Below are 288,358 nucleotides of genomic sequence, written 5' to 3' on the forward strand. Positions count from 1 at the left end.
ACATTTTGTATTTGGCTGAAAACAGGGAAAATACAAAAGCACACGATGTTTTGTATTCTACACAGTTAATAATTATCAGGTTCTGACACACCTCTACATTCTATACCTACATCTATATCTATATCTATCTATCTATCTATCTATCTATCTATCTATCTATCTTTCTATCTTTCTATCACTTATCTATCTATGCGTGTATTCCCAATCAATTATCACAACTATCCTAGTGTCTTTTTCCTCAAACATGCAAATCTTGTTCCATAGCTCTTTTCATCTTAGTCTTTCAAGAAGAGTTCCTTAGTCCTTTATTTCACTTAAAGTTCAGGTTAAATATTACCTTCTCAAGAAATCTCTGACAAGTCAATTAGCTAAAGGCTCTTGTTATGCAGCAATTTTCTATTAAACCATATTTTTTAATGCTCTTTATAACAGTTACTGGCATAAGTTATTTTTATTGTTTTATTTATTTATTCAACTAGAGTGCAAAATATTTTTATCACCAAAATTTCAAGGCTTGGACCATTAATGAATTTAATTCTCCATTTCACTTACGTCATTCAACCAGCACTGGACTTCACAAAAGTAACACTGGAAACAGTTCAACAAATATTTAATGAATTAAAAATCATTTTTCTAGTCTTTCCACTTGTCTTAAAATACAATTTTTCCCAAAGAGGAAATCTGAAGGGTGATAATGCATGTTTAGAAAACAAAGATTTAATGGGGATTACCTGTCAGTGCTAGCTCAGTTACCTAAGCATTAACCTGATTAAAAGTTGAATAGTATAATAACACTCTTGGAAAACATTAGAGTTTAAAATGACAGAAACATCATAAAATATAAGAAAAGCATTTGCCAAATCAAAAATTTATAATAATTGAGAACTTAAGCACTATACACAAACTTACTCAAAAATGAATATTGAAATGATCATAGGCACATGAAGATGTAATAAAAATGCATATTAGTATGTTTTCTATAGGTGTGTTTTACACACATATATAATATGTGCCTAAAATAATGTTTTCTCTTTGCACATCTTATATTTTGTCATTTAGTAAGAAAAACAGAAAGTATTATAAAATTCAACTCTAAATAACTCAATAAGTGTTTTCAGGTTTTTGAAATATATTTTCCCACTAAATATAGAATAAAGTTATTATAGTTTATCTTTATTATAATTTTAATTAATATTTAGATATAAGATATTTATAATAAAGTTAAAGAGGCAGTGTTTTAATACTCTTGATTGTGGTTTTCTTATTGGTAAATATATATTAAATATTTAAGAAAGTATATTTCATTAACTTTCAAAAATGATATTAAATAAGGAATTATACTTTAACAATTTTAAGGGTTTAGATATCATAATATTGCCAACTAATTTGAGAAATGAAATTGTAAAGAGGACACTAAAATTAGGTGTGTCAAAAGTTTCATATTGTTCGGCTCTGAAATCCAAATTAGGAAACACTGGACAGACGCAGAATGCCATGATTGATGGTGGTCTTAATGACGCAAAGTATCTTAGACACAATGAGCATATTGTGATCTCCCTTTAGGCATGGTAACCTTTCATTGGATGTTCATATATTTAGCGTGACCAGTTAGAATCAAATGGCTGTGTACCCATTTAAATTACACTGGTACATTACATGTACCGAATCTCTATGTTTTACAATAAATAAGCTCCGGAGGGGTGTTTGAGAGTTCCATAGAAACTAGTATATGAGAATTGCAGAAATATTTAATTTTGAGTATGACAGACTGTAGAACATTTTGACAGTGTGGCATATTTTGGTGCTGGTATTTAGTATTTAGATAAGTAAACATGTGCTGTTTGATTTTGTGGAGTTTGATTTATACTCTGCTATTAATGCGATGAAAATATTTAAACCAAATGTTAATTTTATGAATAGATTATATTTGTCTAGAAACAATCAATATGCATTTAGTGACATAATACATAGGACTGCAAAATAATCAGGATATCATTTCTCAAAAATTATATATTTATGTAACTTTTGTATTATCATATATAGATTTATTTCTGAGTTAAAATATATATTCAGTTTACCATAAGTAGAATTTATCTCATGACTTAAAATCCATTTGGGAAAACTGTAATGAAGAAACTATATAAGAAATATTAATATATATATATAATTTTGAAATATTGTGTATAAAACGTATTATAAAACATACTATTAAATCACAACTATTGCAATATTTTTATAAACAGAAGTTTCTTAGAATAACTACCTTATGTAATAGTGTATTTCTTACAGATTTTTATGATTTTTTCTGGGTATTTCTGAGATATTTCATGATATAACATTTCTATTTTTGAGCTCCCTTAAAATTATATAAAGTACAAAACAAGCAGTAGCAAAAAAAATGTTAAGAGTGTGATTACCAGAAAATTCAATTGTACTTTCAAATCAATGAGAATGGCTGCCATATAGCTGTAAATTTCTAGGTGACTCAATGAATAATCCCTCTTTGCCTACCTGGAAGCCTTCTAGTGTTCTTGTTTCTGTGCTCATCCTTCCTGGATTTGCTCAGGAAGTGGAACTGTCTTTCTCCCTGGATTGCCCTTGAGTCTCAAGGATATGAGCTGTCTGAAAAACAAACAGGTAACAAAAAAGAAAAGTAACTAAAACCAAACAAATATTTTATTTTACCCTAGATGACCATCTTTTCTGTTTTTAGTCCTCACTGTCTTCAATGGTTTCTCCTTCCTTCTTAACACCTGGGAAGCTATACTGTCAAAAATTTATCTCTTTAATCTACCCTTTGTTTAAAGAAATAGAAGAAGGAAGAGGAAGAAAAGGAGGAGGAAAAGATGAAAAGAAGAAATGGACAAGAAAAAGAAAGCAAATTCAAAAAAGATCATATATATCACCACCAAGGAGAGAAACTGCTCATTGCTCTTCTCTTGTTAACCCATATTATTTCTCATCTGTTACTATGTTCATGGAGTGACCTTAGGGGCGCTTCTTATTTAACACTATAACAACTGAGGGGGCTTTAAAAAATACATCAACATAATAAAACACTAATGACTGGTTCCCCACGTAGAGATTCTGATTCAATTGGTCCAGAATGGATCTTGGGCATGAATATTTCTTAAGAGATTCCTAAGTGATTCTAATGTATGACCATAGTTAAGAACCATTGCTTAATTGGTGATACAAAATGTATTTATTGACTTCAGCCTGCCCAAACCTTACACTCTAATGTTTCCGTGCATAGTTCTCTACAAAAACTTTACTAGCGGACTCCGTAAAATATTCAGAAAAACAAACTATTTTTTCTCACTTCTTTCTAAAAAGAATGTTATTTTAAAGAATTTTAATTTTGCTTTACATTGTTTAATATATGATTATTTTAATAACAAAAGTTTAATGCAAAAACAATTACACCAGTATTCAATAAATTTAATGATATCTAAAACACCATGGTGATATGATATCCACTGTTATTTACTTAAAAATAAAACTTATAAGCAAGCTTAACTTTAGTTCTTTTCAATTGAACTTTACTAATGAGATATGCATTGATAGTAGTGGTATATTTAAATATCGAGTCTTTGAATGCACATTCTTATATATTTATATTACACCTATATAAATATTAAATATACATTACACAGAAATATACACAGAAAAATAATTTTCTGTGCTAAATTTTCATTGGTTGAGCTTATTATTAGTAAATATTTGACCCAAACTATACATGGCACTTTACAAATTTTAAATATATATTTTGTAAACAACAATATTTAGTTAGATATACAACTCTTAATGAGATTACTAGAGCTCCTTTAAAATTCATTTTGTGTTCATGAATCAATATTCTTATACTGCTACAATGTCATATTTTTTACTTTTCATAGATACAACTGCTGAAGAAAATTTTGTATAAATACTCAGAAATAAAAGAAATGTTTATAGCATTAAAATTCAATCTTTTTAACTCCTTATAAATTACATAACCCAATCATACATTTCTCCATCAGAATTAATTTGAATCATCTCTTACTTAAAAAAAATAATTTGTGTCTTCTGCGATTTTGTTTACAATGAATAATTAGAAGCTACCTGACGTGCACAAATAATTTTTGAACAGTGTTTAGAGTCATTCGCTTTCACAGCAGAGACATCAATTATTGCCAATTGTTCTTGTTGTTTTTATACTTCTGGGCTGTCAGGTTTGGAATGAGTAACTGGTATGTCTTTCTGCTGTGAAATGCCAGAAAAAGATTGCACACTAGAGTTACAAACAATGTCACAAAGGCAAAACAATAAAGGAACAATTTCAGGAAGGTAAATTTTAAGAAAAGGTACATAAATAATTGGAGTTTCTAGATAGTATTTGTTTTAAAATGGCAAACCTTTGTATCATTGGGAAATGTTCTTTTATAATACATGCAACCCAATTTTAAGATTGCTTCTTAATTATTTTCCCTTATACTATAGTTGTATATCAGGAATACATTAAGGAAATGTATTCAGTACGTAAATACTTTTTCTTCAGAAAAACATTATTTATGGTGTACAACTATAACATCCAACTAATTAATAAAATTTATTAATAGTTTTATAGTTATTTTCTTATTTTGGTGCATTCTTTTTTAATAATTTTAAATGATTTTTTAAAAGATTTTTATTTAATTTTAGAGAGGGGAAAGGAGAAAGTAAAAGTGAGATAGAAACATCAATATATGGTTGCCTCTCGCATGCCCCCTACTGGGGACCTGGCCCACAACCCAGGCATGTGCCCTAGACTGGGAATGGTTCACAGGCCTGCACTCAATCCACTGAGTCACACCATCCAGGGCTGTTTCAGTCAATTCTTTAATCAGCACCATTGGCATATTTTTTTCCAGAATTAGAATTTTATAATTGACTTCTCATTTTGTAAATCCTCTGTGCCTTTGCTTTCTGTATTTTCACAATTTTAGAATACTCTTCTGACTCAGACAGTCCTTTTCTTAATTTGTCCCTCTCTTACTAAACTGCCACTTATTTAATTATTCTTCAGGAGATCCACAATGACAGAGGAATTGGTGGAAGCTACACTAACCTCCTCCCAAGGACAAACTGGAATCACAATTAAATTATAGAGCAATCATCGTGAATAACCAATTGAAGACTACTTGAACAGAAGTCTTATAACGATATGATTAGTAAATAAATCTTCTTCATAACAGAAGATTTATGGAAGGAGCCACATTTAGGGTGGTGTAAGGGCAGAGGCAGGGAAAGGCTGGCTAGGCTCCCATGGGTGGCAGTGAGGTTCTGGAGGAATATCTCAGCTGTGGGGATATTCCTGAGAAGTAGGGGTCTAGTGGCAAGAAGGGCTTTCTAGCTCAAAGCCCCAGAGACAGGAAAAGATGCCCACATAACATCTGGCTGTGAAAATCACCAGGTTTCTGTCAGCCAGGGAGAAACTAGAGTTGGGTAGAGACACAGACACCCCTTTACAGGGCCAATGCACAAAACCTCTTTCACAGCCGCTCACCCTGGGCTTCATCAGGAGAAGGTGGGTGAAGACTAGAGTTGTGTTAAAAGAGTATGGTGTTTGCATCTTTGTAGAGAGGGCTGAAGGGACACCGCCAGGATCCCTGTACTGAGCCATTCTCCTATAATGCAGACACTGTCATTCTTGAGTGGATCGCTCCCCTCAGTGTGAAGCAAGAGCCCCCACCCTCTGAGCTCCCTCTCTCCCCACCCTGCAAAGCTGATACCCCACTGTTGTCGGTGACTGAGCTGTGTGCCTTTGGGGCTGAAACCATTCCCTCCATGATCCTATGAACCTAACTGGCCCATCCCCTTCATGGGAGAGCTGCTAGAAACACCCTCATGGCTTCTTTTTCAGTGACTGAGCCAAACAGGTGGCCAGCAGGCAGAGGCAGGTGGAGTTGGATCTTGGAGTACTGTGGGGCTTTTGCTGACCTGCCCCTGATCCCAGTGTGCGTAAAAGCTAGCCTTGGTGCTCAGCTTGGTCCCTCCTATGCATACCCAGGCCCAGTACAGGCTGCCACACACTATGGATTGCTTTTAGCTCCAAGCAGGTTTCCAAGAGCTAGTTATAGGCTGCATCTTACATTGGTCTGTAACAGAGTTCATCCCAAGAGGCCCAGAACCAACATACCCAATGGCCTGCTTTCACATCATCAGAGTAAGATCCGATAAACCACCAAATCCTGCTGAGGTAAATTATGCTTCACGTGGTCAGCACCTGCACAGCAGATTGCAGACTGTGGTTGGGGTTGAGCCGCAGTCAGGTAGCCTGAGGGTTGATCCCACACACAAATGGACCAATAGCACTCAAAATTCAACTACAACAGGAGGGTCCACATAACCCACATTCATAGAGCACCAGCTCAGGTGATCGAAAGGACTACACCACTAGACCCCACAGGACATCTATTACACAAGGCCAAACCACAAAGCCTGGGAGCCCTAGAAGACCTATCTAATACATAGACCCAAACCCAAAAATGCAGCCAAAATGGGGAGACAAAAAACAAGCTACAAATAAAATAGCAGGAGAAATCTCCATAGAAACAACTAAATGAAACAGAGGCAAGCAATTTATCAGATGTAGAGTTAAAAGTAATGGTTATAAGGATGTTCTACAGCATGAAAAATGACACAGAAACCTTAAAGAAAAGTCAGAAATGAAGAATACAATATATGAAATGAAGAATACACTGGAAGGAATAAAAAGGAGGTTGGATGGAGCAGAGGATCGAAACAGTGATTTGGAAGACAAGGTAAAAAAAAAAAACACCCATTCAGAGCAACACAAGAAAAATTAATTTAAAAATGAGGATAGTTTAAGGGACCTTTGAGACAACATGAAGCATAACAACATCCACATCGTGGAAGTATCAGAAGGAGAAAGGAAAGCACAAGATATCACTAACCTATTTGAGGAAATAATGACCAAACACTTTCCTCACCTGGTGAAGGAAAAAGTCACTTAAGTGCAGGAAGCACAAAAAGTCGTAAACAAGATGAACACAAAGAGGTCCACACCAAGACACATCATAATTAAAATGGCAAATGTTAATGACATGAGAGGATTTTAAAAGCAACAAGAGTTAAGACCTAAATGCCTTAGCGTAACTAGAATGGCTGGAGCCATTAACTACAGGCAGGAACCATCTGATGGTTTCTTCAATCATGTGTGGTGTCTGAGTTGTGATGAATTAAAGACTGAGCTCAGCTGGAATTATAACCAGAGTGGCTACACATGAGCTGCTCATGTATCCTTACGGCATGGGCTTCCTCATGCTAAGGAAGATTCAGACTAGTTGGACTTCTTACCTGGTGGCTCAAGGATCAAAGAGAACAAGACAGAACAAGACAGAATCTGCAAGGTCTTTTATGACTAAGTCTCAGACGTCACAAAGTATTACTTGAACACTATTGGGAATGACAGTTAGAAGCAAAGAGAGGGGACATTGACCCGACTTCTTGATAGGTGGAGTGTCAAAAACTTTTGTGCTATGTATTTAAAATAACTTTATGCCCCATATCTGAAGTGTTATCTAAACACAAAAAGGGAAACTTTAACATGCTACCTGCAGCGTATTTTAGAGTGCAAATTCAATAAAATTCTTCACTTCGGCCTTGGAAAACTGCAGCGCCACATGACTCTAAATGTGGAGGAAAATCACAAGAGTATCCATGGACCTCATATTGTAGTAAACCGATACTATATGCCATGTTCAACAACTTTGTCTATGCCTTATGTTAACATTAGCGAAACAGGCAAAGTCCACAAAGTAGCAATAATCATGAAGCTCATGAATGTTTCCTCCGAACTTTGGCTTTTCTCAGAAAGTAAGTAAATTAATAAAAAATTGGAAAGTATCAAAACTGAGAGAATCCTATTAGGCTGGATTATAGTAGTGAATATATATGAATATGTGCGTGTGTGTGTGTGTGTGTGTATTCTCCAAGTTTCTCCAAGTCTAATTTACATCAAAGGGATGCCTAAAATTGAATTTGTTAAATAAGAAATTATTAACAAAGTGTCAAATGAAGAATGTTGAAATAAGTTAGTTCAGAAATATTGGTTTTTGGGGTTCGTGTATGAAAATCATGGGTTATCCCATTACAATAGTGACTATACATAGGGTTGTAAAGAAATATGATAAGACCACAGCATATTCTCCCGCATGAGCCATATATTGCCTTATAAGGTTTCAATAATAAAATAAAAAGTTATGAAATAGCATTATTGTTTTCATTTTGTTGATTACAAAGTTCCTCTTCCTGCAGGGGATATTGGAAAAATTTATGGTTCCAACCTTTAGTTTAGAATTAATGTTATTGCTGAGCTTTGGGATTACAAATAGCTATCTATTCTCAACATAACAACAGACAACCTTTCCAAAGCCATTTATAACACTGCCTTTGCTAGGGGGAAAAGAAGTTTATTGTGTGAGAGCTCTTGACAAAGGGCAAATAATAATCTAATGAAGAAAGGTTATAAAATTAACAGAAGGGGAAAAACTTTACTTCTATTGATATGTTTTATCTACTTGGCAAAGTAAGTCAACATTTTTCAGCAAAGATCAGTTTTTAAATACTCCTGTAAAAATTACAGGTTAGCTATGCGATTTCATTTATAAAATTAAAAGCTATTTATATATTTTAAACAGCAATGAATGCCAATTTTTATGTTAATTCATGGAATTTAAAAATAAACTTTAATATTAAATATATATACTATTTTGCTTATGAAAACATTGTAATAATGCCAAAAAGGTAACTTTAAAGTTTTTAATGGTCTCAATTGAGATTTTGAAATTATGTACATGATATTAGGCTTTGGGATAAACCATTTTATTAAATTGTTCATCATGCTATGCAATTTCCTGATTAGTATGTATTTTTTACAAATAAACCTAAATAGTTCTAGCTTAAAATGTTTTATTTCTTTGTTTATTTTTAGAAAAATTTATACTTGATAAACTAATTGTTGTCCATATACAGGTAAAGTTTCTTCCCTGCAGCTGATTGCATATTTTGTAAAATTGGGAAAATTAATATACAGTGCATTGTATATTAATTTCATTAGGCACTCTTGGCTCAGTAGCGCACAAATAGTAATGCCTGGTTTCAAGGATTAGCTATGAGCTTCTCAGTGTGGAAACAATTAGCTCACTGATTGTGTGATCACTCAATATTCACTGTATAGAAAGGGGCCCCAGGGCTCTAAAGTTGGAGAATGAATGTCTTTTTCTATGGTTAATTTCATTTGTTCAGAGATGGCATAATTATGTGCTCTTTATGAGTCATCAACATAAATTTGGGTTTTGTTATTTTTAGTGAAAGGAGACATGCAAATAAAATGTTATTCACAACAGAGTGCAGGAATGAATGTATGGAAAATGTCTAGTGCTTATTATTGTTACTTTGTTGTTTTTCATTTTATGGAAAATTTTGTAACTGAAAAATATCCCAGTAAATGACAATATTTCAAGATATATTTTATGATTATAATATAGAGTAAATATAACAAAAATAGTTTTTCTCTTTATTATTTTTGGTAATAATTTTAAACATTTGATGAGTTCTTTCTGGTATCATTCACTGAAGATGCCAAGTAAAGTTTAGTACCAATGTTAATAGAACAGCCCATTTAGTACCAAAATGCGATGTGGCTTATGTTTTATGTTTTGTTTTTGTATATGCATATGCATATATAATGTAATATATATTTCATATGATATATATGTATATGTGTATATATACAGACACATATAAGTACTCTGTTAAATTTATATTTAAATTAGGTTATACAAAGTGTATTTGAATTGTGTTTATCCTTCAAGGTAAACTCATTATACAGTGTCTGGCACAAATAATGCCTCTTTTCTATTACAAAATATTTTATTAAAATAATAAGCCTGTAATTCTGTAACATAACAATATCACTCTCAAGCACACATATGACATTTAGGTGAAATGTTCAAATTGCTGTCCATTTTGTGTGAGACATTCACATACCCTACCAACCACACTCAAGCAAGCCTTACTTCTGCCAGTCCCTGTAAATTTCATATACTTTATGTATTTTATTTTCAAAAGTATTATCACCCAATTTGGATGAAAGTACTAATTTAAGGAATTTATAAACATTTTTAAAGTTTCCTTTAATTTAGATTGTCATTTTATTCACATAGTACCTAAGAAGCTGTCTTTCCATAACTGAGCAGTAACTTGCAGTACACTTATCTGAGGCAATTTAATAGAGGCTGCTTTAATAGATACATTATTCATCTCTTTAATTGCAGAGAATGAACACCAAATACAGGCTCCTACATTTTCATGACATAAAACAAATAATACCCAATGTATATTCATATTGCCTAGAACTATAAAATACAGTAACTATTAGAAAATCCTATCATTGAAATCTGTATTTACTCCTTCCCTTAAGGATCTTATATTTATCCATTTAGTAACTAAGCAGAGCACAGTAATCCCACATTTGTTTCTGGGGGTACTCTAAGCACCAGATATGGTTGGATTTTCTGATAACGAAATGTTTATACCCATGAGAAACTCACTCAGACAAAGAAGTTCACTATGAGGTCCCTCTTCTCTTCTCATTCCGAGGATTTCCACTTCTTGATCATTGACTGTAAAAACAATAAATAACAGTATTTTTAAATTTAAATATTTTTGTCCAAACTGAAGAAAATAGCATAGTTTATTCATGGATATCATGTTATTTTTCAATTTAGGTGATCACTTTTGCATTTGTTTTCTAATTTTGTAAATGCTGCAATACTCTTAAAAGAAAAATTAAACAGCATAAACATTTAAGAATGTAATCTGAGCAATACGTGTTCTGCTCTCACCTACGGTAATCATATTTTATGTTAACATAGATCATGTTCATTCCTGTTAAAATGAATAGGTTTTGGTTCTTCAGAAATTAACTTGCCTATTTTTCCTTTTTAGTCTCTGTTACTTCTCACATGTAATAAATTCCACAGTATCATCAATTGCTAATGAAATGGGGAAGAGCCTTGACCTATCTCCTCTTACTAATTTGGGACCTTAGTCAATCACTCAGGCTTTCTGTACTTAATTTCCTTAGCTCTGGCCTGAGGCCTGGCGTTTGCTTCAGGAGCAGAACCTCAAATGAGAATTTATTACAGGTGACTTATAAAAGAAGTACACCCGGGAGAATATTGTACATGAGTTAGATAACTAAAACAAGGAAGGGAAAGAAATCAAATAAGGATATATTTGGGGGCAGGGATCCACACTCAAAGTGATTACATAGCGAGCTCTGGAGTGTACATTGAACCTCAGAGTTAGTTTCACTTGAGGGAAAGAAAGCTTGGCTTTCTTATTCTGTCCACCTATCAGTCATGGGCTGTGGCACCAATGGGATATAAACTCCTAGTGCTGTAGCCAGAAGAGCTCCAGCAGCCCATGGGCATTCTTCTGAAGAAGACCTCAGACACAGGCCAGTAGAAGCCAAGCACTCGTAAGTTGGGAGATAGGCACGCAAAATAAAAACTGAGGCCTCGTGGGTGAAACATTATTTACTACAGCTGGAAAATAGCAGTATAGTGTAATCTAAATATTGTGGAATGCTTACTTTATTCCAAATACTAAGCAAAACATCACTTGTGAACAGAATTACTTTAGTTATGCTAATGATATTTATACCTAATAAGCAAAAATGTAGTGTGACTGCTTGATACGTATTCAGTTTTACACAAAAATAGTACTTCAGCAAAAGTGCTCTTAGGGCTGATACTTCTAGAATTAGAAAACAGTGGTCTTAAACTGACAAGTCTGACATCTAATGTCTTGTTCAGCAATAATTTCCTGAGGTCATCGGTCAGTCCTGAAGTTGAGCACTTTTCATTTAACTTACATGAATATTTGGTTCTTTCATTTTTATGTTTGTGGGGACAAATATATTTATTGCTCATCTCAAATTGATCCAAATTAGTTGGGACTACGACCAACATTGCATTGATTAAATAGTGCTTAAAGCAAGCCTAGTACATTTTTTAAAAACTTCACATATATTAATTCAATCCATCTTTACAATTACCTTCTTCTGGGTTCAGCAATCTGCACAAGGTCATATTACTTTGGAATAATAAGACTGGGATAAGTCAGTCTCCAAGAACATTTCTTTTCCTTAAACACAGCTCCTATGTCTCAGGGGCTTTCTTGGAGTCGCTGCTTTGACTTAAGTGTTAAAGACATAGAAAGAATAAAGTAGGTATAAACTAATCATACCCTTCCCATCATATTATTTATGCTTTTTGTTAAAGGATGTTTCATGTGGAAGTCAAATTTTTCATCTTGAGCAAAATGACTTAGTATCTTACCAACTAGCATATATGTCAGAGGTTTTCCCCTGTATGGGAAAATTGTAGGCACTTCTGTTTAGACATTGTTAAACATATCCTGAAGCACTCTACTTATATCATATTACTAATTAACTATGAAATTAAATTATTTCAAAAATTTCCTCCTAGAAAAAAATTGAAAATAAAAACTACTGTTCTATGTTTGTCTCATAGCATCTTCTCATGAATATTCTAAAAATGAGCCTCATCACTGTTGAAAAAATTTCACCTGCGTCTGCAAGTTTGTTATATATAACATTTTATATATATATATATATATATATAGAGAGAGAGAGAGAGAGAGAGCGAGAGATGTATACACACATACACACATATGTACACACACACATATTCAACTATAAAAAATATTTAAGGTTTTCATAACTGTTACTCATTGGTTTGCAATCTAGGGTAGTACTCCTCACCTCTCCAACAACAAATGCCTCTATCATTATGTTACTGAACCAAAGTTGGTTTCAGCTGTCTTCCACCCACCAAAAGACAAACTTGAGAGGCAGAGGCTGGTGAAAAAGGAAAGAGGTTTTTATCCAAATGCTGAATGATCTTGGAGAACAAGTAACTCCCCATCTCAGAGCCCATCTCCTCTGCAAAACCCAGACAAAGTTCCACTGTCCTTAGCAAGACCAAAGCAAAAGGCAGTGCCCAGAATTCCTGCTGTGTTTTAAAGTGGTGTGCTTTGGAGCCCAAGGCAGCTAAGTGATCATCTAGATCACTTAGCTTGTTCTCAGCTGCTGTCCAGCTCAGGGTCCCTGCTGAAGGCTGTGTGTGGTACCAGCACCAACATTGGCCATGTGGTTTCTAGGGCTGCATGGTCCTATATTTCCGGTCTGGAGAGTGCACAAAGGCAGTAGCAAATGCTCCACCAGCCCACGGGAGTGATGCAAAACTCAATGCCCTTGCCATGACCCTGGTGATTTGTGAAGGTATTATCTGGCTGCACATCACGCCCTCATTCCATTCCCAGTGGTCTGGACAGCCTTTCTATCAGTATCAATTACCCTTTGCTGGTCTTTAAAATACTGACTGCTTAGCCCTGGCTGACATAGTCCAGTGGGTTGAGTATAGGCCTGCCAACCAAAGGGTAGTCGGTTCAATTCCCAGTCAGGGCACATGCCTGGATTGTAGGCCAGGTCCCCAGTAGGGGGCATGCAACAGATAACCACACATTGATGTTTCTCTCCCTCTTTTTCTTCTTCCCTTCCTCTCTCTCTAAAAATAAATATCTTAAAAAATAAAATATTGACAATTAAATAAACAGAACATTAGTATTTTAATTAATACAAGATATCTACTCAATATTGTGGTTTAATTTCCTTATTCTTCTAAAATCCTACAGATGCTTCTAATATACATATAAGGTAGAGAAATTTACTGCTCTGGAAGGTGTTAAACAAAAGTCTTTGTGACTACAAGTTGTTCTGAAAGAAGGAGTTTATTGAGCATTCTTCTGGTTGGAGAAAAGACCAGGCCCTGGGGCATGCAATCTAAACTACCAGCAGCAGGACTAGATGGAGAAGACAAATATATGTGCTCTCTCATGCTTGATGGGCCTTTTCTACAATGAATAAAGATGTAAGTTATTTAGAAAGAGTTTACATTAGCTATAGATAAGGGGTGTGGGGAGGTTTGAATCTATGAAGTATGGAAGATTCTGGGATAGGTGAGTAGTCCCTAAGAAGAAATGTTTGTTACATCTAGATTGGTTGAGGAAATATAATTTAGCATAATGCAAAACAGCAACAGCAGCCACCTACAATAAGTGTTCAGAAATACATACTTCTTTTACATATATATGCTTTGCTTTTTCTTAGAGAAATTCTGGATACTAGGAGAAGGCCTAAGGATATTCTTAACTATTCATTACTTCCTTCATCTTCTGTTGAGTCGCATTGCATGGTTGGAACACTCTATCAATCTAAAAATGGGTGTATTTTTCCATGTTTCACTGAATACTTAATATTTGGGAGATAACACAACAGCATATGTAACACATTTTCTATCACATATTGAAATACATAAGTTAAACCTTTTTATAAATATGATTTTATAAAATGAATAGCATAAAGCTGTAATAAAATATAATATTTTTCATATTCCATTGTATGCAGCTGGCTAATGTCAGGACTATTTAGCACATAGATGAGTAGAAGAGAGAACTAGTAATTAGTAATATTTATTTTTTAAAGTATTTAGATGACATAAAATTTAAAGGGGATTAAATTTGAGAAACGTGTATTTAAGATATGAAATTAGCATTAAAAGTTGTGTTGGTTTTTCTTCAGAGATGAGTGTCTGAATACAGTTGATGTCTCTAAATCAGCAACTCCAAATGCAATTTGGTGGCTTCTAATTAAATTGAACTTTAATGGCCATAGTGTAATATAAGTGCTATGATTAATATAAAATCCAACGACTTAGGCCAAGACCAAATGGTAGGAAATAAGAAATATATAGTGAATAAATTATAAAACAATTTATTGAAATTGATGGTGCCCAGCAAGATAAAATAAACATGTGTCCATAATGTATTAATGAATCATTTACTATGTTAATTACTCAGTGTGAAGTTAAGCTTCCAGTGGCACTCATTATTCTAACAGAAGGGGACTATCTTTGTAGAAGTACAATGCTTAGAGCAGTAAGTTTAAATTTTGCAAATTTCTAGGGGAAAATTAACAAAAGCATTTTTTGTTGAATGTGATTAAATTGGATTCTTCCCACTCTGATGTTTTTATTCTTTATTCTTAATGACAATTATCAATTAAATCAGTCAAAACCCAAACTAATTACAGATTTTGTGAAAAAATATTTAAGGGAGCTCAATAAGAACATTCCAAGACAATACAAAGACACAAATTGAAGCCTTCAAAGTCACTTGAGATTCTCTCTCACGATGCCTTTTTCATATAATATGTTCTAAGAGCTAACATTTATGTGGTTTGTCTCAGACTGAGTATGTTTAAGTCATTAAAAAGAGAAACAAGACAAATGAAATGGCAACATTTGAAATTAAGCCTAAGCCTTAGGAAATACTATGATGCTGTAGACATATATGACCAATGCCTACTTGAGGTAGGATGGAGCCGTGCTTCATCATTTGTTAGTGATGAGCCTTTGTCCAAGTAAATATAATGATTTATTTTCCTATCAGAATTGTGAAATGCCAATGGAATTGTCAAGGATTAGAAAATAACATCATTTAAATACTTTTAACTTTTATCAACAGCTTTTGAAAGATTAATGTCTGGATAAAACAGACAATAAACCCACCCCCAGGAGTTCAGGGAATAAGGACGTGACTGAGCCACATCAGAGAGCTTGCAGAATCGGTGGTGGGCAAGAGGAACAAACTCTCACTTGAGTGTGAGGACTGAATCCCAGAACCAAACACAGAACTAGAAGAGATACAGCTTTTTCCACCAACTCTAGTCCGTGCTGTTTATGTAACAATAAGAAAATTGCTGTGATCACTGCGGTGTCCAGATATGTACCACTGTGCTTTCACCTAGGTTATCAAAATAGATCGCCAAGCCCCCACTTTGTCTCGAGATTTGTGTTCCCAATCAGAGTCTGAAGCACTTGGCTTTGACAGATGGGTCCTAAATTAGAGGTTCCATGTGTCAGTCCTCTGGTCGAAAGGAAAGCTGAGAAATGTATTGCTTTGTTTCCTTTTTGTTTTGACCGCATATAGTCATGATTGAAGTTATAATGCAAGAAACATAATAGTAATGTTTGGAATGATGGTGTTAACATATTTAGATTGCTATACATGGGGGCATCCACTCCCCTTGTAACTCTTTAAGGAGCAGAAGTTAACATACAATTTAACATATATTCCATTCTTAAATGATCCTGAGCAACAAAAACAAAAATAACACGCTCTTTCTAAAGTGAATACAGATTGGGGCCAGGGCTATGGGGAGGCCTAAGGGAGGTGCCGAGGGCACAGAATGTAAGGGTGCAGTCATTCTGTAAGGCGGAGCCCACGTCTTACTAAGGTTTTCAAGTTGCAAATACATTATGTCTGGATAATGTTTTATTCTTCATTAGACAAATCATTGCCACTATCCTTTTGTCAATCATTGTCAATATCCTTTTAACTATGAAATACATTGCGGAACTCACCACAACTAAGGAACTCACCAACTAAGTTGGTTTTATAACTTCTTTCCTCCCCTATCCATCCCATGATTCTTTAATCTCAGCTTGCACTTCAATCATGGTGGCAAGAAAATCAATACATTTCTAGAATGAGAATATATTCCAATGAGGAACAATTACCATGCCCTCAGCAATGATAGGTGTCAGGTATTCTATTTTTTTTAAGATTTTATTTATTTATTTTGAGTGAGAAAGAGAGGGAGAGAAATATCAATGTGTGGCTGCCTCTTGAGCACCCCCTACTGGGGACCTGGCCCACAACCCAGGTATATGCCCTGACTGGGATTCAAACCTGCTATACTTTTGTTTGCAGGCCAGCACTCAATCCACTGAACCACACCAGCCAGGGCTCAGGTACTCTATAAAAAATCCGAATAGTTTATAAATTCTGGGAAAGTTTCCTCTTCAACCCTAGGTGTCAGATTGACTGTGGTGAAATAAAGCTTAGATAACCAAGTCCTTCCATAAACTTTGCATCTGACACTGACTTAACATTTTCACGAGCCCATTAGTCAAGCCAGAAAAAGCTAGGATAAATCTGACATTCTCTACATAGATCTGCTAGGAACTTTATAAGCTGGTACTTGGCATGCAACAAGCAACTACTATCAGAGAGCCTTGAAGGTAAGTTCTTTGCTTGCTACTTCTAACCCTACTGCCCAATCTGACAGGCATACTATCTTGCATCTGGTTGCTTAGTGCTTCTGTCTGGATTTTCCCCTACATTCGGGGATCCCATTTCAAAGGCAAAACCCCCCATTAACATCTCTAGCTTACTGAAGATAGTCAGTGCATAGCTTTTCTGGGTTTCTGTTTTCTTCACCGATATTGTTTACTGTAACTCGGTGAAAGAAAGCTCTCTGGTACCTCTCCAGAGAGGTAATTAAAAATACTGTATGGTTCGCACATGATATTTTTTTCTACCTATGTATCTCTCAGTACTGGATTATTTGTTTCTATCATCTCAATTTACTATAGAAGAAGCCAACACTGAGTGTCAGCTGCAGTCAAACAACTAACAAACTGTTAATTTGAATTTCCTTTGATACAATTTTTTTTTTAAATGTAGAGTTGAAATTTTCTTTTTTATGCTTTCCGTAGCAGTTGTAAGTTCAACCCACTTATTTCTTCTAATGAACTTCAGCATTAAAATCATAATTTGTAACAGCAAATCTTCATTCTATGAAATGAATTGCTTTGCCTGAAATATACACATTGGTATAGGTAATCCTTTATCTGTGAAAATTTAAAACAGGTGGAAATTTAAGAAATGTCTTAGCTGCCATGAATTTCGTCCTCCAATGCTAACTTGGGTACAAGTGCTTTAAAACTAACCAGATCCCAACTTTTCTGACATGTTTGTTTGAAACCAGTCCTGGCTAACTTGTTTACTTACCAACATAATTAGTTTCAGGTACTAAAATGCACGCTTGGTACTTGAAATAGGAAGACCTTTTCTAAAAGGGGGCTAAAAGTAACAAGAAGCGAACAAGGCTCACAGACCTTTTCAAGGACTAAAAAGAGCAGGTCCTGACCCTGTTCATAGTAGCAGAGTTCAGAACTCCATGGGAGATTACCCTGTGAATAAGTGAGCTATTTGCATTAGAATCCCTCTGTTGTAACCAAGGTTTGGCCAGTACCACTACCTTCTCTAATCTGGAATCGTACTTCTACTGCTACTCATGTGATTACCTTAGTCTATACTTTACCTTGCCTCCTTCTGTGATAAAATCTCATATTGATTATTAGAGTTTGTTAAAAAGACTTTATGTATCAGTAGATGAAAAATACTCTAACTCCCCTCAAAGAGCTATCAATACTTACATAATTGTGTACTTTCACAAGTATTATACCATACTTGTTTCCATTTATAAGTTAAATAAATATAACAAGTTCTATGTTCAAGAAAGGAAACCGATGTTGACTTGTTTTCCATAATATAGTTAACAAGCTTTACCAAATGTGGGCCCTAAAGGCATGGCACATGAAAGCATAGCACTGAGTAATTTCTATGAAATTTGAGGTCAATTATTGAGACTATGAATGTGTGTGACTATATAAATATGTATCTATATACTTATTTGCTTTTATTGTCTGGCATCATACTATGGCCACAGCTTCAGTCTTCTAAACTGAGAGAGAAAAAAGAAAAATAGTAGAGTTTGGAGATCTCTTCCACATTTCATTTCTTGTAAGTCTAGTGTTAAGTGAAAAATTTCTCCAAATAATATTGTTGGTTGTATACATGTGTTAAGGCTGCCATGATAAAATACCACAAACAGGGATTAAACAACAAAATTTATTTTTTCATAATTTTGGAGCCTCCTCGCTATGTGCTCCCGTGGTTTTATCTCTGTGCATGAAAATCCCTGCTATCACTGTTTTGGTTTTGCTTTTTGTTTGTTTGTTTGTTTTTGGTAAAAACACCATAGTGGATTAGAACCTCTCCCTTATTACTTCATTTAACCTTAATTACCTCTTTAGAGGCCTTGTCTCCGATTATAGATACAATCTGAGGTACTGGGGATTAGGACTTCTGCATATCAACTTTGAGAGGGGTATCATCTAGGGAAGCTAGAAATGAGTGGCATGATTTTAAACATTTCCCTTACAAATAGAAAATGGGTGATTCTTCTGAAAAGCTCTTACACATGTCCTGAACCAACCAGAAGGTGTTCTTTTAGACCATTCCCTTTCCCTCCTTTATGAGATATGGATATAGAGAAAATGACTGGAGCTCAGGGACCATCTCCTGTGCAAGAACAAGGTATTACATTGAGGTTGGAAATACAAGCTAAGGATGGGCAATAAATTGCTAAAGTCATTGCATACCAATTCCAGGTTGCCTATACTTGGATTTGTTTCACACAAAGGAAAAATAAATAAATGCATATAATTTTAAGCCAGAGATTTCCACATACCTGTTGTGGAAGCTGGATGCAATTTCTAAATGTGACATCTCTTAAAAAATGGACACACTGTATATTTAGAATGAAACTAGTGGCTGTGTTTTTAAAGTCTGTTTTTAATTTTTTCTTTCCTGTTTTTATTGAAAAGGGAAACTATCAGAGCATTTCTTATTTCCTTTTCTCTTCCCCTTCCATCTTAAACTTTAATTGTAATTCAATATATCCTGGTTCTTAATCATTTTTAATTCTTTCTATGTAAAAGAAGAAATAAAGAGAAATGTGTTTTTTTAATTTTATTTAAATAGCCAGTTAATTTATTGAAAATGTTGAATCTCGGGCTTTCAATGAAGTAAAGGATTTCCCTGGAGAAAAATGGTCTGATCAAAGAGATGACTCTTTGGCATTATCCAGGACAAATAAATTTTAATTATACAATTATTTACAATGTTTAGACCATATTTAGCTTATTCATTCTCTCTATCTCTATCTCTAACTCTCTCTCCCTCCCCCACTCCCTCAAACTCATCCAATTCTTAGAAGAGTTTCAATCTGGTTGTAACAGTGTATACCTGGAATGTAAAAGGATAGGGGCCTTCCTTATCTTTATTCAGAGATTTTTGAGGGCTACGTATAATCCATACAGAGTAGAGATGCCTCAAGTTTGTTGAAATAACTTATACATTTTATCAGGACTTCTTTTGTAGGATCAAAATGACTTATTCTCTATTTATTTATAAAAGTCAACCCTGATAAGAAGAGTCATTTTTTATCCAGAATGCAAATAAGTTTAGTCTGCATGCCATAAACTACCACAATGTCTTATTAATCCAAATGCATGCCACTGCTGGGTAAGCCATTTAAAACAGTTATAACCAAACAGATACTTTAGAAAAAGAAATTCCCCTCAACAGCTGGGCTGTATTACGGAGGGTCTTGTCCCCAGGTTCAGAGAAGAGGATGTCTAAGATAAAAGTACTCCAGTGAAAGTCATAGAAACTCAATATGCTCAGATTAATGAATATGTTGTTTGAATAGATTTAGAACCAGGAATGCAATTATTATGTTAGATAATTCCAAGTTATCAATAACACAGGAAACTTACACATTTTAACCAAGTAACAATAATATCAAAAAAGCAATGATTTTCAAGGTATATCATCTTAGGAATGAAAATTTTATATAAACATCCTCAGATATAATTAAAAGGCAAAGGTTATGCCTTTTAATCTGAGTGAAACTGCCTGTCTCTAAGTTACATGAAAAAAGCCACAGTCTTGAATATGAATATAAGAATATACAAAACAACCTTCTCTGAATTTTGATCGGCTGAAAGAAAAACAGAATCATCTGTGTTTACACTGCATATAAGGCATATGTACACATATGTGCAGTGCAAATAAACATATGCACTCATGAACATATGTGTATGTCCAGTTCCACACTTTGGTTACTTTTATATGAGACTTAATGTACATTATTATAATAGCAGTTATAAATCAGGACAAACATAAATATTTGATAATTATAATTGATGCATGCCATAAGACCATTACCCTTAAAAATATTTTTAAAAATCAAATCATTTTGTAGTTCTAGCTCAATTGTCATTATCCTTTTAAAGAGATATACTATAAACCAGGAACACGTAAGAACACCCCAGAAGACATAATCTTCAGATTTTTCTCAAGAACTCAAATACCAGTTCTTTAATTAAAATTAGATAAAAGAGTCTGGCCAGAATGTATCCAGCTATACAATATGAAAACCAGAGACAGTTATTGAAGAAGATACAAGATACAAGAAACATTGTACACAGGACAATGACACTTCAGTCCCCATTCAAAGTAGGCACCTTGGGACCTCACACGGTTCTCCCAATCCGTGTTCTCCCAATAGCCATCAAGCTGCCCAGTCATATTTTCCTGAATCTCATGGATGGTCTGAAATTTCTTCCCTTTCAAAGGTGATTTTAGTTTTGGGAAAAACCAGAAGTCACAGGGTGCCAAATCTGGGCTATAGGGGGTGCTGAGTCACCTTGATTTGATGTTTTGCCAAAAATCTCTGCATGAGATGTGATACATGAGAAGGCATGTTGTCTGATGAAGCTGCCAATCACCAGTTGCCCTTACCTTCAGCCTTCTGAATCATTCGAATAGTTTCTGGAAGACAATGTTCAAGCTTAACACAAAATTTGATTTCAGATTCCTTGTTCTACTCGCTCAGTCATTTTGAATGCGACAGCCACACAGTACATATGTTAACTCAACAACATCTACCACCCCCACTGACTGGTACAGTGAAGTTGTCATTGTTCATGCATGCACATTCCAGTCCAATCTCTTTGGCTGCCAGGTTACTTTGATGTCATGCAAATCATTCTCTTTATGTTAATAAGGGCTAGACATTTTCTGGAAAGACCTAATATGTCTTATAGTTATATCTCTTTCAGTTATTGTTCAACCTCTTTGAAAACTTTGCAGGATTTCAAAATATATTTTACCAATGAGAAGCAATAACAAGAACATTAGAGGAGAGAAGAAAAGGAAATGCCATTCTTGCTTATATAGATATGATAAACAAGTGCATGGGCAGAAATACGAATTTGCTAGTGACTTGTGGTTATCTATTGAAATTCCCCTACTAATTTTACAGGAATCTGAGAAAACCAATGGCTATTTCCAGGGATAATTGAAATATTTTGATCTTTACAAAACTATGGACAGAGTTCACTCACTTTTGTTCTTTTAGCTTTCCCTATGGTTTTGTAAGTGTTTTATTTCTAAATTTATTTATCAAGTTCTTTCCTGTTTGATTTAAGAATTTTGTTTCCTTGAATAGAGCAGGACATATTTTAAAAAACTGTAAATTCAAATTAAATATGTATAATATAACAAAGTTATACAATGTTATATTTATTTTCTTTTTTTATTGTTGTTTAATTACAGTTGTCTGCATTTTCTCCCCACCCCTCCACTCCACCCCAGCCAAACCCACCTCCTTCCCCCACCTTCACCTTCCCCCTTGGTTTTGTCCATGTGTCCTTTATAGTAGTTCCTGAAAACCCCTCTCCCGACTATCCCCTCCCCACTCCCCTCTGGCTATTGTTAGATTGTTCTTAACTTCAATGTGTCTGGTTATATTTTGTTTGCTTTTTTCTTTTGTTGATTATGTTCCAGTTAGAGGTGAGATCATATGGTATTTGTCCCTCACTGCCTGGCTTATTTCACTTAGCATAATGCTCTCCAGTTCCATCCATGCTGTTGCAAAGGGTATAAGCTCCTTCTCTCTCTCTGCTGTGTAGAATTCCACTGTGTAAATGTGCCATAGTTTTTTGATCCACTCATTTGCTGATGGGCACTGAGATCTGGACAGCTACGTGCAAAAAAATGAAACTCGATCACCAACTTACACCATACACAAAAATAAATTCAAGGTTGATAAAAGATTAAATATAAGTTGTAACACCATAAAAGTCCTAGAGGAAAACATTGGCAGGAAAATCTCAGACATTCCACGTAGCAACATCCTCACAGACACATCCCCTAAAGCAAGGGACATAAAGGAAAGAATAAACAAATGGGACCTCATCAAAATAAAAAGCTTCTGCATGGCTAAAGAAAACAGCATTAAAATGTTGTATTTTAATTTCTGGTTAGTCTTCCCAAGAATGTCATGTTTTATTTCACATCTCAAAGCCATATGCTCATAATTACTGTCTGAAAAAATATATATTTATTTATGTCATTGAACTAATATTAGTAATTATATATTTATATGATTTCAAAAACATGAAGTACTGCCATTTCTAGGCAATTAACATTAAGAAATTATCTTTTCTACCAATTCTATTTTCATTAATTCACAAATGGCCTTACTTAAAATTTTTTAATTTTTATTTTGTTTGTACCAATGTGCCAAATGAAGAAAATTTTGTCATTATTTCATTACTTTTACTGCATGATGCACTTTCAATTTCCATAGTCATTCCATATTCCTCCTCATACCAAACGCTGACAATATTTGCAGTAATATTAATAGTTTTTATTAAATTAATTATGATTTTTGAAAGACATGCATCCATCATATTTTCCACCTTAAACTCAAGGAAAACATTAAAATAAAAAAAAACTATATGTTAAAATAGGTGGTTCCACATTTATAATCATTAATATGCATTATTGTTTTTCTAAATCTATTCTAAATGTTTTAATTACTATTTAACACTGTTCAATTTTATGATTTAGAATTAGTATGCACTTGAAATTATTCACTTTGTATATCAAAGAGATTTAATAATGATTTAGAAGTAGGACATTCATGAAAAATAAAAGTGCATTCAGAGAAGTTCAATAATTTGGGACAGAGGAGTTTTTAATCATTCTGGTCTCTTAAATGACAGCTCAATGTTTTTCCCACACTATAATATGCCATTTTGTAACACACAAAATGTATGGATTAACATGAAAAATGATTTTTAGTCAATTATTTTTCTTTGAATATATTTATAAGGTCTCAGGTTAGTGCCAAAATGTTGGCTATTTAAGGAACTTACATATGTTCTCATTTTAAATTCCAAAGGAGTACATCATAAGTTTATGTGAACACTAAGTGTTGAGTTTTATCTATGAGAAGGGAAACATAAAAAAACCTAGAAAAAAACCTAGAAACATAAAAATACTAGAATTATCTTCTGAGGGGCAAGCCCCTTGCAGTATAGACTTCCCCTATGAGGTGAGTGTTCCAAGAAACCACCTGTATCAGTGTACCAGGTGGTGTCGTTGTGAGAGGTTTCATTGAATTTTTTTGAAGACTCTTTCAATGGTTTGCCCATTTCATGATGGGTGATTTATGAGCACACCTGTCCACACCACACTGAGTGTTCAGTAGCTTTTGACCAAAAGTGGCATGACCCGCATGCTTCATCCTACCTATTCACCGATCTCACCCTGAGTGACTTGTTTTTATATTTAATTGTATAAAAAAGTCCTCAAAGAAATACCTTTTGTCAGTATGGAAAAGGTGAAACAAAAAACAGCAGAAGCACTAAAAGGCATCAAAATCAATGAGTTCAAAAACTGTTTTGATCATCTGAAAAAACATCTTGATAAGTGTATTGCATCAAATGGAAAGTACTTTGAAGGTGACTGAAGTTTAAACATGTGAAAATAAAGTCACAATTTTTGATAAATAAATTCCATTTGGGGGGGTCCCCTCTCACATAGCTCACACTTACAATTAAACTTTATGATCAGGTGATAAAGTATTATTTGCAGATAATTATTACTATACTAATGAAACAATTTTCCTTGTGAAATGTTAAAAAATAGCATGCTCTTGTTGTCTATAAGTGTGAACTCCAATAAAAATCAGTCAAGCAAAAACTAAATCGTATTTTAATTGGAAATACTTTACCTGATTTCCTAGGGAAAAATTAAAACAATTAACACTTGTGCAGTGTGATCACTAAGGAATGCTCTGCAATTGCCACTTGAAAATATCGTCACTTGAAAATTTGTATATACAATAGAAAGTGTGATTAAAATGAGTTCATGTTAATGAAAGATGTTATATAATATAGTTGAAGATGATCCATTATGTATTCTCAAAATTTAGAAACTGAAGCAGAATTAAAAATCAGTTCAGATTACTTATTATCCAAGAGGGTTAGCATGTTTGGTTGCTGACAACTGAAATGAACATTGGTACTAAATGTAGACCGAAGCTTTGCCCTGATCCTGGCATTACAAAATTTGGGAATGAGTTTATAGTAACAATTATACACATTAACTATGATTTTGTTTTTACAATTGGTTGGAAATCTCTCTTTCTTTTGTATTTAAATGATACTATTTATTTACTTCTAGAAAGAGAGGAAGAGAAGAAGAAAAACTTCGTTGTGAGAGAAAAACATGGATTGGATGCTTCTTGCACACCCCCAGCCCAAGGGCCTGGCCTGCAACTCAGGCATGTGCCCTGTCTGGGAGCTGAACCAGTGGTATTTCATATTTCAGGACAACAACCAGCCTCTAGCTGTAGCAGCCAGGACTGGATATCTCCCTTTCATTGATTCCACTATTTATTGAGTACTATATAATTATATACCAGATATATTTTTAAGCACTGATAACACAGCAATAAACAAAACATAAAGTCTCTATTATTGTTGGCTTGTATTTGAAGACGATCCATTCTATAACTGCTATATTGAGTCGGTAACCCAACATGCTAACCCTCTTGGATAATAACTAATTTGAACTGCTTTTTAAGTTCTGCTTCAGTTTCTAAATTTTGAAAACAGAGAATCAAAATAAGTGACTGAAATTAAGCAAAACGATTAAGTCAATTACAAGAGATATCAGAATATGATTATAAGCATAAAGGAAAATAAAACAAAGAAGAGGAATGAGGGCTGCCACATTAAATAAGTTAGAGGATTCTTCAGAGTGGTAACATTTACCCAAAGATGTATTTTTATCATGAATAAAGCATGAGAAGATCCAGTGTAACTATCAGACAAAAGTCCCACAAAAACGGAAATCCTTGCGGCAGGACTATGCTTAGGATGTTCAAGGAACAGCCAAAGGCCAGTGTGACTGGAGCTGACGGAGATGGAGAAGCATAGAAGGTGTTGTCAGGGAGGTTTATGCGGGCAGTCTCTGATTTTTAATTATTAGAGTATCGTAAGCCTTCTACTCACTTACCTGGATTCCCTAAGAAATTTCACTTAATACATTGCCATTAAAAATCACAAAAATGCCACACAGGAAACATGTGTAACTCCAACCTTGAGGTCTCCTCCAACAATAGATAAAACATCAAACACAGAACACACAGAATCATGTTTGGAGTCTTTCCTGTTGCACTGACCAAGAAAAACAATGACTTTCCCACGGAAGTAAGAACCCCTCGCGTCCTGACTTTGGTTCCTAAATTCATCTCCACCAGAAGGAATTAAGTACCTTGGAGGAACAGGCAATTCTAGGGCTAGGACAAGAAAAATACAAAATGAAATTTCCATGGCTATAAAATTAAGATATGCTCAAGAATGATGGAAGTATTAAAAGAAAGGATCCAGCTTGAAGGGACTAGTCAAATCAGGCACATTTTGAGTATTCAAAAATAATGCCAGTCGAGTACTAGTGTCATATTCCAATAAATAAGGTAAATATGCACAGCCTGCATTTATAGAAAAGTAGAAAGGAAGAAGAAATAGAGAAAAATCAAAATAATTTATCTAATAGAATGCAAATTAATAAATGTAGAAAATTCTAAATTTTGAAATTTGGTAAAATTAGAAAAAATGATTCAAGTGAAAAATATTCATTGATGCACAAATAGCAGGTGGAAGAGAGAGGAAGGAGAGACTATAGATTTTCTAATTATCTTCCCAGGAAACTACTTAAATTAATTACAAAGAGAAAAAGGATAACTTTTCAGTGGAGAATGATGATAAATATCCCGTCAGCCTTCTTCATCAATACAGGAATAAACAGACATTATGTGTCCCCTGATGCAGTTCATTGAAAAATGAGAAATGTTATTTATTGTAATATTTCTGTCACATATGAATGACTTCAAATTAATTGTGACAAAACAGCAGGCAAATCTAGATGGAAGGTCATACTACAAAACATATTGCCTGTTATTCTAGAAAATGTTAACCATCAAAAACAAAGAAAAACTGAAAAAATTTTCAGATAAAAAGAGACTTAAATGAAAGGATAATTAAATGTGAAGAATTAGGCTCTGGCTTGTGTGGATAAGTGGATTGGGTGCTGGCCTGAAAACCAAAGGGTCACTGGTTCAATTCTTAGTCTAAGGCACATGCCTGGGTTGTGAGCCAGTACCCTATAGGGGGCGCACAAGAGGCAACCACACACTGATGTTTCTCTCCCTCTCTTTCTCCTTCCCTTCCCTTCTTTCTACAAATAAAGAAATAAAATCTGTTTTAAAAATTAGCCTCTATTGGACTCTGGGTCAGGGATCTATACTCATAAAAAATGTCATTAGAAACTTGGTGATGTTAGAATATGGATTATATCATAGTATCCTAAGCAATGTATTATAGATAATATCATAGTAGATAATAGTATTATAATATGTAATAGATAATAGTATTATATCAATATGATATTTTCTAGTTTTGAAGTTACTTTTGGGTTTGTGAATGAATTTGTCTTTGTCCTTAGAAATAGAAGCTGGGAAGTATTCAGGAAAAATGGGTCATGAAGTATCTAATTACTCTTTAATAATTCAGAAAAGGATGTGTGTTTCGTTTATGGGGTGTGTGTGATTTGTGTGGTGTGTGTATGTTTAAGAGAAAGAGAGAGATGCTGTGAAGGTTCCCAAATGTTAATAAAAGCTGATTCTGGGTAAAGAGTATATACATGTGTGGAAGGTGTTCAGCTGGTAATTCTAGATGAAAAATATATGAGAACATTTGTATTTGTCTTATCTCTTCTGTAGTTTAAAATCTCATGATAAAAAGTGTTTGCTTTTCATATAAACAAGGATTCGAAACATAAAGGGACAGAATATATCCTCCCATCGTAAACAACAAATAAAACTACAAACATGTGTTACCCCTATTGCACAATGCACAAGATAATCCCTGAAGGAAGGGAAACAAATCAGGATATGTGAGCACTAATGTTGTTATTATTTATTTATTTGTTATTTTATTAACTTTATTGGGGTGACACTGGTTAATAGGATCATATAGGTTTCGCGTGTACACCTCACGTTGTTTTAACTTACTGTGTGGAAACAGACTGCGGGCTGCAGTTTCTGGAAGTAGGTTCCCTGGTATTGTTAGTGTTTGTGTACTTGTGGTTTTTCAGATCTAAGCTCAAATTTACCTCTTTGGTGACATCTTCCTTGAACTTTACTTCATGATCATGTGATGCCATTACATGGAGTTCATAGCACTTATGACCTAAAGTTATATTGTCTATTACTTGATTGCTTAATGTATGTATCCATCCAAAGGATTGCGATACTTAGGAGAGCATGCGCATTTATGAGGCAACATGTCTGATAATGTATCCACTTCCTCAATGCCTCAAATATTCTTGGCATAAAATAAATACTTAATAACTTTATTTGAATGGGAATGCAATTAATAGGTGTATCTGGTACAAAATGACTAATTTAAAGATAGAGATGTTATACAAAAGCACACTCTATATTAGCAGTTCTGAATGATTAATATTTATGAACTTATTTAATCCTCAGAACAGCCCAAGGAGTTAGGGGATAGTATCATTCTCATTTTGCATATAAAGAAACTAGAAAATAATGAGTAAATATGTTAGCCGATGTGATACTGTTAGTGTGGCAAAGCCAGTGTGGCTTGAATTATGGTTTGAATCTCAGGTTCTTAACTATGGTGTAGTAGTATTTACTATTATTTGTTATAAATGTACACTTTCAAATTATCAAGTGAAGATGAGTGTACAAAGAGGTGTAGAGACATAGTAAATAAAGAAAATTAAAGAAAACCCAGGAATAACAATACTATGACAAGACATCTTCAAATTCCAGGTCCATAATTGAAAACAATAAAAAAATGCTTTTATAATAATAAAAATATAACTTCAAATATTCAACAGACAACTATGTATCAAATGTCATAAAATAAAAATGAATAATTTACCAAAAACATGGTATTCATTCAGGAAAAGCAAGCTGAAATACAGGATATTTTTGTTTCAAGTTTAAAAAAATGCACACGAGTGCCTACAACTGCCAGATACTGTGCTGGGTTCTGACAATTCAGAGCGAAGTACTCTTTGGAGCTTTTCAACACTTAAGAAGGGATTAACTTCTCTACTTTCCAGCCTATTATTATAGGAATCTTAGATATTTTCTTTTAAATATGCTATTAGGCCCTGACTAGTGTGGTTCAGAGTGTTGGGTATCATCCCACAGAGCAAAAGGCCTTGCGTTTGACTCCCGGTCAAGGCACATACCCGGTACGTGTGGGCCTGGCACCAGGTCATGGTGTTCATGAGACGAAACCAATCAGTATTTCTCTCTCACATCGATGTTTCTCTCATGCTTCGATGTTTCCATCCCTCTTTTTCTCCTTCCCTTCCCCTCTCTGAAAATAAATAAAATCTTAAAAAAGTAAATATCTTTTTAAGAAAATAAATATTTTGAATGCCTCAGGACTTCTGCTCAGGATTGAATTGTTAAAGATTTATATACACATGTTTATATACACATTTTATATACACAAATGTGGGAACCACAGTAGGACCACAGTGATTTCTCTCCTTAAAAATACATTGGCAAAAGCCCACACTTTTCCTCTGGAACAGGCGTCTTGAGAATGGTGTTCCTTTGTGTATTTCTCTTAGTGGGAAGTGTTAGCCCATAAGACAGTCTTAGAGGGGAGGAAAAGAGCAGTATTTTTAATATTATTTTTCTACCCTCCATTCTAAATATCTTCAATATTTAAAAATACAAGAAGTTTTATCTATGCAATGAATGATTCCATCTCTATTTTGCCTTTAGTTAAGTTTTTTCATAGACAGAGAGCAGGCTGACAGCTCTGGGGGAAAATTAGAGACGGTGGAGAGATTGAGCAAAAAGGAAAAAGGACGCATGGACGTGGGCAACAGTGCGGTGACCGTGGGGAGGAGTGTGTATAAGGAGGATAAATGGTAGTGGTAAAAATACAATAAAACAATAAACAAAAAAGGAAAATGAAACATAAAAATAAAAATGAAGGCGTTTTTAATAGTCTGAGGATAAAGAACCATATTAAATTCTTGAGGCATTATTGCAGCAATTATGTGGAACTGTCTTAGAAAGCTTATTGCTTTATAATTAGACTGACTTGTCTTGTGCGACTTTTGATTACTAGTGTGGGTGAAGTGAAGCCCTTTAGTTGATAATGATTGGACCAGGTTGTATTAAAAGACCGAAATAGGTGACATGTTATAGGCTACAGGAACATTTTGTGAATTTCTAAACAGAACAAGGAAGAAGTTTCATCCTGCAACTTTTTATTTGAGCCATGGCATATTCTGATCCCTTTTTATAATCTATTTTTATTTTCAAATCAAAGGTAAAATAGAGGTCTCATTAAACAACAAACAAATGACTTTGTCTCAGTGCACCACATAGAGTCCTTCTCACATGATATCTAACAAAATTCTCTCAAAAACTCCCCAAAAGAATGTTCATATTGTCACATATTTTCAATGAGGAGAGAGTGGTTCATGTAGTATAGGCACAGTGCCACATTTAGTGCCAGAATTGATATTTAATTTCAAGTTGTTCCAATGCCAGGTCAATGGAGTTAATTTTAGTGTCATTATTCTTCCTACGGTTCAGGCAAAGTGTAAAAAGTGGAGTTTCTGCAGAACTCCAGAAAATAAAACTTTTATAATAGTAACACAAATAATGCCTAAGTATAAGAACATAGGTGGTTTAATTACCACCTGTTGCAAATTAGACAACATTCAGAGAACTTAGTCTAAGCAAGATAATTCATTACCCTAATTGCTATTGAAAGACTATGAATTTAACCACAGTAAGCATGTCACTTAGCTTATGCAAGGTGATTTCCTTGCAGTTAGTAACCTCATGAGACAAAGTTTCCAGAAATACCATCACAGATTTTAGTATGTTAAACCAAGGGTGACTTTTGCCTTTTGGCTTCAAGCTCTCAGCCAATGCTTTTGTTTGGATTTGACTTCTGAACCATCAATGATGCTCTTGACAGTGGAAGTTTCTTGGAAACCAAAGAGGTAATTCTTACAATGTGGTTAAAAATATATGGAATAAAATAATTTATGCAAATCCTTCCACCAAAGTGTAACCCTGTTTACCTACTGTATTAATTTAGTCAAAGGCTTAAAATGTTCTTGTTGGGATGGGCAACCTGGGCAGATAACTTCCATAATGAGAAAAAAAGCCTTCAGATGATGAAGAAAATATAACAAAAACCTAGCCCAGAATAACAACTTCGGTAATGCTAGCTTTGCTCAGCCTATATCCTCTAAATGCCAGAGAGTTGTAAGAAAATATTTTTCTAGATGCCAGTCTGATAATTGTCATAATGCAATTGAGGCAGAATTTTATACTAAAAGCGTAGAGGACAACACTCTAAAATATGTGATGCTGAATTTGAAACCGGGTAGTGATTGAGGAGGAGAAGCTACTGGAGGCCGGGAAGTGACTGCCTCGATTGCCTAGTTAGAAAAAGACATATGACACACTGAAGGAACTTGGAGACCTGCACATATTTAACAAACGTGGACCACTGGGATATAACACCTTGAGTCAAATATTAAAATTGTTGAGCCATTACCCCCAACTGTTTTTTGCTAACAGTATTTTTAACAATATTACAAGAAAGAGATGGGCTCAGAAAAGCAATGACCAATTTGCCACATTTAAGAAGAAATGGCACAAAATTTGCATACTTAGAAAGTGAAACTATTTCCCCAGACAAATGTATGGCCATTAAAATATAGTCTTAGATATCCTTTGTCCCACTATTAAAAAAATTACTTCAAGGTAAAGTACAATTTAAAGAATAGTAACCAGGTCTTTAAAAAATCTGTGAACAAAATAAGATGGCTTCCATACTTACAGCTGGGCAGACAGGCTGCTAAAAGATACAGGGTGTGGTCCTGAACAGTCTGTGGAGCTCAGAAAGCACTTTAATTACCCTTGAGGGAGGGGAAGCTCTTTAATGCAAATGATGCTCTAGAGCACAGGTGGCAAACAAAGGGATTCAGCTCTCCACCTTGTTTTATCCAGCCCAGTACCTTGTTTCTACCCGGCGGCAGCGCTAAGCTCCTTGTCCCTAGTTAAGAATTAGTTACATTTATATAGTCCTAAAATTATATGCAGCCCTTTGAAGGCAACTGCGAGGCTGATGTGGTCCCTGGTGGAAATGAGTTTGACACCCCTGCTCTAGAGGGTGACTTTCAGCCTCTAAGGATTGACTGGAAACAATTCCATGTAGAAAACTCATGTCATTTCAGAGACCAATATTAGCAGAAGTGCTGACAGTCTGCTCTAAAAGAGACTGAGCTTTCTTGTGATCTAAAAATATCTCTGGGATGCGGATTACAGCAGAGAATAGTCAACAATATCACCATACCTATGGATGGGGCCAACTGGATGCTTGAAGCATTAGGGAGAACCATTCTGTAAAGTACAGGATTTTCTTCTGGCCACTATGTTGCACATATGAAATGGCATTGGAACAGTATTAAATGTAGACTGTAAGTGACAACAAAATATATATCTGGGCATCCAACTTTCCACAAACAGCAATCAGGCTATTAGTTTGTCCGTTTGCTCCAAAGAAAGGTGTATTTTCGATGCTCAATAATTAAGCTGCCAATGAGGACGATAGAAAAAGAAGGGTAGAACAACAGTCTGGAGAGCTACACAAGCAAAAACTATGCCAGCATCTCCTATACCTACCACTATTTCCTTTTATTAATGGAATGATTTGCTGTGATTGTTCTGTGAAATTCTTGGTTAGTTGAATGTGTTTGTATGTGTGGGAGGTAGGTGGACAAGGTTGGAGGACTGGAGCCAAAATATTTGTCTTTTTCATGTATAGGTCTGTAAATAATGTGCACTCACATTCGGATTATCAAATGTAGATTGTAAAATCCTGGTATTTGATTTTGGATAGTGATTAGATGAGTCGCGTAAAATGAATTCTTAGATGAAAGAAAACACATATTTTGGTGGGAGAAAAGAGAGTGTTTTGAATAAGAGAGCAGAGTGTGGTAGATCAGATCATTCTTCAACGAATACTCGCTCTTTCAGTATCTCTCTAAAATTAGTGGGTATTTCCCAGCCCCTTTGATATTGGGCTTCGCCATGTGATATTAGTGGGCGCGAAATGGGCAGATTCTTGTGAACTTGAGTGGCCTCTACTGATGCATATTTCCCTTTCAGAATGGAAAAAATATGGGTGCTAGTTCAATGATCATCAGAGGAATATGAGCGTAATTAGGTCTCAATCCAAGCCCAGTACTGAGATCCCTACATAAGCTCACTCCCAGCACACCTGCATGTGCCTGAGGGACAATACTATTATTACAAAAATATATACAAAGTAGTTATTGTTGCATGTCCCTTAAATATACCAAGTTGGCTAACGTACCATAAATACGCCTATGTTATTCAGTCTCAGACTACGGACAGTGGGGAGGGTACATTAAAATTTAGAAACAACTCCAGCTCCTCTGTATTCCCCCAACATCAGTTCTTTATTAAGTGCCCCTCAAACACTTATGGATTCTCACATATCAGACATGTGCTCTCAACAACCTGCGGCCCAATCAAATGCTGAACTATTCTTCAAGCACAATTTCCTACTGGGTAAGTTTACTGCATTACTGTCGTTCTCAAGTCATTTGCAGGCCATGCTACGTCAATTGGTAGTCACAAATTCTTAACTGAAAAAACTGGGGCCCAGAGACTTTAAAACTGCAGGTGGCTGAAAAAAAAGTGCTGTGGGGAGGGCATCTCTGTTTGCCTCCATAATGCACACACTGAGGAGGACTGAAGCAGTTGTCTCTGGTGAAGCCCTTCCTGTTTTATAAAATATACTTGTACATTTAATGTTTGTTTTTGTTTTGCTTTTTTTTTAAATTTTGTGCTTTATAATAAATAAATAAATAAATAAATAAATAAATAAATAAATAAATGTTGTGTTTTATAAATGTCTTTCCTTTTCAAATACTCAGGCCAAATAGCAGAGACTTGAGTGGTAGAAAAATGTTGTCCCCTTTAAAAAACAGTTCTAAAATGAACCCTTCACTACAAAATCAGATTCATTGCCTGATTCTCTCTTTCCTTAACCTAATTTATTTCTGCAGGGCAGAAAGACTCCTAAAATTTTAAGAGTGTGATTGTGTGAACTCTGAAGGGTGATAGAATGTCCTTAATTTCAAAATTTTTATTAAAATGATAGAATCTACAGGTAGCTTAAAGTGAGGTGATAATAACACTATACTCAAATTGCAAACTACCACTAAATAATATTTGTAAAATTTAATATATGTAATTATTTATATTTGTATGTTAATATTTTTGTTACTTTATATGAAACTTCTTATATTTATTTGAGAATATTTAACTGTTTTTAGTTCTTCATACATATTTTAACTCTTTTATCCCCAACCATTTTTTGAGTAAATAGTAAATGTCCCTTGGCATATTTATTAGTATTCTCTGTTTTTGCACTCTTGCAAGGCCAAAGAAACATTAACTTACATTAAACACATGGACTGAATTGCACTTCATTTCTTTTACAAAGAATGAGCCATGTTTTCTAAACAGAATGTGATAATACTCTGTTTAAACAGAATGTGATGATAATAAGAATTTTTAAACAGAATGTGATATTAATAAGAATTTCATTCTCTCTGAATGATAGTAATTCCTAATATTTCACTTAACTTTTTCTTCATAAATAATTCATTGAAAACCTAGACCCAAACTTCTGCCCAAATTATCATGTATTTAAAATGTGCAAACTTTAGTTTAGTAAAAGTGTAGAAGTGTTAATTAAATATAATTAATATTTCATAAATAATTATTAATTTATAATCATCACAAGTATTTACTTGTTCTTATCTACATTAGAAAGCAACAAGCTTTCTGACATGTCCATGAATGGGCAAATGTAATGTTAACAATAATTTTTCTCACTACTCATTTAGTTACTGCAGAACACTTGTAAATGACCCGAATGACAAAGTCACATTTTTAAACCATCTGTGGTCTTTTATGAATGTTTAAACAAGTGAAAGAAATGCTGTGATTTAACTGCATCTCCCTCGATGCCTGATTTGAAAAGGGGAAAGTGAGTTTTCTAGGCAATTTTTTATTGCACATAGTGTCACTAGTTATTTAGTAGCAAAAAATAATTCTGCATTCCTCATTGTCATACAGTATGTTTTGTCATCATTTAGATTTATTTTTCAGCTCTTTTTATTGTGTTTATGTATGCATCCTATGAGATTTAGAGAATGTCCCCCCATTTGTAGCTCAGCTCTGTACGGCAACAGGTATTGACAAGGAGATAATGATAATGAAATCCTAGAGACATTCGTATGTGCTTATTCATCATTCTGTTCTGTTTCTAGGAATTCAGCTTTTTCAGATTCCACAGATAAGTGAGATAATACAGTATTTGCCTTTCTCTGGCTGATTTCACTTAGCAAAATGCCCTCGAGGTCCATGCCTGTCGTCACAAATAGAAGAATTTCCTTCTTTATATGGCTGAATAACATACCATTATATATGCAATAAAAAGCTATATATGAATAAGAACATGCATATTTTTCCATTTATCCATTAGTGGAATCTTAGGTTGTTTCCACGTCTTGGCTACTGTGAATATTGCTGCAATTAACCTGAGAGTGCAGACGTAACTTCAGGATCGCCATTTTCGTTCCTTAGGAGAAATCCCCCAAAGTGAGATTGCTGGATCATGTGGTAGTTCTATTTTGAATTTTTTGAGGAAATTCTGTACGATTTTCATAGTTCCTGTACCAATGCACATTTCCATCAACAGTGCACAAGGGTTACCTACACTTTACAGCCTCATCGGTATTTATTAGTTTTTTTCGTAATGTTTTTCCTAAAAGTTATGAAGTGATATCTCATTGTGGTTTTATTTGCACTTCTTAATTAGTAATGTTGAACTTATTTTTAATATTCCTGTTTGTCATATCTGTCTTATTGGGACAAATAATATATTCAGATTTTCTGCCCATTTTTAATAGGATTATTTGTTTTGGGAATGTAAGGAACTCATAAAACTCAATATCAAAAACTCATGTAATCTATCCATTATATACATATAATGGATATGTATATAATATGTGTGTGTGTGTTTGTATATATATATATTTTTTAATTTGCTCTTTTGTAGACCACATATAGTTGGGTCATGTATTTTATCTACTCTGACAATCTCTGTCTTTTAACTGGTGCATTTAAACCATCGACATCTAAAGTGAAAATTGATATTTTAGATTAGTATCTAACATATTTGTTACTGTTTTCCATTTGTTGCCTTCACACTTTGTTCCTATTTTTGTCTTTCATTTTTTTCTGCCTTTTGTAGTTTTAATTGAGCACTTTATATGATTTTGTTCTCTTTCCTTTTTAGTAAAAAACTTGACAAAATTGTTTTTTTACTTTTTTATGTGGTTGTCCTAGAGTTGGCAATATACATTTACAACTAATTCCAGCCCTTACATAACATCATTCCATTTCATTTGTAGTGTCAGTATCTTATTAAAAAAATCAAATAATTCTTATTCCTCCCCTCTATTCCTTCTATCATTGTTGTCATTCATGTTATTTATGTATGAGCATATATAAACATATGTACTTATATTCATATACATATAAATGCATGTGATTACATAATCAAATACATTGTTGGTTTATTGTTTTAAACAAACTGTTATTGGTTAGATCAATAAAGAATATTCCATAAAATTTTATGGAACCACGAAAAGCCCTAGATAGCCACAGCAATCTTGAGAAAGAAGAACGAAGTGGGAGAAATCACACTACCCAATATCAAACAATACTGCTAGGCCATAGTAACAAAACAGCATGGTACGGCATAAAAACAGACAAATGAACCAATGAACAGAATGGAAAGCCCAGAATTAAAGTACACCTTTATGGTCAATTAATATTTGACAAAGGAGGCAAAAATATACACTGGACTGAAGATAGTTTATTCAGTAAATGATGTTAGGAAAACTGGACAGATAGTGCAAACAATGAAACTAGAACACTTTCTTAGACTACGCAGAAGAATAAAGTCAAAATGGATTGAAGACTTAAGTGTTATACTCAAAACCATAAAAATCCTAGAAGAAAACATAGGCAGTAAAATCACAGACATATCTCATAGCAATATTTTTCTGATATATTGCCTCAGGCAAAAGAAACAATGGAAAATATAAACAAATGGAACTACATCAAACTAAAATGTTTGTGCACAGCGAAGGAAATTATCAACTAAATGAAAAGATAACCCACTGAATGAGAAAACATGCTTTTCTCAGAGACACAGTTTTATATAAATATAAAATTTTATTTGCATCATGTCATATATACATATACTACTTCGGGTACCTATGTTGTTAAGGGGAATGGGGTTAGGAAATGGGTATAAAAGAGAGAAAAACCAAAATGTGTATTACTGTATAAAACAGTATGTCTTGAACTGGGATAGTATGATGAAATCAGTTCTTTGAAAGTGATAATAAAATCCTCTAAACTTTTTTTGCATTAGAAACAACTCTTTTATTGAGAAAAGCATAAACAATTAGCCAGTAGGATATTTTATATACAGATGTAACAACCTGCAAGAGGTCAAGTTTAAGGAGACTGCTCTAGATCACTTTTATGGCCCTTTTCAGCTCTCCAAGTCCATTGCTGCATTTCTGGGGAGAGAACACTCAGCTGTGCACCTGACTGTCTCAGTAGAACACAGGGTAATAACTTGACCAACTTTTTATAAACAAAAAAGGACAAGCACTTCAGTAACAGGTGACAGATATACAATCAGTTAAGAATAGACAAAGGAAACAAACAAAAAGAAGCCATCAAATTTGAAAGAATAGAGGAGTTGCTAATGATACAGAGACATTCAGGACAATGAAGGCAAAAAAAAAAAAAAATCCCTATCTGTTGTACAAACAAGAAAGTACTATATAGTACTCGACGAGGCCTTAAATGTATTGATTTCTTAGTTTCTATAGGGAGACAGGGAGAGTGCTTTCTTTTGGGCTTCTCACACAGTTGGACCTAAGACAAGGACTTGGTTCCAAGTTTTTTATTTGAAAAGCAAATTCAGGAAGCAAGGTTGAGAGAATGGGAAAAAAGAAACAGATAAGGAGGAAAAGCTAATCTAAACCTCCATTTTCAAGGTAGTGTGGTTTATATAAGCTTCATACCTGTGAGGCATCTTGAGACACCTACACAATTGCTCAAGTCATCTGCTAACATATGGGAGTGCTGGGAGGAAAAAGAACATAGGACATCAAAATCAGCCACACAATGACAGCACAAAAGCTGCCATACTTGGGAAAACAGCCAGGTGTAGTCACTAAATTTAAAAATTTAATAAGACACAATGAGAAGTTCAGAAAGTAATATATACCCACATCTATATATCAACATCATGTATGTGTTCCATCAAGATGTCACTTCAAAGTGCAGAGATAGGTGTATTCTCTAAGCAGCACTCACCCCATAGTTAATCCTGGGAGGTATTAAGCTTACTCAGAAACGTAATTTCACTGTATGAACACTGTATGAGTTAATCACACTCAATTCTGACCTGCTGCTCAACTGGTAACACAGATTCACGTATATACTGGTTATGTCTTATGTAATCTAAGACATAGAAGAGTAAATATAAGAGAAAATATAAAATGGGCTTATATTTTATATATTTTAATATGATTTCCTTTTTTATCTTTCTTATTTAATCTTTTTATGCCCAAGTCAAGTGTACATACATAAAAATTGTTAAAATAAATAAACAGTAAATTTTATGGACATAAAAACTAGGTGTTCAGGGGCAGAAAAGTATTTTGTAGTTTATTTTGTGCTGTGAACTGTGTCAGCCCTAAAGATTAAATATTTTATATTTTAAGTAGTTATGTCTATACAGCCAAGAAAATATTGAAGATGGAGTAAATATATTTACTCAACAAGTTCACTAATAATAAAACTAATAAATAATTGATGCTGTAAACTGACTTTAAAAACTGCCCATATGCATGAGACAACGGGACAATGTGTGACTTGCTTATTTAGGAGCTAATTTAAACCCCAAGATTCCGTTTTTATTTATCCTATTAGAATATAATGATTTATATTTTCAGATAATTAGATAGTTTATGCATATACTTACAAATTCTTTTTGTAATTCTTTTTGTAGTGGTTCTATCAGATTTCTCTATCTGATTTTTGATACTTCAATATTTATATACATATTTTTTAATTTCTGTAATATTTTATTTATGAAAATGTGTATTAAAATATGAGCTTTGTATTTTTTAATATATTTATTGATTATGCTATTACAGTTGTCCCATTTCCCCCCTTCACTCCACTCCATCCTGCACACCCCCTCCATCCCACGTTCCCCCCCTATAGTTCATGTCCATGGGTCATACTTATAAGTTCTTTGGCTTCTACATTTCCTACACTTATTCTTACCCTCCCCCTGTCTATTTTCCACCTATCATTTATGCTATTTATTCTCTGTACCTTTCCCTGCTGTCTCCCCCTCCCACTCCCCTATTGATAACCCTCCATGTGATCCCCATTTCTGTCGTTCTGTTCCTGTTCTAGTTGTTTGCTTAGTTTGCTTTTGTTTTTGTTTTAGGTGTGGTTGTTAATAAGTGTGAGTTTGCTGTCATTTTTACTGTTCATATTTTTTATCTTCTTTTTCTTAGATAAGTCCCTTTAACATTTCATATAATAAGGGCCTGGTGATGATAAACTCCTTTAACTTGACCTTATCTGAGAAGCACTTTATCTTCTCTTCTATTCTAAATGATAGCTTTGCTGGATAGAGCAATCTTGGATGTAGGTCCTTGCCTTTCATGACTTCAAATACTTTTTGCCAGTCCTTTCTTGCCTGTAAGGTCTCTTTTGAGAAATCAGCTGAGTCTTATGGGAAGTCCTTTGTAGGTAACTGTGCCCTTTTCTCTTGCTGCTTCTAAGATTCTCTCCTTCTGTTTCATCTTGGGTAATGTAATTATGACGTGCCTTGGTGTGTTCCTCCTTGGGTCCAGCTTCTTTGGGACTCTCTGAGCTTCCTGGACTTCCTGGAAGTCTATTTCCTTTGCCAGATTGGGGAAGTTCTCCTTCATTATTTGTTCAAATAGGTTTTCCATTTTTTGTTCTTCCTCTTCTCCTTCTGCCACCCCTATAATTTGGATGTTGGAACGTTTCAAGATGTCCTGGAGGTTCCTAAGCCTCTCCTCATTTTTCTGAATTCTTGTTTCTTCATTCTTTTGTGGTTGGATGTTGCTTTCCTCCTTCTGGTCCACACAGTTGATTTGAGTCCCAGTTTTCTTCGCCTCACTATTGGTTCCCTGTACATTTTCCTTTGTTTCTCTCAGCATAGCCTTCATCTTTTCATCTACTTTGTGACTAAATTCAACCAATTCTGTGAGCTTCCTGATTACCAGTGTTCTGAACTGTGCATCTGATAGGTTGGCTATTTGTTGGCTGCTTAGTTGAATTATTTCTGGAGCTTTGAAGTGTTCTGTCATTTGGGCATTTTTTTTTTTTTTTTTTTTTTTTTTTGGTCTCAGCGGCCTCTGTTACTTAAAGGGGAGGAGCCTTAGGTGTTCCCCAGGGCGGGGTAACGCTGGTTGCTGCTAGTGGGGGAGGGGCCTAGAGGGAGAAATGGCACCCGCTCTGCTCTCCACCAGATTTTAGTCACTCCCTCCGCTACCTATAATCAAATTGGGCTCCTCCAGTGCTGGTTCCCGAGTGGGTGGGCTTGTGCACACTCTAGGCCCCTGTGGGTCTCTCCAACGACCTCTCCTGTGAGGCTGGGAGTTTCTCCTGCTGCCGCCCCAACCCCCATGGGTGTTCTTAATCAGAGGTTTGAGGCTGTATTTCCCCGAGCTGGAGCCCTGGGTTGCTCGGTCTGCTTCTCTCCCCGCCATTCATCCGGGTTTATCTGTGCACGCACCGCTCTACCTGCCCCATTCTCCGCCACTCTGAGTCCGGCCCTCTCAGTTTATCTGTGCGCTAATGTAGGGTTGCAGGGTCTGCTAGTGGTCAGACTGCCTGCCCCGTCTGTCCCACATTCCGCCAGTCTCGGTCCCGCCACAGCAACGCGAGTCTTCTCCGCCCGGCTGCCCGTCTCCGCCCCTCCTACCAGTCTGGATGAATGTTTATTTTTTATCTCCTTGGTGTTGGACTTCCTTGCCATTCAATTTTCTGTCAGTTCTGGTTGTGCGAGGAGGCGCAGTGTATCTACCTACGCCTCCATCTTGGTTCTCTCGAGCTTTGTATTCATAGCCATGTGTTTGTTGCATTCAGTGTTTAAAAAATTTAATAATCATATATTATCCATGGCTACCCATGATTATATAGTATAAATTAATTTAAAATAATATATGTAAAATATTGAGTTCTACAGCAATATCATATTGTTAAAGAAACAATTGGGTGGGGTGTTTGCTTTAGATACATAGAATGTAGTTGTGTATGAGTACATGTTTATATCTCATTTTTTTCCTGATGACATATTATGGATCTGCTAATTAGTTGACCATTTGTCACTTATATAACATTTTCTTTCAGTTCAATATTTACAATTGTAAGTTTAGTTATAATATGTGAGATTGAATTCCTTCTTTTCCCTGAGAGTATGCTATCTTCCTTGCTCAGTGCAGGTTTTAGTAAGTAGTGAGCAAGGACAGACCAAACATAAAAACTATCTAACCTTAGGAAAATATCGTTTCATTTTTCCCTCCTAAAGATGTCACTCTACATCTTGCAATCTTTTCCTAACCCAAATGAAAGAAACTCTTCCAAGAATTGATTTTTAAAACAATAGTAACAATAATAATAATAGAAATGTGAGGGAGCTGATATTGATTGTGTGGTCTCTGTATTGCTTGAGGTTAATTTCTGCTGCTGTTGCTTTCCTCTTTTGTGGCTGCTGTTTGTTATTCAGCCCTTTCTTTTCTTGAGTTTTCATTAAACTGAGTGAAGTCATTGGGGATATCGTTTTCCTCCCAATGTGGCAATGTAATCCATTAGCAAGACTGGAAGCACACACGAATATATATAATGCAAGACTGGAAGCACACACGAATATATATAATGCTAAATACAGACTGACATCAGCAGAGACTTCCCTGATGCAATAATTAGGTGCAGACACCCACTTGTTTAAGATATTGATATTCTTCTTCTCTTCCATGTCATTTGTTTAACAAGGCTCTCAATAAGTATAATACACAAACGTTTCTCCAGGTGAGTACCTGGTACTTCAATATGAAATCAACTTTTCACAGTTGACTTCAAGTAAAGCCTTGCATTTTTCTAGTTGGAAAGGTCTAAAAAAGTAAGTAATATTTCACCCAATCAAGTTCTGCAGTTTCAGTAACTGTGATTTCTTGGCTGAGTTACTATTTTCAGAAGGAGACAGGTGTTTGATTGCTTGTTAATTAACATAAAAATCCATTATATATTATTGTTAGTTCATGCTTAATCTTGTCAAGCAATCTGTTCATGTAAGATCCTTGTTTTAATACAAATAAATCATCCCAAATATGCTATTTTTATTCTTTCCTACTCTAATGATGCATGTTATTATAGCATAACTAATGCCCTTGATATCTATAATTTATTCATCTCTCTTGTTGTGGTATCATGAAGATAAATTATTTGCCACTGTTTAGAATATGTGTGACAAATACCAGTGTTGTTTTCACACTATTAATTCATTTTCTACTACATTCAATCTTTGTTTTTAAAGAAAGAAAAGGCATGATTCATATTGTGCTAAATGTTAATAACATGAAGATTTATTTCAAAATACAAGAAATATGGGAAAAGGTTGATTGATGGAAGCAACACATTTCTGAATAAATAAGGATAATATGGAAAAATAAGGAATAAATATTAAAAATGCATACATTTATAATATTGATATTTCCAATCCTTATAATCAATGAATACATATAAATTATCATGCATATAGTAGAGTTTTATTTCATAGAATTTAGGCCTTCAGAAATTTATTCATTTATTCCTTTATTCATTCAGGCATTGATGTACCTTGATACACCATATTTAAAACTGATACCAAGGGAAATACAAAGATCTTTAGCACAAGTTAAATATAATGGAAATCATGAGCTATTAAATTCTCTCATGCTCATTCTTAGTAGTAAAGAGAGACTCCAAGATCATATATTTAGGAAGCTTAGCATGTAGAATAACCTGAGATTGATAAAGACAGGTTCCCATAAATTTTTCTCCTTGTAAATATCATTCCAATCACCTTTTAAACTTTTTAATATTCAGATTTCTACCATTTTACTTGTATTCATTTGTGAGTGCATGTTTAGTTCTCCATAACTTTATTGTGTGTACACCACCAAAGACAAAATGGAGTCATCAGCATGAAGATCCCTCCTGCTGCTCTATTAGAACCACATCCACCTTCCTTTCTAAAATATTCTCTTCAACAATATATTTCAATTACATTCACTGGGGTGACATTGGTTAATAAAATTATATAGGTTCCAAGTGTACAATTCTATAATATGTCATGTGTATATTGTACTGTGTGCCCTCCACCCAGAGTCAAATCTTTTTCCATTCCTATACATTTGACCCCTATTAACCCTTTACTACTCCCCCATCCCCCTTCCTTCTGGTAACCACCATACTATTGTCTGTGTCTATGAGTTTTTGTTTTTCTTGTTTGTTCATGTGTTGCTTTCAGTTTTATATCCCACATATGAGTGAAATCATATGGTTCTTGACATTTTCTGTCTGACTTATATCACTTAGCATGATATTCTCAGGTCCATTCATGTTGTCACAATTGGTGGCATTTAATCTTTTTCTTATGGCTCATAGTATTCTGTTGCACAGTATCTTCTTTATCCAATCATCTATCAAATGCTACTTTGTTGTTTCCATGTACTCTTAGAAAAAATTAAGTAAGTGGTTGTGTGTAAATTCCTTTACACTTCCTTTGAATGAAAAAAATCTTCAATTTGTCTTCATACCTGAAAGACAGTTCCAGCAGGTACAAAACTTTCAGCAGTACAACATTTAAGAAATGTCTGGCCTCCATGGCTTCAGAGAAGAAATCTGTTGTCTCTCAATATGGAGTTCCCCTGTATGTAATGTGTCAATTCTCTCTGGTTTGTCTTACTGTTTCCCCTTAGTTTTAGTTAAGTATTAAGTCTTGGCATAAATGTCTTTAGTTTCACCTGTTTAAGGTTCTCTTAGCTTTTTGAATCTATAGATTTATATTTTTCTACAAATTTGGGGAGCTTTCTGGCATCCTTTCTTTGAATACTTTTTATGAACCATCCTCTTTCTTTCTGGGTCTTCAATGAAGCAAATATTGAATCTTTATTTTTTTACAGTCTCTGAAGCTATCTTTATTCTTTTAAAATCTTTTTTGTTTTTTGATTTTTTAAACGAAGTAAATTCTCTTGATCATTTTTATATTTTACTGAATATGTCCTCTGTCATCTCCATTCTACTCTGTTTTCTTTTCTTTTCTCTCTTTTTTTATTTTTTGAATTTACTGGCATGACATTGGCCAATAAAATTGTATAGATTTCAAGTGTACAATTATTTAATACCAAATCAGTATAGTATGTTGAATGTTCACCACCCCATCTGCTTCCATCTCCATTTATTCCCCTTGACCCCTACCTCCTTTCCCTCTGGTAATCACCACACTCGTCTGTATCTATGAGGGTTTTTGTGTGTGTGTCTTGATCCCTTCACCTATTTCACCCTTCCTTCCAACCTCCTTCCTCAGCTGTCAGTCTGTTCTCTATCTATAAGTCCTTTTCTATTTTGTGTACACATTTATTTTGTTCATTAGATTCCACATTTGAGTGAAATCATATAGTATTTGCCTCCCACTGACTGGTTTATTTCACTAAGCATAATGGTGTCCAGGTCCACCTGTGCTGTTGCAAAGGGTAAGATGTCCTTCTTTTTCACAGCTGAGTAGTTTTCTTTTGTATAAATATACCACAGCTTTTTTTTTTTTATCCACTCATCCACTGATAGACCTTTGGGATGCTTCCAAACTTTGGCTATTGTAAATAATGCTGCAGTGAACATAGAGGTGTATATATTCTTTTGAATTAGTGTTTTGAGTTTCTTTGGATATATTCCCAAAATTGGAATCAGTGGATCATACATATGATAAAGGGTTGATATCCTGAATTTATAAAGAACTTTACAACTCAACACCAAAAAAAGTTCATTTTTTTCAAAAATGATTAAAGAACCTGAAGAGACACTTCTCCAAAGAGGACATACAAATGGTCAATAGACATATGAAAAGATGCTCAATGCCATTAATCATCAGAGAAATGCAAATTAAAACCACAAGGAGAAATTACTTACTGCCTGTCAGAATGGCTGTCATCAATAAATCAGCAAAGAGCATGTGTTGGTGCAGCTGTGTACAAAAGGGAACCAGCATTTGCTTTTGGTGGGAATGCAGATTGGTTCTTTATTATAACTTTTATTCATTTATTGAAAGTTTATTTTGTAAGTTTTTTCTAAAGAATTTTTTTTAATTTCTTGCTGAAATATTTTTGATTTCTTTAAAATCTTTGTCATATAATTTCAATATCTGATTCACATCAGTATTGGCTTAAATTAGTTGTTATATATCATTGAACTAATGATTTTCCTTTGTTATTATTTTAATGGATTATTTCCATTTGTATTTGGGCATTTTGGTTATTACGGTAAAGGAATATAAGTTCTATTTAAATGTTAAATTTTAACTAGCAGTCATAATGTTTAGGTATAACATGCATATCTTGGCTTATTTTCTGCCTGTATTTTCAATAAAAATTTAACTTTCAGGTTTTGAAGTGATGTTTTGGGTTGCATGGTTTGCCTGGTCCCTTCAGACTCCCACTGTACCTTCCAGAGCTACCTGAAGGGATATAAGGTATTATTCCAGATTGGACCGACTGGAAGGGAAATGCATTATGTGGTTTGCAAGGTTGAATACCATTTATTAAGTCTGCCACTTATTGTAATGCAATTTTCCTTTATAATGCCTCTGGCCACCAGTTGCATCTTAGTAGGGGAAAGGAAACTCAGGCTTGTGAGGACAAGTAGAATGACTGAACTTAACATTTGTTGCAGTATAATTCTCCTTGGATGGGCTTCTAACCCACCCTCTGTCACTTGGTGGAAGACGATAGTCTCAGACTCAGCAGAAAATAAAAGCACTTCACCTGGGCCACTTATTGTAGCAGAGTTCCCTCTAAATCCCCTGTCAGGGCTGCCATCCTGTTAAATTTGAAGCCCAAAGTCCAATTCTTGTGGCCTATTATACTGAGCGGAGGGGAGCAAGACCACATGCCTTTTTAATTCTCCAGTTACATTGTCCCAAACCAGTTTACTTTTGTCTTTCTACTTTTCAGAGTTATTCTTTAACATGTATTCCATTATTCCTCTGATTTGTAGTAGTGCACAGCAGAGAGAAGCAAGGAAAATTGAGCCTATAACATTATATATGGATTACAGAAGTCATGGTCACTTCTGAAAGTATAACTCTCCAGAGCCTTCTCTTATAGATTCTGATTCACTATTCAATGGGGTCTGCTTTTGGAGAATTTGCTTTTGACAAATGCCAAAGGAAAAGGGAGAAATGATGAAGGTAGTAATAAAATATTACTTTAGATTATGATGTTTGCTACAGAAAGATATATACAATAATATTTTGAAAATATTAAATATACAACGTAGAATAGGTCAGTGTTTCAGTAAGTTATATAGTTGAGCAATTTATGCATTGGTTCTTGAAATGATTTACAAGGAATGTCAAGGCTATAGATTCCCTGTCTATTCAATTATAAAATAATATTTTACTTAATTATTATTGGTCAGTCACTATTCTGGACAATGGCAATACAACGGTTAACACAACAAAGACTTACTTAGAGGAAGTTTACATATCTCTGATTGTCATTCTCCCACAAACAGGGCAGCTTGAAATAACAGATTTATTCTCCCAGTGTTCTGGAGGCAAGAATGTTGAAATCAAGATGTCAGCAGACACATGCTGTCTGAGGTTTCTGGGTAATATCTATTCCATGACTCTCTCTTAGCTTCTGTATTGCCAGTTGTACTGGTGTTCCTGGTTTTGTGGATGCTTTGGCCCAATCTCCACCATGGTGTTCTCCCTGTGTCTTTTTGTCTCCCTTTCTTTACTTACAGAGATAGCGATCATGTTGCATTAGGGTTTATTTTAACGACCTCATCTTAACTTGATTACATATGCAAAGAAGCTTTTTACAATCAAGTTCTGATTCGCAATCACTAGAGGTTAGGGCTTCAATGTATCTTTTTGAGGGACACTATTCCACCTGTACAAAGAAATCTTACCTATAGAGGAACGTGGGTAGGAATTACAGTAGACTTCTCAGGAATAATGCAAGGAAAGAGAGAGTGGACTAGCATATTTAAAATATTGAAGAAAAAACCCTACCAATGCATAATTCCACATGTAGCCAATATGTCCATCAAAGAGTATTGTAAATAGTTTCTCAGGAAAACTAAAACTGAGGGACTTTATCACCACAGAGTGTCTTGTAGCTATTCAAGGAAAGATAGGGAGTTGGAGAAAGAATAATGAAGGTAAAATAAAATATTTTATTTTATTGTTATTAATCTAAAATGTTAATAATGTTTATATAACATAATAATAGTAGAATTGCATTGGGTGACTATAGTATATGTATAAGTGAAATGAATGGCAACAATGTCAAAGCACATGGGAGGAAGCAATTGGAGTTATTCTGTAATAAAATAGCTGCATGACACATGCAAAGGTATACTGTTATTTAAATGTGACCATAGAGACCTGTCTGCTGTGGCTCAGTAGACTGAGTTCCGGCCTGTGAACCAAAGGATCTCAGGTTCAATTCTCAGTTAGGGTGCATGCCTGGGTTGCAGAACAGGTCCCCAGTAGGGGATGTGTGAGAGGCAACCTCACATTGATGTTTCTTTCCCTATTTCTCCCTCCTTTCCCCTCTCTCTAAAAGTAAATAAATAAATAAAATCTTTAAAAAAATAAAAATAAGTGTGACCATAGATTAATTACAAATGTATATTGCAAATTCACTCTCAAAGAAGCACTAAAAATTATCAAGTGTATAATCAATATGCTAATAGAGAAGATAAAGTTGAATCCTGTGAAACCTTCAACTAAAACCAGAACATGCAAAGAAAAAGGCATGAGGGGAAATCGAGAACATACGAAATAAATACAAAATAATTACAAACATTGTACGAACTAATCCAAATATATAAATAATCATTTTAAATGTAAAAAAATTAAAAGCACAAATGAAAGAACAGAGATCATCTGTGTGGATTAAACAATAAATACACAAGACCCAATAGTATATTTTCTACAAGTATATACTTTAAGGACTCAAAAGTTTAAAATAAAGGAATAGATAAATATACAAATGATGTTGCAATGAACATAAAGGCACTTATGTTCTTTCCAATTAGTGTTTTGGGTTTCTTCAGATATATTCTCAGAAGTGGAATCACTGGATCAAAAGGCAGCTCCATTTTTAATTTTTTGAGCTATCTCCATACTGCTTTCCACCGTGGCTGCACCAGTCTGCATTCCCACCAACAGTGTAGAGGGTCCCCATTTTTCCACATCCTCACCGGCACTTGTTATTTGTTGATTTATTGATGATAGCCATTCTGACAGGTGTGACATGATACCTCATTGGAGGTTTAATTTGCATTTCTCTGATGATTAGTGACATTGAGCATCTTTTCATATGTTTATTAACCATTTGCATGTCCTCTTTGTGAAGTGCCTATTCAGGTCCTTTCCCCATTTTTAATTGGATTATTTGTTTTTATAAGTTCTTTATAATATTTTGATATTGACTTCTTATGAGATGTATTGGTGAATACGTTATCCCATCTCATAGGCTGTCTTTTATGTTTATAATTTCCTTTGCTGTGCAAAAACATTTTAGTTTGATGTAATCTCATTTGCTTATTTTTTTCTTTTGCTTCCCTTGCTTGAGGAGATGTATTATATAAAATATTGCTATGAGCAATGCCTTAGATTTTACTGTCTATATTTTCTTCTAGGATTTTTATGGGTTTAGCACTGATTTGAAAGAACAAAAGCATCCGTACATTCATTACAGCATTATTTACAATTGTCAAGATATGGAAGTAGCCCAAGTATCCATCAGTAGATGAGCGGATAAAACAACTATGGAACATTAACACAATGGAATACTTCTCAGCCATAAAAAGGAAGAAAGTTTTTACCCTTTGTGACAGCATGGATGGACCTGGAGAACATTATGCTAAGTGAAGTAAGCCAATCAGAGAAAGACAGATACCATATGACTTCACTCATATATGGGATCTAATGAACAAACTGAACTAACAAGCAAAATGGAGACAGACTCATAGATGGAGAGCAGGATGACGGCTATGGGGGTAGGGCAAGAGGGTGCAGGGATCTAGCATAAAGGAAAAATAACTCATGGCCTTGGAGGACAGTGTGTGATTGCAGAGGGAAGGGACATAAGGGGAATAAATGGTTTTTATCCCCCTTCAAAAAATACTATAAAGCTGATAATATCATTAAAGGCAAGTCTCTCATTTTCTGAGTTTTAAACTATTTTGTTAACAGTTTTAGTGAAATAGATACATCAACAGTATATCATGGATAATTTATATACCAGTTATTTTTAAATAGATGTGCAGATGTGTTTCTTGGTAATATTACATTTTCTGCTTTAGGGAGTGATGAACTCTCACTTGTAAAGCTGATGTGAGCAAACTCAACTATGATCTTCCTACGGTGGTTTTTTTGAAAATTAATGGGGCAGCTGCATATGAAATCAAAATCAATTTACTATTTTCTGTAGTGGGGTGAGAATGAATTATCCAATATAAAGTGTGGAATGTTATAAAGGCTGTGATTTCGTACCACTATTCTTATATTTTTATAATAAATAGCTCATGCATTTTTCTGGCAGTTTATGACATCAAAGGGACCCTTCTGTAAAATTACAGCAATAAATTCCACCTTACACTGGACAGATTTTTACTTCTTTGCTATCTGTCACCCTGCTTTCCAAATAATCAAGACATGACAAAATTGATTAAAGTTTTGTCTCTGCTTTGTGGAATACAATAACTGACTGACTTAGTTAAAAAGAGACAAGGTAAAGCAGAGCTAAGTTTAGACCAAGTTGCTATTATTTAACACTATGCCAACAAATGAGCAATATTCAGTAATCCAAAATAGTTGTCTTTATTATCATTGAATATTTAATTCCTTGTAGTCCAAGATAAAGTGGATATCTTTATCACTATGGGCATTTGGCAAAAGTTGTTAATCAGTTATCAAAAAATGCATTGTTTAGTACCATCTACTGTCTCATCTGTTTTACAGATGCATAGCTCCAAAGAGATTGTGTTTAGGTTGAACAAAGGGGTGGGCAAAAATACTGTTACAGTTGTGGGTGTGTGAAACAGTTTGTTCTTGTACTACTACCTATTAGTTATTGTGTTATTTTCCATATGAACTGTAAACTTACTTTTTCCCACACCTATATATAACAGATACTCCTAGATATATTTTTAAATGCTAAAGAAATTTTTTTTCAATGTCTTATCTAAAGAACTGAATTTTCAGGATTTTTGTCAGAACACAACAAACCGTTACCAATTTGTTTTTCAAATTGCTATCTTACCTATTTCTTTTAAGAACATTGCATCTATTCATTATTATGACTCATCCAATTAAGCTGAGTTTTTCTAAAACTCTACTAATACTGAAAATTAGATTTTCCTCCAAAGTTTAGTGCTTATAGTTCTGCATTTTTCCTATCTCATTTATCACCACCACTCTGAGATAATCCCCAAATGCACATTCCTACCTTTGCTCTCTTTTCTGTATAATTTATTACACCTAAATTTAGCTTAATATTTTCCTTGTTAAATTCTGATATTTCCAAAATATACATGTGGATAGGAACAACATTGTAACTTTAGAATCAGCTTTCTTTTGACTTTTCCAATTTTCATTTTTTTAATTTATTGTCATGTATCTTTGTACTTAGACCAATAAAGTAACAAAGCCTCATTCATTTTTCATGACTATTAATATTTGGTCACTAAATACTATTACTAAATGTTGGTCACTAATACTAGTGAAGACTTATCCTTTACCTGCCTCCTACCTGGTCTCTTTGCCTACAATTTTTTTGATTTCTGTGTTTTAATGATTACCACAATCATACCTATCTTTATACTGGTAACTTCGTTTCTTACTTTCTTGCTTCAAAAACTCAAATAAACAACTCAAAATTCTTATTTTTCTATTTAAATTTCTTGCTGTTAATACTATATTGTTTATTTTCTGCTGATTCCTCCATCTTTTAACTGAAATTAACAGGAATATGTAAATATAATATAAAATCGATCTATACATTTATAGTTTTATTTTTTTCTCTCCTCTCTTTTAACAATATTTATCAATCCTGTAAAAATTCCTTTCTCATCGCAACTGGTCACCACATACAGACACTGTTCATGTCCTACTTTCCTTTCCCTCTTAATATCTTAATGCCCTTTATTCACATTCTCTTGAAATTTTACTTGTTTTATATTGTAGAATTCACTACTAGGTAGATTTAATAGACATCCTCCTTTTATCCATCACCCAGCATAGTTTATTATTCTCGCTCTATCAATGTGCAATATATACCAGGCTTGTTTTTTCAATCATTGCTTTTTTTACCTGATACTGCTTTTAACCAACCCTCTATGGTGAGACACAGAACTGTAGTCCTGTTCATTTCTGCCATAAAGGGGAATTTTAAAAACAATTGAATAATGCATACACAAGTGAGAAAAGAGCTTACTATGCTATAAACATTGTTATTAAGGGGACTTATTTTACATTAGAACATTGCATTTTATTAATTGCATAATTTCCCCAGGATGAAAGTGTAGCCCACCCAGTTCTGAGATCTCTAAGTAATACCACCTGCATCCCCTGGATAAGTGCCACTTCGTACGTAATCCACAAATTTGGCCTACAAGCTCTCAGATTCTGAGGGCCCAGAATTTCCTCTATAATGGCCTTATCCAACACTTTCTCCCAAACATTTCTGAACAATCCATATCTTTGTTAAACGTGACTACTTTGTCTCTCAAATTTATCCAAGCATTCCCTCATAGCCTAAACCTCTTCTCTGCATGTTCCCTTCACCCTTTTTGTCTTTTATCTCACTTATGTAGACACTGCTTCCCCTTTGGCACTACCAAATATTGGCTCTTCACCCTTGACTCTCCCTACTACCATTTCTCCTACAGGTTGGGTATGGGCCCCTTTACTCACATTGCTACTTTCACAACACTTATTCAAGGCAAAAAGGTAAGGACTGAAGTTATAATTTGTCCAGAATTAGCATGTTAAAATGATATAAAAGTTAATTTTGCCTCTGCTGTTAATTAGTATTGTACAAAACTAGCATTGGAATTATCCAAATATCATCAAATGCTAACATGCCCATAGAAAGAAATCAAACATAAACACACAAATAAGCCAATATTTAAGACTGTCTATGAAAAAGCTTTGCAATGTCTATGCCTGCGCACATGTCAGCTGAATTGAGAAATTTCCATGCATTTTATTTGGCTCCTTCAATGCCTTCAAGAATTGTTACTGAAATTAATCATTAAATTTTGACCCACCCTGAGGCTTCAAAGGCATTGTCATGGAATTTAAAACTGTCTTTTTGAATGCGGCAGGCAGAAAACTTGGAAAGAAAAGAGCAGTGATCCCTTCCACCTAGAACGTGCTTTTTTTCCCGAGGAGCCGCAGTTGTGTGAATGCGGGTAGACTTTTTACACAGGGACGAGTTCTTCCAGCACTTTTACCTGCACTTTCTGAGACAGTCGGGCGCATCGGTCCTTTCAGCAGAACCTGCCTTAGGCACTTAACCTTTCGTGGCTCAGGCACCTCTAGACAAAAAAAAAAAATGGCCCAAATGAAAGAACAGATCAAAGCTCCAGAAAAAATACAACTAAGCGATGAAGAGATAGCCAACTTATCAGATGCACAGTTCAAAACACTGGTAATCAGGAAACTCACAGAATTGGTTGAATTTGATCGCAAATTAGATGAAAAAATGAAGGCTATGCTGAGAGAAATGAAGGAAAATGTACAGGGAACCAATAGTGATGCAAAGGAAACTGGGATTCGAATCAACGGTGTGGACCAGAAAGAAGAAAGAAACATTCAACCAGAAAAGAATGAAGAAACAAGAATTCAAAAAAATGAGAAGAGGCTTAGGAACCTTCAGGACATCTTTAAACATTCCAACATCCTCATCATAGGGGTACCAGAAGGAGAACAGGAAGAGCAACAAATTGAAAACTTATTTGAACAAATAGTGAAGGAGAACTTTCCCAATCTGGCAAAGGAAATAGACTTCCAGGAAGTCCAGGAAGCTCAAAGAGTTCCAAAGAAGCTGGACCCAAGGAGGAACACACCAAGGCACATCATAATTACATTACCCAAGATTGAACATAAGGAGAGAATCTTAAAAGCCACAAGAGACAAGGGGACAGTTACCTACAAAGGAGTTCCCATAGGACTGTCAGCTGCTTTCTTAAAAGAAACTTTGCAGGCAAGAAGGGGCAGGAAAGAAGTATTCCAAGTCATGAAAAGCAAGGACCTACATCCAAGATTGCTCTATCCAGCAAAACTTTCACTTAGAATGAAAGGGCAGATAAAGTGCTTCCCAGATAAGGTCAAGTTCAAGGAGTTCATCATCACCAAGCCCTTATTACATGAAATGTTGAAGGGATTTATCTAAGAAAAAGAAGATCAAAAATATGAACAGTAAAAATGACAGCAAACTCACAGTTATTAACAACCACACCTAAAACAAAAACAAAAGCAAACTAAGGAAACAACTAGAACAGGAAAGAATCACAGAAATGGAGATCACATGGAGGGTTATCAGCAGGGGAGTGGGAGGGGGAGTGAGGGGGAAAGGTAAAGAGAATAAGTATCATAAATGGTAGGTAGAAAATAGACAGGGGGAGGTTAAAAATAGTATAGGAAATGTAGAAGCCAAAGAACTTATCTGTATGACCCATGGACATGAACTAAAGGGGGGGAATGTGGGCAGAAGGGGGTGTGCAGGGTGGAGGGGAAGAGAGGGGGGAAAATGGGACAACTAATAGCATAATTAATAAAATATATTATCAAAAAAACTGTCTTTTTTATAATCTAAATATCCAAAGACCCTCACATTAACTAATTAAAAAATTTGTGGTTCTCTTGAAGGTTTTAGTAGCAGACAAGTTTGATAAAATGCAGAGAGGTCATTATAGAAATCGGCTTACAGTATTCCATTAAGAAATAACACCTGCTTTTGTTTAAATTCCAGTTTGCAAGAAAGTAAATTTAGTTTACTGAAAAACTAATCCTGTAGCATGTATTTGTATGAAGTACAATACATAAAATCAATTGTGGAAAATGTTGACTGAAATATGCATGTCTCTATAAACCTTTGTTTCTCAATTTGAAACAAATGTGTTCTTGATACAATGTTGATCACAAAACAGTATGTCATAATGATTTGATTTAAATTAGAAATTTATAGCTGCTATCCTCATTTTTATTTTGAAAAAATATTTTAAATTTAAATAAGTTGATTTTCTAAAGAAAATTGACTGGATTATGTGCTGCTTTAAAAATGGAGAGAAAAATGAAAAAAAAATAATAAAGAAACTTTCATTTCTGGATAGTTCCTGAATGAGAGTAACCATTTATATCTAAATAAAAGTAGGCAAATATAACAAAGCCCTTTGTTCAAACAAAGCCCTTCTTGTACTTCTCTGTGAAGAATCTGAGTTCTCAGAAAATAGACAAAATTATGTATAACTGACAATTTTAAGGATTAAATGAGACATCCTATTTGTGTGCCTTGGAACATATTTTAGTACTTTAAAATCCCCTTTGGCTTTGCACTCTGCTCTCCAAACCGGCTAGGGCTGTGGTTTTGCCTCTGCAACTCTGCTGGTGAGGCTCCTATGGTTTTATAGGAGAGTACAGTCCCCACCAGCTTTGAGCAGAACTCATCTGGTCTGCTGAAAGTCCAGCAATGGTTCCTTTTGAAACGAAGGAGGCAGCCCTGCTGATATCTCAATTGACTTTGTTGGGGAAGTGGAGGTCACTCTTTCCTTGTCGAGAGTAATAGAGTAAGTTTACAGCCAAACAGCATTATAGACCTGTCCAGTATAATCCAAATAGTCTGACAACCTTCCTTAATTCCTTTTGATTTCCTTTGCATTCAGTATGAACTGGCACTTTTCCTGCTGGGGTACTGATTAAGTCCATGGTTCACGCACTAGTCTTATCACACCATTGCTTAGCCACACTCCTAATGTCTCCTAAATATGTCTTCTCATTTTGTTGCAGTATAGATAGGCTGAGAATTTCCAAATTTAAGTTCTGGTTCATTTTTGTTTAATAATTCTGCCTTCTAACTACTTCTTTCTTCTCACATTTTATTATAAGCAGACAGGGGGACCCAAGCTGTTCCTGCAACACTTTTGTTTAGAAATATCTTGAGGTAAATATCCAGTTCCATGGCTCACAGATTCTACCTTCCTCAAAGCATTATAACTTGAACACAGCCAAGTTCTTTGCTACTTTATAATAGGCATCACTGGTTCTTCAGTTTTTAATAAAATGCTTGTCATTTTCACCTAAGACCTAAGAAGAATCCCCCTTAACATATGTAAGTCTACCGACATTCTGATCATGCTTATTTACTTGTCCTGTAGGCTGATGGAAGTATTCTCTAAAGCTCTCCTTTTTCCTTTGAGTCTTGGATCAGCTTTCAAATCCCTTCACAGCAATATTGGCTTTTTCTTGATTACACTTCACCACTCTTCCGGCCTCTACTCAATATTCAGTTCCAAAGATGCTTTCATATTTTGGGCTGTTTCTTACAGCAGCACCCCACTTCTTGGTACAAACTTCTGTCTCAGTTCAGGCTGTTAAAACAAATTATCATAAACTCACTTAAACAGCAAGCTTTATCTTTCATGGTTGTAGAGGCTAGGAAGTCCAAGATCAAGGTGCTGGTAGCTCTGGTATCTTGAGTCTGCATCCTGCTTGCAGACCAGCCCTCTAGCCTCTTTTTACATGGCCACTAATTCCATTAATGGGGGCTCTACTCTCATGTCCTACTTATCTCCTGAATGCACATCTCCATATACCACCAAATGGGTGATCAAATTTTAGCATATTATTTTGGGGGGACACAGACATTCAGCTTATAGCAACCCCCAAAGTGCAAACACATGTTTACAACACATACAAACCCATATGCTTTTGCTATGTTCCATCTGTTATTTTTTTCTGAAACCACATTAATGGAATGGAATTTCTACCTCACCTATCTGATGAAGTAGGAAACGTGCTTGATGAAACTAAGAGAAGGCTTTTACAGGTTCTGCTGCAAAATAGTGCAGATCAATTTTCTTTATTTCATTTGGCTAAAGTAAGTGACCGAAGAAAGTTACGCTTCCTTGAATAAGGTATAGAAATAGACTTCTCTCTCCATAAGGCATTGAAAGTTACCTGACAACAGGTGAGATGTAATCATTTTTCCCCAGGGAGAGCATGAAATGAATTACAAATATGTATATTGATTTTGGGGAGAATTAATGTTTTCTTTCTGATAACTGTTTTCCTTCCCAAAAGTCTGGTACTTATAAAAATTTGTTCAAATCTACTTTGTGTGTCTTTGGAGGTTTTCCCATTTATGCTGTAAAGAAAATAGTTACATATAATTTGTAGATAGTTTATTCTTTTCATTGTTCTATAAATTAGGACTTTTATTATGTTTTAAATATGAACCATTTTCAATTTTTCTTTTTTTACATGTTTTTAAAAATTTTATTGTTGTTCAAGTACAGTTGTTCTTATTTACTCTATAATTAACAAATATATTTTAAAGACCCCAATCTGGGAAGCATATAAAATGAGCTAAATAAATAAAAAAATGTTCCTGCCCTTAAAAAGCTTATAATGATATCAAAGATTAAACACATTTGGACAGTGACAATTTAAATAAAATTGAATATAGTAGGTGACAAATATACAAAATGGTTTGACTTTGAATGTAATAGATTTAGGCTTATGTTGGTTGCTCCACTGAACAATTAAATTGATTGAACTGAGTAGGTTAACGCTGTGTGGCTCCTTATTATTCCCTAAATATCTCTCCTGAACCAGAAAATTTCATTCAATAATGTAAAGATGCATGTGAAAAATTTTCTTTGTGCAGTGGTATATTACTTAAATAGAGGTTTAGACAAAATATTATAGATACAGATGAAGAGGTGATTAAATTTGATTGGCACAGTCACTGAAGTTTAAAGCAAAATGTTTTATTTTATTAAACAGATAAGCTTAGATTTGGATCATGTTAAATGATAGATGCAGTAAATCAATGGTGCTTTAGATTTCCAAAAATGAAACATAGTGTAATATTTGGGGAGTATAGGTGCCTGAACAAATTAGTTATTTTTTTAAAGATTTTATTTATTCATTTTTAGAGAGAAAGGACAGCGGGGGGTAGAAAGAGAGCAAGAGAAACATGAATGTGTGGTTCTCTCATGCACTCCCACACTGGGGACCTGGCCTGCAACCCAGGCATGTGCCCTGACTGGGGATTGGATCAGCAACCCTTGGGTTCGCAGGCCTGTGCTCAATCCACTGAGCCCCATTAGCCAGGGCTATTTTTTAAATATAAATGTATAGGCTTGATTAAAATATTGGAAGCCTTTAGAATTTGATTTTAGTTGACTACTTGAGAGCTAAAGAAACTGTAGACCTGCAGAAATATTCTGACAATACCTACTACAAGATGAATTATTAATATCAAACATTTTACCAACTATTTACATATATCAACTTATTTAATATTTAATTAACTTATGGAAAAAGGTTAATTAGCTCATGTTACAGCCCAGCAATCTGAGATGTAGAGCCTTTATGTAACTGGTCCATGGTCAAATGGCTGGATGCCAGGGCTTCGACTCTGATCGGCCTTTCTCCAGAGTAGAAGCACTAAATTCTACTTCAAGGTTCAGGAAAAAGAAACGTTTATGTGTATCCTGTGTTTAGATAGTTTGGAAGATGAAGGAACCGGGAGTTTAAAACCCTGTTAGGAAGAGATAATATTTAAGAACTTGTGTGATAATACCTGTATTAGGAATTTTCAGTTTGGTATTGGTTAATGCCTTAAATGTGAATAAATTTCTGTGTGATAAGCAATGTTAAGTACATATTTTAGAACTGTTTAAACAGATGCCAGAGACCATAAACTAGTGACATCTTGTTGTTAAGTTAGAAATCTATGTAAGGAAAAAAATGAAGATACGAATATTATGGAATTATACTCGTAAACAGCATGTTTTCAAGTGATTTTAATCTAATTACTGACATTTGGATAATAAACTAAAGGGTTTAAATTGTAAGAAATTATGTATTGCCATTTTTTTATGCTTGGTAAGTTCCAACAAGTGAAGCTTTTTATATGGAGTTGAAAGGCCGATATTATATAATTAAAATAAATCATACTTATTTTTCACTTGTTGTTTTCCATTCAGTAAGATTTTCAGGCAGAGAGTGACACTTAGTTTACATTTTTCTTATTTTTCTAAATTAAGGAGTAACAGAAAATTTTAATAAATCTTCTCTAAAATTGGTTACTTTGTATTTAAGCTTAATAAATATTATTTTAAAATATTTTAGTCTACTCTATAAAGTTATTTTATAATTTGATATTTACCTATTCTGATATAAATGACAGTATTTTATCTTTGTTTCCTTAATATTGTACACAAACTATATAACACAATGAAGATTTTACCATCACTGAACATGTTAGCTTTGCATGTTCTCCCAACACATGGTTTTCACTTGGTGCTAAGTTTGGGTACTTCTGTCATTAAGGCTTACCAATTGTATACTTCTTGCTTTAGCTTTAAAAACTTACTGAAATAGTAAGTTTTATGCTTTTATGTTGCCGTAAAATCTAATAGCAACACCTATTAGAGAAAAAAGTGTACAATAAAATGAGTGACTCAGTATTTTCTATTAATGTTTTATTGAAAAAGTTTTTGGCATGAAGAATACCAGATAAGGAAAAAAAATCTGTAAGGATGCATTACTAAGAAAGAAAGAAACAAACACCCTCCTTATCTCTACATAAATAATGGCCAAGCTGTTGTAACCTACTGTTCCTGATAAAAGAAGAGGTCACTCCTGTATATATTTTCTGACAGAATGAGGACGTTCATGTTGTCCTTATTAGTTGGACAATGTCCTGTGGCATTTTCTCCATTGATTCAACTTCCTGATGACAGCCTCATTTGCTGTTCATACTGACCTTTTTTCTTTCTGTTTTTATACCCCTCTCCTTTACAAAAAAGAAAAAATGACTTAAAGTGGTCAGTATCTTCCAAGCTCAAAAAAAAACGCATTTCTTTCAGGCTTACAATAAAAAATGAGATTATTCTCATTAATATTCCCACCTACATTTTACTTCTAAAAAATTGTTTTTCTAAAAAAAATTAACTACTGTAGAAATTAATTACCCATTTAGGTAAAACTTTAGTTTGTATAACAGTTAATTGAATTATAAATACATTTTATTTTTATTACATTTTGTATATAAATTACATTTTTGTATAAAATATCTGGTTTTAAATATTTAACTATATTTCTCCAATTTAATCTATAAATAGCAAATAAGGTTTTGAAGTGCATTTGTAAGAGAAAAATATATGAAAACAGTATTTGTATGTTGATAAGTTATATTTATATATGATAATTTGTACATACATATCTTCTAATTTCTATTTTCATCATATAAACTAATTATTGTGGGGGACAAAGGCAACTTGAATTTTATATTCACATAAAAAAGTACATGTATTGCTCTCACCAATATGAACACATGCTAGTATTTTTGAGTTATGATGGAATAGAACTTGTCTTCGTACTGAGATTATGTAATATCAATTTAGAACAAGGTGTCTTTCTGTGTAGTCTCTATAATTCTTAAAAATAGATGATATGGCTACATATTTACAAGGAGAACATAACATAGCACATTTTGCAAATTATGTTTCATAGTAAACTAATGGTATTGAATGTTTCATGTAAGCCATCACAAACTGTTTTTGTTTCTTGGTAAATTTGGAAAGTACTGTATTAAAAAGACTTATATGTAATTACATCCACCTGATAAACAGCAATATTTCATGTGCATTGTGATTCTTTCCTATTTCTAAAATTAAAAAAAGACATAAAAACATTTTTCTCAGGACCTATAACTACATATATTTTGGGGGGGAAATAATGATTTACTGGATCTTAAAACATTTTTAAATGATAGAGAATGACAAAATAAACTTAAATGGGAACTCAGATAATATAACTATGTTTAGTAATTACACAAATAATTAATTTCCAAAATAGAAATTACCTATTCTTGTTAAAAATGTTTGAAAACTATACAAAATTCCTAGTAGTAAGAAAACAAATTTTTAAAAAGTTGAATGCCAGTGTGTAACCAACAGATCCCTATTGCTACTGTCCTTTAACACCTGCGGAGTTTGCGACTAAGTGAAGGAAGGAACAAACAAGTCAGGGAAGGTAAATAAATAAATGCAAAATCAACAAGAAAGTCATCTAGAATTAACTTCCAAGCTCAGCGAATCACAAGTGCATCCACTTTGAAGAAGTTAATATGCTTTGCAGTGAACAGCACACAGTAAAGAGAAAAGAACCGAGGAGAAAGACAATCCAGTATATTGAACATACTCACCAATACTGAAGATTGTGAAAGTTTATTATCAAATACAAATATAATGTAGGAAACAGTTAGATAGAGAGCAGGATGACAGCTAAGGGTGGGGAGATTAGGGGGTGGACAGATGGAGCAAAAAGGAGAAAAGACTCATGGAACATGGATAGCAGTGCAATGACTGAGGAGGTGGGGGATGGAGGGTATAAACAGACTAAATGATACAATAAAATAAAAATGATAAATAGATAACTAAACTAAATAGAGAGTGCAGAAATAAGTTCTCACTTTTATAATTATATGAATTTTAAGCAAAGGCACAAAATGAATCCTAAAAAAACAAAACAAAACAAAACTGTGCTAGCATAATCAGATACCTGCAAAGAAAACAAAACAAAACATATGCATCCCTATGTTCATTACAGCATCATTTACAATAGTCCAGCAAAGGATGCAACCTAAGTGCCCATAATTAGATGAGTGGACAAAAACAAAGTGATACATACACACAGTGGAATACTACTCAGCCATCAAAGAGCATGAAAACTTACCTTTTGCAAGAGTATGGATGGAACTACAGGGTATCATGCTAAGTGAAATAAGTCAGAGAAAGACAAATCCAATATGGTTTCACTTATATGTGGAATCTAATGAACAAAATAAACAAACAAACAACATAGAAACAAACTCATAAATACAGAGAACAGACAGAGAGTTGACAAGAGGGAAGGGGGCTAGGGGACTGGGTGAAAACGATGAAAGAATTGAGAATTGCAAGTTGATATTTACAGAATAGTCACAGAAATATAAATTACAGCATAGGGAATATAGTCAATAATATCATTATAACTATGACTAGGGCCAGTTGCTTACTGGAAATACCAGGGAACCACTCTGTAAACTATAGGATTGTCTAACCACTAAGCTATACATCTGAAACTAATACAGAGTAATATTGAATGTAAAACTTAATTGGGAAATAACAAAAAAATAAAACAAAATTTTGACCTTATGCTATATACAGAAGATAATTTGAGGTTATTTTAACCATAAATTAGACAAAAAGCTCTTAAAATAAAAAATAACAAGATTTGAAATTATGTAAAGTTTTCCCAAGAAATTGCAGAATGAAAGAATCATAATCTTTTATTTTGAATGATAAATTAGAAGATCTCATCAAAATGAAAACCTTCAGGCTCAGGACACTAAACCATTTAAGTAAAATTAAAAGCTAGCCACATAGTGGAACAAAATTGTGTATAAAGCACTTAATCAACAGTAATAGTTATACTGATTTAAATTATATAGGTAGAATATCTACAAGTCAATAATATCAAAAGAAATAACCCAGTTAAATAACAAGCAGAATTTTAAGACAATTCATTAAGGAAGATATAAATTTCCAGTAACCATATGCAAAATTATTCAACTTGATTTGACATCAGACACTGTAAATTAAGTCCACAATGAAGTACTACCTTACACACACAAGAATTACTAAATTGAGGAAAATTTGAAGCAACTGGAAATTTCATAGCTTGTTAGTGGATGTGTAAAAATTAACACATCTATAGACAAATTTTAAACATTTCTTATAAAACTAAATATAATTTAAACATTTCTTATGAAACTTACCTTGCACCAAATAATTTCTAAGGTAGTTATCCAAAAAAGTAGCAAATATATTCTATAAGAGAATTTTACAAGAATTTTACACTTTATTTTAATAACCAAAAACTGGAAACAACTTTGGCATTCATTAATGGATTGGAAGTATGCATAAGTAGAAAACACAGAAAACTGATCAACTTGCAAAACCTGTGTTTATAGAATATTCTATAAACTCTGTCTTCAAAATATATACAGGACCCGGACAGTCATTTCTGCCTTTGTTTTCAGGACCTTGGTCCTAATCCCCATCATTTCCACCTGGATTCTTGCACTTGCCTCATAATTTCCTCCTTCTACTAAATCCAACTTCAACAGAGCAGAATAATCCCATTAAAACAAAAAATAAATCGCATCTTAACTCATCATTTCATGCAAATAAAAGCCAAAATCTTAGAAAATAGCCTAAGTCCATGTCTCTTCTCTGACTTCTGCTGTTACTCTCAGTTAGGTTTGATTATCTCACTCCAGCCAAGGGGTCATGCTTGCTGCTTCTCAAAATGGCCAGTGATACTCCAAATAAGGGAATTCCTCATGCTGTTTCTTCTGACTAGAGAGAATAGCTGACTGGCTCACTCCTTCACCTCATCGATGTCTATATGCAAAAATCGCCTTTCATTGAGGCCAACCTTAATCATTGTTATATAGTGTTTCAATACATCAACTCACCACACCAGCAAATGTTAATGATGCCTGCCATTACCTCTTTTTTTTCTCATGCGATTTGTCCTCTCTACATTTATTTATTCATTTATTTAGTTATTGTGTTAATCATTCCTTATCTGTCTTTATAGAATGCAAACTCATGGGGAGATGGAATTATTTTCCTATTTTCTTCATTTATATTCCCCAAGCATAGAGATCGAGACTCAGGATATGGAAGTTACCAATAAATATTTCTTTAATAACTTAGTGTAAATAGAATAACTTACACAATTCTTCCAATATGTCTACATATTAGCAAAATAAAAGCAACTACTACAGTTTAGCATTCTTTTTCAGCATACATACAAAGGATATCTAAATTGAAAGCAACCTGGATTATTGAAAAAAGTTCATAAATTTAAGTGATTGATATCAGTACATCATATATTCTAACCATAATGAAATACTAATATACATTAATAAAAAGAAATTTAAAACAAGACTGTTCATTCATAAACTTATAAACAATTGCAAATAACATGTGACTTAAAGAAAAAGTGCAAATTGTAAAATACTATAAGCTCTGCTATGGAGGAACTTTACAGTTCTCAGTAATTTACATCATGAATCAAAGAAGAAACAATAATCAAATTTTAAAATAACATGAGCTGTTTCATGGGGAACATTTATAGTCTTGAATGCTATGTACCAAAACTAAGAAAGACTAAAAATGTATTTTTAAATTTACTTGTTAGGAAGTTACAAAAAGAATGACAAAATTTTTGAAATGTGGCATATTTTATTTCCCAAAGCTGGTTGAAGTAACATGTGCTCCTTCAACAATGAGATTGACTCTCATCCCAACAAGTGGTGTGTTGTTCATTTTGTTCCCCTTGAAGCTCAGCAGAAAATTGTGACTAACCTTTTTAGTAGATGGTGGCAAAATGCTGATAGGTCAACTCTGAAACTTGGTTATGAAGAGAATAGACATTCCCCTTGACTTATTCTCTTACAAAAGTTTCCATGGGAAACATGAGCTTACATGGAAAAAGTCCAAATATTGTGACACCTTTATCCTGAAGAGACCAGGTATTATAGAAGCCATATATAATAAAGATGCTCAGGGAACTTCAGCTGTGCCAGCCCTGAGCTATTTCAGTTTCCCGAGCATCAACTATTAGACTTATCAGTGGCATAATGTTCTCTCTTGGCTTCAAAATGCAACAGAAGATACCAAGTGGAGTAGAGACAAAACTTTCCTGTTGCTCCCTGTCTTAATCTCTGACTCACAGAACCTGTGTGCATAATACATAGTTGTCAAATAGTTAAAACTAAAAACTGTGTTTGCCAAATTCTGCTTTCATGTATATTTCTTACTTGGAGTTGGTCAAAACAGGAAAATGAATAAGAATTGAAAGTGGGAAATAAAGAAGGCATTACTTTCCCAAGGTCTCAGAAGCCAGTCAGGTTGAAAGAGAGGCACTGAGGTATCCAGTGACTCAAGAATAGCCGTGGTCTCTGGAACGACTGGCCTCAGCAGCCAACAGCAGATGCAAATCAACTGTCAAGCTCATCAGTGAAGTTATTTCAAAAAACAGCAAATTCCACAGATTTCTCCACAGATTTTCATTTCATAGTTCACTTACATAGTCAGACATGCACAACTTCTAGAATATTCCTTAAAGTTTGCATTTGGTCAACTACATCAATGACAAAGCCTTGTGGTTGAGAGTGATTGTACCTTATCTTCCAATTCTTATCTTTGTGAATTTTACTTAGCTAATTCCTCTCATATTTATATAAATCCTCTTTCTATAGTAAGCTTTTTAATTCTATCACAGTTTTAGTAGTTCTACTGTCCTAATAAAACTTTACCTAAGACAACTATGAATTTATCACTTATTATGTTAAAATAGCTATAGCAAATATTAACCTTCAATTCTATATTAAAACTTTCAAGTTTATATTAGAAACTGCACCACTAGATATGAGATCGTGAATATAACATATCTGCAAAACAAATAACGTAAATTTAAGCTTCAGTGATTTTGATACATCTGGAGTGGGGTTGACAAACATTTTTTTGTAAAGGATCAGATAATGAATTCTTCCGTTTGTAGGGTTTTTTTTTTCATATTTTTTAACCCTCATTCGAGAATGCTCATTGACTTTTGAGAGAGGGGAAGGAAAGGAGAGAGAGAGAGGGAGAGAAATATTGATATGAAAGAGAAACATGGGCCAGTTGCCTCATTTACACATTTAGACTGGGTACCGAACCTATGACTTAGGCATGTACCCTGACCAGGAATCAAAACCACATTCTTTTATTTTATGAGACCATGTTCCAACCAATTGAGCCATAACAGCCAGGGCTTAGTTTGTAGTTCTTATTAAGTCTCTTTTGTAACCATTCAACTCTGCAGAAGTGATTGTTGCTATATTCCAATTAAACTTTATTTACACAGAAAATGTTAGTAGTCCAAAATTGGTCCATGGACCATAGGTTGTTGAACCATGGTTTACAGAATCATGTTGAAGCAATTAAAAAGAGAAGGACTTCAGAATTTATTCAACTTTGGAATCTACTCAATTTAAACTTACAAAACTGTTGTGTACAAAATCATTTTATTCCACTTTGATTATTCATTACTTCCTAATTTCTATCACACATGCACCTTCCTGGGAAATAACCTAGATCCTCCATTTCTGCTTTTCAGATACTCAGCCTATTTCCAATTAAAGTCTAATTTACATATAATTGACAAAGTGCATTGACTTACGCTCTCACAATCTCTTGTGCATCAACTCATTATATGTTCCAAATATTCTCCCATATTTGTTATGGAAATCTGGTAAACATGTGGGAACCCCCTATGGTGAAATGTCAAGGGAAACAGTGGTACATGAAATTCAAACTGATGGAACCTCACAGTACTGAACTTTAGCTTGTCAAACAAATGTGTGGATTTATTCCCTTTGCTCCATGCTAACAATGCACTGCTTAAGGAATAAAAAATAGAAAGAATAAATGGAACCAGTGTACAGAGAACCTGAATATTTTTTTTAATGTTTGCACATTGTGGATTTCACACCTTCTAGCAATGAAATCTTAGATTTATTTGGTTCCCCTTAGAAGAAAACAGGTTACTGTGACATTCCCAAAATATCTGTAATTGTGTCTGCAGGCAGCGTTAGGGCTGCTCCTTCATTAAGACCCTGCGTTCTGTAGATGCTGCTGTCTGTTTAAAAAGTCACAATAAATACTGCTCACAACCAGCCATTCCTTCCTCATACCATAACCAAACTGCTCAAAGTAGATCATTCATTGACTAAATCCACACACATTATTTATGCCACCCAACAATAAATATATTAATCTGTATTTTCTTTCTATTTTTCTAATAGGACTTAATTCTCTGACAGAATTACACCTCAAAAATTAAAAAATCCATGATGACAATACAAAAGAGTTAAATAATATTGAATATTTATATCACTATGCATTGACATTGAACAGTGCCTGGCTAGGAGAATTTGTTTTTCTCCTCCTTGAGACATGACACTATGAAAAATTTTAAAGCATTATCAGCCAACTGCAGCTGTTGATTATTTAATTGCAGTGAGCTTCAATTTTAGGTATTTAAAGTGAATGTCACCCACTTCCTAAGTAAATAATCATATTTTCATTTTTAAGTTTAATTCAGGTAGGTATTTTGAAATATGTGATTCACTGATATACGTGCATATATTTTAGCATCATTAAATCCCCAGAAATTATATGCACAATTGTGCATGTAATTTTTTTTCTGGTGGAAATAAAAGGTTAATAGACACCAGTAGATTGAAAAATGGAACCATAAGTAAAAGTGATCATTAGTAGAAAAATACATGTTATGAATTAAGATTGAAAATATAACCTTTTCTATTTTTCTTACTTCCAATAATAATGTGTTTTAACTTGATTTTGTATCTTAGACACTAAAATTATTTTATTTCTCTATGAAAAGCCTTTAAATTAACATTTAAAGACAATCTTAATAACACATGAAGAAAGGTATTGAATAAGATTTAAGAGAAATGAGTGTATAAACTTCTGCTAAAATCAATCAATAACATTATGTGACAAATGAATATATTGTAAACCATAATTTTTCACTATGCTTCCAATAATGACATGTGACCCTGTGATATAAGACAGCTATTTTTTTTAAGAAGTTCTTTTCAGGGTTGTCATATAATCAGGCTTTTCAAACTCCTTTGCCAAGGCAACGACTGTTTTTCACTACTTGCTATTTGTAAAAGCCCAAACAAGTTTTTGTTGGCTGTTTGATTGATTTTGTTGTTTGGACGGCTTTCTCCTTCAAAGTATTTTTAAAACACAAAATCAAGCCTTTAGAACATGTTCACTGAGCAAATAGATCTGGGCCAGGGTAGAAGCGAGATAATAAGGCATATTTCTAATTATCTTTATATAACATTCAAGTTAAAAATAAAATAAATCCAGTTTCAGGAAAATGAATGAAATGGAAAACACTGAACTTCCTATATATTTAGTTTTATCATTTGTGAAATCTCTTGTAGCTTAAAAATGCTATGATTTCAGTTTCAAGAAAGTCTGGTAAATGAAGCATAAAAATAATACTGCATTGATCAGGGTAATGGATTGAATGAAATGTAATGAGTATTGCTGATTCCCTCCCAACAGAATCAAGCTATTAAACACCAAAGGTCAATTATTCCCTTCAGCTACTCAGCTATTTTCTTTTCAGATACCAGGTAAATGAATTGGAGTAGAATCTGGGACAGTGTACTTCAATCAATAATGTTTCAAAAGGAACCCACTTGGTACAATGTCTCCTAATGAGGCAGACAACCCATTGTTACCTCCAGCTTATTGAGTTGACCTAACAACAGTACTTGTAAATACGATAATTGCAAGTACAATCCACTTTTCAGCACCATAGAGCAAGAGGAACTTAATTGTAGGGTTACTTGTGATTGACAATCTATTAATTAAGAAACAGAAAGTTGTACTCTAAAGAATGACACTTCAAATTCTAAGTAAATTACCTTGAATCTTTTTATACATGACAGAATCAGCCTGAGATATAAATATTTTTGACATAAGAAAGCATTGTTTTCAAGGCTTTTCTGTGGAGATAGCAAATCATTTCATTCAAACCAGGAGGATTTAGATGTGTGGCTCACCAGGTTCTCTTGGCAGAAGAATAGGAGTACATGGAAGTTAACATTCTGGGCTATAAAGATATTTATTATGATTCCCATTGAGGTGTAGACTCCAGGCATTCCATTTGGTTTTCTTAATTCTCTGTCAGCACTTGAACAGGTGATTTGTAGGTACCTGGTGATATGAATCCAGTAAATACTTTCTTAACGACTCAAAGGGTACACTTTCAGGCTGGATCAAGACCAAAAGAAAATTATATAAAGCACGAATAAATACAATATAATTATATAGAGACAGAAAATGTAAATTAAGGGGAAAGATCAAAGCTTACTGGACTAATGCCCTGCGTATTTATCAATTGTCAGATTTAAGTGGGGATGAGTGGATAAGTAACTAGTACAACTGAATGCTTGTTATGTGGCTGATGATGCTTTATAGATACGGAAGCTCAGGGCCCATCTGTGGTCAGCCACATATTCTCCTTCCTTGTATTGTCTTGGAGCATTTACTATATGACATTTGGCCAGTCCCAATGTCATATAGTAGTACATGCTCCCTGCAGGAGCGAACACGCTCTTTATCTGTCTCACAGCAGGGGTGAGTGCAGTCCATCACCCAGGGTCAGCTACTGGGAAGGGCTGACTGGCCGTGGGAGACCGCTGCACACTGCAGACACTGATTGTGTCGTACCTCACCTACTTTCTGTGAGTAAAGCATCGTTCCACCAGTGACTTGTGTGTTCATCCTTCCTTGGCCACTTCAAAACTGTAGAATACTGATGTCTGCGAGCTCCTTTACAGACATCAGGACACTGTCAGGATTTTTCCATCCCTCACAATGGGAATCCTCACTCAGCCTTGGTACATAGATTTCCCTGCTCCACAGAGTGTCTTATGTATGTTTGTTAGATATTGTTGCTTTCTTTATTTACCTCTATATCCTTAGATACCTTGTTTCTGATTGTCCTGTTCATTATTAAAAAACAGAATTTTAAAGTCTCCAAATATTATTGTAGCAGTGTCTATTTCTCCCTTCAATTATGTAAATTTTTGCCTCTTATATTTTGATACTTTTTTATTAGGAACATAAAGGTTTACAATTTTTATATCTTCTTGATGTCAACATTTTATTAATAAATTGTGTTTTAGTCTTTTGTAAATATTTTTAACTTAAAGTTTGTTTTGTCTTATATTATTAGCAAAGCCACTGAATGGAATATCTTTTTCCAACCTTTTACTTTAAGCTTACTTGTGTTTTAAGAACCAAACTGAGAGTTCTGGCCAAGATGGAGGCATAGATAGATATGCTTCACTTCCTGGCACAACCAAAAGAAGGAAAACAAACAATTTAAAAACAACCAGAACTGCCAGAAAATCCAACTGTATGGAAGTCCAACAACCAAGGAGTTAAAAAAAAAATTCATCCAGACCTGTAGGAGGAGTGGATATGGGCAGCGGACAGAGAGGGCACATAAAAAGGCAGTGGCTGTCTGCCCGGGGTGGGTGAGGCTGCAGCTGATCTACCCAAATATCCTACATTCGCTTACGGATAAGCCTGGAGGAAAAGCTGGGTAGCAAGACAGACCATGCAACAACCCAGAGTTCCAGCAAGGGAAATACCTGTGGTAGTTGTGGCAGCAGGAGGACTAACAGTCTCACAGGAAAGTCCACTAGAGAGGCCCACGGGATCATAAAACACACACAAGCCCACCCACCCAGGAATCAGCACCTGAAAGGGCACAATGAGCTTGTGGGAAGCAAGGGAAGTGAAGGAAATTGGGGTGAGAGCCTAATAAGATAGCAAGCATCATTGTTCCCTCTCTGATCCCTCCCCCACATACAGTGCCACAAACCTGCCCTGGCAAATGCCTAAGGCTTAGCCCCTTACAACAAAAACAGGTACTCCAAGACAAATAAATATGGCCCAAATGAAAGAACAGATCAAAATTCCAGAAAAAGAACTAAGGAACAAGGAGATAGCCAACCTATCAGATGCAGAGTTCAAAACACTGGTAATCAGGATGCTCAGAGAAATGATTCAGTATGGTCACAAAATAAAGGAAAAAATGAAGTCTATTCAAAGTGAAATAAAGAAAAATACAGGGAAGCAACAGTGAAGGGAAGGAAACCCTGACTCAAACCAACAATCTGGAAAAAAAAGAAGAAATAAACATCCAACCAGAACGGAATATAGAAACAAGAATTCAAAAACATGAAGAGAGGCTGAGGAACCTCTGAGACAACTTTAAATGTTCCAACATCTGAATCATAGGGGTGCCAGGAGGAGAAGAGGAAGACAAAAAATTGAAAAGTTATTTGAACAAATAATGAAGAAACACTTCCCTAACCATGTAGAAGTTGCCAGAAAAATAATTCATCTGAAGAGAAACTGATTTTACATTAGCAACTTTATATTCAACATTCCTAATTGATAGAAACCTAAAATTTAACTGTTAAACATGTCTCATGTATAGATTGGACCCCTAAATCATTGCTCATCATTGCTGAAACAAGAATGATTAAGGCTTTATTGGTGCCTTCAAAATGCATAAAATATACTGTCTATTAAGGTGGGAAGACAAATAAATGTAAAATAATAAATGGTATATAAACTGCTATAACAGAGAACATTTGAAGAAAATGCAGTATAATACTTATATTGGGGAGCCTAAAAATAACATCCACCAGATCCTGCCAAAGAGAAGACAAAAAGAATGGGTGAGGTTTTGGAAAGTTCTTTTAGAGAGGGTGTCAATTCAGTTTATCTTTAAAGATGATCTCATCGCTTTATGGTTTTGCCAACTTTGGTGTAAACACAGCTGCATGCACGCATGCGCTGACACACACGTGCACATACACTCAGTAGTGAAGATGAAGGCTGCCTGAAGTTGGATTAGACAAACGCCTTCCAGGAACATTTTGAATGGCAAATACTGGTCCCATGTAGCTCTGTTCAGTTGGTTCAGAGTCTGCTACTACCAGGAAGCAGAGCATTATTTTCACTTACATGTAAATTAACTTTAAATTCACATGCTAATTGAGCTGTAAGTGCTGAATAAATAATGTCAAATAATTAGAATCCGGGTCTTAACATTTAAAAGTATATGGACCCATTCATCACTAATTAATCACAGATGTGGAGAATCAGTTGGAAGGAGAAAACAGTCCTTTAAAACGAAATACATAAACTAGTAAAATAGCAAAAAGAATGATTTGCTTTCGATACAAATAAACAAAAAACCCTCCTGTTTCTCTGACTGGTGTGACTCAGTTGGCCGGGCATCATTATGCAAAGCGAAGGGTGGCCAGTTTGATCCCTGGTCGGGGTGTATACCCGAATTGTGGGTTTGGTCCTGGTTGGAGCGCTCTCTCATGTCAATGTTTCTTTCCCTTTTTTTCCTTCCTCCCTTCCTCTCTTTCAAGAAATAAATATATAAAATATTTTAATAATAAAATATTAAAAATTAGAAAAACTGTTTTGTGTCTTCTCTTTTGTTATCGGAAAGGATAATTATGTGATGCTTGAAAAATAATCCCTCTGGTAAAATTTCAGTCTATTAGTTAGTTTAGGCTGCTACCACAAAATGCCATAAATTGAGTGCCTTAGAAAGACAAAAATGCATTTCTTACATTCCTAGAGGGTGGGAGTCAGAGATCAGGGTGCTACCACGGTCAGGGCCTGGTGAATGCCTTCTTGTAGCCCCCTGATCCCTCCTTGTATTCCCACATGGTAGAGAATTATGAGAGAGCTCTCTGGATCGTCTTTGATGAGAGCACTATTTTCATTCTTGGTGGCTCCACCCCATGATCTAATCACTTCCTGAGGGCAACACTTCCTAATACCATCACAGTGGGAGTTAAGATTTCAACATATGGATTTTGTGGGTGTGGGGCACAAATATTTAGTGTGGATTATAATTATTAAAATTATGTATGTTTTGAAAATGTCCTGTTTATGTAAAATTTACTATATACCTAATATTAGAGATATTCTCGATTTTATAAGGATTTTACCTATAACATGAGTAATCTTTATTAATAAAATTTATTAGCAACTACATATTATTTTATGTCCTTTATATGAATCCCAAGTATTTTATGTGTGTGTAGATGTAAATATTTTTCAAATATGCTAACATCAACTTTTAAAAAATAAAAATGATTTTATCCAGAAATTACGAAGATAAAAAATCTTCTGGTGTTTCATGGTAAAATAACAATACTCCTTGAGTATGGACCTCTAAATCAGTTATAATTGCTAGCAGAAATATGTACCCAGTACACACACTAGTGCACACACTCATGAACACACAAGCATGCATTTAGAAACTTTCTCTTTCTGTATGTTGAAATCATAGTTAATTGTGGGCTTTATTTGTTAGTTTCCATGTGGAAGACAGATTACATTTCACAACCTACGGAGGATGTGTTTGGAAGTCCCTAGCTCAGGAAAGGTAATGGTGCTGTCATGGCCATTGCATATATGCTGCATGGCCTGAAGTCCCAAGACGGTGCTATGTATGTATATATGTACACACGTGTACACACATATATGTACACCTATGCATATGAATACACATGTATACATGTATATGCCTATGTTTGTATATATATGCATGACTAACATTTAATTTCAGTTATAAATTGTGTTGTAGAATTTAGCACTGTTTTTAATTTATGTCCTCTATTCACTGTAATAAAAGAATAGCACAAACTAAAATTCTGTAAATGTATTTCTCTGAATTTGATAATCAAATTCTTATATATGAATTAATATTTAAATAAGCTTACGTTCTCTCATAGTTCTGGGCTGGCAATTCTTTCTGAGACTGTAAGCAGGCATTAGAATTTTTAATCTCTAGCCTGTAAAAATTGCAAATTTATCAATTCTCACATTAAAAGTAAAAACTAAACTCAATATCAAGCACTTCACACATTTAAATGACAAACTTCAAACATAAAGCCTACTGTGTGGTCAATGAAGAGAAAAACAGTTTCATCAATTTTCTGTAGTTAAATTTTATCTCTGGACTCATCAATTTCATTCTGTACTTTGGACTTCATGTTATTATTTAGGGAAATATTTTCTGATCTTTTGAATAGCCAACAGAATTCTTTAGAAATTTACCTGTCTAAAATCACTTTTTATTCTATATGCTTCACAGATTCTTCTATTTCCTCAATTATTTAGTTTTAACCAATGGTTCTGCCTCGTCCTGTTAACATTTCTTCACATACAAAACAAGGGTTGCATTACAAATCCCCTCTGTGTTCCCTTTCATTTCTATTCGCAAAGTTAACAGAGATTAGGATTATAGTTTTATCTACACACTAGAAAATTAAAACCTGTTACCTTATTTTATTTGCATAGTTGTATATAGAATAAATTACTGTGCTCTCATTTAAGTAAGAAAAGTAAGCCTCATAGATATTACCACAGTAAACCCAGGTTTTGAAATGCTTAAAAGTAGGCCTTACCAGACATGGTTTTAGAGATTTTTAGTTATAAGAAAAATAGCATTTCCTACTAAAACATTTGTAAGTTTTTCATTAATACATACAAATTTCACTAACATATGCAAAAAAGCTAATGTTAACCACATAATGATATATGTCAATAAATGTATTATACTTTTTAAAATGTACAGAGCTGAAATTTGTGAAAGCCTAGAAAGCTTGTATGAAATGTCCACACATAATAAAATTTACATTTTTTAAAGAATGCATAGAGATTTTTCAAATAAGATCACTTGTGTTATAAAAGTCACAACAAATTTCAAAAATAAAATGCCAAAAAAGAACATACCCTAAACTATTGCTAATGCCAAAAGCAATAGTTTAGAGTATGCTTTCTGAACACATGTAATTATATACATTAAACCAAACATCTAGAAAACAGGCCCAAATTTTTAGAAAATAAAAGCTCATTTTAAATAATATGTGGATAAAACAATAAGTAAAAAAATGGAATATATTTTGCTTAAATGTAAAAGAATAATTAATGTTTGATATACAAAAACTTTAGGACATCAAAAGCTTTGGTTAGTAGAACATTTATTATAAAATTAAAAATGTTGAAAATCAATTATTTGAGCTCCATTCAGAGAAAGGGAAAAAAATGAAACAAACTGCAAATAAAACAAAAGCAATACAATAGAAAAAAAATATTGCAATTAATGGGGAAATAATTTGTGAAAACTCAATACTCTTTTGCATAAAAATCTAGCAAATTATGAATAGAAAGATTAATCCATAACCTGACAAGATATTTACACAAAAAAAATGGGAACATTTCTCTGAAATAAGAATGAGAAAGAATGCTCTCTCAATATCTATTATTTATAGTGATGATGTATAGGCATACACACACACACAAGGGGTGACCCCCCAAAACCAGACTTTATTCATAAAAATTGTATATTTATTCTTACATGTTTAAACTTCAGTCACCTTCAAAGCACTCTCTATCTGATGCAATACAACGATCGAGAATCTTTTCCACTGTGCAAAACAGGTTTTTGAACTCATCGATTATGAAGCCTTTTAGTGCTTCTGCCCTTTTTTTATGTTTTGCTTTACCACTGCCATACTGGCAAAACATTCCCCTCTGAGGACTTTTTCATTCCAGGACAGAAAAAAAAAAAGTCACTCAGGGAAACGTCGGGTGAACAGTGAGGGTGGAACACAGGGATCAGGCCGTTTTTGGCTAAAAACTGCTGAACACTCAGCATGGTGTGTACAGGCAGGTGAATCACTGGAATGGGCAAAGGCATTGAGAGTCTTCAAAAAAATTCGCTAGGTTGAAGAACGCAGCCACAAAATGGACAATATCAGATGTGCTCAGACTGGTGTGGTTCAGTGGGTTGGGCATTGTCCCACAAACCCAAAGTCACTGGTTTGATTCCCAGTCAGGGTACCTGCCTCGGTTGCAGTGTATGTATAATTATATGACAAATATCTAGTTTCATATAATGTAATTGTTACTAACTTATTGAAAATACTTATTAGTGTTTAGTATCTGAGAATTAGTATTTGGGTCTGAGCTCTCCTGCACAAAGTAAACATTAGAGCCAGGAAAACCCGTATGGAAACAGGCACAAGTGAAAAGAAACCTATGGATGTTTCTCTCCCTTTTTTTTTCCCCTCCCTGCCCCTCTCTCTGAAAATAAATAAAATCTTTGTAAAAAAGAAAACGCCACATGTTGGGAGAACTGACAGGCTTTCCTGTCTCAGAGTCTTATACCCATCAATTTTAGGTGTCTAAAATGTTCTACCTGCAATCCTTCACCTGGATTAATACTCTACAATTATCAGCTTGGAGAGGAAATGCATCATACCCACTGCCTCATCCTGGTTCCTCTATTGCTATTTACTCTGTCAGAGCTCACAGTTCATTCCCCGTTAGCATTGATCACAGTCTGAAATTACTTTGCCGCTCATTTATTTAGCAGTTATATTCTCATTTCAACGTCAAATGGAAAGTTCTTGAAAAAGAAAGCCTGTTCACCTTCGTGTGGGACAGCTCAGACCCAAAGTGTAATTTTCCGATACTAACCACTAATAAATATTTTCAATAAATGAGTAGAAATTATGTTATATAAAACTAAATATTCATCATATGATTCCAACATTGATTTTATTACATGTTGGTTTTGAAGCAATGAGAATTGGCAATTATCTGGATTTATAACAATATTCTTTAACACTATACATGCAAATATTATTATTATAGGTTACTTACCTCAAACCTTTTGTTTTAAAGCTAAGAAAATCCGTATTTAAACAGGTTAAACAAACTTAGCCAGTGTCAGGTATTTTAAAATAATAATTTCTAAATAACATTTTTAAATTCTATAAACTTTTTAAAGTTACTTTTTTTAGATTAAAAATATCCTTATTGGAATTATATATTATACTGTATCCTCTGTTGAATTAGCCAATTGTGATTAAAGTATAACAATTCCCTATACTTGGAGATAATGCCAGGAAGTGTGAGACACCTTTTTGGAAAAAACAATCTTGTGAATGGATAGAAAATAGAAGATCATTAACAGAAAATTAACAAATTGTAAGTAAGAATTTATCAAAGAAATAACATTGACATCCAGGCCAGTAAACCAATGGTATAGACAGAGCTTTATGCCTTGTGATTGGTGTGAACATTTCTTATATTTAATCTAAATACTAAAAATTGACAGGCACCATTCCTATAGCATTTCACTTTTCAGACAAATAGTATGAAAGTATGTCTTTTATATTCTCATGATAGGAATTCTGGGATGATTATAGATTTTACAATTATTTTTATTGAAGTTTAGTTGGCATACTATATGATATTTGTTTAGGGTGCGCAACATAATAATTCGGCATTTATATACCTTATAATGTGGTCCCCACCTAAGTCTTGTCGCAATCTCTCACTGTCAATTTATTGCAGTGTTATTGACTATATTCCCTGTGCTGTATGTTATGTTCCCGTGGCTTATTTATTTTGTAACTGAAGATTTGTTTCAATACTTCTTATTCCCCTTTGCTTGCATCACACCCGGTTCCCCTCTCTGCAATAATTAATGTGTTCTCTGCGTCTATGGGTCTGTTTCTGCTGTTTCAATTGTTTTGTTTTTTTCAACATTCCACATATAAGTGAAATCATGCAGTATTTTTGTCTTTCTCTAACTTATTTCACTTAGCATAATACCCTAGATTTGTATTTTCAAATACTTCTGAGCACTTGTTTCTCACATGTTTTAGTCAGCATTACCAAACTACAGTTAAAAAACAAAATCCCATTTTAGCACGGAAATTCTGCCTCTGGAAAGGCTTTTTGCATTTCCACAACCAAACATCCCATGGAGGAAGGCTAATTATAGGCTGCAGGATGCACCTGGGTGAAAATTAACTTTTAAGCAGCCTTTAAAATAAATGGTTTTTAATTATTATCATTATGTAAAAACTGTATAAATGCCTTTAATTGTACTTATAAACTAACATTTGCTATAATTGTCACAAGCGTAGGTTTGTGATATAATCTCTCCTCTAAGTCAGCTGGGTAACTGCTCCGCTAACTGCTGAACAGCCCGGCACCAAGAAATAGACAAGAGTCACACACAGTAACTCTGCTATTTACTCACCTTTTATTGAATACAGGTTCACTCGAAGTAGAACATCAACATACATTAACATCCTCCTCGTACTCTAACAGTCTAAGAAAAATATAACACACACACAGAGCAATCAATGGGGGTAATGAACCTGAGTCCCAGAGTCTGAGCCTGCAGGTCTGGGAGACAGCTCAGTGGGCAAGGGAGTTGTCAGTGTCTTGCAAGGAAGGATTTCTGGAGCAGGGTGGGCAGCAGGGCAGACGAAGTTCCCAGTGCAGCAGGGCAGAGCCTCCAGCAGCCAATGCCAAGGGAGATCAGTGTGGCACGGAGCAGCCCTCTGGTGTGTGGAGCTCAGCTGTCTCGGCAGTGGGCTGGACCCTGACTCAGTTACACCTTGAAAGTGGTGTATTCCACCCTTCTGGGTCTTTTCGATGAATGTCTTTAGACCCCTGATGCCAAGTGGGGAATTTGCCCAGGAGCCTATGGGTGGTACACAGCTGTTCTTCTTGACACCTCTGCTGGCAAGTGTGGAATTTCTCCAGGAGCCTATCTATGGGGGCCTACCCTGCAGACATGGCTATTCTGACCATGTGTGCAGATATGTTTTTTTAATTGTTATTCAATTACAATTGTCCCCATTTCCCCCCATTACTCTCCCCTGCCCTGCCCACCTCCCACCTCCCACATTCCATCCTCCCCTCACCCTAGCTGGCTTTTTCAATAGGTCCTTTATACATGTTTTTTGACTTAACCCTTTCCCTTCTCTCCCCTGTTATCTGCCCCTCCCTTCTGGTCACTGTCAGTTTGTTCTTTATTCCACTGTCTCTGGTTCTATTTTGCTTGCTTGTTTGTTTTGTTGATAAGTTCCACTTATCAGTGAGATCATATGGTATTTGTCTTTCACCACCTGGCTCATTTCGTTTAGCATAATACTCTCCAGTTCTGTGTGCAGATATCTTAGGTGTGTCTCCTCGCCAGCTGTGTCTGCTCTGACTTAGGTAGTTTCCCTCTTGAACCAAAGTGCCATGGCTGACTGACAGCCATTTTGGTTGATGAGTGACTCCACTTGGTTTTATATACTTTATGCCATCTTGATTGGACCAATGCCATTTTTATTGGTCCTTTTCTCCACAATAATCATGTCTAATATCTGGGAACAACCAAAAATACTTTCTTTTTTATTATTAAAATAAAACTAGAAGAAATCCTCATTATTGATTCACAGGTCATTTTATTTTACTTTATGAGCACGATTGTTATAATTGAAATACATCAACTGCTAAAATCTAACATGTATTCAACAGTAGTTACTTTAAATTTAAAACACCTTGAAATTATGTTTAATTATGGGGAGATTATAGATCAACATACAAAACATTCAACTATAATATCAAATTTTATGATTTGATTAGAGAAGATTGAACATGCACATTTTAAAAGTAAGAATATATTATTTGTTTAAATATTATTTGATGGTATCACATTTTCATTGTCTCCTTTAAGATGTATTTTTGCTTAAAATTGCAGTGTGTGTCTGCAAATGAGTCAGAGAATAACTTTTGTTTTCACAGAACTTTTGCTGAGAGACAAAATGCATGAAACGTCTATTTTTATTCAAACTTAGCCAAATGATTTTTAGAAAATACTTGAAAAGAAACCAAAAACACCTTTAAAAATAATAGTTTGAGGTAGAAAGGATGAAAGGGGTGGGGAGAGAGGCAGTATACTGTGATAATATAGGGTTGCATGGAAGCTGATTCAACTTTATATTTTTTCTCTTGTTTGTTCCCCCTTCTCTAGCTAGTTAATAAGACACATGTGAAGAAATGCGTGAGCGCTAAAGATGTGGTGCTTTACAAACACTGTTTGAAAATTGTTATTTGGGGATAGAAAAAGTATTGTCCTAGACAATTATTCAAAAAGTAGCTATTAGAGTAATAAGTACATTAAATAAACTGTAAGTCTTCATTTTAATATTATATGTCATCACGAATCCAGTAACAGTCAAAAAATTCTGATGTTAATTTATTGAATTGTGTATGCATAATTATGTTCACAAAATGTAAATAAATACATTATTGACAAACTCCAAATGGAAGGTGAGAAGCTATGGCTTGTCAGGGGTCATGATAATTACTCCATTGAGGAATTTAAAAGTAGAAGCTGAGGTTAGTGTTTATATTTTTACACTCCTGCTTTAAATTAGTTCCAGCCTTTGTTTGGAACGGTGTACGATCCTCTCCATCCTTGCTGCATCAGAGACCTTCTGGTCCTGCAAAGACGTGCATGGTTCCTAGTTTGGCATCAGTCAGGGTCCAGTCAAGAAAACAGAAAATACTCTTTGTTTTTAATTATCATTTTTACTAAGGCATATTTATCAAGGTAATTAATTACATAGGTCTGTTAGATGAATATGGTTTAATACATTAGAACTTTAGACTTTTGCATGCTTCCACGCTATTTTGCTTAATGGTTGTTAGGGAGAGAGTTTGTTCTTGTCTTCCCCTGTAATATTTTGATACTATATATTTGGGGATAATACTAATGTTTTAAATTGTAGTTTTTGTTATTTCTTGAATAATTAACTCCACATTTTAATAATAAACACCCACAGAATTCATATAGGCTTATCTTCACCAAGGATATTTTGTCAAATGCCTATATAATAAAAGCTTTAATGAAGATATTTTGTTATGTATATTTCTATATCTATAGTATATATTTGAGAATAGGAAAAGCTCTAGAAATGAACCATTCTGAAGAATCCCAATTTTAAAATGATGAAACTAAGAATATCTTTTAAATATTTAACTGGTATATTCATGATTTTTTCAATATCAGCCATTTCCTTGCCAAAATACATGTGAATATTCACATACACACACAAGGCTTGAGAAGATGTAGGAATTTGAAACTGTAAACATGAAGCAGAATTTTTTCACTCTATTTCTCAAAAAATCTCCAATGTTCTCTCTCTTCATCACCATGTACAACTAATTTGAAATGTATATATTTCAATATATATACTCACACATAAATATGATGTATATATACATATAAATATGTTATATATTGAAGTGACCTAGTAAATGCCTAGAGAATATTGTTATAATTTTAGAATTATAGCATACATTGTCTATACTATGAATAAATAAATAAGATACATAGCTATTTATCAGTATTTAACTATGTAATATAGGTAAAAATTTTCACAACAGAGTGACCTAATATAAGACATTAGATTCTTATCAATAACATTTTGAACAACAAAGGAGAAAGTAAATTACTATCAAAGTAGTATGTAAGATTCAAGTGATTTAAGTCTCACAACTTTTAAAACTATTTACTTTAGATTTCAGATATTTTGACTGTCTAAAGAAAATAGGATGAAGTATTTAATGAAGTGAAACTTATTTTTCAAGGGTCAATCCCTTGCAAATATATTGGATGTTATTTTTCATTACTTATGTCTATAATTTCTGTTTTTCATGTGCCTGAAGTTAATTACTCTAAATTTAGTTAGATTACTACTATTTTATAGTTTTACTTAGTAAAATACTGTTGTCTGTGAATTTCTGGAACATAATAGTCAGCCATACTTGACCAAGTCTGATTAGTGAGATTTTGTTTATTTTTTGTACATGAGGTAAGGTCATTTATTTTTCTTACAATAGGAATGGAATCATTGCTGATTTCCTATGCATATAAGAGTTGAATTTCTTCAGATATATCTTATGTTTCTTTTGGGCCCACAAGGACATCTGGATACTCATCAGAAGTGTAAAAATTCCAACTGGAAGAAAAAATAAATAGTTACTTTCTTCTTTCTTATTGCTGTGATGGATGTAGCAAGTTATATTAGGAAAAATGATCATATATTGCTCTTAAAATACTTCTCAAATGTTTTATAGTTTTTCATTTATTGTATTTATTCATATTCATTGCCTAGCTTATATATGTTCAATCATATTTATTTCATGGTTTAATAAACATAGAAAGTACATAGCAGAGATAAAAAATATCTATATATTTTATATCCTGTTGCCCCAAAGTACTTCCAAATAAGGAACTTTTAATCTCCGAATTTTTCAATAACAGCTGTCATATGCATGTAATAACCTCTTCACATATACACACAATTACTTATGATTGACCACACTTATTGCAATTTGAAATTTTGTACAATAGAACAAGAATGGGCACAAATGGCATAACTAATATTTCCTCTAATACATGCAGTTAGTTGAAATCTAGCTTCCTTGCACGCGTTAAAATGCCAGCACCCAAGGTCATACAACCATGCTCTCAGTCGTCCCTTCACAGACACTCACGGGCCCTGAGGAGCTCACACACGTCTGTGCACACACACAAAAGAGACTTTCAGCTTTAATGCATTATTACCACTACTTCCGTATAACTAAATTTTCTGGCTCCAATTAGGCCATGATACATAGAGATGCATAGTACATAATGTTCCATTATATTTTAAAACTACACAGAAATCCAAAATAAAAATAAAAATGAAAGCACAACATCCTTTTGCAAACATGACAAACTTTAGAACTGCGGCAGCATGTGCAGAAACCACTGCTAGAGATGCAGTGACTTCTGTTGCAAATAAATCCCGGTCTTACCTGGCAGCGTTTGTGTCATTACCGTGAAACTGATCCATGATCCAATCTGTGAGATTGAAACATAAGTTAACATGCATGTGTAAGCTAGTAATTTGTTCATGTGTAACTGTAAGTAGGTAATTCGAAACTTAAAACACAGTAGAAAAATTATAGGTAGAAATAAATTTCCCCTAAATTATTTAAGTGTTCAATATGATTAAATCATAAGCAACCTTATAAAATAGTCATAAGAAAATGGATATTGTTCAAAAACTTTTTTTAAAAATCCCAAAACATCTTCAGACATTTTATGAGAAGATTGTAAAATTTTGTTTAAATATAGATAAATATATGTTATAATTATTCTTTTTTCTAGGGAAAATTGCAGCTGAAATGTTCCAATTTTCTACACATATGATAAAAGCAATAGCAATTGATATCTGTCTATGCTATATCTACAGATAAAACACATATGTTATCATATAATAAATGTAAATACACAAACGCATGCATATATTATACCAAATAAAGTTTAAATGTTTACATACATAGCAGCATACCTCATAGGTATAGTTAGGACATGAAACCAGGAAAAACATCCATGTGAAGGGGTTATAATTTGGGCTTGGAAAACAGGCATTAGTTCCTTTTAGAAAAGAGTGTAAAATGTCAGTGTTGCTACATATTGCAAATGTGAACATAGATTTGTTATATGATTCTAAATTCCCAAGAACAGCTGTATACCACATGAAATGCCATCTTATATTTATAGAAACCTATTTCACAAATTACTCAGAAGAGAAGCACCTTTAGATGTTATGACCTTTTGACTCAAACAGAATAACTGTCACTTTCTGACCATGTCTCTAGCTATGCTGCTGTAAAATTACAGAAAACATCATGATAATCAATTCCTTAACAGTTTAAATAAAGTGATGTATAAAAGTTACTTTGAATATCTTAATAGTTGCAGTGGTATTGCATACTGAGATTAATAAATGCATTTTAACATTTGCATGCTTCTTTCTATTCTCATTTAGTGTCAAAGAAGACGATTTTGGCTGAGATTATTAAATACCTCAAACCTCCCTTTCTATTAGCAAAAATCCAATGGGAATTTTATAAGGATATCATTTATATGGAAAAAATTGTAAATATCTCTCATAAAACAATTACAGTAAATATACTTATATTTAATATTCAGAAATACCATATAAATTATTTCTGTTCAGCAATCAGAATTGTTATTCACAGCTCTCATTATCCTTAGCATATTTTCACTTGATTTTTGTTAGTTATTATTTGCCTTTCAATTTTTTTCAGGAAGCATTTTAGATAACAAATTTATAATGATTTCAAGTTGAGATTTGAGCTGTGACATTTGTAAAAGTAAATGTGAATTTTAACATCACTGTTTATTCTCTGTAAAGATTTAATCAGATGAGCACATAAGCTAATCTCTTTCATTATAATTCTAAAGTCATAGTGAAATGTCAGTATGTTTTCAAAATTATAACTATTGTTGAATATCAAAGTAAAAATACATTAGGTTCTATGCAGATTTCATTCGCTGCTCATTTTAAGATAAGGATAAACATGTATGCCATCTAGTATTACAGATTCTCTTGATAACATTTATATAAACAGCTTTGTATAGTGCCCAAATAACCATCAATAAAACATAATAGAGACAAATATTTATGTTATAGCATCTGAATTTCAGAGGTGGAAAATGCATACAAGCTAATCTGGTTGAAAGCCTCTACTTTATGACTGATCTGCTTCTGGAGGTGGTGCATGATCAGGGGTCCACAAATACAAACTTCTTTCCGATGTAGTTTGTAGGCTACAAAAACAATATGTATTGTGACACTCAAATGCATGTGTATACAGATATTGTCTTAAGTGTACATAGTTGCTGTTAATTGTAATTAGAGATGAGATTAGGTATTACTAATTCAGTTCATTCCAATTACATGTTCTCTCAACACGTACTTACTATTTATAATGAAGCTTCTATTAAATGAGAGTCTGAAGACTTTTTTCTTTTTTTACATTGCATTGCTTCACCACCTAAAATTTTCCATCCTAAATGGTTTATTCCACCATTTCAAGCATGCTGCCCACAAAGACCATTCAACTCTCGGCACCCCGATGAAGGTGATGTGGTTAAAGGGAACCGCCTCACTCAAGGTTTCACTCACTTTTTCATTTAGTCTTAATTCAAAATTTGATCAATATGGAAACTCGATGTCTCAATTCTGTACTGCATTGTTATTTTCATCCCAACTTTATAATTTTCCATAGGTGAAACTGAGACTCACATTGATACGGTATTTCTCTTAATTTCCTACCTGAACATGATTTATTTTTCGCATACCAAAAATAAAAACCACTCCCTAACACACTGCTTGACTGCTAATCTCTATCTCATTGTCTGCATCCCACGAAACAAAACCTATAGTAGTTGACACCAGGAGTGGCCCAAAAAGGAGATGCTAGAATGTTATGCTAGAGTTGAATGACGTAGGAGCCTGCAACAGGTACCCACCACATTATAGATGGTTGGTCCACTACAGATAACTGCTGGTTCAAGGTAGCTGTACAAATGTAAAATCATTTACCAGTGGTATTCTGGTGTGTTATACCGTTGGAAGGGAATGCTTTATTAGGTCCAATGAAATTAAGTGGGATTTACTATCGTTGTTCTTGACAAAGGTACCTAAAACTGAAACTGACAATTGACAATTAAAAGCCAACTGTGAAAACTAGAGGATCTCCTTGACACCATACAAAGAAGCTAATTTTCTGAAATGAGGGAAAGGTTGAGAAAGCTGAAGACTAGGTATCTGCAAGAATAGTCAATATCCAAGAATATACAACACAGATCTAAAGCGGGTCAACTAAGTCAAGCTTATCTTCACAAAAAATTGTAATATATAGATTTGTGTTAACTCCTTGAAACTAGGAAGTGGTCCACTCCTTCCTACTAAAAGTTAGCACACTTCTTGCCTAAAGGTAATAGAGAAGCTACCATGTTGCAAGAAAATTCCCTTAGGAACTTTTCCATGCTCCTACTAAACCCATGCTATAGCTTGGACTGTATCTCAATATACCCTACCTGAGATTGTTCTGGGCCTGATAAAGAAAAAAAAAAAGGATTATTTCCCAATGGAGTTGTAGGACCCAGTGAGCATGAACAAGCAAATTACAGGAGAATGTATATGTGACTGGATTTTGAGGGTGCTTAATAAGAAGGCAAAATATAAAATTGGATGAGGTTACATCTATTTTGTTGGAGTACCCTCATGGAATATAGGGTCCTGCTAAGATGGTCCAAACACACTAACGTGTGTTAAAAAAAGCTCTAGTCTCCACTATGGGAGGAAGAAATGTTATAATTCCTATGGTAGGCAAAGAAAGAAGGTATTAAATGGCTGAGAAATGTAAGGATATTAAGTAGATAGTTTATATAAAGCTGAAATCAGATGGACCCTTTCCATGGAAAGGACTTTTTTTTCCCCATGCTCTACATTCCCATATTTTTTCCTATTCCATGGAAGAACCTGAAATATATATCATTTTCCAAAACTATACAACACGTGTTAATGTAAGGACACCACAATCACTAAGATTAGAGTTAGCTTACTGTAGTGCCACTCTGATAGGAAGTGATGATATCTTTGAACTGAGAGGAGCGGCAGTGGATGGGTTAAAGGACCTTTCCACCTCTCCCAAATAAAGCCATTCTAGTTTCAGTGCCTTATTGTCATAAACTAGAATGATCGGTAAGTTCAGAAGAAGCTTGGTCAACAGAACATTGTGGCTGCTTAAAAATACACAATGTACCTGGAGGATAGATTGATGAATTTGTGACAGTATTATGTGTGACTTTAGACAAAGAAAGTTAATGAGAGATTATTAGTCAAGAAACTTGGGGCAGCTGGCTCAATATAAAATAAAAATAACTATTACTTTTCAGTTTTTAGACTTGACCCAGTTTTAAGACACTAAAATCATTGATGGACAGTGTGGGACCCCAGGAAGAGATACTCTACAGCATGAAAGGAGTATAGATGATGATTCTCACTAGAATAACTTCACTAAATGTCTATGGTCATTTGTTTGGGGAACTATACGCTAGTGAAAGTGGGATATCGCTACATTTCAAGGACTATTAGACACAGTGTGTCTTCTGGGTCCAAAGTGGTCATTTCCTCAGCTACAAAAGGAATATTTGGAGTATACACACTTTGTGACAACTTCTACATTGCTTTCTTGAACTTTGGAGCAAAGGCTGTTGCAGTGGGAAAAGCCAAGTGGAAACCTCTGAAATTGCACCCATTCTTCTGTGAATATAAGAAATATTGTACCCCAGGGCATATTAGTGCTCCCCTTAAGATAAGAGGTATGCTTGAGCAATGTTTTCCTTCTTTATCACCATTTAATTAACTTTTATAGGCCCCAACAAAAGCAAAATGAATTTTGGAGGATGACAGTGAAGTATCATGAATTTGGTCAAACATTACCCACCATTGCAATTGATCAGCAGATACAGAATCTTTGCTGGAACTGATTAACCCAAGTTCAGGTAGATGGATATAGCCCCAGAGTTGACTCTTTTTTTTTTCATTTTTATTAAAAGAGGGCCAGAATAGTTTAATTTGTATACAAAATTATAGACTTTCATTTTTTCTAGGACTGTGTTAATAGTCCTATCTCCTGTCAAAGCTCAAGGGGATCCAGACTGGTTGAACATTTCACTAAAAATCACACTCTTGCACTATATCAGCAACATTATGCTATACTACACATACCAGATGAATAAGAAGTGACTAGCATGTGGGGGGCCTTATCAGGATGTGTGGTTTACAGGAGGTGGGGGGAAGCTAATAAACCCTATAAAGTTCTAAGGGCCATTAGTAAAGGTTCTAAGACTACATTATTATGGGCATCTATGGGGAACTGTTCCAAGCATGGGGAATGTGGCCCAGCTACCACTTGGAAAAGCCAGTGGGGAGCGAGGTTGGGGGAGGGCAAGACCCACATCCACGGATAGGTTCTCCCGTGGGGAATCAGGCCCTCATTGTACCTAGGCCGCTTTGAGACTTGCTTTTTGCTAAAACTCCCTCACCCTGAATTGAGGCAGCAAACGTTTACTGCATATCTTTAAAGTAACTTCCTAAAATCTATGCTGAACCTTCCAAGGACCAGTGTAACCAGCTTAACCACTCTTCCCTTTACATTTGCAAATATCTTTCCTCTTTTATGTAATTAGCAACACCCTCTCCTTTGTTTTCTGTAAACTCCTAAAGTTCAGTAAATGAGAATCATCCTCAATGAAATGTGCCCAGAAAAGCAATAAAAGCCTGTCAAGGCAAGGGTCGGGGTGCTCTCCTCTTGAGAGAGTGCCCGCACCATCCCTTTTCCTCCACAGGACTCGGTAGTCCGTGTGTATTTGTCTATTGCTGCCACAACACAGGATCCTGCGGGCTGGGATCCGCACCAGGCGTCACTTCAAAAATCAGAGGAAATATACTGCAATTTACACTTCCCACCATGCAAGAAGCAAAATCATTTTTGGCCTCTTCCATTAGGGGGTATTGTATTAAATGCCAGGAAACTCTGCTCTGAACCATATACCATGTAGCACAAAAAGCTACAATAGTTTAGCAATGTTTAAGGCAGAAAATTGCAGCAGTCTTAAGTTTTAGTGCAAGGACTCCTGTACTTGGGTAGACTTGCTATATTAAACATCAATCGTGGGAAAAGATAATGTGTGAAACCCTGGTATTCTGGAGCAAGGCCATATCCTTTTTGGTGGAGAATTATAGTTATTTGAAAAAATAGTCCTGGGATGCTGCTGAGGCCTGGTAAAAATTCAGATACTACTCTAGGAACCCCAATCACCATGTGGTCCTGCATGCAACATAAGCTAAGTTCTGTTAGACATGCCAAGTCAGAGGTTGGGTGAGACCAGCAATAATGCATTGTAAGATAGAAATGGACTATTCAGAGTGAAACATACATAGGACAAATAGGGTACAAGCAAGCTGCATTGGCATGAATTCTAGACAACCATATTAACTACCAATGTTGAGCCAATGTGTCCCTTTTAAGTCACACATGGGGCCACTGTAGGTATACTTTAAACCCAGCTGAAAAAGGAGGAAGAGCCTGAGCTTAGTGCAAGAATGTGTTGACTGATATGTGGTATAAACCAAAGAAATGCATGGCAGCTACATATAGTCATAGTCAACTGTCACCTTAAAAGCCAATAGTGAGGAGGGTGGGATTTCCCCAATGGGCAGAGTTTCTGGAGTTGAAAGAGATGTATTCATAGCCTACAATATACACAGAATCATGTGTTATGTCAAATGAACAAACAAATCAGGAATGTCCATGAATATAAGTGTGGATATGAAGTGTGAAGATTTTTGTATCGCAAGTCAATGCCCAAGAAGAAGCATCTATAATAAAAGAGAAAATATACATCAGGTAGAAGCGATAAGTCAGTCAGGCAATATCAGCCAGTCTCTGTTACCGATTACTCCTGTGCTGGTACACGGGTGCCTGAGTGGAGTGTGGCCACAAGGATGAAAGCTGTGCTTGGGCTCCATGGCATGGGCACCGTCTTACCTGGGCAGATTTAGCTACTACTGCTTCCAAATGTTCAAACTGCTAGCAACAAAAACAACAGTAACACCATAGTAAGCCACCATTTCTCACAGAGAATATAAGTAGATTATTTACTGAACCTCATCTGTTGTAAGAAGGAGCACCAATTCATACTGCAGGAAAAGACACAGACTTTGTGATTGAGATGGGGGGGCGGTTCTGAGTCAGTCCTATTAGCTGAGAGCTTACACAGTATTTGAACAATTAACACATAGCCTTCATAGCATACTGTTAGTTTAAGCAATCCACTTTCAAAAAGGAGGTATAAGAATAGGCCCACAACATGAAAACTTCTAATGTGAAATCCAATATCATTAAGAAATTGCTAACCTGATGTTTAGCTAACCCACTGGATTTAATGGAATGTTCTGTTAAAGTCATTACTGAAGTGCTGTCTTAGAGGCAAGCTACACCTTTAAATCAATAATAAACCATAACTTTGAGTTGAATGGGGATCTTCCTGTGACCCATGACAAAACATTATCCATTTGTGAAGAAGGGTTCAAGTCTGAAGACCCTGGAACCACGAAAAAGTAATGTTATGCTATTGTTGAAAAAGTAATAGACACTCATCTTGAAGAGGAGGTACACCTGCTGTTATACAATAAGGTAAGGAGAGTATTTTTTGCAACTAGTACCTGGACATTCTTGGTACTCCCTTGGCCCATCAACAAGGACCACATCTACACCCTGATAAGAACATAGAGACAGGATTTCAGACACTTGAGATGAAGGTCTACATCACAGTAACAGATAATTCCTGAGAGGTTAAATGTGCCAAGTGAAGTGGAAGGGACTCTAGGAGTATATGGAGAAGGGAAATGGTGCAAATTAGCTGTTATACCAAGAACGTGTGGAGTGGTGAGGCTGTGTAATTTCCCACTAAAATGTCTCTTTTAATTTCCCACAAATAGAAAAGTCCACTGGCTGCTCCCCAAAAGTATACAGAGAAGTGAATCTGTGAAGTAGAGGAGGGGATTGTGAAGGATGCCATGATTTGCTGCCAAGATACCCATCATGAATGATGAATTTATTCCAAAATTGCTGAGGGTGCTGCTGTAAGAAAACTTTCAACTGTCTGAACCTCTGAGAGGTTGGCCTTAATTAAAGAGAGTTGCCTTATCCAACACCATTCACCCATCTCAGAGAGACCCAAATTCAATTTACCTTTCCTATGGTCATTCCAACTTCAGAAAATTCTAAAGGCTTTCCCTAGCATCAGATGTTATTACTGGTAGATAGTATGTCTGGAGTGCTGGGGAGTCTCCCCCATTGGCCAAGATGGCAGCAGAGGGAGGTTCTTATGCTGAACACACAGAAAGCTAGAAATATCAATCCATAGGGTGTGAGTACAAAAATCCAGCATGATAATTGGATAGAGAGAAAGCCCTCCCACCCCACTTTCAGCACCAGATTGGGAATGAGACTAGGGGAAAGGCAGACACATACACCAAAGAAGTCAAAATGGCACATGGGGAGGTGCTGGACCAAAGAGGCCTATCAGTTTAGCCTGGGGAAGAGAGGGATTGGTGGAGGTGGATGGACCCCAAAGTTCATGAAAATTTGGAAAGTTGATTGGTCATATTGAGAAAACACCTGTCTCTTCCCACACCCAAGCTAATATAAACATAGGGAAACAAAGGCACATGGACTCATATAACATTCATGCTTGTGACCTGAACATACATGGTACATTCTCCAGTTCTCTCCATGGGCCATGTGGCTGCTAAGGCCACATGGCTGATGAATTCCAGTGAGCGGTCTTTCTGTTTCTCTTGTCCACCTGGGGGTGAACTCACTGGTATATTCAGGCTCTCTCCTAGTGATAGGGGACTCAAGAGTTGGAAAATTTTAGTTTAAGTTAAATAGTTATAAGGCTAGTAAATAAAGCATATGTGAAAGCTTTTGCTTCAGAAACTACAGATAAGGCCCATTCTGGCTCCTGGGAGAGAGAGCCGACCTCCTGGAGCACTGCTGAAGACCACCAGCTGCGGACAAGTGGAGCCATCTGGGCCATTGTGTTCTAGGAAGAGACAGACAACCACCTGCCCCTGGGAAGAGCTAAATGCCTAGGGCAACGATACCGCAGTTTTTTAATCTAATTTTCCCTGAATTTCAAACCCCCTCACCACACTTTGTTCTCTGTTATAAAAGTGCTGACGTGGAAGGAAATGTAAAATGGTCCATTAAGGTATGAACCTGCCTTCTTCTCAGATTGCCAGCCATCTGAATAAAGCACCCATAAAGATTCAATCCCAGCCTCTGCTTATTGGGTTTGGTATGTGACAGGCAGCCTATACACTGGTGTCTTTTCTGAATTTCACTAGGTGTGTGAGATATTGTAGCCCTAGCAGCCATGTGGACCATGGTCACGCAGGCTCCTTACTCAAGCTCCAGGAGGGATTCTGAAATGAACAGCGGCCAGGAATAAGCTAAGCTACCTGGATCGGGACTATGATGGCTTAGCAGCTGCCTGTGGACTCCAAAGGACTCTACTTCAAACTGTAGCAGTAACTCTGCACACTGGCTTTTATCTTGGTTTGCAGTGCAGATGGGCTTTGAGATGGGAGTTCACCATTCTCCCAGATCACACAGCACCTGAAAAAATCTCTCTCTCTTTTTTTTTTGCACAAGCATCTGCCTCACAAGTTTGACTTTTGTGGTAACAAGAAGTTGAAAACCCAGTCATTTGTTTGGTTACAAAGTGACTGAAGCCCTGTTTGAGACAGCATCACAACAACATCTACCACTAGAAAAAAATATGTATTTCTTTTTTTTCATACATTTTAAAATGCTTTCTAAATCTTATCCTGTATCAATTTGGGTGTCCTAAGAACACATTTTGACACCTTGTTTAAACACGCAATATGAAATGGTTCCCCTACCATAATTTATGCCTAAAGCAAATCTGAGACAGATGTTACTACTACAAACTTCAATTAATATGTAAGTGGGGAAATAACAATCCAACAGCAGCAGATACTAATGTGGATCTGACAAGGTACTGATACTTGTATAAGGATTTTATGCAAGGGAAAATAATGTATTGAATGTGTAGATAACTAGAATTCATCAGCAGAAGATGAGGGCCTATTTTTAGAAAATATCTGAGACCAGATTCATCAAAACACTAGGTATGGAAATTCAAATGAAATGATCTGAAATAGTAGGACGGATGCTTTGCTTAGAAGGCACTGCTTTGAGGAGAGGAAACAGTAGTCTATGAATGCAGCTCAGGTGGGGCAGACAGTGTCTGGAGGTTTGCAGGGTAAGGAAAGAAGGACACAGTTCTAGGAATTAAGGAATTCAAAATACAAAAGAATATGTAGAGAATCAAAAGACACAATGAACCCTTCATTCCTTCCAGATGACACCTTATGCTTTACACACTTCACTTCAATCATCGTTTATAAAAACAATTGCTCTTTCTTCTCAAGGACAATCTATGTACTTAAAAATGAACATAATTTAATCAATATTCATTTAAAGTTCCTATGTGAATAAAATAGAATATGAGAAACTTCCTTCTCTTCCTGCTAAAAAATAACCTCACAAAGAGAAAATCAATAAAATTTTTAACAGAATACATATAACCAGAAGTATTTGCAGATATGAAAGAATATAACCATTAAGAAATCCCAAAACTCAAAATACATATGAACAAAAGAGCAAGGAAGGAAAAGGAGTGGATTGTGCAAAAAAAAAGTAGAAAAAGAAAAAAGCCATCTCAGTAATATTGAACACATTTAATTTTATCTAAGGATGGAATGTTCAATAGAATACAGGCCATTAAGTAAATGAACAAAATCAACCAAAAATAAGAATAAACTGAAGTTAAAAATAGAAAGTGATAAATACATAAGATAGTGAGGAAAATATAATATAACATACTCTTCACCCCATACTCCCACAGTCCAAAATGTAATGAAATGAATTTTAAATCTATGATCCAAAAAAACTTTCTAGAACTAAATTTTAAAAAATCCATAAAACAACCTACTAGATAATTACAACATGTCCCTGGAAAAATTGTGGTGGAATTTTCAATTCTAATATACACCCTACACAATTAATAAACTTTAGTAGTAAAGAAAAAGTTTTCTGGATTCTTCAGACAAAAAAAAAATGTCCATTAAGAAAGCAGAGAAGATTAGATTGGCATCTGATTTCTCCAGAGCAACATGGATACTGGATATGGTAAACACACATATACAAGGTATTTTCTCATGAATAATTTCAAAGTCATGTGTGATTTTTGAAACATAATGACTTAAATTTTTCTATTTAAATAATGACACCATATTCCAGGTAGATGGAGAAACTTAAGCAAGGTCATATTGCTGGAGGGTCGCAGTCAAGACTAAAACGTGTGATATTTATAAATTTCTCAATGTTAGCAATTCTATAGGAGTGTACTGTGCTTTGCTCCAACATAAAAAAATAGACCATCAGTTTTTCATGTGGGTTTCATCATATATATCGAAACAGAATTCAGTAGACCTTTTAATTTGAATCAGATAAAAATGACATTTAATATCTTATAAAATGTAGGCTTTAGTTTTATACACATTCAAACAAGCCGCAATAGCACTTTATACAAATAGAAATAACAAACCAAATTTGATTTGTCTGTAAATTTTTTCTGCCATGAAAGTAATTTTCAAATCATATGGGAGTTGCTTTCAATATTCACATACATAGTAACATAACTTATATTATTGATACTCAATAAAATTAAGTAGTTATTACAGTGTTATTGAATGTTGTAATATGAACCATGTTATTACATTACAATATTTTTCATGTATTTGCAAATATTCTAGTGTAATAAAATTTATTTGCAATGCTAGGTATTTCATTATATGTAACTGTTTCCTGCAAAGTGTGTCCTATGTTTCGTCAGCCCGCCAGAAATGTTTATAGCAAGAAAATGTTAGGAAATCCAGATAAACATTAAAACATACTTGCAGAGACAAATGCATCTTTGCATTCTCAGTTGCATTGATGACAACAAGAAGGGCAGGCTCTACCACTGCTTTCTGGAATGTACAATTAATGCACGTAGAGTGTAACTAAGGGTTTTGTGAATCCCTGTGTGTAACTGAACCTGAATAGGAGGATTGATGTACTCAAAATGTCTTTAAATAATATAGACTCTATTTTTTTTCAAATATCTTCAACTAATGACCAAATTCCACATGTTCTCCTAAGCATTGTTTGTATCAATCATTGTGCAAATTAGATCAAGACTGGGCACTAACCTAAGTAATCTGGATGTTCATCAATGGATCTCATACTGCCTCACTTTTTAATCATGTGTTTATTTTTTCACAATTTAAGGTGAGATTTTTGTTCAGGGTGTATGTAGGGGGAGAGGGTGGGTGTGTACACTCACCCATTTCTTTAGAGAAACCACTACATTTTATTATTGTTACTCTATAATGCTGCCCAAATTCTATTGCCACATTATTCTATTACAGCTGCCCAAATTTTACCTTTGTCCTCCTCTGTCCAGCCCACCACCCATTCCCAGTCAATCCCCACACCACTGTCCATGTCCATGGGTCATTGATACCCATTTAGAGCATAAATTTAGTTCAAATATTTGGAAAACTTAGGCATTAAGAGTATTGGGGCATATCATACATAGTTCCAACTATTGCTATTTGTCACTCAAAAATTATTTCCTTAATTAAGTATAGTTTTTGTACAATCTAATGTTGGTTATATTCATTTCATGTGTACAATATAGTGATTCAAAATTTTTATACCAAGGTCTGTACAGAAAAAGCCCAGCCACGGTTAATATAATGAGAATGGTTTGTGTGGTATCAATGTAACCCAGAAGCCAAGGAGAGTGGACTGGAATGAGCATGTGTGAACAATGATGACTTCACTGTACTAGTCAGTGGGGGCAGTAGACGCTGTTGAGTGAGCATGTGTACTGTGTGGCCATCACATTCAAAATGACTGAGTGAGTAAAACAATGAACCTGCATCATATTTTGTGTTAAGCTTGAACATTCCTTCTCAGAAACTATTCAGATTGTGCAATGAGTGCAACATAAATAAAAATATAGCACAAAGGCTCCAAAGACAGTTGAGATTTTATTGAAAGTGATTCATGTTCTGGAAGGCTTGCAACAAGTAGAGCACCTGATAATGTTGAATGTGTGTGGGCTGCCAATCAACGAAGATCAGTTACTCACAGTGTTAGAACTAGAAGCTGATCTGGGAATTCCAAAAATTAATGTGTCCAAGATTTTGATGCAGAATCTTGGGATGAAACATGTCATGGCAAAATTCATTCCACAATTCAGGAAAACACAATGGGGCAGCTGATGACGATTCCAAAAAAAGGATTTTGCAGAATTTTGAACAGTGGAAGAGACACTAGGAGAACCGTGTGAGGTCCCAAGTGCCTACTTTGAAGGGGATTAAGGTGTCATGTACAATATCTCTTGTGTCTTGTATCTTTTTCAATAAAGGTCTCTATTTTTCATATTGCATGGCTGGATACTTTCTGAAGAGGCCTGGAACATTACAAGGTTATCACCCTGCTAATTCTAGTAATTAACTGCTATCATGTAAACTTATCCCAGCATTATTGAATATATTCCCCTCTTCACTCATACCCCACCCCCTCCCTTCTGGTCACCATCCCTTGGTTGCTGTTTTTCTGAGTCTGTTTTTGTTTTGTTTAATTGTATTTTACATTCCACATATAAGCAAAACTATATAGTATTTGTATTTTTATTTAAGACTTTAAAAATAATTATTATCACAATTCAGCCTAAAGAAGATTAAAATAAAAGAGACTTACCTGAGTGATTGGGATGAGCCAAAACTACATTGATGAAATGATTTCCAGCTTCACAAATCTGCAAAATATTTTATTTTTTAGTGTGGTATACCTGTGCCTGTTAAAAATGTTTCTGGTAGATATGTAACAATCCATGTGATACACTAATCCCAAAGATTCAATAGATATGTTATTTCTCTAAATGTAAGGAGGGAAAATTTGCATCCTCACAATAAACGAAGTTGTTTGTGGGCATATATAGAACCAAAATAATGTCACATTGACTTAGAAATTCTGAAGATATTATTCACTCTGTTTGATAACTAGGTTCCAGTTGGTTGATGAATCAAGCCATGCCGATCATCTCTTTTGTATTTGTCATGGGGGTACATTTTTATGTCATGAAGGAACAAGTCACGATGCTGAACATAAACTTGATATAGTTGTGCATATTCTAAATTTATTAACACAGTAGGAACCTTTCTTCTGCGAGGCTGGTAGTTTGATTCTCAGCTGGTTTTAGCTCAGCTTGCACAACCCTTTTTGAGCCGCGCTGTCCCACACAGACACCGGCTGTGTATCTGTTTTCAGATGCTTTGCTCATGTACATCTGCTAGTTGTCCTTGTTAGTAGGCAATTATGACCCTCTAAGAAGCACAAGCCTTTCTAAAGTCTCCTGGGACTAATGTTCCAAAACTGAAACATACATCGTTGGAATGTAAGACCCTTTTCTCTGGCTGCCATACACATCTTAAACTATTTAACACAAAGTATATACTCAACATAGAAATATTGTGTTTTTAAAAATAGGTTGTGTTACCCAAAATTATGACTGTGTAGAGTCATTCAGTTTTCACTATAATATATTCTTTTTAATTCAGTGCCTTTGATGTTATTAATCTCTTAGCATATAACTGATTTTGTTCTTTTTTGTTTCAGCATTTTGGTATGCATTTATTCACATATAAAATTATTCCTAGATCTGTAGAAGATACTCCTACTTTCTCCTTATTAAATGCAAAGCTAAATTTTGAATTTTTAGACAATGATTTTATCCTGGAAATCATTTATGTATCAGTGCAGCGAAGATGGGGGCTTTGGTTGGATGGAGTTGTTGGAATGCAGCATCTTTCACTCATACTTTAAGTGATTTAGATATTTCAAATTTCATTTCTTCATCTAAACACTAATATAAATTCTTGTCTCATAGATATTAAATGATGACTAAAAAAAATCAAATACTGGTATAAACTGTTCAATAAAATTATGATGATAATTTTAGTTACCAATATCAACAATAGAAACTTTTTCAGGAAATTAGTCTACATTCAACTCACTTCTCTAAATTTCTGTCTCACAGATTGTCGACACTACACTTAATTGCCAAATTAATTATTATATGTTTGGTTCTCATATCTGTTGCTCATCTCTCAGTCCAGACACCTTGTCATACTTATTTTCATCACTCACAGTACCAGTCAAAAAATGTGATATGTGATTTAAAATATTTATTAATAAGAAATTAACATATCAGATATTTTGGACAAAATTACCTATTAGAAAATATGTTTTTCTTCTGGTAAAACACATTTACTTTAAGATTATCAATATTTTATGTTCACTCAACCATCAAAGTATTTTCTTCTTTCTACTTATCACAACAGAACTAAGTAATAAAACATGAATCTTCTACTTAAAGTATGAGCCATGAATAATATAGCATTTTTGTTTTGGTTAGTTCAATACTGTAGCCTTATACTAATGTCAAAATTTATATTAGGTGTTTTTCTCCCAGCCCAATCAGTAGGTAATAGTGATGAAATCCTTATCTATCTATTTATCTATCCATATTCTTGGTATGTGGAGAAAAAAAAAACACCAACTATAGTTATATGCCTAGAGATGCTTAGTTTATCAGCAACTAACTTAACAACTCCCTCTGATTTTCAAGAGCAATTGTGACTATTTGTAATTTTCATCTTAAGAATTACCTTTAAAATTCTGGGGAATAAGTGGGTCCAACACAGTCTGCAATACTAATTGACCGAGACTAGAAGTGGTTGATATAATTTCCTCTTGGTGTAGGGCTCAATACGATTAGAAAATTCAGTTACTGCTACAAACTCAATATACGGGTCCAACTCTGATTAAAATTCCAGGGGCACATTAAACGCGGAACAGTAATTCTTAGGATGATTTACACATTTCTCCTGAGTTGATTCTTAACTAAAGTTAGATGGATTCACTTGGCATACTATATGTTACCAAACAATTTAATAAATAAAGTTTGGAGGCATTTCCTATCATAAAGTTTGATTTTACATTATTTCAATTTTAAATTAATTTAAATAATAACATATATGGGTGCTATGTTTATAAAATATGTATAGCCCCTATGTAACAAAAATGGTAGATTATAGCTATTAAGTATACAGGAATGTAAGAAAAATACTAAGGAAACATGTCTGCATTTATTAAGACAGAAATAATATTAAAATATTATATACAAGAGCCATTTTTTCATTATAGTAGTAGAACACATTAATTTGAATTTGTTTTGCTCATGCACAAGTAAGCAATTTCTGACTATTTCATTTTTTACAAAAATATGTAATAAAAAAGTTTATATTTTATAAATACATCAAGGTCAGAAAAGCAACCCAGGGACATTGTCAGACCCGCCTTAGTTGTAAACAACAGGACGGTTTAGATTTTAAAGTCGCTACGAGTCTGTCGCCCAGCACTGTGAATGCACTTAGCCCTGCTGCACTGTGCACCGAGTGGACTCAATTTCGTGGTGCTCGGGATTGTTTTAACCACCATTAAAAATAATAAGGTTGCTAAGGAGGTGTTTTTAGTGATAAAAAACTTTAAAGTAATAATTAATGAAAATTTAAATAGTCTTTACATTCGGATGCATATGAGGGCTTAAAGAAAATAAAATACTATTCATTTTTGCTTATTTTACTTAATCTTTATTGAGTAATTTGACTACTTGTCACTTCACACTAGCATTCGTTTGAAAAATTACAAGGTGTTAAGGATTCAGTAGTCCATTCCGTATTCTTCAAAAGAATCATTATATGGATAAATATGAGATATGAAATTGTCAGCTAATATAATTGAAAAAATCACAATGTTTACACATGAATATCACCTTTTTCTTAAATGGTTTCATTTAGAAAGTAAACAAAAATACTTTTACTTTTTTCACGCCCCTCTGTTTCTGACATTTCAATTTTATTTTTAATCAGTACTACTAAGTATTTAACAAAATACAGTGCGGGGGTGTCAATTTAATAGTCCACAAAGGATGTGATTAAAATATGGAAGAGTTGTATCACCTATTACATTATGCTCTACATTTTTCTTCTGAAAATACCCACCATTAAATCTCAATGTCCCCAGACTGATAATGTGATTGGATCAGAATATATGGAATTTCATCATGAAAGCAGCTTTTTTTTTTTACTACCTCGTCGGTTGCATGCTGTTTTGGGGGCAAGAATACCAAATACCAATGATCAAATCTGATCAAACCAAGAGAGTAGAGGGAGGGTTACTGCAGAGATCCATTTTCACATAATTTATATATTATTATTCCTCCCAAAATTCATTAAGTTAAACTTTCTCTACTTTAAATACATGAAAGTGATGTTTTCATAGAACAAAATCCAAACAGCCTGATACATAACTTGTAGACATCAAGTAGTAGAATCTGTCATCTATCTTTGTAAAATCATTTGGGTTTCCACAGCAAAAACAAACCTCTATGATCTTACAATACACATGGGTGGGAAAAACTAAGTTTACAGTTGTATGTGACATAGTTTGTTCTTGTATTATTATTTATTAATTATTGTAATATTTATTATTATTAACCTACTTTGCTTACTTCTGTATTTACAGAAATGAAAATAATCTGCCTTATTTCTGCATATATCTGTTCCCCTCACAGTTTTATATGTATAACTATTAGTATTATTATTAATTATTGGCAAAGCTAATATCTTATCATTTTATCATTTGAGCAATGCGATAGTCTTTTTATTAATGTATTTAAAAATATAGAATCAGTAAGGAAGTGAGATGTGGGATGGGTGGAGGGGTGCAAGGGAGGAAAATGAGAGAACTGTAATAGCATAAAATAAAATATTTAACACTAATAATAAAAACTTAAAATGTAGAATCTGCTAAACTGTTTCTAACTCATAATCTGGTTTGTTCTGAATTCAGTCATTTTTTTATTTTCTCTATTTATGATAATATTAACAATAATTATGACTGTTATTTTATTTATTTTACTGAATCAAGTTTTCAATAATAATGAAAATAGTGACTAAATATATGATTACAGAAGTTTTCACCTATAAAATATGTCAACTTTTGATCTCCAAAAATTGGTTTCTATTTTAAAGGGTAAGTCATATTCCCATAGATTGAGACTATTTAATAATATAGGCCAATATTATACTATCTTAGCATTCATAAGTCTTAAAACTTATGATAATTTATATAACTATGTTAATAAAATTACAGAATGTTATTTTAACTCCTAATATCTACTAATGTATATGCATTTATATATCTTCCCATTTATATACAATTCTATTAAAATAATTAAGAAATAACATGCATTGTGTTTCAGAAGAAATGTCCTCAAATGTTAACTAACAGTTTAACAGAAAATATACATACTAACCAATAACGTTATTTTTCATTAAGACTTTACTTTTTAGATTAGGTTAAAGCTTGCAGTAAAATTGGGGGAAGGTACAGAGACTCCCAATATACCCGCTGCTACCATACACGCATAGCCTCCCATTACCAACATTGCCCACAAGGGTGATGCGCGTGTTCTGATTGATGTACCTACACTGACACATGACTAACACCCAAAGCCCATTGTATGCCTGTGGTTCACATTTGCTGTTGTAAATTCTAAGGGATAAATGTGTGATGAGTACCCACCATTATGGATGTACAGTACTTTCACTGCTCTAAAAATCCCCTTTGCTCTTCTCAGCCCTAATCCCTAGTCCCCTCTCCCCTGGCAATCACTGGTCATTTTTCTGAGTTTTCCATAATGTGATTTACTTGGAATCATGCAGTATGTAGCATTTTCCACAACGGTGTATTTTGCTTATTAATACATTTTAGGATTTTCCATGTCTTTTTAATTTTATTTTTGAATGACAGTTTATGTTCACTCTTTGCATTAGTTTCGGGTGTGCAGCACAGTGCTTAGACGATCATCCGCGTTTATCCCCTCAGTGTTTCCGGTTCCCACCTGGCACCATACATAGTTGTTACGGCATTACTGACTACCTTCCCTCGCTGCACGTTCATCCTCATCTTGTCCTGGCTTCATAGCCCATTACCTTTAACACTAAGTATTATTTACTTGTCCGACATACTACAATTTATTTATTCTTTCACCTACTGAGGACACCCTAGCTATTTCCAAGGTTTGACAATTTTATGAATAAAGTTTCTCTAAATATCCTGATGCAGGATTTTGTATAGACATAAGTTTTTAACTAATTTGACTAAATACCAAGGAACATGATTCCTGAATCACATGGTACGAGTATGTTTAGTTTTGCGAAACACTGTACCACGTCTTCCAAGTTCTGGCTGTACCATCTTGGTTGCACTCCCACTAGCGATGAGTGAGAGTTCTTAATCCTCCACATTTTCTCTAGCATTTGGAGTCAATGCCCTGGATTTGCCCATTCTAATAGATACGTCGTGGTATCTCCCTGTTTTAGTTTGCATCAATCTGATGACAGAAAATGCAGAACATATTTTGATATGTTCTTTTGTCCTGTGTATCTGTGTGATAAAGTCTTGACTCATTTTTTAATTCAGTTGTCTGTCATTTTATTGTTGAGTTCTTTGTATATTTTGTATAACAGTCCTTTATCACATGTGTCTTCTGCAAATGATTTGTCCTGTCTATGCTTGTGTTGTCCTTCTCTTGACCTCATCTTCCACAGTGCAACTATTAGTTTTGTATAGTTGTTCACATATATTTTATTGTTCTTAATTAAAATTTATCTCTCTTGTACCCACCTCCACCTCCCCTCCCCCACAATCACCACACTGTTGTTCTTGTCTGTGGGTCCTTTTCTTTTTTGCATGAACCTTCCACCCCAACCCCACCCCCAGAACTGGCAGCCTCTCTATCTGTCTCTCTTTTGCTTGTTAATGAAGTAGCTAATCAGTAATTTCTTTCGTGGATTGTGTCTTTGGATTTGCATATAAAAAGCCACTATCATACCTACATCTAGGTTTTCTCCTATGCTATCTTCTAAGACAGGGGTCCCCAACCACCAAACCGAGCACAGGTACCCGGCAAGCTTCCTGTTAAGGGACTGTGTGGCCAGGTTAGCTCCCCTGAGCTCTGCCGCCTGCCCCTTCCCCCTCAACTCCCCTCACCCATCAGTGGTAAAACCCTGACAGAAAGGTTGGAGACCGCTGCTCTAAGGGTTTTATAGTTCTGTATTTTACATTTAGATCTGAGATCTGTTCTGATACTTTTTATGAAGGGTGTAAGGTCTGTGTCTAGATTCTTCTTTTAAATGTGCATGTCTCGCGGTTCCAGTGCCATTTATTATGACTCTCTCTGCTCCATTTTATTTCCTTTGCTTTAAACAATATATTTTACTTTTGAAAATGAATAATTGTAGGACTTCAGGTAAAAGTTCAAATATTGTATTTATATTATTGCATAAAGTGAAAACTAAATGTTATTTTGAGTTTATTTGCTGCATGAAACTAATATTTTATTGTATAAACTTTGTCCTGTATTTTTGCTCTATAAACTCAAAGTATTTGATTATGGAATTGATTTAATGGTTAAAGTAGTTTATCTTCATTTTATATCTATCTACCTCATTACCACAATTCTGGGAATACCTGAATTTTATTTTTAATCTATAGAGCTTTCGTCTACGGCCATACCACCCTGAATGCGCCCGATCTCGTCTAATCTATAGAGCTTTCATGAACTACTATATAGCACAGGAATGTTCACATACAGTATAAGAACATAGTATAAGAATCATACCACACAATATTTTTTAAATTAAAAGTGATACTTTATGTATACTAACTCTATAGTTAATTATTTCTATAGTCAATTATTACTAAGACACATTTGTGATAATAATATGTCCATAAATTATTTTTACATTGGCTTTGACATCTATTCTAACAATAATCATTTCTATGGGTATAGTAGCTGCTGATTTTAGTTGAGATAATGAGTATATTTTAGGAGTAACTCAGTTTAGCTGAAAAAAAAACAGTTATAATTATAACCAATTACAATAAAATAATAAAATATACTATTATTTTATAACTAATTGTATAACTAATGCAATAAAATAAAAATATGTGCATTAGTTATACATCATTACTTTTTTAAAATTTGTTTTATAAATAAATTATATAAGAAACAGTGATTCCAACTTAATTTAGGTGTAAAACATAATTCCTTTAGATTTATTATTTATATAGCTCCCTCAGCAAATTTGGGAGGAAACTAGAAGGGCAGTGATGAGAAAGTAAATGTAGCCTTTCTATTGGTGTTTATCTGTTATAGTCAGAGGAACAGAAAAAAAGTCACAAACAAACTAACTTTACACAAAATGATCTAAAGAATTAAACTGAGAGCAATTAAGTTAGATTCTTGTTTCATTAAAAAAAGCCAACTATATTTGCATCTAGAATTAGTTAACAATTATGCCAAAGTGTTTTTTTGGATGTTCATATGTTATATTTCTAAAACTTTTTGCTCTTAGAGTTTTATAAATTGTAAATTTGAAGACAATAGGAAGAATTACTGAGTATATTTTTTCAAATTATACTATATTTAAAATAATTTTATTTATCCTTCATAAATAAGTAGAACATTTTGATTAAAAGACCTTATGACTTGATTATGGGAAGTTATTTAATTTACTTCATTTAATACCATCATGCCAACAAAAATAGATATTATCTGCCTAACAAGTACTCACATATAATATGTTTTGCATTTTAATAATATCATAATTAGACCATGACTATCAAGTAATATAAATAATACATACCAGAAAATTGATAGCAGATACTGTGACTTGCCTGTTTCCAAATGCTACAAAGGAGAAAAAGATATGCAAATGCTCATTTTTTGAATTGTCATATTATACACATAATTCAGGAAAGATTTTTTGTTAAATGTTAAATAAATTAGCATTTATTTGAAGAGCAAAGACAGAATAAAAATGGATGTAGTATAATTATTTTAGTTACAAAATGTGTAATTATAGAAGGGTTCATATAAGACATTCTTCCTCCTCAAATTTAACACAGTGTCTTGATGTCATCTCGCTTGTGGTGAGGAAGTTGAAATATACAAAAGTAATAAAAGATAAAATTATCTAAGAGGCTCACTGTCTGTATTAACAGTCCCATTTATTTCTTCTAGCTTCATGTGAGTGTGCATACATGCAACTTAGCATTAGGTTAGTTAAGAAGAAATTCTACGTACATGGTGGTGTGTACCGTGGGTGATTGATGTAGTAGGCAATCCAAGAAGTGAAACCCCAATAAAAGGCACAGCCCTGCAAATAACACAAAATAAGAGTTAGGAGAATGTATATATGCACCACACTGCAATAATTTTACATGAAAAATGGTATAAATTTTCTAAGTTGAATAAATTGAATGTTTATTCACCAAGTAAATTAGCATTTTAGCATTTTAAAAGTACCTATTTCATATCACTTAAGAAATGAAAAATAAGGAAAGAAATGCATTTCTTTGCTTAATCCTTATTAATATAAATGGGTATTCATATACATGATTAATGTAACCACGCATTTTGCAAAGAATGGTTTAGTCTATCCAATAATAAATAGGAATAAAGTAATAAGATAATAAATTATTTATAATCATTTCTTAACAGAAAGTGAGTATAAGAATAAATTTTTTAGCCATTAGCAGTAATGCATGTTCACCTGTCAGCAAGGGCAATAGGCTGATTTTAGAAGTCCCGAGCTATAATTCCTTCTGTCAAAAGAGAAGCTACTCCAAATGATTTCTGAGGGTTTGAAGAGTTCTACAATTTAGTGTTTCTTTACAAGGACAACAATGAAATGGCTACCTTGTTCAGATTTTTAGAAAATAGATACTTGCAAAAAAAGGAAGATTTTAGTAAAGGCATAATTGATATTTAAAATAAATTTTGAATTGGAAAATAAATTAAAATTTAATTGAATATTTGAATTGTGGCATGATAGCTAATGTATATTTTCACCTCAGTGTTTTTGAAAATTTGCTATTTTCATGATTGTGATGTACTGGTTAATAACTATTTCATTTAACATTTATTTGAAGAGCAAAGACATCATGAAAATGGACTATCATTATTTTTATCACACAAATGTGTATTTACAGAAGGGTTCATATGTGAGATTCTTCCTTCTCAAAAATCTGAATTCAGTGCTGTTTCCACACACACACACACACAAAAGGTTTCTCTGTACTGTTAATAGTTCAAGGCAACTCCAGGTTATAGCATTTCAAAACAGAATGTTTAAGATGCGCCAATAAATTGGATAGAAAAAGTCTTGGGGGAAATAAACATGACTGAGTTATTTTGCAAATGATTCGATACATAAAATATCTCAATAATAATTAAAATTACACAACAAATTAATCCCCACCTTTATCAAATTTTTCAAAGGTGTATGCCCTGCAGAAATTTTGTGGACAAATAAAGTTTCCAAAAGGTATCGGATATAGTGTAGACAATGGCAGAAGCAGGCCAAGCTGGAAAAAAAATAAAACAAATATTAAATCCCTTCCAAAAATCTGGTTTGCCTTATGCATTTCTTTTTTAGTTCACTATGATATTCTATATTAGGGAATATTATTTCCAGTAACTAAAACACACATTTTTAATACTTTTATTCTAGAAAATTTTAAAATGTATTTAATAATAAAAGTACTGTTACAACACTCTATAAATTTACTACTGATGACATTGGAAGTATAACACCCATCATATACTATATGCTCACACCTGCTCCAGTAACACATATGAATATAATAATTGCAAATGTGCTCATATCAAAATGAAGCAGATAATTTACTAGTTTAAAAATATCTAAAACTTACTAGAATGCAGTTGACATTTTATAATATTCAATATAACTTTTTCATTGTCTGGTTGTCCTTTAGCAAGTACCATTAATTAGAAGTTCGAATCTCATTTTCTATGCAGCCCGCGCCACTGGTGTTTTGTTTAGCTTTAGTCTTATGTTCGTTCGGTTTTGACAATCTAACACATTGCATTATTTCGTTTGTGGTCTTGTGTGTTGGTTTTTCTTGATGTTGTTGTAAGTATCACCTGTTCTTGTCATTTATATAATTACTATTTTAAAAGTAAATGCCAAATATGATTTAGGGAAATATATTGTATTTTTATACTTAAAAGTATTTCTATTAACATGTGTACCTATTTTATGAATAAAATATAAAATTTCAAAACTCTGGCTATTATCGAAGAAAAACAATATGGGCCAAAGATTGCACACTTGAACTAGTAAAAGTTGAGCATAAAAATAAGCATGCCACCCTGGTGTGTGGGTGGAGCAACATCCCATACACCAAAAGGTTGTGGGTTTGATCCCCAGTCAGGGTGTGTAGCTAGGTTTGAGTCCCGTGGGGGTACATACTGGAGAAAACTGATCTACATTTCTCTCTCTCATGTCTCTGTCTGTCTCTGTGTCTCTGTGTCTTGCTCCCCCTTTCTGTCTAAAATTGATGAGCATATCTTTGATGAGTATTAACACAAATCAGCATGCCAATCACTTTATGTAAAATGAAACATTGAGATTTTACTGGGGCATTATTATCACATATATGAATTAATTATTTCTGGTTTTAATAATAATGACTTTTCGAAAAAAACAAATAAACACAACAAACCTGGCCCAGCCATCTGGAAATTTATTATTATTCATTAATTCATGAATATATAATTGTCTACCTATGATGCAAGAGACATTTTATATGTGTCGCGTATACTTATGAACAATAGACAATGTCTGAATTATGGGAGAGAACAAGCAGTATGAATTTCTGGGAAGGAAGTTTTCTCCAGAGTGTCCAACCCAGGGCCCACGGGCCTCATGCAGCCTAGGATGGCTATGAATGTGGTCCATCACAAAATTGTAGAGTTACTCAAAACATTATGTGATTTTATTGTTTTCTGTTAGTATTTGTGTATTTAGTGTGTGGCCCACGACAACTCCTCTTCTTCCTGTGTGGCCCAGAGATGCCACAGTGCTGGACACCCGGGTAGACAGTAGGATGAACAGAGACAAAGGTCCTGACTCCGGAGGTTGCCTTAAGCATTCAAAAGACTGATGAGGAAATCGGTACCTCTCCTAACTGGCTGGTTCTTTTGTGTAACTATTTATACACGATAAACACCCGAGTAATAAAACTTTTCATTTTGTAAGAAAGTAAAAAAATAATTAAGTTATGCCCAGCAATGTAGCAGAGCCCTAAATGAGAAATTTGGGTTTAAGCTATGATACATGTAAATTAATTCATTTATTTACTTTATACTATACTATGAGAGCATAGAGACTAAAATAGCACATACTGTTCTGCTTTTACATTTAAATATATGCAACTTTGCACATTACTAGTAACTCGTTAAGTTTGATTTCATGTCAAATATTATCATTTCATTTAATTTTCATCGACTTCCCTTCAAACACCAACTCTTTCTCTGTCCTATGCTTAACTAATGGGTTATCCTTAAACAAGCTTGAGTTCAAATCTCCTTCCAGATATTTGAATATATAGTATTCTTTATTAAGTAAACTTCCAGATATGGGGGCTGTGAAAGAAGACATTGTCTCAACTTTATAGAGCTACAAGAGAAGCAGTGTATCAGGTTTCTGTTGAGGAAAATTATGAACACAATGTTCAGAGAAAGTTTGAAGATATAAGAGATTTTGCGAATAATGGACTTTGAATTGCAGGGGCACAGTGGAAGGATTCCAGGCACTGGGGAGGACTTGGGGAAGGCAACTAATAGAGGACAGCAGAGTTTATTGAGATGGAATGTAAGAGATGAGAGATAATCTAAAAATGTGGGTTTAATGAAGTGGGTGACCTACACAAGTGTAATGCATCTATACATATAAAAATCATCTTGCCCTTAAGGCAGATAATCAAACTATGAATGCTGTCTGCAGGAAAGGTTTCTCTGGCTACTTTTCCATCACTGATGATGCAGTTAGAAGCTGTAAGGAGGTGTGGTCTTAGCCACAGTGCAGCTAATTCATGATAATTTTGAGTACGCAGTCTCTATCTTAAAAAAATAAAACATTGATTGGATGAAAATTAGCTGTGGACCACTTTTCCCTGCAAATGGGGAGGGAGATCCTGCCTTAGCCCTGGTGTGTAAAGGCTTCTGGGAGAGCCCAAGAATTCTGTGGTGGTTGAGTCACATAGAGATCTGAACTGACCTGGAAAATACTTTTGACTCTGTGATTTGATTCAAAGCCCTTTTGGAGAATTAACATTGGAGTATGTGGTAAGTGGATATAACATTTGAAATCTGATCTTTTTAACCATGAGAAATGACATCCATCCTGAAATTAGGTTGCCTTAGAAGACTTGTCATTATTTTATAGAGCTCTATTAGACATTTAAATTTCAGAAGTAGTTTGCGTGTATCTGGTCTGGAATGATTTCATATAAACTTAACATATTTGTTACTTTGGAACCATGTTACACAAATACATAAATACAATTATCAGTGAGAAGTTAGAAAACATGCTGTGTTTGTGTTTAAGAATAGTAACCGCCTGTGAGCCAATTCCTTTGGGAGTACCACGGGAGGAAAAGTGTTCCTTTTTCACGCTGTGCTGCAAATCTGCTACATGTTATTTGTTTGGTCCAAAAACTGAATGCAGTTGAATTCTCCTTGTGAACTCTTCACCCCATAATCTTTCTAAATGAATAAGGCATTTTTTTTTTTGCACTTAAGAAAGACACGTTAATGTCTCAAAGGGCCTTCAACAGCCTGTTCTATATGACCTAACCATCATACTCAAGAGGCAGTCTCCCTGCGCCTCCTCGTGGCTCTGTCCTACCAGCTTTCTTTATGTTCCTATAGATAATTTCGAGAGGAAGAGTCCACTACCTTGCTACTTAAAATCTGACTCATCCTTCCAGAGAAGAAAGAAAAAAGTTCAAATGCAACTTTATTACAAAAGCTACCTCAGAACTCCCATCAAGGTCAGGTTTTTCTCTTTCATACTCTAAAAGTGCACAATGTTAAATAAAGTGTATGTAATTTGTTCATCTGCCTCACCATTCAAAACATTTGTATTGCATAGTCCTTGTAAATCAAGCCATGTGTTAAGCAGCGAAGGTAGACAAAACATCAAAGCAAAAGCATTATAAAATTTAACTCTATAGAGAGAAAGACAACTGGTTGTGAATATATAATTTTACAGAGAAATTGTATAAAAGAAAAACATTTTAGTAGCATATTTGTCGTGGGAGGAATAACAAGTACTACTCTGAGTAAGAAATATTGGGATTTTATGTGAAGTTTGAATGAAGATAAGGGAGAGGGAGGTAATGAGGATGGAGGAGGAGGGATGGCATGTGTAAAAGCCTGTTTGAAAGGGGGCATGGGAGATATAAGGGCAAGAGAGGAGGTCAGTGTGGCTTGAGTACAGACTTTAAGGGCAAGGAAAAGCTTGATTGAGATAACAATTCAGCAGACAAATCATTCTGTGTCTTCTAATATCCTTAATATCTAAATTCTGCTTCTCACTTAGAATGTTTTCATTTAATCAGGATCTTTTTTTAAATTGCTAACCCTATATTCCTACATTTCAGTGTAGTACCTTGAACGATTATTCTGTTTCTGTTTAACTTGGTATGGAAAGAGACAGAAAGAGAGAGAAGGAGAAGGAGGGAGAAGAGAGACAGAGAGAGAGAGAGAGGGAGATTAACTGATTCTTTCCACAATATACTAACTACCAGTTATATATTCTGCTTATTCTGCTTTTACAACTGGCCTAGGCTTTTTTTTTTCTGTCTTACTTCAAAGTAAATTTTTATTTTGGATTTTTACTTACTAAAGGAAATGTAAAATTTTTATTTCCCTATTTATTATTTAGGCAATTATTTCTTTCCTATGCAATGTTGTCTGTATTCTTAGAGAAATATGTATATTTTAAAATCTATACAGGCCTCTCAGCTTTATAATTTTAAACTTTTTTGATATTTCTAAATTTTCAGATTTCTCTTGATAATGATAGTTATTAATAAGTCCAATTGCCTCTATTTTAAGGTATACTTAATACTTCCTTGTTTATAAATTTGCAAGTTGCTGTGTATATATTATTCATGATTACCTAAAATTTATTTCCCTAAAATTGAATGCATTTAATTTAATTTAATTGATTATATAATCAATTGATTATACAAACTTTATCGACATAATTATCTCCATACTATTTTAATTCCTTAACTTAAATATACTTTATATATTACTTACTGTACTACTGGGTGACGTGATCTTCTAGAACTCTCTTTCATGTCATATATGTATGGAATCCTCAAATAAAAGAGGAAATATATTAACAGAGGTCCTGTGTATTCAGCCAAAAATACCTGAAATAAGAAGGTGATATAAATTAAAGTATATATTTTTAGGTGTTACTAAATCTTACTTATTATACCTGAAAATAAAGATTTAGATTGAACAATAAATTTTTATACATGTTCTTAAGGTTTATTTATGAATAAGGTTTACTTATTATACCTGAAAATAAAAAGGTAATTTAAGCATTAATTTTTATAGAGTTATTAAGGTTTAGGTATGACCGTAGGTATGTCTACAGACTTAGACTATTCTATGAATTGGAGCAAGGGACAGGTGAGCATGTTTTAAGAAAAACATTAGATTAGGTGCTTATACAAATAACAAGAAGTCTTCTTTGGAAATACTAACCAAAAGATAGTTGGACAATTATAAATAGTTTAAAATAAAAATAAAAGTTAAACTTAATATAATGATATCTTCATAAATAGTACAGGGAACTTTTATTAGGTTTTTTCTTGTTTTTGTTTTTTTTCATCTTTTTAAGTAATTAAAAAAATTATTGTTATTCAATTACAGTTGTATGCCTTTTCTCCCCATCCCTCCACCCCACCCCAGCCGAACCCCCCTCCACCCTCACCACCTCCACCCTCCCCCTCGATTTTGTCCATGTGTCCTTTATAGTAGTTCCTGTAATCCCCTCTCCTCACTGTCCCCTCCCCACTCCCCCCTGGCTATTGCTAGATTACTCAATGTCTCTGGTTATGTTTTGTTTGCTTTTTTCTTCTATTGATTATGTTCCAGTTAAAGGTGAGATCATATGGTATTTGTCCCTCACCGCCTGGCTTATTTCACTTAGCATAATGCTCTCCAGTTCCATCCATGCCATTGCAAAGGGTATAAGTTCCTTCTTTCTCTCTGCTGCATAGAACTCCATTGTGTTAATATACCATAGTTTTGGGATCCACTCATTTGCTGATGGGCAATTAGGTTGCTTCCAGCACTTGGCTGTTGTAAATTGTGCTGCTATGAACATTGGGGTGCATAGGATCTCTTGGATTGGTGTTTCAGGGTTCTTAGGGTATAATCTCAGCAGCGGAATTGCTGGGTCAAAGGGCAGTTCCATTTTTAGTTTTCTGAGGAAATTCCATACTGTTTTCCACAGTGGCCTCACCAGTCTACATTTCCACCAACAGTGCACTAGGGTTCCCTTTTCTCCGCATCCTCTCCAACATTTGTTTGTTGATTTGTTTGTGTTGGCCACTCTGACTGGTGTGAGATGGTACCTCATTGTGGTTCTAATTTGCTTTAAAAGAGTAGTGATTGACCTGGAGTATGAAGCCCAATAAGAGCCTGATAAGAACACAAAATCTTCCCTGGCTGGTGTATTTCAGTAGATTGAGTGCCAACCTGTGAACCAAAGGGTTGCCGGTTCAATTCCAAGTTAGGGCACATACCTGGGTTGCAGGCCAGGTCTCCAGTAGGGGGTGCCAAGAGGCAACCGCACATTGATGTTTCACTACCTCTCTTCCTCCTTCCTTTCCCCTCTCTCTAAAAATAAATAATTAAATCTTTATTTTTATTTTTTTTTAATTTTTAAAATTTTATTCAGTTATAATTGTCTGCATTTTCTTCCCATCCCTCCACCCCACCCCAGCCAATCCCACATTCTTCCCCCACCTACCCTCTCCCTTGGTTTTGTCCTTGTGTCCTTTATAGTAGCTCCTGTAGACCCCTCTCCCCACTATCCCTTCCCCACTCCCCTCTGGCTATTGTTACATTGTTCTTAATTTCAATGTCTCTGGTTATATTTTGTTTGCTTTTTTCTTTTGTTGATTATGTTCCAGTTAAAGGTGAGATCATAGTTAAATCTTTAAAAAGAAACAACACGGAATCTTTTTGAGGTGCCTGACAATGCAAGAAACAAACCATGTTTCTTGTTACCTTTAGAAGATAGAGGTGCAGATATATAATCTGCAGAATTTGGGTTAGGGCATAAAAGAGTTACACCCCAGAAGTAAGCAGAAATAAGTATATCTTTACAGGTACTGAATTTCAGCTTGAATTATTTCAATCACTGAATGGATTAAGATGATCTAGACCATGTAGTGCCATTAGTCTGTCTGTAGGATGATAAATTACCTTAAAACAAAGAAAACATTATTCTAAGCCTCATGTTATCATTAAGATTTTTCACAAATTTTCCTGCACTAGATCTGAAATATGCAGATATACAAGGAGAGTAGATATCATGACCAAAATGAAAAGAAACAACAGACATTCAAAAAAGGTGAATCAAAGGTTTACCAAACAGGATTATCAGACACAGACTTTAAAAACCTATCTTTTATATGTTCAAGGAAATGAAGGGTAAGGCTGAGAATTTTAGCAGATACTACAAAACTTTGAAACACACATTTGGATGTCTAATATGAACCACACAAGGTGATACAAATGGAGAATCAAAAGGTAAAGAGTGTATCTTAACTAATTTTTTCAAATTATATATATGTGTGTGTGTGTGTATACATATATACCTGTGTGTATACATATATACCTATGGTGTATACACATATATACCTATGGTGTATATACACACACACATATATATATCTCAATATATCTGTGACAAAACACTCTTACTTGAAGACACACACACACACACGCAACTATAGACTCAAGGAGACTCTGGATTATACTATAAACCCATATAGTGTAAATAGAAACATAAACATAACTGTGTGCAGCACAGTCAAGCTGTTGATAGTCGGACAAAAGAAAATTATAAAGTAAATCAGACACATTAATTTCAAAGGCATATAGTAGACTTTTCAAAAGAAACAGTAAAAGTCGAAATTAAAATAATAAACTTTTGCAAAGGCAAAAATAACTGCCAATGTGAGATTGTTTTTCTGCAAAAATAATCAAGAATAAAAGTTAAATAAATACATTTTACCATGAACAAGAATTGAGAGAATTAGTTAATGGCAGAACTACCAAAACAAGCAAACACTAAATAAAGTATTATTCAGGAAGAAGAATGATTTTACAAGATGTAAACTCACCATTACAAAGAAGAACTAAATTGCCATAAAAGGATGAATCTAAATAAATATTGGTCATGTAATATTGCTTAAATGTAAAATATAAAACTATTAAACTATTAGAAGGAGACATGGGAGAAAACTCTCAGATCCAGTGCTAAGCAACATCTTACATGTGACTAGGAAGGCAAGATTCTTAAGAGAAAACATTAAAAAATGAGACTGCATTAAAGCCGGAAACATAGTACCCAACAAAAAGAATGAAATTTTGTTGAGATGATGAGAAGATAAGTTAAGAACTAAGGAAAATATTTATAAACCACATAACAGATAGAGGATTTGTATTTAGAATATAAAAGGTACACTTAAAGCTCAAGTCTCCCAGATAAAGAAAAATATGTTCACTCAAATACCTATACACCGAGAGTTAATAGCTTTATTTGTAATCGCAAAATACCATAAACCACCCAAATGTCTGACAATGCGTAAATGATTAAACAAACTCTGCTAAATCCATACAACTTCAATGCTGTTCAGTGAAAAAGAGCTGAGTGTTGATACTTAAAATAACCAGGATGGAAAAATAAACCTAAAAAAACTGTTGATTCTGTTTACATAGCATATATTACATGACAAAAACACAGAGATGGAGATTGGAGGTTGCCCCAGGGATAACATGTTTTCTTTGTGGGGGGGAGGGAGTGGAACAATTCTGTGTCTGACTTTGGTAGTAGATACATTAATTTATGCAACAGATAAATTGCTGGAGTTATATGTACACACATGAATGCATGTACAATGATGAAAACTGTAAGACCTTTATTCTGGCCTAGTCTAGTTATTAGAATTTATATAGTGAAGATTATTATATTATTATATTATTATATTAACCTCTTCTCCTAAGCCTTTCAGTAAGTTCTATTTTTTCTTTTTTAAAAAATTATATTTTCTCAATATATCTGTGACAAAACACTCTTACTTGAAGAAAAATATTATTAAATGTTAATTTTGACCTTGCTAAATTAAAGAGATTACCTTAAAAAATATGATAATGCTTTTATTTTGAGAGTGCATGATAATTGCAAAAATACAAGAATGTTATACATGGTAAAATATTTTTTTTTATTAATTTGTAATTTAGTTTATGTAAAGTAAGTGTGATTGTGATGTAATGTGTGTATTTTAGCATTTAATAAGACTGGCGCATTTGGGGCAAAAGGGTGTGTGAGCCATAGGGTTGATTTAAAAATATCCAGCCTATTTCCAGAGTTCTCTTTGTTACCTAAATGACTTTTCTCTCAAATAAGCTATAATTTGCTAGTACAATTATCATATAATTCCACCTTAGCCCTTTTTTTTCTCCTCAGTGCTTATCCAAATGATGGAGCTGGAACTTCCAATGGACTCAGAGTTAATGCTGCTTATTCTCACACAACTTCTGTAGACAGGATTCCCTTCTCATTATAAATGCAGACAAAGACTTAATAGTTTAACTTTTGAAGATCAAAATCCACTTGTCTAAACTCTCTTTCAGCAAAGGTCTGTAAATATCACATGTACTGAACCCTTTACTTACACAATGTCTGCATCAACAGGTTGCTTTGTAAACATTACAATACATTTCATAAGGATTCAGAATATTTTAAACTTGGTTTTTAGTGCAACAAATTAGTATGCAAAGCTCAACAAACTTTGGAAAACGAAAGGAACTATTTAACCAAAAAGCTTATAAGCTTATCTATCTATGAGTCTATCTATCATCTATCCATCAATCTATCATCTAGCTATCATATGTGAAGACTGGATATGTTGAAGAAGAAATTTTTATAAATATAAAGAATGTGACACTTTTAATTAATGAATACAAACTTGAAATTCTCTTTTTGAGAAATAATAATGCATAAAATATCTTGTGTTTGTAAGAATATTAAAAAGTGATAGCTTAACTATAAAGGGAAAACTCAAAGCAGAATACATGATAATGTTGATTGCTAATGCTGGCAAAAGGGAAAGACATTTTGAATAGAAATTATTTAAAAAGATAATCACATCACGATTAACTAATAGAATTCAATCAGAAAAAAATTTTTTAAAGTCTAAATGATACAAATAAGTTTTATTTAAAAATACAATGATTGCATTATTCTTTGGGTATCAGAGTCAAATTATTTATTAGATTAAAACTTTCATTGGCTCTGTAGCTAAATATCACGTAGCATTTCTTCTTACTACTGAATGTATTCTATTACTCATGAAGAGTTCCATACTTGTGAACTGGCGTCAGATATTTTCTGTTTCTTAGTCCTCCATGCTTTTTTCTTTTTTAAAATTATTTTATTGTTGTTCAAGTACAGTTGTCTGCACTTACCCCCATGGCCCCCCACCCTAGCCATCCCCACCTCCCTCTCCTGATTCTACCCCCCACCTTGTTTTTATCCATGTGTCCTTTATAGGTGTTCCTGAGAACCCTTCCCCTCATTTAGTGACATTGGATTCAGCCACCATCACCTTAAAGCTCCTCCTCCAAGGAAAGCCAAAAGAGCACCCTCCTCCCAACGGAAATAATTCTGAGTACTTTACTCTTAATCTCAAAATGCGCTCCAACTGACTTAGAACATTTTTATTTAAAATTTTATCTTTTTTCTTTCCAACGTCAAAAGGATCTTCATTATCACCAGGCTCCTAGAATGAAAGCTGAGGAAATGTCATTGACAAGGCGTCGGGAGAGAACAAACTAAGCCATCAGTCATTGAATAGACTGATTTATACAATGAAACTTAACTTCCTTTTCTCAACTGTACCTTCTCCTGTTGCTCCAGTTCTGGAGTGGAAGTTTAGCTACTGATCACAGTAAAAATGGACAATTTAAAATACCATTCAAACTATAGGTTTTGCTATAAGTTATTTGACAGAAATATTTCACATCAGCAAGTACTACACATCAAACTATTGCATTTCAAATTAATACTTACCGTAGTCCAACTGACCTGCTGACCTAGGTCTGTAAAATAGAGTGTGACAATGGAGGAAGCTGCAACACTTTGAATGGTTATGTAGTCCTTCAAAAAAGGCCCACCTTAAATAATAAAGAATTATATTTTAATATAATTTGAAATCATAATGAGAAATTTTCATTAGGAACCAAAAAAGCTAAGCTGAAATTAACATAGAAATTACGATGTGTAATAAAATTTTTGAGATAAAATTAAATGCGATTATACCCATTTTAATAAATATATCTAGTAAATTTTCAAATGAACAGTGTTTACCCAATGCTACCTAAAGTAGACCACCAATAGCTACAATCCTATTATGTTCTCAGAAAATGTAATATTAGATAACGTCATAATCAAGTACAACACAAAGTATTTTTAAAAGTATAATTTTGGATGTCAGTAGATACATCAATACATCTCAACTCTTCCCTAAATAATTATATTAACAGGACACATTAGGAGGGGTAAAATGACTTCAATGCTTATTGCTAAGCACCAGGGGAGAGGCAGGGTTTACCTTAAAAAAAGGAAAAAAAAAAAAAAAAGCCCTGTGGATATTGTGTGGAAAATGGAGGAAAAGGAAGCAAAGAGATTATTTAAGAGTAATTTGTAATTTATCAAGAGATGATTGATGTTTGGATTAAGGTGGCAGTGGAGGAAATGTAAGAAAATTTGTTAGATACAGATGTATTTTGAACATACAGTAGGTTCAACTTAAGAAGATAGAATTCAGTGAGATAAAAATTGGTCTCAGATCTTTGGGCTCAGCACTTAGGGTCATTGCAACCTCATTAACCGACATGAAGACGACTGAAAAAGGAGCAGGACTTGTTGAAAATTAAGATTTCAGTTAGGACATGTGAAGTGTGTGATAAATATCAGACATTTACGTGGGAGCTGTGAAGTAGGAAGTTGGATAGAAATGCCTATGAATATAATTATTAAAATTTAAACCCATGGGGCTTGATGAGATTATTTATTTTGTATTCACTTTAAGCTGAAGACAATGGAAACAGAGACGGAGCTTTTCAGCACTCCAGGATTTTGAAGGAGCAGGGAAGAATACAGCAAAGACTATGGAGCAAAGAACCCAGCCACATTGTGTATTCAAGCTCATAAATGAGTGTTGTTGTAAGCTGCTAAGTTTGTGGTAATTGGCTGAATGAACATAGGAAGCTAATGCAGCATGGATGGAGGCAAAGACCAATATCCAGCCAGTGCTGTCATTGTGGCAATTGTGCATAACAACGTGAAATGTTAACAAGGACGCCAATTCTGATCGCTTTGTACATCTTGAACGTGTGTTAGAAACATATTTCCGACATGCACCCATTGACACCTTTGGGGAGGGGATTAGTTACTACTCTTCTATCACCCTCGTTAACTCCAAGGAACAGATCACCAGCTTTATACTTTAAAATGTCGTCCCATCAATATAACATTCATATAAAACAACCTGACAGAAATAAGACATAGCATTGATTATACCACTCTTAGACTTATACCATTAATTATATCACTCTTAGTCATCAGGGACACCTGTCTTGGGCTCCATGACTATATCTTTTTCCAAAAGGAGAGGATCATGTAGGGCCAGGGGAACATGTTTAATATGAGTTTATGCCATTACTTCCTATGCCATACATCAGCCATTAAAGGCTTGGGTTTTCTGCACAAATTAACTCAAACAGTGTACCTTCCTTGGGGATTTCCTGTCAAGAATGGGCCAGGTACTAAGGGGTATATCTCTAACCCTTGGTTGGGATTGGTCATGGCTGTTGTATAATGGGTATGGATAGAGGGAGGAGTAACAGTAGGAAAAGGGCCAACTCTACCCACACTTCACCTTTATATCATAGAAAATCAGTAATTCTAAGAATCAGAAATTCAACCCTATACTTTCAGGACATCATTGAGTCCTGATAATTAATCAGGTTGGAAGAAAGAACACATTTTAGTTGCCAGTTTGTATGAGAGATCTATTGCAATCATGGCTTCAATTCTTCACAATTCCTATATCCACACCACTTAAAATATGACTTTCAGTTCCTTCTAACATGAATTGGTGTCTATTTCCTCACCCCTTGAATATGGGTTAGCTAGAGACTTGTTTTAGTGAACAGAATGAGGGGCAAGGGATCAGCTGCCAGTTTCAAACCTGGGCCACAGGAATTCTTGAGTGCTTATACTCATTTGTGTATATCCCTAGTTCCACCATGAGAACAAGCTTATACTATTCCTCTGAAGCATGAGACCACTCAGAACAGAGAGGAGTGGTTGCAGTTCTGGCCATCCTAGAACAGTCAGTCCCCAACGATTCACCAACTGATTACAGCTACATGAGTAAGCCTAGCCAAGTAAGGCCAACTCCATCTAGCCCAGCTCATCAGAACCATTGAGCTAAAAAAATGTTTGTTGTTTTCCCATAAAAATAAATGCTTTAGATTATATTTATGTTTTAGTGAAGTCTTTTGTGTGAAGAAACTGTAAAAGACTAAATTCACATGATGTCATTTTTTGTAGTGCAATAATTCTGGCAAATATATTCTGGCAGTGAATATGTATAAATATTCAGGCCCTGAATTATTTTGCCCTTAAGTCTTTTTTAAAATATTAAAACTATGTTTATAGTAGTAACTATTATTATTAAAACATCTACCTTGTGCATATCATTATAGAGTTTTATAAACACAATCTTACAAAAAATAAGTTAGGTTCTTCTTTAATTCCACTTTACAAAAGAAGACCCTATAGATAGGTAAGTAGAGAGCCAGGTTTAAAAATTTAAGTTACCCCAAATAAACTCTTCTTTGCACAATAGCAGCTTATCTCACTTAGTTAATATTCTTTCTCTCTCTCTCTGCCTTTTTAATATGTCATCACATTCCTATCCAAGGACACTTGGCTATATTTTATTCAGATCACACACTAGTAGACTCAACAAGATAAATAAATGTGAAGGGAAAGTAAAACTTCACATTTACCAGAAAGGTGGAACTAACAGAAATTCCCCAGTCACTTATTGTGTCCTTCAATTTAAAATTACATTTGACATTGATGCCTCTGGCATTTTTTGAGTCTTCTTTATATAGGTCAGGTTCATAGAATAATACCACTATTTTATGTTTTTCATAATTCATGTGTCAAAAATCATTTATGTGTCTGGCACATAGTGGGTCCTGCAGAGACAAAATAAACAAGACAATGATTTGTCTCTTTTAAACTCTAGCCAAATGGGAATTCATCTTGAACATGTGAACTTGGAAAAATTTGAGACCATCAAGAATATGTGATATTAAGAATGTCATGGATTCCTTTGCTTTCAAGATAGATGTCTGAGACAAAATGGAATCTCTACGATAACAATGAGAGCAACTACAACATCTTAGGTACAAGGAAACCATCATTTGTTTATACTTGAATATGTTATCTGAAAAATGATAGCCTGAATATTTAAAAAGCACCAGACTTCCAGCCAAGATGGAAGTGTAGGTATACACTTAGCCTTCCCACACAACCAAAAGAAAGACAACAACAAATATAAAAACTAAAAACAACCAGAACTGTCAGAAAAATCAAACTACATGGAAATGTGAAAATCAAGGAGTTAAAGAAGAAACATTCATCCAGACCAGTAGGAGGGGCAGAGATGGGCAGTCGTGGCAGAGAGGACACACAGCAAGGTGGCAGCTGGAGGACCAGGAGGACAGAGTGGTCCCACATTCCCATGCGGATAAACCGGAACAACTGGGGAGTGAGACAAACCATGCATCCAGGGTTCCAGTGCAGGGATAGAAAGCCTCAAAACCTCTGGCTGTAAAAATCTGTGGGAATTGCAGCAGTGGGAGAAACTCACAGCCTAACAGGAGAGATCTTTGGAGATACCCACAGGGTCTTATATGTATAACCCATGGATATGAACTAAGGGTGGAGGAATGCTGATGGGAGGAGTTTGCAGGGCAGAGAGGAATAAAGGGGAGAAAACGGGACAACTTTAATCACATAATCAATAAAATATATTTTAAAATATTTTAAAAGCACCAGAGAAAGATGCACTTCACCATTGAATGGAGAAATTTAGAGATTGAAATTTCTTAATAGATGGCATCTTGTTGCTATTGTAGATTTTGAATAAGTATCCCTCCAAAATTTACACTCTACCCACACCTTTTATTTAACAATTCCAGTTTCAGAGTCATGCTGATCCAATGTCAATGGGAATGGTTCTTAGCAGGGCTCATTTTAAGTGTATCTATTTATAAATTTTCTGAATGAACTATATAGGTTTAAAACTTGAGGCTTAACAATGGATATAATAATTTTCTTTGTTATTCATTTATCTCTATTTCTCCTTACATCACTTATTCTGCATTCATATAGCAAAAACAGAAAAGGGAAAAGAAAGAGCTAACTTCTAGTTGTGAGAATATATTAAGAGACAAGGGTGAGGGAGTAAATCAGTAAAAGTTTTAGAGACAAAAATATATTCATTACATCTTACCCCCAATGTGACTGACAGTGAATGGCAAAAATCATCTCTTTGAGACTAAAATTCTTCATCCATAAAGATGGAGCACTGATTTGTTGGAAAGATCAAATGCAATAAATTGGTAGCATTTACTGGAGCACTTTCCATTCAATAAGTAATAAATATTAGCTATTGATGGCAGAAAGGGGATTCCAAATTAAATAGATATGTAAGTGAAAGTTGGTTCTTACCATGTTCTAGCTGCAGGCCAACCTGGGAAGGGTGCCACTTAGGACCTATTCAACAACAACAAATAACATTTAATTGTCAGCACAAATGTAAATAATTTTTACATTTAATGATTTTGAGAGAGAGAGAGAATTTATTGTCCCACTTATTTATTGTTTTTTTCTTGTATGTGCTATGACCTGGGAGTGAAAATGCAACCTTAATGCATCAGTATGAAGTTCTAACCAACAGTAGTTCTAACTACCCAGCTAAAACTAAACACATTTTAAGATCTAGAAGTTTTCACTGAATGACAGATTAGATCTTAGGAAGTGAAGAAAATAGTATCCAGTGTCGGAAATGGAGATAGTCGTTACCCTTCAGTGGTAGATAATTCTGAAAGAAAGCATGGTAGAAGCTTTAAGGGTGGTAAATTTTCTGCTTTTTGATTGGAGACTGGTTGTGTAAATGCATTCAATCTGTGGACATTTACTAAGGTATGTGACCTGTGTATAACTTACACACTTCATGCAAGTTAACAACTTCATTAAAACTAAAGTACTTTGATCTCATGTATAATGTATTTATTATTGGCATGTGAAAGTTGGCTATTTTCTCTATTAAGAGTAAGATACTCTATCAGAATAATATGTATTACTGACATCAACATTATGTGCATAATTATCATAGTAGAAACATCACTTTTGTATCTTCTACTTATACTACCATTAGGAATCAATGGATGACTGAAGAATTTTATCTGGACAGGAAAATCAAGACATCTTCATTACATGGTGCCATAACAAAAGTGTTGGTTCAGAATTAACAAACTATAATTCTTTTCTCTTACAATAAACACTTTGTTATTTTAAAGTCTCTATTGAAAATTTAATTTTTGACTATGAAGTCCAATTTTAAGCAAAGAAATGATAAACAATTATTTAAAAAGAGTATTGTCATAGGAATATTCTACAATTATTATGTTTTGAAAACATTACTTTTTAAAGTGTCAGTAGGAATGATGATAATCTGACATCACTGGACTATTGCAATCAATTATCTCTACATTTGTTTAAAAAAGACAACTTATGCATGCAAGTTCTAATAAAAAATAACTCATAAGTCAAAAGTTCTAATCACCAGTTAAAAGCTATTTGGGATTAAAAGAAACAAAAGTTAGTAATAGCATGGCAAATGAGGAAGGCATAAATATTTAACTTTGACATTTGATTTTTCTAATTAGAAAATATGCAGATAAACGCACACTATTTTTCTTGTTTTTTTCTATTTGCTAATGCAATTGTTATTTTTTTTTTTTATATAGCCATTTGTTGCTCTGGAATGTATGTTGACATTGTGTGTTGAAAAATATTTTTAAATAGCTACCTTATTACTCAGAGTGAAAATCTGCTTCCAAAGAAGATACATGCAAAGGAATGCAAAAGAGACTTCTACAGTTTTAAATGTTTCCAACCATGGGTATTGGAAAACGATATAAACTGTATAAGATCCATTTATACTTGACAAATATTCAATGAGTACCTGTGATTAATGTACATAAGTTGTCATTTTCTAACCATCCTAATGATATTCATATAAGACATCACTTTCAATAGTGCTTTATGGTGCCTTTAATGGTGGAAAATCAATGCAAAACTAACTCTATCATTCTAAACAAATATTTATGTCTGTGAACTACATAAGTGAATACTGGCAGAATTCACAAAAACAAAGACTCAGAGAACTTAGAAACTCTAAATACCTTCAGGAAAATCCATGTTTTCCCAAATCCTTCAACATGGATCAACTGCAAAACTACTTAAAAAATAGACGTGGCATTTACAGGTTGTGATGTTTGAACACTGAATGCTAGTGAGAGAGTTATCTGCCTGTGTAAGCCTTTCGATCAGTTCCAGTTATCTTTTATTACTTTGATTATCTTTTAAAAGAATAAAGCATACATTTTCTGAAATGATTTTTACTTATTGAAGTGAGGTAGAGTAGGCTAGAAAAATGGCAGAAAAAAAGAGACAATTTATAAATGATAAAGCACTCAGTTAAAAAAGGATTTTTAGCATGCAGGAAGAGTCTAGAAGATTATACTGCTGAGTATATTAAACTTAAACAGCTGACTCACAGCTGAATTATTATTATGTAGTAGATCTAATGTGTCAGCTAGTATTTTAAATTATCCAAGATGCTGAACTTGATTTGCATAACTTTAAACATAGGTTAGCCATACTTTTGATTTTTTCTTTGATAAGTGGAAAGGTTCATATTATTATGTAATAACATTCTAAATATGTGATGTCTTAATAATTCAAATGTATTTGTTTCAATAAGGTGATGTTTTTCAAACTGTTGTGAGCTGTTAGTAAGTTAAAAATGGAATCAATGTGTTATTTTCAGCATTTTATTAAATAAAATGAGGGAAAGGAAAGGAGTGGAATGGAATGGAAAGGAATGGAATAGAAAGAATAGAATAGAACAGAATAGAATAGAATAGAAAAAATAAAATATAAAAAACATACAGTACAAATCGATTGTCATATCACCGGATGCAACATATTGGAATAAATCTAGATATACAGGTTAAGTTTGTTTTTTGAACTTTTGTTTCAACAGTTTCAAGATTGTGTTTTTATATAAATAATATGAATTCCTTATTCTGTATCATAGTCTAAAAATTATGAGTTCCATGGATTTAAAAAATATATGTTTTAGCCCTGGCTGGTGTGACTCAGTGAATTGAGTGCCAGCCTGTGAACCAAAAGGTCCCCAGTTCAATTCCCAGTCAAGGTACACGCCTGGGTTGCAGGCCAGGTCCCCAGTAGGAGGAGCACAGGAGGCAACTGCACATTGATGTTCCTCTACCTCTCTTTCTCCTTCCCTTCCCTCTCTAAAAATAAATAAATAAAATCTTAAAAAATGTATTTTTTAAATTTCCTAAAACTACTTATTATAGATCTCTTACGTAAAAATCGGCATCAATGATTGAGTGAAATCCTGTAAGATAAAACAAATTTGAAGGGTTTAAATATTTTACTTTTTCAAAATAATCTTTTAAATTTGCAATGATTAAAGAAAATGGTAACAATATGTCATATTAGATTTAAGCAAACTAAATTATGTTATAAGCCATATTCATTCAAGTACATATGCCAGATACCTGCCCTTGTTTTCTTTTAATCTAAGAGCATTTTAATTCTTATCATTTGTGTTATGATTGAATTTTTTCTGCGTGATATTGGTCGATAGTATAAATTCTAATTTAAATTCACTACTTGTGTTTTCAGATATCTAATTTTACAAATGATAAAAGTTGGCAATGGACAAGTGAAATATTTTGTTCTTAATGGTAGCAACATTCTATCTTTGTATATATGGAAATATAGAGACTATAAATAATCAAAACATATAGACTAAAGCACAGAAAAATTAAGTCCTTTAGAGTGGTATATAGTTTGTAAGACTATTATTCATAGTTCTTGATTATTGATGGTATTAAATACTTAACTGAAATCTATGTGTCATATTATTACTGAGATAAGAGACATATAGAGGAAAAAATAGTGGAGAAATTTTCAGAAATAATTAGTATCTTTGGTGACCTAGAACCTCAATTCTTCACTTAAGACTCTAAGTAAAATTCACCCTCTAACTCCTACCCTTTCTTGATATCACCAGTCCTACTAAGAAGTTCTAAGAGCAGTGAAGTGCCACTTACATAATCACGAGGATATAAAGTAGAGCATAGTGAATATAGTCAGTGATATTGTAAAAACAATATATGGTGTCAGTTGGGTGTCAGATTTAATGGGGTGATCAATTTATAAGTGATATAAATTTCTAATCCTATGTTTTACACTTGAAAGTAATCAATATTGTATGTTATCTGTAATTGAAAAAATAAGCGAAAGACACTACTTAATTTATGTGATGGTACATTTATAGTGAACTGTGGAGAGAGAAAATGGTGACCAATATGTATTGTTTACATCCTGTGCTGCCTGTGGCTGGTGGGGTGAGATGGGATGAAAGGTAAATAGAAACACGTAGCTCTGAGAAGTGTGCGATGCAGAGCTGGCTCTGTTCAAGAGTTCAGGGAAAGGAAGAAAAACAATGTTACGCAAGTTTCTACATGGCTAAGTTCAATTCCTCAAGATTCCTGAAATTCATGTAGGAAAAATAACCAAAACGGAGTATCTTTTCGTGAAAATGTAAAATGAGGAAATTATCAGCTAGTAAACCCTTTCTTTCTATCAGCAGACGGACGCCTAACGGATCAACTCTGAGAAACACAGGCTGGTGACAGGGCTAAGAGGCAAGACACACTAAGCAATGGTGAGCAAAGAACTCTGTGTACATGTGAATAATTCTACATAAAGTAATAGAATATCCATATGCTTAATTATATAAAATAATAATAAAGATGATAATGATAATTTATATTCACATACAAAAATAAATAAGATACTGGACAACAGTAGTGTACAATAAGAAAGGTGTTGAGATTTAAAGCATTTTGAATACCTTATTTAATGGTTAATCTTAGATTTTGATAAAATAATTTTCATAAAGTTTTATTAATAACATTTCATAATTGTATGAAGCCAAACTTTTCTAAATAACTTCCAGTTATTTCTCTAGTTTTGTCAACTAAACATGTGTACAAACTTCCTCCTTTCCTGTCAGGTAAAAACTTGCTCCAACAGGAAGTTCTCATGTATATAAAACAAGACTAAGGGTCAGGAAGTGTTTACCAGGGAACGGAATGGTGAATAAGGAACAGGATGTGTGACAGATTGTCTGTGCACGTTGCACCATCATTTTAGTTACATTGTTTTATTAGCTAGCGCAGTACTGTTACCTGGTTTCCAAGCATTGAAAGCCTAAAAATCTGACAAAAGAGCAGGCGCATGAATTCAGTTTCCTTTTTCATAAGAAATAAACATCAAGTACTATTATACAAAATTCTGCTTTAATGTTCCAAAATACTCGCTGCTGATTTAGTATTGTTAAATCAGTTGTGTTATTTTTTAGAAACGATTCTTTTATTACTTTACTTCACTGGAACTAAATCAACCATTTTATTATCTGTAAACTGTTTCTTTGCAGTCTTATAAATGTTGCCTAGATAATTAAGTGATCAAGCTAAAAATGAATCAAGGATGCCAGTAAGATATGATATGTATGATAGTGTTTATGTATCTGAAAAATAAGAGAACTGTTTCCAAAGTCACACCCAACAACAACAACAAAAAGTATTAACACTCAAACCTGCACCAACCAACATGTATAATTTTGCTGACCTTGGAAAGAAAAAGCATCTGCCAGAACATTTACTGTTATGAAGTACTCAACCAAGAAAGACAAGGTGCTATAAAACTGTATGATCAACAACTGCAAAGCAGGGTTTCTGTTAAAAAAAAAAAGACATGGTTCTAAAACCAGAAAATTTTAAAGCTGCATGAACCGATAATCAAAATTACAAAATAAAAACTATGAAAGAAAGAGGCATAAAGTAACAAGCCAATTTCACAAATAGATTCAGTAAAATACAAGACACAAACAAGAATAACGTGGGACAAGTAGAGCATGCAGAGTACAGCCAAACTATCTCTGTATCCTCACTGGTTTAAGTCTTTAATCAGTTTGTTCAGTTAATTACCGTACCCACCATCCTAGGACTGATTACTGTGCCTACATTCCCAACCACATTAGACACTGTTAGCTGTCCAAGATTCCCAGAGCACCCATCCTCACCGTGGCACTTCTCCCAATTTGGCTTTGCATAGTTACTAATTAGACCTGACTGTCCCCCTCTCCATGTCTTAGGAGACTCCCTGATGTACCTTACAACACTCATAGTCTGTCATCAACACGACATTCTAAATCAATTATCTGAGTAATTTTGTTTTTGTTGCTGTTGCTGTTTTCTCCACCAGGATAAACACACATATACACATATAGTCTAAGGACATTATGAGGACCTTATGAAGGGGAACCTCGCAAACCTGGAGGGTGGGCTTCCCCCACTAGGTGAGTGTTCTAGGAACCATCTGTATCAGTGCACCAGCTGTCATTCCTGTGAGAGGCTGCATTCAGCTTCAGGGAATTTGTTTTGGAGACTCTTTCAACACCTTTGCCCATTTCATCATTGGTGATTTACGAGCGCACCTGCCCACTGCACTGAATGTTCAGCTGTTTTTGACCATAAATGGCATGACCCCCATGCCCCACCCTCACTATTCACCCTGATCTCTCCCTGAGGGACTTTTTTTTTGTTTCTCCAGATGAAAAGAGTTCTCAAAAGGAAACATTTTACTAATGTGGAGGAGGTGAAACACAAAACAGCAGAAGTACTAAAAGCCATCAAAATTGAGTTCAGAAACTCATAGAACAGTGAAAAAAGTCTTAATAGCTGTATTGCATCAAATGAAGGTACTTTGAAGGTGACTGAAGTTTAATCATGTAAGAATAAATAGAGTAGAGTAACGGGGCAGGGGGATTGGGACAAATATAACTGAAAAACAATAAAAAGAATAAATACTCAAATTTGTATAAATAAATCCCTGTTTTGGGGGGTCCCCTTTCATATGCCATAAGGAGCTTTAACTTGATGCTGGAAGTAGTAGGGAAGTAGGGATAGGATGCAGACCACATCAATATATGAGAAAAGGTATTAAACTGGAGACAAATATAGGTATCTAAATTTAAAGTTTCAACCATTTGAACTGTGGTTGTGAGATTGCAGAATACCAATGGTATATCTGACTATTTTGGTAATAGTCATTTGCTTAATAGTCAGTGACCTCTTCCAAATAATTTTATTGCAACACTCAATCTAAGAATTTTAATAAATATAATTATAATATGGCTATCTAATCACAGAGCTACACGGGCACATGTATATATGCACATACATAAATTGTTGTTCTTATAATTGAGATATTTTATTTGTTCTGGGATTATGTAAGTTTATATATAAACAAAATGCCTCCGGTGAAAATGGTTTTTCATTATCACAGTACTTTATTTTATTTTTTTATTTTATTTTATTTTTTTATTGTTACTCAGTTACAATTGTCTGCATTTTCTCCCCATCCCTCCACTCCACTCCAGCCAATCCCACCTCCCTCCCCCACCTCTACCCTCCCCTTTGATTTTGTCCTTGTGACCTTTATAGTAGGTCCTATAGACCCCTCTCCCCACTATCCCCTCCCCACTCCCCTCTGGCTATTGTTACAATGTTCTTAATTTCAATGTCTCTGGTTATATTTTGTTTGCTTTTTTCTTCTGTTGATTATGTTATCACAGTACTTTAAATGGAACCTTCACACTGTAAGACAATTCAGTATGCAGTACATAGCCCTATTTATTGTCCCAAGAATTACTTCATTTCAATTGTCACCAATTCTTATAATTTGGAAAAAAACTTGAATGTTTCAGAATGAATCTATTATTGCAGCTTTGTGTGTCAAATTCTAATGGGTTTCTTCAGAGGTGTCTGAAAGACGCAATTTGAGATGGCACATTGGCTGTTGAATATACAGTTGAAAGTTCTGGTAAGAAGGCAGTTTTGATTTCATTTATTTGTTAGTGATATTTTCTCTTTTTTAATTTTTATTGTATTTTTTCTGTTATTATTTAGCCCCTTTATACTCCATCCCTCACCACAATCACCACACTGTTACTCACATCCATGAGGACTTTCTCCTTTTTGATCCACCCCTCCACCTCTTACCTCTGTCCTATGTCTGACAGCCTACTCGCTATCTATGAGCCTGTCCCAATTTTGCTTGTTAGTCCAGTTTGTTCATTAGGTTCCACATATGAGTGAGATCATATGGTATTTGTCTTTCTCTTGCTGGTATTCTCTAAATAACTGAAATTATTGGGAACATGCACAAAAAGAAAAAAAATGTAGAATTAAAAAGGAAGCATGTTTAAGATAGAGTCTGAGAAGTAATAATATTTAAGAGGCAAAGAATCGCGAGAAGTCCTCAAAGGAGTCTGAGGATGAAAGTTCAGACAAGGCAAAGGAAGTTTGATACCTTAGAATCAAGTAGGCACAGAGGTACAATCAAACAAAAAGGAGCCAAACACAGAGAAAAGTAGTGCACATGTCAAGTGCAATCAACAGTTTAAGTTACAAATGATCAAAAATAATCCACTGCCTTAGCCGCCCTCCCACCAAAGAAATGCCAGTGACCTTTGAAAGATCTTGGCTTGCTGACAAATGTGTTTTGAGATGAGTGTTAAGTTATGAATAGGTGAAGGAATGATGACATTGTTATAAGTGGTTTGTATATGTTGGAAATTTTGTTTGGTAAAAAAATATAGGTGCATTTGAAATTATAGAATAAAGTGAGAAATAAACATTACCAGAACAGAGAAAGAGGTTTTCATAGTAAAGCATTTTATATTAACCAAGCAATAAGTGAGCAGTCTAGATACAGTACAAATGACAGTTTTAAGCCAGGTGACACTTCAGAAGAACGGTGGGATTCTAGAGGTTGTGCATAATCTCAGCAAGTTCTACAAAATGGGAGTTCTGAATTAAGAATGAGACAGTTAGAATAGAACATAGTCATGTGGCCTAGTCAGTTTCAACATTAGAATTAAATCATAACTAAGGCAAATCTCCTGGTTTGAATTAGATGGTAAAGATGTAAAATAGAGAGGAAGTAGAAGTACCAGAGAAATGGGGTAACGCTATTCAGCCTAGACAGGTCATTGTATACATACATGGAGATTTTTTTAAAAGCTCTGCTGAAATCTTAGATTTTTTTTCCACATTCCTTTAGTCCAAGTGTCCCCTGCACTTGTTTAAATCCCTATTTTTCAACTTGGTTTTGACAAGCCGTAATTTCTTTGTGCAAACTGTGTGAAAAAATGGGAATAACTAGAGGGATGATATACGCAGAATTGGGTATGAAAATCACTGAAGATATCCAGGAAAGACTTCAAGGTATAAGCAAGAATAATAATTTTAAGTGTTACAAATAAATGGATGGAGGTTAAAGAAAGACTGGGGGAGAATTTGCAGTTGAGGGCATTTCACCAATTTTTGGTAGCGAAAATGAGAAGAGGAGAAAGAGTTGAATGTAATGTTTTTGTGTAGGTTTGTTTATATGTGTATATATAAAATTTATAGTGTAATAGGTGTCTCTTTGGATGAAAATCATTGTTCTTTCTCTTTTGCCTTAACAGCTAAGGCTGTAAATGCATTTTCCTTGCCTGTCTCTTTTCTTACCAGCCCGATTACTGGTGTCACCAGGGTAATCTAAAAAAAGACTGATAACAAAGCAGAAATGAAAAGTGATGAACCTTAAAAGAACATAAGATAGTCATTTTATAAGACAAGAAAAATCATGGTAAAAAAGTTCCAAAATAACACTAAGAAAAATGTAAAGCTGACAGAAGTCAGAGAAATAGTAGGCAGACAAGAACTCAAGATCAGTGAGAAAATCTAGAGAACAAAGGCTAGAGATAAAAGACAGTAGGGAGCATTCTTCCCTCAGGAAACCAGTCTTCTGATAAGTTACTTTTTTTCTTACAAGATTAACAGTTCGTATTATAACTCCAGGGCCTGAAAAAACCAGCATCTGAAATGTCATAATAAAAATAAATAAATTGGCATCAGAAAATAGTCTATAGAAAGCTAGCAATTGTAGTTTTTAGTTATAAGTACTGCACATACATAGTAGTTATAACTACTGTACTGTACTATATATACATATATATACATATGTGATTATTATTGGTTGAATATATTTATAAATTTGAAAAAAGTATACAATGTTACATACTCTTAAATATGCTAAAGAGATAAAATATGAAGGCAATTAGCACATAACTTTCTTGTAACCATTGTACCTACCATCATATATTATTACTGTTAAAGTTTTTTAGTTTCATTTTATGATTTGGCAAATATATTAAATATAATATCCAATTTAATTATGTTTGAGATACTTCTCTATAATCTAATACAAGCAAAACATGTTTTTGTGTCTCCATTTTCTAAAATCTGAAGATCAATAACTTTTTTAAAATTAGTGCAACAAATGCAAAATTTCATGAATATTTTTTTCTCCAAGTGATGGATATATTTTCAAAGTAAAGGTACTTTTGGAAAAGTACAAAAAGAAAGTTTAAATTTATGCAACTGTTAAAGATTAAAAACTGCTTAGAAAAGTAAATTAATAGTTGTCAAGATATCCCTAAGAATTGATAAAATCAGCTATTAAAGCTAAACATATTATTGTCATATTCAATTTTCCAATTCTGAAACTGGACATTCTAGGATTTTCTAGAAACTAACTTCATTTGCCTACCTAGAAATAGGCTTGGGACCACATAAATACAAAAATTTTGGCTCTACAATTTTAAGATTCCATGTAATTGTTATGTATGTCTATATATATACAAGCTATCAAAAAGTAGTCATGGAATCACACAAGATGGTGATTGCATGTTGTTTCTACAAATACATTAGCCTGTTATTCATTTCCTCATTTCAGGACAAATATAGAAATAATGTATTTCTCATATTGTCATATCAATTTAAATAAAAACGTGTTTGCCCTTTTTTACTTTATAGTAAAAAAATTACTTTCAAATATTCTCTCAATTCTACACTCAAAATTTTCTGAAACCATTTTATTAGATAAAATTGATCTAAGCCTTTCCAAAGATGTCATTCATTACTACTTTAATGAGAACCATATTTATGCAACGGAAGGAATAGATCAAAAACATTTAGAATGTAAATAGAAAATAGTTGTGGAAATAATTATGGTAACATGGTTTACATACATTATGGGATAAGGCATGAATATGGGATTTTAATTTTTTTTAATAATTTATAATATATTGACAAAAATACATGTAGAATTTGATTGCTAAAAATAGAGAATTGATCCATGGCAGACCTTTCATTTTGATCTCTTATTTTCTTTTGTTCCTTTCTTCTTACTATGATCCCTTCCTGGTTCTCTTCTGCATATTCAAAACCTACCTGTCCTTGTGGTAAAATACCAGAACTCACCCTCTATAAGAATTCAAATCATCTTTTCATGTGTCTCTGGGCCCTCTGTATGTCCTCCTTGGAGAAGTGTCTATTCATCTCCTTTGCCCATTTCTTAATTAGGTTGTTTGTCTTCCTGAAGTGGAGTGGTGTGAGTTCTTTATATATTTTGGAGATCAGGCCCTTGTCTGAGGAATCATTGGCAAGTATGTTTTCCCATACAGTTGGTGTTCAGCATTACTAGCCATCAAAGAGATGAAAATTTAAACCACAATGAGATACCACCTCACACCAGTCAGAGTGGCCAACATAAACAAATCAACAAACAAGTGTTGGAGAGGATGCAGAGAAAAGGGAACCCTAGTACATTGTTGGTGGAATGCAGACTGGTACAGCCACTGTGGAAAACAGTATGGAGTTTCCTCAGAAAACTAAACATGGAACTGCCTTTTGACCCAGCAATTCTGATGCTGGGATTATACCCTAAGAACCCTGAAACACCAATCCAAAAGAACCTATGCACCCCAATGTTCATAGCAGCACAATTTACAATAGCCAAGTACTGGAAGCAACCTAAGTGCCCATCAGCAAATGAGTGGATCAAAAAACTATGGTACATTTACACAATGCAATTCTATGCAGCAGAGAGAAAGAAGGAGACAGCATGGATGGAACTGGAGAGTATTATGCTAAGTGAAATAAGCCAGGTGGTGAGGGACAAATACCATATGATCTCACCTTTAACTGGAACCTAATCAACAGAAGAAAAAAGCAAACAAAATATAACCAGAGACACTGAAGTTAAGAACAATCTAACAATAGTCAGAGGGAGTGGGGAGGGAACAGTGGGGAGAAGGGTTTTCAGGAACTTCTATAAAGGACACATGGATAAAACCAAGGGGGAGGGCGGAAGCAAGGGAGGGAGATGGGTTTGGATGGTGTTGGGGGGGAGTGGTGGGGAGAAAATACAGACAACTGTAATTGAACAACAATAAAATAATATTAAAAATGATTTTAATCAATGATACCTTGGACAAGGGTTTCATCTCCAAAATATATAAAGAACTCACTGGACCCCACACCAGGAAGACAAACAATCCAATTGAAAAATGGGCAAAGGACCTGAACCGACACTTCTCCACAGAGGACATCCAGATGGTCTCTCAGACACATGAAAAAATGCTCAGCATCACTGGCTATCAGAGATCTGATGCAAATTAAAATCACAATGAGACACCACTTCACATCAATCAGAATGGCCATCATAACCAAATCAACAAACAAAAAGTTCTAGGGAAGTTGCGGAGAAAAGGGAACCCTAGTCCACTGTTGGTGGAAATTCAGACTGGTATAGCCACTGTGGAAAACAGTATAGAATTTCCTTAAAACACTAAAAATGGAACTGCCTTCTGACTCAGTAATTTCACTGCTGGGATTATACTTTAAGAACCCTGAAACACCAATTTGAAAGAATCTGTTCACCCCAATGTTCATAGCAGCACAATTTACAGTAGCCAAGTGCTGGAAACAGGCCTAAATGGCATCAGTAAATGAATGGATCAAAAACCTGTGTTACATTACACAATGGAATACTAAGCAGCAGAAAGAAAGAAAGAAATCCTACCCTTCTTAACAGCATGAATGGAACCAGCATGAGTATTTTGTGCTAAGTGAAATAAGCCCGGCAGTGAAAGATAAATACCATATGATCTCATCTATAAGTGGAATGTAATCAATAAAACAAACAAGCAAGCAAAATAGAACCCGAAACATAGAAATAAAGAACAAATTGACAGTAACCAGAGGGGATGGGAGAGGGGGATAAAGGAGGAAAGAAGGGGAAAGAGCAAGTTAAGGAACATGTATAAAGGACCACAGTGGGGGACTGGAGGATTGAATGTATGAGGTAGGGGTGAGTAGAGCAGGGGTAGAGTAATGGGGGTGGATGGGGACAATTGTAATTGAACATCACAAAAGTCTGTAAAAAAATAATTCAAATCATATTTCAAATAATGCTGTTCCAGCAAGTGTATGCTTTCTATTCCTATTAAAAATTCTAAAATATTTCCTCCTACTTTTAGAAATTTTAGATACATTGACTATTTTGTTTACCTTCCTCATGAGGGTAATTTTTGAAGTCAGACAGGGATGCCTTCCACTTCCATTTAGTCATATGTCTAGCATAGTGTCATATGTACAGAAAGTATTCAGTAAATATTCTATATTTTCCTGAAAAAATAATGAAAATAATAAAAAACAACTCTTCCTATTTTATTCTAAGGTATTATTAAACAGGTTAATGTTCTAATTTGTGAACTTTAGGCATATTCTAAGGAAAGAAACATGATTCAACTAAAGAACTGAAAATTCTCCATAGCAAAACCTAAAGATTGTAGAATACCAAGAACAAAATCTGAAGTAAACCATGGACTTTGGGTAATAAGGATGTGTCAACGTAGATTACTGGCTTGTAAAGAAATGCACTACCCCGATGTGGAATGTTAATGGTGGAGGAGGCTGTGCACATGTGAGGGTAGAGGGTAAATCAAAATTCTGTGTATTTTCTGTAAGTTTTGCTATGAACCTTTAAAATCGTTCTAAAAATCATTTAAAAAATGTTCCCTAGCACTTACAGACATTTTCAGTGTTATGCGTAAACTTTGTTAAAATGTTGTGAAAATAAAAATCTAACTTATACTAACTTCATATCAATATTTCCAAATACATAATTATAGGAGATCCATTAATAGGATATATTTAGCTATTAATATAGTCAAATAATATAATCCAAATATGTTGTATAAAGTATTCCTGTGTGGAAGCAATTTGACAGGTATAAATACATGGAGTAAAAATTTTGCTTAATATTTTGCTTAAATGTAAAAAAACACTTCGTATTGAGTAATGTTTTTATATATAGGAAGTTTTCTGTTAGAATGAAAATTGTTCTGATATGAACTAGAAAACAGTTTTTTGAGAAAACAAAGGGATAATGAGGATTAAAGCATCAGTTAGAGAGTAAGATACAAGAATGTTCATGGTCCAGAGGTATTTACCATATTATTTCTGAGCTACATGTTAAAATACTCTGTTCACACATTCTTTCTCTCATAATATTGTACTTATTTTTACAGATAATTCTGAATCAATAAAAATAAGACTATAATGTAAATTCTAAAACAGATACAAAACTTACATGCTTTGTGAAATTTTTGTTTAACATCATGAATTGTAGATGTTTGTGTCACCTGTGAAAAAAGAAAATAGAGTTATAAGGAAAAGGTGTTTATCCATTTATTGTACATTTTTAATAAGAAAACATTTATTTTTATAACTTTATATTTTTATAAAGTTATATTTTAAAACTTTATATTTTTGGAATATAAAGTTATTACAAAATAGTGTGCTTATTTTGTTTAGCTTTTTAGTCATTTTTGCTTTAAAAACTTGACACAATACATCTATACACTTTCTCCAGTACTTTAATTTAAATATAACAATAACTGTGTTATTGTATGAGTTCATCCTAATCTATATCTCTAAATTAAAATTTTGCATTTTGTCTTCTATTAATATTCAATTTCTGGTTTTCACATAAGTGAAATTATCAATTAAAAATGAGTAAGTGAACAAGACAAATAGAAGATAAAGTGTATAGAACATAAGGCAAAAATAGATTTACAGTTGTCTGTAAGAAAAATAATGCAATTATTAATAAATAATAAGAATAAACTTTGTGTTTTGTGTACTCACAACTATAAACTTACTTTTCCCCCACCATTTATATAGCAGGGGAGCCTTGGGATATAAAATTATTTTATATGGACAAAAAGGGAAATATTCATTTAGAATATCACCAGGAAAATCTATCCAAGACTGCTTGCTAGTTAGTTACTAGAACTTCCATCCAAAGTTACTATTAGTTCACCAAAATCCATGTTAGATATATTGTCTGGGTTCTTTAAGTGCATAGTGTTTGACTATTTGAAATAGTAAAATAAATTGAATGAAAAAGTGTTTTTTCATTTAAATTGGAAAATTCATGAGGATAAATGTTCTATCAAAGTACCTCAAGCCATTACAACACTATTTTTTAAAGATTTCACTTATTTATTTTTAGAGAGAGGAGAAGGGATGGAGAAAGAGAGAAACAGATATGAGTAACATCGATTAGTTGCTTTTTGTAGGAACCCTGACTGGGAATTGAATAAATCTATGAAGAATACCCTGTCTGGAGCAATTTTAGTCAAATATAGAAAAAAAAATTAATGTTTTCCAGTGCCATCTAACCTGTGGCCCATGGGCCACACTCAGACTACTATTCTTGTGAATACATCCCAACACGAAATCATAAATTTATGTAAAGCATGATGAGATTTTTTTAGTGTTTATTTGTTGCAATGTATTCAATGTGTGGCCCAAGACAACTCTCCTTCTTCCAGTGTGGCACAGAGAGACCAAAAGCTTGGATACCCCTGTTAGACAATATTGCTCAATTAGGCACTTGGATGTGCTTAATCAACTTTTCCAGGCCTTTAGTTGTATTCAGAGTGCAACATGAGGAAAAGATGATAAGAGTATGTAAGATTTAGGATTGCTAACTTGATGTCTCAGTAGTTTTATCAGGCATATCTCAAGTAATTGCGCAGATGGGAGAAATACATATGAAATCCTGAAATTCTCACTAACATTCTTCTTGTCAGACAAAATTAATCTTAAAATGTTAAGTAGACAAGTAAATTATGTTTTTTAGTTGAAGCAAAAATTTACTTCTAAATTTTAAGTGATACTGGTTGAAGTATAAGTCATCATCATTACTTTGTCTAACATTTAAGTTGATGGATTAAGGAAAAATATTTCCACAATCTACATTGAGTAAATTTGCCCCATACAAAGTTCCTGCAATGTTTCACATATACGGAAATAAAATTTGTACTATTGTTACTTCTAAAACTTAGTCACTTTTCAGGAACTCCTTGAAATGAACAGAATGTCTTCAATACTGTTTATCCCATTTAGATAAAATTAGTTAGTAAGGAAAAACAAGAAAGACTTGAAGTTCATTTGACTAAGACATTGAAATATGCAATACAAAAATTTGTTAGTAAACTTTGTAAAGAACTCTGTCGACCAATGAAGACACAGACAGGACTAAAATACAAGATAAATTGAGTAGAAATAATTAGCTCTAGAGCTGTAAAAATACACCAAAAACACCAAATAGCCAGTGCAGAGCTTCTAACTGGCAAGAGCTCTTTCTTGCTTTGGGGACACAAGAAAGATAGCTAAACTAGCCTAGAGGATGATACTTTAATTTGGATTAATTCACAAAAGTGGGAAAGTACTTCTGAGAATTTCCATTACAATGTTTTACATTAGTAAATAGAATATGCAGTTGCCCATATTTTATTCAAAATAGAAGGGAGTTTTCTGGGTAATCAAATATTGTTTTATTAGTTTATTATCTTCAGATTATAACTAAAGTATAAAATAAGCCACCTGTATGAATAATTTTATAAATTCAGAATATGTATGGTATTTTACGGAATATCAAGAGTTTCTGCTATGAATAAAATGAACACACGGTGTGGATTTGGAAAAAATAATCAGTATTAATAGGATGCAAATATTTTTAGTTTAACTAGACTTTGTTTACTGTTTAAGAAATTAGAAAATTACATCATCTCAAGTGTGTTTATTTATATACCAAATAAATTTTTAAAATCAATTTTTGCTTTATTCATAATTATATATACAAAAGCACCATTTATTTTAAATGTCTGTATAACAACTTTTTAATACATATAGCAATAACATTTTGTTATTGTCTTTTCAATTCAAAAAGAAAATAGCATTAGTATATAAGTTTATGTTTACAAAATGTTCACCAGAAATGTTAAAAAATATATTAATCTAAATAATTTACTTTTATATAAATAATTTTATTCCCAATAAATTATTTGTAAATTTTATTTAAGGTTATAGCTCAGACATTAATGATTTTATAATAAATATACATATATATGAAATAATGACATATTTTAAATACTTTAAAAATGTATAATAGATATTAGCATTTGAAATTCTAACACAATTCAAAAGAGATATGTTTTATAAATTAGAAACTAATTCAGATTTTGAGAACATGAAATATGTCATCATAAATTTGCTTTGTGGAATATTTTTAGAATACATGTTTTATAACCTAAATTAGAACATTGTAGGGATGGATGACATCATAAAGGCCATAGAATTAAAAGCATATTTTTAAGAATAAAATAAATCCTAGTGGAGTTAACATTTATAAGTACTTCTCAGATTACATTTATTATGCTTTCCTATTGCAAGTTTGTGAAACCAAGAAAGCAATGCTTTTACTCAGAAAAATTCACGTGTTACATGGTATTACTGAAATAAGGAAGGCAGCCTAAGGCATATGAAATAGTTTCTGTATAAACACTAAAGGACCATTTTAAATAAAATAATATTGGCTCTATGGAATCTAAATGATAATCACAAAAATATGTTAAAAATATTAGTAATCAAATGACAGTCATTTTTCCCAAATAGTCACAGGTATTATAATATGAAAATTAACTGCAGGGTAAAGAAAATAATTAACAAATGACTGGGTCTGTTAGTCTACTACCATTGATTAATTAGTAAGCTTTGTGATCACAAAAAGTAACTAAATTTATGTGTGCATACTCTAAATTAATTTATAGTTAATTTGATGTAAAAGTGATATTTTCTTAAATGCAGAAATTTTACATCAGTAATATAGATCATTAAAATGTAAATGCAGATGAAACTAGAGGGAGAAAATATGTGGCAATCTAGTTTAAATTTTCTTAATTATAATCTGTAAAATATTTCAGGTTCATATTAACTGATATAATTGCCTAGTGATGCCCAGAATAAAAAGGTTTCTTAGAATCAAAAGGATTTATAAGTCTGTTGAAAAGTTATTGATTAAAATATAATTGGTTTCTACTTGTTGATTTACAGTGAAAATGACAGGGACATTTGTCAAAGTCACTTTGTCTTCAATTGTAAATGGGAAAGATAACATTTATACATACTTGCAATAATTATTGCTATAAACTATATTTTGAGTAAAGGTACAAACGCAGTGAAAATAACAATGAATGACAGTGATTATAGTGGGCTTGATATTAGTAGGACTTGGGGGGAATATTAAAATAATTTTATATCTATCAATCTGCTTTGTGTGTATGTATATATACTATTTATGAGAAATAAAAGTATATTTATACTCTATTCTATTCTAATCTATTATAACTATATTACTTTGATGATTGCAAAAACAGCCACAGTATTTTGCAAATCCTCCCATCAGGAGGTAGAATTTTTTTCCCCAGACTTTAAGTGTATCCTGGCCTCCGATGTGCCTTAATGAAAAACATATGTTAAAAGTGAGGCTGTGAAAGCGACAATTCTAAGACACGAGAGGCCATGTGTTTCTACTCTTTCTGATGACCCCCTTGATGAGCACCATGTAGAGAAGCCTGAGCTTCTTCCGGAATGACAACAGACACATGGCCCTGTTGCTGCTCTTCCCCCAGCTAACTCCCTGATGAGGGTAACTCAGCTGCTTGGCAACTGGCTGCAAGTACTTAAGTGAGTCCAGCAGAGAACTAAATCACACACAAACACAAACAGAATAATGAGATAAATAAATTGTCTTTGCTTTAAGCTATTAAGTTTTTGAGTAGTTTGTTCTCAAACAGTAAAGAACTATTAAGAATATTAATCATTTAGAGCAGCGATTACAGCCTTTTTCATCTCATGTCATCCATAAACTAATTAATAAATTCTGTGGCACATCAGAAAATATATCTTATGCTGATGTGACAAAGATATAGAATAATTTTGATTCATTCACACTGGATAATTATTGTTATGTTGGCTGTCATTATTATTTTTTGGACAATCTAAGGGAAAACAGGTCATGCTTTTGAATAAAGAGTCAAGTATTGCATGTTTTAAAAATTCTTGTGGTACACCAGTGTGTGTGGCACACCAGTTAAAAATCACTGATTTAAAGGGTAAAATAAAAAAAAATAAAACCTTTAATTTCAGTAAATGATGAACTGCATATAGAATAACAGTCCCAAAAGATGAAAAAGGAGCTGAAAATTCTTGTCACCCAGTGATGTAGTAGCCTAACATCATTGCACAACACATTACTCACGGATTTGTGGTGGTGCTGATGTGAACAAACCTACTGACAGAGAGTTGTACAGAGTATAGCATGTGAGTATGTCCAGTGCATCATACTTGAGGATAATAAGTGACTATGTTATCGGTATGCATATTTACTAGACTACACTTTTTATCATTTTCAGGTGTACATTTCCACATATTCAAATGTTTGCTGTAAAACAGTATGCCTTGTTATGCCAACAGCAGCTCACATCTCGTGTTTACCTAGTCTCCTGACTGCATGATTTTAGTCTATGCTTAATGTAATCTTCTGTTATCATGTACCATAATGTGTTATGTAGGCTGCTAGCCTAGTAGCAATACCATATAGCCTGGGCGGGTAGTACACTGTACCATCTAGGTTTGTTTAAGTGCACTCTGTGACGTTCACACAACAATGAACTCACTTAATGATGCATTTGTCAGTGGCTCATGACTGTAGCTCAATTATTTCATTGTACAAATTACAAACAAATTCAGGAGGGTGACTTTTACTTTTTTAATGTTTCCATGATATTTGTAAATCACCTGAAAGGTTAACTCTATTGTTTAATTAATTAGTTTACATTTTGTTCTGCTGATGATATTTTTAAAACATATGTTGATAACTTTAAAAAACACTCTAAAGATTCTAATTTTGTGTACAAAAATGGTATCACTGTAAACCATGTCATGCATTTAATTTTGTAATAACTATTTGTGACTCACAAATATTAGATATTTAACATTATTATTCAAGATACTTTATATTTCCTTTTGAAGAATGTGTGATGAATTAAACTGAATGTCAGGAAACACATGCACAAATATATTATGTATAAAATATTAAAGGGTGTAATTTATTCCCTTGGCGATTCAAGGAAATGTTTGTTCTCATGTATATCCTGGGAAATGAGTTAATATGGGTAACTAGTTTTCTCAAAAAGTAGGATTTCCCCCTACCTCCTTAAACATGAAATATTATTAATCCCTCTAATTTGAACACTCCTCTTCCTAAAATATATTTCTCATCATGCCAGAGAATAATTTAAATGGTTCTTAAAAACTGAAGCTTTGTAAAAAAACAGATTCTTTTGGCAAATATTTGTTGTATTTCTCCTCTATTCCTCAAATATTTGTTGTATTCCTCATCTCTACTTCTCTCATCTCTCAGAAGTGATGTTGGTTGATGTTGGACTTCCCTCTTTGGCTTGCTTTGGGAAATGGAATGTGAAAAAGAGGCAATGTCTCTATTTCCAGCTGTAGTCATTGGAAGGCATTGTGAGTTCTTACATATCCATCTGGGACCTGCCATGATGATATGTGTTCTGGAAGTTTCTTGCTCTTATTTCTTGAACTTGTCCCTGCACTTGTTTTTTACAAGCTCATTTTATCTTCATGCTTAGAAAGCAGGCATCTAGGATTGTTACAACTAAACAAATAAATTAATAGAAATTGAATGAAAAATTTGAGTTTTTGCATGTGCTAAGAGTGAATGAACTTTAGCACATAAATGTTGGGGTAAATATCTTTGTTACAGAGTCTTTACTTACTCTGGGAGATTTATAATGCTCATAATAGTTGTTGTTCTTCACTAGGTGGGCTACTCAGAGGGAATATTTTGTATCTTCCCCATGTTGAACTCTGGCTTGGTCATGTGACTTGATTTACCAGTGAAATGTGAGAGGAAGCAACATACTTAACATCCAAGCAGAAGCTTTAAGAGCTAGTGGGTTGTTTGCCAACCATTATGAACTGAATGTTATGTCCCTTCAAAATTTACATACTTAAACCCTCACCTACAATGTGATAGTTTAGGAGGAGGGCTCTCTGGGAAGTAATTAAGTCCTGAAGGTGGAGCCCTCACGATGGAATTAGTGTCCTTATAAAAAGACTCGGGAGAACTATTTAGCCCTCTAAATCAATGAGAAATGCCAGTGTGCAAACTTGTGAAGGATACTTGCCAGAATTCCACTATCCTGGCACCTGGATCTTATACTTCTAGCCTCCAGAACTTAGATAAATACATTTCTGTTTCTTCATAAGCTACCATTCTATGATAATATATTACAGTAGCCCAAACTTAGATACCACCTGTCTGTTTACTACACTTGGAAAGTAACTATGACAATACCAAGCAGTGTTCGATTTACTTGGTTCTACAATAGAGTTCAGAGTAAAGCCACAGATCATTCTCTGGGCATGTTATATGAATGATAATTAAACCTTCGTTATTGTAAATCATTGATTATTTGGGATCATCATTTAGTCTAGCTTCAAGGGCACTTTTATTAAATATTGTCTATATTCAAAATGTAGCAAGATTTTTAAAAATAACTTGATTAAATTTACTAATGTTAAAGGACCTCATATACTACACCCTTCATATATATAGATCTATTAAGATGATCGCTTGACCATTATAAACAACCTGATGAAGTATGTGATACCGATAGCCTTTAAAAGATTAAGAAATTGTGGTCATGAAATATAAGTATCTTCCTAAAATTACACAATTGATTAGTTAACAAATAAAGAAAAAAATTTTAGAAAGTGTTCAGTCTCCAGAGAAGCCTTGCTGCTCATAATGTCTAAGTATTGTGTCTTTGATCTTTACATAAATTGGATCACTGTTCATAATATAAAAATCAATCACTATCAAAAGGATCCAAGTTTACAACATATGATGTGGTAAATATGTATGAGAGCTTATTATTTCATTCAAAAATACAGTTGAGCACCAAATATGGACCAGTAGCTTTTCTGCATGTCATGCATATTGGAGTGGGACACACACAAACAGACCCATACTCTGTTTTAATGTAATAACCAGCACGCAGGTAGTGTTTTCCATGTACCAAGTACTCATGTAAGCAGTTAACTCATTGAATACTTCCAACAACCTGAAGAATCAGGTACTGTTATTTTCCCCGGTTGCCAGTGCAAAAACTGATGCACTTTGATATCATGAGGCCTGCACCTGTCACAGAGCCAGCAGGCACCAGAGCTGGGTTAAATTTAGGCAGTGTTGTGCCTGAATTCGCTTTCTAAAACACTATAGCACAGTGACACACGTTTAAACAATACTCTAGAAGAAATAAGAAACAAATTTAAATATCTATATAATATATCTGAGGGTGATAATTGCTAAAATAAACATATAAAGGAAGTAAGAGATAAGACATGATGCAAAGCTGCATGAATCTGACAGGAAGATAAGGGTATATGAGCAAAGGCCGAAGCTAATGATCAAATTATGCAGCTATTCTGAAGAATATCCTTCTAGACGGAGGAATTGTCTGGAGGAAAGGTCAGGGACTATCAGGGATCACCACACCTGGAGTGACTGAGAAATAGCAAGCAGGCCGGTGTGTTTGCAGTGGAGTACAGGCAGGTTAAAGATATGATTGGAGGGGTGCAGATGAAGGGGTAATATAAGGCCTTTTAGAATATGGGAGAGCAGATTGGATTTTCTGACTGAGGTGTGTACTTGGAGTGCTTCCATCAAAGGAAAGGCATTGCATTTTAGGTTTTAGAAGAATCAATTTGGCTTCTGTAAATTAAACGGATTCTAGATGACAGTTAAAATGACCTTTCAACAACCAAAGCGTTTCACCTGCAAGAATACATCCCGAATTGTATTTTACTTGGTGATATTGTGGCAGCTCTATGCTGTAACTACATCTGAAAGAACTATGGTGGATAAATTCTGTGTTCTTACACAGACCGTGTGTGTTCAGTGAAGACCCATCTATATCAGTCCATTTGTTAGAGGTGATGGTGACTCACAGTAGGATGGTAACAGTTCAGTGACGAGATATATTGTGTATAGAATAAAATTATTTATTGATTGATTGGATATAATATAAACTCTAAGAGATTCTAGAGAGAGAGTCAGCAGCTTGATAAACTGAAGTGAGACTTTTTCCATAGTTCATTAAATAATTACTTTTTCGGGTGAATTCTCTCTTGCAGCGAACACTTTGGTTATATTGCAATCATTTTCTGTGTCTTGGCCTCTTCAACTTCATAGATAAATAACCTTGAAGCTACAGCACGGACAAATCTAAAAAAAATGCTTATTCCACCATGTATACATTGTCTGTTATGGAGCGCACACATCATTTCTTCCTATTAGGGATGATTTGATTGCGTGAGTAAATAGAAGAGATATCATCAGGAAAGGGGAGATGGATATCTTTGTGTTCAGAGGCAAATAAAAATTCTGAGTACAGGTTATTTTTTATGATAGCACTGAATAGCCCCAAGAACAGTTGGCTTGAAAATTAGGTCCTTTAGGCAAACTGTGCCTACATACTTAAACTATGGCATACATGGACCTTTACATTTTTTCGTTACTGACAAAAGCCTAAGAAGACATTATGTCTATACAATTCCAGAAATATTTATTGAAAACTAAAAGCAATAGGTAAATTTATGAATCTATTTTTAATTATAAAAAATAATTGATTTTTCTTCACATTTTAAAATGAAGCAGATTGTATTTTAACAATCAGCAGCTTAGTGGTTGTTGTGGCTGCTCTGTTGATTATGTTCTTGCCATTTTAAGAGTTAAAATAATTTACATAAAATAGCTCTTAAGATAAAAGTAATTTCTCAGTAATTTTAGAGTAACAGCTTTCTGTAATTGCCTACCTATAAAAACAAGGAAGGTATCATCTGAGTAAAGGTCTCAGGATTCTGTATTGCATTCCTGATTTAATTAAGGTTGGATCATAACAAAATTTTATTAAATGAAGTTTGTGAGAAGCAGATGACACATCTGTGTTTAGTGGCATGGAGACCAGTGCTGACAAATAAAAGATACCATTAGACTGTCAGCAACTCATCAAATGTTTTGCTAGAATAAATTACTTATTACAATTCACTTTGGTTTAAAAAAGTCAAATAACCAATAATTGAAAAGGTAGAAACACCCAAACATAAAGCAATATTAAATGCTTATTTTGGAGGCAGTAAAAGTGTGGAATGAGAACACAAACGGCAAGAAGAAAGAAGGACAGGTAACAATTGATTCCCTCTTTTCATAAAATGATGTTAGAATCGTGAGTTTATGAGAAAGCAGAGACACAGCATTCCTTAAGAGTAAGATCAATTTTCAAATAAAATATCTGGTATCCACATGTAGTAGACAGTTCAAAATCTGCCTAAAAGAGAATTAACTTCTCATAGGAGAATAAACAAGTGTAATATCCAAGGGTTTTATGTAGCTACAGACTTGTGAACTCAGATTGCTCAGCTGAATCCCAGTAGATTAACGGGGATCAAAAATTATTTGATGACTGTCATTTTAAAAATCCACTAATAAAATATAGTATATTCTTGGTATTGACCTTGACAAGTTTGTACCTTAGAAAGTCTTAAATGCGAAGGGAATTCATCGTCACCTTCTTCCGTAAATCCTCCAGAGTTGTCTCTCTAGCAATGTGCCTTCCGTCAAAGCCCGAAAGAAGGCTGAGCGTGTAAGACAGTTAGAGGAGATAATTTCTACTTTAGAAGATTACTCTTAATCTTAGAAATATCCTAAAAAAACAAAAGACATATCCTCATGATGGTCCTTTAGTGTGCTGGGGCTATTTAGAACTAGAAGAGTTACTAGAGCCATTCTCAATATCTTCAGTAGAAAAGAAAATTATTCATCTGGGCTCAGCACCACTTTTTGCATCCCTATTTTATCCTCCATTATATTATTTTGTGGGGGCCTATTTGCATGTCATTATCAATCCCAATACTGTGAACATCTGAAGAGAAAGAATATACAGGGTGCAGCAAAGTAGGTTTATGCATGCCTTTATAAAATTATACAGTAATTAATAAAGATTAATAAAACAATAAACTCTGTGTTTTCTGTATTCACAGCTGTAACCCTGCTTTTGCTTGCCCTGTATTTGGTTTGCTTTGGTTTGGTTTCATCCTCATGTTCCCAGGGTCTAGTACAGTGCCCACCGACTGGAAAATTAGTATTCTTCAATGTAGTCATATATGAAGAAAAAACAACAGGGTAGAAGAAAAGGAGAGAGTGCGGGAATGAAGAAGGATTAGGCAGTGTTCTAGCATTAGGTCCCTGAAGATAGTTTTGTAGGTACTACTTAATCATAATCAATTGAAAGTGTTACAGGAGTAATAATAACGTCAAACAAGGATTGCCCTCTGAACCTTCGAGCTCCTGTGATGTAGTCATGCAAATAGCATGACTTTCATAGCAGACAGTGAGATGTAATAGAAATACATATTAATCTAAGATCACTCACACATACATATAGAGTAAAACTATTTTAAACTTAGATGCTGTCATTACACAAATTCTACCAAAAATATAAATTTGATTATGTCTATGCTTTTAGTAATCTAGACTTAAGACCTAGGGAGACACATTTGTGTCCAGAAACACATGGTGTGAGAGTATTAAAGGTCCTAATGTGCTATAAATATCAGCATCCACTCGCTGCAGTATTTCACCTTCAGACCTCTGGCCCTGGAGACTACATAATTTAGAATATAGAGTAATGGAATTTTAATTTCTTACTGTTATTTTCAATTATTGCTCATTTGACAAATCCTAATCGTATGAACAATAGTCACAGGGAAGTTGTCAGTAATAACTTTGAGTACTAAGGTCCAGGACAGGAATGAAAAAATTGTGTGTTAAGGACACACTAATATCCCAGCAACAAGTTAGGCGATTATTTTGATAGTTATTTATTTGGCTACACCAAAAGTACCAGTAAAGTGTTAATTTGGACAAGGTGCATGCCTAATATATAATGAGACTTTAATTTCCCAGAAATATATTATGTAAGCACAATCTTTATCTTTTATGTTTGAACTGTTAGATCACGAAGGAGCTACCAACTCCTTCGTTGTAAAGTTTTTGATAGGGAGTACAGCACGCATAGCTTCACGTTTTTTCAAGACTGGAGCGAAACTCCTCCATGCTATCGCTGCCTTGGCATCTGTTTTGTTTGACTCACAGCCTGCAATGACCTTAAACTGACATCAGCTCCTCGTGCAATCACACACCTTAGATAGTGGTCCTCAGAGTCGCAAGTAAATGTACATTCCAGATATGATTTTCCCAGTAGCTTTTGTGATCAACAGCCTCCCCCCCTCACCGGGCATTTTCTTTGTGTGCACCTTAGATAAGACCCATTGGGATTTACTAAAATCCTGCTCTTTTGATTTGAATTGATCAGTTCAGCTTTAGCCCAGGAACTCAAAAGCATTCCATCCGTGGACCTCAATAAAGGCAGGTGCCCGGCTCCTGCCATGAGGCCGTTTTAAAACAGATGCCATTCTCACTTTGCAGAAGAACAAATGGAGGCATTATTGTGCTAGGCAGCCCACCCAAGATAAATATTAAAAGTGACAATATCAGAAATTTCAAATTCTCAAAATTTTATGTAGTCTTCTCATGCTACAATTTCTCTGCTATTTTCTGGTAAAAAAAATTGGTATTTTTTAACATTAAGAGAATTGGAGAATAATTGAGTGCTTTATTTTATTTGTAAGAAGTCTTTTAAAAGCTTTTGAGATATTTGACAGAGTCATTTAAACAATAGAAGAAAGAGGGCTCTTGTGGTCAAGTTCCTCAGAGGAAAGATTAAAGAAAGAAAGAATGGGATGTTACTGGAAATGTTTAGCAACCTGAGTTCAGAGTTTTGCCATGCTCTCGAATCATGGCTTTATCACAAGATAAGCTTCTGACATTTTACAAAACAGAAGTGAGATGAGGATAGTTAACAAGTAGAAATAATTTATTGTTAGTTTCTTTTTAAAATTTTTAAAGATTTTATTTACTTATCTTTAGAGAGAGGGAAAGGGAGGGAGAAAGAGAGGAAGAGAAATATCAATGTGTGGTTGCTTCATACACGCCCCCTACTGTGGACCTGATCTTCACCCCAGGCATATGCCCTAGACTGGGAATCAAACCAGCGACCCTTTGATTCGCAGGCCAGTGCTCAATCCACTGAGCCACTCCAGCCAGGGCTATTGTTAATTTTTTAATGTTTACATTTCTGATATGTTATTGATGTTCCAATAAACACTTAAGAGTGGTATTTAATAATATAATTTAAATTCTCCATCTTATCATCCCTGGTTAGTCATACGATTTTAATCATTCATGGGAAATAACTAAAATAGTTATATATCTCCATCTCTACTCTCTTTTTTATGAAAAGCATCTTAGATTTTATAATCATAATGTGACTATATGTTAGTAAACTATGCACCAATAGTTTAATGTTATACATCATTGTTGGGAGCAAGACAGGAGCAATTTGGAAATTCAGTAGAATGGAATATTTATTTATCTATCTATCTATTTATCTTAAAGGATTTTATTTATTTATTTTTAGAGAGAGAGGAGGGAAAACAGAACGAGAGGGAGAGAAACATCAATGTGTGGTTGCCTCTCATGTTCCCTCAACTGGGGACTTAGCCCATAACACAGGCACAAGCCCTGACTGGGAACTGAACTGGTGACCCTTCGGTTCAAGGGCTGGCACTCAATCCACTGAGCCACAGCATCCAGGGCTAGAATGGAATATTTAAATGTCTTTTTCTATGAGTGTATTTACTTTTATTCCAATGATAATTTGATTTAGAAAATAGTATAAAGTATTTTCTAATATCATACTTGTCTACCTTAAAACTATTAGTGCTAAACATGAGTGCATTGTGAAATCCACATATCTCTTCAATAGGCTTTGAATATATTTAGTACATATTTAGCACACATGGTTTCTTTGTGCCAAGCACTTGTTTTAAATGTTGGAGATACAAGAATAATTATAGCCAAATCCCCGTTTTGTAAAGAAGGCATACAAAGAATAGGCCAAATAATACATAAAATGAAAAAGGAAATAAATGTTAGTAAAGAAATAAAACACAGAAGGGTAATAGAAAATATTGCCAGGTTTTACAGTTTTCAGAAGTAGTAAATAAAGTCCTTGAAAAAAAATGTCAATTAAGTCAAAATCCAAAGGAGGATGTTGGCGAATTTTTAGTGAATAATATCATCTGAACAACAGGCTGGTTCTGTTGCTGTGTGAGGAATTCATCAAAGGTACTAAACACAGAAACAGAGAAAAATCTTAGGGTTCTGGCAGGAGAGGTGATCAAAATTTTTCATTCTCTAGATATAAGTGAAGGCATCATTTGTGTTGTGAGATTAGATCTAGGGTTGCAATGCCTCTAAATGTTTTGTTTGAGCTATTTCAGGAATGTGATTCCCATCATTGACCTGAAAAATCTTGTGGAAAGTGTGTGTGTGTGTGTGTGTGTGTAAGAACAAGCATTCAGTTTTAGATGTACTAAACTTGACATGCCTAGTGAACATTTAAATAGATAAGATGATAGGTAGATAATAGGTAGATGTGTGCATAGATTCGTAGATAAATAGATTTACAATTTGGGGGGAGTGCAAATTGAAGTTACATATTTATGAGTCATCAATAGGCAGATGATATTTAAAACTATGGGACTCAATAAGGTAAATGACCTAAAATGGGGAGAAGTTCTGATGACCAAGTTGGTGACACTTCACACCTAGTAAGTTAGACAATGAAGCAGCAGCAAGAGAAAAGGGAGAAACCAACCAGGTAGGTTTAAAGAAAAATATGTGTAGTACTATTGTGGAACTTAGAGAGCAAAAGTGTTTCCAGAGGAATATACTTAACCATATACTTGCCAGAAAGAAGTGGCAAATGTTTTAATATACTGAGTAAGATAAAGTATGAGAATTGATCTTTGGATTTAGCAAGGTATTTACCACCACTTCTGATGACCTCAGTGTGTTCATCTTCTGGAAAAAAATGGAAGCAAATGTCTGAATGGAGTGTGTTTAGGATGAAATGAGAAGAAAATGTAGGCAGATGAAATGAATATGATAGAAGTAATGAGAGCAACGGGACAGATGCTGGAGAAGATATTAGAGGCAATAGAAACTCTTATTTGTTTGATGTGTGTATGTGTGTGTAGGAAAAACATGGTTTAATATATTATCATAAATCTCAGGAATTATCTCAATGGTTTTATCTCATGAATATCCTGAGTACTTACTTTATCCATGCTGAAGTTAATGGAGAAATGGAAGTTAATATAATACCTAGATGCAAACACAATTTCTACTAGAACTGAACATATATTATTAAGATTCACACATATGAATTGTACCATTAAAGGTATCTAAGTACTTATATCTAACCCAAGCATTTGCAACAAATCATGGCAATGGATAATTATTAAGGAGTCAAACTGAAATTCTGTGCCAGTATCACAAGTTTCATCACTCGTTTTTTCTTAGATTTTTTTAAACACATTAAATTTAACTATTTAAATTATATTTAAAACTACAAAAATATTTGTTTCTTATTCTGTTCCAGGCACTAGGCTAAGTCTGTTACATATCGTTTTCCTGTTCTTCACTATATGCTTACAAAATAGATTATATTAACCTACATTCTAAATAAGTGTTCTTGGGATCAGAAATTCAGTGAATTACCTGAGCCTTGTTAATATGATTGGTAACAGAGATTCAGTTCAGATATGATTAATTCCAAAGTACATGACCTTTAACTTTTTCAAATTTATTGGGCAGTACTTACTGGAAGATAAGGAGTAAGTCATAAGCAGCACTTCTTTTGTACACTGGGTAGAGCTAAATGCAATGAAAGCCACTTAACATGCCTTAATATAGTTATCAATTTGTCTAACAGAAATATAATCATGAATGGCAAACAAAATCAATCTTTCTCATGTTATAAATTTGAACTGTTAGGAGTCATGAAACAAGAAAAGAGTAAATTTTTTCTTTTTCTTTTAAATGTCTTGCCATCATTATGAGATAACTTACCAAATCACAAAAGTAAAACAAGATGAAACAAAATCCAGTTCTACTGACAAGTCAAAGATTTGGATGTAGAAAGTTGCAGCACATATGGTGTTGATTGTCCAAATTAAGCCGTTGAGGAATCCAAAGTCAATCCTCTATCTAGTCTACAGAGTTCCCCTAAAGGTTTGCTACTGGAAATGCAAATGCCAGTACTCTTACTACTCAAGTGCTAGATTTTTTAGAAAAATCCTTATTTCTTAGATTTCTGCATGCTTACTAATTTTGTGCAATTTAATTATTACTAGAATATAAATTGCCATGTCATGGCTTCAAATAAAATATTAATAATATGAAATATAAATGTTTGAGGAAAATAATTAGAAGCCCAGCTCATCCATTTCTCCTTATTTTAAGGTAAATTTTTGTCAATGATTAGCTACATATCAGAAAGGACACAATAACCAGTCTCACTTTAGGAACTTGACCTTTACATATCCTTGACCAACTGAATATCCATTCCATTGATTGCCTGGTTTCCCTTAATTTAAAAGTATTAGTTAAAATTTTTGAATTTTCAATGGTGAGATATTATAAACATCAGCAACTTCTGATGATTTTATTTGTTTTATTTATGTATAATACCAAAATATAAAAACTCTACTGAAATTTTAAAATACATTATACCATGTATGAAATTCATGTTAAAATTATTTATACAAAATACATACATATTTATTATTTAAATGTTCCATTGGTATTTAAAAAATATGATTTAGAGTTGCATAGAAATGATTTTAAATCTATTTTCTACCTATATCCTGTAGGAACCTATAAAAGTGCTGTATTTTTCATTTCCACCTGTAAATAAAAGTTAATATTACCTAAATAATAGACTGGTAATAATGTTATAATTACTAAATAAGAAAGTAAGAAAATAAGAAAATCTTCTTCTTGACAATTACAACAGAAAACAAATCCTTCTCTTTCTTTCTTATCTAGAAACAGGGCTAAAACATATTCAAACTGAATCAGGGATTCAGTGCTATTTTTAGAACAACAGCAAAAATCTTACATGTTAATAAAAATAAATGAAGATATATTCTATTTAAAACATCAACCTTTCTCATAATAAATTAAACTACTAGTGTCTTTTTAGTTTTAAAAGAGTAAAAGTATTTTGAAATATCATACTATGTATATCTACACATGATTATGTGAGCTCGGAAGTATGTATTTTTATCTTAGTGAAACATCTGTGATGTGAGCATATGTGCGTAATATTAAGCAATAAATTCTCTTTAGCCACTTGAACCCTGTGGTTTTAAAATAAGTAAACCTTTCAGAGAAAGTGATATTTTCATTTTGCAACATATAACTCAATCAATTCTAAATAATTTTAATGATAAGACTTCATCATATGTGTTACAAATAATTTTAGTAACTTCAGTAGATTTTGCTTATTATTTTCTAAAAATACTATTATAACCCCAGGAAAATTCTTAATGAATACTAAGTGCATGAAAACAACAACCTACCAACATTTTTTTTCATGTACAGTGAGAAGGTAAGCACTGAAAATTTTGCCTTCCAATAATAGTTAATGTTAGCAGGAAAACCAGAACCTAATAATTATTTGTTACCATCAAATTGATTGTGAAAGCTGCAGTTAATATCTCTTACTGAAACAATTTATGAAGTATCTATCCTGCTTATCAAAAAATAACACTAAAAAGTCAGCATTTAATCATAAGTCATAATCAAGATTTAATCAATAATCATAATCATTGGGGCAGATAAGAGAAATTTAAATAAATAAATAAACTCACCTTATCCACAATACATATCTGCTTTCTTGTTTGAGCATCAAGTATTTCAATCTCAAAGTGAGTTGTTTTTGATTGTTTAACTGCTGGAGTCGATTTTAGAGAACCTGCTGAAAGTACAAGTTGTGAAAAAGACTGAAAATTTCTCCTATCGTTCTTCTGTATAGACCGTGTACTTCCTTGGGAAAAAAATTCTTGTTTGCGTTCTGAAGCAAGAGACTTTTGTTTTTTGAACATTGTATGAACAACCAGGAGAATCTGTCATCTCAACAGAAGACACTTTGCAAGTGTGTTTCTTTCACACCAGTTAAATACTCCTGTGAAACCCAAAAGGTCAAGTGGCATGCCATTCCAATAGTTCAGTTTTATTTAGCAAGACTGAAAACAATGGCTGATTTTATTGCTATATATAACACCCCATTGTGAATTGCTGCAATGCAGAGGATCACTTTACCAGCATTCAAATTATTTCTTGCTTTCTCCTTTTATCTCTGCTTCTTAATATGACCAACTGGTATCTCAGATTCCAAAGCAAGAAAGGAAGAGACAGATTTTTCTCTTATCTTTGGATTCTGGATGCACTAATCTTCAAACACATATTACTATGCACTCATTCATATTTATAAGTATTTAAAATTAGCTTAGTGTCATCTCTTAGTTAAATTTACAAACACATAATACACTATTATGTAATAAATTGTTATAAATGTTGCCTAAGAAAGACTTTGGCAAGGTTTTAATATCGATTTGATATAAAATGTATAAATTCTTCACTCCATGCAGGGATCAGAAAGATGGCAAGTTGTCTCTGAGATTGGAATATGTACAGAGTAATTTTATAACTTAAGGAAAAGGAAGGAAGCTTTACTTTAATATTTGTACACATTTTGTATTACTGGAAACTCATTAAACTTATATGTAAAGTCAGTACTAAATATCATATGTACCACAATACTAAGTTATAAACAGTTAAATTGTCTCAGCATAAGCAGTGAAAAATAATAAACAACTCAGTACAACAGTATTGTGAAAACGACTCCAGTACATTGAGATCTGAAAATCTGGCGAAGAGACAACTGACAAAAATCCAAAATGTATTGTCACCTATTCAAGGGATATTATAGAAAATAATCTAGATGTTCTTTTCAATGCAAATTTCAAAAGACAAATGCCTAAAATTATAGAGGGTGAAACCTGTATATCCAGGCGAGGCTACTCTTTACTTTTATAATTAAATAAAATATGTATTATTTATTTTTAAATTTTATTACACATTATGCACTGGAAATTCACTTGCACATTGTTTAGTTGTCTTTTTCATACTCTAGCTCAACATTATACTCAATTTTCTTAAAGATTTTATGCATTTATTTTTAGGGGGAGGGAGAAAGAGAGAGAAACATTGACGTGCAAAAGAAACATTGATCAGCTGCCTCTCCCATGTCCCCAACCAGAGACCTGGCCCACAACCCAGGCGTGTGCCCCCACTGGGATCAAACCGGTGACCTTGCACTGTGCAGGATGATGCCCAACTCTCTGAGCCATGCCATTCAGGGCTACACTCAATGTTTAATACATTGTTAAAGATTTTATTGATTAATTTTTACAGAGAGGGGAGGGAAAGAGAGAGGGAGAGAAACATAAATGTGTGCTTGCCTTTTGCATGCCCCCAAGCAGGGACCTGGCCTGCTTGTACCCTGACTGGGAATCAAACTGGTGACCCTTTTGTTTTCAGGCCAGCACTCAATCCATTGAGCCTCACCAGCCATGGCAATATTAAATATTTTAATATATTTTTAATATTTAATAATTTTTAAATATTAAATATAAAAAACATAGGATATAGGGATGTGTGTGTTCAGGTATTTATATAGATTCACATTGTGCAATTTTATTACTGCAAATGTCCAGGACTCCAAATTTGGTATCATTCTTACCATCTCTCTTTCTCCCACACCTCGGATGTAATTTAGCAGAAATCTGGAACACAATCATCTCACCATCGCCACAGCTACCTTGGAAGCACCATTCTCACTTGTAATTGCTCTTTCAAACTTGTCTTCCTGCATCAGCATTGGCCCACCTATAGTGTGTTTTTTAACACAGCAGCTAGAGTGATCAATGTCTACATTAAAAAAAGATAATCCAGAGAAATACAAATTAAAATCACAATGAGATGCCTTCTCATACCTGTCAGAATGGCCATCATCAATAACTCAACAAACAACAAGTGCTGGCCAGGATGTGGAGAAAGGGGAACCCTTTTGATATTGTTGGGAATGCAGGTGGTGAAGCCACTGTGGAAAGCACTATGGAGACACCTCAAAAAAAAAATTAAAAATGGATCTGCCTTTTGACCCAGCAATCCCACTTCTGGGAATACATCCAAAAGAACCCAAAACACTAATTCGAAAGAACATAAGCACCCCTATGTTCATTGCAGCATTATTTACAATTGCCAAGATATGGAAGCAGCCCCAGTGTCCATCAGTAGATTACTGGATAAAAAATCAGTGGCACATTTACATAAGGGAATACAACTATGCCATTAAAAAGAAAAAAAAAACAAAAACTTTACACTTTAGACAGTATGGATGGACCTGGAGACTATTATGTTAAGTGAAATAAGCCAGAGAAAAGCAAATACCATATGATTATACTCACATTTGGAATCTAATGAACAAACTGAACTAATGAGGAAAATGGGGACAGACTCACAGATGGAGAGCAGGCTGACAGCTATTAGGGGGAGGTTAGAGGGTGGAAGCATTGAGCAAAAGGGAAAAAGGCTAACGGACAACAGTGCAGTGATCATGGGGGGAAGGGAGGGTATGAGGGGACTAAATGGTAATGGGAAAATATAATAAAAATTTTAAAAAGAAGATAATCTAATGATCTGCTCAACACACTGTGGGGGATTCCTATCTTATGTAAGGAAAAGCCAAGTTTCTCTGCAAAGGTCCACAAGGATCTGCTTCATCACTTAACCTGTTACAGTGCCTAGAATAGTGTCTAGCACATAGTAGGTGCACAGTAAACATGTACTAAATAAACAGATAATTCACAAATGTGCACTGAGGGTGTAGAAAGAATGATGTGATGGTAATTGGATGCCCAGGGTAAGTTACTATAACATTACAGTAACGTGACGTAACTACAACTGATATAATGTATTTTCACATACAGTTTCTATTTTAAAAGGGGAATTATCAAAAGGACACAGAAGCCAAACAAAGAGATCTCTCCTTATCAAAGCTGGGAATAGTTCAAGAAAGAAAATAAATATTGATGATAATAGATTATAATTCAAAGAAAAATATAAACTCAAAGAACTACAGTCCATACTGTTATTAATAAATAAATAAATAAATAAGGATGAAGAATGAAATCTTCTCAAACAAAAATTTCAAATTTATATATGTATTTATACATATTAGTTATTTCTTATGACTCATCTTTTGTCTGTAAACATTAGTAAATCTGCAGAATGACTTTATAATCACCCTAAAATTTGGTTATAACTATCACATGGGTCATCTTGTAAGTGATGCATATTAATATTTATTACTTAACTCTTGGTTGATACTATTTAATACATTTCTATAAATATTTATGTTTCCATATTATTTAACTCTATTCAAGTTTATACCCCCCAAATGTATTATGCTTATTAAGATTTTCATTATTAAATCTTATTGTTATACCTCTTGACTTCAAAATCACTGAGGCTGAAATAAGTCACTGAAAATTAAATTAAAACTTTAGAAGGATAAATGCTAATGAAAAAGAAAAATGTATAAGTATATGTATGGATATGTAAAATATTCACATACATCAAATGATGGATAGAAAAATTATTTCTTATAAAAAATTAACAAAAATTCTTATGTTATAAAATAATTTCCCTTCACTCCAATATGTATAGGTAGGAAATTTGTTTGTTTGGAAAGGGCTCATCCTTATAATTCACACTTGGTTCACTGCACATCTATTTCATCTATTTTTCACTGAACATATGTCAGTGTCTGAGACTTTCTCATTTTTTGTTCTTCCAATACTTTTACCCTACTCCTCTGCTTTGTGTCTATATATTCCTACTTTTTTTTACTCCTATAGTAAGGCCAACCATTCTTCCATCTAAGGCCAAAAACCAGTTGTACACTGAATCTCATTCCTTGCTGCCCACTGAAAACATTGTTCCGGCATTTAATCCCTTCCTTACTGTATTATAACTCAATTTTCTTAACTCAGTCATTAATATCAAATTATGGACATCATAATACCATTTATGTTAAAAACATGTCTTTATCCCATATCTATTTTTAGCTAGCTACTCCTTATTTCTTTGTTTTTAATACATAATTTATTGAAAATTTTATCCGAGACCCTTGTCCCATTTCCTTTACACATATTCCCTTTTGGCCTTCCCCATGTTTTGCCTTCCAAGTATATCTTCATAATTCATTAGATATTGGTATTTTATGTTATAATGAATAATTATTAATATTTTTCAACATACATAGCAAATGGACCCAGCACCATTTATTTAAGATCCCACTATTACACTATAATACCAGAGGTATATATATGAAGTTTTTTTATAAATGGTGACCTGCTTCTGTTAATTGGAGAATTGCCCGTTTCTGCCCCCTTACAACAGTATTTTTATTACCATACTGTATAAGTAGTCATAATATAAACTAGGACAAATCCTCCCCTTTGGATGTTCTGTAAGTGTATGTTTGTCACCCTTCTCTAACATTAATTTTCAGATTATATTATCGAGTTCTTTGAAAAATTCTGTAAGTTCTTATTGTGATTACAAATTGGAGAGAATAACATTTTAATAGTTTTAATAATTTTATAATAAAATTATTTTATTAATAATTGGATAAAATGCATATTTTAGCTTTCAGTGGCCCATTCATGTTGTGGATATAAAATTATCTAAATTAAAATATTAATAAATTCTGTATGTTAGAATTTCTTTGGGAAATATCAAAACTCTGCGATATAGTCTCTTGTCTCACAATGGGAAAAAGAAGAGAATTCTATCTAGTCTCACATCAAGTGTAGTTACAAGGGTTTCATAAAAAGCCAAAATGGAATTTGATATTTGCTGAATTCTCCTTACTGCACCAGGAAGAGTCGTGAGGACTTCAGGAGATTCCATAAAAGGCACGTTCATGACGACAGCTTCTAGAATGTGTTGGGACAAGGAAGGCTTAGGGCTGTTTCTCAGGATTAAAAGAGGAGGGTGTGGAGGGCAGCTATTCTTAAACCTTTCTCAATTAACTCTCTTGAGGAGGGATATCAGAGAATTAGGGGAGGAATTTTAAGTGGTCATCAGGTAAGAAAAAATACAGGTGAGGGACCCCTAGTGGAGGACAAAGTCTGAAACCTCACACAGCTTTCCGCCAGAAGTAGTCTGATTACCTTCTATGGGTGGTAAGTCCTGACAATGTTCGTGAAGGAGGACCTGACCAGGTCACTGCTCCAGCAGCGAAAGCATCATTAACCATGTTTAGCGAATTGGAGAACTTGTGAGGAAAAGAAGCATAATAGTGGGGAAAATTAGAGAGAAAGCCAATTATGCCCACTTCTAGTATCCAGAATGGAGCAGGCAAGAGCAGGAAGACTATACAAATTTCACTTGAAATGGAATTCAGAGTTTGCTCATTAGATTTCTTCAGAGAACCAGCATATGGTCTGCATGTGGGTATGTGTATATATGTGTATATGTATCTATCTATATCTATCATCTATCCACCTTCTCCTGTTTATCTACCTACCTACCTACCTACCTAACTATTGAGATAAAGAATGTTAGGAAATTGCCTCATATAATTGTAGTGCTGGCAAATCCAAAATACCAGCTAAGCCAGTAGGCTGGAGACCCCAGGAAGAGTTGCAATTTCTCTTCCTCAGAGAACTGTCATTTTTGTATTCAAGATTTCAACTGATTGAATGAGGCCCAACCATATACTCAAAGGTAGCTTGCTTTATGCAAAGTCTACAAATTTAAATGTTAATGTTATCTTAAAAATACCTCCGCAGAAGCATCTAGATTGGTGTTTGAGCAAGGATGAGAAGCATGGCCTAACAAAGTTAATCCATATAAAATAATCATTACATATGGCTAGCTGTTTTAATCATCATAGCAAATTTATTTTGAACTAAAAGTGAAGTGATTGGAGAATTTTACTGTATAGAGGTAAAAAGAAAAGTCTTGGGATTGATCTTAAATTTTATCAATGAAATTATAAAAGTTAGTCTTAAGTGCAAAGTCAATGGGGGGGATGGTTTTGTTTCAATAAAGCCTTAAATAACACGATATTAAGAATGGTAGCAGAAGGAAGGTTATCTTTCTCCCTTTCAATCTCTCTCTCTTTCTTAGCTTTCATGGATCCGAATTTAGGGAAGTGGATATTATATCTTTTCTTTAAGAAATATAATCTCACATTAATTTGCAATACAGGAAGGAAGTATATTAAAGTCCATTCAGTTGAGCCTAAAAAACAGTCAATTACAAGTCATGAATATCAATTTAACCATTATTTTTCCTATATTAATTCATACTGTGGCTAACTCCAAAGAATTACTTTGTACCTAACAACAAATAAACGTATATGTTTGAAAAACTCAGACAACCTCACTCTGAAACCCTCCCCATGCCACTACAGATGATCACTGTGCACTTCTTTCTGTCAATCTGCTTTAATGTGACTTTGGCATAGAGACTCTGACAAATTATCCTCTACAAAATAGTCAGACACACCCAAGCTTCCCTATTCACGGTGCCCAGATTCAGATAACTACATATCGCACCTGGTTTATTTGCTATCCTTTATCCCCACTGAATGTGAGACCAAGAACTTTTACCGTTTTGTGCAATGATGTAGCCCCTATGACAGGAACATTACCTAACACACAGTAGATGGTCAATAAATATTGTTAAAATAATGGACAGATGGATGGATAAATAGATGGATGAATAGAGAGCTGGATGGATGAGTAGATGAGAGTTGTGTTGTGATACTAGAAACTGTTAGTTTTATACTGCTCCACAGGCCCCAAAACAAGGAGTAAGTAAAACTTTTCATATCTCTTGTGCAATTTGAAATAGAGGATATTTTCCCAGTTACCGGTTAAGTCTTCAAGGATAAGACAAGATTCCAGATAAAAGTGTGAATTTATGAAGACAGATCTTAGCCTCACAGGCTTATAGGGACTGGGTCAGGACAAAAAATATTTTAAGACTAAGGGTAGCATGGAAATAGCAAAGGAAGCTGGGGGACCTGAAGTGCTCGGGGCATTGCATATAGGGGATCCCATTTGCCTACAAGATTTATCATAGAAAGAACAATTTTTCCAGGATACAGGGATGATTGGCAACTGACTTGACATTTTTTTCTTATAGTTAAATTTCAAAATTCTATTCAGAGGCCTAGTTTGTGGGGAGGTTTTTAATTGGCTTGATGAAGACCACAAAAATATATTTATAGGCTTACTCAATGTTAATTTGTTTTGTGAAATTCCAGAGATAGAAATTTGATATTGTTATTTAAGTTTTATCCCATAACCACTAATATCCATCATCCTCACCACTTGGCTTTTGATAGTTTGCTTAATAATATTACATTATACTATGGAATGATCTGGTAGTTTCCTATTTGTCCCATTTCTAAATTACAATGATTTCTGTACTAAATATTAGAATATTCATGCGTGTCTATTATTTTCATATAATATTTAAATTATTGTTACAATCAGACACAGAACCATCTCCAGATGTGAATGGGAAACATTTGTCAGTCTATCTCAAAATAAAGATAAAGAGTATGCAGGAGTTTAGAAGGCAATCGACCTGAAATACCTCTATTCTTACAAATATATTTTCCCACCAAAGGACACCCATAGGTGTTTTAGCAAACTGTTAGCTAGATTACTTCACCCGCACTCACACAAAGTTTATTACTTAGAAAATATTATTATTATTTTCACTGGATTTCTCAATATTATTAAATATATGAAATAATACCGTTCTCTCTACTTTCTAAATGGTATTTTCTCAATTATATTAAAACAAGGGATTTATAGACATATCACATACTGGTTTTCAGCACTCAAGCCATTCTTTAGGGATAATAAGACTGCTGCGTTAAAAATTGAACAAGATTTTTTCCAGAGTACTTTGATTGTATAGCAACAGAGATGGATGAAAACAATTTAATGAACAAAATCTGTACCATCAAATTTGTATAAAAATACTATCCTATATCAGACAAAACTTAAAATTGTGTGTAGGGAACAGGGAAGCTTATGATTCATTTCATTTCCATTGATTAATAGATTTCTCAGTTTTGCCAGCAGATAGCTGCAAAATTGCAATCTATATGAGTAATTAATTGGATGGTCTTGTCATTTTCCTTTCTAACAGGAATGAACAAATGACACCTAAAATTAGGTGGGATAAATAGGCTTCTTTCTTATCAACTTACTAAAATTTTTCCACTATTTTCTTTTCAATTAACATGTAAATGAGAATAGCCTCCCTATTGCTATAAAACAACAATTTTTTTTTAACAAAAGAAAAAGGGATTCAGTATGTTTCTAGTGTGCACAAGAAATATCATAATTTTTACAACTTAGAGAAAATAAAGGTGAGGTTATATATGCCGCAATTTTAATACAAAGATGTAAGAACTGATCAATACAATTGGCTTATGTTATATTCATTTTGAAATGTTAAAATACAGAAATATTCTGACTAATATCTTTCACCTAATAGACTCATCTAGAACATTGTGATAATATTTTTGTGAAATCTTTATTGATGAGGTGTTGTTAGAAAATTGCCATTAAAATATAAAATAACTAGTACCCAATTTATTTAATAAAGGACACTTCATAAAAATACTTGTTGATAGGCTCCATAGAAAATTAATTAGTTACTACCTAGTCATATCTAATAATCTTTTTCCATTAACGTATACACACACAGAGACACATATCACCAAATGACCAGAATACGTTCTGAGAAATGTATTGATACGTGGTTTTACCCTTGTGTGAGCATCACAGAATATACTTACACAAGCATAGATGGCATCGCCGACTACGCACCTAAGCTATGCGGTATAGCCTACTGTTCCTAGGCTACAAACATGTGCAGAATGTTTCTGTACTGAATACTGTAGACAATTGTCAGAGAATGGTAAGGATTTGTGTTTCTAAACATACACAGACATAGAAAAGGTACAGTAAAATGTAGTATACGGTATTTTATATGATTGCTAACACAATAGGCCTGTTTATACCAACATCACCAGAAACACGTGAGGTGCATTGTATTACAGTGGCTATAATGTCTTAGGAGATACGAAGTTTCAGCTCCATTATAATGTTATGGGACTGCCATTGTACATCTGTCTGTCGTTGGCCTAAATATCATTATGGGGTTCGTGACGTATATAGTTATATATATATAACTATATGTTATAATTTTCAGTATTCTAGTGTTACTTGGATAGACACAGTTGAAAATCCCTGCCAGATTAATGTGACTCTTTAAATTAAAAAATTAATTTTTTATCATTTTGAATTATTAACAGTAAAAATGGACTTATAATAAACATTTCCATTAATTACTTATGCTCAATAGACAAAACCAAAAACTGATAGTAATGATGTTCTTGAGAATGAATCAGACATACCTTTCTATTTTTAATATTTTCTAGGTCACATAGTATTTATATGGGATGCATAGAAATTATAAATGTGTTAAGGAACTGTAAAACAAATTTGGGCCATAATTATAAGAATGTAGGTGCCAAAAGATGAATATTTATTTGTGACCAAACTAATCACACGAGAACCTTTGGCCAAAGGATGAGAACCAATTATGGCTACAAATACAGTAGCAGATGTTCTGTGATCAGAACTCTAGTTTTAAAAATGAAACAGTGGGACTATGAATTTTTTAGTCTTGATTCATATTACCAAATAATAGACCCTAAATAAATGTATTTCAAAGCATGCATAAATGAGTGGATGAAAGCTTACTTACTTTTTTTCAACTATTAACATAAAATAAAGTTCCAAAATCATAAGAACAAGCTAACAATAGCCAGAGGGGACAGGGGAAAGGAGAGTGGGGAGAAAGGTTTTCAGGAACTACTATAAAGGACACACAGACAAAACCAAGGGGGAGGGTGGAAGCAGGGGATGGAGGTGGGTTTGGCTGGGGTGGGGTAGAGAGGTGGGGAGAAAATGCAGACAACAGTAATTGAGCAACAATAAAATAATTTTAAAAATAAAATAAAGTTCCAAAATCATTACACCTTACATCTATTATTTTTTTTCTGTTAATAGTTGTAAAACCAAATTAAATATGTATAGGATATATTTGTAAATTTGGAAAATAGATTTTATCCACAAACTATTTCTATTATTTGTTGAAAAAAGTTACATAGCACGCTGAAGTTGATATATGCAGCAAATTTACCAAAATAATTGTATTGCATTCCAGATGAGCTATGTAAAAATATAAAAAATAAATAAAATAACCTCGCATATTGGACAATCTCTGAGGGAGTTGTGAATGGGGGCTCTTGGGTTAATATTCTCCAGTATAAACATAATAAATAAGAGATCTAGCCACTACTTGACTTTGTGGTTAGTCAAGTAGTGGTTAGAGACTTCTCATTTAGACAAGCAAACGAGAAGAAAAATTCAGAAACAGAATTGAGGTTTTAGGAACTGAAGCAACACTTGGGCTGGCCCTTAAACTGTAAAAAATCGTAACTCTGTTTTCTCACCTTTTGATTTTGTAGCTTTGATTGATTTTGTGTGTGTATGTTTGATTTATACCCAATAGGTTTTATATGGTAGACAATAAGGGACATTATGGCTGGAAGGCTGGAAGTAGGATGGGTGGCAGTATAATAAATCATAGTAATAAAAAAAATAACTTAGATAAAGCTTCAGCCTCAAATTCAAGGAGTCCGAGGCCATAGGGCATGAGGAGGAAGACGGCATGAGCCAAGCAGACCTCCAGAACACCAAGGCCTGGGTTCAGGGCAAGGCTCTGTTATCAAGGAAACCCAAAATGTAAATCAGAAAAGTGAGACAAGCATCAATGTCTTGTTAAAATTATATACAAAATGGAAATAAGACTTGAAAATTCTCTGAGCAGACAAACCCTTTCAGCCACATAACCTTATTCTGTAAACATAAGTAAAACATAGATTGTTTTTATGAACACTCAGAGAATCAACACAACATAAACTGTTTCTCCAAACTGGCATGAGGTAACCACTTTTAAACAGTTCCCTATCCCTAGAAACACTCTGATGCTATAGCCATCATTGTAAAGAATAAACAACCTCTGTGTTTTCACCGTATAAACTGTCCTCTAATAATTTACCTGTGAGCCTCATTCTCTGGCTGGCTAGAGAACTCCTCCTTCAAGTAATGTTCTTATATGCATGGTAAATGCTTACTAAATCCTATCATATTGACCTTTTTTTTAATTTTGCTACTTATGGATTTTTACAGTATGGATTAGGACCATAATAGTGGACTTCAGCCCTATTACTTCCCTACCATCTCCATAGACACACTGGATACCAGGTCTGCCATAGAGAGGCTAATGCTACGTGCAAATCAAAACTCACCCAACAAAACCAGAAAGACAAGATCTCAACGCACTTCTTGCCTGATTAGAAATGTTTAAGGACATTGGAATGGTAGAACCAAGTGGAATTTTTTTGTGTTTCTAAACATCAAAAGGATATTCTATAAAATGCACTTTATTTCAGAATGAATCAGCAGCTAGAGTTACTAGTTAGTCCCCGTGGGATCTGTTATAGTTTGGAATTCCATTGATTTTTTTCCTCTTTTTCACTTAGAAATACTGTACCTTGAAGTATTTTTAATAGAACATTGTGAATTTGTGATTTATAAAGGAAGGAACAACACTACCTGCATCAACAATAACGTTACCGAAAACAGAATCAGCAAAGTGATGTGAAAATCCATTCTAAATAAGTAACTTTCATCTAAAAAGAAACATATCTTAGGGTTTTCCTTAATTGCCACAAACGTGTGCATTATTTATTTATTTTTACTATACTGCTTTCAAATCTATAGGAACACAAATGGGGAATGTTTCTAGAGCCTTAATTTATGTAACTTGCTCAGCAAGAAAATGTAAATTTGTTTTCATGGGTCTGTATCGGTTGTTCTTTTCATTACCTCCTGACATAATGGGAAGGAGTGATTACATTTTTGCCTTAATCTCTGTGTGATAGCGCTGTGAGAACGCCGGCACTGGGCGACAAAAGCAGTAACAGACAGCTGCCATGGGGTGCTCAAAACAGACCGGGGCGAGACTCCTACGTGAGTAGGCACTGCCAAAAGGACGCACTTGACACTTGGCGCCCTCGAATAGCAGCCTGTCAGTGCGTTCCCCGTTCTGAGATTCTGTTTGTGAGACCTTCTAATCAGACATCAGGTATACTTTATTCAGTTACACAGTGGCAATTATAACCCCTAACTCTAAGCTGGAAAAAAAGGAAATCAATCGGTGATGTTTACATATCTTCTCTCTTGTTGAAAGCTCTGGTCAAGCTGAGGATCTGAACACAAGCATATCTTCTCCTTTCTCCGCTGGGGTTTCTGCAGACAAAAATAATCAACAGATATTTTAAGGTACTATGGTCAAAATCACATAAAGAATTGAGAAGGCTGTGACCTTTTGAAATTAATTTAGAAAATAAATGTAAAACATTTTTAAATGTCTATTGATATTGTTAAAAGGATTCAAAACGATTCAGGAGAATCCACAGGTATACACACAAGCATGAAACACGTGCAAACACACACTCACACAAACATTTTCAGATAGATTTGTAGTAATGATATCATAAATATATAAGGGAAGAATAAACAGTAGGTAGAAAATAGGAATAAAATTGCAAAGCATTCTGAGAGTTAAGAGAAAAATGTAAAAACTCATTTTATTTTGCCTAATATTTTGCACCATTATTCTTAAACTACTGTTATGGATCCCAAAACCCAAAGAAACTGGGACATCATAAATTTTAAACACATTCTTATATCAGAATGTTACTTTACAAAGTTTCTTAGAATCAGTTTAATACAGTAAGTGAAATGCACACTTTTCCTGGACTGACATCACTGTAATTAGATCAACCACTTTCACATTCTATATATATGTAATGTAAAGTATATATATAATACATAAGGTATGTATATAATATATATTATACCTATATGTTACTATGAAAACTTACAGTATTTTTAATTAGACAAATAGTTCTGAAATTAAAAATTGTATAATAAAAATGAAATGAGTTTTTATATAGAATAGCAATTAAAACAGGTTTATCCTACTAGATAGATATGCATTTGATACAATGATTATAGGTATGTATATATGTTAAAAAGATTATAAGTGGGCACTATTGCAATAAGAATAAACAGTGAAAGGTAAAATAAAATAAAATCTATGGTCACAAAATAAAAAGTAGTTGTTATGAGAAACATATACACAAGGAACATACCATCAAAATTTGCTCTGACGATAAATCATTTAAAAATTATACTAAAGATGGATTCACCCTGAATTTCAGAAGACAGTGTAAGACGCTGACATAAAATTTCCTTTGCTGAATATTCCTTCCCAGTTTACTTTCCATGACTAGCTATAGTAACAAACATTTCTTGTCCTGTATTTTACTAATCATAATTTAGGTGCGCCATGAGATAATCCACACTCTTTTATATTATTTCCCTTTATACCTTCCTCTTTTTAGTAGTTTGCAAATGCTTTCTCACACGACTTTCTCTACCGTGTCTCTACGTCACCTCTGGGAGTGAAGCCAGGACCAACTAAGCAGAACTCTAGATAGCCCAGCCATCTGCTTCAGTCAGAGGAGCTCTGCATTTGTCTGCTTTATGTTCTCACTCAGAGAACATAGAGAAATTGACCTGCACGTAAAGATTTAAGTAGTATTCTTTAACAAGGCAGAAGACTGGGATTTGGACTATATTCATATTTATTGGCGATAGTCTATTTTTAACTTCACAGTAGTCAGAAATTTCACAAGACGTTGCATTTTCATACAGAATCAAGAAAGAAATCTTGTTTAATTAATAAATATGATGGAGGAAGAAAGAAAAATACTTTATTTAAAATTACAACCAAAAACCTTGTTTGTGTTCAATATGGCAAGAGCCTCCAATGCTATGCCTGCTTTACCATAAAGGATTATGGAAAAGCTGTGTAAATTTAATGTGCATTATCGCTGTTGGTACATTGTCATTTTAAATATAACTCCATGAATCCACATTCATCTTGATTTTATTGTGGTGACTATAATTTCTACCCTAAAATGCAAATATGACTTTTAAAATATTGGCAATTTATGCCTTTAAAAGAATGTCATGTAATTAGAGCTGCAATTCACCTGAATTGCAATAAAGGATGATACTTTGAAATTCAGTCCCATACTTTAATTGAAGAAGAGAAATCCAGAGAGCTTGTCTTTGTAATTTTGAGGGAGGAGACACATAATTAAATATTGCATTAATGCTAGTGTTGCCTCCCATAAAAGAATCAAATGTTTACTTTAAAAATAATTTTAGAGTGTATTGCATTTAAATCACCCATCTTGCAATTTAAATATGAGCAAGCACATTTCATGGAAAGATTATAAAAAGAGGGGATTTGAATTGAAAGTGAGTATTTGTTTCTTTGGTGACACATTTACAAGCATGGTTGGGAGTTCTGGACATATAAGTGCCTGCAGAGAGTATTATGCATTTATTGAAGGCTGATGTGTGTCAGCCACCATGCAAAATATATGCAATATTTTATTCAACTTTTGCTCCAACCACACAACACTCGTAAGAACTTGAGATTTTGAGAGGGATGAACACCAAATTAGTAAATAACAAAGTCTTTTAAATTCCCAACTCCAAGACCTTTTTGTAAAGGCATATGCCTTCAACTTATCAAATTCATTAAGACTTGCTATGGAGGTCCACATAACTCTATGCAAAGAACTGTATTGCAATATGATAACTGCCTGTAAGAGATAGAGTGCATTATTGGTTATAGAATACCAAGTTATAAAAATGAACTTTAACACATATTTATGTTTATGTTCTCCAACTTAAAAAATCTAACAAGATTAGCATCTCTAAAATACCCATATTTGTTACCGGTGCATATAATTTAACAATGGGAAATGTGTTCTTTCCAGGGAGACAAAATTTTTTATTCTATTCATTGATTTAAGCCTTGGCTCTAGAATGAAAGACCCATTGTGGAATTTGGCACATCAAGCTTCTCCTTGGAAACAGAGTATCTGCAGCAGGATGTACTATAAAATGTCTCTTTAATAGTCAATAAAACTGACAAGAGTCATCGCTTACTACCTGATAGCTACTAGGTTTTCAAATTATAGAATTCATTTGTCACACTCCACTTAGCATATCTATATCTTTCCAATAATAAATGCCATCTTCAAGCAGTTATTTTAATGAGTGAAAGATTAAATGCTAAAATAAGAGGTGATAGAAGGGAAACATGAAAGGCAATTATATCCTGTCTCTTAAGACAGAAATAGGAATCACCTGCAGGTTCCTATCTGTGTTCTCAAAGACTTTATTTAGGAAGGCATAAAAACCTTTAAAAAATAAGTAGCAATGCAGTCAATGCAGACATGGATTCAGGTGAATCTCTGGATAAGATTTTTGCTGTGTTAGTATTTATTATAATTAATCTTAAACAGCATGGAATGTCTGAGATTTTCCTGCCAATGTTTTCCTCTAGGGCTTTTATGGTGTTACAACTTATATTTAAGTCTTTTATCCACCTTGAATTTATTTTTGTGTATGGTGCAAGTTGGTGATCAAGTTTCACTTTTTTGCACATAGCTGTCCAGATCTCCCAATACCATTTGTTGAAGAGGCTATTTTTGCTCCATTTTATGCTCCTGCCTCCTTTGTCAAATATTAAATGACCGTAAAGACTTGGGTTTATTTCTGGGCTGTCTGTTCTGTTCCATTGGTCTATGTGCCTGTTTTAATGCCAGTACCAGGCTGTTTGGATTACAGTGGGATTATACCCTAAGAGCCCTGAAACACCAATCCAAAAGAACCCATGCACTCCAATGTTCATAGCAGCACAATTTACAATAGCCAAGTACTGGAAGCAACCTAAGTGCCCATCAGCAAATGAGTGGATCAAAAAACTATGGTACATTTACACAATGGAATTCTATGTAGCAGAGATAAAGTAGGAGGTTCTACCCTTTGCAACAGCATGGATGGAACCGGAAAGCATTATGCTAAGTTAAATAAGCCAGACGGTGAGGGACAAATACCATATGATCTCACCTTTAACTGGAACATAATCAACAAAAGAAAAAAGCAAACAAAATATAACCAGAGATATTGAAGTTAAGTACAATCTAACAATAGCCAGAAGGGAGCGGGGAGGGGACAGTGGGTAGAAGGGTTTTCCGGAACTACTATAAAGGACACATGGACAAAATCAAGGGGGAAGGTGGAAGCAGGGGAGGGAGATGGGTTCGGCTGGGATGGGGTGGAGGGATGGGGACAACTGTAACTGAATAATAATAAAAATTTTTTAAAAAAGAAAAAAATCTTAAACAGCATGTAAGGATCATTATGATTTACTGAAGCAACTGTTACATCTACATGAAAATGTAACTGTCATTCTTACATGCACATACTAAAACAAATGTGCCAAAATCTTTCAGTCATTTTAAGTATTATTACCCTTTGCTCTTTTATTCAATAGTAATTAAATTTTAATAGTATTAAGGTTGTGTACACTTTCTCAGAGCAATTTTGTCACTCACCAGATGTAAAGTGGGATAGAAATGAGTTAGAGTCCAGAACATAACAAAGTTCTGGAAATAATAGAAATGGTTAAGCACTAATAGTACAGTTTATTCTAAGTTCCTGGAGGGAACATTCTGAGTTGCCCTACTCTGACAAAATTGTCATCTAGTGATAAAAAAAATAAAACAGAACAATAAGGTATTAGCATAATCATTGGCATTGTGTTGGAACTCCTTATCATTTTGAGGCAATGAAACTGACCCAAATCAAAGATGAACAAGTTATCTAAAATAGGTCACTTCTCTGTGGAATAGAACATTTAGTAGTATCTTATCATTCTGTATTGCATTAAAAACATTTTAAGTTTATATTTTATATGAAAACATTCTCTTTGCAATAATCACATTCCTGTCATTGATTTTTTAATTGATTTTTTTAAAGTACCAGTTGTGTGCACATTCTTTCCACCAAATTCCAGCAGGCAGTGGTGGCTTTATGCTTAGAATTGCTCTATGACCTAGGATTTCAGATACTTTAAGGTCATGTTGAGTGTCTGAAAATCCTTTCACAAGATGTAAAGTCTTTTACTCCCAGGCAATTATCTAAGAACAAGTGTTTATTAACAATAAACATGGTTACTGATGTGTTTTTCAAGAACCTGGATTTTGTTAAGTCATCACAGGAAGATTGGCTCTCTAGACTCAGTCACAGCAAGAACACAAGAGAGTTAAAATGAGAGTTTAATGAACGAAAAGGACCAGCATTAGAATATTTGTTATATTTTTTTGAAAATGGATGAGTGACATATCAACTTGTCTGAGGGCCAGGTAAATGAGCAGAGCTGGAAGCTGAACACATTAAAAGAAGTTAGGCTGGCCCATACCAAAGGTAGACATTTGGAAATACATTAGTATTCGTATTGGTGTTATTGAACTTAGTCCCAATTATTCTTTTGACCTTATAGTATAATTACATCACTAGTCCATGATTCTAGTACAAATACTGAAAATAGGCAAAATTATTTTGCTTCTCTTAGCAATTACCACTATCACAACCTAACAAGAACATTTTTCCCACATTCTTTAGTTATCATTTGAAACCTGAAGTTTCAACTAGAGTAAAAATATGAGATTCTTTTTGGTTCATGAAACTTGTTTCTATTACTATGTTATTCTCTAAAGTTTTCCTATGAGGTTAATAGATTTTCAAATTCACTCTTGCATCTCCACCTACTGCGTATAGATAAACTACATTCTTTAAAAGGGGTCAAAAAGAGGTATCTGATTCTCGTTAGGTTTCTCACATGTATCTTTAACAACAGCTTAAATTATATATTCAATATTCAAAGAGGAAATAAAAATAAAACTTAAAGTTATCTCCATATATGACAGTAATTTAGCCTAATTAATCCAATATATATTCCTTTAAAGCAAATATTATGTTATTTTTGTTCTTTGACTTAGTCCACTAATTATATACTCAAAGCTGTCAGCGAAGGACATGTGTACCCGTAATTCAAAGGACTTTAAAGACCCTTTATAATAAAGAAAATACAATGCTAGAGCTCACATCTTCACATAACACAAAAATAAATTACACATTTCATGAGAAATTTGGATTCTTAGATAAACATTGCAAATGGAAGCAAATTAACCTAAAGAGAAACTGATTTCCATGGATTTTTACATGTGACATCAGACTTATAGTGGGATTAATAATCTATTCATCTATAAATCTAATCCATTATCAAATAAATATAATCTATTTAAGTGATAGTAAATATTTTCAAGTAATTTAATTAGAAATTTTTCACAAGTATTAAATGTTTTATCACTGAATCTTTAAAGTACGTACACATTTTGAAAACTTATTTGGAGGAATTTGTTGTAGGAATTTGACCTTGCACAACTGTGATAGCTGCTCAGGCATTCTCTGTAAGGTGCTGGCCCATGTCTGATGCTGGAGCCTGGAGTTTCCAGGGCAGGTAACGGAGATAAGAAGATGTATAAAAGTGGTAAGAAATCAAAGATTAGCAGGACCCCATAAGGATGGACTGAAACCCATGTCAGCTTCTTCTGCCTCTGATATTGATGGTATGACTGTCCTGAAGAACCTGTTACCCTTTCCTATAAAGCTCAGCGCCAACCCAAAAGTTGACAAAGCTGAGAAGGATCCAGGGAACCATGGAACACTTACAGTCTTGGCTGTAGCCTCATGCTAAGGAGATGAGCTGGCAGACAAGTGACAGCGTGTGTAAGCTTCATGCTGGCTGCTTCTTCCTCTCAGCCCTCCAGATCTTGCACAAGAGTCTGTTCTGTGGCTCATCTTCTGCTGAAACATTCAAAGAGAGGAGGTCTGGGAAATATAGATCAGCAAAGCCAAACTGTCATATTACAAAGCCAACTCAACTTCTCATTCTGTTTCTTAGTCCCTGAATATTAATCTTCAAATCATCTATTTCATTAGTGTTAATAATTTCCTATTTTGGTTCCAATAAAAATGTATGCAGTAACCCATTTTCTTGCAGTTATTTTATGTTGCATGTAAAGATTATCTTTTTTTTTACTCTGAAATTGCTACCAAGTAGATGTTCACTAATATTTACTAGGGAAAGATGACTTATACAATGATTGGATAGGCATGAGAAGAAAGGTAATCGTGGTTTTCACTGATTGGTAGGCAAGGTAAAGAAAAATGTCTTCTTTCTTGAACAAAGAACAAATTTAAATAAAAAGAATATGAAAAGCTAAAAATAATGTAGCAGAAACGTTTTATTATTCATGCCTTAAATGATCTGTAAAATAAATTCTAAAATTATGCTACTTCTTAAATTCATAATTCTGTCTCAGTCATATATGCCATGATTCATCACTTATCATTTTTTCAAACTAGAACATTTACTGTATATTTTGTAGTAATTTTCATTTTCAGATGATGAAGTAAATGCCATAGGTTTCTCAGTTTAAAAGTTAAAGGAGTGCTTCTAGTTTTTGAAGGGAGTATCTATTATATTCTTGATAGTGACTTGATGTGAAGTATTTGACACACATCCTAGAAAGTTACTGTTGAAAGAGGAGCTTATTATTTGTGTCTCTACACCACTTAGGAAGTCCCATCAAGGCTGATGTTCACAACTGATCCATACTTGGAGAAAGATTTTGAGCTTATAAAAAATGTCAAAACTTATATTGTTATCCTTATATTTTGGAAAACTAAGTCAAGATAATAATTAAACACATCAATATTTAAATTATTCAATGTTCTCATCAGTGTGTGGGTAAAATAAAGACCCAATAATATGAAGTTCCACCATCATCCTCCACCGAGAATTGCGAGAAGAGCTGGCAGACAAGTGACAGCATGTGTGAACTACATCTCGGCTGCTGCTTCCTCTCATCCCTCCAGATCTCACAAACAAACCTGTCTATGGCCTATCTTAAATTGAAACATTCAGAGAGAGGAAATCTGGGGAATTTGATCCACCTAGCCAAATTGACATATTACAAAGCCACCACAGCCAAAACAATTTCTGATTTGGCTTCTTAGTCTGGTTCTGATTCAATATATACCTGAGAATCCCCAGAGAGACCCTGATATGATCTCAGAGAGCAAACTGGGCTTCTGGAGGGATAATCGCTGGCCTCAATTGCTTCTATTTTTGCCTTTCATCCCTTCTCTGGCCTCTGGTATCCCAAGATTTTCTGTCAGCACTCAACCTCAGCTCACTGCTCTGATTTCTGGCTCCACCAAGGCAAAGATGTCCTCTTCTGACCTCAACTCGAGAAAAGCTCAAACTGTTGTCTCTAATCTTCATGAAACCAAAAAGCCAGGAAATCTCTTATAAATAATTGCAATCAAGTACAGATATCCCTATGAGATTTTTCATAAATTTTATGAAATTATACAGGTAAATTACCCACAAAGTACAAATTTATAAGAAATTTTTTAAATAAGAAATTTTTACTATTTGATAAAAAATTAGTAAGGAATTAATTGCATTAGAAATGGCATAATTCCAAGTTAGTTATTCCACTAGGCAGAAGTTTCTACAACATGAAATTTGTAGTTCTGTATAGATCAAATGAAATACAATCAGATTTTCCAAATTACTTCATATTTCAACAAAATTATTTTTATGTTATAGTGAAATTTACAATGTTATACATTCTAAGTGTATGAGTATCCAATTAAATATAATTGATTACTTTTATGAGTATTGATTATTTACCAAAATAATTTGGCATTGTTTTTAAAATATTATGAATTTGTGACTATTTTGTTATTGAAATATGTGTTCTCTAAAGTGACAATTATAACAAAAAAGAAGAAACCTAGGAATAAATTTAATTAAAGAGGTATAAAAACTGTACTTGAAAAAGTATAGGAGTCTGAAAAAAGAAATTGAGGAAAATATAAATAAGTGGAAGGGTACCGTGTTCATGGACTAGATGAATTAAAATCATTAAACTGTCCATACTACACAAAGCAATCTATAGATTCAACGCAATTTCTATTAAAATACCAATGGCATATTTCACAGATCTGGAATAAATAACCAAAAATTTATATGGAACCAATCAAAAATTATTCTGAATAGTCTTAGCAATCTTGAGAAAGAAAGAAAAAGTTGAAGGTATCACAATGCCTGATGTCAAACTATACTTACAAGGCCACTGTGACCAAAACAGTCTGGTACTAGCATAAAAACAAAAACATTGATCAATGAAACCCTAGAAATAAACCTACATCTTTTTGGTCAATTAATATCCAATATTTACAAAGGAGACAAGAGCATACAATGGAGTAAAGACAGTCATCAACACATGGTGTTGGGAGAACTGGACTGGTACATGCAAAAAAAAAAAAAGAAACTAGAAAACCAACTCACAACATACACCAGAATAAACTCAAAATGGATACACAACAAATATAAGTCATGAGTCCCTAAAAATCCTAGAGGAGAAGATGGGCAGTAAAATTTTGGATATCTCATTTAGTAATAGTTTTGCTGATATAGTTTCTATGGCAAGGAAAGAAAGGAAAATAATAAATAAAGAAATGGGACTACATCAAATTAAAAAGCTCCTGCATAGCTAAAGAAACCATCATAAAAATGAAAAGGGAACCCAGTGTATGGGATAACATATTTCCTAAAAATGCATCAGACAAGTATTTAATCACCAAAAAATATATAATGAACTTATATGAATCAATACCAAGAAGACAAATAATCCAATCTGAAAATGGGCAAAGAACCTGAATAGACACTTCTCCAAGGAGAACATACAAATGGCCAATAGACATATGAAAAAATGTTTAACTCCACTAGCCATGAGAGGGATGCAAATTAAAACGAGAAAGAGATATAATCTCACACTTGCCAAAATAGCCATCATTAACAAATCAACAGACAACAAGTTCTGGTGAGGATGTGGAAAAAAGGGAACTTTAGTGTATAGTTGGTGGGAATGCAGACTGGTACAGCCACAGTGGAAAACAGAATGGAGTTTCTCAAAAAACTAAAAATGGAACTGCCTCTTGACCCAGTGATTCCACTTCTGGGAATGTATCCCAAAACACCAATTCAAAAGAATATATGCACCTCCATGTTCATAGCAGTGTTATTTACAATAGCCAAGATTTGGACACAGCCTAAGTGCCCTTCAGTAGATGAGTGGATAAAAAAGCTGTGGTACATTTACACAGTGGAATACTACACAGAATTCTTACCTCCTGTGAGCACATAGATGGAACTGGAAACTATTATGCCAAGTAAAGTAAGCCAGTCAGTGAAAGAAAAATGCCATATGACCACATTCATAAGTGGACTCAAATGAGCAAAATAAACTAATGAGCAAGAAATAGAACCAGAGGCAGAGAAACATCTAAGAGACTGACAGCTGTTAGAAGGGAGGTGGGAGACGGGGATTGGTTGAAAGAAGGTGAAGGGATTAGTAAAAGAACATATATTAGTCAAAGAACCATGACCCATGAGCATGGACAACGGTGTGTGGATTGACTGTGAGAGTGGAAAGCAGGCTGGGTGCAAGGGGCAAAGGAGGAAAACTGGGACCACTGTAATAGCATAAACAAGAAAACATATTTTTTAAAACTAGCCCCAATTAAAAAAAAAACAGATCGAAGAGGATTGAATGATAATGATATAATAATTACAGTTGATACAGTTAAATCAATGTGCTAGGAACTATACTAATCTAAAAGAGGTTCAGACTGTCATTTACAAAAGATAATATTAAAGGACATAAAATAATAGGGACAATAGGATAAAGTATGTAACTAAGCTGGACTGTGTTTATTAAACAGCCTGCATTTGGAAATAATCTATTGTTTCTTAACATCTAGTGTCTGTGTTTTTGCAGCATGAGTCATCATAGTGATTTTTCTCTTGAATCTTTACTAAGTTATAATGTTACAAAAGTTTTTAAAGATAATGATGAACAGGTAATCAATCACTCTATCATCACCTTGAAATTTTAGAGAGCCAATTTTACAGTTTATCTAAGATTTGAATATGCAAAGCAGATTAGACTTAAGAAAAAATGCATTATAATAACTTCTTCACTGTTCATTTGAAGATTGAAAACTACTGTGACTCAAGAGTTCTATGAAAGTTGGTGTAATTTCTGTTATATTTATTTTTGAGTTGGTGGCATATTCAGTTATTACTTTTTGAAGTAGTTTTGTTGTTATATAAAGTTTTTTAACCTAAGCGATACCTAAATTTGTTTTCTTAGAGATGAGCATCAATTTGACAAAACCAAAGACCATAGACATATAGCAGAGAGTTAAGTGCCCATTAAATAACAAATAATATAGGAATTGGTAAAAGTTGGTTTACAGTTGTAAGTACACAAAAACAGTTTACTCTTGTATTATTTATTTATTTATTTTTTATTGTATTATTAATATGTATTATTGGTCTTCTTAATATTATAGTTGTTATTTGTATGCTTACTTATGATTTATCTTTTAGGTAATGATGGTGATAATACCACCATCATTTTTGCCCACTCCAGTATTCTTCCTGCATAAAAGGATATTACAAAAATATGTAATAGGAGAGAGTATATCTGTTAACAAATAATTATTTACTGAGTGGCATACGAAGTGTCATTGTAGGTTCAAAGAATGGAAGGAAAAACTAATATTAGTCTAATTACTACTTGAACTGCTTACAATAAAGCCGTTAAAAAATCAGCATATATATATATATAAACAAAGGACAGCATGTTGTTGGTTTGAGTCCCTGGAGAAACCAGAATTCACGCTAGGTAATTCAAATACATGGATTCCTATAAAGCTACCATTTTCACAGGCAAAGGGCAGCTTAAGGAAATAAGCAAGAGATGGTGAGGTAATCAGTAATTAGCCACAGCAGAGAGCCCAGGGCTGAAGGGACCCACGGAAGAGCCAGGTTCACTGGAGATCCTTGAGAACTGCAACTCTGGAGTTGGGGCTGCAGTCTAGGAGTGACACAGGTGTTGCCAGAGATACTGGGCAGAAGGAGGAGGAAACCAAAAAACTTTTAAAGAAATCTCACTCTCCGCTCTGTGCTTCTAATATTCTAAGGTACTGCTCACTGCCTGATCTCCCAGGAAGCCCCCTGGTCAGGAAATCCTCATCAGGCTGTCCTTATGATGTAGCCTCTTAGATACAGTGCAAGGCAAAGAAATTCTGAGAGCGGGTGTGTGGGGCAAATGGGGAGTGTCTGGCAGAGCATCCTTGCTTGTTTCTGTTGTACCTAATGATTTCAACATTTGTACTTTTGATTAGTCATTTCGATGGTAATTTAGAAGGGACGGTAGTAACAAAGAGTGACTTACATCAGTATGTAGGATAAGACAAATTCTTCTCCCCAACATACATAGTTTTCATTATGAAAAAAATGCCCTTATTCATAATTCTATTTCTGTTGGACAGAAATCTTATCAATCACTTCGTCCCTCTTTTTTAGAATAGTGCTAGCAGTACTATTTAATAATTGATCAACATGGTTTTTACATGTAGCAAACTTCACCTTTTTAAAGCATGTAGGAATAAAATTAATGTGGCTTATATTTCGCTCTCTCCCTTTTTTATTAAAATGATAACTAAAATGTATTGAGGGTTTATTATGAGCCAGGTATGTAAAAACTGTATGTTTATTATTCAATTTAATTGTCTCCACAAAACATTGATATTTTTGGTGTCCACTTATCGCCACTTTATGGGAGAGGAAACACATTAACAAACGGTAAAGGATCCATTATGGTCAAGAGGACAAACTATTTCTTGAACAAAATCAGACTAACACAAAAGTTCATTTTCTTAACAAATGTGCTTGTTTCTGTAAACTGGGCAACAGTGCTGCCATAGACCGTATTCTGAGAGGAGACAAATGTGAATCAGACTTCAGTGTTGGGACGTCTATTAGGAGCACACCCTTGCTACCAACACCTGTGCAGGGGGCGGGGGGAAAGGGTGCAGTGCAATATACGTCAGGCCCAAGAACTTCAGTCAACCACTCAGGAGCTCTGGAGTTGAAAGGGCTCAGGAATGATGAAGCCCCTATACCACACCCAACCCCCTGTGCTCTCCCACCTCCATTACCCAGTAAGGGCATGACTGTGAGCCAGGGTGCTTTCTGCAGCTGAGACTATCCTGAAAGTTCTAATAGCTGATGGCTGTCAGTAGCCAGGCGATACTCTTATCCTTGAAGGGCAGTCTGGGCTGTACCTCTCCATATCCACACGTGTATTTATCTCCTGAGATACAGAAACTAACTTTCACAAAATTATGAACCTTAGTATTCATTCTCCCTAAACATGAGTTAAGTTTTCCCTGTACATACCAAGTCATGTGCTATGTCTGCACTTTTTGATATGTCCATTCAACTTGTCTTCTTGCTAAACATTAATTCATTATATACATATATATGCTTCAAATCAAGTTCTTAATTCTTAAATTACTCAAATATGTTAGTTACAAATTGCAAAAGCATCTCTTTCCTTTTTGCATTTATGAACATCAGCAGCAATATAACAAAATCCATGGTGTGTTTGTGGTAAATTTGTGGTTAGCAGACAAAGCATCATTTACAGCAGGGCAACAGAAGGCTGTTCTAATGATTGGAGCCTGGAAATACTATGCACTACTTTTAAAACAACATGGCTTCTGTTCAGTAAAAGTTTTTTTTTTTTCCCCCTTCCTATCTCTAGGCAGCTGAAAGAGAACACAACTGGGACAGAGAAAAGAAATCTGAATCTCAAACAAGAACTGTATTGTTATGAAGTTTAAAGGTGAGTTTGTACAAATATCAAAAACTAATTAAGCAGAACAGGTGATATTTAACTACTTCGAAACTCTGAGAAAAGAACATTGATTTTTGTCTCATTGGATTAAATTACATTTTCATATTGATTGACACAAAGTGCTTCTGTTACTTCTTTTCCACACAAGGTAAATACACTAGCTGCTATTTATTCATGAAACTCTGTCTCTCAAAATTTCAGAGAAAGTTATTCTAGCATTTTATCATTTAACCAATATTTTGACAGGTGATGATATTTTAAACGATAGACAGAAATATACATCTATCTACTTCCATTATGTAACCTTGACCTAGAAAAGAAGGCATAGAAGCGGTAGAATTCATTCTCAGGTCAGTTCTGCCTGATGGAGATGAAGATCAATGGAATCAATAAAGCTCAATTAAAACTGTAACCATTTAATATTTTTGTCAGTCACAAAACTAAAGTGTTGAACTAAGAACTGCTACCATTTTGCAATTATTCAATTTCATGTACTTTCCCAAATTTCTTAATGGTTATAGATAAACACATGTAAGTCCCATAGAACAATCAAACTACTAGAAAGTTAAGAAAAGTTGCCTGAGAAAATAAGGCAGAGAGGAGAAGACTATAGACGGAATCTTATATTCGGAACCACAAAATATTCCCCTCTCACAGAAAAACACCTATTTTAACAGATTTGTTTTTTATCAAATTTTGTTTCAAGCAGTAAATGTTGATATGAGTTGCTTGGGAGGAAGAAAAAGGTTTAGGGAAACAATTAAAAGTTAACTTGGAAGATCAAAATGATTTTTGTGACCACAGTTCTGGTGAGAAGAATGAACTAAAAAGATCATGGGATTTTTTAAACATTTGAGGGGATCTGTAATGGCTTTATGGAATAAGATCCAGAAAAGAAATAAAGGGGAAAAACTGGAACAACTGTAATAGCATAAACAATAAAATGTAATTTTAAAAAATTATTAACTTCATGAAAAGATTGCAGCTTTCTATAGGGAACTTTATTTTTGTTCTGTTTTGTATCCTCAAACTATGTCTAAATTTGAACATCTTTCCCTCTTATTCTGAATAAAATTTAAGATACTTAATAGGCCTTTAGAAGTAACAAATGACTTTACCCCTGATTAGCATTGTGATCCCATTTCTTACCAGCACGCTATAGTAGTTTATTCTGCTCCAGCCACACTGTACTCATTACAGTTCTGTAAATACTCCAAATACACTCACAACACCAGCCCACTGTAGCATCGGCATGCTATATCTCAGATGACTTACTTGTCACTTCCTTCAGCTCTCTTATCAAATAGCAAGAGGTTCTTCTTTGATAGCCCTATCAAGTACCATCACCCTCTGTGATTTTTCTTGCTTAGCCTTAATTTTTCAGTGCTATTATCACCTTTGGTTATTTATTTGTTTGTTTATTGATTGATTGGTTGATTGATTAATTGTTATTGTCTATCCCCCCCTCCCCCGCCAAAATTCTGTCTTCTTAATGGAGCTTAAAGCCTGTTTTGTTTACTGGTACATCCTAGCACCTGAAAGAGATTCAGTATGCATTTGTTGAATGAAGGAATGGATCTCCTTATCTCCTTACATGATTCTTAGTAAAAAATAAGCTTTCATTTTTGTAGTACAAAATTGGATGTTCTTTGGGACATTGAATGAAGGGGCATTTGGTAGAGCCCTAAGATAATTGCAGGGTAGCCTCATCTCATAGCTGCCACCATGATGGTTACTGAATTAGTCACTCACTCTGAGAGAGCAGAAAAGCACCTCAGGAAGTTATTTTTGTCTTCAAGGCAGTGAGACACAGAAAAAAGAACCTAAGAAATCGTGTGTACTGATTACTTATTAAAATAATAGCTATATCCTACAAAGGAGTTTGACTATCCCCTTCAATGGATTAAAAAATGTGATTCAGATACATGGCTTTATAGTGATTTAATGTGACCAGAAGATAGAAACTAAGAGAACCAGATGGCATAATAGACAAACTGTTTATCAAAGGTATGCTTTCTTCTTGGTGAATTTTATTTTTGTATGTTTTATCTGACTTTAATATAATTTTCCTCTGGTGAACTTTTATTAGGAGTTAAAGAGCAAATGACATGAGGCTGAAAATGCTGTAACATGTAGAATTGTTTTATATATTTTTTTCAAAGAACAATCATACCTGGCTTATTAGAATTTAAAAATCCTATAGATCAACAGAGACAATTATTAAATTCTAGGCAACTTTTCATACTTTTCTTAAAGGCCCTTAAAAAGTGTTATTTTTCCAGAATAACAATAAAAATCTAGTCTTATTTATTTATTTTTTAATTGTAGAAGGGCAGATTTGCTATTAGAAATACAGATGACTCTAAGGAAATTAGATTTTTCTCCTACAGGCCACTAGTGTGCCATTCAATGAGGGGGAAAAAAATGAGAATCACTAAGAAGAGAGCAGACACTTTATTCTAGGACATGCAGTAAATCTTTGGTTTCAAATATCAAATAAAGAACAGAAGTATCTTATTGTCCTAGACCATGACGGCTTAATAGGTAAGGTGTTTTAGAACAAATTTGAGAAAGGGCTTTAATTCCTCTCTAAATTTGAAGCCTAAACCAAGCAAACCTTTGGCATGTAAATCTCTGTTCCCTATTCTTTCCACATAGATGATAACAGGGCTTATCACACAGTGCTTTCAAAAGCATGCCCAATGGTGACTGAACAAAGTCAATGTCTAAATTAATGACTAGGAGGGATGCATTTTAACTTCTGTTCTATTTATATTGACAGGGAACATTCAAAAGTTAAGAGACTGGGAATGCTTTTTAGACACAGCATCAAAGACAGAAGCCATGAAAGAAATGACTGATAAGCTGGACTTCATTAAAATTCAAAGCTTCTGCTCTGCAAAAGGCAATAACAAGAGAATAAAAAGACAAGCCACAGACTAGGAGAAAATATTTTCAAAAGACACAGTTGACAAAGGACTGTTATGCAAAATATACAAAGAACTCTTAAAAATCAACTATAAGAAAACAACCCAATTAAAAAATGGGCCAGAGACCTTAACAGACATCTCACCAAAGAAGACAAATAGAAGACAAATAAGCATATGAAAAAATATTCCACATCATATATTATCAGAGAAATGAAAATTAAAACAACAACAAGCTACCACTACCCACCTATTAGAATGGCATAAATCTGGAACATTTAGCAACATTAAATGCTGACCAGGATGTAGAGTAATAGGAATTCATATCCATTATTAATAGAAATGCAAAATATTTAAGCCATAGTTTGGTTTCTTACAGAACTAAATATACTCTTACTATGTAATCCAGCAATCACATTCCCTATCATTTACCCAAAGGAGAGAAAAGTTACATCCACACAGAACCCTGAACCTGAATGTTTATAGCAGCTCTTTTCATCTATGCCCCAATTTTAAAGCAACCAAGATGTTGTTCTGTAGGGGAGTGGATAAATAAATTGTGGTGAATCAAGACAACAGAATATTACTCAGCACTGAAAAAAATGTAATGCACTATCAAAACATGAAACAAAATAGAGGAACCTTTAATAAATGTGACTAAATGAAAGAAGGCAACCAAAAAAGCTAAGTATGATGTCATTCCATCTATACGACAGCCAAAAGAGGCAAACCTATGAAAATAGTAACAGGGTCATTTGCTGATAGGGATAGACTGAAGGGGAGAGAAACTGAGGTAGAACACAGGATTTTTAAGACAGTTAATTTATTGTTTGATATTGTAATGATGGATATGTCATTATACTCATATATTTACCCAAACCCACAGAATGTATAAAACAAAAAGTGAGCCCTAATGTAAACTGAGGATTTTGGTTGATTACATTGTATCAATGTAGGTTCAGCGTTGAGAAAAGAGTTATCATTCTGGTAAGTGATTTTGATGATGGAGGAGGTGCTGCATGTGTGGGAATATCTGTATGTAGGAAACCTGTATGTAGGCGGTATGTAGGAAATATCTGTACCTGCCTCTCAATTTTGTTGTAAAACCAAAAAAATAGTGTTTATTTTAAATAAAATATGGTCTTAAAAAGTTACGAAACAGTAGTATGAATGTGAAAAAACTAAAACTAATACTGAACATTTTTAATTTGCTTGATTTAAATGAATAATCTGACCTGATATTTCAAGTGAAATTTCTTTAATACGTTTCCAGTGGAACCCAATCAAGAGTGGTGACTATCAAATGTCAAGTTATCAAGTTTCTGCTATGACCAGGTGTCACAGTGGAAAAAATTTACAAGTAGCAAAGGAGTGGTCTAAATCAGTAACATTTCTTAAAATGTGATCTATTGACCACATGCATAATGTATAACTGAGGAGACTTTTTAAAATGCTGACTTTTAGTCCAACTTACTTCCAGGCTGCAAAGTTATTCTGTAGTACACACAAAGCCCAAATTGCAGTAGCTTATTATTTCATTCACCTTAAAAATCTAATATGGTCATTGTTCCAGGGGAGACCTCTACCCAACCCAATGTGGGAGAGCACAGAGCACTTTGGATTAAGTGCCACAACCCAGTGTTGCAGTTGATACATCTGGTTGATGAGAAACTGATGATATCACATAACTTTAAAAGGGTGAAAAGTGTAAATTTTCATGTACCTGGAATAGAGAAAAAAAAAACCATAAATGAATACCACAACCACAGAATCCAAATCTCTGGGCAAGTGGGCCAAAAAATAGATCTCTGTTACTTTTTAAAGACAATTTCCACAAGCACAAGGAAATTTCATAACCATAGTTATCAGGTCTGAATCAGTTTTCACTGTTAGAGAAATTTGTTAGAGAAATTTCTAAGTAAAGTTGTTAGAAAAATTTGTCCTCAACTGGATCTCTTGATTTAATTTAGTAATTTAATTCAAGATGTTCAATTCAGTTTCAGTTCATCGCATGAATATAACGTTCTAGCTCTCAATGTCTCTATCACAATAAGTAAAACAAGCTAAAATAGATCTCTTCCCTAGTTCACAGTGTTTGGCATATAACATCAATACAGCATTTTTCACTCCTGTGACGGACTCTCTAAAATGATGGGATGAAAAAGTGCAGGCAGAGAAGCTCATTCCCGTTCATGAAGTTCCTGAAAAAGTAAGTTATATACATGGTATAGGATCTTTTGGACGGCCATCTTAACTACCTCAGTAAGTTGAAAGGGTATCATTATTCTCATTTTGAGACTTACACATTTATGTTTACAGAGTTGTCTCAGGACTCTTAGTTACCAAGAAAACAAAGTGGTGTTTTTGTTAGTTTGTTTGTTTCTTTTTTGTGTTTGTTTGCAGCTCTCTTAGACCTGAATATTAAAACTAAATAGATCTACCAAATAATTGAGACTCCATAAGAAATAGGGTCCTTTGATAATTTAGTGCCATCTTTGAGGTCATAAGATGGGTCTGCTTATACACAAGCAAAAGAAAATTGTGAAAAGTACCTAGCAACTATGGAAATGAGCCTGATGGGAATCTGCTATTATTTAAGATGAATAAGAGAAGAAGAAAAGATGTTATGGAAACAGCTTTCTGAAACTCATCAGAGGGAATTCCACATCTTGTGACTGGAGGCATTTGTCCTAGTGAACAGCACCTCACGCTGACGTTTGGATTGAGCCTTTTGGCAGGCGAGATGGCAGGTCACACTGAAGAGACAGCTGGTGTGAGGCACCACCCATCACTCAAAAGACAAAAGTATGGGGAGCTTAACTTTTCAATGTTCCAATACAGACTGATCAGGTTCTTTATCTAACATGGTATCAACAAATAGAACAGGGTGTTTTCAGGGAGTGAAATAGAGTATGTCAACTTCACATATGGGTTAGTTTGGGATAGGTTGTCAAAATTAAGTTTCCCTCAATGAATTGACTAATGCTGACAATCAGTTGAATAATTCAGATACTATTTAATATGAATGAGAAGAAGATATCAAGGTATCCAATTTAATTGATTTAATTAGCATGATGATTGTCAATTTTCTCCTACAGTTTATTACTTTGTTTTGGCAATTTTTAGCTCAGTGAACACTAATTTCTGAATAATGAAGACAAACACAAATATATTAAAAGCGAGATTGGCATGTAATATCATTTTTTACTAAAATTGATAATCATTTTTATCCTTTTCATTTTGCTTAAGAGTTTTAGTAGTTTATATTTATTGATTAGTTTATTTTACTTTTTATTTCTAAGGTAAACCATGATATACAGAATATTTTAGGAAAATATATATTTTAAGAGCTGTTTGATTCTTTCACTTAGAAAGGAGAAAATCCTAGTCTATAAAGGATACAAATGTTCTTTATTAAGCAGATTTAAAACTACCACAATGGCTTGTTATGAGTTATTTCCTTTGACAGATTATCCTTACTTTGTCAAGCATAAACAGAGATAGAAAAAATGCATTTTTGTAATTTGACTTTTCAAATAGATGGTAGATAAATAAGCCATCATATATTATCAACATTGTTAAAGTTTAGGAAAAATAAAACCAATTTTATCCAGTATAGATGCATAATTTTAATCATATATGGAACAAAATTTGTATATAACATTTTAGTGAAATATAAAATATTAATTTTGTAGTTGATCTTTGCTAACATTTCAATCAATTTTCACTTCAACTATTTAACATTAATTCTATATTTTATACATTATATAAAAGCATTTGCAATCAAAGCACATGTATTTTACTTAGTAGATTTATTATTGTTTACAAATCTGAAGAGAGCATCCACTTAAATGTATTGATAGATGATTAATTGAAAAATGTGTGCAACTATGCTGGAGGAGTTAACTTCATTAGTGAGAATATGTTGACAATTTGCAATCCCAAACAATTACTAGTGCACATTAAAAACACAGGCATAAGTGTTGGATTCGTAGTCACTTTGAGAGTCTGTTGAAGAAATTAACCAAATACATTTTTGCACTATGCATCCAGGATAATTTGAAATTATTTGGAAAAGGTTATTTAGTTGTAAAATTTTTTATAATTCTTTTTTTCCCCTATAATCTCAAGATTTGCAATTAACTTGTCTCATTATCGTGTATGTGGAGACTGTTCTCTTTGGATGACAGTTCCAAAGAACTAGTATTGGGATGTGTAAACTGAACATTGAAGTTAATTTGGGCAGGAACTCTCATTAATGACATTCTAGCAAAATTAGTGTGATGAAATTTTGTAAACACAAGCTGTACATTGAATAAAAAGGTCTGGGCCCTGGCTAGTGTGGCTCAGTGGATTGAGTGTGGGCCTGCAAACAGAAGGGTTGCCAATTTGATTCCCAGTCTAGGACACATGCCTGGGTTGCAGGTCAGGTCCCCAGTAGGGGGCATGCTAGAGACAACCACACATTGATGTGTCTTTCCCTCTCTCCCTACCTTCCCCTCTGTCTGAAAAAATAAATAAATAATGAAAAAAAAAGGTTTGGAAGTTCTGAGAGACACATCCTTCTATCTTGTTGAATTTCACTTGTGCTATCACACAAAACATTATTATAATTGTTTTAACTCCTCTCCACTAACTTGAAGGGTCTTGATATACACCTAAATTAGTGAAAAATTTCAGTAATAAACAACCAATAGAACAGCCTTAATCTTAAAATTATACTACCAGTTGTTACTTCAAGTATTATTCCTCTTTTGCAGTTGTTAAAGTCTTGTTATTAAATTCATAAATTCTGGTTTTCTTCTTTCATTTTCAAACAGCATTACTTGAGTCTCCAATTTATGATACTTAGAAACTAAAAATGGAAATAATAGTTAAAATTTTTAACATTTTAAAACTTTTCAAACAAGTTTAAACTTAGAGAAAAATTGCAAGCATAATAATACAAGCAGTCAGATACCTCGGGGCGGCAGGTTATGGGGTAGAGGGATCAAGCAAAAGGGGAAAAGGACTCGGGACATGGACAGCAGTATGGTGATTATGGGGGGACTTTGGGGGTGTAAGGCGGATAAACAGTAATGGAAAAATACAATAAAAATATGAAAAATAAATAAATACAAAGAACTTCCAAGTACTGTCATCAAGATTTGCCTATTGTAAGCTACGTGCAAAAAAATGAAACTTGATCACCAACTTACACCATACACAAAAATAAAATAAGGTGGATAAAAGACAAAATAAGTCGTAACACCATAAAAGTCTAAGAGGAAAACATTGGCAGGAAAATCTCAGACATTCCACACAGCAACATGCTCACAGTCATGTCCCCTAAAGCAAGGGACATAAAGGAAAGAATAAACAAATGGGACCTCATCAAAATAAAAAGCTTCTGCATGGCTAAAGAAAACAGCATTAAAATGAAAAGAGAACCAACAGTATGGGAAAACATGTTTGCCAATGATACCTCAGACAAGGGTCTGATCCCCAAAATATATAAAGAACTCACACAACTCCACTCCAGAAAGACAAACAACCCAATTAAAAAATGGGCAAAAGACTTGAAAAAACACTTCTTCAAGGAGGACATACAGAAGGCCCAGAGACATATGAAAACATGCTCAGCATCACTAGCCATTAGAGAGATGCAAATTAAAACCACAATGAGGTACCATCTTGCACCAGTCAGAGTGGCCAGCGTAAACAAATCAACAAACAAATGTTGGAGAGGATGTAGAGAAAAGGGAACCCTAGTGCACTGTTGGTGGGAATGCAGACTGGTGTGGCCTCTGTGGAAAACAGTATGGAATTTCCTCACAAAACTAAAAATGGAACTGCCCTTTGACCCAGCAATTCCGCTGCTGGGATTATACCCTAAGAGCCCTGAAACACTAATCCAAAAGAACCTATGCACTCCAATGTTCATAGCAGCACAATTTACAATAGCCAAGTACTGGAAGCAACCTAAGTGCCCATCAGCAAATGAGTGGATCAAAAAACTATGGTACATTTACACAATGCAATTCTATGCAGCAGAGAGAAAGAAGGAACTTATACCCTTTGCAACAGCATGGATGGAACTGGAGAGCATTATGCTAAGTGAAATAAGCCAGGCGGTGAGGGACAAATACCATATGATCTCACCTTTAACTGGAACCTAATCAACAAAAGAAAAAAGCAAACAAAATATAACCAGAGATATTGAAGTTAAGAACATCTAACAATAGCCAGAGGGGAGTAGGGAGGGGACAGTGGGGAGAAGGGTTTTTAGGATCTACTATAAAGGACACATGGACAAAACCAAAGGGGAAGGTGGAAGCAGGGGAGGGAGGTGGGTTTGGCTGGTGTCGGGTGGAGGGGTGGGGAGAAAATGCAGACAACTGTAATTGAACAACAATAAAATAATTGAAAAATTGAAAAAAAACAAAAAACAAAGTGAATACCTAATAAAAAATGATTGAGTGAATATATTATGGAACATGCGCATGTAATATTATAATACCATTGGGAATAAATTAAAACTATATAAGTGGAAAAAAATTGCCTATTGTATTCTACTGTATGTGAATTATTCTCAGTCTCTCTCTCTCTCTGTCTCTTCCACCCTCGTATGTACATACAGTGTCTATTTTTACCATTATATTCAGAACCACTTGAGAATAACTCTCAAATTTCATGACAACTTTCTACCAAATATATCAAAGAATATTTCCCAATATAAAACAATATTTATATAATTATAATAAAACTGTCAAAATTAGAAAATGTGACATTAATGCAACACTATTTTCCAACCTACTATACTCTAATCTGCCAACTTTGCCCCAACTTTTTCTCTTAGAATTCCTCTGGTCCAAGATTATGTACTGCACGTACATTTCGTGTTTCTTTTGTCTATTTTAACCTGGATGATTCATCAGTCATTTTTGTGTTTCAAACCTTTGATATTTTTAAGACCATAGGCTATTTGTTTAATGTCCATGAGGTTGGGTGTGTCTGATGAGTCTCTATCACTTAGACTGGAATATGCCTTTTGGACAGTAATACTGCATGAGTGATCTTTCTTTAATGCAACAAATCAAGACACACAGTATAATATCATGTGTCCCATATTGGTGATGTAAATTTTGATCACATGTTTAAATAGTATTCTCCAGATTACTATATGTAAATTCTATTATTAGTTGTGTAATATACAATCAGAAGTATTCAACTTTTGACATCTCTGGGCCACTCTGAAGGAAAAAAGAGTTTTCCTGGGCCTACCATTAAACATATTGCACAAAACATAATCACAAAAAAATCTCATTTTTTAATCATTTATTTATCATTGTTGGAATACAGTTGTCTCCATTTTCCCACCACCACTTCCCCACTCCCTTCCCACCCCCTCCTGCCATCCTACATCCTTCTTCTTGTGATTGTTGATTTTTCTGATAATTTCTCAGGTTTTAAAATTAATTTTATAAATTTATTCATTAATTCTACTTAACCTTCCCCAAAATGAAAGCATTTATTGCAGACCTTCTTGTTAGAGATTTGTATATGTTTAGAGTTCATTCCGAAGGAATCCGAATGAAATGAATACCTTTGGTCAAACTAAATTCATAATTGAGAAATCTGTAAATTTACTCGTGAAAATTTTTTTTGTTTTTATGTAATACTCTAACTATTAATTATACTACTAAAGACTCAAAATATTCAATCTTAAAGGCAAGCCAAATAATTTGTATATTTTAAAGACATGCAAGCATTTTCAACAATTTGTGAGATAAAATCTTAATTTCTAAACTGTAGCCTTTCCTGTCTTTGGTCTCTCTAATGGAAAACTATGATATGTGTCACTGACACTCTGAACTTTATCACAGTAAAAAAGGACAAGACACTCTCCTTATCAAACTAATGGTGGGAAGTACACTGACTTCGAGACAAGGTGTCTGTCAACAGATTCCTTATGTTTCTCTTCTAATCCGGGAGTTGGTTTAGCAGATAGAAACCTGTCGCAAAGTGTTAGCAAAAGAACAATGCACAAGAAATTCCAAAGAAGTGAAAGTACTCTTAGAGTAGCATGTTAATGTTTCAGGTGGAAAAACCATTTCCCTTTGTTATTTAGAAGAAATTAAATGCTGTAAAACAATTGGGTATATTCTGCAAGAATCAGAAAGAGAGTAAGAATGTGAATTGCAATAAGTCTTACTGCCTTTGGAATGGATTTCTGTGAAAAAAGGATATTTTTTTTTTATTGTTAAGTGATTAATCTACCAAATAGAATTCCATTAAATGACTCAAATATCTCTAAATTAAATCATCTACTTTGTTTTACTTTTAACTCTGATTTCTGTCATAAACCAACCTGATTTATAATTATATTTTGGGAATGTCTATAAAGATGTCTAACTAACTATTAAACACCATGAGGTCAAATCCATTGAAAAACAAATTTAATTTTATAGGTAGTATAATAAATGAGAAAATTCAGCCATTAGAAAATAAACTATCTCATACTTGAAATATTCATATTAAAAAGTACTAGATTTGCTTGTGCTTTGTATTTCTATAGGTAAATCTTCTATACATGTTGTCAACTTCCTAGAAAACATTTCTTCTTACAGCAGTTTATTTTTGCCCACTTTAATTTTATAACATTAATCATTACACTTTTACTTGAGAAGCGGAACTACGCATTTTGTAATTTAGTATGCTAAGTACAACTTAGTATATACTCAAAAGTAGTTGAATAGAATTTAAGCTTGTGCATTAGTGTATCACATTGAACTGACAATATGATTTCTATGGTCCTCCCCATTCTAGAATATAAATTACAGGTTAATTTATATATATTCTGTACCCTAGGTATTAATCCATGCTAAGAAAAAAAAATGAACGCTAAAACAAATGGTCTCTACAAAAGTTACTGTGTACCCCATATAAAATTTTATAAGTTGTTTACATAAAAACATAGTTTAGTTTTTAAATATTTTCAGATTTTTGAACTGGAAATGCATATTTTTATGCAAAGGGCAAAAGAGAAACACATTCTCTGCTACATACCTTAAAGGGAAGGAAGTTCAAGTGAAGAAGCTACAATTATCAGTGCTGATACAACAATATTATTTTTAAACAAACAAATCACATCCTGATTAGTGCCCTTCAAAAAATGGAAACTGAAAAACATACTTAAAAATATCAATCACACACAGTAATATATTTTTTCCAGTTGCAAACACTTCCTCTGAAAAACATAAGAGATACAACCAAGTTTTCATTTCTCCACATCATTTATTGTAGTTATCCAAAGAGTTATACATGGGGAAACACTTCTGTCCTTATCTTTAAACGTGGGCTAATCCGTGCCCTTTTAGGTTCATGCTGACCTACTTGCGGTAACCTTGTTGCAAGAGTCTGGCTGAGTATATGTAGACAATAACTTACAAAAAGTCATGCTATTTTTAAATAATTTCTTCAAACCTAATGCTTCATATTAGCTTCTCTAATCTTGTGAAGACACTGAAGTCAGTAAAACAGAAGACACATTTAACCAACAAAGGTAAGATTTTCAGGCCTAGACGGAACAATGGAGGCCATACGCCATGCCTAATGGCATGTCTGGGTGTGACCCTCACTGAATAGATGTTGTATTTATCAGATGGAAAATTACGGATTGCATGCGCATGGTGGAAGATGCTATAAGACTATGAGTTAGAGGCCATGAGTCCACACCCTTGTCATTTGTTAATTATGTGGCCTTGGAAAATCATTTATCTTCTTTTTGCCTGCTGCGCGATTTTTAAAATGGAAATTATAATAGTGCCTAATTCATTTATTTTTTTGAAGATTAAGTAAAATAATACAAGCAGATGATTTAGAATATTACAAAACTCAAAATAAACATGCAGCATAATTATATAATTTTAATGCTTATCATTAGGATTGGATAGAACAAGAAATTGTCTTTAATGGTGAGCTCTTCATATGCTCAAACACTACTGGTTTAAATAGTAGAAATTTAACTTAATTCCCTGAGACAGGAAAAAATAATTTGCAGGAAAATTCTTGATAGAAATAGAACTGGTTTTGATTATTTTGATATTAATTTGCATTGTTTTGTATGGTTTCCTTTTGATTTTGATTGTCCCAGAAGGAACAAAGAGTAGAGAAAATTGAAGTCAGTGGCGATAGCAAAAAATGTCACCAGGGCAACAAAATAATTGACAAGTTTAAGAAGAAAAATAAGAGGAAAAAAGGAAGTGGAAGATCATATATTACTTGTGTCCTTTGGATAGAAATTTAGATTTCTTCTAATGGCATGAGAAACTATTAGAGAAAACTATCACACATTTGGTAAATGGCTAGGGGAAGACAAAATAGAAGCATATAGGTTATGCAGGAGATTCTCGCCTTGAACTCTGATGGCAATGGTAGCCATGTGACAGTGTGGGCAGGTTTGGAAGTTCTTTGGGAAATAGCACAAAAGGGCTGCTGATGAGGGGAGAGTGTGAATGGTGAAGAAAATAGTGCAAAGGAAGGAAGGGAAGAAAAGGCCTAAATGAGAACTCTTCCTCACAAGTCATTTATGTTATTAGATAGTAAATAGTTTTAACAAAAATATTGTTGCTTCTGTTAGGTTTAAGATATTAAAGAATTTATGTAAAAGCCAAAATATTTGTTGTACTATGCTTAATTTGAAACTTCTAAATTTCTTTGTGCATACTAATTATATTCTCCACAGTATTTTTTTGAAAAGTAGATGATAACTGTACTTATTTTTTGCATATGAATGGCCTGGAGGCAGAGACTTTAAGTGACTTTTTAAAAAAATTCAATAAATCAGTTGCTCATGTATGGACGCAAGCATTAACAGTAAGGTTGGACACTCAGCCTGTCTCTTTAACCATCCAGCTGCCACTCCTTAAGCAGGAAAACTAGTGACCCATGCCCTCAGTTTCTTCCCATTTAATTACCTGGAAGCAGACTGGACTTTGAGAGCAATTACCTTTGAACTTTAGTTTTTAAATCCTACATTTGACGTGTTTTTAAAATATCTGAATTGAATAAAAGAAACTTCTTTACTGTATTCTGAGTCGATAAATCTATGTTAATAAGAGAAATGAAGTTTAGGTAATAAGTGAAAGAAAAACTGCAATTATAAAGTTTATGAGTATCCAGAAATTGATTTTACCCATAAAGTAAAACCTGTTTCTAGGTTTTTTGGAACACCTCGTTGGAAGGGAATGTGTTAATCACATAAATAGTGCATTAAAAGATATCTATACAAAAGTAAACTTTATAGGAACTCTCTAAAAAACTACAACTGTAAAAGCAGACTTGTAAATCAAATCGACATTAAACATATTGAAATGTAACAAACACATGCGTAGCACTTACTTTACAGATCCACCTGGACATCGTAGCATATAGTAGAATGGTAGACACACGGACTAGGAAATCTAGAGAAAACAGTTACAGACAGTTGCACTGGAAATATATATGAGTTTCAAATTTTAATGCAGAATTCATTCTGAACTCCAAAATTTTAATATTGTTTTTATTTAAAAAGGGAGGAAGTTCAATGTTTATTATCATCTTCTATTTTCTGATCATGAAAAATATTTTTGTTTTCAACTATGATGTACCAAAAATCCATTAAATTGAGGTCTATAAAAATGCTCATTAACATATGCTGATTATAAATGCTAAACATGACTACATTTTAATATATTTGACTATATATGATGATAGTAATTATGTATAAAAGCATAATGAGAGAGTTAAAATATAATTTGATTTCAATTTAACATAAGCCATATTTTTATGTCATTGAGTTGCAAAAAGTATTGATTTTGAAATTAAAAGGAAAAAACACCTGTGTTCAAATTGACTCTCTGCAGTTGCTGGCTATGTCATTTTGAGCAAATTAGTAAACCTCTCTGAACCAAAGTTTTCTCATATGCCATGTAATGAAAATATGTCTTATGTGATTTTTATGAGTTTGAGTAAGAAAATATATGTAAATCATTACCATAATGTATTGTATATGGTAACATTCACCATTCCTAATTTTAGTCATCACAACTGATTTTAATTCAACTTTTCCATACCCAGGAAGAAATACATAGTACCAACTCAATAAATCTCCTAAAATATTGTGTAGTAACGCACATAGTTTGTTATAAAATAGAATTTGTATAAAACCCAATATCCTTTTTTTGTTAAAAATGTGGGCACATAGGTATATTTTATTCATCTTAATCACAGGAATAAAAATGAAGGGACTCCAGGAAATATACTTTCTCAACAGGAGAAATTCTAGGAGAGAGTTGTTTTGACTTGGACTTCAATTGTGTGTGGTTAAATTCTATAACTGTCCCCCCGCACCCCAAGGACAATTATGGTTCAATATATCTGAATATCAACCTTACAGTGAAGATGATAATAGTGCAATAAAGAGATTAAAGAGGTGGCCAGAGCGGAGACAGAAGAGGGATAATGGTGGGAAGAGGGGAAGGGACTCGTCAAAGAATATAGAGGGAATGACCCATGGCCATGGACAACGGTGTGAGGATTATCTGTGGGAGCTGGGGGTTGGGGGAAGGCTGGATGGAGGGGGCCAAAGGGGGAGAAATTGGAACAACTGTTATAAAAACGATAAAAAATCCTAAAGATGTAAAAAAATGAAAATAACAAAATTTTTTAAAATAAAGAGAGACAAACGTGAGAGGCAAAAAAGAGATTAAAACAGTTTTGGGAACATGGAAATTTAGGGATATGAAAAGTTTTTTAAGAAGCTTAGGTATGTGACAAAAAGGGCTAATAATAAGAATATAGGATCTTGATTGAATGCAATAGCTGCTATTTTCTTAAATGTTTGACTTTCAAAAGTCAGTATTGAAGTGGTGTGGCACAGGAAGAACATGGGTCCTGGAGACCGAATGTCTGGGTTGGGGCATCAGCCTTGCAGCTTAAAACCGTGTGGTTTTAAAAATAGTTAAAATTTTGTGGTGCAGAGTTGTCATTTCCAGAGGAATGATGGTATTTATATAATACCTTGCTCATATATTTGTTGCACATATAAGTGAAATAATAAATGGAAGGCACTTATATGGTGTCTGGCCCATAGAAAATATTATTTAAAAATAGGTATTATTTTTACTAAGTCATGACTTTTTAAAAGTTATACTTCATAACTTAGCTAAAGAAAATATCTTGGCTTCTTATTGCTTTCTGAATGAAATTTAAATACTGGCCTCTAGATTACAAGGTTTTCCATAATCTGCCTTCATTATAGCATTCCACACTTAGAGTTCTTTTGGGTCTCCCTCTCTGTATATTTCTGTCTATTATAAATACATAAATCTTATCATCTCCCCACCTGTTTACTACCACCCATCCACTGTTACCTTGTAATTCCATAGTATATAGTCAAGGGCAGTTCCACAACAAAGTATAGTGAGAACAATTGATTCTTAAGAAGTTTTCTGGCTACTTGCTCTTATCACATACTCTATGTAATATCTGCCATCTTTATATGCCTATCTATGCCAGTACATCATTCAAGCTAGTACTTTATCAAATTTTAATTAATATTGTTGAATAATTTATGTGAGTATAACTTCTCCACAAGGAGATTTTTAGCCTTAGAGGATGGGGTGCAGAGTGTTAATCACGGTGAACCTCACGCAACTGAGCATAGAGCTAGATTCAGGGAGACTATGCATTAGTGAGGCAGTGTTTGACTCCACCACAAACAGAACATCTCACCCAGGGGTCTCTCCAAAGAAACATTTGTGGATATTTTGCTTCTGTCAGGGGAAAACCTACAGAAATACAACACTCTTACACATGGCTACAACATTTTCACTTAAAATAATTCTGAAGTGTTCTTAATAATTTTGCATTCTGTCAACTGCTTTTTCTGTATACATTGAGATCATCATATGATTTTCAACCATTCTATAATATTTATGTGGTTTATCACATTTATTTTCTTGAGTGTGTTGAACTATCTTTGCATCCCAGGAATAAATCCTACCTGAGCAGGGTGTATGATCCTTTCAATGCCCTTTTGAGTTTAGTTTGCTAACATTTTATGGAGAATTGCATGTGTTAAATATACTCTTGAGAGACATTGGCCTGTAGTTTTCTTGAACTGCCCTTATCTGGCTTTGGTGTCAGGGTAATGTTGACTTTGTAAAATAAGTTTGAGAGTGCTTTCTCCTCTTTAATTGTTTGAAAATATATTTTTCCCAGTAACCACCAATACATGGGAATGAGGCTTTACATTTAAGCTTTTCCTAGACGGAGGCAAAAGTTCGAGCATCCCTCTGCAGGAGAGTTCCTGCCTTTTATCTCCCCCCTCTTCATCACCTTGTTATGCTCATATAATTATATAGTGCATTTCTTGACTCTTTTCTCTTGACATAGGAAAAATCATTTTAAGTGATTTATTTTCTATTTCATCATTATTGCAATTTTTGTATAATTTATATATTTTTTACCATTATCATGATTTACATTAAAGTGTCTGTGAACAATTATATTTGGGAACATTTCCATTTAAAAGAAAGCCTAATGTGACAAGCAAAATGATCAAAGATCTGATTTAACTTCATTGGATAATTTTTAACCTTAGATTTTACTTCACAATTTATATTTCCCTGTAAAGACCTAATCTGTTTATGGGTAAAGCTGTTCTTTGTCTATTTGTGAATTATATCCTTTGTATATTTTCAGATCAGTACAATTAGGTAAGGCAATGTCATATAAAAAACTTCACCAAAGTATTAAGCTTTTAATATATTTTTCAAGTATGTGTTTAATATAATGAAGATATAGAATTCTGCTCACAATTAGTAAAGAGAGAAATTCAAAATAATATTTTTATTAATTTCATTTTAACTGCCAGGAACATGCAATGACATTTTCTCTCCAATTAAACAAGATAAATGATTTGCTGTGTAATTTAATATTTTCTTAGAAAATGTACTATAAAAAGTCAAAATCAGCCTTGAAATAATATATTTATCAGTGTTGTAATAATGTACAAGAAACATTTGTTTTTAAAAAAAGTAATTTAAAAAGCAACACAATTAGTGAATACATGGCAGAGAAAATATTTATATAGTTCCTGAAAGTAATTTAAAATCATAAAAAGTCAAATTACATTTTTCAAACTTACTTTGGAAAATGTGTTTGGACAAAGTTACTAATTTAAGAATGTTATTTGTTAACGGACAAATAGAGTATAAAGTTGCCTAGAAAAATTCAAAATTAAGATCTGCATTTTTAAGAACATTTTCCAGTTAGTTGTATAGGTATCTGAATTTAGAACTATATAAAAGTTCTATAAATTTTAATAAATTTATCTAGGCAAAATTAAATATTATCTTCTTTAATTAAACATGAATGAAGAATAAATAAATTGTTCCTTGAATTGTCAAACAATACCAATGAAGTACAATTAATAAGAGCTATGAGAAGATAGCCTCGAAATCAGATATAATGTGTAAAAGTATGTATGATTGATATTTATTTGTTTATTATTTTAAACTTCTTTTTGATAAAAGATATGCCCTTAATTGTTTTGAAAGTTTAAAGAGTGGTATGACATATACACTGAATAGGGACAGACATTTCAACTGTATGTGGTTGTCTTTAAAAAGTAAAACTACATTATTTGAGACAAACAATATAGCATTGCTTTATTCTGTCTTCATTTCTTTCTGTGGTAATTATTATTTTTCATTTTACTTTCTGAAAACAGATGATTAAAATAGACAAATGAAGAGATATATGGTAAAATTGTATTTATTTATTCTTTCATTTATCCTGTTATGTTGAAAAAAGAATGAGTGACCATTACTATCAGATAATATTCTAGGTCTAGGGGAAAATAGACAGAGTCATTTCAATCATAGAGTAATATTCTAGAGCCACAGGGAGGAGCCAATATTAAACACAGTAGGTAAAACATATGTTAGATGGTAATAATTTGCACAAAGATAAATAAATAGATAAAAACATAGAAATGGAGAGGACAGCAATTGTCCATATATAAATAAGGTGGCTAAAGAAGACCTTACTAGAAGTGGATGTTTAATAAAAACTGGATGTAAGTAAGCAAATCACAAAGATATAGAATCATAATTTTCCTGAGACATAAGAAAGTAAGTAAAAACATCCTGAGAAAGAGATATAGATGTTTGTTGAGAGAACAAGCTTAGTACAGCTCATGCAAAATGAGCTGGAAGGAATTTAATAGAAGCTGTCACAGATATATGGGGGCAACCAAATACATATTGGCTTTCTACTTTCCTCCTAAGTGAGATGAACAACATTGAAAAGTTGAGAAGAGATATAACATGATTTAACTTTCTACTGTACATAGTTACTTAGACTTCTGTCTTGAGAATATATTGGAAGGAGAGATTGTTAGTGGACTCTTATAGTAACTCAGGCTACAAAAAGTTGTGTCTTTTTTAAAAGATTTTATTTATTTTACTTTTAGACATAGCAGAAGGGAGGAAGAAAGAGGAGAGAAATATCAATGTATGGTTGCCTCTCACACGCCCCCCACCAGGGATCTGGCCTATAGCCAAGGCATGTGCTCTGACTGGGAATCGAACAAATGACCCTGTGGTTCACAGGCCAGCACTCAATCCACTGAGCCACCCAGACAGGGACAAAAAGTTGTGTCTTAATCCAGTATAATAGCTCTTTAGAAATTGAGAAGTGGTCAATATTCTTATTGTAGAACTGTCAAGATTTGCTGATAAATTAGTTGTGAAATATGAGAGGAGTGAAGAATGAGCAACTGAAAAGAGATTTGCCATAACTGAGATGGGAATGACTATGTAAGGAGTTTGGAAGTTGGGGGTGAGGGTGGGGAGAGGGAAGCAGATTAATTTTGGATGGGGTTTTTTTTGAGACATGTATTAAAAATGCAGGAGGCAATTTGAAATAGTAATCTGTTGTTGAGGTGAGAGATCCTGAAGAGGTATGCATTTGGGAATCATCAATGCTTAGTCTACTTAAAGTCATCTAAATGCTGACAACTAAAGAAGAAAAACAAAAAAAAGAGATATACGCACTAAGAACTGCAGTGCCCCAAATTATGGAGTTCTGTTTATGAAGATGAGCTTGCAAAGGAAACTCAGATATAAGTAACCAGTGAGACAGGAGGAAAACAGGGGAGTGTGATGTTGGAAGAGAAAGCATTGTTTCAAAGATGAGATAGTGACAAATGCTTTTTCAGCTTAGAAGATTCAGATTTGATTATTGAAATTAGCAAATGCATGTTATCAGTGATTATGACAAAGCTGATTTATAGAGTAGTATGGGCAAAAGTCAGACTACAAAAGGTTGGCAGAGATGGTGATAAAAGCAATATAAAACAGTGAACATTAATAAACTGACCAAAAAAAGCCTTACTCTAAAGCAAGAGTTCTTAACATTTAAACATGATATGTAGGGAAAGTTTAATATTTACTCTAATTTCAACATGGTGGTGAGTATAAAAGATATTTTTGTAATATTAGATGATATAAATGATAAAAATATTTAGTCAGAACTAACACTGTTTGTGGTAGATTGTTCAATATGCAAAATTAAAAGACATTACGTTCAGTAAGTAAAAATACAAAAGTTTTTTTTTAATTTTTTTTACTGTAGAATGACCCCTGAATTCCATCCATGCTTCTGTTCCATGAACTCTACATTGAGAACCCCTGCTATAAAAGGAAATTTACACCTAAAGAATGCAACCTCCAGGTAAGATTGATTTATCTTTTCTGGAAAAGGAGGTACTAGAGATTTGAAGAGGAAGGACATTAAAAACCTGGTCTTATAAAACAGTGGAAGAGTGAAAGGACTAAAGGGGGAATATAGTGTATGTTTGGTACTAATGGATTTAATTGAGAATAATCTTCAGGTTTCAGGTGTCCTTCAGCTCATTTAGGCTGCATGGAAGTCAAAGGGGAGTGATTAAAGAATTGCATTTAATCAAGGTTGCCTATTTGAATCTATTATATGGTGGTTATTTTTCTAAACACTGGGCATGCTATTGTAAACAAGAGGATAAAGCCTCTGCTCTTATACAGCTTGTAAACTGTGGGGAAGAAAAATAATCAATTAGCAAGTTAAAGGTGTGATGATATGAACACCATGGGAAAGTAAGACTTTTCTTATGTAGTAATGTAAATGTCACCCAGGAGTAGCAAAGACATGAGGAAATTAAATTCTTTAAGACCAAAGAATGCATGGTCATTTGAGTAAAATGCAGGGAGAGAGACTGACATTTAACATATAGAGGAAAAAATACATCTTGTTTGTTTGCTGTTAATATCCTTCTGGAAGTTGCCATACCACATCTTTTAATCTGGCTAAATATGATATTTGGTTTAATAATTTTGAGAAGTTATCTAGAAACATGATAAATCTTTTATTTAATAATTATTTTCATGGTTTTCTGGAAGTCTAAGGTAAGATGTTTCTCTTGTTGCAGTTTATTAAATCCTGTTAACATCCTGTGAACAACTACTCTACTAGTAATGCCTGCTTTAAATACTCTCAAATCCTTAACAACAATCTTTATCTCTTGTACCTACATGCTTAGAGAGAGAAAGCAATGTATCAAGGCTCAAACTAAATTAGGAAGCCAAGGTGCTATTCTTTGTCATTCTGTCTTGTTTAGATGCTTCTTAATAAATGCTGTTTAAACTCCTCTAAAAAATCTAAATATGACATCTTTAACATGTTCAAATCTTGTAGCCATGGAGAAATTTGGACACTTGAAAATTCCCAAGCCTAGAGAAATAAAATGCCCTTTTAATAATACGATAAGAAGTTCTATAAAATTACATGAAAGTAGTAGATTACGAATGATTGACACCTGAGGGAAAATTGTGTAGTAAATAATTGCTGCAAGAACATACTACTAGCCATGCAAAAAGTATCAGTAAAGGGTGCATTTGTCTCATGTCCTCAGCTTCTGTGGCCTGTCAATCTATATTGTAACACATGTATTTAGATACCTGCACCGTTGTACAAAATTCCTGATGCAGGAATCATGACCAAGCAGAAAATTATTTTAAAAATTTAGAAAAGGAACAATAACATCAAGCAAGAAATATAGATTTTGAGGGATAAGAATTATTTATTCTGTCAGTGTTATACTTTAATGCTTTATACCTACATTTAAAACTGAATTTTATCTGTCGCAATGATATTTTTGTATATTTTGTACTAAATCACTTCTTAGAACACTGAATTAGCCCGAAGAGTTTGAAAGCTCTGGTAACTTCCCAAGGGCATGGCCTTTTCTCAGGGAATTACTTATTCACAAACAACAATAAATTGAGTTCATAAATGCTCAACCTTTGATCTGATATACCTACACATTATTTCTTCCTCAAATGGTTCTTTACTTTAAAACTAAAGTGTACATATAAAAACATGACAAATATAAGTAAATATAATTATCTAAATAAATTAGAGAAAACCAATTTCTCATATGTGGAGAAACCAACAAGTTTAAAAAGTGTGAGAAATTATAGAAGTTAAGGAGGCAATAACTAAAAATAAATGGAAAGAGCAAAATTGATCAAGATAGAAATGAAGGAAATACAAAAAGACAATATATTTGATACAAAGATGGCCTTCTAAGCACTTTTAGTATTGTTAAAGAAATGCTCCTTTCTCTGTGATGTTTTTGACCCTCCAGCTATCAGATTTTTCACACATCTGTACCTCTTGGACAAAACTCTTTAGAAGAGGAGAAACCTAAGTGGGAATATTACTCTTTAGTCCATGTTGGTGTTGAGCCCATTTTAAATCCTCATCATGTTGCTCTGCTATACTGCTCTTTTCACTGTTTCTTCCTTTTATCCCTTTGAATAGTATTTTCTTTTTAATTGGGAAGCAAATCTGAAGGTCACCCAGCATTTCCTGAATACTTCAGACATTCCTTGGCTGCCCATCACTCTGCTCTCAACCTGGCAGAAAAATCACTCTTATTACAGTCACTCCAGTCATTTCAGTCCCTTCACAAGGCCAGAAAAGTAATTCAAGGCAAATGGTAAATACACCCTTAAATATTCTAAGCCTTTGTGATCTGCCTTCACAGCTTCCAATAAATTTTGCTTGAAAGAAGCTTGTAACCATTCTGAATACCTTCAAATCAATGACAGACCCTGGGTTATAAAATGCATAAAATAATTACAATTTTATATAATGATTTAACTGTAACAAAAGAGAAAGGACTGAATGTTAGAAAATAGTTTTGGAGACATTGTATTTGTAAATAAATTTAAAGTTTTATTTTGAATAAGCTTCTCACCCTAGTTAGTGGTTTTCTTATTGTCATTAGTGAGCCATACTTTATTAGGATTATTATCAATTAACCAGTAAATTTCTACTGGAAAATACAGTAAGTAGAACAGATGTAGGTGGCATTTTTGCTTTGTTTGAGCATCCTAAAGTGCTAGAGTAGAGCTGACATCTAGTGGAAGAAGAGCAACGCTGGTAAAATAAGGATCTTCTGGTTAAGGGTGAGAGCTATACAATTAGTATTCAGAGACTCTCCACTGCTAAAATAATAATTAAAAAGTATTATTGCTGATGTACCTCACCCTATTAGGTGATCTGCCTGTCTTCTTCAAGATTTGTGCATGTGTGTCTGTGTGTTTCTGTGTATTTGTAAGCAAAACAAGTGGGGATGTGAGAATTATGATTATCATTGAGATACACAGATTCAAATTAATTTGACAGCTAATAAGTATTTTCTCAATTAGTAAATTTAAAATAAGACGATATCCTATTTTTACTCTTAGTATTTTTTATCTTTGTCAGAGAGTGAAATTCTTTTAAGATCCACTAAAAGAGTTAAGTCCAATATAGAATACTGAAGAGTCTCTCTTCCCATCTTAATCATTAAACAACCCTATGTACACCTTAAAGGCAGTTTTGTTAAAGAATAAAAGTGTTCCTTTCAGAGTTTGAAAACAAGTATGCGAATGTGATAGCAGCTCAAGTGTAGGAAATGGTTTATTCATCTGTATTCCCAGTACATAGAGGTGGAAAACAGTGAGTGATCACTGCTTCAAGAGGCTTTATAAAATATACATATATATACAAAATAGCACATCCAAACATTTTAAGCATCCATAGATGATATGACATTATCCATATTAGTGTGATGTTTATAGAAGATATGCCAAAGACTGTGTGTTACCACTTCTTTAAAAATATCAGATTTCTGGAAATTTGTCTGATTTTATCTGCAGGATCTCCTAAATGCTATACAATTATAATATATTATAATGACATGATGAACAAGTATCACAATTCTTACAGTTATAATAAATCATATAACAGTCTTTAGAATTTTATGTGCTTTGTTAAGAATGATTATACCTAAAAACTGAAGAAACCACATTCTAAGAAATTTTCAGGTTAAACTGCTTGGGAATTTATAATGTTACTTGGTATAAATAACTACTTGTGAATTTTTGACTTTTCCAAGCCATCTATTTTATTATAACATACAGTTATTTCAATTAAATCATATCTAAAAAAGAAATGCAGACTGCTATACTTTCTTGCTGTCACTATAGGTTCAATCTTTTGTAACCCCAACTGGATAGTTTTATACTCCATCGTAGAGTCTTCAATGGTCCCTCATTTTGTATAGAATCAGGGAGAAATATTTTGACAAGCCATGCAAAGGTTTCATCTCTTGGCCCCAGCCTGCACCCCAACCTCCTAACATGCCCCAACCCTACACATACCCACAGTTCAGCTCACAGAGGGTTCTCTTCCTAAATTAGATTGTGCTCCATCTCCTGCTGTGCATTTGTCCTAGTGCTTTCTCTGTTCTTGACCCTTCTCTCTCCTCTTTTGGGAAAAACTCAGGATTCACATAATAGAAAGAGGAGGGGACATTGAGGTCAACTCAAAAAGAACCAGGTTTTTATAATTACTTGCCTTTTGTAGTGATGTGTTATCACTATCTCAATGTCTTCATAATGTTTAAATCATTGAGAAAAAATAGTGTATATAAAGGGCTTGGCAGACGATAATTGCTCAATAAATAATTTTTCCCTTGAAAACTTTTTTTCAAAGATACTTTCTTTGTAAAACTGTCCCTGAACTAGCCAGAATTATTAAATTATTTGGCCAAACATTCACTATGACACTGATTACATTACATTATACTATGATTCTCAAAAATTTTTTAGCCTAGATCTGAACTTGATCTGACCTAGGATTGTATCTCCGAACACTTATTCAACACTTCAGAAACATATAAAAGGTACATCAAACTTGAAATTTACAAAACAGTTATTTATATCTACTTTCAAAATATGCTTACTTCAAATTTTATCTTTCTAATAAATGTGTTCTCTATTCATTCTGTTTCTTAGATCAAAATTCTTTTTTCCCTTAAGATCGCCAGAAGTATTCAATCACCAAATCCTTTCTTCTTTCTGACGTATATCTCTAAGCTCACATTCACAAGCTTATTCCAATTCATCATTAGGATTTTTTCCCTTTTTTCCTTTTTTTTTATTGATGTTCAAATACAATTGTCTCCATTTTCCCACCACCACTTTCTCCTGCCCTACCCATGCCCACGTCCCTCCCTCAATCCCAACTCCCCTTGGCTCTGTCCATGGGTCTCTCATTCATGTTCATTTACCTCCCTTTCCCTTCATTATTTCCCTCTCCCCTCCCTTGTGGTTACTGTCAGTTTGTTGTCGATTTCAATGTCTCTGGCTATATTTTGTTTGTCAGTTTATTTTGTTAATTATGCTCCACTTATAGATGAGGTCATATGGTATTTCACTTGGCTTACTTCACTTAGTATAATACTTTCCAGTTCCATCTATGTTTTCGTGAGGGGTAGGAGCTCCTTCTTTCTTTCTTCTGCTTAGTATTCCATTGTGTAAATGTACCATAGTTTTTTGATCCACTCATTTACCGATGGGCACCTAGGCTGCTTCCACCACTTGACTATTATAAATTGTGCTGCTATGAACATTGGGTGCAGAGGTTCTTTTGAATTAGTATTTCAGGATTCTTAAGGTTTATAAACCCAGCAGTGGAATTGCTGGTCAAAAGGCAATTCCATTTATAGTTTCTTGAGGAAATTCTATACTGTTTTTCACAGAGCCTGCACCAGTTTGCATTCCCACCAACAGTGCACTAGGGTTCCCTCTGCTCCACAATCCCTCCAGCACTTATTGTTTGTGGATTTGGTTACGGTGGCCTTTCTGACCAGTGTGAAGTGGTATCTCAATGTGGTTTTAATTTGCATCTCTCTGATGGCTAGTGATGCTGAGCATCCTTTCATATGTCTCTGGGCCCTCTGTATGTCCTCCTTGTCATCATTAGTTTTTGACAAGGATCTTGTATCAACATCCTCACTGCTCTCCTTATCTACTTTATCTACATCTAATCCAAACAACCCATCCAAATGCTTGTGAATTTACTAACTCATAAATTATAGGACTCATACCAATATTTGGCCATTAACTAGAATAATATCCAAATTTCTGATTCTAGGAGGCAAGACCAACATGATTTCTCTTGCCTCCTTTTCTAAACTCCTATTCTGCCAGACTCTCATTTTCCACAATCAAGTACAAAAAGTCTCCTTAATGTCTTTTGGAAAAATGTCTTAGTTCATTAAGTCTGCTAGAACAAAATTACACAGTCCAAATGGCTTAAACAACAACAATTTATTCCTTAGATTTCTGGAGGTTCAGAAGTCCAAGAGAAAGACACAGGCAGACTCCGTGTGTTTACAGCCTGCTTCCCAGTTCGTAGACGGCTGTCTTCTCATTGTGTCCTCACACGGTGGGGGACCAAGGAGCTGTCTGGAGGACCTTGGTGTAAGGACACTAATCTCATCCCTGAGATCTCCACATTATGACCTAGTCACCTCCAAAAGGCCCCGTGTCCTACTATCATCAAATTGGGGAGTAGAATTTAATGTTCAATCCATGTATTTGGAGGGGGACACAATATTCAATCTATAGCAGTCACCAATCGCATTCCTAACTTGGCTTTTGAACCTGATATTTCTTCTGAAAGGAACATTTTCCCACAAATATTCAAAAAATTTACTTCCTCAGTTCTCTGCTCAAGTGGAAATGCCAAATCGTAGTCTGCTACATCATCTTACAACACCTAAATCTATTTATTTATTCATTACTTAAGTATTTTACCACCCCACCCTTAAAACACAATATAACCTGCTTAGAAGGACCTTGAAAGTTTGATTTCTACCCTATCATCAGTGGTTAACAAATGTGAGGTGCTTAAAAAGATTAACTCTCCTTTCCTCTACTCCTTTACAAAAATAGTGCCTCCATGGGGTAAGAGGTACTTAGAAATATATTTTTGGAGTATTAGAATTGGTGATGAATTCTGCTAACAACAATATGAATTATAATAATACGTTAAGATAATAATAGTGATTAAAATTGTAAAAAGCACTAATGGCTTTACTTGGTCTGGTACAAACTTTAAAATAGGTAGGTCACGAAATCAGTGTACTTGGACTCTGAGACCAGCCCACTGCACCATGCCCCAGAGAACTTCCACCTTGGAATGTCGAATAACAAATGCCATTGTGTTTGCAGAACAGTCGCCTCAGGCTCAATTCACTGTTTTTCTCTTTTCTTTTCTTTCTTCTTATTTTTGTCATTTCAAGTCAAACTTTTGTTTCCCAAGTATCAGACCCGTATTTCTTTTTCAAGTTGTGTTCCTATAACATTAAATCTAGTATTTGTATCTGCTTTCTGCCTCCTGTCATTTTTCTCATTAAAAAAAAAAAAAGCTCAGATAATGTATTTACAAGACTAGCTATCCTCATTCCATTACACTATTTGTTCTGTCTGTGCCTCTGGAGGCTAAAGATTTTTATCCAGATCTACCATCAAGTATTCTTTGCAGAAGCGCTTGTCATCTCAGGGGTTGCCGTAAAACACAACAAAGACTTCTCATTAATATATTTATACTTTAAGGAAGAACCCTGCATGGTGGGTGAAGTTCTTGAGTGGAGAAATAGCATCTCATTGTGGTAAGAGCTTGAGCTCAAGCATAAAACCAAAGTAAACTAAAATTCCAGATTTTGTGAATTACTAGCATTGTGACTTTGGTCAAATTACTTAACTTCTCTAGGCCTCAGTTTTCTCATTAGTAAAATGTGAATACTGATGAAATACATGTTGATAATATTATGAATTAAATGAGGAGAACTCTATATTGCTGATGTTACACCATCTTGCTACAACTTGATGTTACAGATTAGACAATAAAAATAATACATGTAAAATGTATTATATAATGTCTGGAATTTGGTATATACACAGCTAATGTTTGACCGGGTTATTGTTTACATTTACATGAGTTGGTCTTAAATTTTATCTTAGAAAATATGTATGTTAAGATATAGTTTTTAAAAACACCATCAAAGATATTGTAATCATTTCACTTGTTTAATATTATGGAAGACAGAAACATTTTCAAAATGTTAACAGATTTCATGTTTACTATATAACCCATCTTAAGTAACTCATGAGATAAGCTGAGTACATAATAATATGCTATTAAAATCAGAGAAAAGGGAGGTTTAAAACAACCTAATTATCTTATACAAATTCTAGGCCAAGAGTAGAACCTAATTTTTATAGTCTTTATAGCCTGGTAGCCCAGCTTATTAGATTTTTTTCAGTATGTCTTAATTTATAAAATATGTAACCTCATTTGATGGATAAGATAACACTTATTAAGCAATTATTCTTTCAGGCAGTGTTCAATATAATTTCAATATATGAACTCATTTATTCTCATAAAGTCTAAATTACAAAGTAACTGGTTTTATTATCCCCATTTTATGGGTTTAGACTCTCCAGAGGTTAAGTATTTTGCCCAAGGTCATAGCCAATATGAAGAAAATATGAGATTTGAGCCAAATAATCCAACTGTAGAACTCAAACTTTTAAGTATTATGTGCTACAGCTTATCATAAACACATGGAAATTTTATTTCCCATGCTAGCATTATTTGAAATTAAACATTAAATAATAGAACTTAAACCAAAAGACTGAACCATTTGGCAGTCTACAACAAAAACAAAGTGATCATTTAAAATAAATTCTCTTAAATTGCATGTGCAAACTATGAGTTTATGATTATGACCCCCATCTGAGGATTGCCAATTTACAGATCTGCGGCATGCTTAAGTACAAGACTATCTTTAAAAGTAGCTAAGTATTATCTGCATTTACACAGTGGCAATTACTAACTACAATAGTGAGCAGTTATTCAATGCAACTGCAGGGTTATCTCATGATAACAAAACCACTAATTCAGGTCTTCAGTCACACAGTGGATTAAAAAACAAAGAATAGAGCGAATACTCTGGGGGTGTCTTGCATGTGCTGTTGTCTAGAGAACAAAAGGTAGAAATGCTGCTTATGAACCAAGACTATTCATTCTATAAATCAAATGACTTGCCATTTGGGGTTTGAATTATGCAATTCATAAGTTTTCACTGAGTACAAACCTGATGGGAATGAAAATATGCTTTAATCTGACAGTCGGCAGCTCTAACTCATGTTATCCACGAGAACTGACAGAAGGTGGAAAACAGTTCCTATATATGGATAAAGCATGGCTATTAAATATATTAATTTTAGTTTACAATTACGAGAGTTCTTAAGTAACTTATGTGAAGAATTTACTTAATTTTCTCCAACTATCCCTCAGATTACTATCTCTGCTTTCTGGAAAGATAAATTATGTCTTTAAAATAAGAAATAATACACTTAACAATCAAGGACAAAACTGAGGTCAAGCAGCTGGTAAGTAACAAATATATAAGACCCAAATCTGTCTTCCTGTTTGGAGGGCCACCTTCTTTGTCAAGGCCATGTACTACCCAACCCATAGCACCTCTGGTATGCCACCCTAACGACCACATCCAAGAGATGCAGTGACTGAATTGAGTATCAGTGTAAATGGGACATTGGTCTTTAGACCTTGAGAGTTTATATTTTGATTGACTACAAATTTAATAAAAGCTTGAAAAATTGTTTTTGTTTCATTAGTTATCTTGAATTCTTATTGTGTTTTATTCAGTCAATTAATGAGAATATTCTAATGCCAAAGTACCTCATCAGAATTCTCAGGGTAACAAATTTGGAATAAATATTAGTTTCCATGGAAATATATACACATGATACATATCTGTCATATATACATATGACAAAAATAATGCTAAAGAAAGTTGTATATATATAGTTGCTATCTCGTAGGTTTCTCTTGAACAGACAAACTTCAGAGCTATTTAGAAATACGTTTTTAAATTTTATCATTTTCTGGATGCCTCATACTTAGTAACATAATCAGGAAAGCCAGAGACTTATCCAGATAATCTGCAAACATTCATCTGAATTTTTAAGTTAAATGCAGTCAATCACTAAGAAGCAAAGGAAGAATATATTCCACATGCAGATGAAATAACCATGAATGGTTTTAGTTGGCACCTATTTGCATGAGGTGTGAAATGCTCATCTGATTGGGGGGCGGGGGGAGATACTTATATCAAGGGAAACAAAGACTCTTGTCTCTCCTGTCTCAAGGCAACAGGACTTGTATACTAATTCATGTAAAGCATGAGTCTCTAATTTTCAAACACAGAAATTGAAAACAGAGAAATAAAACATTTGGGAACATTTCTGCATTCTAAAAGGTAGTAAAATATTGATGGAAGAATAAAACTTTGAAGGTTGCCAATGATTCAAATATAAGTTCTGGAACAAATGGGTTTTATGACATCAAGAAAATAATTTAAAAATCCCTGAGTCTCATTGTTTCCATCCCTTAAATAGAGATAATAACTTTCATAGATGGTTGTTGTATAGATTAAATAAAAACAAAATTTATAAAATGGGCATACAATGCTAAAAAATCAGTATTTTTTTCCTTCTTCCTGTCCTACGAGTTGAGTTGTCTGGATATAAAAAAGGACTGCAAAATGCTTCCTAGAAATTGAAAATTAACATCCTTCTTCATGGTTTAATCTATATGAAATTTCTAAATGGGCAAAATTAAATACAGTTCCAGAGCTTTTCTTCCCTGAAAGGAAGGTCACCGCTTTCGTCACCCAATAGGCTATGAAGCACTTAGAGCATCTTTTGCTGAGATATGAGAAACTTTAAGAATAATTATATTTAGCTTTAATAACATGATACACAAGTGCATCTTGGCAACAATTACACACTAAATTCACAAGGCAATTTCTAAAGAAAAAATAATAGTAGTAATAAAACCTATACAAATTAATGAATGCTTATCATTTCCTAGATGACCTAATTCTTTTTTTAAATTTGTATTATATTTTTTCCATTACCATTTATCTCCCTTATACCTCCCTCCCTCCTGCAGTCACCACTCTGTTGTCCATGTCCATGAGTCCTTTTTCCTTTGCGCTTGATCCTTCAACTCCCTAAACACCCTCACCCCATAGCTGTCATCTCTGTGTTTGCTATCTGAGTTTGTCTCTATTTTACCTGTTAGTTCAGTCTGTTCATTAGATTCATCATATGAGTGAAATCATACGGTATTTATCTTTCTCAGACTGGCACATTTCACTTAGCATAATGTTCTCCAGGTCCATCCATGCTATTCCAAAATGTAAAATTTTCTTCTGTTTTTACAGCTGAGTAGTATCCCATTGTGTAAATGTCCCACAATTGTTTTATTCACTCAACTACTGATGGGCACTTGAGCTGCTTCCATATCTTGGCGATTATAACAGCACGATGAATGTAGCAGGGTGCTTATGTAGTATACCATTAAACTAATAATATTATAATAACAATGATAAACTAGTTTTAAAACTCATTAATATGGTTAATATCCTACAAGATAGTAAACCATAAACGTTGAGGTTATATTTTCTACTGGACATAAATCATTTACCAGACAAAAGTCTATAAGTAGCATGCAAGTTCACTGATTCTGAGGCCTTTAATAAGCAGTAAGCAGGGGATGCAAGAACATTGTTTAAATAATTAAGGTGTCCTCTGGTGGGCTGGTGTTCATATATAGCCATTCACCTTTTAGCCTTGTTTTTAAGTTTGGATAACCATTCTTAACAGTATTATTACATCCATATTTCAAGTAGTTAAACTGAATTTTAGATTGTTTAGGCCAACTTTTCAAGGTCTCATATCTTATTAATGTTGATGGCAAGTTTAAAACCTAGGTTTTCTTGATCCAGAACTTAACTCTTTACTATCGCACTTATTTTATAAGCTATAGGTAGAATTATTCCCTGGTGTGCTTTAGTTTCCTCAGTCTCTTACAATCATTCTTTTTCTTTCCAGCCCCAAGGGGGCCATGCATTATTATATACTCATTAGCACCTGGTAAATAAAGACAGAAACTCAGCCCAGTGTCTCCAAGCTGTGTTCAGTAAGATCGTATAGATGCTAGTTTGTTCTGTGACTATCTAGTGAAAATCCTGACCTAACCCCAAAATGCATGGCATAAAAATCTAACCTGAGATGACATAAAGTTATCCACAGATTTTACTAACCACACTTACTGTGAAGTGTTTGTTTTGTTTTACTATATAACTCTAATTTCTAAAAAAGCAACAAAAAAATTAGAGTTCAAGACCACAGCTAGTCCCAAGGTATCAGGTAAATATCTGTACTATACTATGGACATACTAAAAGGAGGGAATTTCCAGATGAACTGTTTTGCAACTTCCTAATAAATCACAATCTCAAGGAGGCCATTTCTTGACCACTCTGTCTGAAATATCAGTGTCCTCTCCATTCCATTGCCCATGCTCTTGCTTTTCAGCTCACTCTATTACACACGCATACTTATTGCTGTCATCTGTCTATCTGTCAACTATTAATCATCATCATTATGGTCTGTCTCATATTGGAATAAAATCTTTATGGCAGTAGAACAATTTTATTCTTACTGCTATATTCACAGGAACAATAGACATAGAGTTGTTAAATAGTGATAACCAATAGAGTACATAAATGTGTGTGTCTTTCTTGAAATTGGTCAATATAACCTGTTTAATTTATTTGCATGGATTTATTTATAATATTTCCTTACTATACTTTTAACAACTCTTGTGATGACAATGACATTCCTGCTTTTCAAATTTGTTACTTTTCTATTTTTTTCCTGGTCAATCTGACTAAGCTTTATCAATATTATTGAACTCCATAAAGTTTGGTTTATGTTGTTCTTCTGTTGGTTTTTTTTTTTCTGTGTTCTATTTTTGTTGATTTCCATTAAGCTTTTTTTTATTATTATTTCTCTTCTCCTACTTACTTTGGGTTTCACTTGCTCTTCTTTACTCCAGTTTATTAGATGGTATATAAAGTCGTTTATTTGGAGGTTTATTTTTCCCCCTCTAAAATAAGTATTTAGTTCTAAATTATATCCCTACTCTTTTAGCTGAATTTCACTTACATCAATGTCATGCTTTTATTTTCTAATTTGTTTTAATTACATCTGTGAACCATTTTGTATTGTGTTATTCAATTTTCAAATATTTGGAGATTTTGAAGTATTTTTCCATTAAATTCTAATTCAATTCAGTTTTGTCAAAGGCAGACTTTTGACTTTTTTTACAGATTTTATGACTCTTTTTTAATCTGCTTTGTTGACATTTTATCTATAATTATTTCTGTTAATAGTTGTTGTACTAGTGTTTATCATGTATAACTTTCATGTGTCACGGGCTACTCCCAGGGCATATTACAGCATTCCACATATAGGGCAAGAACCTTACAGCCCACACTTTGGCCCTGGAACTGTTGTCGACATATATATTTTTCTTGGATCTGTTGTTTAATTGTTTACTTAAATTTGGAAAATAGTCTTTCATTATTTTCTTAATATTATTTCTGTTGTCTCCTTTCTTTTTTTGAGTTCCCCAGTTCCAAATGTATTAGGCCACTTGAAGCTTTCCCAGAGCTCTGTAATGATCTGCTTTTTATTCTGTTGTGTTTTCATTTTTTTCTGGTATTTTTTACAAAGTTTCTCTTTTTACTTATGTCTTCAAATTCACAAATTTACTAATACATTCTTTAGCAATTTCTAAGCTGCCATTAACACCATTCAGTGTATTCTCAGACATTGTAGTTTTAACCTACAGTAATTTAATCAGAGTATTCTTTATATCTTCCATGTTTCTACTTAACATGCACTTAAGCATATAGAATATAGTCATAATAATCATTTTAACGTACTGACTACTATTCTATCATATCTGTAATTTTTGGATTGGTTTCAATTGGTTAAAAGTGGGTTAAATATTACTGTCTTTCTATATAACTCGTCTTTTTTATGCCATGTTTAATAATTTTAATTATATCTGATGGGCACTGGACACTTAGTATTCTCAAAATAGTAATCTTAATTTCTGGCCCCAGTTATGATTGTTTTGGAGTTTTAAGGATTATTATTGGGGTACAGAACAGTGCTTAGCTTAAAATTTCCCCATTACAGAGGCAAACTTGGAACTCTAACTAATTTTCCAAGAATTGTGAATTCTGAGGTTTTTCACTCTATCTGATGGCAAAAGGAACTATTCTTGGCCTTTTGAGCTATAGATATTGTTATCTCTACTCTTTTGGAACTGTCATATATACTGTTATTTTCAAAAATCAATACATATTTATGCTAAGTAAAAATTGTGTTTTGCAGGTTTTAGAATTTTACTTGTGAATGACAGTCTTCATACTTCTGTTAGAGTAAGAACAATTCTGGTCTAGGTATAGAAATAATTATGTATTTCAAGGTAGATAAGAGGAGTAAATAATTGTAATTTATTTTCCATAAACTTATATACTTAAGAAGAACTTCTCTAGATAGTTAAAATTGGACGTAAGAGAAGGGGTTTGAAATCTTTGATATATAAAATTCACATCAATGGACTACTCAAAGTGAAGATAAAATAATCAGATTTCTCTTGCATTACTTTGTTTAAAAATAATTTTACTATTTGAATGATGTATCTTAAGTGTTTCTCTTCATTTAATGAAAAAGACATCATAACAAAACTATTTAGCACACTCCTCTGGGGTGAGTGTGTTTGTTTACTCGTAGGTGAAATGAAGAAGGAAGCCTCTGAGACAAAGACAGGTAATTAGAGCTTGCTTTTTAGAAACCTGAGTCTTGAGAATTGAAAAAAAAATCACAAGCCAATTTCCTTCTCTTTTGTCTTTGTTTCTATTCAATTTCCTTTCTTTTTCTTGTTCACATGTATTTTTGGTTTTTGTTCCCATTTTGTAACTTTCTATAGTGCTTTAAGTGTTTTGTCTTTTTTTTTAGAATTGTTCCTCTTTCTGTCTGTGTCCTTTTCTTAATTTTCTTGCCTACTGTCCATTCTTTGCAGATCCTCATCCTATATTGTCTAATTACTATGATTTCGTCATAAAAATCATTGAACTATTATCAGAAATAATGCACTGCTTTAAACATTAGCTCCAAACATTAAGAATCAGATTTAACTATTTTAGTGATAAAAGTGAACCAACTACAGGAAGCACATTTTCCATTATCTCTTCTTGTTTGAGTTAATGAACCTTGTGCTAAAGTACAACTTTAATTATTAGCTCTTTCAAGCATCCAAGAAATTATCAATTTAAAACAAGGTAGTAATGGAATCTTTACTTAAAACAAGCAAGCCAAAGATACTAGATCTAATATTTACCCCAGAAGTTCTTTAGCTATTTCTTATTTGTTCCATTCCTACATCATGATGGTTTTCTCTTGTAATCAGCCAAGTTTAGGAAGAGAAATAGAAATTATGGGAGTTTTAAGCAATATTCTCTGACAAAAATAATTTTAAAATACATGTGAATTCCAAGATGAAGTAAGATCTTTACCTTTTTATAGAAGAATTCCTACCAGTTTGGTTGTATTGAGAAGTCTTATTACCATATATTCAAATACTAATGATAATGTATAAACATTATAATATCCATAATGATAAGGGACGGGTCTTAGTCTGCTCAGGCTGCTATAATAAAATATCATAGACTGGTGGCTCAAGCGACAAATATGTATTACTCACAATTCTTGAGGATGGAAGTCACATGGTCAGCTGTTGACACATTTGACGTCTGGTGAGAAACCTTTCCTGATTTGCAGATGACCATCTTCTTGCTGTATCTTTACCTGGTGAAAAGGAAGAGAGTATCTCTCTAGTGTCACTTTTTATAAGGAAGGACACTAACTAATTTCATTCATGAGGACTCCACTTTCATTATTTATTTACCTTCCAAACACCCATCTCCAAAGATCACCATATGGGAATTTGAATGGACAAAAACTTTCAATCCATAATAGAGAATACAATTTAGTAACAATTTATTACAAATTTCTACTCTTAAAAATAAAATATTTACTTATAAGATGAATAAAAAAGTAAAAACAAATTAACAGCAACACCATAGACAAAGTCAGTTTTTGTTATTGTCTCCTTATGCACGTTTGCCATTTTGACACTTAGATGCAACAACAACAACAAATATGTTAGTGTTCCAGGTTTGATTCATTGGCCTATGTTTTCAGTTATGTCTCTGGCTCCTAAATTATACTTATTTTGAATATTTTTAAAAGTCAAATTGAGAAGTAAAATGAATAATTATTTCTCAATGAGTGATTATATTTCAATTAATACAGATAAAATCTTCATCTTACGTATACCTACTACAAAGCTAAGCTTACTCCTTCTTAGCTCCCAGATTACTCAGGACAAATGCCACGAACAGCACATGGCACAGAGCCGTGGGATGTGACTGTATTATATGGAGAGCCATGAGTCAAGACTTGAACCATATGGGATAAGAAGGAAGTAAACAGGTTGTCTTCACATCCAAGGTGTTTCTTAAGTTTTCAACTAGAAAGATTTCGAAATTTCAAAATAAAATTTATATGACTTGGGGTATGTAGATTTTTATAAGGAGCTTTGACTAAAAATAAAAAAAGAAATATCCTAAAAGCAGTTCACCTGGAACTGGAGTTGAAGTATAGGAGTAGAGATGACAACATAAGACTCTTCACCTCTCACAGAAATATGTCAAGGAAAGGAAGAGTATCTAGGCAGTAGGTTTAGAAAGAGGAATGAGGGTATGTATATTTATAAAAAACATCAAAGTTTGTTCTGAGAATAAAAGCATAGTTAATAGCATCAGAGAAGAAAATAGAGAAATGTGGTGGAATAGTCCTTCACATAAGACACATTGGCAACATTTTGTTCAATTATGTAAAATAAATTCACTTTATTCTGGAAGAGATTTCTCAAAATAGGGAGATGTAGCATACCTAACTAACATGTTATCAACACTCGTAAGGACAGCAGAAGATAAATACTCTTATAAGGGCTAAAGTAAAATTTACACCAAAAACACACAGTAATTTATAAACATTTACCTGCTTTTTAATGTAATTGTTTTTATTTATTTATATTTTCCCTTATTTTTATTGTTGACACTATTACAGTTGTCTCCACTTTTCCCCTTTGCCCACCTCTACCCAGCACCCGTTTCCCCCTCCCTCAAGCTGTCAGCACACCATGGTCCATGTATGTAAGACCTGCTTTTTAAAGACAACTTGATATTTAAAATTTTTCAAGCCCTGGTTAAAGTATTCAGTGATTGAAGTAAGTATTCAGTCAGTCCCCTGATCTTGCTAAGTTACCACATAATGATCTCTGATAGGATTAGCAAGTTCTTTAGTTCTCTGTGCCACCATTATCTAGAGGTGCCACTTGAGGGACTAAATCATTATCAGAATAGAGGGAAGAAAGAAAAACAAGGCAGGAGTAGACAGAGAAAAGAAAAAGAATGCGCTACGTATGCCGGGACTGGGGCCCAGTGTCAGTTCCTGAGAGATTATCGAGCTCTGCTCTGTGGCGCAGCAGAGCTCCTTCTCGAACACTGGCTAGCAAAAGCAGGTCGCGGAAATTGTGTTCCACCTTTCTCCCCTGTGTTTTTATCAGTGTCTCATTCTAAAGGGTAAAACCTATACATATTGCCACCAATATCCTTATCAGCAATAAAAGGAATGATAATCATCCTGCATTATATATATTAAAATTTAGCCAACTCAAAAACTGCAATTAAAACAGTGAGTTAGACTGATAACAAAATCTATATAATTTCCCTGGGCAACTGAATTAAACTATGCGAGATCATATCACACTATTTATTGTATTCATATTTCTCAGAAAACCACATTAGCATTAGCATTCATTTGAGTGCATGATTTTCAAGGTAGTTAAAATCATGAAAACAGATTTAGTTTCTGTAACAAATGATTTGGATTAGCATTAGTTTTGAAAACAATTATCCTATGTCTTGAATGCAAAAAGGAAGAAGCCATCTCCAGAATTTCAAAGGTAGTTTTCAAAACAATATGCTTGGCAAATGCAGTTATTGGAACTACAGGCATGGTTTATCCCTAATTCTAATAAAATAAATCATTAACTGACTTACTGTTGAGGATGTTATTGATAATGTAGGGAATGACAAAAGTCTGTATGTGGTCACCATTGGCAAGCCAGATACCTGTCCTCTTCAACATTCATCTTGTTGATAAAGAGAAGGGCAGATTAGCTGAAGAAGAATGTCTTGGTAACATCTACAGGAAAAATTTTGCCTCTTAATGGCTCAGTTGGTTGGAGCATCATGCCATACACCAAAAGGTCTCTAGTTTGATTCCCAGACAGGGCACATGCCTAGGTTGCGGGTTTGATCCCCAGTTGGGACATGTGCGGGAGCCAACAGATCAATGTTTCTCTCTCATACAGATGTTTCTCATATAGATATTTCTCTTTCCCTCTTTGTCTCTCTCTCTTTCTGTCTTCCTCCTTCCCTCCCTCCCTTTCTCGCTTCACCTCTCCCTCAAATGAGAATAAAGTATACCTTTAAAAAAATAACAATGTCTCATTGCTTTATTTATTTTTCCAGCCATGTTCATTTACATTATAATAGCTGGGAAATTTTTGGTTTTGCTGGGATTTCTAAAACACTAATGTGAATCATAAAATGTGTATTGATATTAATTTTCTCTTGTTTATAAGGACATGGCAGCAAACTGACAGTTTGAAGTTTAAGGTTTTTGGGCCTACATACTGGTGTATAAACTTCAATATATTCTGAAGTTATTTGACTATGCTCAAATGCAAAGTGCAGATAAAATTTGCTATGTGGTAGAGGAGAATTACATGAGATTAAAGTTGTATTTTGGATTTATATACTTTCAAAAATATGTCATACCAGCTACTCTGAAGGTCCAACCCATAAAACCATAATTTGATTCCCAGAAAAAAATGCAACAAACATAATTTTAATACTTTCTGGTCTCATTGGAAAGAAAGAAAAAATAAAAAAGCAGCTCACCTCTTCCATCCCAATTATTGTCTTGAATACATTACTCCTGAAGTATCAGTAAGAAATATTAAAGGTGTCATACCCTAATTCATCCTACAACAAATGTGACATCTATTTATCAATCTAGGTATCGTTTATCTACTTACCTGTTTATCCACCTTAAAATCATAATATCCACATACACTGGAAAACAACAATATGCTATCAAAAATGTTTCTTCTTTATTTTCAACATTCTCAATAACATGAAAACTTAACAATACGTTTATATGCCTGTGTCCTGTTCTTTCTAATTTGCACGCATGCTTGATTGAAAAGAGAAGAAAGAGAAGTTCCATATTCGATTAAGGCAAAGCTATATCACATTGTCAGGGTGAAACCGCTTTACATTTCTTTTATGGAGACTGACAAATTTTATGTACATTTTCTTAACTTTATTCAATATTCCAAATCCATTTTTTAACTTTGGGATAAGCATTTTATTCCTGTCATTCATAAAATACTAGTAGCAACATTTGTTAATTCTCACCATGTACTTATTAAGTTTAACTTAATTTAAATGGAATAGTTTAGCAATTCCTTTATAAATAATGCACTTAAGTGTAAAAAAGATTTAATTTAAGATTTGCAATTCCCATAATTACCAGTGGCATAATATTCTCTTTACTTTTGTTGGTAATTTTCATAATGACATTTAAATTAAATATTTTAACAACAAAATACCTTTTTTTGTATATAGGGGTAGTTCAATGATTACCGAATTCAATTCAACACATAAGGCCTTGAACCTTAGAAATCAACTTTATTTATTTAGCATTAACTAATGTCTTTCAAATATTACACACATCAAATTTTGTCAAACATGTAACTCTGAATTCAGTTTTCAAGCATGAAATAATATTCGTGAGTTTATATATATGCACACACAGAAACAATCCTTAGATGTACATATCTTTATCTATTATGCCTTCAGAAGATAATTGTTGCTATTACCTAAATTAGTCATAAATGTATAGAGTGCTTTTTCACAGCCCAAAATAAAATGCTAGATATGTATTTTTCACTTTTATATGGCCATTTTGTCATCTAACTTTATTTTCCTAAATAATCTATTTATAGTTAATTTTAGACTTACTAGAAACATTAACTATGGAAGAAAAAATAATTATAATTATTATTTAGTTGCCATTTTAAGTTTAATAATTTTTTCAAGACTTTTATTATATGATATATTTATCAACTGTGTATTAATAAGACATAAGAAATCTAAAAGATTGTTAACACAAAGCAATCTGGTCACTAGAATTTTGATAACTTATTAAAATATTAAAAATTTTAACTGAAGCATTTTTGCATCAGTATTTGGGGAATGTAGTATATGTATGAATTCAGAAGAAAAGGAATGAGATAATTTACAATTGTTTGGGAAGGGATTGTTTGAAGTATTTTTAATGGATTTTTATCGGTTTAATGGATTTTTATGGAATTTTCTGTTTTCTTAGTTTCCCTTTCTGATAGTTCAATATTAATGTATAAAAATTCAATCAACTTCTGAATAATATGTTTGTATCCTGCTACTTTACTGAATTCATTAATTCATTTTAGTAGTTTTTTTAATAGAAACTTTAAGGTTCCCTGTTCTATGTCTCTAATATGTAGTCATGACCACATAGTGAAGCAGAGACTGATATTAAACAGATAATATATATGAAAATATTGAATATATATAAAATATGAAAATATTTTTGTCTTAAATTTCACATTTATGAAGATATTTTAAGCCAGACTACTATTTATTCAATCATTTATTATTTCAATAGTTTATTTGTTAACATATTCTTACATTTATTTATTTAATATGCTTTTTACAAATCCCCATGTTCATGCATTGAGATTCCCACCAGAGTACCAAAACTATATGTCATCATATTTAAACTGGAAGATGTTCTTCTATATAAAGAGAGTTTGGTATAAATGAGTATTATGATACAGATAAGAAAATAAATTATTTAATTTACACAGAAGTAATGATTTAATGGAATCTGGAGGATTTGGCAAACTGTTCATAAAGAAGAAGGAAATTAAGTTAGATATGAACAGTGATTTCCATTGTATGAATGTGCGTGCCCCTAAAAATTCATATCTTAAAAATACGATGTCTGATGTGATGACTCAGAGGTGGGGCCTTTGCGATGTAGTTGAGTCATGAGCACAGAGCTCTCATGAACAAGGCTAGTGCTTTGTAAAAGAGCTCCAGAGAGATCCTTTGTCGGGGGGCTTTAACGCAGCCCCCCGGGTCCGCCACGGATGAAGAAAAAGACTACCAAGACATGATCTGCTTGGGGAGGAAAGGTGGCCGCTTCTCTCAGGGGGAGAAGGGCCCAGAGCCTCTCTCTCCAGGGGCTTTTATTAGGTTCATTCGCATAGGAATATGGATAAAGCTCATTGATCATTGTCAGTCAGTAAGGGTTAAACAATACAAGATTTACAGAGAACTCTGAGGGCTTATTCTGAGTTACAGCCAATTAGTTAGAGGGCCATAAAACTTTAGGCGCCAGACTCATCTCAGGTCTGGACCCTTATCTCTTAAACTGAGGGTACAAATTAAGTAGGTTTCACAGGAATGTATGTATTTTTTGTTAGGCCTGATTCCCCAGGGAATCCGCTCCTCCCAGCACAGGACTGCACTGCCCTCTGTTATTGCTTCAGGCTTAAGTCAGGCAAGGGAAGTAAGGCAGCCAAGAGATTAGGAGACTTCTTGCTGACAGAATGAGGACTCAGGCTATGTCAAAGCCGAAGGGTGAAGGTCCGTCACCCCCTTTTTCCACAGCCCCCCGAGTCCTTCCCTGCGGGCCTCTTTCGTGACCAGAGCCTGTCTTAGGTTGATCCTCCCTTGAGGATTCTTACCTGTCATTGGCTAACTGGCCAAGCTCAGGGCCAAGCAGGGTGAAGTGGGCAGAGGTGGCATTTCTGCCAGGGAGACAAGCTTTGTCTCCTTAGTGGCTTATGGTCCCAACTCTGACTCAGCCTTAACCATGAGGGGTTACAGCCTCTGAAACCAGGCAGGGCAGTTCCCAACAATCCTTGGCCCTTCCACCATGTAAGGACATAGCAAGAAGCTCTCAGTCTGCAACATGTAAGAGAGCATTAACCAGAACCCGGCCATGCTGACACCCTGATCTTAGACATGCAGCTCCCTGGACTGTGAGGACATAAATTTCTATTGTTTATAAGTTATCTGGTCTGTGATTTTTTGTTATAGCAGCCTAAATAGACCAAAAACAGTTATATTCGATGTAATATTGTTGCATAATAAACCATGTCAAAACTTAGTGTCTTAACACAACCATTAACCATTGTCAACAACAACAAAAAAAACAATAATCAACAATCAAGATCTTGAACCTGCAAGTTGGGAGGTACTCACTAGGGAAAACTCATCTCTACTGTCCGTGACATGAGTTCGGTGGTTTGGGAACTGGAAGAATCACCTTGAAGATGATTCCCTCGTACGGTTTGCAAACTGCTCTTGCCTACCTTCAGCATTGTGTCTAGGATCCAAGAGTGAGCATCCAAAGACAGCCAGCCAGGTGGGTGGTGTGCATTTTATTATGTGACCTTGGAAGTTACACAATGTACTTCATTCAGCCCTCGGCACAGACCAGCCTAGATGCAAATGGAATGCAACAGGGCCCACTCCCTATAGGAAGAGCATATCATATATTTGTAAAAATAGCCTGTGGAATGTGAGAACTGGCTTTTTGGAGTCTTGGAAAATAAGTTCTGCCACACAGGAGCAGCTGGGGGGGGTTTATTGTTGCTGTTGTGTTTTGTTTTCAGATAAATAAGGTAGATGAAAATTTCAAATAAATAGATTAGCATTTGTCTGGGGGGCTTTAACGCTGCCCCCCAGGTTCCGCCACGGCCAAAGAAAAAGACTACCAAGACATGATCTGCTTGGGGAGGAAAGGTGGCCGTTTCTCTCAGGGGGAGAAGGGCCCCGAGCCTCTCTCTCCAGGGGCTTTTATTAGGTTCATTCGCATAGGAATATGGATAAAGCTCATTGATCATTGTCAGTCAGTAAGGGTTAAACAATACAAGATTTACAGAGAACTCTGAGGGCTTATTCTGAGTTACAGCCAATTAGTTAGAGGGCCATAAAACTTTAGGCGCCAGACTCATCTCAGGTCTGGACCCTTATCTCTTAAACTGAGGGTACAGATTAAGTAGGTTTCACAGGAATGTATGTATTTTTGTTAGGCCTGATTCCCCAGGGAATCCGCCCCTCCCAGCACAAGACTGCACTGCCCTCTGTTATTGCTTCAGGCTTAAGTCAGGCAAGGGAAGTAAGGCAGCCAAGAGATTAGGAGACTTCTTGCTGACAGAATGAGGACTCAGGTTATGTCAAAGCCGAAGGGTGAAGGTCGGTCACCCCCTTTTTCCACAGCCCCCTGAGTCCTTCCCTGCGGGCCTCTTCCGTGACCAGAGCCTGTATTAGGTTGATCCTCCCTTGAGGATTCTTCCTGTCATTGGCTAACTGGCCAAGCTCAGGGCCAAACAGGGTGAAGTGGGCAGAGGTGGTACACCTGCCAGGGAGACAAGCTTTGTCTCCTTAGTGGCTTATGGTCCCAACTCTGACTCAGCCTTAACCATGAGGGGTTACAGCCTCTGAAACCAGGCAGGGAGGTTCCCAACAAGCATTGTTTTAACAAAAATATGTTTGGAAAGCTGGATTTGTCAAAAAATATTTTCAATGTTTTTAATCATTCTTTGAAGACACCTCAGTATTGTTTCTAAAAAAACTTCATATAACAGATGTAAGTATAAAGGAAAATAGGCAAAGATAAGAAAATAAATGTATTCACCTTCTTCAGTAGTAAATATATATTTAATTATTTTTTGTTATTTTACAGTGCAATTTTATTAAGGGGAAAATAAAACTTTGATGAAAACCAAAAGGGAAAAAAGGGAACAACTCTATTTGGTAAAGAAGTATGGATTAATCTGTTTCAAGCAAGGATTTACCGTAGAGCAGTACACAAGACAGTTGGCAAAGTGGAACATTTGAAAGTTTGAGGAAGTATAATTGGACTTAGAAGAGAAGCAAAAGTGATATTGATCTTCAGTTCCTGTAGAATGGGCATCTGGTTCTGGAACACATGCTACCATCTGTAACTGCACTCATTCCCCGGATAAGCAGCATGCATGAGAGACATTTTGATTATATTGTGGACCATATTTATCCAACTTAAAATTAGAAAATTATGTAGTTAATGATGCAAGAAATCAGCCAATTGTTGGCAAATTTACAACATTTTCTTCAGTTATTTAGGACATAGTAAAATGTGGGAAAGAAAAATAATAAATTAGTACTTTGACTTCTTTCCCTGTTTTCTTTTTTTTTTTAATTTTAGAAAGATTTGAAATACTCTAGATGGTTGAACTACATTAGCTTAAGTTTTATGTATACTTGGCAATCATTTGCATGGTAAACCTGACAAAGGAGGGTTGCCTGCTCACATATGCAGTATAACAACACTGCACTGACACACACACACTCGTGCAGGTAACACACCCTTTTATTCAATGGCAGAGCTTTGGTTTGAGTCCTCCAGGGTTTCCAATATAGGATTGCATGTGATTTCACTTACATATGCAATCTACAAAGCAATATAACCAAGCAAAACAGAAACAAACTTAGAGATACAGAGAACAGAATGATGGTTGCCAGAGAGGAGGAAGCACTGAGGAACTGGGTGAAAAAGGTGAAGGGATTACGAACTATAAATTGGTAGTCATGAAAAAGTCACAGAAATATAAAGCACAGCACAGGGAAAATAGTGAGTGATATATTTTATACGGTGCCGTGTAGCCACTGGAAATATCAGGGGGATCACTTTGTAAAGTGTATGATTGTCTAAACACTATGCTGTATACCTAAAATTAATACAAAATAATACTGAATGTAAACGGGAAATGAGAACATTTTTAATTGCTTAAAAATTTAAAAAGGGACTTAGTGCAGGAAACTGTAATAAACTGTAAGTAAGGATAGCCTTTAGACTCTAATGCATACCTGATATCTGTAACAGGAAAAGATGAAAAAGATGAAAATTGAGTGGGAAGCGTCTCAGACTTCAGCACAATTCCAAAAATTTCGGCTAGGCTAATGTGGAGACCAGAGCCAAGGTTATCTGTTAGGCAAGTCTTGTGGCCATCAGAATGAGTCGACACTAATACTGCGGCTGTGCTAAATTGCTGGCTGGGAAGAGCCAATGAGTGCCCTTGTGGATCTAGAGGGGCAGCACCTGGAGCTGCCGGTCATCTCTGCTTTAGAGCAGGAGACCTGAGCAGTGCATGTTCACGGTGCCACAGGAAAACATAATAAGCAGATAAATGGTAAACGTGACACTAAAAAGTCCACTCAAAACGTTATGACTGTTGGCTTGCCATCTCAAATTTAGAGTCATCTGTTTTTTTAACCATGCTCTTACATAGGTAACAAAATATCTGAAAATAAAGATATAAAAATGAAGAAAGAAGAAGGATAAAATATTCTAATGTAGGTATTTACAATAACTGAGTTCCAGAAACATTAGAAAATCCAATGACATTTCTGGCAACTAAAACATAAAGAATGATTGATGGACAGTGTGAGACCTGAGGTGGGGATTCAGTGCTGTGGTGAGAGCCTGTGCGGTGCTGCGTCAGTAGCTAGAAATTCTCTACCCTGCAAAACTGGCGGCGAGGTATAGAGCTGGGAACCCAGAGGAACTGTGAGCAGAGATTGCCAGGTGGACATGAGAAGGAAAAACAAAAGATTTTAAAAGATTTCCCTGGGGCCCATGAACTCGGCAAGACAGAGAAGTCTTGAGTTATAGAGTGGCAGTGGCAACGACCTTTCCTGCGAGCGGAGTTTAGGGAGCATGCATCCTGATTCTAATTGCTGAAACACTGGAGTTTTACTAACTTTGAGGAACAGCAATAATTAGAGTTAGAACAGTTTTAGAATGTGTCTCTTCACACAGAAGGTTTTGCCAAGGTACACATGCATTTGGTTCTGCCCCCTTAATTGCATCTCTTCTACTTTGATCTTTCTGTTTCTCTCTCATAAAACTCTTATGATTGTGCTGGGCCACCAAGATAAACTAGGATAATCTCACCACCTCACCTACAAAGTCCTGTTTGCCATATAAGGTAACATATTGACAGGTAATGGAGATTAAGAAATGGACATTCAGGAAGAGAGCCATTATTCAACCTTCCTGATTTCCAGGTAACTTGAGCGCAGACCAGCACAAAGTACAAAAATGTTTATATGACTACAAAAACATCTAGTGACCAACAAAGAAAACACCACAATTGCTTGCATCCAATAAGAAATTGTTAGGCATAATAAAGCAGAAAAATATATGGCCCATAGTAAACCCATGTAGACACATTAATCAAATGAAATAGACCCAGGAATAAATAGCATGTTAGAATTATTAGCAAAGAACTGTAAAACAGTTATTACAGCTCCACTCAAAATGTTTAAGAAGTTGAATGAATCTTTGAGTGTGTTTAGTGAAGATAAGTGATAGAAAAACTCATATTTAAATTATAGATATAAAATCTCTAATGTCTAAGAAGAGAAATACACTGAATGAGATTAATTATACATTAGACTTTTTAGAAAAAGATTAGTAATGTCTATGACATTATAAATTATCCAACATAAAACAAAGGAAGAAAGCTGAAAATGAACATCACTGACTCAGTGAAACAAGACGAAAAACCGTTGTTTAGGGAAAGGAAGAGTGAGTGAGGAAGGATGGACGTCTGATCTCTGGATGGCCCCCAAGTCACCATCACCCAGCATGAGACAGCTGCTGCACCGACTTCAGTGACTGCAGCTAAAAGGAACTAATGAATTGTTTTTTATTTGATCACAATCTATAGGGTAAAGTTTTAAAAAAGTAAACAGTGAAATTTAGGAATATCAGAACCAACTCCTGAGAAGTTGGCTCATTGGGCATACAAGGAAATATAAAATAACAAGACATAAGCTAAGCAAAAAAAAAAAAACCTTTGGTTATTGCATCTCTAGTAACTAAAAAAAAAATGGAATTAAAAGAAAAGTGTTGGTGCAATTCCTGTCACTGGGTTAAGCTCATATTTCGATGAGTCTATATGCTAAGGCTCCTCGCCTCAGGGTTCCTCTTAAAGGGGAAAATTAAGTTGAAATAACATAGTGCTGCTATGACCTATTGTTATCCAGACTGTATTCCATGTGGCAGGCTAGGAAAACAAATAAACAAACAAAAAAAAAATAAGAAACCCCTGAACCCAGGACATATAATGTAAAGGAGTTGTCTTATTTGTTAACCAGTGTTATCTGCTTCCTAAAGTACTTCACTAAAATGGATTTTGAGAGTGACTGAGTTAAGAGCAGTCTCCATGGTTTTGAATGGCGCAGAATGGAGGTGCATGTTTGGGTTGATGCAGAAACCAAAGATCACTATTGAACAATCACAATCTTCTAAATGGGATCCAAACAAGCAACAGGCTGTTCCCCATGAGACAGTGGCCTGGTAGACTGTATAAAAGCTTGAATAACATTTTCTACCCTGAGAGGAGAAATTAGTCTTTCCCTCCTTTGAAAGCCAAGTAGAAATTCCCAGATGAAGCAGCTGACATCCTGCACAGGCCAGCCATGCTGGGTTGACTTTCTGATGATACAGATGTTCACCTACTTACCCTGGTCCTTACCCAAATCATGGTAAATAGTGTGATTAAGGGGATCCCCTTTGCAAGGGCATTCCATGTGTATAGTTTGCTAGGTCTGCCATAAAAAATTACCATGGACTGCATGGCTTAAACAAGAGAAATTTATTGTCTCACATTTCTGTAAGCTAGAAGTGCAAAGTCAAGTTATTGGTGGTGTTGGTGCCTTCTGAGAGCTGTGAGGAAATGATCTGTTCCAGGCCTTTCTGGTTGGTTTATACATGGCTGTCTTCTACCTATGTACATTCACATTCTTTTCCTTTTCTGTGTCTCTTTATACAAAGTTCCCCTTTTTATAAGGTCCTCAATCATAATAGATTAAGACCCTCCCTAATGACCTCATTTTAACTGGATTACCTGTGTAAACATCCAGTTTACAAATGAGATCACAATCTGAGGGACTGGAGTTTAGAGCTTAAAATACACATTTTAGAGGGGAAGACACAATTCAACGCAAATACCATGTAACCTTAATACTGAACAATCAAGCCATGGTCTGAGAAACTACGTCAGACTTCTTGTCTCTGATCCCCCTTTTGATTATTTTGCAGGCTAAGAAAACCAGACTGATTTTACAAAGAATGAGAAACAGCAACACAAATAGTCATGAATTTGGTTCCATCTGGGTGGAAATTGTTAAATAGTTATGAAATGTGATGAATAACGTGGTCATTGATGGGGTTGAAACAAAGGTCTAATGCAATATTGTTAGAGGTTTGCCGAATAAAGGGGCACCCTTCTTGGCTCCTCAAGCCTACACTGAAATAATTTTAAAAGCTAGGAGGCAAAGAGGACAATGAGAAACCCGACTTCAAATTGCTAGGAATTATAGATCAGTAAATTATGTCAGGATGAAGACTGAGGAAGGGGAAGGAGTCACTGGACTGGAGCCCAGGCTATTTGGATACGTGTGGCTAATGTGGCCAGGGGCTGGAGAAGAAATCGTGTTAACGGCTCCTCAACATGGGAACTTAATGCACTGTGATTCCAAAACCTGTTGGCAAAGACTTAACAGATACTATAGTCAGATTGGGAAGATATAGAATATATCATCGATGGGATTCAGAAGTAAATTTGGATGGAAATTGAAAAGTTTGAATGGAATTTATGTGAAACAGTTGAATCTTCTTTACCTAGATGTATTATTGGCATGGGTATTATGTCTGAATAGGAAACACATTCCCTAACAAGTATTGTCAAACAGAAGGCATGTACATTTGCCCTTAGCAAGTATTGTATAAATTGGACAGGCTGAAGTAGAGCCTGTAGAAACGCCCAAACCTGAACAGGCTGTTAAATTGAAACAGCAGAGAATACTTGCTGGACCATAGGAGATTGTCATTTTAAGCCATCACATGTCAGAAGCTGGATTACAATACCAACATATTCTTGGTACAGTAGCCCCAAATGGCAAGTGGAAAAAGGTGGGTGGCTCATAGATATCTAAGAGTAGACTCCTAAGATGTGAGTAAAGTATATTAAAAATATTCAGCTCCTGATTAAAACCTATATGTGATTTTCTTTAGACCTGTCCATAGGCGGTCACAAAGGCTTACCTGGCAGGCCTCCTGGGGAAAAGCTGCCCTCCCCACCCCAGAATGGGTGCACTGCTAGTGCGAAACATAATGTGCCGAAATACTAATCATTCAAAAACATCGATAATAATGTCACATGAGAATTGGGGGATAATGAATGTGGGTCCCAGAGTTTCAGTCTGCAGGCCCAGGAGACAGCACAGTAAGCAAGGAGGACATCAGTATGGTGCCAGGAAAAGTCTCCGGAGCTAGGTGGACAGTGGAACAGAGGAAGTCCTCAGTCCAGCAGGACAGAGCTTTTAGTGGCCAGGGACAAAGGACATCAGCATGCATGGAAAAGCACTCTGGTGTGTGGAGCTCAGCTGTCTCAGTAGTGGCCCGAAGCTTGCCTCAGTTATGCCTTTGAAAGTGGTGTACTCCACACCTCTGGGTTTTTTGATAAGTGTCTTGGCACCCCTGATGCCAAGTGGGGAATTTCCCCAGGAGCCTATCTGTGGGTGGCCCTGTTCTACAGATACTGCTGTTCTGCTCACATATTCAGATATATTAGATGTGTCTCCTTGCCAGATGTGTCTAGCATGACTTAGGTAGATTCCCTCTTCAACTGAAGTGCCATGGCTGACTGGCAGTCATCTTGGTCGACAGGAGTGACTCCACTTTGTTTTATATACTTTATGCTATTTTGAACAGAACAACGACATTTGATTGGTTCTGCTCTCCACTGGCTGCCGGGTATGTGGCTGCTAAAGTTACATGGCTATGGAAAGAGAACACATGTGAGCACAGTGTGAACTCATTCCCTGGTGGGCAAGAAAAACAGAGAGAGAGAGAGTGAGCTTCTTTTTTCCCCTGGGATTATATTAGCTTGGGTTTGGGACAGACCAGTACTTTTTCAAAAGAACCAATCAATTTACCAAGCTTTTCTCAGGCTTTTGATGGGTCCACACCCCCATCCACAGAGCTCTACTATTTGATATAAGACCTCTATGCTCCAGCGCCTCCCCTTGTGTTCCCCGACAATCTGGCACCAGAGAGGAGGAGGGAGGAGTGCTAATTAATTGGGCCCGCACAATGCTGTAACTCTCTGGTGTGTGAAGCTGTAACTTCCTGGGGAAGCAAACAGGCTCCTGCTTCCCAGATTGTTAAACTCAATGTCTAGTTCCTTTTGTTTCTCTTTTCTAGCTAAATATAGAGGGTGACATATCCACACAAAGAAATATGTACATGAATATTCAAATATCGTTTTTATGATAACAATAACTGAAGACATTTTAGTTATCCAATAATGATGAAAAGATTTTTAAAAATATGTAGTATATTCGGTACTAGCTGGAGTGGCTCAGTGGATTGAGTGCCGGCCTGTGAACCAAAGTCAGGGCACACGCCTGGATTGCGGGCCAGGTCCACAGTTGTGGACATGCCAGAGGCAACCACACATTGATGTTTCCCTCCCTCTCTTTCTCTCTCCCTTCCCTTCTCTCTAAAGTAGATAAATAAATAAAATTATTTGAAAAATTTTTAAAATACATAGTATATTTATACAATAAAATATTACTAAATAATTTTTAAAAGGAATAAAATGAAAACAAAACAACCACTGATCAATGCAACTTACCTGTATTAATGTTAAAATTATGTGGAGTAAAAGATGCCAGAAATCAAAAACTAAATAACATATGATTCCACTTCTATAAACTTCCAGAAAATGCAATCTAAAATAATAATAGTAAAAACCATATCTGTAGGTGCCTGAAGCCACCAGGACTACGATGAGACATGAGGGAAATGATGGAAATATCTGTATCTTGACTTTGAGGCCTCTTAGATAATAAAAGTCCAATGATCATTTTGATTACTAAGAACAGTCTCACTTTAGTAATTAAAATGTTCAGCCCAGAATCTTAGTAACATAATTCCATACACTGATCTAAGGGAACGCTCTCTTGCCCCCCTGCTGTGCCGGCTTCAGGCTGGAAAACCAGCAGCGGTAGATAAGGACCTGGGCAGCTTCTTGACTTTCCTGGCAAGTGCATGCTTCTCCTTTACTGTAACATCAGAGTCTCTTTCTGGCTCCTCTGGGATAAAGAGAGGAGAAGATAAAAGGTAGGAAAGAACTTAATTGCTTGCTATGCAGTCTAGCAATTTGAATGTAGCCTGGCATGGTTGGCTTCTGGGTCAGGCAAATTCTCAACGATAATTCTTTTCAGAGCGATTCAATGGGCTCTTCTAAGCCAGCCCCTCTGGGTCCTCTATGGGAGGCTTTGATATGGGTAAGCTTTGATATGGGTAATGCTGCCCTTGAGCTGGCTCCTTTAAACATCCCTCTCAGCTGTGCACGTGATACTTGATCACCAGTCACCTCTTGGTGAGAAAGCCTTCTGGACTTGTGGCTTTTCTCAAAAGAAAATGAATTCAAGAAGCATCCGTCTCGCCTTATTTTGAGAGGATATGTAGTACTCAAAGTGCAAAACCAGGAAACTAGGCCATAGCCTTCACTTGTCATCATTTTAGGTCCATTCTTAATACTAAGCCTCCGAGCTTCCTTAAAATATTGGGAAAGGTGCAGTGCTCTGTAATAGCTGCCTTACATTAATACTCTCTGACCTGGTTTGATTTGAAGGACCTACATCACCATCGTGGAAATGAAGGTGTTAAAGAAGCCAAAAAGTTTTATTAACTGTCTCCAAAGAAATCCTCTTCACCTCTTTAAACTACACTATTTTAAGGCTTAAAGATGGACTTCAGGTACAGTTAACAGGCTGTCTTCTTAATTCATACTTTCGAATAGGGTGGCATTTGAATGTACTGTCTTAGGCCACTAGAGAATCAGCCATAATTAGCACAGTAGCCACCCCCACCCCCGACATTCACAGGGGATGTTTCAATAGTCCCGGTGGATGCCTGAAACTGGGTAGTGCTGAACACTTACATGTGCTTTTTCCCCATACACACATACATTTTCACTTTGAGGAAGAATGTTATTTCTGGGGAGACTTTGGCATTATCCCCTGTCACAAAATCTCATAAAGCAAAAAGGGAAGGTTGGGGGCTTCCCAAGCCTGTATTGAATTTTCAGAATTCGAGAAAATTTTGCACATACTTATCTGTTAAAATCTTCCTTTTAATTTTTAGCCAAAGTAAAATACTTATTATAATGTTAGCCCTGCAATGGATTTAAAATTTGTACATTCTGTTTGGCACTTCAATTATTTTTCCAGAGAGGATATTCAGGACATTTAAAAATAAGTTCCCATAATATAGTATTTCTTTTTTGTTGTTTCTCTTGTAAATTTGCTGATTTTAAACATTTTTCAATTCAATAAATAACATCATAGGAGACATTTACAAAAATATGAAATGTGAGGGGAGGTAAATTATATAAAATTTTAAAAAATTTCCTTCTCCAATTTTCAGGAAAAAAAATTATTTCAGACCTGTCTTGAGAATTTTCTTAATCTATTTGAGATGCAACAGTGTTACAATACCACCCTCTAGTGGCTATAGGTAGGCATTTTTTTCCTTAAAACAGCTCACACCCCATTTATTATTTAAAAATACTTTGTTACAAAAGGAAAAAAATACAATGCAGTATAAAAGATTGACAGTATCATCAAATTTATTACACAATTTCCAACCTATCAGAAAGACAAATAAATCACCGACAACAGGGCATTTTCTTCTTTTGCTCGTAGGTGAAAAAGTAATGTTTTATATTGAGGTTAAAATGTGTTTTTAAGTTCAATCTACTTGAATTCTACCAAATACAAAATATTTATCCTTTTTATTGAATTTTATATTTAAAAAGTACATATAAGTACATATACAAATATTTCACTAAGTTAATTGATATGTGTAATAAATTATTTGAGAGTTTTAATCTATTTTATATTTTTCTGGAGTATGCACTCCCCAGTTTTGCTGTTATCCCAGATATTTGACCTTCTAACTGCCCAAAAACTCACTCTATGAATCACTTCTGCTTATTCTGTTAGACACATACTATCAGCAGAAAACATTACAGTAATGAAATAGGGTGCAGCCAACAAGAGGGCCCCAAATAGGGATTTGCAATGGGGTCCGGAACTCAAGGTATCCAGGAGATATTAGAAAAATATATATAGGATGTTCTCACCCCCACAAGCCTGAGCTGTGGGAAGGGACACCTGGAGCAGAGCTATTCAGAGCTCTTTTGTATAGCAACAGCTGTGCAGCTAACCCTTGGCATGGTCATTTAACATAACTATAACCTTTAATTGGCTTCATGGATATGTTAAATAGCTGTGGCCAGGCTTTGAGCCAGGGGGATGGAAGTGACTTCCACCCAAGGTGTAACTGGGAAGCAACTCCCCCTGGTTATAGCACCTGCCTGAGAGCTTGGAGATGATTGGCTCCATGCCATGGGGCCACACCTTCCCAGACGTACTATGGCAGCCCAGTAAAGCTGGAAGAATACGGGGATGCTGGCAGGTATGACTGATTGTAGGAGGAGTCAGAAATGGGGCTGCAGAGGAAGACTGGTGCAGGGATTTAAACCCAGATGTGGCAGCCACAGGACAGAGAGGATCATGCAGTTTTGGAGGAGAAGGTAAGAGAGAGGACCACGGGGCTTTGGCGGAGAAGGGAGAGAGGACCATGAGGCTTTGGTAGAGTGGGGACCCATGGCGGCAACACAGCTGATGGTGCCAGGAGCCTGAATCACCGACTTCTGCTTCTTCTCCTGAGATACGGTACCCCGGACTAGGGCAGAGGGAGAAGGAAGGACTGTGTGCGTCTGTGGGTATTCTAGAGGACTTTAGTATTTTAATGAGGATATTAACTCATTACTCTTCAGTCTGTGTAACTTTTAAATAAATAATTTATTTCCTTTTCACCAGTCTCTGGCATTGAGAGACGTATTTCCTCTGGTGGCGGGCAAGGTGGACCTAGTAGGGATGTGGGGGGACCCCCAGAGTGAAAGTGGGGGTCCTTTCTGAAATAGTATATTGTGAACCCCCTGTCTGTTCTGTAACAGTAACTCTCTCCATAGAGCAACATTTATTTACCTGCATTTCTTATTTTCAGAGCTCTGTTATTAGATATGAGGATAATAATTAAATGATTATTAATGAATTCAATGTGTGCTATTTTAAAGGGGAGAGATTTCCATTCTGATAATAATGCCTTAACTTACTTTTTAAAAAATCAAACCTCAGAGCGTCTCAATTTAAATAAAATGCAGTATGACTTAAATGTATAAAGTAAATATATGAGTGTGAAGTGAAATGTCTTTAAAGACAATAATTTATGAAACAGAAATAGGAGACTTAGGAAAGTGAGGACATGTTCTGCTATTTTCTAACTGAATGTTTTTGGACAAGTTACTTGACCACTGGGGTTTTTTTGTTTGTTTTTGGATTTAAAATGTTGATAATATTCATCTTACAGAGTTATAATCATTAAATGACACAACACATACAAACGACCTAGTTCAGTGCCTAATACAATCTCCTCCTCCTTGTACAAAACTGAGATTGGCTCCCAAAATACAGGATATTTGGTCATTATGTTGTCACAAAAAAAACTTTAATTACAATTCCTAAGCCTGAAAAATGAGTATCCCTCTTCATGCCTTAGGAAGAAGGTATCTACCATAAGTGTTGTCTTAGTCAGTTTGGGGTGCTCTACCAAAATACCACAGATTGGGTAGCTTACAAACAACAGAAGTTTATTTTTCACGGTTCTAGAGATTAGGGAGTTCAAGATCATGTTGCCAGTACATTCAGTGCCCGGGGATCGCACCATGGTTCATAGATGGCCCTCTCTGGGCTATTTCCTCACATAATGCAGCTGGGGATCTCTGTGTGGCCTTGTTTATTAGGCACTAGCCCCATTCACAAGCCCTCCAGTTTCATGATCTAAGCCTCTCTCAGAGGCCCCAGCTCCTAACACCATTACAATTAAGGATAGGGATTTCAACATCTGCCTTTTGAGAAGGATATAAACATTCAGACCATAACAAGTAATGTACCAGAATTTGACACACAAAAAAATGCCTATCTAATTAAATAATCTATGTGGAAGCTCAGCATATTTTAAAGTTGCATAAAGTTATTATTGTTCCTCTTGCTATTATTTTAATAAAATTTGATTAAAAGGTTTAATAGCTTTCCTATAAGAATGACTGGACAAATTAACTAAAATTCCAGACATTTTCAAAAATGGTTATTACTTTCAAAATCAAGATAATGCCATTCCCATTTTCTACTCACAGTGATCTATATAATAACATTTAATGTAATGGTGCTTTTCTTTTTTTTAAGTGAATTTTATTGATCATGCTGTTACAATTGTCCCATTCTTTTTCTCCACTTTATCCCCTTCCGCCCTGCACTCCCCACTTTCCTGCACCCCCCGTTTAGTTTGTGTCCACAGGTTGTGCATATAAGTCTTTGGCTTCTCCATTTCCTATAGTACTCTTAACCTCCCCCTGTCTATTTTATCCTACCAGTTATGCTTCTTATTCCCTGTACCTTTTCCCCCAACCCCCCTTCCCCTTCTTGCTGATAATTTTCCATATGATCTCCACTTCTGTGATTTTATTCCTGTTCTAGTTGTCTTGTTTTTGGTTTTAGATTAAGTTGTTAATAGTTGTGAGTTTGTTACCATTTTAGTGCTCATAGTTTTAATCTTCTTTTTCTTAGATAAGTCCCTTTAACATTTCATATAACAAGGGCTTAGTGATGATGAACTCCTTTAACTTTACTTTGTCTGGGAAGCACTTTAACTGCCCTTCCATTCTCATGACAGCTTTGCTGAATAAAGTAATCTAGGGTGCTAGGCACTTGCTTTCCAAGACTTTGAATACTTCTTTCCAGCCACTTCTTATCTGCAAGTTTCCTTTTGAGGAATCAGCTGATAGTCTTATAGGAACCCCTTTGTAGGTAACTCTCTTCTTTTGCTTTTAAGATTCTCTCCTTGTCTTTAATCTTTGCCAATTTATGATGTGTCTTGGTCTGTTCCTCTTTGGGTTCAAATTCTGTGAACTTCCTGGACCTGTATGACTATTTCTTTTGCTAGATTGGGGAAGTTTTCTTTCATTATTTTTTTAAATAACTTCTCAATTTCTTCCTCTTCCTCTTCTTCTGGTACCTCTCTGATTCAGATGCTGGAATGTTTAAAGTTGTCCCAGAGGTTCCTAAGCTTCTCCTTATATTTTTGAATTCTTGTTTCTTCATTCTGTTCCAGTGGAATGCTTATTTCTTCCTTTTGTTCCAAATCATTGATTTGAGTCCTGGTTTCCTCCCCTTCACTGTTGTTTATATATATTATAAAATTATATATTTTTTATTTTTGAAATATTTTATTTATTTATTTTTAGACAGAGTGGAAGGAAGGGAGAGAAACATCAATATATAGTTGCATCTCACTCACCCCCTACTGGGAACCTGGCTCACGACCCAGGCATGTGCCCTAGATTGGGAATCCAACCAGCGAACCTTTGATTTGCAGGCTGGCAATGAGACCACTGATCCACACCAGTCAGGGCATTTTTCTTTATTTCACTTTGCATAGCCTTCATTGCTTCCTTTATTTTGCAGCTGTACTCAATCATTTCTGTGATTACCAGTGTTTTGAAACTCTGCATCCAATAAGTTGGCTATCTCCTCATCACTTAGTTCTTTTTGTGGAGTTTCTATCTGTTCTTCCATTTGGGCCACATTTTTTTTTTGTCTCTGTATACCAGTTAGGTTGTAAGGGGTGGAGTCTTAGGTATTCACCAGGGAAGGGTAACCCACTTTGCCACACTGTGAAGCAGTTTGGGAGTGGTCAGAGAGGGAGCAATGTTGCTTGATCCACTCTCAACCCTGCTTTCAAAGATTGGCAGTTTCTCCCACTGCTACAACCCCCACAAGTTTTAACAGCCAGGGGTTTTGAGGCTTTATTTTTCCCACACTGGAACCCTGGGTTGTGCAGCCTATCTTGCTTACCAGTTATTCCTCTCAGTTTATCCCCACGTGAATGTGGGACCACCTGGTCCACCAGCTGCCGCCTTGCAGTGCATCTTCTCCTCCATGGCTACCCATCTCCATCCCTCCTACCACTCTGGATGAATGTTTCTTTAATTCCTTGGTTGTCAGACTTTCATACAGTTTGATTTTCTGGCAGTTCTGGTTGTTTTTTGTTTTTAAAATGATTGTTTCTTTTGGTTGTGTGAGGAGGCAAAGCATATCTATCTACCTAGGCCTCCAACTTGGCTGGAACTCCTTAATGTAATGGTGCTTTCAAATGCAGAAAACTTTTCAGCAAAAAATGTCTTTAAAATAATAATAAAACACTAGTTTAAAAAGTAGTTCAATTACAAATAACTCACAATTTTTCAACCAGTGTTTATTAGTCTGTGGTGAGAACTAATGTCAGAATAGCAGGAGCTAAAATAAGGCACATTTCTTAGGGCCATATCAAAAAATTTCAAGCATATTTCCAAGCTCAGTTTAAGATAAAAATACTACACAGGATTTACTATTTCCTGTGGAAATATCTGTAAATGAACCTTCATCATATACTGACCAAACCCAATAATAAATTTGACACTTAATGACTACATTCATCCTCATTACATATCATTGAAAAAGACAGGAAACTGTCTACATTTTTTTAATTATCATTGATTATATTAGCATTGTCTCAATTCTTCCCCTTTTATGCTTTTCTTTCCAGCCCACCCTCCACTCCCACAGTCAGTCCCTACACTGTTGTCCATGTCCACGGGTCATTCATACATGTTCTTTGACTAACACCTTCCCCTTCTTTCCACCATTGCCCTCCTGCACCTTCACCTCCAGCAGCTGTCAGTCTGTTCCATGTTTCCATGCCTCTGGTTCTGTGTTGCTGATTGGTTTATTCTGTTCATTAGATTCCTCTTATAAGTGAGATCATATGGTATTTGTCTTACAGCAACTGACTTCTTTTACTCAGCATAATACTCTCCAGTTCCAACCATGCTGTCACAAAAGGTATGGGTTCTTTCATTCTTTCTGTTGCATAGTATTCTATTGTGTAAATGTACCACAGTTCGTTGATCCACTTATTTACAAATGGGCACTTAGGTTGTTTCCAGCACTTGGCTATTGTAAATAGTGCTGCTATGAACATAAGGGTGCATAGGTTCTTTTGAATTGGTGTTTCGGGATTCTTAGTGTATATTCTCAGCAGTGGAATCACTGGGTCAATTTTTAATTTTTTGAGGAAATTCCATATTGTTTTACACAGTGGCTATATCAGTATGTATTTCTACCAACAATGCACTAATCTTCCCTTTTTTTTCACATCCTCACAAGCACTTGTTTTGTGATTTATTAATGATAGCCATTCTGACAGGTGTGAGGTGATATCTTATTGTGGCTTTAATTTGCCTCTCTCTGATGGCTAGTGATGCTGAGCTTCCTTCATATGTCTCTAGCCCTCTGTATGTCTTCCTTGGAGAAGTGTCTGTTCAGGTCCTTTGCCCATTTTTTAATTTGATTGTTTGTTTTCCTGATGTTGAATCGTATGAGTTCTTTATATATTTTGGAGATTAAACCCTGATGTGTCATTGGCCAATATGGTCTCCCATATAGTCAGTTCCCTTTTTATTTTGATGATGGTTTCTTTATCCTTTCAGAAGCTTTTTAGTTTAATGTAGTCCTGTTTGTTTATTTTTTTTCCTTTATTTACCTTGCCCTAGGAGAAGGAAACTGTCCATTTTAACGTGAGGAATCTAAAGCATAGAGGATTTAAAAAATAAACCAAATAGATATTAAGTGATATTAATCGATGAGCTGGGAAGGTCTGGATACAGAACATCTACAGCAGAATTGGCTTGCAACCCACTTTCAAGGTAGATTTATCAGCTCTCTATTATCAAATAATCTAGCACTGAGTTTTCAAAAGAAACAAGAATGCATTAGACATTTTAACAATATAGACATTTTTTATCTGACAAGTAAGTTAGGTGAATACATAACAAAATCCCACACATTACTTACCATGTGTATTATTCAACAACACAAACTATTTCTTTAAAACAGAACATCATGTTTTGTTAATGTTCTCAGACACTGAAATAAACTTATTTCAAGAGTGTAAAATATACTTCAGTGATATCTTTTTTCTTGCTATGTTATGCATGGTCAGATTTGACCAACAAATTTATTCATATGTATTTGTGTTTGTACTTATATTCTGATTTTAAATAAAGTAGACAATTGCATCTGGTTTCATTATATTTTGGATCCATCCATGAATTTTGTAATCATGTAACTACATTATCATTGGGATTAAATGCTTCTGTATGGACAGTTTGACCATTGTTGAGATATGTGGACTCCATAATATTCTGCTTCATTAAATAGTTCTATGACTACATCTTTGGCTGGAGTAAAGCTAAATTCTGTTTTAAAACCCCTCAAGTGAAAAAATAATAACTTTTAAGAAATTGCACAATTTAGTCTAACAGGTGGGAAAATATATATGCATCATTCAAAAAGTGTCAATATCACCCTCAAAATATGTAAAGGCAAGTAGCCTTTATATATAAACTAAATAAATAGTTAATTTTTAAAATAATAATAATAATTTAAAGACAACCTATAGAAGTTAACTCATACTTTAATTTGGGAAAAAGTTAATAATCCTAAAGCAATATTATTTAAATTTAGAATCTAAGGATTATGTAATATCTCTTTTATATAAGAAACTGATATTTTCATGGAATGCTTAAATTATATGCAAAACCATACAAAAATAAATAATTTTTCTGGTTATATCATGCTTAGTGTGATTATTAACCTGTTATTTCCTGCTTTTCTCTTGAGTCACTTTTTTCCTGTCTATATTTTTCCTTGAAAATCCTGGGCTATATTTTTTTCCTTCCTTTCAGCCATAAAATGAGTTAGAAATGATGAAATTATGCTTTCAAGAATCTTAAATCTTCTACTTTTATCACCCTGTGAAGAAATCCAGGATAAAGGTGACACCCAGCTGTCCCAGCTGTTCCTACTGAGTGCAGCGCCTGGTCTACCCAATAGCATAATTAAGCCCCAACAAACCCCCCCCCCCCCGGAACAACTCAGGCCATCCACAACTTCATGAGAAATAACAAATCATGGCTGTTTTAAGCACCTAAATAAATAATACATGAGAAAGAAATCCGTGATTATAGTTTTACCACACGGGTTTCTAGGTGATTTATTGCACATTATTATTGTGAATATATCTTATTTATGGAAGTTGTCACAAATGTAATGCATATTTAAAATGTGTGTTAATTGACATAAGGAACCATTTGGAGGCAGCGTAACAAATGCTACAGAAATTTGGAAAGTTGTTCTTCGTGTTAAGTAGTGGCAAACATTTGATGACTCCTTGCTTTCTTCTGTGTGTCAGCAGACTTTAGTGAGCATATAGAGTTCAAAAGTTGCATGAAAATTTTAAAAAATTCTTTTTCACTAAATCAAATGGGTAGTTATTGCCACACAGACTTAGGAAAAAGGCCAATTCAAGCTGCTGCACTAAAACGTGGCATCAGAGTAGAGACCCAGACACACTTTTGAAAGAATTCTGCAAGGATCAAAATCATGCTTATTAAATTTTTTCATTTAGAAACATTTAATTCAGTCTAAGATGACATTAAATAAAGAGAAATTATTTTCACTACAGAATTTATGAAATACTGTGTGGGAATAATTTCTGTTTATTTGGTACAATGCTGAGGAGGAGCATTAACATTTGGTTCAAATTAAATATTTAACTTAATGTTTGAAAATCTTATTGTTAAAATATTTGAAATGGTTTTAATACTTCTGTCTCACTTTTTAGATTTTATTTATTTACTTTTAGAGAAAGGGGAAGAAGGAGAAAGGCACAAAAACATCATTGTGAGAGAGAAATATGGATCGGTTGCCCCCCACAGCACCTTATTGCAGACGGAACCCACACCACAGGCGCGTGCCTTGAAAGCTCATCACACCACTGAACTCTTCCATCTGCAGGATGATACCCAACCAACTGAGCCACACTGGTCAGGGCTTCTGTGTCAATTTTTAATGCAAAATTTTCTCCCCCTGATGCAGTGGAAGGGAGAAACTTACACAGTGATAGTGAAGATAAATTATGGATTCTTATAGACTACTTGCAGTATTCTTTTGATCAGCTCAAAGTTCTGTGGGTATCATGGTCAATAAACAAAATACAGGTGGTATTTGAGCATGAAATCTATACTTGTAAATTTCTCTTAAAAGATAGAGAAAAATTTTGACCCACTAAGTGTTCTTTCTGATAAGATACCATATTGTGTTTGATATTTTATTCCTTCTTTCAAAAGATGTTCAATCCTTATCTTTTAGTGGCATCGTGTGTATGCATGTGTGTTCATATGTCAGGCTTGAACTGGTTAACTGAGATGCCCAGAATTTGACCTTCAGCTTAATGGGGAATTATGTTCAGATATGAGATTGATTGAGTCAAATGCAAATAGAGGCAAGAAGGTAAAGGCAGGTTAAATATGCAAAATAACGCTAATGATCCAAAGAGTGGTTTAACCACTACAAAATATAAAGGACAAAATCATAGAACGTGTGAAACTCGCTTCAGGAAGAAAGCAAGTTTCTAATAAAGGGCTGAAGACCAAACCACTTTGGTATGTGACATCATTAAAGGTAATGCATGTGGACGCAAAATCACCACTTCCCATTATTTTAGTAGCAGGTTGATGACTATCCTCTAAACCTGTGGCTTCATAATGAGGATCTTTTCACCTTTAAGATAATTTTGAGCCAATAAACGCATCTGCAGATAATAACATTTGCAAGGTAAGATAAGAACATTCCTGGAATCTTAGAGGTTTAAATGAGGACTTCCGCCATTAAATACCTATTACTGTGCAATGGGGCTTTACGAACTACCTAGAAGAAAATGAGTCATTTCATGGTAATGAAATAGTACATTTGATGGGTCTTATCCATATTAACATAATAGATTTTGAAAATAAACATTTAATTAGGTAGATATCTAGAAGAAGAAAAGCAGACTTTATTAGCAGAGTAATATATTTGTCATATATTCGAAGATTGCCTCCATATGGTAATTCCTAAAACCTTCAGATCTATGTAAGGGTCTGGTTTAATGACTAATAATTTTAACAGAGTTAAACAACTAAAAAATGTTTCAACATATCCAAGTATAAAATTTTTGATATTATCTTTCTAATTTTTTAAAGCTGTGGTGGCAGGAAAAATACATCTCCCACAATTCAAATCCACATCCTAGTGCCTGAATCCTGAGGCTTCCTTACAGGACAAAAAGGACATTGATTACATTAAGGATGTCAATATGGGGAGATTATCTTGGATTCTCTGGCTGGGCTTGGAATTGCTGGCCGGGCCTAATGTGTTCACAAGTGTCCTTATAAGAAGAAAGAAGAAGGATCAGAGAAGGATATGTGACAAAGCAGTAGAGGTCAGAGAAATGTAGGCCCACAAGCGAAGAAATGCAGGCTTCCTTGAGAAGCTAGGAAAGGTAAGTAATAGAGTCTCTCTAGAGGGAAGAGAAGTAATATAACTCTGCTAGACCATTTTAGACTGCAAATCTCCATAACTATAAAATAATAATTTGTGTAATTTGTTACAATAACAATAGGAAACTAATGTAAAATCAGATGAGTAGCATATGTTTTAGTATGTATATATACACAGTAATATATAGCATATATTATTTATTATAAATATATATACTTATCATTAACACTTAAGATATTACTACAGTGAGAGCTTAGTATACCCTTTACATGAGTACACATTACAGGTGTACTATATATTGTGTTGATTTTTATTCACAAATTTTAATGTATATATTAATAGTTTCTCCTACATAAAAGACCAGATTGAGAGTCTAATGTTACTTCTGCAGTGATATAAATGCATAATTCCATACTGAGATGTGAGAAACTCGTGTTCTTCTATTGATGGGAAAAAGGGAAGTTTTCCTCTGATCTTTTCTTCCTGACCAGGTAGGAGTAAGCAACTGCTCAGATTCATTCATGGTTAGCTTCCTGATCTTGCCCAGGGGATGTTTCAAGGACTAGGACTTGGGAAAGAAATTGAGTCGGGAACGCCTATGCTTTCAGACGGGAGGGAAAACAAACAAACCAACCAACAAACAAAAGGAAAACCCTGAACAGTGAGTGAAAGATTTAAAGTGCATGGAATTAACAGCTGTGGGGTTTGAGTCTTCCTGCAAGTTCTTAGTCAGTCCCTTTGACCCGCTTGCCACTTATGTTTAGAGCCATACTTATTTTCTCATTAGCCTGCACTGCAGCTCCTGCAGTCCGTTTGAGCTGCTATAACATAATCACAGAGCCTGGGTGGTTTATAAACAGCGAAGATGTATTTCTCCCTGGGCTGGAGGCTGAGAAGTCCACAAGCAAGCCACCAGCAGATTTGATGTCTGGTGGGAACTTGCTTCCTGGGTCATTTATAATTACCTTCTCACTGTGTCCTCACAAGGTGGAAGAGGCAGGCAGTTCTCTGGAGTTGCTCTCCTAATGTCACAAATTGAACTGTGAGGGCTGAACCCTCATGAGCTAATCACCTTTCAAAGTCCCCCATCTCCTAATATCATCACACTGGACATTGACATGTGAATTTTTGGAGAACACAAATACTCAGTCTATAGAAATTATTCAATTGTGAGTTCTTCCCTAAGTAACACAGGAGCATTCTCCTTTTCTCCACTGTCAACCTATATAAAAGAATTTAATATACTCTTTTTATGGAGAGTGAATTAGTTTATTATTTCTTACTGAAAGTGATGAATGTAGACAGATACTTGGAACTACACAAAATAATTTAAAAAACATGAGAAATGGGAAATATGTGGGTAGATACAGTTTTTAAAAATTTTTTAAATTGTCTTTAAAAGACAACTGGCTGCTTAAAGAAAAGTGATAATAATGAATTGTCATAGTGTAAAATATAAAGAAGCGAAGTGCATGACAAGAAACAAAGGAGAAGCGTAGCATGCATGGAAGAGTATTGTTCTAAATTGTTACATTATTGTTTTAAATTGTTCCATCATATGAAGTGGCTATGATATTTAGTCAAAGCAAACAGTAACAAATTAAGGATGAAGATTCTAATCTACAATGTAATCAAAAAGCAGGAAAATATGCACAAATAAAACAAACAAAAACAAAATTAAATGCATGTAGCATGATAGAAGGAAAAGTAACACTAACTGATTCAAAAGTAAGAAGGCGGCAAGATGAAGGAACAAAAACAGATGGGATGAGAGAACACACACCAAAAATGTCAGACTGAAACACAACCATATCACATACTAGATTGAAAGTACCTGGATAAACACTACAATTAAAATCAGAGATTCTTGATTTGGATTATATAAAAAATGAATCAACAGTTCTTTTCTGTAGAAAAAAGCAGTTTATGAGTCTGATATTATTTCTGTGATAATACACACACAGATTCCTACAACAAGATGCTAGAATCTCAAGGCATTTTTAGGAAAAAAGGAGTACATGATATTTTTCTCCCTCGAGACTCTTCTCCTGACAGAGCAGTGATAGAAGATTCTGCCAGGCCCAAGTCCCTGCCTTCCTGCCTTGTTAGTCTTGAATAGGGGGTATTTCAACAAGTAGTGCTCTGCTCCAGGGCTAAGACCAATGTTTGTTTTGATAGTTTGTTGCTCTGGGTTACATTAGAGATTCAGTCTCAATGTAAAGACCCAGATAGGTTAAAAAGTAAAAGGTGAAGATTGTACCATGCAAAAACTAATCATGGTGAATTTTGAGTGGCTGTATTAACAATGTTCAAAAATAGATACCAAAACAATGGAGAAAAACAGACCATGTAACAATGCTTCAGGTCTTCAAACATCCTTTAGAACCATAATTTCCAGGCTCCTAAGAATGGTGCCAATTCACAAGGAAGTAATGTCTTCGTAGAATGCAGTATTTAGTTAGGAACTTTCAGCATTTAGATAGAAATGTAATTTCAAGTGTCTGATCACCCAAGTTCTAGTTATAATGTTGTTTGCTATTCTAACTTACAGTATAACACAGCAGGTACTGCAAAACTATGTGTCTTACAGTACTTGTGGCAGCCTTTATAAAAGTTAGTGCTGACCTTCAAGAGCCACATAAAGAGTTCGGGTAGCATTTGGTGTCTCCAGGAACCTTTGCAGTGAATTATTAACTTTGGGTTGTACTAACAGTTTTTCAATATTCTATGATGATGTATACAGTACTGCTTCTATTACTGTGTAATCCATTTTTTCTTTTAATGAGGATATTACTTAATCCATAAATATTCAAATGAAGTGCAATAGGTAAAAATGTTTGTAATATCATCCAGTTGGCATAATAATTCTGCCTCCCTGTTTTCTATTTCGTTGGTGAGACTTCAGCAGTGATAATATAGTGATGCTCTAACTTATATTTAATCTCTTAATTTATGTATGTTGTAAAAATAAGTTTGCTACCTTCTCTAGCTTCTTAACACTATTGCAATAATTGTACATACAAAAGCAAGCAGAACATCTTTACTGAGCTACATAATTAGTACTGAAATTGCATTATATACCATCTTTGAAAAGGCAGGGTGCATCATGCACAGAGTTACTTTTATTTATTGCTATTTTAAGTAACTTAGTTTTGTGAACACTGTGATATTTCCCTACAGCGTACCAAGTGTAAAAATGACATAAATAATTTACTACCCATTTTGGACAATATAAAACAGTTCAAGTGGCTATAAATGATTTTAAAAAACATTTTACAATAATAGGGGTGTAAATTATATTACAGATGCATGTCTATAATGTTTGAGTGACAACGATAATTACCATTTTGCCTTTTTGTTTAGTTTTTGATAAAGAACCATAGCATGTTTAACACGTATGCCCTCTAGCAATTTAAAACAATAATGAACAGCAATAATTAAAACTCCATAAAGTTCAACCTTCCAAACATATGCCAGTGTTTTATTAGGGAGTCTTGAAGAGAGCATGAAGGTCTTTGGATCATTATCACAAATGCCAGTCCATGTTGGATCAACATGTAAATGAGATTATAAATCTCTTGGGGATGTTCAGTGAACTGCTGCTCACTGCAAGCTGAAATATTAGAGAACTATAAATAGAAACCGATAAGCCTCACAAATTACTGGAAGTAATTTCAAGCCCTTTACAAATATAAGGTAAAAATTTCATTCAAGCAAGTTAGCAGGCAGCAGAGCACAGTTGAAACTCATTGACTTGCTCAAGCATAGGAATAGTAACAGGTTTTGTAATTTATTATAAGAAGGATTTTTTGTGTAGTTCACATGTTTTCAGATAGTTTCAAAGGCTCTAATGAAAGTAAATCTCCATCTTGTATAAATTATCCTTTCCATATATTTTCCTAATTTCTCAGTGTAATTTTAAAGGCCATATCACCAACTAAGGAGGTTTTCATATAATATGAAGTGGATTTAATAGCTAAAGAGAGTGTCTATTTACATGAAGTTATTTCAACAGGAAAATGGGACTCCTTGGAAATTGTTTAAATTAGCCAAAATAAACCAGTAGAAAATTGGGGAGTGGTGATTAGATTAGGTTAAATCTACCCCAAAAACTATTTGGTTAAATGGCTGTCTTACAAATAATCCATTGACAATAAGAGTATAACAGAAAAGTATGTAAAAGATAGGAACATTCACTTTATAAGTGGAAGTATGTCATAATCAGGATTCTTAGAGTCGAAAATGACAACACTCAACTTCAGCTAATGTTAACTGAGGAGGATTTAAGAAAAAGAAGATCAAAACTATGAACATTACAGTGACAATGAACTCACTACTATCAACAACTGAATTAAAAATCAAAAACAAAGAGCAAACAACTAAACAAGAACAGAATCACAGAAATGGAGATCACATGGAGGGTTATCAGTGGGCAGGGGGAATGGGAAGATTGGGGGAAAATGTACAGGGAATAAGAAGCATAACTGGCAGGTACAAAATAGACAGGGAGAGGTTAAGAATAGTGTAGGGAATGGAGAAGCCAAAGAACTTATATTTATGACCTATGGACATGAACTAAGAGGGGTATTGCTGGAGGCAAGGCGGGGGTACCAGGCTGAGGGGTGCAAAGGGAGAAAGATTGAACAACTGTAATAGCACAATCAATAAAATATACTTTAAAAATTAGGCAAATTTTAGCTACTAGAACAGAAAAAGGAAAAAGGTCCCTAGAAAAAAAACATTCCAGTAATGTTGCACTTAGCATAGCGTGATAACCAGTCTCGTTGCACTCTCTGATAGAGGAGATTAGATGACATTTAATTTTCCACCAGTAGTAACTCTTTAAGGCTTATGTTCATCCTTGTTCTAAATCACTTGTTTAAAATAGCCACCATTGAATCAGCTTTGCTTTTCACTCAAAAGTTATTTGATTCAATGTTGCATTACAGAAATATGCCCTGGAAAAGCATGTTTTCATTCTGATTCTAGTCCTCTACATATTCTTCTGAAAAACATGATTGTATTTGTGAAGGAAAATTGGGTTTCAGAATTAGTTTACTTCATTAATTTTGAAAATTAATGAGAGTGTTATACATAAACGCATTCTAAATGTAAATTGCAAAAACCAACCGGGTTTCTCTCTCTGTTAAAGATTGTGAAGGCTTCCTATTGTTTTCTCTCTCCTCCTTCCTTTTTTCCTCATTTCTCCTTTCTCACTTATGTTTTCTTTCTCCTTCCTCCGTCTTGCTAGCCTAGAAAACCTCTCTCTATCTTAACTAATGGTTGGTTGCACAGGATTTAGTATTTTAGTAATTATTAGTTATGTCTCTAATCTAAAGAACATTTTTATTTAGGTTAACCACAAACTAAATTCAATTTACATTCTAAGTACCCCACTTTTTGTTTTATGTACGAAGATCTCTTTTGAAAAGAGACAATTAATTCTGACAAACAAAATATGTGTCACAAACAGGTGTGCAAGTGTAACTGATTTTCAATACGGGCCAATAATTTGTGAAGTTATTATAATGGAGGATTTTGTAGTGTAAGGTGATATTATGATCTCAATGGTTGGCAAACATCTAATTCTTCTAACCAGTCATTTGAGATTTTTGACAAAATCGATAAAGTAAAAATTTAGACCTTTGAATTTCCTTGATTTTGTTGTCAAATGCTACAAGCATATTACATAATTACATGTCTTTTATCCCTTTTGTGTTACCTATGTTAAAGAAATATTATTCTACCTATTTTAACACATTTTCTTAAATAAAGCATGTCATTCTCTGTGAAACGTAACAGGAATGTAGAAAATATGTCTTCTTTTCAAATTAAGAATACATTCAGTAACATCAGAAAATTCAGAGATTCAAAAGGTTACATGTTATTAATTCAATTGTGTTCAAAGAAAGCAACTTTTTTAGGGGGAAAGACTACTAAATTGTTTATTAATAGCTATACTCCAAAACTTTTTCTTAAATTAATGGCAAGTAAAATGAACAGTTGACATGATTAGTTCCCAAAGAATCAGACTCAGAGTACTAAAAACATTCACAATGTCAACAATACCTACTTTATGTCATCATTGACCAAAATTTCTTCTTTGAAACCAAGCTATTTATAAGGCTACTGGAAAAAAGAGAGACTATTCAAGAAAAATATCATGTCATTCTCTTTTTAAAAGTTTACTCTTCAAACTTTTGGTGCATCATCTAGAGGTCTTATCTTAAATGTACTAATTTGGTCTAATTTACATTTTATATGTGTACACACACAAGTAAGTGAAATATGTGGCTAAAATAAGTAGCTAAGAATGAGTCTGAATGAAATTCCTATTGAAATTATTTAAAGCTCTCTCTAATTAAACATAATTTTTGGTTGCAAAGTACTAAATTATAATTTGTATTATATCATCAAAGGAAAATGCATACCATCTCTATAATATGCTTATGCAACTTACAAACCCTTTCAAAAATAGTAGAAATTCTGGGCAGCCACAAGAGGGCAGTAGTGTAACGGTAATGTTACTAACATCCTCATTTATAAAACAGAACAAAACAAAAGCTTAGAGTTTGTAACTAGTGAAAACACCTTAAAATATTAACCATGGGAGTAATGCCTAAATATAGGATATGATTAGAAAGTAGAAAAATGATATAAATATAATATATTAAGCCTCAGGGAGGCAGCTTAAATGTCATGATTTTTTCTTATATCAATTTATTTTCTACTGATCTGTGTTTTTCATGAGCAGATGACACAAAAGAGTTTCTTTTGCTTTCCCCTCTCCTGAAAGCTAGTTGGAAGACAGTAAATTCTGGATTTATTCTTTACAATTAATTTTTTACAGTTTGTTTTTACAGTTCCAAAAGGCATCTAAAAAATTACACAGGAAACAAAAAACATAAACATTATATATTCATTTTTTCAAGCATTGATAGATGGTAGAAAGAAATGAAATCACACGACGCAGTTGTTGGGGTCAAATAGACCCATATAAATGCAGTGGTTACTCACATTAGACATGCGCCTCAAATTCTCTAAGCCGTGTGTCCACAGCCATAATACGAAATAAACAGGACCTGCCCTTCAGAAAAACCTTGAGAAACAAATTGCACATGACTGTTAGTACTGTCATCGCCATTAATACTTGATTCAATTGTACAGAGGACACACACATGGAAATATTTTCTATCAGTTTCAAATTGTTTCAGCAAAGATTATTATATACTCTATATGGTTTAGTGACCAAATTCACTGCATTTTCCCGTGGGACAACTCAATACTTGTGTGATTACCAATTCTCCCACTTACTCCCCCACTCTTCTGAATTACTGGTCCAGTCATGTAGGTTCCAGTGTGTTGTTACCACAGAGTCTTCTCGGATTTGGGTTTGTTCGTCCCGCACTGTTTATTTGCCCTTCCTTTTCATTCCTGTGGACCACTTGTTACTGTGAGAACATTACCGACTTCCTGTCTCCTTTATCATTAGGTTCAGTCAATCCTACAGTTTGGGGGACAGATAAGCATCTTTCTTGGTTTGTTAATTGTCCTAATTCACAGATGTGTTTACAGTGTTGAGAACTATTAAAGGAGGAATGTTGCGTACTCCTGTCCTATTAGACATACTCATGCAAAATATAGAACTCGATTACATAATGTCGAGCTTAGAGGTATATTTTTCTCTCTGGTTGTTAGATAAAACCACAAACATTGTTTAATATCACATTAAAATGTGACCTGCATAAAAAAGTTTATATCTAAAAATAATTCATCTCCAGGGATTACCAAAAAAAAAATATGTGTGTGAAACCAGTCAATATGAGGAAGTAAAAAATTACTCCACAAGAATGCTTCATGCTTTATCCAGGGTTTTTTTTACCTTCCCTCCTGAAAAAGGTTCATTACTGATACCTAGAGCCATATATTAACTTTACTTTTTTTTGAACTTTGTAATAATACAATCATACACTTGCTTAAGCTTTTATATCTGGCTATTTGAATGAGTGTTCTGTTCACCTGATTCAGTTTGTGTGAAATTACAGCCCTTCCCGTTACATCGGTGCATGCAAAACAGTGCGTTAAATGAAGGACGGCATTATAGGTATCCTTTGTACAGAAATTTCGTGGTTTTTTAAATTTGATTTTAACCTCTTTACCCTCCTCATCTTTTCCTCCACATTCCTTCCCCTCTTGTAACCACTATATTGTTGTCTGTATCTATGAGTTTGTTTTATTTTGGTTGTTGCCTTTGGTTTTATATCCCACATATGAGTATAAATATATGGTTCTTGTCTTTTTCCCTCTGGCTTCTTTTGCTTAACGTGATACTCTCAAGATCCTTCTGTGTTGTCACAAGTGGCAACATTTCATCTTTTTATGGCTGAGAGGTGCTGTGTTGTATATATGCACCACATATTTTATCCAATAATCAGACAAGGGAAATTAAAGTTGTTTCAGGTTTGGGGCTGTTGTGAATAATGCTGATTGTATTTTAATTTTAGACATTCTGGTGAGTCCATAATCTTAATTCAGTATGAGTTTTTTAGAATATTTTTAATAAAATATTTCAAACATTTAGAAAATTGGAAAGAACTATACATTTAATTCTCTTATAGCCATTACATAGATCTACAATTAATATTTCACAGTCATTTTCTTCAAAAGGTATCTATCCACCAATAAACCCCTATAACCATCCATAAACCATTCTTAATTTTTTTAATGTGATTCAAAGTAAGTTACAGACATCATCTTACAACCCCTAAACACTTTGGTAAACTGGAGTTTGCTATTTGTTTATTCCTTTTAGGAGAGAAAAGTAAAAATAAGTCAAATCTATACCTTAAGTGTATCAATGGATGAATTCTGACCAATTTAGGTGTTAGTTAAAATCCTATAAAGATATAGAAGAGTACAATCATTCCAGAAAGTTCCCTCACAGTCCTTTCCAATAAGTTCAAGTCCTACACCATCCCACAAGAATCAACAATTGGTTTGCCTACTGTGGAATTTTCAATGAATGGAATCATATTCAGAATTTTTTGTGTATAACTTCTTTGCTCCAACAAAGTATCCACTAAAGCTTTACAGATGTATAATTGATACAAAGAAGTTGCACATAGTAAAGCATTAAACTTGGTAAGTTTTGGCATATTCTAGTACATATTTGCAATTGCTCCCTCTTTCCTCTCCCAAATTCCCATATCCAGGCAACAACCAAATTTAATGAAAATGGAATCATACAGCCTGAACTATTTTTTACTCTGGCTGCTTTTACTTATCATTATTATTTTGAGATTCATTCATGTTTGTATCATTGTTAGATTTATTTATATGTATTGATGATGGACATTCCATACATATGCAAAAATATATGTGTTCATTCACCATTGATGGACATTTGAGTTGCTTCCAGTTTTATTTATTATAAACGAAGCTGCTATGAACATTTTTGTATAAGGTATTATACAAACATACTTTCATTTTTTATGTATCCATATCTGCATGTGGAATAGTTGAGTCCTATGACAGATGTAGATTTAAATAAGGGCATAAAATATATCTTTCAAAAGGGTCATGCAATTTTAATTCTAACTAGCCGCGTATGAGACTAGTTGTTCCACAACCTCACCCAACTTTGGTATAGTCGCTCTTTAATTTTGGTCATATGTATACTGCTCGGTAATTGCAGCTTTATTTTAGTTTTCTAATGATTATTCATGATCACCATGTTTCCAGGTGCTTATCTGCCATTTGATAGCATCCTTTTTTACTAGTTTTTTTTTTAATTATGACTGACAAGTAAAAAGTTGTACACAGTTATGTACACACTCGGGAAGTTTGACGGTAAGTAGGCACCATGAAAACATGGCCATCATAAAGGTCATGAACATATTCGTGACCTCCCCAAGTTCTCTCCCATCATCATCATCATCATCATCATCATCGTTATGTGTGTGGTAAGAACACAACACAAGATTTACCTTCTTAGAAGGTTAAGTGTACAATACAGTACTGTTAGCTATAACTACTATTCTGTATAGCAGATGCCCAGAACTTTTTTATTTTCTATAACTAAAAGTTTGTACCCTTTATCATGTTTCCCTTTTCTCTTCCTCCACCCCCTGGTAACACTCTGCTTCTGTGGACTTGACTATTTTAGATCCCATATGTAAGTGAGACATGCAGTTTTGTCTGTGTTTGGCTTACCTTACTTAGCAGAATGCTTTCTAGAGCTACTCATGTTGTCACAAAGAGCAGAATGTCCATTTTTAAGCCTGAATGGTATTCTCTTGTATGTACATATCACACTTACTTTATGTTTAAATTATTTGTCCATTTTTAAAATGTTTTTGTTTTTCTATGTTTTTATATTTTTATTAATATTTGAAATATACTTCAAATATTCTAGAAACCCCTTTTTTATCACAACTTACAATATTGTACCTCAGTTTGTGTATCCTCAATCTACTTGTCTATTTTTGATGCCAATAACACACTTTATTACTCTAGTTTTATAACAAATATACAGTATAAGTCCAAAGCATTTCTTCTTCATTTGTGATACGAGTTACCTGTTCTGATTTTTTAAAATATTAATGAAAATTTCAGATCAGTGTCTCAGTTTCCAAAAACACAGGTAGAACTTGAATTGGGATTGAACTGAGTTTATGTAACTATTCTGGACAATTGATAAGTGAATATATTGATCTTTCAGGCACTGTAACAAGACATTTCTCCACTTATTTAGGTCTTCTTTAAAGTCTCTTAAGATTTTTCTATAGTTTTCAGCATATAGATCTTAGACAGTTTTTTCAGACTTTTCCTAAATACTATATATTTTGAAGCAAATATAAATTATTAGTTTTTTAAAAATTTCAGCCTCCTGTTGTTCAGTGCTTATACATAAATATACAACTTATTTATACATATAAATGTTAAACCTTAGAACTTTGTTAAATTCATTAAATGAGTCTTGCTCATTTTGTCTCTGTTCCAGTGGATTTTATATACAGATAAATTTGCAATATTAAGTATAGTTTTATTCATTTATTTTTCACTCATGATCATTTTTTTCTTTCTGCTTTATTGAAATGGTTAGAACCTCTCATATAAACAGAAAAGAAATATTAGTAGTAGATATCCATGCCTTGTTTCTGTTCTTTGATAGAAAATATTTAGCTTTCATCTTAAATATAATTCTAACAATTGATTTTCATAAGCTGAGGAAATTTATTTCTATTCCAAGTTTGTTGAGATTTTTTAAAATTGGGAATACATATAAGATCAACAATATATACAGAGATGATCATTTGAACATTCTTTTTTAGTCTGATAATGTGGTGACTTACAGAAAATTATTTTTCTGTAACCTTACCTCTGCAACGAACCTCGCCTTCATGGGATATTACCCCTTAGTGAAAATATATACTGCTGCTTTGGTAGTTACGTTGTACAAATTCATTGTGAACACTGACTTAGCAGATGCTAAACCATTGCTAATGGCTTGAACCATTAGCAGATACTAAACCATTGCCAAACCATTGCTAGAGAAACTGCAGTTAGGTTCCGGTGAGCCTCTGTTCACAATATATACAGTAACCCACCAATACACGAGGTGTATCCAGAAAAAAGTCCAGCCAATGTTAATATAATGAGAATAGTTTGCATGGCATCGATGTAACCTGACAGCCAAGGAGAGTGGACTGGAATGCACATGCATGAACAATAACAACTTCATTCTACTAGTCAGTGGGGAGCAGGAGAAGCTGTCGAGTGAGCATGTGCACTGTGTGGCTGTCACATTCAAAATGACTGAGCGAGCAGAGTGGTGAATCTGCATCAAATTTTCATTTATGCTTGAAGGTTCCACTGTTCAGATGAGTCAGAAGGCTTTCAGGGATGATGCAGTGAGTGCAGTGCAAATAAAAGTGTGGCACAAATGCCTCAAAGGTGGTCAAGAATCTGTCAAAAGTGATCCACGTTCTGGAAGGCCTGCACCAGGCAGAACACGTGAGAATGTTGAACGTGTACGGGCTGCAATCAACAAAGATCAGTGACTGGCAGTGTGAGAACTAGAAGCTGATCTGGGCACTCAAAAACTACTGTGTCCGAGATTTTAATGTAACAGCTAAGTATGAAACGTATGGTGACAGCCGATAACAATTCCAACAAAGGATTTAGCAGAATGTTTTGAATTGGGGAAAAGATGTTGGAAGAACTGTGTAAGGTCCCAAGATGCTTATTTTGAAGGGAACTAAAGAGTTGTTGTTCTATGCACAAAGTTTCTTGTATCTTCTTCAATATATGTCTCCATTTTTCCTATTACATGGCAGGATAGTTTCTAAACAGACCTTGTATAACCTTAATTAGTGTTTGTTTAAAAACACCTTGTTTAATATATATTGTTGATAATTAACATTGAACTCATAACCAACAGCATCAGAACACACACCTTAATTGAAACTCATCTAATACATGTACCTCCTAACTTTCTTCTTGTAATGGGCAACCCAAAACAGTACTTCAGTACTACCCTCAAGGATTTTAAGCAGCAAAATCACCAAACACTTTTTAAATGTAGCAGTAAGTAGACCAAGTATAAGACACATTTTTACAGTATAAGAGCTTAAATAAAAAGACAGAGCGTATCCTTATTCAATCTCAGTAATGTGTCGGTGACTGAAAAGGTTTCTCACTCTGTGCATGTCCGCCAGTTCCTGTGGGAATGCTACAAATGGCAATTTTGAGCTTACAAATAAATTTTAGCCAATAGACGAATTAGTCAATATAAATTCCATGAATAATGAGGATCAAGTGTATATTTTTTTCTTTAATTGCATGTTATTTGCTACTTTTTAAAAAGAATTATCTGTGATCTTTAGATACGATTGTAATGTAATTTTTAAATGTAATTGTTCTTAACTATGTAGCAGAGTAATAGTGACATCATAAGAGGATAGAAACGTGCCCTCTTCCTCGGTTTGTGAAGTGTGTGTGTACCGTTTGTATTATTTCATTTTTAAATGGGTGGTGCAAAGCCACAGTAAAGCTGCGGGCCCCTGCAGGATTTTTATTGTTTTGTATGAAGGTTTTTAACAACATACTTAATTTCTCTAATAAATAGTGGCCTATTCATGTTATCTACTTCCTTTTGAATGAGCTGTCACAGTTTACATATTTTAAAATACTGCCATTTCATAAACTTGCTTAATTTATAAATTTATAAAACATAATATTTTTCTCAGCCTTTTCCTATCTGTAGAAGCTATAATAATGGAAACTCATCTGGCACCGGCAATTTGTATTGTATCTTCTTTTTTTTTCCTTCTCAGTCCAGCTACAAGTTTATGGATTTTGTTGTTCTCAAATTACAGGCTTTATTTTTCAAATTGACTTTTTCATTATTTCTATTTTCTATCTTACTGATTGTCACTCTTTTAATTCCTAATTTTTTCTGGTGATTTGGGGTTTCTTTTCTCCTTCTCCCCCCTTCTTATGCTGGGAACTGAGGTTGTCTGAGAGCTTTCTTCTGTTCTAACGTAAGCAATGCTGCACATCCCCTCTAACCACTGTTTTAATGATTTCCCGTGAGTTTTGGTATGTTATGTTTTCATTTTAATTCACTTCAGGTCCTCTCTAATTTTCTTTTTAAATTTATAATTAGAACCATAGTATTCACAGGCTGGTTGTATCCAGCCACACTCAATTTATATGTTAAAACCCTTACCCCAGCCCCCAGAACCTCAGAATGTAGTGACTACATTTAGAGATAGAGACATTAGGAGCATTTACAGTTAAATGAGATTATATGTGTGGGTCCCATTACAATCTGGTGGGTGTCCTTATAAGAAGAGAAAATGTGTACACAAAAAAGACACCAGGGGTTTGTGTGCACAGAGAAAAGGCCATGTCAGGACACAGTGAATTGGTGGCCGTCAGCAAGCCCCAGAGACCGTCCTCTGAAGCAACCAAACCTGCCAACACTTTATTCTTTCATTTTATTTAAGCTGTCCAATTTCTGATACTTTGTTAGGGGAGCCCTAGCCAATACACAAAGGTTATTTAGAAATGTATTATTGAGTTTCCAAATTTTTTGGAATTTTTTAACTACCTTTTTGTTATTGATTTTTCACTGAAGTCCTTTGGGGTCAGAGAGCATATTTTGTGTGACTGGAGTCCGTTTAGCATTATGAGAAGAGTTTCACTCCCCAGCACGTCACGGAGTCACGACAGCAGTTTCATCGTCCAGTGTGGAGGAGAACAGAGTATGTATTCATGTTTTATGGGGAGTGTTTTATACGTTTCATTTAAGTCCAGTCTGTTAATAGCGTTGTTTAGTCTCCCATGTAGATGTTAAATCTCTACGTACTTGTTCTTTTTGTTTGAGACAGAAATGCTGAAATCTCCTACTACAACTATGCATTTGTCTGTGTCTTCATAGAGCTCCTTTATTGTTGGGGGGCTTTAACGCAGCCCCCCAGGTCTGCCATGGATGAAGCCGTGGCGATGGTGGCTCGAAGCCTCTGGTCCGTGCAGGTCCTGAAAATCCTCAGGTCCCTGTTCGGGTGCCAGATGTCGGGGGGCTTTAAGGCAGCCCCCCGGGTCCTCCACGGATGAAGAAAAAGACTACCAAGACATGATCTGCTTTGGGGAGGAAAGGTGGCCGCTTCTCTCAAGGGGAGAAGGGCCCTGAGCCTCTCTCTCCAGGGGCTTTTATTAGGTTCATTCGCATAGGAATACGGGTAAAGCTCATCAATCACTGTCAGCCAGTAAGGGTTAAACAATACATGATTTACAGAGAACTTTGAGGGCTTATTCTGAGTTACAGCCAATTAGTTAGAGGGCCATAAAACTTTAGGCGCCAGAGTCATCTCAGGTCTGGACCCTTATCTTTTAAGGTGAGGGTACAAATTAAGTAGGTTTCACAGGAATGTATGTATTTTCCTTAGGCCTGATTCCCCAGGGAACCTGCCCCTCCCAGCACAGGACTGCACTGCCCTCTGTCATTGTTTCAGGCTTAAGTCAGGCAAGGGAAGTAAGGCAGCCAAGAGATTAGGAGACTTCTTGCAGACAGAATGAGGACTCAGGCTATTTCAAAGCCGAGGGGTGAGGGTCCATCACCCACTTTTGCCATAGCCCCCCCAAGTCCTTCCCTGCAAGTTTATTCCTGGTAACCAGAGCCTGTCTTAGGTTGATCCTCCCTTGAGGATTCTTACCAGTCATTGGCTAACTGGCCAAGCTCAGGGCCAAACAGGGTGAAGTGGGCAGAGGTGGCACACCTGCCAGGGAGACAAGCTTTGTCTCCTTAGTGGCTTATGGTCCCAACTCTGATTCAGCCTTAACCATGGGGGGTAACAGCCTCTGAAACCAGGCAGGGAGGTTCCCAACACTTTATGTACTCCAGAACTCCGTTCTAGGTACAGAATACTTTAGGGTTATTACCTTCTCCTGATAATTTGCCCCCGTTTGTGATTTATTATAGGTAATTGACTTTGCATATAAAACAGCTTATCTATACAACTATTACTTTGGGATCTGCTGTGGGGAATAGAATTCTCAGAGTTTTGTGGTTTGCTACACTGCCATGGATCAAATTTAGCCAAGGAAAACAACAAAATTTCATCAAGTCCAAAGTGTAGATAATGTACTGTCACTTTATCATAACAAAGTAACCACTTTAACCACGGTAATATTTTTTTTTACTAAACTCTACCTCATATGGTATTAATATAGTCTCCTGTTTCCTTTAGTTTGATGTTACCATAGTACACCTGTTTCATTTTGTTTACTTTTGTGACATTTATGGCTTTGTCATGTAAAACAATTTCCCTGTAGCAGCATATAGTTGAATTTTGCTTTTTAAATCTAATCTTAAAATCTCTGCCTCTTTATTATATTTATATTACATGCATTAAATGTGATATTTGATAATAGGAGTTTTAAATCAAGTTTCTGTTCATTTTTATTTTTCCAACTATTATTTGTTCCCTTTTTTCTGACTACTTTTGAAAACGTTGACTTCATTTATCTCCTGCCTGTCGGGGATCACTTCTTCCCTCCCTCTGTTCACTGCATGGGAAATGGTTGTTTTCTCAGTCTCATCTATTTTTTAGTTGTTTCCATTGAAACAACTAAATAGGGACAACTACATATTCAGTCCCTATTATTTTATCTTGTCAAGAGGTATATGTCTTCCTTGACAATGATTTAAAGTGGCTGTTATCAATATATTCAATGATTCCAATTGATAAATGACTACTATAAAAGAACAGATAGAAATCATAAGCTGAGAAATGAAAATTCTATAAAACAACCAAATTGGAAATGTAGACTTGAAAAATTCAATATCTAAATTTTAAAAATTAACTGAGTAGATTCTAAGCACTTTGGACATGACTGAAGAGAGAATCTGCTAAATTGATTGTAAATCAATAGACATTAAGTAATCTAAAAGAGAGAAAAACAATGTTTGAAAACAAAACATATTTCCTTAGAGACCCAAGGTATTATATCTAACAGGCCTAAAATATATGTAATTGGAGCCTTAGAAGGAAACTAATGTATGGACTTCCTGTCACTGTCATGTTTGTTAGCTGCTTTTTTGGATACACTTTTGTGAAGTTCATATTTAGGTACCTTGGTTACTGGCTAGGTTGTCTCTGTTTACTTACTGATTTAGAAATCTTTATATTCACTGAATGCAGGCGTTGTGATGGTTATATGGGTTGGAAGGAGCTTCTTCCACACTGTGGTTTTCTTTTTCACTCAATCTGTCTTAAACTAATAAATCTCTAACATTTCAATAGGTATAATTTATCTCTTTCTCCTTATACTCTACTGTTTTTTTGTTTTGTTTTGTTTTTTGCCTTGTAAGACTGTTTTTACTCCATTGCTTCCTTGAGAGTGTTTTTCTCCTCAAAATTTTATTTTATTGTTTTTACTTTTAGATATACCTTTCACCCAAATGTGTTTTGAGTACTATGAAATGTGTCATTTATTGAAAATATTGTTCTTCCCCCATTTTTGTATCATAAATCAAGTGACCTTGTACATATGCATCTATTACTGTGTCTCCTACTTTTCCCCATGGGCCTATTGCCTATCACTACACTAACATCACACTTTAAAATGAAGCCAAGTTTAAAATAAGTCTTGGTGTGTGGTAGGGTAAGTCCTTTCGTTTTGCTCACATATTTTCAAGGTGTTGCTATTTTTAGCAATCTATATTTCTATGTAAACTTTGAATTGGAGATAGAAATTTTCACAATACAGATTCCTTGGAATTTAAATTGAGTTTACACTAAATCTTTAGATATATTTGGATATAGTTACTACCTTTATAGAATACTGAAAATTCTCGTTTCACTCTGCAACATGGTGCATCACTTTTAAATGTGTTTGCAGTTAAATACTACCATTACCAACAGAATAAAATAAAGTATGAGCTAAATTAAGAATGAAAATATAATTAATTTTATGAATTTGTGGGTTAACAAATATTCTCATTTTTCAGTTTATAGTATGTCATCACCTATATTGTTTTTGTTATGATAATTTTATGATAACTTTTTCTTGGACAAAACACTAGTTAAATATTTAGAATTCTGATTCCTCCATAATATACACATCATACATTTTATTCATGTTTCTCCCTTTCTTATATAAATACTACATACACATAAATAAAATAATTTTGAGGCAAATAATAAAAAAATAGTGTGCTCTCTTAGCATGTACTTACGTTTTTTTCTTTTATCTCTAAAGTTCTTATTTTAATTTAGTTTATCTGATATGTTCTCTTTACATTAAATGCAATACTTTAATTGTTCCCATAATTGTTTCTGAAATCCTACAATTTACATTTCATTTGGCGGCAGGGGGGATATAATAAAGAGTTTTGTGGGATTGCAGGAAAAGTAGCAAATCATATTTTTACATTTAATATTCAATCCAATTTTCATTTTCCTATTCCCATATAGTGCTCTGATGTTGCACAGATATTTCTACCTGAATTGGTCTCAAAGGAATAAATTATTCTAGATAACTTGTCTGAGACTAAACGAACTGGCCCCCCATGCCTTCTTTGGTATTTCCACACGTTAACATACAGACTCAGGTCGTCTCCACATTAGAAAAGCCTTACTAATTGTTAATATATATTGTGTTAAAAATTGATGGACTGATTGTGAAAGCATGTGTTCTTTTTTTTCCCCTTTTATTTCTTTTCATTCAGAAAGTTTGAACTATTATTTTGGTAAAGAAAAAAGGTTGGATCTTTTTTGTAAAATCACAGAATGGCTCTGAAATGATCTGGTACATTTTTTCAATGGCTTAAATTAAAATCCATCACACTCTCCTTCCACATGTTTTCTCTACACCACTAACAAGATGAAAACTTGGCATCCATATACAATGAAAATTATTAATTATAATAATAGCTAACATTAAGAAAATACCTGCTACATGCCTGGTACAGGTCTAAACACTTAGTATGTATTAATTTACTTAATTCTTACAGAAACCCCATTTTGACAGCAGTTGTGTTATCAGATTATCAGTTTTATTTCACAGGTGAGGAAATGGAGACAAGCAGTGTGAATGTAATTTCCCCAAGGTCACACAGTTTGAAAACGACAGAGGCATGACTCAAGCCCACTCTTACTCTCTGTTTTCTACTGGTTTTCTGAAGTTTTTAATTATATTAATGGTGACCCAAATCCTGTTGTTATATTGAAAGGTGAATGACGACATGCCATGTTGGAAACTGGCAGCGACTTTACTATTACATGTTGTACCGTACTGAGATACTGAACATGTTGTACCGTACTGAGATACTGAACATGTTGTACCGTACTGAGATACTGAACATGTTGTACCGTACTGAGATACTGAACATGTTGTACCGTACTGAGATACCGAACATGTTGTACTGTACTGAGATACCGAACATGTTGTGGATTTCTTACTGTGGGAGAAAGACAAGTTTGTGTTGTGTATTTCTACTGTATACCTTCAGTTTCCAGAGAGATTATCTTAACTAAGAATTGTTTTTAGCAGGTGTACACTGATCAGCCCGGTAAAGAAGAAAGTTAACTAGCTACTTGAGCGATATTTTTGGTGCCCCCTCATGCTACTCAATGACACCATAGTAATTTTTAAAGAATATGATGCTATAAAATTAAATTCTCTACTCCATATTTATAATAAAAACTGATAGTTTCAGATTTGTCCTCAAGTCACCACAAAAAAGGTGGTTGAGTAGTGAAAATGGGCTATTTTATATAACAATTTATAATGAGAAAACACATTCATCAGATTGAATTGTTTTTGCTCCTAAATTATTAAAATAGCTCTGTTTATACAGCCGGAGCTTCATTTATCCATTGCCTTCATACTTGGTAATTGAGTTCAAGATGTCTGTTTTTCAAGCTATACCAAATGTCTAATTTAGTACTTTATGATAAATGGCAAAGCACTTATATACAATATTATTTATAACTATTGCTATATTACTTCTAAAATTTTAATTTGTTTTTAAAAGATTTTATTTATTTATTTTTAGAGAGAGGGGAAAGGAGGGAGAGAGGGAAACATCACAGGGTGGTTGCCTCTCAAGCACCCCCTACTGGGGATCTGGCCTGCAACCCAGGCATGAGCCCTGACTGGGAATCAAACTGGTGACCCTTTGCTTCTCAGTCCAGCACTCAGTCCACTGAGCCACACCAGACAGGGCTCTAAAATTGTATTTACATAAGACAGTCAATACAAAGAGAGACACTAAATTGACATTGATCAGGCAGCATGCTCCTGAGGAAACAGCTCTGAACTACAGTACATGAGCTTTTGATTCCAGCCATAGCTTTGTAAACTTCTCTCTATGTAGATGTGAGGAGCATAACTTAAACTCTGATCTTCCACCTCCCTGTTTAATAAAAGACCTCAGACAAATACTTTCTATAGTCACTTAAAAATCTAAGCTATTATGATTTAATATTCTAAATTTCCACAGGGTTATTCATCCATATCTTGTTTTTAGAGCTCAAAAATGAATTTCCTTAAACCCATGCTAAAACAAGAATAACTGAACATTGTTTATGTCTATGTAAAATTTTAAGCTGCAACTGAATTGCCCATTAATGTCTGAAACAAACGCATCATCTTCCCATTTAACTGAAATCCCACTATCAATGATTCTATCTATAATTTGTTGCCATTATTATAATCTCTATTATGTAAAACCTGAGAAGTATTCTCACTTTTGAGTTGTTTACCAAGTCCTGTCGGTTCTTTATTCCATACCAATAGGTATCTTTCCCCTGCCAGTTCTTTCTGTCAATGGCCATATCTGCTCATGCTTCAAAATACTGTACTATGTTGCATAGATTCTGTCTCTATTGCTCTAACAAACTACTTTGTAGAATGTGCCTAGCTAAATAAAACTTTTGTAAATTTATTAGTTTGATAAAATCTAATGTCTCACATTTCATTTTTCCTTCCTCAGCTTCCCTTCTTAGATATTTTATAACATTGAATAAAGTACACAAAATAGTATTTTTATTTTTAATATATTAAAGGAATGTAGATATTTAGGATATTTCAATAATAAGAAAATATTCACACAAATGTACATTTTACATTAATTTATGATGCAAATTGCAACATTTTATTAATGTGTCACCCGTGGAAATGACCATAACCCTTCTGCATGAACATTTAAGATGTTGCTCCAGGGTCACTTTCAGAATGATTAACTCAGTGGGTTTTTAAAATCTACAAACTTTATAAAATCCACTCTACACAGGAAGTGGAGAGCTTTTAAAATAAAAGGACAATTAATATAAATGATTATTTTATTCCAAAAAAACTTGGCGGCTATTTTAACTTAAAAACTCATATTAATAATGTATGCTGAATTATAACTATTTTTTCAACAGATGTAAATTAATTTAACATAAAAGTTATGCTGAAATATCAAAAAGAAGCATTTATTTCCTCAATGATGCCCTAGTGCTTCAGGTTCTGGTGTTTATAGGGATGAATAATTTTAATGTTTCATTTGTAACTGGTGGGGATTTTAAAGATAAATATATGTGACCAAATTATGTACATTATAAAGAATTATATATTTTGTAATTATTTTTCACTTCTAAGAACAGATCACAGTAACTAACCAACATGTTAACCAAACAAAATAATTATATAAAACACCCTAAATATCTATTCTTGTTCACAATTTTAAATTAGTAGCTTTGTATTTTTGATTAAGTATAAACAAGTATTTATTGAGAGCTTTCTATATTCAAGACAATATGTTTAAAAGTTGATGTGTTATGAAGATCTGACACAAATGTATTGTACTCTTGCAAACATTATTTAAAATTGAAACCCTATGCCCATCTCAGCACTTCTAATTTTTTCTATAAACATTGAGAACAGAACTTATTATTCTTAGTGATTTTTACAAAGATATGTATCTTCTAATATATTTCTTTAAACTATCTTCTCATTTTTAATAATTTTATAGAAGGCTTATATGTATATTATGTTTATATCCTACATAGTTTAGCTATTTTTATTATAGTTAAGTGTTTATTTAGGATTTGGTATAAGCTTACTAGGTCATATTTGAAACCATACAGGAATACTCATTATGTACTTGTCCACTTAATTACATTAAACTTTCAAAGCTTCTCATAGTGTTTAGCTCATAAAAGCTTTTGAATATTCCAGTTTTGATTCCACCATCACAAAAAAATAAAAATAAAAAATACTCTCACGGTCATAGTGCATTCAGCCTTTGTGAGCAGGTGGTCTTAATTGTTGCGTAAACTTATTTTGACAGAAACATTTTCCTTCTTGCTTTGCCCCCTTCATGGAAAGAAGGCAGATTTACAAAGCAGATATAGATTAGTGAATAAATAAAATTGCATTGCATGCAGGACCTTTTATGTAACAAACCTTGAACTTTTATACAGTGACAAAGGATAGAAAATATAATGAACCAGAGCAAAATAACAGCTTTCTATTTAACTATAGAATATGTGGAATATATGTGAGTTTGTCAGGATATGCCTTGTCCCAGCCTTAGAAAATTTGAAGGATTTTTCCCATTCTTTAATTTCCCAGGTGTAAGTTTCAAGGTTTAACAAGCACAAAGCAATGAAATGTGCCACAACAGTTACAAGTTATTTGCCATACAATTATTTTTTGGAGAAAAGCAATAAATGTTGGTCCCACAGTCCTTCAGTTTCTGTTGCTTAAGAATTTCTCAGCATTTTATAGGCCCAAAGAGTCTGATTTAATTTTTATTTCTCAGTCATTTGCATTGATACAGCGATTTTGTATTCAGAGAATACACACACGCAATGGTTTCATTATACAATTAAACTAACATTTATTTAGGAAAATAATGTGTTTTTTTTCATTTGAGTTAAGTACTTCAGTGGGTAAATACATCTATCTTTTCAAAAAAATATTATTGGTGACATTTCCTGAAAACTTTGCCAATCAAAAAACAAAGTCATCTTTTCTCTCAAATTTATCCCGCTACAAGATTCTAGGGTTGCAGTTCGTTCTCCTCAGACTTTTAGACACATTTGTGTACTCTTCCTTACCTTTCAATATTGTAGTGAGAAGTCTGTTACCATCTATTACTCAGTTCTCCTAGGTAAAAAAAAAAAAAAAAAAGTTCTCTTTCTCTTGAAGTTGTATATATAGCACAAAAATTCTTACTAACAGATATAAAATTTTAAATATTTCCCATGACAAACTAAGGTCTTTAAAAGAATCCTTTGAGAGCTATCTTTAAATATAAATTTATTCCAATTTAAAATTCAGACTAATATTTTGTTCTTTCTGCTGGTATTATTTTAGCAAAAAACACAACTACTTATATATTTGCTCCTATCCCTATATTTCTATTAATGTATTAAATATGATTTTATGCATCATAATTACTATAGTAATAAATTCAAGAGAACTAATGAAACTAAAATAAAATTAGGAAATAAAATATGAATTGATCACTTAATCTTCAACAATTTAGAATATAATTTTGGATGATAAGGTGGGTGCTCCTTTTCCTTTAATTAATGCTCATTTAATGCCAGGCTTTACATTCCACGAAGCATAGGTGAGATTTTGAGGTTATATTATTTTGGACACAAGTGAAGCATAATAGAGATTTGTTGGAAGGGCAACAAATATAAATTAAGAAAACATGCATTTTTGTGGATGAAACAATATGTTGACTATTTGTTTTATTACTTATTATATTTTATATGTTTTCAGCAATATAAATTCTATTGCTTACCTTAGTTAAGAAAAAAAGAAATATTATAATTATCTCATAGCCTTTTGTTAAGTTCACCTACAGACCAACAACCTTCTTAAAAATACACTCTGGTTGGATGTGTTAGTGTGATTGCAATGTATATAGAGATTTAGAAAAACAGTTCAAAATTCAGGCAACTCACTCATCCGAATTTACTCTTTATCACATATTTTTAATAACATTGTGTGGGGTTTGGGTGATGACTGAAATACCTCTGCCTATAATGATTTCATGGCCTACATTTTGACAAGGTAATGGATAAAATTTTAAGTGAAATTATTCTCAATTTCAAACTCATACATATACATAGTAAATTTTTATATTTTTCTAACATAGCATCTACATTAATAAGTGCATTTCTATAAAGTATTTTATTTAAAAGTCAATTTAAAGGTAATAAATTTACAATTGTTAGCCTGAAGCATAATTTAAAAATATATGCCTATTTTACAATATTAACTCTCAGTTGAGATTATAATGGATAGAAGTAACTTAATATCATAGCTCTTATTGTCTAACTAGATCCTATATACCCTTTATTAGGAAATGTTAAGTATTTGCAAACTGCAAGAGTCTAAATATGAGACTAGACCTGAAGGACTTTGGGACTCTCCACTGCTATCGTCCAGACTGCAGTGACAGGAGCTTGGATGCGACCCCCTGCCGGAAGGCAAAACGGGGCCAATTGGCACATGTATAATATGGGCATTTGAAAGTTCATTAGGAAGGAGCTGGTGAGCAGCGGCGATTTTCCCTGATAAAAATCTCTTGATCTTTTCGGAGGGAATGTCCTTTAATTGTATCTAGGAGGTCAGATGGATCACAAACCACCATAGTATATCGTCTCTATACAATCTTACTACTGTTTAAGTGCAGCATTTTCATTACATCTAATTCAGTTAATTACACTTTACCTTCCTAAATTCTCAGGGCAGTTTTCACTGGATGCGACATTTAATTGCCTTGCTCCAAAGAGGCATTATTGTGAGCTGTTAAACTACTACTGTTCCCAGTTTCAGAATGGTTGCTCTCATTCTTGCTTTGGGTAGAGTACTGGGTCAGTGTCTTTGAATCCACTTAAGGGAAGAGAATATATGTATTCAGTTCAATTTAATGCATCAGTTATGATGTACGCTAATGTGTCAATTTTAATGTGTCAATTATGATGTATACTAATCCTTAAAATGTTCTATTATCATGTTTTATCTATTAAGGTGATTAAATTCCAGTTCTCTGTGTGTATATGTGTACGTATATATTCAAATAACTGCAATAAATGAGCAAAGAATTATATTAAAATGAGAGTGTATTAATAGATTACGATGTTGAAATTAAGTGTATTGTGTAACAATGGTAATCTGACAGATATATTTTATTACATGGCAATGACCATTAAGTATTAATTGGTCACACTTCATGTTGTATGTTGATTATTTCATTTTCACATAAAAATTAGAAGCAACTCATTTTGAAAGTCAGGTGTAAAGGAAAAAGTCAAACTATGCCCCCCAAAATGTCAGTTCCAAGGTTGCTTGTAAAACGCCCTTGCCGATGTAGATAAATGGTCTTCCCCGCCCCTTCATCAGGTAGTGTGTTGGAACATAGGGGCGGGGAGCGGCTAACTGTTGGGAGTCTTGCCCGCAAACTTATACTCTGCCTCCTTTTCCAAGGCTCCCAGCCATTCCAGAGAGTTACATCAGCCACTGTTCCTCTTACCGCCACTGACTAGGCACTATTTTCTTGGTGCTCAGGACACAAGCTGCCACAAACACAGTGCAAAGAAGATGACAACGTCAGCAATCAAGGAGTAGGTGGTATTTTGTTTGAGACCCAAGTAGCTGACCTATTGGGTATCCCAACTCTAAATGCCATTTTGGATGTCAGTTCCCATAATAAGCCCAATAACCAATCATCTCTCCTGTCATTGCAGCTCTTCCTCCTCTCGTATTCTTGCTAATTAATTTTAAATTAATACGGAAACTTACCTCAGCATTTAGACAATTAGACATTTCTTTCCCTTCAACCTTATCTGCTACATATGTGAAATGTGACAGAAAACCTCTTTGGATCTTCCAAGTAAGAAATGATCATTGTTTTCTCTGACTCATTATTTAGTTATTTGGATGTTTCATTACACCGGGCAATCTTTCTCTTTTGATATCTGTGAATAAATTGTACATCTCTTTCTAGGTTATGAAGTTTCACAGGCCAAGTACTTCCTCACTTCCTTTATACAAATCATCAATGAATCATATTAATAAATAAATGATGCATACCTTTCTTAAATGTAGTTGAGATTATTTAACTGTATCCTTCATTCAAAACATGGGCAAAATTCTAAAGCTGATATCTGGCAATAGACTGATTTGTGAAATGTGTATAACCTTTCACAGGTTATAATTATTAGAATCATATATTTCTGGTAAAGAAGTTCACTCAAAGAGTATTATTTTATTAATGCTTTTGATGGGTAAGTAGAGCTAGGTTTATAGCCAAAATTAAATGATTTAAGTCAAAACCCAAACTGAGTTCTTTTCAAACCAAATCATTTTCTTGGGCACTCTACCATGAATTGTTCTCTTTCTTCCTCCTGTGTTAACTTAGGCTAGAGTTCCTGGGATGGAGATGGAGACTGTGATGCAAGAAGTATGCTGGAGAGTGCTTTCTGAAGAACAGGAAAGCCTTGGTGAAGAGAATAAGTTACCTTCAATTTATCCCAATAAAGGTCCCAGCGGATCCACAATCCTTCTTGAACTGGGCTATCTCTTTAGAGTTGTCCTAAATTAAAGGAAGGGGAGAGAGATTTTGTACTCGCAATTCAGTCATTCCAAAGACAGGTACAGCATTAAGGAAAGGAACTCTTTCATCAGCTGGAAGCAGGCCGTAACTTAGGAAGGACTCGGCAGCCAAACCTCTGGGCAGCTGAAGAGAACCTGAATTCCGAAGCAGTGACCTGGTAGCACACCGCAGCATCTACTGCATGTGTCCCTCACTACGCACATAAATCCTCCTACCTGCGCTTTCTCCTCTTCCACACTGTTGGGACCTTGCTTATCTCACATCCAGCAATTCGGCAGCGGGGAACAAGGCCCCCTCTCTGACCACTCAGCTCCCCCTTAAGCTGGAAATGACCTGCATGAAGATGGTAACAGGTAGGAAAACCCCTGTGTTTAACAACACCCTTGGTGAGTGGCGCAGGTTAAAACTAATAAATTACACTTCTTCTCTTACATAAAGAAGATTCTTCACAAACTAGAATTTCATTTATTTAAAAACTGTACTAATCATATTTTTCTTTAGATGTATAAGACATACACACTAAATTATAAGATACAGAACGAATCTTGAACCTGTACTCTTTTGCATTTCACGTGAAAAGAGAGCCTGGGTATTTGAAATGGGGTCTCGGGGAGAAGCGGTGAGGCTCAGGAAGGTAAGGGTCAGTGACTGTTGTGTGAGTGACCAAGCCAAAATACTGAAATAATAGAAGACTATTGGAGTGAAAATTACATTTCTGAAAGCCTAAACAGTTATTTATAATTATGTAATTAAAAATTTGGGTTTTAGCAAAGTGAAAATGAAGAGGAAAATTATTTATTTAAGTAGATAATGATGCCTAATATTAAGCTTGTTCAGACAGTATACACATTAAGCATTTCTAGATAAAAGCAGCAAACTAAAGAATACCACAGGTGATTATTTTTCATAAAATATCAGATAAAAATGTAGCCAGAAATACAAAGGTGCAAATTTAGTCTGTGGCCTCTATATATAAGTGTCCTAGTAACATTATTTCTTTAACTAAATATTGTTTTTAGTGGTGATTTATAACATATTTTAATTTGTTTCTTCAGTGGGGTGAGCTAAATCACTTCTTGAAAGAACTTTGCCTTGGGTTACCTGTGCTGTTTCTGTCCATTTTTTTTTCAAATTTGTTGTGTATGATTTTTTTCCAGCTAGGAGGCTAATTTAATACTGAATATTTTAACGTGGCAGTGAGCACAAATGTGTTATCGGTCCCTTAAGTAGACCAATCCTACCCTTCTGTGAATGTAGTCAAAGTTGTTTTTGCTTTGTGAGACATGGTGTTTTGCTTTCCTATTCTTTGATATCACATTGAACACCCAAGAGTAAATGTTTCGCCCCAACCATCTGGCTCTTACTGCCTAACAAATAACAAACACACTTTGTCTTTGATTCTCCGTTAAGGTCAGACATACAGAAGTACAGGCTGCTTGACTATGGTTGGTAGGGTAATAGTATTACGTGTAATAATTTATAGTTTTAATTTGAACATTTCACCTAAAATATCATATGATGTGCTTGAATGTGATATTGTTATACTACAGAATTACATAATTATGACTGTGTAATAAAATATTTTGTAGTAAAAATGGAGCATTATTTGTGCCAGACCCTGTATTTTTTAAATTATATATATATTGTAATTAATATGTCCTGTAGATTTTGTCCCAATAATGTAAATTGCAATAATAAGATACACTCAATGAGCTTACAGAAAGTCATTACTTATATTTATAGTCCTATATTGCATTAGCTCATGTTATAAAATGTATTCAACAATTTTGGAGATAAGGAATCTATTTTGCCTTATGTGCCTGTATGTATGTGTATAGTAGCAATAATTTACACTATTAAATTTCAAATACAGTATATCTAGATATGATTTCCAGTGTTAAAATCACTCAGTTATTTAACAAAAAATTCATTATTAGTTTTATGTTATTTTGATTATTTTTTTAATAATGTCATATAGCCTAGGTATCAGAAGATCTTTCCAGTATCTGAGAAAAACAAAATTTCATCAATATCTATACCCTAATTTTGTTCTCCCATCTTTTCTTATTGGACCAAATATTGTTCTCTAAAAATGTGTGTATTTATCTCTACATATTTTAACATAAACAAGGGTTTGTTGCAAACCCCAGAGGGGTCTGACCTGCAGCCATAAACCTATCTGCTCCGACACTAACTGTTGCCATTTAAGCTACCTCACCGTGGCTGTGCTCTGTGCCTTGGGGCAGGTCTCCGGCCCACTGAGTTGCGCCACAGTACCACTGTTCTTGACGGACACATCAGCTGCTCAGGCCTGCACTGCAAGGGCGTGTGAAGACCTCGAGGGGCAAAACTCTGCTCATTTGCTCCAATAACAACATTACAGCTATGATGGTTGAGACATCCTGAGGATCATGGAATGGGAATACTTCTTTCCCTATTCATTATGAAAGGGGGATACTCCTTTCCCAGGGTTAAGTTCACTGGTGGTTGTGTGGGTGATCGATGGACTATTTCAACAGTAAAGCTGGGCATCGAAATGTTGAATTAGTTACTTCAGTACACACATACAGACACAACTCTCTTTGCTAGTGTGAACATTCTGTCTCGTTTTGTTTTATTTTTTATTTTTTAATTCATTTATTTTTAGAGAGGGGGGAAAGGAGGAAGAAAGAGAGGGAAAGAAACATCAATGTATAGTTGCCTCTCAAGCACCCCCTACTGGGTACCTGACCAGCAACCCAAGCATGTGCTGTGACTGGGAATCAAATTCACAACCCTTTGGTTTGCAGGCCCACACTCAACCTACTGAGCCACACCAGCCAGGACAATTCTGGCTCGTTTTAGTAGATCAGATGCTCTGTGGTATACGAGATCATGATTCACTTCAGCTTCCAGGACTTATTGTGTCTACTCAGCATTCCTTGAAGATAAATTGTTTTTTCAGGGACTGTATCCTAACAGTTTGACTATTTGCTTTCAGATCTATTTCTCACTCTAATTTTACTCTGCTCTGTAATGGGACAGGGAGAGGGGCAAGCTGATACATGAAAGATAGTTTTCTCAAGTCCCTTTTTGAGCTGGCTTCCAGCCGAATTCATCCAATAAAAGGCATTGACAAGAGAATGTATAGCAATCAAATTTATTGTTCATTTTCATCTATTACTTCTTTTCATTACCATTTTATTACCAAAATGCAAAGTCTTGTAGAGCTACCCTAAATAGTTCAATCACTGCTTCTTTTTTGCTTGTTTTTTCATTTTTACATTTTTAAAATTTCATTACAGGTCATAATCTCTTGTGTACCTCAGGTATCATGGAAAGGAAAGTTATTCTCACTCTCCTCAGAGCCCAATTACCTGTTGCATATTCCATTAACAGCCTTAACTTCTTTGAGACAAAGAAACAAACATTGCACAGGAAGTTTATGTACCCATCACTCTCAGAGCATTCTGCTTGCAAAGACTATAAATCCCTTAGAGTCTGGCTCTTCTATTTGGAGCTTCTGGCAAAGGTTATCATCAAGGTGTGCTGTGACATACTTGTCTCTTTCTATTCCAAATTGGGAGGGGAAAGAGGTTCGCTCTGTATAACAAAAGTACAGTTTTGTTGTGTGACTTCTAGATGGAGAGGAGCCAGCACATATGTTTAGGTGGTGTTTCTGACGTTCACAGCAAGCGCCAGAGCTTTTCTTTCAAGGAACAGCTCCAAATACCACTAACCTGCTTATAGACTTTTATCCTCGCTTCGTAATAATACACAATATCAGTGTTACAATAGTGACTATTCCGTAAAACAGGAAAGGTGAATACATCTTATTAAGATTGTTTTCCTGCAGATCTGTCCTTTGGGGGAAGATACATGTGTAGAGAAAATATGATCATGTTAAAAGGTAAATTTTAAATAGATTATTATAAGGTAACAACATGTTTCTTTTTTAATAAAAATAAAAACTGTTAGGACAATACTTGGCTTTTAATTCCACTTCAGTGGAAATCTGATCACATACAAACCTGGCTTGTTGATTGAGTTGTTTCATTAACAATATGAAACAAGACAAGTGAAACACTTGGGGAAACAGTGAGATGTAGAAGCAAAGTGTGAATTCAAAGAGATGATTTGAAGGTTATATGGTAAAAGTTCAGTTTCTCCCACTAATTAGGGCTGTTGGGACTATTATAATGTTCAGCTTCTAGGTCAATTAAATTTAGTGGCTTATTTTTTAACCATATGAAACACTAAAAGTTAATAAAATTTTTAAATACAATTATTTTCCCTTGGAAATCTTTCACCATTTATTATTCCCTTTTTTCTTTTTTTTAAAATTTTGCATACAAAAAAGCATATGGTTAAAAATTAAAGTAACTTCAACTATTATATGTGCATATTTAAATTAACATTTTAAGAAGTTCCTTTAATACATTTTGATGTATCACTTAAATGCTAACTGTACTTTAATGATTAATATCTCTTTAAAATGCCTGCCATAAATTCTTTGAAAGTCAAAAGGTCTTCATTAAACAACAATAGGTTCTAAGAGAACCAAACCCAAAATTGTCTTACCTAATTAGTTTATATCCAGAGTAGATACGATAGCAGAATTACTTCACTGATTATGATTATTGAAAATTATTTTGATTACACTGCATTCATCAATATTATTTTTGTGGACATTGTACATTACCAATTTCCCAGTCACTCCATTTCTTTCATCTAACACTGTCATTGTATCAGGGAATGAGCATGCAGAAAAAGACATAAAAAAGCATAAATACATATGTTAACAAATTATGTTAAAGCAAACACCTACGTAAAAACTCCTGGTTTAAAATATAAATGTCAGAATTCCAAATTTTTCCCACAGTCCCTGCCAGATCTCAACACCATCCCCACGTGATGGAAGAAATCATGACTTGCCTTTTCGGTACTCACTTTCTTTAAGCATCTAAATATATATCCTTATACAATGTAACTTTGCTTCCCATACTTGAAGTTTCATAAAATGGAATCATACAGTATGTAGTTTTTGTGTCGATCTTCTATTCCGCAACACGTAGTCAAGTGTTTTGCACTTTTTTTCTGTTGAGTTGACTATCTAGAGATACATAATGACCTGTGATGCTTTATTAATTCTGTATGTAGGTTCATTGATGATTATATATATATTTATATATATATATATAACAAATTCATTTGCTCACTCTTTAATTTGTGTTTTACTTTATATTTTTATACACAGAAATTTGTATTGTATATCAATCATTTCTCAATATTTAGTGAATTTTATTTTATTTAAAAATCTTCACTTTTAAATATATAAGTTATATATAACATATAATAAATTATATGATTTTAAAATATATAATCAGTTTTGATTTAAAAAATATGTTCTGAGAAACATGTTTAAATGATTTTTATTGCTTTTATAAAGATAATCAATAGTCCCAGTATTATTTATTGAAAATATTATTTATGTTTCATTACTTCATAGTTCTACCATTTTAATACATTTTGTGGGCACTTATATTTAGGTCTGAATAGGAGTATTCCATTCATTTTTGTCACTCTCTTTTTCTTGATACCTAGAAGAAAATCTCCTTCTTTTTTGTATTTCCATATAAATATTTTTAAAAATTTATCAATTCCAAAATATATGGTTATCTGGAATTTATTTCAATCCCTAAACCTATTTAGGAAAAATTAAAACCTTTACAACATTCAGTCTTCCAATCCATGGGTTATAGTATCTCACTACACTGAAATTGTATTTAACTTCTTTCAATAAAGTTTTAGATTTATCTGCAAACTATATCCTATCGTGTATTACAATAGACATAGAAATTTCAGTCTTTATAATTTTGTAAATGAAATGTTAGAAGTTTGTTTCCCCCTAATTATTTGTTGATGATGTAAAAATATAATTGGGTTTTGTATGTTGATTTATTACCTGCAAATCTAATCGCACTTTCTTACCAATCCATCCAGTTTTTATGTATAGATCTTTTTTTTTCAGGCATCAGGTGGGAAAATGCCCAAGTGTACTTTCTGCACGGCAGTACGGCGATTCCGAAGAAGGTCGTCATTTGACAAATCTTCTTAGATTTACTATGTGTTAAGTCCCACCATCAGAGAATAAACGTAATTTCTTCATGGTATTTTGGAATAAATAACATTTCTCCTTGTTTACTGCAAATCCAAAACCTCTAGTATAATGTTGAGTTCTGAATTAAGATAATTTTAACATGCAATTTGCTTAATTTAACAATCAAAACATACAGCACACAATGTTTCTTGTAGGTTTTAGCAAGTTACATACTGGAAAGTTTAAGAAAGTTACTTTATATTCATTTTGAAGTCACACTAGATAGTAAATTTGTCTGCTACTTATTTTGTGCATCTCTTGCTGTGACTGAATGATGTTTCTCCTTAATTTTGCTAGACTAAGCTGGAGTAATAAAAGTACTCGGTCAGTATACATTTCCTTTTTTTATATATCAGGGTCTCATTTTGCTAATTACCTGTTTGTAAGTTTTACATTTATGTTCACAGAGAGGTTTTTTATTCCCTTTATCTTTAATTTTCTTGTTAGATTTTGTTATGTTAATGCTAGTATCTTAAAATAATTGGGGGGATATTACTACTTGTTTCCTTGGTAGAGTTTGTATAATGAAGTTATTTATTTTTAGATGCAAAAAAGAATTAACAAACCCAGCTGTGGGCTCTGAATTTTTTCATGTGGAAAATACTGTAACTGTGGGTGCAATTCCTTTGACTATTACAGATATATTCAAGTTATTTGGTTCTCTTGTATCAATTTAATATGCATTAGGGAGTTTTTCTTTAATTTTTAACAATTTACAACATTGTGGCATAAAGCTTTTAAATTTTATCATTTTACTATCTTTTTGAAATATATATATGTCACATTTATCATTTCTGATATTTGATTATTTGAATTATTTATTTTGTTCTTTATCATCTTTTCAGAGGTCCATCAATTTTGTGGTTTTTTTTCAAAATGCCATATTTAAATAATAGTTAGATAAACTCTATTGATCATTTATAAAGTGTTTCTACTTACCTACTTACTTTTTTGAAATATTTCACATTTTAAACTTTGAAATATTGCTTATTTCATAGGTATTCAGCATTTCATTTTTCTTATTATTTGCATTTTAGTTCTAAATTTTTCTTTAAATACTAATTTAATATCATCCTAATTTTTATATGTACTATGTTTATAACTCAATCACTAATATTTGTAATATTCACTATTTTATTTTCATATAAATTGAATTTAAATCTACTCCTTAATTTTGAACTATATATTAATATTTTATGTTAATTTCCATACATAATTTTATAGTCCTATCACTAGTTAATACTAATTCCTAATTTCTCCCTTCCATTCTTTGTGTGATTCTTTCTTTTTTTATAAGGTACTTATACTACACCACAACCAAGCAGCATTTATCCCAGGTACACGATGCTAGTATACCATTTGAAATTCAATTAATGTAATCCATCATATCAACAGAATTTTAAAAATCACATAATAATAGTAGTACAGAAAAAGCATTTGATGAAATACAGCACCTATCATGATGAAAACTACCTCTCAGCAAAATAGAAATAGAGGCCAATGTTCTCAACTTGTTAAAGATTAACAACAAGAAAACCTACAGTTAACATCATGCTTCATGGTGAGACATTGTAAGCTTTCCCAGTAAGAATAGCAGCAAGGCAAGTGGTCCCCCACCACACTCCTTTTCAACATCAAACTAGAAGTCCTTGTTAATGTAATAAGGCAATGAAAATAAATAAAATGTATACAGACTGTAAAAGAATCACGATAAAGTTCGTCAAGTCTCAAATATTTTGAAACTGCAAAACCTTTCTATTTTAATTTATTTTGTGATATTAGTAATCTTCTTGTATAATTAGCACTAAACATAAGTGAATTCAACTTAATTGCATTCTGTGGGACTTTAGACTGCTTCCATGATACAACTTTTGCCAGGAGTGTTCTTAAAAATATTTAATAAGCAACATAACATGGGGCCTTTTATTAATTCAAGAAAGATCTAGAGAATATTAATTCAGATTAACAAATACACGGGTGGAAGAAATTTGTTAAAAGTAAAATTTGTATTTCCAAATTTCCTTCCTTTTTCTCAGCACCTCCGAACAATAAAGCTATGTGAAGCCTGCAAATATTTTTTACTATTTCTACTAAAGCTATGAGTTTTATTGCTTGAAGTTTATAAAGTATTTTAACATAAATTATTTCAAGTGTTTGTCACAAATTTTTCTATTTTCTTTATTGTAACCATACCCTTATCTCACCAGATTACCTCAAAGAATTAAGATTTAGAGAAACTACCATAGATTTGTTTGCTCATAAATTCAAATTGTTTTCAGCTGGTAAAATTAATATAAACTCATTTTAATCAAATCTTTGTGATATATACATATTCTTTATATATGTAACATATATATGTCTTTGACTTGATGTAGATGGACCATTTATCTAATAGACTTAATCAAATTACCAACCAAGTCAAATTTAGGAGGAAAAAAACCTAAAAATTCATTTCTAAAAATCATTGTGTTTTTGCTCAACTAAGATTACCTGAGTAATAATTTTGCTTTCTAATCTACAAATATTTTCAGTCTTTAAGTTTCTGCCTGGTTCAGTGCATAAGGCAAACTAACATAATTGCCAGTGGCCATATTCATAATGCCTCTATAGATTGACTTCCATGGTCCATGTTTCTTTTGCCTGTTTCAGTGGTATTCAATTGTCAAATTGTGTTAAACTCAAGGGCATCAATTTGCATCTTAATTTGCATAAATAATTTAATCAAAAATAAAATCAAATTTGAAATCCATTTATATCTTCATGATAAATTGAAAAAATTACATTGAAGATGCACAGTTTAACGATTAAAACTGGCGTTTGGTCAGCATTATTTTTTCACTTTGTTTTCCTAGAGGATAATTATCATGACCAAGGATAAGGGGACAGCAAGTTAAGTCCTACAAATAGTCATTAAAATACTTAAAACCTGACAATTAAACGTTGCTAATAAATAGCACAGAAATTGCAAGTTATTATTAACTTTACTATAAATATAATGACTAGATTTTACTCAAAGATAGCTTAACACTAATTAGACAACTCTCATAGGGACAACATTTTGTTGATTTAAGCAATTTTACTGATAGTTTGGTAAATATAGGAAGAATCACTTTTCATTATTCATTATGTGACACAAAATCACATTCTTAAGTGTCATTTTTAATATGGACAATTCTTATGACCAGACAATGCGTGGAAATTGGCAGAAGAAATAATAGATTTATCATTAATAGTAAGTTGCAAAAATAAATGACAAATATATGAACACTAACACATTTCAATCTGTGAATGTAAACAAAATATTTTGCATCATAATTTTGAGGATTAAAGTCTATTATAGCTATAGATTTGAATAATAGTAAGTCACTTGTTTAAAGAAGTCTAGTCAAGAGTGTTTCATAGAATAAACTACATAAGGGTGAAAACTTTTGGTTAAACTATGTATATATCTCCAAAATTATGACTTAATATGTGCCATTTCATATGACAATGAAACAGCCCATATTGGCACATGCTATAAAAAGAGTGGGTCCTTAAAGAACAGTGGTTAAGAGAAAATTCTCTGGAGCCTTGTGGTTTAGATTTTAATCGCAGCTCTAAGGTGTACTAGCCAAATACCCTCAGGGAGTTTAATTACTCAAACTACTCTTGTCCTCACTATCTTCATCTGTAAAATAAGAAATATGAAATTATATAGGCCTGCTTTCTAGTGTTATTATGAGGATTAAAAGAGTTGATTCATGTAAAGCACTTAGAAAATTGCTGCCAGGATGATGGCCAGTTTGTTGGCTGGTGGAAACAACCCTGGAGTGAGAATCAGGAGCCCTTCTTTCCAGGGTTAGTTCTGTCTCTAAAGGAGGCATAGTTACAGGGTCATAGAAAAGCACTGTCTGAACTTGGATTGCCTTGCCTATGAAGTGAAAGATGTCAGATGCATCGATGATCCTCAACCTTGTACATAATCATAATTTTTCAGTATTTTTCAAATTAAAACAAATGAACAGGGCCATGAACATACATGAAATCAAGTGAATTGAAACTGGTTTAGGGCCAAGTCATTAGTGATTTTAAAAACTCTTTGTGATTCCTAACAGTATTCAAGATTTTTAACCTAACCTAGATGGTTAGTCAGTTTTCTTTCACTTCTCAGATTCCATCATTCTAAGTAATTTAATTGCTTCTTACCTGCGATTCTTTAACTTGTAAAATATTATATGCATTATCGTACATTTTTCATAGGTTTACTTGCTGAAGATAAACTGAAAGATATAACCTAATAATAAAGTAATAACACATTCATTAAGTATTGTTAAGTAGTATGATGTAAATAGTATTATTCCTCCTGTTAAATTTTATGTTCTCCAGGGAGGTCGGTCATCAATATAGACAGTAACTGCTGTAACCTCCTTTTCTGAAATCTCACTTTAATACATTTTTAGCTAGCTATTGATATATTTCACCTTTGCAAAATAAATGTCTGAAAATATGTTCCCTAAAGAATAGAGCTGGCGCAGAGGGCAGACTGCAGAGCAGGTTCAGGGATATCAAGTAGTACAGTTACCAGCACTCAGAGCTCCGTAGCGCAGCGGATTAAAGACACAGGCTGCAGAAACCCTTGCACCACCACACTGGAATTCCTCTGATGTGATGCTCAGTCGGTAGGTGCTCCAGGTGAACTTCTAAATGAGCAGGACACTGTCTCATTTTTACAGATCTCACACCTTTGCATGTGTGTCCCTTGCACACACACACACACACAAGTATATTTGAAGGTCTAACCAAAGCTTTATATTAATAAAATGGTTTTGTACTTGTTTAATAAAATGGTAGCTCATATTTATTGAGCACTGTCTATATATCAAATGCTCCCCTAAGCACTTTACAACCATTAACTTATTTCTCCCTAACAACAAAATTTACTAACTCCTGTTGTTACAGAGCAGGGCAGGGGGTGGTTCACGATAAATTATTACAGAAAGGATTCCCCCTTTCTGTCTCTGGAGGTTCCTTCCCCCAAAACCTTGTGGTCCTCCCCTTCTATGGCTGCCGGGCCTAGGTTTAAATCCCAGCGCCCATCTTCCTTTGCAGCCCCATTTCCGACTCCTCTTACAGTCAGTTACACCTGCCAGCATCCCCGTATTCTTCTAGCTTTACTGGGCTGCCATAGTAAGTCTGGGCAGGTGTGGCCCCATGGCATGGAGCCAATCATCTCCAAGCTCTCACGCAGGCCCTGTAACCAGGGGGAGTTGCTTCTCAGTCCCATCCTGGGTGGAATTTGGTCCCATCCCCCTGGCTCAAAGCATGGCCACAGCTACTTAACACATCCATGAAACCAGTTAAAGGTTATAGATATGTTAAATGACTGTGCCAGGGGTTAGCTGCAAAGGTCTTGCTACCCAAAACAGCTCTGAATGGCCCTGTTCCATGTGTCCCATCCCCCCTGGCTCAGGCCTGTGGGGGTGAGGACATCCTATATACATTTTTCTAATATTTCCTGGACACCCCGAGCTCTGGACCCCATCACAAATCCCTTCCTGGGGCCCTCCTCTTGGCTGCACCCTGCTTCACTGTGTTAGTAGTCTGCTGATATGTGGTTAAATAAAAATAGCCATAATGGGTAATTTTGCATGCTGTTACCATCCTTATACAGTGATGGTTATGTGTCTTTTCATTAAAATATTAATATTTTATTTACTTTTCCTAAGGCTGACCATATACTGAAGGAAATTATAATAAATATATATGTATCTTATACTGAGAAGAAAGATGTTTGCAAACATAAAGCATTTCTCATGTCATACCATTGAATTTCTTCCTGAAACAGTTAGCAAACTCAATGAAGAATTAAGTTATAGACTCATTATTTTTATTTCGTTTTTTCATTTTTGTTTCGTTTTGTGAATTATTAATTATGTAAATGGTCTAACAATTAGCAAAGCCCTATTATTTTTAAAGATGTAGGTGCAAGGGATCAGAATATGCTAGTCTGGCATGAGGATTATTTTGAACTGAAGACAGTTAAGAAACAGCTGACACCACCGAGAGCTCCTGCCCTCTCCTCATTGACCCCTCCCTTTCCCAGAGGATACACTGAGAGGAATCTACATAACAAACCACACTAAAACAATTCTCATCTACCATTAGTTTACCCCTATATTTACATTTCCAGTCTGCCACTTTTCAAAGTCTAAATGCTCTTTCTTTTCTTTTGTCTCTTCTCTAGAAATTGCATTGTTCTTTGCTAAAATGCTATATAAACCCAAATCCTAAGCACCTCTTTGAGTTACTCATCACCGGGTTTCTCTTGCATGTGTTAATAAACTCTGTTTTTCTGTTGTTAATCTGTCTTTTGTCAGCATAATTTGCAGGTCCCTAGCCGGAGAACCTCGGAGGATAAAGGGGGAAAAAATCTCACATACTTAGGCTTAGCTTTTTCGTTTTAGTTATGAGAAATTGACTTTTTCTTTTGAAAGTACAATGGAAGTCCAAGTTTCAGAGGTGTGATATGCATCTAACGATTTATCTAGATATGGCTGGCATGCAAACTGTTCCTCATGTCAGTGGAGTGCCACTGCTCTCTGAAGAACAGCCGGCCCAACGTCCGAGTGCAGGTAGGGTGGAATCCCTGGTGTAGCGTACTGGCATTTGCATTGCATCTGTAGTCTTGTCCTTGTTTTTGTTTTGTGTGTTCACTTGGTGGTCTTCATGTAGCCTGTCTGGTCAGAAAATTTCTGTAACTCTATATCATGCAAGAGATGGGGCCCTTGTTCTGCTAAGAAATTTTTTAAAGCTAATAAGAAGTTTGAGTATAAAATATACCTATGCGAAGCAATTTAAAATAATAGTGTTGTCAGAACAAGCCTCAGGTTCTGTAAAAGTACTCTATAATAAGAGTGAATATATCAAACAAATAAGGAGAAGTGAAGATATTTTTTGTACTAGAATGAGCAGAATATTAGCATTAGAAAGGTTCAGATTTGCATTCTTATTAATAAATAGGTGTGAGCCTTAAAATTATCTTATTTCTCTGAAATTTGGCATTTTTACCTTCAAAAAATTAGGATCGGTATTGAACCTAATGTGTGATGTATAACACGTCATGTATACAGGTTTCTAGTTCCTACACGACGGCCCTGGTGGTGCTTGCTTTCACTCACTGCGTGCTTCCTAAGGACCCCATTCTTAGCTTCAGCAGCCTTTGTTTGGTTTCTCAGATATTCTACACTAAGCATCAAGTTATGTTTCTCTGTACATAATATTTATAAGTCAGAATAGTAAATGATTGTGAGAGCTGCAGGATTTTCCAAGACAAAGCAAATATAAAGTTCCAATTAGCCAAATTCATTCAATGAATTATTCACAGCAACAAAATTAAAAAAAAAATGTTGACCAAGTTTCCAAACACTTTGAAATAAGCTAAGCCTGCTCTAACTTTATCACATGTACACATTATGTATCTCATACATTAATTAATAGATAGTACTAGAAACAAGTGGATTACAGCTTTATATTTTTTGCATGTTAAAATTAAAATTTGAATATATAATCATTAGGATAAATCTAATAAGTTTGCTTTATTTCCTATGACTTTTTCTCCCATCGCATATGAGAAGCAAATCTGAAAATTATTTGAGAGATGTGTAATTAATTATTCTTTTAATGTGTATGAAATTACAAAAGTAAAGTAAAAATTACTTATTAAATTTCATGTGGACCTACTCTTAGCTTTAACTAGTTTGTAGTTGTTTATGGAAAGATACAACAACTTTAATAGAGTGCTGAGTAGTTAGTGTATGAATTTTAAATATGGAAAATATAAAACATGTGTAGATTAATTTAAAATATTTGCATTATTTCCAACTCAGTCAAAGACAAATAATCTTTCTATTATTGCCTTATCTTAAGAACAATTTGCCCACAGAATAAATCACAAATGGAAATGCAGTTTGTCTCTGGGTTCATAAAGAATTTGGTTTTAAAACTGTATTCCTTCTGTTACTGTAGGTAATAATGGAAAAAGAGAAAAGGGAATTAAGATGTGGAATTTAATAAACTGGGAAACATGAGCCTCTTTGCTTCATCAGGAAGCTACAAGTTCATACCACACAGGATCATAACATTGCTCCACCAAGGGATTAACATTTCTCCCTTTCTTCTTCCAGTTCTGGATTGTTAGGAGGGTGTAGGGGCAGGTGCATGATCAAAGAAGCCTGTCAATCTAACTAGGCAGTGGGCCCATCAAAAGCACACAAAAGCATGGGAAGTTGATTGGTCATTTTGAAAAAGCACCTGGTCAGTCCCAAACCTAAGCTTGTATAATCACAGGGGAACAAAGAAGCACTTTCTCTCTCTCTTTCTCTTACCCATGCTGTAACGCACTCGCCAAAATTGTTTGCACCATCTCTCTTGCTCAAGGGCTTGCAACCACTTAAATCTAGCAGCTACCAGAGCAGACTCCAAAGGACTGACTTTTAATATGAAGCAGAAACACTGGACACAAATTTGTTTTGGCTTGTTGAGGACACAGTTGAAATTTTTCCATGGCAGGATGAAGGGAGATGGGAAATTGGAAACCCAGGGGAAAGCTCCCACATGCATAAACCAAATTAGCACACCACAATCTCCCATGCATGGGTCCTTGGAATACTTTCCTCACACTAATGTGGAAATACCTGATTTCCACAGACAACACTTTCTTCCCCCAGGTATTTTTTTCATTTCATGAAAAAAATGTGAATGTTTACCCATTTTCTTTGATCCTTTAATAGCATTTAGTAAATATGCTTTGACTCATCTTTTGTTGATATTATTTCAACCATATTATCCTGAAATTTCTTCCAAGCTGAAACAAGTGAAGATCTAATACTGTGGAACTTTTAACTGATCTGGTTTTTTTAAAGATATTAATCAGGGCACTTTTTCCCTCCTTATTTTTAATATTTTGCTTTCATTCACTTTTTGGATCATGACATTCATCTAAGCTCTAAATTTAAATTTGTGTCATTCTATACCCTAGTCCAGGCATTTAAATGAGCAAAGAATTCAGTCTAAACATCATGACTGAAAATGCTTTTAATATTTATGATTTTAACACCCTACTACTAAAATTAGTTTTTTATCTAGGAAAAATAGACTTACCTATACGTAGCTAGTATATGGTATAAATTAACTAATAAATAGGCATGTTATGCTTCATAGAAAAAAATTAAATGGAAAAAATTTAGACTAAGATTCAATTTATAGTGTATTTCTTTCCTTTGCTATCACTAAACACTGAGGGAGCTCTTTGAAACGTTAATTACAGGAATAATATTCATTTGTAGAAGAAATCAAGAAGTACAAGCATTATCATTAACAAGAAGAGTCAAAACTACAATTGTATGAGTGTGTTTTACAACTAACAATCCTGCAGCGTTGAAAAGCTTTCTGTGAACAATAACATCCAATTTGAACTCCTTGAACAAATAAAATGTTTAACTTTATTTAAACCAGAGTTTTCCAGATTTATTTGTGGATAGAAGGGTTCTCTCAAAACATTGATATTTCACTGGAATATTGGAGATTGGAGAAACTTTTAAAAATTATTTTAGTTGTAATTGAAATCCCCTGCTTCAATGTCATATAATTATCAAATAAGCACATGCATGGAAATTTAGAAGTAAGCACATATATATTTTATGAATTTTATCATACATATGATGCAGAAAGCAAATATTTAGTTTTGAAAGGACCACAAATTCCAACAGCTTATATACTATTACCCACCATATTAACAATAGTAGGCAAAATGTAATCAAATGCAAATTAAAATCATTTACTTATTATTCTATGAAATAGAGTAAAATTTAAAATATAATGTGTTGACAAAGAAAATCTAAAATCAGAAACAGTAAAAATAATAAAAAAGTAAAAGAATCCTAAGACCTCTCTAAATATTGTGAAAATCAGCCAGCATTCACCATCAGTTTTACATCTTTGTCAAAGGGAACAATAACACATTACAGAGATATTTCAGGCTGCTTGGCTTCTGCATAATGTGTGACAAAGTGGAATTCATCAGGGTGCATTCTTTGCCAATCAACGGGACCATTTGCCATTGTGGAGTGGTGTGAAAGGAAGCCTGTCCACCTGGAAATAAAGACGAAAGAAAAAATTAAATGGACTTGTATAAAACATTTATCAAAAAAGGAAAGTTATGTTTCAATTTTTTAAATAATATCAATGAGTTTAATTTAGTTTTCAGCCAACATTGGGCTAGGTATGATCCAGTAATCCTGATCATCAACTCAAAAAGTATTTTAATATCTCTTAATGCCAGTGAAGAGGAGCTTAGTTTTTAATGACACAAAATTGAAAAGAGCTTCAGTCAAAATATTTTTCATGATAAATGATGAATAAAAAGACTAGAGTTAACCCTACAAGAATGAAAACTTGATATTTTAAAAATCTATCTTTAACGTTAAGGTGTGATTGGTTTCTTAATCGTATTATGGTTAAGTCATAATAACAGCAGAGAACTGACATGGAATCACATAGGTGTTTTAGTCACATAAGTTTAATGATTACCTTAAGCAGGTTTCCCATCAGGCTTGGAATATTGCTTTACTATTATATATTGCTAACATAACTGTGTTCTTCTATTGCCAATTGTACATAGATTTGTGTACTCAAGATTATGGATTCATATAAAGTCCCAAGAGATAAAGTTCTCTACAGTGTTCCTTCCACATGGAAGTATACTTATTTTCCCATTAACATTAACATTATTTATCATGGAGCAAAAACAAGTACTCCTTCAATTTTTCCCTAAAATCAATATGGCAAATAAAAATGTTGATAAATATAAGTGATACATTTTTGTTAGTGTTTTTCATTCTACTTTGAATCTGAATGACTTTTACCAAAACCGTAGGAGATTCTACATAGCATTGTGAAGGAAAAAAGGGAAATCTTAAATTCGGTGTCATCAAAATTCTTTTAAATTTTTTTGACTTTTAGTTCACACTGAATTTTAACATTTTCTTCTCCAAGGAAGGTGAATCTCTTCCTCCTCTTCTTCCTCCTCCTCCTCCCCCTCCTCCTCCTCCTTCTTATCCTTCTCCTTCCTCCTCCTCCTCCTCCTCTCCTTCTTCTTCTTCTTCTTCTTCTTCTTCTTCTTCTTCTTCTTCTTCTTCTTCTCCTTATAAATGGCAATGTTTGTTCCTCTTGAGAAAATATATTTTATTACTACAAATTTATGATATAAAGTTTTCATGATTTAAAGTTCAATCACTCCTAGAAGATAGTAAATATCATTAAATCAAATTTAATGTAAGTTTGCCTTAATGTTTGATGCTATGAATTCTAATTCAATGTGATTCAAATCCAAACTTTATTATTATCATTTGATTAAACAATGAATTTTGATTGTCAAAGGCCAAATATAATTGCATAAAGCTTACAACAAACTAATCTACAGTATTTCAAATGTAGAGCAACAGAAAATTATTTGTTATTTTTACTTTGGAAGAGAAAAAAATGACTCATAAATGCTATAGCAATTATTCTTCAGTCACAAGTGCGTAAGAAATCATAACAGAGTCTATAAAATTAAAAATTCATGGCCAAAGGGTCTTTAAAATACAAATACTTTGCAAGGAAGTTATGAAAGACACAAAGCATTCTAATAATAAAGTATACACATAACCCTAAGTGTATACAAAATTTAGAACTCAAAAAAACAAAGTGATCATTCAATTGTTAGGCTCTATAATAAAGAGAAGTGATGTTCCTATTCAGAACTTCCAATGCCAAGTCCACTCCCATTTTGAGTAATGACTCCATTCTGCCATATTAAGATGAATTAGAAATGAGTTTTCATTCCATAACTGGGAAAAACCTGTATTAGGTTAGATCATTTGTTTTGAATCTTTTTATTTAGATTATGCATAGAACAAAACTTAGCAGAATCAGCCTGCCCATCAGACTTTTATGACAATTCTTTTTACTAATTCCAACCATCTCATTTAACTTTAGAAGACTTTAAACATCCATCACTAGTAATGTTGGCCAAAATATTTTTGAGTACTTCTCTCCCCATTATCAGTTAAATCACTGATCCTTATGTACAAGCCTCCATGTATCCATGTCCCTGCCATATGTCAGTCCTCTCAGTCAATAAAAGTTTTACATCTGGTTCATAGCCTTCTTCTCGACTCTGTATCATGTCATCATTATGAACATTTATTCAACAATTGAGCTCTGTATTTTATCACCTCCTCAGCCTTAGTGATTTTCTACATTCCATTTCAACCCCATATTTGCATGCTTATATCATAGACATTATTACTTCTTAGAAATTTTATACAACTTTTAAAATAAATGTAGACTTCAAATTCTCTGATAAAAAAAATCCTGTATTTCTAGATTGCTCACTCAGTTGCTCTTATATTGGTAATAATGATTGACATCAGGAGCAAGATCTGTTGAAAGATGTATCCCCCAAGGTTTTCCCTTCCCAATCCACATCTCCTCTCCATAAGATAACTTTAATTTGCCTGTCTAAGATTAAGTTTTGAAGACATGGTGAGAATGCTTATTAGAACACTTATCAAACTTTGCTATTTTAATTTTTAAATCCTGTGAGATGATATTTTTATTTATGTTATTTTCATTTTTTAAAGATTTTATCTAGTCAATTTTATAGAGAGGAAGGAAGGAAAAAAGAGAAGGAGAGAAACATCAATGTGAGAGAGGAACATCAGTTGGTTGCCTGTTGTATGCACCCCACTGGGGACCAAACCAACAACCCAAGCGTGTGCCCTGGCCAGGTATCAAACCAGTGACCTTTTGCTTGGTGGTACAACACCTAACTACCTGAGCCATAGCAGTCAGCGCATCAACCTTTGTTTTGTAATTTTCTTCCTTATTGTGCTAGATGATGTGACTGTTTCAGTTACTTAGTCCTCATTCACTATAAGAATATTACATGCCTCTAACTATTGCCAGGTGATTAATAATTTTTTTATATGGTAGGAGTATTCTTCCATCCCCACCGTCAGACTTATCTATGAGTATTGTGGTCACTATAGCCTCCCACCTGTGTACTATATTATTTTGTTCTTCCACGATTATAACATTCATCAGTTTATAGTATATTCATTCATTATTATTTCTATTCAATAAACATTTTATTAATTAATGTAATATTTAATTAAACAATATTTTAAATGAATAATTACATATCCATGGACTTGTATCTAAGGTAAAGGGCATATAGACTATAATAGAAAAGCAAGATAAAATTGAAAGAGCTCTTTTATGACTATTTCTGTTGAAAGTACTACAGCACTGATATTAGCAAATGGACAAGAATATTTATATTATGTATTGTAAAGGCAACATGGATATCTAAATCTGGACATTAGAAGTCACTGATTAAAAATTAATATTTTAGTACATAGCAATGTCTTTGTCCATCAGCAACATAGATATCATTTT

General features: G+C 34.1%; 1 protein-coding gene, 1 long non-coding RNA gene and 1 other non-coding gene across 5 annotated transcripts; all 3 read right to left on the reverse strand.

Annotated features, from left to right (window-relative positions):
* Positions 1-81,415: 81,415 nt before the first annotated feature.
* Positions 81,416-153,534, reverse strand: TECRL (trans-2,3-enoyl-CoA reductase like). 2 transcript variants are annotated; one of them, XM_024577665.4, is made up of 12 exons: positions 153,192-153,533; positions 135,502-135,553; positions 121,294-121,338; positions 116,551-116,654; positions 110,490-110,605; positions 105,616-105,721; positions 104,439-104,511; positions 103,999-104,042; positions 95,921-95,978; positions 82,981-83,066; positions 82,442-82,487; positions 81,416-81,600 (listed from the first exon to the last, which is right to left on the reverse strand). In XM_024577665.4, exons 1-12 carry the CDS (start codon positions 153,423-153,425, stop codon positions 81,473-81,475), a joined length of 1,092 nt encoding a protein of 363 aa, XP_024433433.2. In that variant the 5' UTR covers positions 153,426-153,533; the 3' UTR covers positions 81,416-81,472. The 2 variants fall into 2 exon arrangements, with proteins under 2 accessions (XP_024433433.2, XP_045043372.2); XM_045187437.3 differs by lacking the exon at positions 82,981-83,066 and having other exon boundaries at positions 153,192-153,534.
* A 12,114-nt stretch (positions 153,535-165,648) lies between these two features.
* On the reverse strand, positions 165,649-224,975 carry LOC123478677 (uncharacterized). Of its 2 annotated transcripts, none has more exons than XR_008426747.1 (3): positions 224,847-224,975; positions 215,450-215,553; positions 165,649-165,869 (listed from the first exon to the last, which is right to left on the reverse strand). It is a non-coding gene; the product is annotated as an uncharacterized lncRNA (long non-coding RNA). The 2 variants fall into 2 exon arrangements; XR_006653961.2 differs by lacking the exon at positions 165,649-165,869 and adding an exon at positions 193,711-193,772.
* A 49,760-nt stretch (positions 224,976-274,735) lies between these two features.
* On the reverse strand, positions 274,736-274,819 carry LOC112296478 (small nucleolar RNA MBII-202). Its single transcript, XR_002973920.2, has one exon. It is a non-coding gene; the product is annotated as a small nucleolar RNA MBII-202 (small nucleolar RNA).
* Between the last annotated feature and the right edge of the window lie 13,539 nt (positions 274,820-288,358).

This window comes from Desmodus rotundus, chromosome 4 (assembly GCF_022682495.2).
Source record: "Desmodus rotundus isolate HL8 chromosome 4, HLdesRot8A.1, whole genome shotgun sequence".
In the NCBI taxonomy this organism is placed as follows: Eukaryota; Metazoa; Chordata; class Mammalia; order Chiroptera; family Phyllostomidae; genus Desmodus; species Desmodus rotundus.

What these genes read in the sequence shown, in the direction of transcription:
- TECRL (XM_024577665.4), bottom strand. Translation starts at nt 153,425, where the DNA reads ATGTTCAAAAAACAAAAGTCTCTTGCTTCAGAACGCAAACAAGAATTT. An exon ending in CCCACGGTACACACCACCAT is followed by an intron (nt 104,043 to 104,438) that starts GTACGTAGAATT and finishes TCTCCTTTGTAG; the next exon opens with CATTTGGAAACAGGCAAGTC. An exon ending in GTCCTAACTATACCTATGAG is followed by an intron (nt 82,488 to 82,980) that starts GTATGCTGCTAT and finishes TCAATCTCACAG; the next exon opens with ATTGGATCATGGATCAGTTT.